The sequence below is a fragment of the Python bivittatus genome, unplaced genomic scaffold (assembly GCF_059951505.1).
Source record: "Python bivittatus isolate LINGU-HERP-01145 unplaced genomic scaffold, Pbiv_v1 ctg000700_np1212, whole genome shotgun sequence".
Lineage (NCBI taxonomy): Eukaryota > Metazoa > Chordata > Lepidosauria > Squamata > Pythonidae > Python > Python bivittatus.
Genome location: NW_028277098.1, coordinates 37,310,851 through 37,552,162, shown reverse-complemented (window position 1 = coordinate 37,552,162; position 241,312 = coordinate 37,310,851). Strand labels below are relative to the sequence as shown.

The window sequence follows — 241,312 nt, the reverse complement described above, 5'->3', positions numbered from 1 at the left end:
TTTAACTAAAAGAACTAGCGATAGAGAAATCCTGCAGCTGTTGTTTTATTTTTTACCTGAGCAAGCCTCTGATTTCATTGACGTGCTTGTTTATTTTTACAGGACCAGTTGCATGCCAAAAACTGGCTCTGAACAACATTTTGTTCTTCATTTAGATTCTAACTTACTTGTGGGGAAAAAAGAGCTTCAAAGAAGCATGTCTGTACACGTGTCTCATGCGCGCGCACACACACACACACACACACACACAGACGTCATCCATGCATACCAAGATTTGTAGCCTGGCCGATCTGTGTTTGAAAGCTAAAAAGGAAAAGAAAGAAGCCATTTGAACAGCATAATTGATAAAATAATCAAGAATATTGCTGGATTTTTGTTTCCGTTATTTAAATGCCAGGATACTCTACTTCAAACAGGTTTCAAGTTGCTAGTCAGTGGTGAATAATTTCTTATAGTTTGAAAAACAAAATGTTTGGATACTCCATTGCTAACATGCTAGGTGTGCACAAATGCTGCAAACCTATTTGTTCATTTGGTAGTTCAAATTGTAGCTGAATACAGTAGGAATAAGGAATATGAGAGGTCATTGTAAAGAGGTGCAGAGTATCTATTCTGCTATTTTCTGTGCTTACAACTAGTATTTTTATAAACTGTGGTCTAACTAGGTTGGCATCCAACTGTCTCACTTGCATGTGAAAACAGCTGTGCTTGATAAACAGCTATGTCTGCATTAAAACAAGCAGACAAAATTAAAAGCTCTATCTGGACATGAATATATTTGTTTATCATCAAGTATGGAATATATATCCTGCAGTGATAGAAATTGAAATTCCACATACATCAAATACTTTTTTCTTAGTTTCTTTTAGTATGAGTCTTGTATCTGAAAACCATAGAGCTAATTTTGTGGAAAATACAATATACAATCCAAAAAAATGTCCCCCCCCCCTCAGGCTTCACTGGCTTCTCTCTCTCATTGGTAAATATGATAAACATTGATTTTTGCTAGAGCTCTGCATGGTTTGAAATGGAAAACGTATCTTTGTGTTTATACTTTGCATTCTTATAAATCTTATCATGTTTGCTCTTTCCTGTGAAAGTGAAATTGGCCTACTGCTAGCATTTGTTGCTCAATTATCACAAAAGCTAGACAAAGGGAAGCACATTTCTGTTTCTTTAATGAATAGAGAATTTTTCTACTCTGGATTTGTTTTGTTTTGTTTTTGTTTTACAATGCATACCAGTTACCAAGTAATTGGGTCTCTGTTGGTCATTTCAGATATCTGCGCATTTCCTAATTACTGCCAACAGACATTTCATGCATTCTGATTTGAAGTAAAAGCTTAATTTTATGCAAAGGAAAGAATTTACTTGCAAGTAGTTTTTCAAATGTGGAGACCCCCTCCTCATTTTTCAAAAATATAATGTTAAAGTAACAAAGGAGAATGAAAATGTTTGATAAATATGAAATGGAAAATCAGTTTAAATCAAAATAATTTGCTATGTCTGAAACATAAAAAATAGTTCAGAAAGATTATATGGATTCCAAGAAAGATGTTAGAAACAACACCATTTATAGATTTTTTATTTTTTATTTTTTTGCTTTGAATTGGAATATAGGCCTTATATTGTATCTAAAGTAACAGCATCCCAGCAAAAAAAAAAAAAAAAATTGTCTCATGGGTGAACTTGTCACACTTTAGCAGTTTATTCGCCAGAAATAGATTCACTGGTATTTCTGTTGAAAGTCCTGGTTTACTGCTGAAAAAAGGAAAATAATTAATAAATCTTCAGCCAATTGCAACAACTATCATTTCTTTTGCCAGGTCCTAATAGTCAAAGAAACTCTTACTGAAGCTTGATTTGTATACCTATTTCATCACAAATAGCTACAGGCTTTTTTGTTGTTGATTCCTGCTTCCTTAGTACAATTATAATTATTAATTAGGATTATTAAAAATATGAATCATGCAATGTATGACAGGTTCTTTTTAAAAATTCTGCTTGTAACCTGTTTCTGGGCTTATTTACCAAAAGTAAACTTTCAAACAGAAGTTTAGCTTAGCTGAGCCTTTCCCAACCCTGTGCCCTCCAGGTGTCCATTCCACAGAATTCCTGCCCAGCATGGTTTGTGGCTGTACTGAAGTGGCCATTTTAATGTATTGGCCTTTAAAATCTGGAAAATAGCTTGTCCAGCATAGAAAAAGACATACTGAAAAATAAAAAAGGGAGTTATAAAGCAATTTTTCCTTAATAACAATATAACAATGGACAAAAACATAACTTTTGCTCTTTCTTAATGAAATTACCTATTCCTTGCAAACATCCTTCTCCTGGCTTTGTTTGAACAAAGCTATGGATTAAGTGGGAACATTTTAGTCCTGAAGTCCCTCAGTCTAGCCATTGCTACAGGATCTTATTCTAAGTTGAAGTCTTACTGAGATCTATAAAACTGGGAAGAACTTTGTAAAATATTTTTAACCCAATTCAGGTTATAATTTCAGTTTACATCCATCTTGAAATTTCATAGCTGAAGACAAGATTGGGAAATATCTTAGCCAAAAGTAAGGATATCAATCAGCAGGGAAAGCATACAGATATATAAACTCTGTGCTGCAGATAGATGACTCATCTCCATAAAATGCCTATTCAAGAAGGCCCACTTCATAAAACAAAATAAAATATTTAGTATGACTTTTAAGCAAACTATGATGAGAAGCAACTGCCTATATTGTGTGCAAGGCTTGTCAAATGAATCATGTAGTCATTATAGCTGTAAGCAGAGCCATATTCTTATGCGCACTTATTCAGGAGAAAGTTTCATAGCAGATCCGTGGGACTATCTGCAAATATCCATAGGATCAGGCTCAAGTTTGCTTTGTATAGAAGAAATACTTTTTAAAAAATATTTCTATACAAAATTGAGATTGTGCTTCCTCTAAAAGCCAAACCAACATCAATTATTATGCTAATTTAAAGTACTTCAATAAAATCAGGAAAGGGTAAAATTGGTTTTAGGCCCATTTAGAAAATGAGTATCATTTATACCAGTTAGGTAGCCATCTAGTTAGGTTTGGTGGACCTATCTTTTCTTGTGAATGTAAGGAAGCAATTAGAATATAAAAGGTCTTTTCACTTCCTACTTCTTGTTGTTTTTAGTGTTTGTCCCACTTAGCTGCAGCATCTGCTGGTTTTGCACTGAGACTGCTTAGCAAAGCTGATCAATCATGATAGGACAAGAGGCCTTGTTTTACACCTAGTCTGTTGCAGAGCCTGATACTGATTAGGGGTGAGAGGGAGTAACTGGCCCAAAATCACCCCAGCTGGCTTTGGTGCCCAAGGCAGAACTAGAACCTGGATCTCTCTGTTCCTAGTTCAGCACCCTAACCATTATCCCACACTGACTCTTTTTTGCAACTAATTCATGCTCTATTTGAATAGAATTGCTTTCATTTTAAGAAGTAATTCAGCCATTTTTTTGCTCACTGTGCCAGGCAGTGAGTCTTCTTAAGTACTGCTTATATCATCTGTACAGCACCCTTAGCATTTCAGATATTTTAATTGTTTAAGGATGAGAAACTTTCTCCAATGCTCATACTAATTTGAAATTATGCTACAAAGTGTATACACACACACACACAAACTTTATAGCATAATTAAAGTACCTTTAATATGCTTTAATAGGTATATTAAAGTACCTTTCAAACAGAAATCATCTTTGTATACAAAGGGATGTATGTTTCAATTGTTCCTTTATATAGTGAGGATTCACAAAATAGTAAGCTGAATTTTCTTCTTGATCCTGGTGAGTAGACTATACACATAGTGAACCAATCTTGTTCTTGGGTATGCACTCTTCCAGTAGCTTTAAAATCTTGCAAGACTGGTATTCTCCAGGTGATTTACTATCATGATTCCTAGGTAGAGCAGGCATTGCCAATGCTAGCTCTGAATCTGGAGGGCTATAGTCCAACACATATGAAGGGTGAGATTGAGAAAAAAAATTATATATATATATATATATATATATATATATATATATATATATATATATATAAAAATAAGCACCAGATCCATAGAAGCAGGGGTCTACCACACTAGACAGGACCCAAGGTGCAGATTGTGCAAAGAGGCCTCAGAGACAGTCCAACACATAGTGGCAGGGTGTAAGATGCAGGCAGGAACAGCATATACTGAACGGCACAACCAAGTAGCTGGCATTGTGTACAGGAACATCTGCACAGTGTATGGGCTAGACCCCCCCCCAAGTCCAGATGGGAGATTCCACAGAAGGTTGTGGAGAGTAACAGGGCTAAGATCCTGTGGGACTTCCAGATCCAGACAGACAGGCAGGTACTGGCCAATCAACCAGGCATCGTGGTAGTAGACAAAGACCAGAAGACAGCGGTAGTGATAGATGTAGCAGTGCCAAGTTACAGCAACATCAGGAAGAAGGAGCATGAGAAGCTAGAGAAGTACCAGGGCCTGAAGGAGGAAATAGAGAGGATGTGGAAAGTAAAGGCCAAAGTGGTCCCAGTGGTGGTAGGAGCACTCGGGGCCGTGACTCCTAAGCTGGGAGAATGGCTCCAACAGATCCCAGGAACAACATCAGAGCTCTCTGTCCAGAAGAGTGCAGTGCTAGGAACAGCTAAGATATTGTGCAGAACCCTCAAACTCCCAGGCCTCTGGTAGAGGACCTGAGACTGAGGAAGACACGTACCATCCATAGGGGTGAGAGGGGAATTTTTATATATATATATGGACCCCCTGACCTTGTGTCAAGATAGTTCCTCCTACAGAGGATGGAAATATCTACTCTGTAACGTATGAAATAAAATGTACCTACTGTTGAGGGTGTGTGTTTTATATGTGAGTGTAATTCTTCTGCCTGGTATTCCATCAGAGACTTATGTGAACTACTTTTTATCATTATGTAAACCATCACATCTAGTTTATAGAGAAACCAAATACTGCTCATTCATTTTATTTATGTTTATGAATTATGTATTATCTAATTGATCTGCACAGAAGACATTTCTTAGATATGACAAAGCAAACACATTAGCCAACAAATCCATATTTTAAAAACTTTAGTTTGGGGCTGAAGTCTTGTCTGCTCAGAAATTTATTTCTATTCTATATCAGTTGTTTTCTTAACTGATTATCTGAAATGTGACACAAAGGGCCAGAGTTAGGGTTTGTTATTGAATTTATGAGCATTATCACTGAATTTATGAGCAAGACATTTTCCTGTTGTTAGCTACTGGTTACAGAAATGGTATGTCACAGAAGATATTGTTAACAACATTAATTGATCAGGACCTATTTCAGTTTGCCTTTAAAAAAAATAAATTAGCTGCACTGAGTTTTATTACAACTATAGACACACTCATTCTGAAATTGCAATTCACTCAATTGCCTGAACACATCCAAGAGTTGGGCATCCAGATTCAACTTATTAAATGTATCTATTTATTTATTTTTATTATGCAAGAAGGTGAATGAAACCTGAAACTATTTTGTTCTTAAACTAGAATATTGTTAGATATACATTTGGTCAAATGAATATCAAATATTAATGGCAATAGTCTCTAATCTTAATCTCTATCCAATTATCTGTTTACATTGTAAGAAACATTTCATAAGGGGTGTTCAATGTGTCACAAAGAGTCTTCTCTTGGATTTTTTTTTTTTTTTTTTTAACTCCACAGAAACCCTGGTCTGCATAATCTAACTTGGATCTTGTTAATCTGGCTCTTTGGATGCCTATTAATTGACCCTACTATTACTGCTATCTTGAAAAAGCTACCAGGAGGGATAGTCACCTTTTATTATCACGATACAAATATGTTGATGTTGTTTCATAACATACTTCCAGCATGAGAAATATATAAATAACCTCTACTTTTGATTTTGATTTTTTTTTTTTGGAAATGGCTAGATTATGATCAAATGGATCCATGTTTTTAAACAGACAAGAAAACTGAAATAAATATATTACTTAAAAGTTTAAAGCAGTGGCACATAGCTTCTTTGAAGAGGGGTAAGGTCTGCAATTAACTTCTGAAAGGCATGCTGCACCTGCTTTCTACGAAGTTGGCAGAGCCATGACAAAAAATTAGGCATTGATTTGATGTAAATTTAATTAAATGAAAATAATAGTTTATGTGATTATTTCCCATATATTTAATAATTTCCTCCTGTTCCATTACAATTCCAGTTCTGTGGCAAATTTCAGGAGTATTTGGGGACATTCTCAAGGTTGTGCGTCTTGGGTTAGAGAAACTGAGGGCATTTGACCTATAATCTGCTAGGGCTGTGCACACTTCAGAAATGATTCCAATAAGTGACTTGGACTTGGCACCTTTTGGCTATTCATTAAAGCATGCAAGTCTTTTTTCAAGCTTCCACGTCAGCCTGAAAAAAAGTTACGGCATCCTTCACGAATCAAATCATGAAAACAGTGTGGTTTAATGTGCCTGTAAACAGCAGCACTTTTTTTCAGGCTCAAATAGAAGCCTGAAAAACGATACACATTTTAAGGAACAGTGGGGAGGCACTGTCCTTTTCTATCCTCACAGCAATTTAACAGGAAACAACCATTTCTTTATTTACATAATTAGAAGTTAATACCAAAATCTAGATAAAGTTAACTTTTTAAAAGAAAGTAAACAGAATAATACTGTCTCAGTCATATGTTTAAGATCTATTTGGGTTCAATATATCAAAATGCAGATATTGGTTTTTAAATATGCAGTTTGTATCCAATGTCCCCCACTTTAAATTCCTAATTTTAAAATTTACCATGGTAACTTATCATGACAGTCAACATGTTTCATTACTTCAAAATGCGCTATCATCCATTTCTGCTTCCTAATGTACAACTCACTCCTGGCAGATACTGAAAGCAACATACTTTTACTTTAATCAGCTGATGCAAGAACTATTTCCAGTGATACTAACCATCTTAAACTAATCAGCATTTGCCCCATAGCATCATTAGAAATGCAAATCACTCTGCACAATTTCTGTCTTTTGATTGGCAAGAGGGATTTTCATGGCTGGAGGTGGTTGCTTCTTTTAGATTTCAAATGTTAGCGTGTTTATTTATTTATTAGATTTATATCCCATCTTTCATTCAGCTCAAGGTGGCACACACGACATCCCTCCTCCCATTTTTCCCTGTAACAATCTTAATCAGCATCAACATGGGAGGAGCAAGGCAGAGCATGTGTTAGAGTAACATAATCAGCATCGCAACACAAGCCCCATCAAAGGTGTGGAGCTTATACTCAGTGCCACTTTCATCATTGTGACTAGTCTGAAGTCACCCAATGGATCCTTGAAGCTGAAAGTGGTCTAGAACCTAGATCTCCCCAGTACCAGTCCAATACCACACTGGCGCTGATTAATGTTATTAAAAGGTTTGCGAGCAGTATTTCAGTGTAGACCAAGCAATCTAGGGAAGTCTAAAATCTGCCTTTTAACAACATTAAAATCTTTAAAAGTGCATAACTGTGATTCAAATTAATGTGTATGAGAACTGTTACCTTCAATCTGTGGGTCTGAAAACACATCTCAGTTGGACACCTCAGTGCACTAGTCATACTAGTGTATTAGAAGATACTAATTTTCTGAAGATACGTTTTAATGGCTGATAAACTGTAGACATGCATGTATTTTGGATTAAAGGCTCAAAAAAACTAGATACTAAACTTCAGTCCTGTTAAACTATTGTAGACCATATGTTCAAAAGCATTATTTACTGGCATGCAGTTTAGCGTTTGCAGATCCTGGGTCTTAATTCTAAAAGATATCTGAGTCCTGAAATAAATTCCATGGTGTTTTACCAGATATCATACTGTATCATTTTATATTTTAAAAACCTGTGTATAAACTGTTTATAGATATTTGTGGACACAAAATACACATGTATATTTTTAAACATTAAAGTTTAGGTCTGGACATCTCAGACTTGTGTGAAATGAAATACACTATCCTTCTAGTCTAGTTGGCTGTTTACTGCTTAGTCTATGATGAAACTTTGCTGCTAACATGATGGTATCAGAGAAAAACTGTAAATTGTAGAAAATGTCTGTTGCATCAGAGTCCCCGCAGCAAATCTCTGACCACTGGTAATATGAATGTGTTGTATTGACTTGTTGAAGATAATCATAAAACCACATATTTTCAATGTTTCTTTTCTTTATAGATTAGAAAACAAATGTCTATTTTTTGTAAATAATGATTTTTATAAATGGCTTTTCTTCATAATTTCCCTTAAGCATCCATTTCACAAAATCCCAAAATATGCAATTATTTATCAAACATATTATACAAATAGGGTCCCCATTTCAGAACAAACGTTATGAAATTCTATACATAAGGAGAACATTAAATAACGATTAAGCTGTAATTTAAATGTGACTTTCTTTTCCCTTTGAAAATAAATGAGGAACCTAAAAATAGCATTTTGATTGTTTGTTTTGCTTCTTCGTTTGCTACTTTTAATTAATAATTCTATTTGTTTAATATTCTCTTAACATTAGTTGTATTGTTGACACTAAAAACTAATGTACAATTAGTTTTTAAGGGTATCTGAAATACACGATGCACCAAGGACTATTACAAAGGAGGCAGCTTTGATGCTGGCATTACTGTTTCCCATTGAAATCCTGAAAAGCTCTGGCAATTAAACATGGTTTTTATTTGAGGCAGAATCACTTTGGAATAGCAAATTCATATCAGATCTGAGGCTGCCTCTTCTGGCAGGGGAAGCAGGCACAGGCCTGGGTTCTGACAGTGTCAGTTCAGCAGTGTTAAAGACAGGTGATTCCAGTGTGCTAGAACCAGCAAGGAAGCTTTCAAGGGAGCTTTCTGCCATGGTGAAGGCACTAACACATCAACAGGTAGATACATTCCCTTCTTCCAGGATGGTTTTTCACCTTCCCAGTCCAGCCAATAGTCCTGGAAATTCCAGATGGTCCCCATCTAATACTAACCAGGCCTGACCCTGCTTAGCTTCTGAGATCAGTCAGTGTGAGAGAGATGCTACCACCTGCCAAGGCTGCAAATCAGTTGGGATATTTCTTTGGGAGAGGAAGCAGATAACAACACTTAAGTCCTGCAAGACAACCCTTTTGGTTATCAAGGCATTGTAAACCCAATATGCTTTTCCTTCACTTTGTCTTCAGCAAATCATACACATTTTCAGGAGCTCAATATCACTAGCTAAGTAAATGTGAAATTCTAGCTGGGCAGCCAGTCTCTCCAATGAAAAAAACAAAGTGTGAAATGAATATACAAGAATACCCAAACCACCGATGCAAAGGCATGGAAGAGGAGGAAAAAGGTTTCAAGAGGCTGGAGAGCAATCAGAGTAGTTTGCTTTTTCAATGTACTAGCACTGGTTTTCACTGAATCCCATGCAGTTGATAAGGCCACATCCATTGGCATACAGGTAGTCCTCGCTTAACCACCACTATTGATTGGGACCAGAATCTCCACCATTGAGTGAAGTGATCATTAAGCAAGCTTTGCTCAACAACTGCAATCTGGGCATTCCCGGTTGCAGTCATTAAGCAATCTCCTGAGTCGTTAAGCGGATAGAGTGAAAGAGCTGCCTGCTAAAGGATTTCAGCTCAGTGCAGAGCTGAAATCCTTCTGGCAGGCAGCCCTTTTGCTCTCAAACTGAAGAGAACTGAAGCCCACTGAAGGGTTTCCCCTCCCTCTGTGCACAGAGGGGAAATCCTTTGTGGGGATGGAGGAATGAAGATTTGAGCTCCATTCCTGCAAATTGCAGAAGGATTTTGGCTCCCCTCTGTCCCCTCCACTTGCAACCTTCCCTGCCAGCTTCCCCATTGACTTTTTGGGGAAGCTGGCAGAGATTGCACATGGTCATCATATTATCTGGGGTGCTTGGGAACCAGTCACAAATGCAAGCTGGTTGCCAAGCAACCAAAATGTGGTCACGTGACCGCAGGGGTGGGTAGGGCGGTGTGACATTTTAGATGGCCAGAAGTGCTTTATGGGCTGTAAAGCACCCTTTCCAAGGCTATTGTAATTTCAAACCATCATTAAACAAACGGTCATTAAGCAAGGACTATCTGTATATGAGAAAAAATCCTTGAGTGGTAGGATTTTCACCAGGGCAATCTGTTTTGTATTCCAGTCCATTTTTCTCCCTCAAAACTCACATTTAAATCTTAAAGTTGTCTTCATGTGCATCCAATCTTCACTATGTTAGGGTTTCTTCCCCCACCTTCCTTAATCACTAAAAAGTTCTCAACATTTCATCCATTGTCTCAGAACTGCTCATGCCCGTGCACCAAATGATTAGGGATCCTCTTGTTTCTATATACGTTCCATTTTAATTCCAGCTTCCCAACATTTCTTTTAATAGTCCTTGAGCAACTTATAGACTGCATTTTATGAACTGCCCCATAAAAACATAGAGTGAAGGTAGAAAAAATGGATTCCTTTTAGTTCACTTCCTACACCAAAATCAATCTTAATGATGCAGACCATAAAAATGTATCTATCCATAATATGATAGAATTATTAACAATGGTTATAACACCTACTGCTTTACAGAAATTGCCTTCTAAACTATATATGGAGCTTAACAAAACTTTTTTAATACCCAAAACCTGTATTATTTTAACTTCCTACATTTTTCAGTCTGAAATTTGGCCACCTGTAATCCTACAGAAGGGGCAATTATCTATAATTGTAATCTCATTCTGTCAAGTATTTAAATGATTATAAACAATTTTCTTAAATTAAAATACAAGCAACTATTTCTCTGAAATATGTCAAGTTTTTTTTCAGAAAGCTCCAACAGACCTGCAGATATTGTCAGATTCAATAAAGTTGGGGGGGGGCGAGGGAACCCCAATCATTTGTGGTTTATCCATAAAAATGAATGTCTGGGAGCATAAAATGGGTTCCTGAGCTTTAAAAAAAGAGGCAACCTGCTTGTCTAATTGATAAGATAGCAAAAGTAGTTAGCATACACTTTCAAAACTCACCTAAAAAAAATACTTAAGTCACCAGCTTATGTAAAAAAATTATGCTATGATATATACTAACATATGTCAGATCTGTGTTCTCTCTTTCACACTGTATGCTTTCTCCACCCAGAGTCTGTCAGGTTTGGGGTGGGATATAAACAAAAGGAAAATAAATAAATTTAAAAAACAGAAGACACATCCTCTATTTTCTTTGTCATAGGCAACAACTGCAAATGGTAGAACAATGTTTTCTAGCATTAATAGAAGGCTACTGATTTCACTCAGAGGGCAGCATTACATTGAAAGGGTTGATAAGCCTGGCTTGGGTTGCAATTCAAATAGGATCTCAGGGCCAAAGTCTAGGGCCCCGCAGCACAGCCCAGCCCAGCCTGAACATGCAAATGTTCAAATGCAAAATGCAGATGGGGCTAGTGTAGAGGAAAGAGAAAATGCCTTGAAGGGCACCAGGAAGAGCTGCTACCAAGGCAACAGTCAGATAAAAGGGGTCTGAGCCCAGGCCAAGAATGTGAGTAAACATCTCAGGCAAGCCTCTCCCAGTTCACACAAAGATAAAGGAAGGAGGGGGGGAAGCAGATTCAGACTTGCAAGATTCTGTTACTAAAGCTTTCAGTATAGTAGTTCTGACCTACATGGCATTGGTTTCCTAGTCTGCTCTACCTTGAAGGTCTGACAAATGGCTTCCATCCTGCCTTCCCCTTTTAAGACCATTACAGTGGCTTTAAAAGCAGCACAGTGGCAGTTGGTTGGGCACGTCTGTGGTTATAGACATTCATTTTATGATTTGTACTTTAAAATCTCTATTACCGCTCATTAAAGAAAATGGTGCTCGTTTCCAAGGAAGTGCATTTAGAATCACGACAGCAGAAGCAAACCTGTAGTTATGACATTCCCAGACATTAGTGAACAGGGCTGGCAAGAAGTTTCGGTTCAGCCGCTCTGTTATATCAGGCTACGTAAAGCTGCCGTGAGGGATGGAAGGAAGTGGAGGGATGGAAGGAAGGAGGCAGTGGAGGAAGAAATGCGAAACATTTGCTGCACAAATGAAGGCAGCATGGTCATTTAAGACTGACCTACATTATGGTGAAAACTAAAATCAGCTAGAGCAGTGTTTCTAAACCTTGGCAACTTTAAGATGTGTGGACTTCAACTCCCAGAATTCCCCAGCCAGCCATGCTGGCTGGGGAATTCTGGGAGTTGAAGTCCACACATCTTAAAGTGCCCATAGTTGAGAAACACTGAACTAGAGCCTGACTTGACCAGTTATTAGCCAAATGCTGTCACTCCATATCCCCAGGAAGCCAAGGTCGCCAGTAAAGTACTAAGCAGCTTTCCTCAACCCACATAGTCGCAGGGGTGGCCAAAAGGCTGCTGGCTGAGGAATTAGGGGAGTTGAACTCCAAGGTACCTGGAGGCCACCGGCTCGGGGAAGCCTGGAGGAAGGCACAGGCAGCTGCGCTTTCCTCGCCCCGCCGGCATTTTCGAAGCACAACCAGAACTCCGAGAGCACAAGGCTCCGAATGAAGCTGCTCCGCGAGGGGGAGAAAAAATGGGAGTTGGAACCTACGCTCAGCTTGGGAAACAGACCGGCGAAAGAGGCCGCTCGGGAAGAGCCCGGAGGGGTGGATGATGCGCGCGCGGGGCTCTCGCTCTAATCTCCTGTTTGGCTGATCAGCGCTGGTGCTTTAGTCGCGTTCTTGCACGCTGCGCACAGCCAGCAAGCAGCCTCCGCCTCCGGATGGGCGTGCGAAGCCACAAATGCTCGCCTTCCTTTCCCCCGCCGCGAGTCGTTCCGCTCCCCTCCTGCACGGCTGCTCTTGGAGGCGGGGGCAACGCTGGGGCCGCCCTTCATTCTCAGCCATCCTGGGACTGAGTTGTCGCCCTGGAAACCAGCAACATCTCCGGCTTTGCCAGGCTGCTGTAGCGAGAGCGGTAAGAACCGCGGCTACCCTATCTCGGGTGCAAACTTCCGGATACCCAGCAAATGCAGCACGGAGTAAATTTGGTTTCTCACTTTGCTGCCACTTAGTGGTCGTTCGGATATTTGCAGCCGAGATATGGCGTAGTTGGGTAGGCATCTCGCGGACTCTGGGAGGGAAGCTGTTGTTCATTGTTGCGAGAACCCCGGAATCAGGTTAATTTGGTAAACTATGCTTTCGTTGACGCTGGTTTGGGTTGGCTTGGCGCAATTACGCACAAGTTCGAAAACTGAAAAACGTCCTAGATTAGAGCAATGGCAAACCTCTGTACTGTTTCCACGAAAACACCTAGATCTCTCCAGGCAATCGGTAGAAGTTGGACCCGACTGGGAGGAAGCGTTACCTTTTTACTTTTGCGGACTCCAGACATGGTTGGGGATTTCATTCAAAAGAGAATATAGTACTTGAAATAATTACAGGGATCGCCGATTTCATTTTAATAGGCATTAAACTTACTACGTGTTTATGTCAAGATTTTGGTTTTCTCCATGCTTTCACAGTTTTTGAGCCATTGACTTCGATGGACAAAAACAGAAGGGAAAAATCGATAGGGTTAGGGTTCCTGAGAAGAAAGTAGAGTTTGTGGGATGGAGCATGAGTTGAATGTTCATCTTATGGCCTTCCTATAGTATTAAAAGGCCCTTGATAACACTGAATGTATGATAGAAGTATAACTGGATGTGGGTTTTCCCCAGATGATGTTGCTGATTTAAAGTAATTGTCAGTTGTTGGATTTTCTTTCTGTCATACCTGTTGAAGAGGGCACTTGTCCCACCAGGAAGCAAAATGAGTTAATTGTATCACTGATGTTATCTATAGATGGAGAGCAAACTTCATATCTGAGCCTTCTTGTTAACACTTCTGTTAAATTTTGGATGCCTTTTCTTTTTGCCCCAGAGCTGTTTTATATGGCTGCAATTTGTACACATAGACCATATCATAGAAAGTTCTAAGTTATCCAGAAGTTGTAAAGAAACAATAGGTGGATTAGGTCTCTCCTGGCACTCTAGCCAAAAGAATTTCCTCTTCCCTGCCTTAATGGAGTTTGAGAAGAAAACAAGGCAGAAGCGTCAGAAAACATAAGAAGTTACCAGTGAAAGATGGAGGGTCAGGAGAGTGCCATCCTATTACATTCCTTAAATTAATGCAGCAGAACAATTACTCCAAAGTTAGAAAACCTGAGGACCACCAGATTTTCCTGAACTTCAACTCCTAGGACCCCATACCATTGGCCATGCTAATAAGTGTAGATTCCGATTCCCTGAATTACACCATAACAACCTTCTCTGAAGTACTCTTGATTCTTGTTAGTGCCCTTTTCCTGTCATTTTGACTGCAGAGTTGTGAATCTTGCTTGTAATGGTGCTGTTAATCTACTTCTGGTGATCATAGGTGGTTCTCAGTTCCACTTTACAATGCAAAAGAAAAAAATCCATAAGTTAAAGGGCTGTTGCAATGTATATTTATAACTGCCTCTTCAATTACTTGGTTATGTAAAATGGGCATTCACTTATCAGCTGCCAACATCTTTTCAGCTCAATATTAGGTTTAACAATGTAATTCCTGTCTAGTAGATATGTCAGAGATCATGAAGGATAAAGCCACCCACTTGGCCAAGAACAGAGGCAGCATATCTTCTTTGGGAAGCCATGAAATCAGAGCAAAAGAGTTCTTTGGAAGAAACAAAGAGTAAGTAGCAGTGTTATATTTTCTGATGTTTCATACTGTTAATTCGTTGGTAGCTCTGTTGGGTACAATGAGATTAAAATTATTTTATATTTAGCCATGGGAATGCCTAGTGATAGTTGAGAATTCCTGCATTTTTTAGAAGCTGTCCTGTCCTGAGAGCCGTATTGAATAGAGAGAATGATGTGGGATTCTACATTTGCTTCATAGCATGCAGTTCTGCCATAATGGGGCATGCACAGAAATCCCACTCCTGTAGCAGAAGGAGACTGGAAAAAAAGAGGAAATGGGAAGAATGGAAGGGAATCAGGATGGCAATTTTCAAATAAATAAAAGGCTGTCATGCAAAGAATAGAGCATGTCAGAGTTGCTCTAGAACAGTGTTCCTTAACCTCAGCAACTTTACTATGTCTGGACTTTAACTCCCAGAATTCCCCAGCCAGCATCTGGGGAATTCTGGGAGTTGAAGTCCACACTTCTTAAAGTTGCTAAGGTTGAGAAACACTGCTCTAGAGGGTAAGATAAAGATTGTTGGGTAGAAATGGTGGGAAGCATATTTTGGCTAAACATTAGAAATGTCCTCCTGAGAACTGTTTGGCAGTAGAATAGACTTCTTTGTGAGATGGTGGAGATTTCTTCACTGGAAGTATTTAACAGAGATTGAAGAGCTTCCTTTAAGTGAAGCCATAGAAGCATCCTACATTGCGATGCTGTATTGAACAGGGAAATGGATTATCTTTAAAGACCCTTCTACTGCTCTGGTTCTTTGGAACAACAATATCTTGACAAAGGACACAAGTGAGCTTGCAGCCCACAGTCCTATGCATAAATACTGAGGAATTATTACCACTAGTTGTACTCATTTCCAAGTAGGTGAACATAATACCCAGATTAATAGCGCTGCCTGATTTGTTTAAATGTTTAGGTAGCCAGTAGTACTGCAGAAAATGATTTGAACTCTGCCAATTTCTCTGATGTTGCTTATCTGTGAATATTATCTATTATGGCCTCTCAATATTGTTGAACTCGTCTTACAAGTCAGGGTGATCACCAGTGAAAGATAACAGGTATTGCGGCTCAACAGCATATGGAAGAATAAACATTGCCTACCTCTGATTTATTGAATGATTATGTTAACAATATTTAAAACCCATCCCAATCTTGAAGGACTCTGGGCAGCATACAGCAACATAAAAGCAAAATTTACAAATGAGCATGAGACTAAATTCTTCTAATTCAAAACCTGTGATAGATGCCATCAATCAAATCAACTAGGGCCAAAATTCAGTGAAATAGCATGGCTTTTACTTCTTTACAAAATATTCAAAATACTAACAAGGCAGAACCTGCCCACACTTCTAGAGGAGGTTGTTCTGAAGGGTGGAGGCAATAATTCTGAAGGACTTTCATCTGGCCCATATGCACACACCCCATGTACCTCCCCAGGTATGGAGGCAATTATTATATCAAGGCTATACGTAATAGGTCTTCCTAAAAATGGTGCATTACAAAATCAATGGGGCTTAACATATCAAGAATCCCTGCTTGAGTAGTTCCTGCACTCCTTGATGGTACTTCACAGGTTATTAATTTTTTATTAATATGGCAATGAATGCAGTTATTGTTGGTTACTATGTTTAGCTCTATAAGTACAGTGTCATATATGGATGAAACTGGCCACCATGAGGATAGTCTGCGTCCAGCTATTCAGATGGAGAACACATACCAATTAGGTAAGTTTAATTTTTATATTGATAGTCCAGTCCCACATGGAAGATGTTTAGGACTTGCTATCTTCTCTAGGGCTAGACTGATGGAAAACTGAGGATGATGGCCTAACAGGTTTCTTTAATAAAGGTGATGGCACCTAGGAGTAGGAGGATCCTAGGTATTATATAACCAGATATCATTGTCCTGCTTCTAGGCCATCCTGTTTTCTTCTATTCCATCCTGTTTCCAACATTCCAGTCTCCAATCACAAGCAGTATATTTTGCTTGCATGTTCTGTCAATTTCAGGTTAAATTTGAGTGTCAAGCTCATCAACCTCTAAAGTGATTATCTGCCTTGAGCATCTTCCTACATCACTGCTGCCTGATATAGGTGCCTGCTCACTTTAGCTGGGGAGCTGGGATGAGCTTCGTGCCTTGAGTGATCCTGCTGGGCGTATATCCTCTTAGCGTTCCCCCAGGCATTCTTTGCGCATCTCTCCCAGGATACCCCACCTAGTATGATGATGTAGCATGGCAGGACTTGAGGGTGGAAATGGAATTGGAATCATACATTATACTTAATAGTAATGTCCTTAAGATGGGCTTTATCTTTTGTTGGTAATTTCAGCAGGATAAAAAACAGTTTAGTGCAAAATAAACTTCTATTGCTGCTTCAAATTGAGTGGGAATGGAAAACATAGATATAGTACAGATAAAGAATACAATGTAGAAAATTATCTGCTGGAAGGAAATGTTAGCTCATAACTCCATTCAAACATTGCCAGTAAGTCATTCATAATCTCCAAAAGACAATCTTTTTTGGTACAGAGCTGCCAAACATTTTTTGTCAATTTGGAATTATTTCATATTATAATTCCATGCATATACTTTGGAAATAAAGAAATAGATTTTAAAAAACTCCCAAAACTATTATGGAGCATACCTTGACAAATCTATGGTTATACTAAAAATAATTTGAAAAGAGATTTTTTTTTTTAAAAAAGGGAAGATTCATTTTTAAGTCATAAACAATATAGTTCTTTAACCTATATAAAAAATGCTGTCATTCAATCCATTTGTAAAATCAACAGTTTCATACTATTTAAATCCAGTGTGGGAAAATGATATTCACTGTTACTAAAAATATGCATTCTTCTTTAACGTAGTCACATATTCAAAATTTCAGAGAGATGCTCATTAAAACATAGAGTTGCCATCCAACCTGAGGGACTAGCAAAAAGCACTTTTAACACAGAAAGCTGCTAGCAAAATATGTAGCTCCAAATAATTCCAGCATGCAACAGTTCTGCAGTGTAACTCCTTTCTATTGGTTGGTTGGTTGGTTGGTTTTGAGAAGGAAGGGCTAGGGAACTACCATTCGAAATCATAGATCATTACCTATTTTGTCTCAAAGCATTACATCGAGTCCTGTTCAACATCTACATGCAATCACTTGGGAGATTAGAGCTTTGGAATGAGGTGCCATCAGTATGTCAACAATACCCAGCATAACTGTTCTTTTCTACCCAATTCCAAAAAACCTATTTTCTGAGTTTGATAATGGGATGAATGGGGGAAACAAGTTGAAATTAAATTTTAACAAGATAGGAATGCTGATGGTAAATAGGAAATGCCTTAGGGACTGAGGTGGTGTCTGTTTTGGATGGGATTGTACTCTCCCAGAAGAGCAGATCCACAACCTGGGAATATGTCTTGATCTTCAGTTTTCATTAGATTTACAGATGGCATCTGTGGCAAGGAGCATGTTTGCACAATTATAGCGAGTGTGCCAGCTGCAACCATTCCTGACAACACTTATCCATGTGGGGATTACATCCCGGTTGACTATTGGAATATGTTTTATGGGGGGCTTCCCTTGTAAAAATGTTTGGAAATTGCAATATGTGCAGAACAGAATCTAGGTTGCTATGTTGAAAGATCTGTACTGGTTGCCAGTTTCTTGCCAGGCACAGTTTAAGGCACTGGAATTGATCTTTAGGGCTCTAAACCAGGGGTTGTTAACCTGGGATCCATGGATAGATTTCAGGAAGTCCATGAACATGGATGGATAAGAAATTACAACTTTATTCTGACTAATCTCTAACTAAAATGTAGCTTTTCATTTGATAATGTAGATAACAAAGTAATCTATAGCCTCTAGACTTCAAAAGTGTTTGTTAACTTCAATAAATCTCACTATCTAAATTATACCCTATAATAATAATGATTTTCAACATTTGTAACTTTCAAAACAAAAAATCAAAATCAAATGGATATTCAACGTGACATGCATGTTGCCTTGTCACAATTTACTTTTCTTATTCAAGCTAAACAACAATCTTGGCACTGAAATGTTTTTTAAAAAATAAAAATTTTATTGCCTATCTTTTAAATGTATTTATTGTCTTGCTTTTAACAGATTAATGAAGAACCACGTATATTACTATATTACATATTAGTTATTTTTAAATATTTTAACTGTATTTGAGCATCATTACTGTTCTTTGTAATACAATCTATACCATGTATTTTATTTTAATCATTTAAATACATTTTTCTGAGAAGTGGTCTGCAGGTTTCACCAGACTCTCAGAGGTCCATGACACAAAAAGGTTAAGAACCCCCGCTCTAAACCAACTGTCTGGAGGACAACCTCTCTGATTGTAAATCTGTTCAGGCATTAAGAGGAGAGGCCCTTCTGAAGATTCCCCTTTTCCAAAGATCGCTAAACTTGCATGTGCAAGAGGGCCTTATTCCTGCATCTTTTCAGGCTATAGAATCCACTTCCTTGGGAATTATATTAGCCCTCTATTTTCTCTATGTTTAGCAAATTTGTAAAGAAGGATCTCTTTTGTTAAAATGTTAACTGCTGATTAATATTAAACTCAATTTATACATGTTTTCTATTATCTATTTTAATTGTTATCCACCTTTTAATTTGAGTAGAAAGGAAGAACATGAATTAAATAAATTTGCTTTTGCTGGTTCTTCTTTATAATCACTGTAATGGATACCAATATTTTCTTTTCACATTAGAGCCTTCTGGAATAATGCTATGTATTCTCTCTACTTCTCAGGTCCTACAAAGTATTTTCCAGTCACAGCTGTGAATAATATCTTGAAGGATGTAGTAATAAGTTATCTACAGGAAGAACAATATGAAGCAGAGTTGTGCAGGCAAATGACAAAAACTATATCTGAGGTACAAAATTACCACTGAAGTAAGAATTAAAAATCAGTATTGGAATAGATCTTATAGAAAACCCACAGTGTAGATTGGAGGGAGCCTATCTTAAACTTAATTTGAAGGAAGTTTCAACTGTTTTTCAGCACCAGGAGTTCAACGGTGAGACATTAAGAGTGAAATATTAAGGTATCTGTAAAAATATTTGATAATGATTATTAGCCTATATGTTAGGACTTGTTTGAATAAACAACTTTTTTCAGCTATGACTTTATATCTCAGGTGACTTCTTGAGAAGCTCCTATTGGTACTTACTGTTCTTTTATAAAATAGAAAAGAAATTGCAAACAACTTTTCAGGCTATTCAGAATGTACTTTTTCTCTGTTATATGCCTCTGTATATTTCCCATAATATTAAGTGTGATATCACTGCTGTTGGAGGGATCAGTTGAAGGTCAGCACTTTATGACCCTGTTTATAACTTAGGAATTTATAATTGTTTATAAGTTCCCCTGAATAACTGTTGAATCAGCTTTTGTGACTTTTAACCAATTATACTTGATTTTCTAAATCATTTGGAATAATAAAACCAATTTAAAAATGCATTATTGTAATCAGAATGAAATGATTAAATACTTAAGCAGATTTGTACTCTAGTCTGAGGACTTCTTAACAGTAATTGAGAGTTTAAGTAAGTATATTTTTCCCCTTAGGTAATAAAAGCTCGGATAAAAGACCTGATGATACCAAGATATAAAATTATTGTGATTATATATATTGGACAGCTAGATAAACAAAGCATGCAGATTGGAAGCAGGTGCCTTTGGGACACTACAAGTGATACCTTTTCTTCATACTCCTTTAAAAATAGATCACTGTTTGCTCTTGCAAATGTCTATGCACTTTATTCTGAATGACGATGTGAAAAATGTGAGCTGAAAAACAAATTAGATCCTATTTTTGAATTACAGTCCTGTGCACATTTACATGATTGTAGGTTGCACTAATGAATCAATGTGCATGAAATTCTATGTTTGCTAAACAGTCTATTATTGTGGACAAAAATATTAATAATCACTTTTTGAGATGCCAGTGTTGTAAGTCCAACTACTGGCGTAGAACTATACTATCTGGTCTGGAATACAGTGGTGCTTAAAAGTATGCGATCCTTTTGATTTTTCAATATTTCTGCATTAACATGACATAAATATGTAGTTTTGTATCCTTTTCCTCAATAAATAAATGAACAAGTATAATGGTCTTGATTCATTTGTTTAATTGGGTTCTCTTTATCTAGTTTTAGGATGCGTGGAGAACAGTTCACATTTTAGGTCATATTTATGCAGAAATATTAAAAATTCACAAACTTTTAAGCATCATTGTACATTACCAGGAGAAGATTTGGTATCCCTGATATTATACCTGTGATAGGATAATAGGTATGAATATGAGATCTAATTACCTATATTTACATTTTTGAATAATGATTGGTGTATAATAAGTGTAATAAGCAGATTTGTTTGTACTTATTAAAGTAATTAGTTCAAAAGGTACCCTAATCCTTTTAACTAGAAATGCAATTTAGCCATTTCAGAAAAATGTTTAAGTGTTAATAGAAAGGCAATGGCAAACGATCTATTCTGTACACATTAGATAATAGGTACAGGCAGTCCCTGACTTACGACCACAACTGGGATCAGAATTTCCATTGCTAAGTGATGCAGTTGTAAAGAGAGACATCATGTGGCCACATTGCTTAGCAACCACAATCCTGGCAGTCCCAGTTGCCATCATTAGCCTCAGCAGGAGTGAGAAGATGGCAAAGGTCAGCTGGGGCAGCAGAGCACATGGAAGCAGGGGGCCAAAACGGCATAGATGGGGGAGATAAGCGGGTGGGGGGTTGTAAGTGCAGGTGGGCTGCCAAGCACCCGAATATTGATCACATGACCACGGGCGCTGCAACAGCCATAACTTTGGATACGGGTCATAAGTCCTTTATTTCAGCACTGTCATAATTCGAACAGCTGCTGAACAAATGGTCATAAGTCGAGGACTACATGTAATTAAAATGTTGTTCCTTTTCTTTTTGTAAAATGGTTAGGTATGGACATGACTAGGTAAAGGAGCAGTCTACTTCCTAAGAGGCAGCTTATCCAGTAACTGAAACTAAATAATATAGAGAAAAAAATGTTAAAAAATCACTTGTTAAATTTATTGAACTGATAAAGTGGCTAAAGTTTTAAGAAAAGAAATCTAAAGATTCAATTTGAAATAAAGAATGCCAAGGAACCATTTATGGCTATCTTGTGGTTATTTGTGTTTACGTTTTCCCATTAATAAATACATCATTTTAAAAGATCAGGACACACAGAATAAGTATCCCAGACTATAGCAACTGATTTGAAGCTGATTTAAATTTGATATACATGAAATGTTGGAATCACAGTAAGGCAGACAGTCACAAAACTTGTGTTGCTTATGAGTAGTGACGTCAGAGTCATCATCTGAAATCACTAGGCCAATGGAGGCAACATTTCTCCCCCTAAAATGCATCTGGAATGATACTATGAGCCCAAAGTAGTGTGTTATATATAGTGAATATATACTGGCAACCAAATGGGCTACATATAGTGAAATATGTAGCCCATCTGGCTGCCAGTTGCAGCTGTTCTGGAGCACTGAGTATTTCTTGAAACCAAACTTCTTTCAACCAAGAGAGTTGATAGGCCTTTTCCCATCTTTGAAAAAAAATTGCAACATTCTCTTTGCCACACTCCTCCCCCAAAATAGATTTTTTGTCCTCCACCAAGTATTTAACATCACTATTTGCAAGTTTCGTCGCAAAAACCTCAGAAGCACATTTATCTTGAGATCGCTCCAGGCAAAAGTAATTAGCATAGTAAACACTGAACTATCTAGATCAATATTGTGTCTTCTGGCAGTCAGCATCATTCCAGGATTTCAGACAAGGTCTGTACCAGCCTTATCAAGGACTGAAGCTCATTCTTACATGCAAAGCATGTGCTGAACCACTGTGCTATAGCCATTCTTCCAAACTGCTCCTTTAACTTCCTAAGAAAGTGCAAAATGTTCACACTCAGATTTTTTTAAACTTGCAAGCCCAATACTATTCTTATGGATTGACAAGAACAGGGGAAACCAGTTTAGTGAACTGCACATTTATTTCAAAATTAGGGAATAAAGAAAAGCAGATTGCTTCACATGGCTGATACACGAGTGTTTAAAAATATTTCCAATTTGTGCAACATCCTAAGCGGAATGGCAGCTAGGAAGGTCTGCAGAGTTGGGAGATACAAAGTGGGACAGAAAAGATTTGGAAATGATGTATTCTAGACATAATGTGTCTTATTTTGATAAGCTTCCATGGCAGCATCTTACATTTTTAGCACAGTGAACTTATACTGTTTGCACTGCATCCAACAGTACAGCAAGTGACCGTAAGCCGCATAAGATCCTCACTTCTTTTGTGCACAGACTTCTGTTGCATGCCTCGCAAAGCTTGCTCAGACTCCATGTTGTATTGGATGAATTCATTGCTTTGGGATTTCGACTTCTCAATGTAATTTCCATTTGCACCTGTTGAGTGATATTAAATAATAAATGTGTATGCCTTTCTTGTTCCATTGTGTGAAAATGAGAGACAAGCAAATTCAGATTTTATCTTCACAAATCTAAAATCAAAACAAACTCTTACCAAATAAAGGCTGATCGGTTTTTTAATTTTTGTTTTTAATTTTCCTGTACATGTACAATCTGTATTGTTAACAATTAGAAGATAAACCTGGAAGCTTTAGTCTAAGAATTTATACTGGAACAACTTGCATTACTTTCAGTAAGCTTTGCTTTCCCCAAAAATATATCCCAGGCTGAAGCTGACTTCATTTCAAAAGAATGAAAAGAGAGACATTTTCTTCCCAATGCTTCTCCAATCAGAATAGGAATTATGTATTCAAAACTGCAGAGATCAAAAGCAATCTGATTTGTGAGCTTTGTAATCTTGGTCATGCACCTGATTTCAGTGGGACTTAAGAAAAGTTTCCTCATTCACCAGAATATATCTCTGCACAGACTCCCTTGAAGTTCTGAATTTAGGTCACAGTGATAGGTAACTGCAAAAATCTACAATTATATCTATATACTTAAAACAATATAATCCCAACAACTATCATTAAGAAATAACATGTACAAATCTAAAAACTGATTAAACTGTACTATGCTGTGCACACTGTGCCGTTCACAGTATTATCTAGCACATTTCAAATCTTGCACAGCTTGAGGCGTAGAGACTTGAAAGGGCACTGCCAGCTCTTGTCCATTTAAGAATCTCTGCTGGTGCCCCTTACATAAAAATAAGGCAGGTGATAACCGAGAGTAACGTTTTCTTCACAGTAGTCACTGTTTTATAAGTCTTAATTTTATTGCCTTTTTTGTATACTTCATCTTTAAAATATTTATATTAAACCATGGCACAATAAAAATAATGGTAAATTTATTGTAATGATCAATTGCATGCCAAAACTATGAACATTTGGGCAATTTATAATTAATATGCTTACCTATGAGCCCTTCTGAGAAAGGCTCATCCAGTTGTCTTCTCCACCGTGATCCTCCACAAGCAAAGACAACAGCTCTGACAAATTCTCTCCCGCAGAGTTTAACAGGAGTTGTTTCAGAACGTATGGCCATGAGACAGAGGAAAAGCAGCCCTACTAGTACCACCTTCATTTTGTAGGTAAAACACCTCATAGTAATCTGAGCAGGAAAGAAGTAGAAGGCCACTAGAGATTGATGCCAAGACCCTGCACCAATTTATATGCATCTGGGCTATTCGTTGAATGACGTGGACAAAACTAGTAAAATGGTTTTGTAACAGCTTTAAGTGCTTTAGGTTATGCACCTGGGGTGTTCGCAAATAGTTACTAAGGTTTCAGTATATTACTATATTGGCCAAGAACAGCAACACACACACTAGTCCAGAACATTTATAGAGTTCTCCCACCTTAGATCAATATTACAAATGTGCATTTCATCCCCACATCCCAAAGTTTTACTTGTAATATTTAACTAATTGCAAGTTACTGTGGCTGCTATAATTTTTAAGTAGTGGAGTAACTTAACTAGCAAGCACATTCCAGATTGCTTTGGAACACTTAGCAGAATTCTTGGATTCCCGGAATTTTCCCAATTTTGCTATAATCATATATGTACTTGTTCAACAGCTACTGTTCTTTTTCTTTTTTTTAAATGGTCGTATTTATATTTTGAACAGATTTTGGAAACCATCAATGAGTTATTTTGGAATGGGAGATTATAATTTTGTATTTTGATTTGCTTTTCTATACGTTTCTACTGTACTCTTATACAATCTGTTTTAAGATAACAATGTCCATTTTGGAAACTATGGATTTCACCTGGCGAGGATGAAATAGGAGGATGCAGAGAGTTGAAACCGAGAGGAAAAGATTTCATATCATAAAAATTTCTTGCTTCAGCTTGCATGTGTAAGCAAAACTAAAGTAACTGTGAGCACACTTGTTCACAATTACAAAAAGCAATTAAGTTGATCATGATAATAAAATTAACTCTTGTCAGCACTCATAGATGTCCACAGCTAGCCACAATGATAGAAAAATGACATGCATGATGACATCCTAACTCAAACCCCACCCTATATACTTGCATCCTGATGTCCACACAAAGTATGTTAGCCGCAGACCTTGCATTGGGACTTCATGAAAAATGTTTTAGCAGCTGCCCCCACATGCCTGCATCAGTACTAATACAATCATCTTTGATTGCCTGATCTTGAAAAGTGAGTTAAGCTTCCTAGCTTTTGTCCTTTCCAAGGACTCTATCTCCATCATTAGAAACAAAAGAAATAGACACAAGGCGAATACTGTTGTGAGGCTAGTAGCTCTTAGAACAGTACGATACCATGCTAGGAGAGCCCTTTACAGCCCATTTCCAGTCTACCTGTAGAAAATTATGCAGGGTGCAATATTGGAGCAGGAACAGCAGAACAATTCCCAAGTACAACCACAGAAATCCCTGCTAAGCACAGCATCAGGGAACACAGGTGATCTTCAGCTATGTTACTTTGTGTATATCTTTAAACAAAAACAAAGGAGCTCACAAAATTGCAGGTTGGAGTGCAATCCAAGCTATTTTTCTCCCTTTGGAAAAAAAATAGCACCTCTATCTTTTCTGTTATAAAGCACGACAGCTCAGAGAAGCTTCTATCATTAAGAAAAGTACCCTGTCGGTATGCAAATGTATGTCCTCTTCATTTTTCCTTTGACATTCTGATCTGGATTGTTTGATCAATTTTAATTGTAGTTTCTTACACATTAAATAGTTTGGGTATGGAGATTTTAAAGAATTTGTTAGATGGCTTTTTTAATTTTTATGATGATAATGTTTTTGTAGGTCAGAGGTGGGCACATAGCACTCACTTTTTATGAGGCCTCTGCCATCTCAAACCCTTATGAATGTCCACTAAAAGTTAATTTGAGATTACCATTGTACTAGGAAGAAAGTACCTTGCTCCAAAATCCCTTGAATAGTGGCCAGGCTATAAATATTTTAAATGCATAGGTTTCTTTCTAATAAAAAGATTAGTTGCTCATCTATTTATGCTTTGATATCCATAGTAGCTATAATATAAAGAAACTTATTGATTCCTTACATCACACATATTCTCCAACTTCAAGAAATAAAGTGTTGGCTACTGTTAACTTTGATGCAGGATACTGTTAACCTTGATGACATTTTGCAGGTTACAAAAGCATTAAAAATATTCAGTTCTTTAGTAGAACCAACAAATAAAAACAATCTATATCTGCTCTTTAAAAGAAAGGACACATCCTTTTGTCACTTTTAGGAGGATAATGATTAACATACTGTTCACTCTAATGGATGCCATCTTTAGAAACATAACAGGAAACAGTTTGTCACATAAAAATGTGTAAACTGCACCTAGAGATAGGTGTTAATGCCTTCTAACCAGTTTATAATTTGACCTGTTTAAACATTCAGCACTTGTTGCCATGCTCAGGAAGCCAATTTGATGGTACAGTTGTTTAAAAATTATAATATTCATGTGTGACAGCTCCCCAGCTTATATAAGATTTAATTCAATAAAGTAGAACTTTTAAATCAGTTAAAAATGGAAAAGTCATATATCTTACATATGACTGGGTTGCTCGCTGAACAGGTTTCCTTTTAATTGCAAACTCTGTCAAGATCAGTGGAGGCTCTGTGCTGGAGAAGGGGAAGGAGAACATGTTCACCAATTGCCCCTTCCCTTTCCAGTGTCCAGTGCTGCTTCTCATGAAACTCTCATGAAAGTCTGGAGGAACAGCAGCATTCCAGACCAAATACTGATATATTTATATGACCAAATTATAAATTGGCCTCCCTTCCTTTGATGCTAGCTGATCAATACCAATGTGAATCTAAACTACCTTTGGAAGAAAATGTGGGTTTTGTCTTTTTCCTAACATCCCATCTTTTTCAATAACTTTAGAAATATTAGAATAGCATCAACAAAAACACTCCTGAATCCAGGGTGTAATTTAAACAATGACCTTCCTTCTCCTGGATGTCATTCATAGCAAAAAATAGTATCTTGCATTGTATGTGTTTGCATGCTTGTGTTTGTTTGTACAGGTAGTCTTTGGTTAATGACCAATCATTCATGACTATTTGAAGTTGCGACAATGCTGAACATGGAGACTTATGGCCAGTCCTCAAAATTGTGTCCATTGCAGTGTCCCTGTGGTCACATGATTGCAATTCAGGTGATTGGCAACTGGCTTGCAATTACAATGGTCACTGTGTCCTGGGGTCATGTGATTGCCATTTGTGACCTTCACTGAGAGCTTCCAATAAGCAAAGTCAACAGGGAAGCAGGCAGGAGATTGCAAATGGTGTTCATGTGATGTCACATGTAATGACTGCAACTGGAACTGTTGGAACTGTTTTCATAAGTTGGCACAGTCATGTGATTTCACACTTTATGACTGCGTCACTTAGTGAAGGAGTTCCCGGTCCCAATTACGGTTGTTAACCGAGGACTATCTGTAATCAATTATTAGTACTTTCCATATAAACATTTAGGGGCTTTTCAAAACATTCACAACAGATTGGTTTCCATATATAATATGCACATAAACACACAGACAGACATACAGAAGCACATACATATTTAATAATTACATTTTTCTGTGATGCGCCATTAAATGCCACATTTTTGACATCACCTCCACTTTTATTGAATATTTCTGTAAAAAAACTACTGTGGACTGGCTAGTTTAGAGCCAATCATATCATGCAAAATATCCACCTGAAAAACAAATAAATATATACATAGGCATAAAACAAAAATATTGAAAAACATTTTTTAAAATAAACTAGGAAAAGTTTATGTGCTAAGCTGACTGTATTCTGAAAAGTATTAAAGAAAATTAGCATTTAATACTATAAATGGGAATATCCAGTATTTACAGTACAGGTAGTCTTCAAGTTACAACTATTTGTTCAGCGACTGTTTGAAGTTACAACAGTGCTGAAAAAATGGACATATGACTGGTCCCCGAAGTTATGGCCATTAAAGCATCCCCACAGTCACGTGATAACGATCTGGGCACTTGGCAACCCATTCGCACTTATAACCAGTTGCCAGGCACCCTGTGATCACACAATTGCCATCTGCAACCTTCCCTGCTGGCTTCCCACAAGCAAAGTCACTGGGGAAGCTGGCAGAGGAGCTCGCAAGTTGCTCGGGTAAATCTCCCCCACCCACCCCAGCCCTTTGCTCCTATGCACCATACCCTCCTTCCCCCCTTTGCTCACACACACTGTCCCCTCCTTCCCCTTCGCTCACAGCACCACACCCTCCTTCCCTCCACTTGCTTGCATGCACCAGCGCCCTCCTTCCCCCTTCACTCACATGCACGCACTGCACCCTCCTTCACTTGCTCACATGCACCAGCGCCCTCCTTCCCTCTTTGCTCACTTGCACGCACCATGCCCCCTTTGCACTGCCGTTCTGGGGCTTTGCAAGAGGAAGGCTCTGCAGGAGGAAGGAGAAAGCCTCACAAATGGCCAGCAGCTTCCAATGTGAGTTGCAGAACGCATGCCAGAAGTGCCCCTGGAAAGTCCTTCAACACTGGAAGCACCCCTGGAGAGTCCTTGAGTGAGCGAAGAAGGGAAGGAGGGTGCAATGCATGTGAGCGAAGGGCTAGGGTAGGTGGGGGAGACTTACCTGAGCAACTTGTGACCTCCCATGCCAGTTTCCTCATTGACTTTGCTTATGGGAAGCCAGCAGGGAAGGTTGCAAATGACAATCACATTATTGCAGGGTGCTTGGCAGTCCTTTATCTTACTGAGGCTCAAGGCTGGGAGGGATCAACCCCGGAATGGCTTGGATTGGGGTGGGTCCTTGGCTAACAACAGGTGGAATTCACTTAACAAAGGCAATGAGGAATGCTGGGATTGCCGTCACTAAGCAATGCAGTCATGTAATATTTAGCTTTACAGCCACATCGCTTAGTGATGGAAATTCCAGTCCCAATTGTGGTTGTAAGTTGAGGATTACCTGTATATACTAGTCTTTCTCTACTTCTGTTATATCCAAAACCACCTTTTGATTGCCAACAATAAAACATTTCCAAGTTGAAAACATGGATCCAGAGATGCAAAGCCCAAACCTAAAAATTACAATCTTAGTAAAAGAGAGCTTAAAATGAAATTTATTGTAAACCATATGCTTGCAGGCCATTTCAAATGTTACACAGGTATTTTATTTATTTTTTATTTATTATCAAACTTGTATGCCACCCATCTCCCCCAACAGGTGACTTTGGGCGGCTCACAATAATAAAAAAGAAAAAACACAAGTCCCTCCAACCATGGATAAAATCTATAAATTCCAGTTCCAGTTATACCAGCATTCAGGGCCAGCAGTAATATTTTTAGGCTATAATTCTATACACAGTGCTTAAACTTTTTTTTCGTATTCCCCATTTTGTAAACAAATTGAAAATACTGTATGAAATAGAACTTGCATCTTCTATTTACAGTGCATCACAGCTGTCACTCCCAGACTAAAACAACTATTTATGGTATCACTTGTAACGTCACTGAATTCAGCAGCTGAATCTCATTACCTTGCATATCACCTTCTACTGACTGACTGACTGATTTTCTCTTGAGACAATATTACTGAGCTCAAGCAACATCATTCATCATTAGGTAATCCTAGTATTGGTGCTTTAATAACTTGTCTTCAATTTATAGGCAGAAACAATGCCTTAAGAAAGCACCTGTTCTGCTCTTCCTCCTGGATGGTTCCATCCCACTGCTTTAGCATCTACAGCAAATACAGTCCTGACTGAAGGATGATGCAATTATAGGTCAATATTGCAACCACAAGCTCAGTAGGTACAAAATAATAAATTACTACCAAGGAACAGGAGGCTTAGTTGCTTGCACCAGGCGCGGGCACAACAACTTTTCATGCCGCAAAACATACCTTTTTTCTGTCTGAGACAGTCATGTTTCTCAGTGCATAAACAGTGACTAGTCCATCACTGTCCCCAATCAGAAGGCAATCTGCATTTTTAGCAAAAAGTACAGTTGTGAATTTCAAATTGCCAGTAGCAGGATTCACAATCAGGGGATCCAACCTATAAATAGTACAAGACATGCAATTGGAACTGGAGAGTTGTTGGAATATTCCATTGCAAGGCATTATTTATCTGATTATTGTTTAATATTATTTGCTTATTGTTTCCTCAAAATAATTTCCATGTATTATTTTAATTATGTTACATTTTATCCTATTTTTCAGACAATTGTCTTGCAAAGTGGCTCATGTTAATTAAAAAGCATGGCTATCTAAAAAGACAGACACACAATGGAAGGGGGGATGCAGATCAGTTCTTCAAGGTCAGAAACATGAATAATGTGCTGGATAAATTTATTAACATGTTGGCAACATAGTTGTGTTGTCCAGTTATAGCCAGAGGACAATAGAAATACAGTATATGATCTTTTATTGCTTAGTGTTGGTATGAAATCATTTTTAAGAAATGCTGTTACTTACGTGCTCACACTTAGGTCCCAAATTTCTACCCTAGTTTCATTCACTGCTGCGAACACATAGGCGGAACTGGGAGACCACATTATATCATAAATAACATTGGTAGTGGAACTAAACATCAAAACTGGGCGAACTGAATCCTGGCGCCACAGTATGATAGTCCAGTCTGCAGAACAACTTAGAAACACTTCTGTACTGAAAGGATTCCATGTGATCTTATACACAGGGCCCTTAATGAGAAGTGAGAGAAATGTAGCATTTTAAATGCAAAGTTAGTAAGATTTTGAAATAAACATATTTAGATATATTCATGAATAGGGCAGCAAAGATCAGGAATGGTACAGAAATATTTATGCAGAAGTATACTGCTGCTCTAGCACTGAAGCAAAGCTCAAAAATATTTTAGAAGAAATTGAATTCAGAACAGCATATGCTGAATGGCATACTTTTAACCAGGTTAACTATATTGATCATAATCCAGAGGAAATGCTGAATAAAGACATAATTGGATTCTTTTACGTTTTGAGTCCTCATGATACTGTGCAGTCTTAGCAAAGGAAGCAGATTAACTTTTGGCTCAGTTGCTGCAGAGAGAGTTTTGTAGCACTCCCTTGGAAGCTGTGGGGTGAGCAGTTTTCCATTGATGGGAACACCCACTCCGTCCCTCCTTATAGCTCTAGGATTTACATAGTCTTTCTTGAAGCCAATCCATCATAGCACCGTATCACTATCCACCTGACTTCTAGGTGCACTGAGAGTTGCTTGTGCCACTCTCTACTGTACCCAGTCCAATCACCTTTTTTGTTCCTTACTGCAAAAATAAATGCAGTAAGGAAATTATGATGATGTGGAGCAAGTGTTGGCTTAGGTAATAGCTTTTATGCTCCTCCACTGGCTAGCTAGATGGTCTTTCTATTCTCTACTTCCTTTTCTTCCCACCCCAGTGAAGACCTGTGTGGCCATACAAAATTACTATAGAAAATAAATGGTGGACAGTGGGTGGGTGGAAATGCAAGAGACACCATGAGCCAATTGGTGCTTTCCCCAGGTGAGCAAGAGAGTTCAAAGAATGTCATTCTGTCAGTACCACTCCTAAGATCCAAAAATCCCCTCAGTTCTATTCCACACAAAAGGAAAATAACATACATTATATGTTTGCAATATATGTTGCATATGTTAGTCTGGTCATTTGCAAAAAAAAAAAAAGAAAAGAAAAGAAAAGAAAAGAAAAGAAAAGAAAAGAAAAGAAAAAAATGAAGGGAAGCTTGTTGAGTGCAAAGCTGACTGCAAAGATACCATTCCTCCTGTCTTAAAAACCTCTCATTTTTATGAAACAATAGCAGCAGCATTTGCAAATTGAAGCTCATTCCCAAATAGCTGAAATCAGGACTGCATATTTCTGATGTAGTTAGAATGAGGGAGGGATAGAGGAAAACAAGCTTACACACAGGTACCAAGAAAGATTATCTTGAGCCCCAAAGCAGAGGAGGGGGCAGCTGCCTGTAAGCTCTTCAGAACTGCAGCTCCGCAAAGAGAAAACAACAGCTTTGCTCTGGTTTTAGGAAAACTGATGCAGAATCAGAAAAAAAGTTGAGTCACTTCCCAAACTAGCCCACAGCATGAGTTTGGAAGTCTGGAGTTGCATCTGAACTGCTGTAACGCCCTCAAGTAGAGGTATTTTAACAGAGAGAGAAAAAGAGAGTAATGTGGCTTGTTTTATCAGTTTTGTTTAACTATTCTTACTTTGTGTCCTCTGTAGGTCTCCAGGTACTGCTCATTATAAGAACAAGAGCATTTATGAATATAACCTTCTTCAGTTCCTGCCATGTAGATATTAGTGTCCTGAAACAAAACCAAATTACTGTGATGACTTTTCGAGAATCTTTAATGCAGGAAGGTTGCTTTTCTCCCTTCCAGATAATATTTGAAATTATTAAACTCTAATATAGAGGAATTTTCAAAGGTTCAAGCAGTAATCTGACCAACAACATAATCAGATGTTTCACTGCCAACCATGCTTACAAAGGCAAAAAGGGTGGATGTCAGCTCAGAAAGATGGCAGAGAGGGGGATGGACCTACCACCATTTCCAGCACTCTTCTGGACATCAGGGCAGCATAACAAAATCAGAGCATTGCACAAGTGACAATTAGTAGCTTTCCACTCTGAATGCTATCAGTCTAATCTACTCCGGCTCTGGGAACCACATCTGAAAACCATTAGCCCTGGATAACTAATAAAATACTCTATTTCCAGCCTCAGACATATTACAATCATGCTATACTTTATTTCTCTCCCCAAAAATAGATCTTCTCCTTTCATGAAATACTATTTCTTCACATATATGTTATATTCCATGATGTGTAAAGAGATTCATGTGTCTTCCAGTACTCACTTCTTGGGAAGTTACCATGTGCAAGGGGAAAAAAAATCCTGCATGAAAGTACACCTAGTTTAGATATTTCTTGGATGGGTTAATTTCTTGCTTTCTTGCTTTCGCTTCTTCTTCTCTTGCAATATGTTGAGGAGAATGTGGTGGTAACCAAGGGTAGTACTGCACTCAATTTTCCCAAAAGCATGGCTGACTGAATTACCCAAGATTTCTGGGCTTTCCATCTGATATTAGGGAATAGTTAGAGAGCCGAAGGTGTTTTACAGCACTGAATAGAGTGTGAAAAGCTCTGCTGTCTTTGAAAAGATGGCCATTTCTCTGCTTATTTTGGAGATCTAAAAATCTGTGCCACACTGCTTGTTCCAAACAATTGATAGAAACAGGCCATTCCTATCAGGTGCTTCACTATTTTGGGCAATATCATTGCTATGACTTTACATGAATACTGAGAAAATATTTAAGGCCAGGTAATGTGAATTAAGATGTTATAATCAATTAAATACCGTTGGATGAAAATCAAAGGCTAGCCCAGGAGCCTGTCGAGATATAAGTGCTTCAGTTTTCTTTTCTGTTCCTGATTTTTTCTTTTCAGCTGTGGTTCGCTTTAGCTTCATTAGGTCTGTAATTTAAACAGAATTGCAAACATCAGGCCTGATTACAAGGGCTAGTCAGACTCTTTCTCATATACAAAGGATGCAGGATTATTTGTCCAGAATAAAGTGGGGAGGGGGATGCCCCTATCTTTTTTAAACCACCATGCAAAAAATTATTGTGCATCAGAAGAATGGGAAAGGAAATTTTAAGCTCCCCACCTACTATCCTACCCCACTATAGAGTCTCACTCATGAGCATGCATGCTTATGCGATCACTGGGGGAAAAGAAAACCTCCCATTCAGTTCAACTGCTCCCTATGTATTTAATGTTACACACACTATAGTTCTAAAATACTACAGCATCCCTCCAGTCCCAACCCAACAAAATTATCCAACGGTTATCCACAACTTGGTGTCATCCAAATGTGTTGGATTACAACTCCCCAAATTCTCAAGGGTCCAACATTTCTGGAAGGCACAGATTGGGAAGGTTGATCAGTACATAAGTGGAAGCAGATTTTTGAATAGATGTGTTTAGCAGTTTGTGAATAAAATCATGCAAGAAGAGAGAATTATAACATTAGCATATTAACTCATTAGAAACCCAGATCTTGTCAATCAGACAAGAGAAGTGACAATGTAGATTCAGTGTATGGAATGCAGGCCAGTGACATTAATCTCAACTATTCTGTGTGTGCTGAGCCTGATCAAAGCTTTTATGTGAATAAAAACACATTTTATTTATTTTTAATTTCAGTTTTTATCTCACCAACGTGCCTATAGCACTCAAAGCAGCTTTAGAAGAAGGTGGAAGAAGGAATAATGCAGTACTTTATTTCATTTTTTGCTAATGATAGTACATATGCCTGAGGGTATTTTTACATAAATATGAAAAAAGTTCATATACACTTAATTATAGACATAAAAATGTGTAATTGTCATACTATTTTTTTAAAAAAACCTAACGTTAAGAGAATAAATCACAAATAAAAATCAATCCAAACCACAATCTAAAAATGCAACACTTTAATTATTTCAGATATTTGTGTAATGTGAAAATATTTACCTGTGCAGCTTAGTCCTTTCCGCACAAACCATTTAGTTATTCTGCCATCTGCTGATATGGAGACAAGTATTTCCCCTCTGTCTTCTCCAGTTGTCCCCCTGTCTTGCTCTACCCATCTCAGTTGCCACACAGGCCCTAAATGTTTATCGTGGGATTCACTGAAACATATTTTCATAAAAACACAACTCCTGGGTTTATACAGCAATTAAAGAATAACTCTATAAAAGAAAAAAAAAATTATAGCTTATACAAACAGGAGCACATGCACCTTATGAAAATGAGTCTCAACTTGTGAAAGTTATATGACATGTAAGCATAAAGTTGGAGCTCTGTGCACATAAGCAATGTATTTCTTACTACAAATGAATTAGAAGAAGATAACATATGATGGTGAATGTTTTCAGGGTTTAGACTAGATCCCAACATGGCACCTTCCAAATGCATTATGGCTGCAACTCCCAAAATTCCCTAACACTGAAGAAGGCTTATTTAAACAGAAGGGTAACAGTGGAAATTCCCTTAAAGATTTAGCCTTAGGACACCTAAAGAGGAGCATGTTTCCCACCCACCCCCAGAACACTCCAACTTAATAAAATATAAGCTACATTTATGCACTTGAAAGAAAACAAGGCTCCTGGTTTTTTGAGAGATGTACAGAGAAAGAAATTCATTTAGAAGAGGAGGGAGAAATCTCTGTTAGCGAACAGCATCAGGTGAAACAGTGATATCTATCTGGAAATTTGATCCTTTCAAAGAAAACTGATACAGTAACACTGGATCATAAAACTGCTTACCATTCAGAAAAGCAGGGAGGACAGAATAATATCTGTTAATCCTCCAAATTTTTAAAAGAGCCACAACCATACAGACAAGGAATTAAGTATCTAAAAAAATATTACAAAATGAGGCCTTCGCACTGCTTATAAACCTGTAATTTTTTTCCAAAACAATTCATTATAATAATAATATAAACAAGTCTGGGGAAGGGCTTAGAAGACTTAATGTTATACCTGGTATCTAGAACTGAAGTTTGATTTCGGGATTGGACATTATAAACCTCTATTGTCCCATTGAACAGTCCAACTGCTAGGAGGTTTGGATTGGCTGTAGAGAAATCCAATGCAGTTACCCCATGAGCGCAGTTGTAGATACGCTCTGGCCACTGAACAGAATGTAAAAATAAAAATAAGTTAAATAAAAGAACAGCCATAAAATTCATAAAGAAGTTTCTAATTACTTTTAAATTTCTAATTAAGTGTATCCCTGATTTGAGATTGTCGCACAATAAAAATATTGTGTGTGTGTATGTGTGTGTGTATGAAATTATTGATAGCCATGGACCTCGAGAATCATTTTAAAATAGGCTACAATGACAACCGTCTGTTTTAAAGGGTGATTATTATATGGCTGCTAAATACCAAGCTATAACATCCATACTCAGTGATATGCACATAAATAAAAATAAAAATAATATAAGCCCTAGTAATTAATCTAAGTAACATTTGTTTTGGTCCTTAAAAGTTTATGTCCTAATAAATTTATAATATAGTATTTTAATAATGTTAATAAGCCACAAAACTTTTAAAGGACTTATAAAACTGAGACTATTTTTAAATGCTAAAGGGGACTTCTGAGTTAAATGCATTGAATTAGAGTCTAATTATTAGATTATAAAGCTGGCTTTTTTTCAAAAGACAGGCAAGCTGTCAATGAATCATCTGTGATTTTACCAAAAAAAAAAAAAAAAATTGCTATGACTTCAGATACATATTGGTCCGGGACTATAAACAAGTTATCTAAGCAAGCATGAAAACTTTATTGCTACTAACCCATCATAAACAACAACAACCAATTCAGTTAAAAATAGAAGGGGCAATATTTCAAATGTGTGCATTACCATAGGGTTTTTCAGTGACCAGCAGCAAGCCAAGCCTTTCTTCTGCTCTTTAAAACGAAACTGGCCATAACCAACAGCTAAAAGATCCTAAAAGCCAAGAATACAGATTACTACCAGCCAACAACGTATCACTGAAATTGCCATGACTTTCATTTTGAGCAGTTCAGTGAAGCAAGCAAACAAACAATACTGCAGTTCCCACAATGAGATGCCCTCCAGATACATTGAGACTACCACTTCTATACTTCCAGTCAGCTTAGCCCCAAATTGGGCATTCTTAGACCTAAAGGGCATTAGGTTGAACAAGCTATCTTATAGGCACAAAGCGCTCTTGGGTGAGATGGGCAGTGACTAAATTTGAAATATAAAAAATTGATAGTGTCAGGTTTCCCACCAATAAATCACAATTCTTCTGATTTTCCATCCCTTATTGAACAGTTGTCTGGATTTGGCAGAAGATTTCCAGACCCAACTCTGCATGCTTAGCATCCTTACTGCAGATAAGAATGAACACAACAGTTCTTTGCCCCTGCAGCGCACAGAGATCAAAGACAGAAAGCCATTCTTCAAGGTTTAGGCACCTTTCTCTGGCCCTTTCCAATTATCAGATGCTTGGGGACCACCTGGTAGCCTTGGGTGGTTGAGATATGTTTACGTACTGGCCCTCTCTAGTATGAGAACTGCTGCTTCCTGCCTTACCAGCCCCATCCCTTATAGGTAGGGCCAGCCAAAATACTTTGCTGCCTTGGGTAGAACAAAAATAATGCTACCAACACTGGCAGTTAAAATACACAAGTATCCAAGTTATTCTGACAGCCGGGGGAGAAAATCCCAACATTTTCCTTGCTTTCTAATTATACAAGTACAATAAAAACTAACTAAAATACAATTAAAATAATACCTCCAACAGCAGCCTGACTTCCTGATGCAGTAAGGCTAAGGTTCAGGTCCATATTTCCAACACTACTGGTGTTGAAAATTACTACTATAATCTGTATTTTGTGCTAATGGCATATGCAGTGGTAGTGATGATGATGATGGAGAAATCTCTGCCAGTGAATGGTAGATATATTCTAATTACTGACACGATGAAGCTCTGAAAGCAGAAAGCTGGTTTGTAATTAGGCCAGCTCATGTCAGGAAAATCTTCATGGCCACCTCCCCCAGCAAAAAAATACAAGCCTTAACTCAGGAGAAATTTAATAAGTGAAAAATACTGCAGACGGGAATTACATTTAGGAAATATGGGAAAAGAGGAAAGTAGGCTAATCAGCAAGCTGAGAAACATGTATCTTGGAAGACTATAGAAGAAATGAAGGCATGAGAAAAAGAAGAAAAGGGGTTAGATATTGGGCAGTTGGAAAATATAGAGAAATAGGGCTTTGGAGAAACTTTGGAATTCAAGAGGACAGAGAAGGCAAAGCTATATATACTGTTTTAAGGAAAGGTGGTAGAGAGACAGAAATAAAGAGAGGCCAGTCAATGTCAGAATGCAATGTCAAGTAGGGAATAAATGACAGTGAGTTTTAAATCCCACTCAGAGCCATAAACCCAGCTTTCAAAGGCCAGGAATACCAGCTGCTCCATAAGCAGAGCCACGTAGGCCTAAGCAGTGGTTCAGGTTCAAAGGCAACCGTGCTTCGGAGCATGTGGGCACCTCCCTATAACACCTAAAGCAGCCACATCTTTTCCTAGGATCGTGCAGCTTCTCTTCACAGTGGCCATGCAATCCCAGGAAAAGACCCCTTTGATTTCAGGAGCTGCAGACAGATGCTGTATATGTGCGCCTGCGCACTCTTTTTGCCTTCATATCCAAAGCAATACGCAGCCCTTGTTAATCTGTTGCTTATCTGTCAAGTCAGTTTCTCGGCTTCAACAACATTAAGATATGTGGACTTCGACTGACTGGGGAATTCTGGGAGTTGAAGTCCATACATCTTAACGTTGTTGAGGTTGAGAAACACTGTGTTAGGTAAGGTTTCCTTAGCAATTATTCACTCACTCCCTTTTTTTGGCACAAGAGTTTCCAGCCCAGTTCTAAACTAGCCTCCAGAAACAACAACAAATTATCAAAATACTTATTTTCAAATAATAGGTCATGCTGCAGCTCTCCAATTCTGGATTAGTAAAATGGAGATGTGCAGAATCCTTTCCTCTCTATGGTAAATTATTTTCCCAAAGACGAAAAATTCTTTCTGTAATCCAACAGTGCCTGGCATGGAAATTGTAGTTCCTAAAGCTATTTTTATTCTTATACACTTAATTATCCAGATATAGAAATATGCAACTAGACAAGTAGAATGAGATTTCTCTGCATTCTCCTTCCCACAACAGCTTTTCCATGTCCTTGAAAATGTCACATAGAATGTCAAGAAATTCTGCTGAATGTGATAAGATATGGTATAAGAAGAAAGGAGAATTCCTGAAAATTGTGTACACAATTTACACAAATGGAGCTCTTCTTTCCCCTGATTCTCTGTAGCATTCGCTGGGGGGACTAGAGGTGGAATGAGGTGGGGAAGTCCACTTCTGCCAGCCCAATTGCATATCCCTAAATGTATATCCATCACCAAAAATTTAATGGTCACTTACAGGGTTTAACTTGTTCCAAGCCATACAGCTCACGTTGTTGCCTCTAGTCAAATTGCATCCATAGGACCACAAGGCTTCCATAAACGGTGGTGGTAGTTCTTCTTGTCGTTCGCCAAAATCTAACAGCAAGGATGATTTAAATGATGGCTCCTCTTCCTCTTCCTCCTCCTCCTCCTCTTCTTCCTCCTGTTCCTCCTCCTTTTCTGATACATTATCAAATTCAGATTCACTATTTTCAGATTTGATGTCTGGCTCTAAGAACACAAGCAAAAAAACAAGAAAATGCCAATATCATTACATTCCCAAACAGGCACTGCTTATACTTGCTCAGGTCAGTGATTAGCCTGACCAGTATCTAGATACTGATGACTGCCATGATTCCCAGTGAAAGGTAAGGGAGACCCAAGACCTCTACATTTGACTCTCCCTTTGAAATAAAAAAAGAGGAGACATATACTGCAGAGATTAATTCTGCTGGAGGTGTTGTTTGATAAACACAACATAATTTGAACCCAGTTCTGTCAGCCAGGATTATTCTCTGGATAGCAAATAGCAATGGGACCTGAAGCTGCCTCCTTTTAAATTACAAACTAAAAGTGCAGAAAGATTCTTAGCATATCATGATGAAGGAAAGTGTGTATCACCAACACTTGAAAATGTTGAAAATGTTTTCCAGCATGGGAAGAAGTTCAACAACAAAGCCAACTGGATCCAAAAGTTAAGCTATCACAAGAATCTTCAGCTTTTTTGGACCTGGAAACTCCTTCTTCCTTCAACTTATTACTGGAGCCTTATTTTCAATGCTGCATATATATTGCCTTTTCCTTGATTTTAGGGCTCCAGCTTCATAGATAAAAGGAACACTGGCATTTGTAGCTAATCATAAAACAAAACAAAACAAAACAAAACATAACATAACATAACAAAACAAAACAGCTCCTGGTAAAAATTAGAATTCTCCATTAATGAAGAATATTTTCTCCTTTACAGCTCATTATGTTTTATACATCTCCTCCTCCTCCCACTCCTCCTTTTCGTTTAGCCACAAAGGTGAAATGACACTGAATTTTGGGGCCCAACACCATGTTTCCATTTGTTGGTTATTTCTGAAAAAGCCACATGCCATCTTCTTCTAATGTCTTAGATTACAATTCCCATCACTCACAAACCAAGATATATTGGAACTGCAGACCCACAAATCTAAAGAGAAATTATTTGGGTTTATTCATGTATATATTGTATGGCACCTTTTATTTCCCAAGTCTCAATAAAGCCAAATAAAAAGACTTGAGACGAGGCTTCTTTAAGATAACAGATGTATTTTGATCAAGACACAGCTGGGTGACCCCAATCAACACATTCAGAAGAGATGTTGATGAAATCACACCTCACAAAACAAACATCACAGGCTTTATAGACATGTAAATCTGTAATCAGATAGTACATCCCCTCATACCCATACAAGGGATTTTTGGGACGGTCTGAGCAAGTGAAAGGTGGTTCTTAGGAAGGTAAACTTAAATGTAACTTTTTCTTCTGGTTACCAAGAGAATGGCATACAAGATTTTTCTTATCTTTTCTCTGGAATGCAGGGCCCCACAACTGTTGCAAAAGCTTGGTAAAACAAACAACTTGTACTCAGCTAATTGCTTATTCGAAGACAATCGGGCATTCAGCAAAGAGATAAGGGGGGGGAAGAAGAAACCAGTGCTCTTTACAAAGCAAAAGCAAGTTAACCCTTTAGAAATAAAATAGAGTGCACTGTTACAGGTATGGTTAAACATTATGTGAAGCATATATATACTGTATATATATAAAATATAAAATTGTGTATATATAGAATATAAAATTGTGTATCAAAATAATGCCCTTCAATATAATAATTTCTCAGCTCTTTTGAGTATGAGTTCCAAGAGAAAAAACATGATATAAATGCAATAAATAAACTACAGTATGCCACAGACACTTAAGGGGCAGGGCTTGCTGCCAAGATCCTGCTCTCTTCTATGCAACATCTGAAACGTTCTGATTTTCTCTTTTTTAAAAAAATTGAGGTTCCCAATGCCCACAGATTACCTGTCATAGTACCTACCATGTTCATACCCCTTCTGAGTTAACAAAATTAAAAAAATAATTTTTTGAAAAACAGGGGCCTAGCATTAAGAAAAGCTTTTAATGTTTTCTTTATTTCCAGCAAAGCCTCCAAGCTGTATGCAGGCCCCAAAACGCTTCTTCAAAAATAAGCATGGTGGTTATCTACAAATCATAATTTGTTATAAAGGATGCCCAAACAGGAGAAAAAATGGAGTGGTAGGAAATGATCCATTCATCCATTCATCTCTCTGTATCTCTCTGAATCTACTAAGCCTCATGGCAGTTTACAATTAGCCATTAAATATTTTAATAAAAGAAACAGAACTATAAAGCACAAAGGAGGGAGGAAGCATTTTTTTAAAATGTAGTATGAGTATTGCCTGATGTGTTTACTTGTTTATGTTCTGCTTACTACTCTATGTGCATGGGTAGATATGTTTTATCTCTGGGTTTTCGTATGCAATTTTGTCTGGATTTTAGCTTTTTAAAAAAAATATATTAGTGTAGTACTGTACTATATGTCATTAAGACACATTGTGGGAAATGTTGCCTCTGTATGCTTCTAGAAGGACTACCAGTTTGCCTTCTTGAAGTGTTTTTCTGGCATCAGGGGATCATCCTACCTCTGAGTTTGTATTTATGGTTTTGTTTTTGCTTTTTAGTAGAAGTTACTCATCTTTGTACAACATTAGTTCCTGTTCCATGAAATGGATGTGGAACAAAAATTTGTAAGTTCACAAAAGTTATGTGCACTGCCTTAGGACTTAGACCCCTTCCTCTGCCCTTTACTTATATTTCTAAACAAGTTTTCTTTAAGCCTTTCAGTTTGCCTTCTAGGAGAAATGTTCTTTGTAATTGACCACATCTATCTTAGCAGCCATGTGGAGAAAGGGCAAGCCTTGAGGAGCCCTGCTTTAATTCCTCTACTAAAAAATGGAAATAATGAGGACGCCAATGATGTCTCTTTGAGGTGTAACCCACTAAGTGAAGACCTGTATCCTAGGTAGTAGGCATCATCAACACATTCTAACATCTAATTTGTAAACCATGCTAGCAATTTGTTTCAGGAAGCAAATTAGGGCTTCTATAAATAAAGTCCATTCATAAGAAGTAGGGTTCCCAACTCTTTCCTCTAAGAATAACATTACAGTAATGTAAATTAACTTAGGTATCTTTTTCAGTAAGTGAAATTGTTCCTGAACTCAGGCTGACAAGAAAATACCTGATCACTTATGTACCTATGAGGATAGGGAGTTGCCGATAAGCTGCAAGTTTAGGCTGGAAAACATTCTCCATTAAGACTCTTTCCATATAAAATAGATCTTGATTAAATTTATCAGACTTCAATATAATTTCTGAATGATCTTCTATTTCTTCATGGATTCGGGAAAGAATTACACTTTCAAGATCAATAATGGAACTTGAAGCGAAACTTTCTGAGAGAAAAAAGAAAATAAACAGTAAATGTTATAAAGAGAACATCTGAAGTGTTACAAGAAAGGGAGAAAATAATGTTCTGTTTTTAATATTCTGAACTGATCTAGAATTTTAAGGGCAGCATAAAAATCTATTAATAAATAATACATTAAGTGTTCTAGTAATGCTATTTTATTACATATTTTTCTATTTTGCTAGAGAAGATTGCTCTGTGACATTTTAGTCCCCGGTTCAATCTACAAATTGTTTGTGTATGTATGTATATGTATATGTACATGCGTGTGTGTTTGTGTGTGTGTTTTGCATGCACACCTAGAAAATCATTTCAGTACAGATAGAATTCTAGACTATAAACTCTATTCCTTAAAAGTTTATACTGCTAATGTGAAATCAATATTATTTTAAAATGCATTTTTTGCATAATTGCTGAAACTCTATGCATTGGAGTATAAACTGCATTTTTTAAAAAAGAATTTTCTTCTAGATTAACATTTATAGCATTGCTCATTAGGATTTATATGATCCCATATCAGAAGGGAAAACTGTAAGAAAAATAAAAAGAGAATTTTCTTCACACTGTGCTAACTCCAAGTCAATAGCAATTACACCTCATTATTTTCACAGGTATAATCTAGTTAAAAGGGTAAAACCACACTCTGGCATAAATATCTACATATAATGATGGTAGATCGGTAATATGTAAATCTTGATTTGGTTGGGAGACGATGCAGAAATCTAAATATAGTATGTAAAGTTACCTGCTTCCAAAGAAGCAAGGGACATGGTTTTGTTATGCTCCTTGAATACAGCTGATTTACCAGCTGATGCACTTAGTGGTCCACTAATTGCTGCTGCTGCTGCTGCTTCCAAAGCATTAAAAGAATCAAATAAATCCCAGGTAGTGGCCATTATCTCTATGGAAAAAAGACATGATTACATCCAACTTTGTTCTGTATGTAAGTGCCACTTACTTATGTTACAGTACAAGAAAATACTGCTGAACAGATAAATTACATTTCAGAAAAACAAACTGGTTGAATCTGTTTAACCAGTTTAAGAAGCTAAGATAAATATAATTGGATTCACAGAATTCTCATGTTTCCTTTGTATAACTGCATATTCTTCCAGAAGACCCATTGGGGGAGATGGGCAGCATACAAGTTTAACTAGTAAATAAATAAATAAAATATGCATTTAGATAAAGTACTCTAGGTTGGTTTTCTGAAGTCTTCTCAATTTTAAATGTTTCATTATCTTCTAGACAGGTGTATAATTGCTCCTACTCACCACACAGTGGCAGCATTCTTGCATAAATCCACCCGGTATGTTTAAAGTATTTTTTAAAAAGTAAAAGCACCCTTGACCACTGGGGATTTGACCCATGACATTTCATTGGCAACATTACAGAACTGGTTTGCCGTTGTCTTCTACTTGGATTTTTTCCCCCAACTTCTGCAGCTATCCAACAACCCAGGTGGTTCCCCCACCCAAATACTAATTAGCGCTGGCTCTACTTACTTCTGAGCCAAGGTCAACTAGGTGCTGCCACCTACTGTGGCTTTAAAATACACACACCTATACAAAAACAAGAAGTCACTTATCTCCTTAATGGAACTGAATAGAAACTAGGCTCGCTTGGATTTGAAATTGAGCCACAGGTAATGGAGAAAGAAAAAGAGAGAAAGTGAAGGAGAATGGTGCTGGATTAGAAACTGGAAAACTGTGAGTTCTAGTCCTAGAACTGTGAGTTCTAGGTATGGAAGCCAGCTGTGTGTCTTTGGATCGGTCATTTTCTCCCAGCCCAACCCATCTCACAGAGTTGTTTTTGTGGGGAAAATGGGAGGAGGGAGCATTTAGTACACCATCTTGAGTTATATGAAATAAAAGTGGAATATAAATCTTAATAACAACATCAACAATAATGTCCCACACTCAGCAAAGAAACTGAAGCCAAAAGAGGTTATTTCAGCAAGACAATAATCAGAAGCATACCTCCAAATCAGCTATGAAGTAGTTACAGAAAAGATTGCTAAGGATTTAGGAATGGCCTGCACAGTGCCTAGACTTGAATATTATCGAAAATCTGTGGGGAGATTTCAAACATGCAGTGCATAGAAGGAGATCTAAGAATGTTTCTCAGCTAGAAGAGTTCTGCAAGGAACATTGTAGAAAAAAAATCTGAAAGCAGGTTCTTAACAGGAAATGTTTGGAAGCTTTATTTCTCCAAAGGAAGTGTTACTACATCTTGACATAAACTTTTGCATCTACAATATTCACTGTTTCTTACTCTGAATCTGTAAACAACTGCACATAAATAATAAATATATATTCAAATTTGGGGAAATACATTGTGTTTAACTTTGTACTACACAAACGTTGTGTTAGCATCTGTTCATTTAAGGATTCATTGATACATGCGGTTTGATCAGGAGTGCCTAAATTTTGCATACAACCCCAAATCTAGTTTACACCAATATGATTCACTATAGCTCTCTATACTTTTCTATATTTACAAACTTTTCTATTTCCTTCCTCCTACCACATCCAAACCCATTCTCTATCTGAGGTATCAACATCATCCAACCATAACTTTCTTGTCTTGCTCTTCATCTTGACCCTTTCACTCTCCTTTTATATACTTGTTAGGCAGTTGAATCCTCATTTATTCACTTTATGTATGATCAAACTACCTCAACATTCTTCTCTTGTACTGGTCACCCATGTATTCAATACACATTCATTCATTTTAATTCTTGATCACACACTTCTTAATCTGTTCCTACTACATCCAAGTTATTATTGTTTCTACCTAGTTCTCATTTTCATAAAACAAAATGGGCAGAATCATGTTCCTGCAGCTATTTCACTTGACATTCATTCCTTACAACAATCACATATGTTTCTTACCAGCATTTACATGTTTTAACATTCTAATTTCCTTATCTTCAGTTCTCCATTTCCCCCATTCTACCAAGAAATATAAAATCATGTACAGTATTTTTTTTCTTTTCTTTTTGCCATTTATGTTTGATTTGCAGTTGTCTACTTCATTTTTCCTGTCAAACGTAACTACCTTGTTCTTTGGTACATTAATGATTTATATCTATACTACTCATTTTATTATACAGTCTATCTAACATTCACTGCAAATCATTCTGGTTCTTAGCCAACTACACTGCATTGACTGTATATAAAAATTCACATACAGATAGTCCTCAGGTTACAACCACTCATTCAGTGATCATTCAAAGTTACGATAGCACTGAATGAGGGAGACTTATGACTGGTCTCAGAGTTTCGGCCATCGCAGCATCCCTGCAGTCATGTGATTGCCATTTGCAACCTTCCCTGCCAGCTTCCTACAAGCAAAGTCAATAGGGAAGGTAGCAGAGAAGATTGCAAGTTGCTCCTGTAAGTCCCTCCTGCCACTTTTTCTCCTGAGGATCCCCACTATGGAGTATGAGATCCCAGGGATCTCATACTCCATAGCACCCCCTGCCTGCATTCTGTAGCGCTGTCCCTGCCAGCCCACCCATGGCCCCTGCTGGCCCATCCATGCTCAGTAGTGCCCACCTGTGGCACTCACCCACCCGCCCACAGCTCTCACCCACTGACCTCCTTACCTAGAATTCCAGTCATGTGAGGCCCTCTCTTAATGACCCATGAGGTCTTTGGGTTACAGTGGCAACCAAGACTGCTGGGATTGCCATCACTGAGTGATGCAGTCATGTGACATTGCACTTTACAACTTCTACGACAAAATTCTGGTCCCAATTGCCATCATAACCCGAGGACTACCTATATTTCTCCAACTTCTCCAACCAACTTATCTGTAATGTCACCATAAGATTTTATTATATATTCATGCATTGGTACATTAAACAACAAAGAGGACATCACATCTTACTCTCTGCTCAATATAGAATCATTGTATAAACATTTGATTTATTCTCTCTTTTTATCTCCACATCCATTAAATCATATTTAGCAACCAATCTTTAATTCAATATTCATGCAAAATGTTCTGTAATTCAAGTTTATTCTCTTTATTATATACTTTTTCTAAATCAACACACAGAGGGCAAGCTTTCCATATACAACTGTTAGGATGCTGAACTGTGCAAACACAACTTTAAAAATGTGTACACGTAGGTGTAATATTCCATTTTATACTAGTTGAGAAAAAGAGATACAATCTTATAAGAAACCTCCTTTAGTGGCAATATTCATCATTTCTGCTAAAAGAAAGAAAGAAAAATCACAACATTTGGCTCAAACCAAATGTTTCAGGAGACTGAAAAAAATATTCTTGGTGTTTGCTTCCAAAGTTGAAACTATAGATCTTTTCATATAGTTTCAATGCTCTATAAAAAAAACATCCCCATTAATTTACCTTTGTCAGCCATCATAATTTTGTCACATTGTACTTCCTTTGTCTTTGGTGCTCCATTCAGTGTTTGCATCATTCTATTGGCATATCGATCATTGCCAACTCTGTTTTTACAGAGTTCCATATAAGCAACATTCCTTGTCCTTTGAAAAACAAAAGATACACATTCAAAGTACTTTATACAAACATTTCAACTTCCAAAGATATTATTTTCCTTTACAGATATCTTCTTAGAAATAATGATGCACATAAATACTGTAGGTGGAAACTAGTTCTTAAATGATACTACAATAGATGTGGAATTCTGCAGCTGCAAACCAATTTAGCTGGGAGTATTCTCCGTTGGATTTGCTTTTAAGCAGATATGGATAGAATTGCACTGTAAAATGTTTTGGAATTCTTTAGAGGGAGACCTGAAGTTTTCATTTTGCTAACTAGATTCTTGAACAACTGCAAATCATTAGGTAAATAATGTTGCTTGTCTCCTGACACTGCACATTTTGTATTCCTTTCTGCACAGCTGTTTTACCGCAATTGCCCATTAAGTTACTAGGATCGAGAGGCAGTAACTGTTACAGCTGACTTCCAGATAGATATAATTATGCAGATAAGATTATTTTTTTCCCACAGCTGAATAGACTGTAAAATATCAGACATGCTCACTGGTGGCAGGCTTTTTAGTATGAAATCAATCAGGCATTTTGGAACATATCAAGCTACTTTCTATGGAAACAGATAACTGGCCTTCTAGCTAACCATTTTCTATAGTTACTGGCAGTGACTGAGAGGATCTTGTCAAGTGAGGGCACTTGCCTCACAACACAAGTGTGATTTTGAGAGGAGTAAGGGATGCCCAGAGACTGTTGGTTGCTGATGGCTGTGTGGGAATACCCCAAGTTCTCTTTAGTCATGCCTGCCCTGCTAGAAAATGTGACCCTCCATTCTGATGTGCAGCATGACCACTTCTTAAAGACTCAGAGGTATTTCATGCATTATGACTTAGGTTAGCTATTGATAATTTAACCAAAGACATACAAAGGATCTGTGACTGGTTGTCCTAACATTTAATTATTTTTTCCCTTCAAAGTAGCTTCTGAGAGTGTAGGAAAGAGTTGAGAATCATAATTCAAAACATCTGAAGGGCATAAGACTGAGAAATACTGTCCTAAAACATAATATGAAGTAACTTGTAAGCGATCCTAGAACAGATATAATAGTAACCTATGGTTTAATGTTATGTACATTCTTTACCTCCAGTGTAGTTATGACATGATGGAAACTTTTGTTTCTATTTTAAATTGCTCACAGTTTAGTATTACATTAGATCTCTAAATTAACTCTGGCTTATTAAAATAAGCTAGCTTCATAAGCCACTCTTTAAAACTTAGACTCTACATGAGCTCATCTAGTTCTGTGATTCTATGTCCATGTAATCAGCAGGAGTTGAGCTCAACTCAAGGGAGATTTGACTCGACTTTTGCAATCTGACCAGGTTCAGATATAAGGCTAAACTGCAGTTAGTTAAACAGGAGATTACCTTTTCCAAGGACCTGTACTAGAGAAAACAAGAAATGGGAATGCACAAGACAAAAGCTACTTTAGATAATGCTAAACTATAACTCAGTGTAACAGCAAAACACTTTGTTGCTAGGAAACACAGTAGAAGGCAACATGTGGCTCTCCAAGTCTTGTTCCACAGTTCCCACTATCCCTCACTATTGGCTGTGCTGGCTAGAGCTGATGGGAATTGCAGCTCACCAACCTAGAGTGAACATACATTGCTCTTCGCTGATTCTGCAGAAACAAAATATGTTTTTGTTATATTTGTGATACAAATCATCATCTGGATAAATTCTGAAGTTACAAGCCATATTTCATTATAAGGTTGCTAATGAGAGGCAAGTTTACACAATAGCTATTGCATTGTGCTTACTTTACATCTTCAGCTTCTTCAGACTCGGTAGATATCATAACAGTTGGCATGTTAAATAACCAAATTGTTTCTGTCTCAGTCAGGAATATATCCACAGTCTTTTCTAAGTCTTGCTTTGTCAGTTGTTCTAGCACTTCCTCTCGTCTAACCTGGACATCTACCATGAGAAAGAATGAAATAATTATTTCCATTTAGAAAAGCAAATACAGATCATATATGGGTTATTGTGACTATGAACATGAACATTTTTTCTTTTATATGAATAGACTTTTCTTCTAGGTATACAGGGATCACTAGAGCATAAACATGCTACAGAGGGTGGATACCTAAAAGCAACTTATGCTCCTCTGCTCTCCATGTTGCTTTAGGAAAATTTGGTAAAAGAAGGCTGCGATGTGATAGGTACCATTATATTCACCATTTCTTGGCCAATAAACTGTGGTAAAGATAAGTAATACTTAAAACAAGACATTGTATCAAGTACTTTTTAAAGAACATGTTACCAGGGAGACATACAGATGGATGTAGCTCAGCAACAGTGACTCCATGGCATAGAGCTAGAATCTGAGAATGTGCAGTATTGACTATTTTAGATTATCACAAAGACAGTTACTATTTGACTTGTTATTTACTGATATTGATGTTTTTGATTGTGTTGAGCATCAAAACATTTTTGGTACCATAGATATTTTATTATGCTGCATGTGGTTGTTATTATTATTACTATCATTATTAGATTTTTCTCCCAACTTTTTTTATACATAACTCATGTTGTACTATAAACTGCCATGAATCTGGTAGGGGTCAGCAACTTACAAATTTAATGAGGCAGAAGGAGAAGGAAAAACGATTATACAATGTTTTGTTTTTAAGTAGATTTTTACCTGTAAAACTAGCAATTGTTTCTCGTCTAAATCCGGGTTCTACAATCTCTTCTGCCATTGATTCAGTAGAAGTGGTTGATTTTGTAACACTGCCACTGCCATAAGTCCTGTGGTTTCAATAGAACATTTTGTAAGTAATGGAAATGAAATAACAAATGCCAAAGAACGGATATTACATATCAACTAAAACATTTCCACAGAACTACTGATAGCATAGCAGTTTTCAACTGCTCATAAAATTATCTGTTGGAGGAGGAAACATTTACTTATAATATATTTGCAGTGATTCTTTTAAAGAAAAGCCATATACATGAGAACTGATTATGAAATAAGCATGCTCCATTCTTGCCAGTTCACAAATGATTTCTAGTCTAGTTCATGTACTTATGATTTCTGATTAAGTTACAGTTCCAAAATAGCTAAATGGATAGCTTGCCACAAGGAAGAAAAGAATATGTGAAAAGAGAGTCATCAATAAATTGCACTGCATTATAATTGAACCCACTATAATATGTGTGTTCATTTCTAGACATATATATTTTTTAGGAAGCAGCAATTAATTCTTTACTTGACGAACTCTACGGGCTAGTGTCATTTTGTTTTATTTTTCTTGATTTGCAGTATATAACCTAATGTTGCTTTAAGAACGATTTGGGACAGGGGTTGGGTCTATGAAAGCATGTGTTTTGTAGATGTGTATTATGGGCTAATTTGGACATAATATTAAAACTTCATTTAGGATTATGATAGTGAACTTAGGCAAGCTCAGATTCCTATGACCTCTTCTCACAATATATGTAAGAGAAATTTCATCAGTTTATGTTCATGTTTTCAATCAACCATGCCTTGACATACTTACAAACCAGATTCAGTAAACTGTTACTCATTTTAACAATTGTATTTTTTTTAATTGTCTTATTTTAAATTATAGCTGAGAAAGCTGGATTTTTCAAGTAATGTAGTTTAAGAGTTAGCCTCTATTTGAGGTTCAGGAGTAATGCTAAACTGTGGAATTAATCTAAAGCAGATGGAGAAGCTTCCAGTCTCTTGTCAAGGAGGAACAGACAATACCTGAAGTTCTCTGTATCTGCTTCTCATCATGCTTTAGCAGTATGCCCAAACTTTCCAATATTTTAATAAAATTACATTTTTCTGGTTTTTTGTTCATTCAGTTGAAACCTATTATTTGCAACCCTGTGTGAGACTTACAACAAATAGAAAATCCTTTGTTGCAATATGATATTCAGCAGGGTTGCCCACTTTCACCCTTGCTTTTTGACTTAATTCTTGAACCTTTAGCTACTATTGTTAGGCAATCTTCAGGTATTATTGGTGTTACTTTGGCATATTGTGAATATAAATTATTTTTATATGCCAATGATACTCTACCTCTCTGCCTAATTTTATACAGGTAATACAGTATTTTGGGAAGTATCCTGGTTATAAGATAATAATTGGGATAAATCATGTGATAATAATACCCAAGAAATCCTATTTGAACTTTATGTAGATGTCACATTAGAGGAAATCTGTAAGTTTTGTCCAGAGAGGTATTATGTAATGCCATATCATACCTGGAAAATGGACCTGCTAAACTAATATTAGTTAAAGAAGTTTGTTGCAGAGAAAGAGAAGACAAGAATTCACTCTGAGTCACCCCAGCAAAGTCATGTGCTGATAAAATTTTGCTTTGTCTGTGTGTGACATTCAATTCTGGACGATAAAGTGGACGAGGTGTCACATCTCTTCCCTGATCATCAAAAACCTGTAGATGTAATAAAATAACAACAACAACAAAAACCAGTAAAGAAGCTCTATTCTTCCCTCAGCCCCAGTCCAGAAACCAATGACGCTGTAATTGTAGACACAGACAAGATAATATGATGTGGCTTACTTAAAGCTAGCCTGCAGCTTTAAGTTACTATTTTATGCATAAATTTAGAAGAAAGGAAAACAAGGAACATACTGATTATAATAGTATATGCTTCCAGATTTCAAGTTATAGCATTCTTTTCACAGGACCACTTTATTATGGATGAGGATAAAACTTCTCCTTTCTGATTTTTAAGAAATCACCAGACTTTTTTGTCAGATCTTAAGCAGATAATAGGAAAAGCGGTCAGCTTTTTAAAAAGTGGTTTTGATTGATTGGGTAGGTTATGCTTCTGTTATTTATTCTAGAGTTGTCCCCTTGTAATCTGAATTGTGCTGATGGCATTTTTGTAAAGCAATTTTCCAAGCAATTGGCTGGGAATCAGTAAAATTTTCACAAACAAGCAAACAAATACACATGGAGTCAAATACATAGTCATATAAGAAGATAATTATGACTGAAAGAAAAATGCCTGGATAATATTTTATTTTAACAATATTTACTGTTTTTTCTCAGAAATTGATTAAAAAGACTCAGACTTTACTTTAAAAAGTGGGTGTTAGCTCAGATGTGCTGCTTTTCTTCATTAAATCTCCCCTCTAGGTATTTTTAAGAGTGGATTAAAAACATCAGAGGTTAGGTTGCATTAATGTAGTGCAGACAATTCATGGAAACTATATAACATCATGGCTGAAAAATTCACAAAGCACATTAGCACTCTTATTCTGTTGTAAGAGTTTTAAGTAATTATTTCAACTATAAAATGAACAAATGGTTAAGCCAATGTATGAAAAAGGAACCATCTGAAATGCCCCTGATTTTGCATTTCACTTATTTATTGAAGTGAACATTTGCAAACAGTATGATGAAGATGCCATATATTGTTCCATCCAGCCTTTTATTATTACTTACTGATAGCTATAGTCCATAACCCAGCTCTTTCCCATCCATTCTATTATATCCTTTTAACTGGGTATTCCCTGAACTTGGAAACATCTGCATGCAAAACATCTGAATACTGGGCTATATATTTGTTTACATAGCATTATAAATGTGCAAGTAACTTTATAAAATACAAAGAGATTGGACCCAGGAGGACTTATACTTTAACAACATGGAAAGAGTCCCTCGATGTATTTACTCAGTCCTTTTACAATAAATTAACTCAGATTTCTGAAGGAGAAAGCAGAAACAAACAAACCAACAAAAAAAGCAGAATCAGTGGAATGGATGTGTGAAGATAACAAGGATAGGCACAGGTAATAACAAGCCCATGAAAGATTTTGAAGGCTTTGAAACAATGCGTAAACAAACATCTATGTCACCTAGTCAGAACACCAAGATTAATGATTTTGGTGGAAAGATGGTGGATGAAGAGAAATGAACAAAGATAATTACATAATGAAAAGAAAGTGAGGAATACTATTTAATGAACCGAACATGTAGGACAAAGGAGAGAGATGAGTCAGAAAGAAATTCAAGGTTTTGAACTTGGTCTGTAGGAATGAAGCCAATTATCAATGCATACTGAGAGTGTGTGGGGAAAAACAGTTTGGAAAGACAAAGTTAAAGAATGAGCATATTAAGTTTAAAATAGTGATAAAGCAGGTAAGAAGAAGAAAGGCAACCAAAGAAGCAAGACTGGATGAAAACAAGAGATTCAAAAGACATTCTGTGTTGTGAAACTCAGAAATTGCTTTCAGATCCTAACATAAACAGCATTAAAAAAGAGACAAGAGGGTGGAGCCGATAACAGCTGAGTGATGGCAACTGCTCCTTTCAAGAGGACTAAGATAAGAGTTCACAATTTCCAACTAAGGAAAAAGAAAAAAAAATGTCAGATGGGTTTGCTGGTTAATAAAGTGTACAGTCTCCCCCAAAGTATGGTTCAGGAGCACTGCCAAGAAGCTGCTAGGACATCAAGTCTGATAGTTATCCTTATCTGCTCCTCTACAAAAGGAGAAATTATACTGACAAGAACAGATAACAGTTATATCTTCTTGAATTTTGAAGCCCTAATAAGGAAACTCATGAATCTAGGGGCTCAAATTATTCTCTTCCATCCTTGTGGTCTATGGAAGAAGACTAAATAGGAAAACAGATATTGCAGATGAATAACTGTCTATAGAATGGATATTGACATGAGAGGTTTGGCTTCTGGGGGCATGGCGGTCTATGGCCATGGTTTATATTTTCTACATGATGAATTCTTAGCAAAAGTTAATTGCACCTCATATGGATTGGGAAGAAAATAACTGGTAGAAGCTTGAAAAGCTTGATCAGGTAGACTTTAATCCTGTTGATACAAAAACCCAGAAAAACTTCAGAACTTGATTACTGTGGGAAAAGGGAGAAAGTAACTGACATGGAAACTATTACAAATTAGATGACAAATTCTTTCATAAAGTTCATGGACTTCGTTGTCTTTATATTAATGCTCAGAATATGGATAATAAGTGTATTTTAATGCTAATAGCCAAAATCAGATTTTTGTTCGTTTGTTTTATTAAAAGGCATAACCTTTGTGAACTACATCTCGCTTCATCAGATGCTTGGTGTGACTGATAAAGCAAGTTGTGGTTCATGCGATTTTATGCCTTTTAATAAAATCTTCTGATTGTTGGCAACCATAGACTAATACTGCTCCCTTCCTACATTAGTTAAAATTGAGAATTAGTGGGATAATTCTCATGCATACCATGGGTTTTTTTAAAAAAGAGATTGAATAAACTCAGAGCAAAAATAAAGCATAATTCCATGACAGGAAAAGCTAATGGGAAAGTTATTTAAGGTAGATGGGGCTACACAAAAAGCTTAGTGGAAATCTGAAAATGAAAAAGGACAGATTTAGGAGGTAAAAAGAGGAACAGGTCATCAAGAAAGTATTACGTATGATAGCTTAGATTGTAAGGGTAATGGAAAGGTCCCCATTATTGACTTATAGTTTCTTCTAGAGTCATCAAACCATCATTGCTTCACTGTTAATGTAACGAGAACAGGTTTAATATCACCTCAATAATGACTGGGTGACACTGGAAGATGCTGTAAGTTATTAATGGGAAAACAGCCAATGTCACATAGGAATGGGGATTCAATTTATAGGCCTCCCAGAATCATATGTTTGAGATGGCCAGCCATATAAATTGAATAAATAAATAAATCAAATTTAGCAAAGGATACTAAAAACAACATAAAGGTATCTTTCATATATATATATATATACAAAATAGACTATTTCTCAATTGCTCAGTGAAGATGGCAAAGCTAACAGACTTACAAAGAAAAGGCAGAACTACCAAGCTTTTCATTTTGACTGAATCTTTGACTGAATCTTTTTCAAGAGAAGACTTGTGTTCCACTAGCCAGTTATGAAGAATAATTTGAAGAAGTAGGACTTGCATCTACAGCTTGACTCATGGTCAGGGAACACCTATTGATTCTGAATAAATTCAAAACTTCAGAGCCAGATCCATTAAAGGTATTAAAGAAACTTGTTGATGGCCTGGCTGGACCTCTAGCTATTCTCTATATTACGTAAGTAATATACTTATGCAATTAGTCTTATATAATACTAATTATTACATAAATGAAAGAGGACAAATGTCTCTCATCTTTAAATAGGGTGGAAGGAAGGATATAGAGAATTGCAGAGCAGTCAGTTTCTACCTGGGAAGATTCTAAAACAGATCATAAAGTAATTGTAAGCAGATAATTAAAAGGTGGATGGCATTTTTAGATGACAAACAAACAAAAAACTGGTGCAAGAAGATACAAAATACATACAGTAATTCCCAGCTGTTCTACACTGGATGTTGTGCCATATATAAACAGAGTTATGTCTGCACAGGAATTAATTTTTATGATTAAAAATATGTATTTCTCTGCAGCTTAAAAGACAACTAAGGAAATCTACTATTGGCTTTCATGGGAGATGTTCCTTGTTCCGAGCCTTAATATTAAAGCCACATATCCAGTTGTATAAAATGAACAGCAAAGAATCTTTTAAGGGATAAACTTAATTCATACACTACATTTATTTCTGTAACAGATTTAAATCTTATTTTTTCAATCATAATTCCATTTTAAAATTGCTGTCTGTGTGCTTTGAATTCTGATTGTTCTTTCAAATGACCTCTGGTTAATTGATAGAAAATATAGTTCTTTTCATCAGACACAAATATGCAGGCACACTTATTGTTACATCCTGTAGCAAAATGTTATCTTGGATTGGTATTATTATTATTAAAAATCAATTATCATTTAATTTGATGGAATGTTACCAAGGGAAAATAACACTCATATTTCTCACTCATAGAAGTATTCAGTTTAAGAAGAATGATCTTAATTTATATGTTCTCTAAAATAATAATAAATTTTTGGCATTTTTTGCATGTTTGATAGGCCTTTATCTTGGATTTAGTTGTCCCACAAACTAAACTTATGATTCATATAATGCCCGGTTACCTGGACAAGAGGCTTGCTGCTTCCTAAGGTACCTTTGTCCATAGCTTTTGGTTCTGAAGTAATCAAGATACTCCTGCGAGCCACTGAACCAACTTTGCTGGCTTGCATAGCACTAGTGAAGCTCATTCGTCTCCCAGATGTTGAAGATGATGGTAACTTCTTAGATATATTTTGTTCTTTTGTGGTGTTCCTGGTTTGATAAATAGATGAGTATACTGAAGATTAGAAGTTACAATACTGATTCAAATTAATTTACCACTTAACATTTGATACATTTACTGTAACTTATTTCCTAAAACTATACTATAATTTAGCCTTTCTCAACCAAGTATCAGCTAGGTGTATTAGACTATAACTGGGAATGCTTGGTGACAAATATGGAAGATGTAGTTCAGTATATTTTAAGGGCACCAGGTTAGCAAAGTCTGCTATAATTCTTTATAGTAAATGGTATCCTATAGGAAAAGATCCATTGCACTAAGATAAGATATGAGATGTTTAGTTTTGGTTGGCAGGCTGGATGAATCCAGACATTGTGGCTTGTAAATCACTGTTTACAGTTTAGGATTATGTGTGAATCTAGCAACTGTGATTTGTTGAACAATCCATAGTTGAACAAAACATGACTTAGAACTATGTGTGAACCCAGATGGTAGAAAAGTTCCCATACTCAGTTTTTTTTAGTTTATGATCCTCTGTGGACATTGTTGTAGAGGAACTGCCTCATCTGTGAAAACTGGATTCTATATGGTGGCAGCTTTTTAAATTCTCAGGTTGCTAAACCTTAACCTCCATTATCTCTAAACCAGTGTTTCTCAACCTTGGCCGCTTGAAGATATGTGGACTTCAACTCCCAGAATTTCCCAGCCTGTATGCTGGGGAATTCTGGGAGTTGAAGTCCACACATCTTCAAGCGGCCAAGGTTGAGAAATGCTGCTGTAAACTATCATGTTGTATGAATTCAATTACAGGGTTAAAACTATGTTTTAAATGTTTCAAGACTGAGGTGGTTATAAGCACTTCTATGAATACCCTAGTCATTTTATAATATTGGGAAACATGGGCAAATGGAAGTTTAGCAGGTCATGCCTAACATCTCTTACTGCTGTTGTATGGTGATTACACAGCTATATATCATAAGTAAAAAGGGGAAGGTAGAATTATAGTGGACTATTTGTGTTTTATAGCTTTTCGACATTGTTTATTTGTGCTTTAGTGGATGTACATGCTCATAAATTCAGTTGATGGCTAATTGCTATAATTTGATAAGTCATTATGAAGTGAGAAAAGTATCAACCCATTACAACCAGTTGTTGTATAAGTAAATTATATAAAAAGTTATCCTCTCAGATTTGAGTATATTACATGGCAGACTCTGGATAAATTAACGTATTCATAATAGAGGATTGAGGTAATGAAAGGGCATCATGAGTGATTTAGATGCTTCTCTATCTCTAAATTAGTGTGTATACACACACACACATTTTACATGGAATCCATGGCATGATGTCTCCCATTTAGAATTTATATTTTCCCATTATATTTTCCATCTTTTTTTTTTTAGCTCCAAAAATCTATTAAGATAGGACAGAATAGATGCTCCATATACTTTGGTAGGACTAAGAACCATTCTTCCACAAGAACCTTTATTGTTTTTGAAAAAAATGGATAGTTGTTAAAAAGTAGGATCTGGAGACAGTGGTCTTATTCACATATGGTTTAATATTATGTGAATTTGAGACTAGCCAATTCCATTTGTTCCCTTCCCTTTACTGGCATGGCTATTAGGAAGAGTTTAAAATGAATACTGTACACACACAGATCCTTTTAAACCTTCCTCAACTACCTAATGTCTTCAAAATAAAGAAAAATAAACATTAATAATAAATTCATTCACATGAAAACGAATTTGCTTATTTAAAAATAAAATTTAAATATTCTTAATGTAGGAATGACATTAAAATTATTTAATTTGAGAATTACTTTACTTTACTCTTTACTTTAAAATGAAAAGTTTTAGAATTATATGACAAGTGGAATCAATTCATACAAACAAATTAAAATCAGAATGATCTCTTACATTCCAGCTTTTAGGATTTTTACCAAAGGTTTGAGGGAGACACTTAAGGAGAAATCTGCTTCTATATAGTCCATACCTTCTCCCCAACCCTCATGTCCCACTCCTGTGTCTCTTGCCTTGATACAGGCAACTTTAGTTTAGGAATACCTTCAGAATTCAGAAAGAAATACATTTATCCAACACTCCCATAGACTGGTGCCCTCTGGCTGCTATAGATTACGGTTCTTATAAGCCATAACTACTTATCCAAACTGATTTGATGAAAGTTGTAGTCTAAACCAGTTGGACAGCAGCATGTTAGGAAAAAACTGTAGTAACTCTTCACGAAATAACTGACTGGAGATAACCTTCCTCTCTACTGACCCTGTTACAAAATCATCCCTTTGCTATAGTGACATTATGCTACTTACACACTGATAAGGTTGCTATGTTTCTTGCTCTTGACACCCTGGACATTACTAGTATCCGACATGGTCAAGTTGTCTACAGGTCCTGAATATAGTATCTGTCTCCCAACAGAATGGCAGGGAGAACACTGAAGCTGTAGAATGAGCTGCAGCTCTTGTTGCCAGTATGCCAGCACTCAGAAATAAGGTTCAGCAAATGTCTAGGCCTCTAGGTTGCTGCTTTAAAATCCAAATTAAGTACAAAGCCTGCCTCTCTCAACAGCTACTGCTGAAACAAGAAATTGTTTACATGGTAACCATGGCAGCCACCTTTTTAGCATGTAGTTAGATGATTGGCTGGCAATAAGAGAAAGCCTGAAGGAAAAGAGATTGGATCCCCTTTATTTGCATTTTCTCCCTCTTGGTTATTGCAGGTACTTAGAACTGCTTTACTCCATTTTAATCTACTCTGGAAATTTTATTACTGTACTATTGTTAGTTTCAGACTTGAAAGTTCTGTCTGCCTCTCATTCCATCTAATTATAAGGAAAAACTATGCAGCTAAATCTCTTTGTAAATTTGATTGACTCTCATCCATCCATTCTGCACTTTGAAATCAACCTGTAATATAATACTAACACATCTAATAGACTGTCTCCCTCAGGATCACTTTAAGAAGTGTACTTCACTGCAACTTTGGGCTTAACCTGAAATATCACGTATTATTATATTAATTAAGAAGAGATGCATTTTATCTAAAGAACTTAGACATTGTGTGGAGCTTTTTTTGCATGTAATTTTCTTCTGTTATTATTCTATCTGCTCTAGAAATTTTGCATGATCTATATATTGCATTATGTATTTCACATATCAATTGCTGAACAACTGTCAGAAATTGGGGCTTCCCTTGAAGAATATTCAGAAGCTTCAGCTGGTGCAAAATGCAGCGGTGCAGGCAGTTATGGGTGCTGGTTGCTTAGCACATGTGACACCTCTGTTCCATGAGCTACATTGGCTGCTGGTATGCTTCCAGGTGCAATTCAAGGGGCTACCTTTAAAGCCCTTCGTGGCTTGGGACTGTCTCTCCCCAGTGATGTCTACCTGTCCCATTAGACCTGTCAGGAGAAGCATGCTCTGGGTCCCATCTGACAGAGACCATCTAGTGGGACCCAGAAGGAGGGCCTTTTCTGCTGTGGTGCCTGCCCTTGGAACATCATCCTCTACCCCCACCCCAAGATCAGACTTGCTCCAACCCTGTTGGCCTTTCACAAGGCATTAAAAACTTGGTTTTGCTCTCAAGCCTACTGCCCTGATAGTGTGTGTGAGCCCACTTCTTGGTTATATTGACTGTATGGTGTTTAATTATTCTTGGCTGCTAATTTATGCTGTGTTATGTTATTTATGTTTTTAATTATTGATTGGATTTTTATTCTGTTTTTATTTTGTTAGCCGCCTTGAGTCACGTATATGAGATGGGAGGCCATATAAATTTATTAAATAAATTAATTCTAATTGCACTATGCCTTTGTACTATAGGGGGAGTAGGATATGCTGTACACATGTTCAGCAGCCAGGTTTTGTTGATTTTTAGACTCTCCTCTTGGACTCTCCTCCTCCCTCCTCAATGGGAAGCCATTGAGATTCACAAACACCAGCACAGTTTCAATAAAAAAGAGGAGAGTCTAAAAATCAACAAAACCTGGCTACCAATCCTGAAAAATACAGCCTGCAAAAGGTCAACGAACTCAGCTCAACCACCAGGACATGTGAACAGTTCACACAATGAACTTGCTAATCACCCCCAGCAGCCCCTCGTTAACAATCCAAAAGAAGAAAAAACCCTGCCTAATCCCCAGGAAGATACACACAGATGCTGACACCAAAACAAGCAGCCACTCAGTAACTCAACCCCCCACACACACACACCCAATCCCCCTCCCCCTCAGATCTCTATAAATACCCACAGAAGGGTCACATCACCCTGGGCACAGAGAGAACTGCTCCTGTCTGTGCTCCTGCACTCTGAAGATGCTGGTCACAGGTGCTGGTGAAACGTTAGGAAACAAAACTTCAAGAACACGGCCACACAGCCCGGAAGACTCACACCAGCCAAAATAGTTTATGATTGCTTTTAGGGTCAAAATTTAAACAAGGCTTGTTAGGAGAGTGAGGTCCTTTCAATGGAATCACAGTATACCCTATCTGGGCTGCAAAAATCCAGGCCACCAGACAGAAGCAAAGAGATACACAAAACTCTTAAACCTTTCCTGGCATCTAATGGTCATCTGGATTTTTGCAGCCCAGATATGTCTACTGTGATAGACATCACTTTTCTAACCTAGATACCATGCCTAAACTACATTTAAGATGTGGCCATACAAAAAAACAGCAAAATCAAAGAATTAGACTAGGGTTTCTCAATCTTTTTTTCCCTGGAAGAACTCTTGAAATAATTTTCAAGTCTCAGGGACCCATTGCATAAAAATTATTGTATCTATGGCTCAAAGTACATTAGCGTGATCAGTAAGGTGAGTCACAGCATTTAAAAAGTTCCCACCTCTGTAAGCGCTAGGATTGTGAGGCACACAAAGTTTTAAAAAAACAACCTCCAGTTGAGAAAGGCTGATTTAGACACATCTTATGTTATGCTGCACTATAATTGTAATGTTTTTTTCCAGAATTGCCAAAGGAGTAATCCTCAGTAATAGTGCTGCAAGGTAAGGAGAAAGCCAATACAATAAATCAAAGAAATTCTAAAAGTGAATAACATGTAATAAAGGTAATCTCTATCACACAACTAAAAAGGAACACGAATGAAATCTAGAAATAAACTGGAGTTTCTTAAAAATCCTGACACCCCATTTGAGCCATGATGCAGCTAAGAGGGGAATTTTTTTTTCCAACTCATTACTCACTTTCCAAATGTCTTTCAACTATTTTTACTCTGCAACTGTATACAGAATCTAGAGATCCTGCTTGAGAGGGAGAAAATACCAAGACTGGGAAGAGAGGAACAGCTACTTTCTTTCATACAACATTGGAAATTTAAAGGTGTTTGGGTTGTTGGAGGAAATAGCATTCAAACCTGGAAAGTTGTTGGAAAGATAAGATTCTTTCAGACAAATAAAGGGTGCTTTCAGATGAGGTGTTATAATTAAAATGCCTTTCAAGTTCTACTAATCACAAGATAATGTATAGCTATGCTATCTTTTATTATTTTACATTTTTGGAGAAAAAACAGACAAAAGCAGTGGGAAAACATGTGAGGTTTACGAAGAGATTAGGTTGTCTGGATCTAGATACAATTCCTTGAAAGCCGTAAAGTGAATGCATGATAAAAACCTTGTCAGTAACATCCAAAATATTGACTGCAGGCTATCCTGGTGTGTAATATTGTAATTAAGATGCCTTTCAATTATGCAGTGAAATTGACACTTTATTTGATAACAGTATTATCAGCCAAGGCTGGCAGCATATAAATATGATTATTTATATTTTTCTATTTTTTACATAGGAATGTGTATGTGGCAAACTAAATGTTTTATTTCTTTCAAAAAAGGAAAATCAAATTAAACATTCCAATTTAAGGGACCATTGTTGACTAGGCTGTTGTAACATTTACAAAGACTTTCCTCTTCAATCTTTCTAAATATGTATCAGATCATTTAGATTGTTAAAAAACTTCTGCAATTTAAAATGTTTTCTGTATTTACTGCATGCTACTGATCTTCAACTGTATCATAGTTCTGATCTTCAGCTGAAAATGTTCTGTATATTAACACAGGAAGTGCATAACTAACACATTTCTTATGTGAAATGCTACTGAAGTTAACAAATATTGAGAAAAGAAATCATAATGAAAAATAATTTCAAAGTATAGCCATGCTGCCAAAATAATGAGAAGAAGGAGCTATGATCCCAAACCAAAATCTAGGCCAGCAAATCTCTCTGGTTTCAGTAGTAGCTGCATACCTTGTTCTATTTTAGTTAGGCTGTTCTTTAGACCACCATTTCTGAGCCAATAATCTGTGTAAGTTTTATTTTGTACAGAAAAGATTGAAGTAATGCTTAGATTTCCAAACATCACAAATGACTATGCTATGTTCCCTCAGAAACTGATTTCCAACAACTTCTTCCTCTTTTCTGCCTTGTGAAAAATTTATCAGACCAGATCAGGCTATTGTAATTCAAACACACTGAACAAGTACAGAGCTGAAATAGACCCGCCTTTCTGATCCGATACATTATCTACTAGCTTTATGCCCTAGTTAATAGTTTTGTATCTTTACTTCACAGAGCAACACTAGCAGAAAACAACAGGGATGAAAAGAACAGAATCCAGACGATAAATTTATACAAAAATGGGCAATATTTATATTTTCTTAGATCTTCAACTGGGCAACTTGTAAAAGTCTTTTGTTATAATGAGACCTTCACTCTGCAAGAAACTGGTGCTGGAATGAAGACAATTCTCTTTCTTATTATAAGTTAATAGAAGACTTAACATCCATCTTTTAGGGTTTTTATGCTGCTGACTTTTTAATGTTTACATGTATAGTTTTTATTATGTATATAATTATACTTTAGGCTGCCCAAAGCCATTTAGGAATAGACAGGAAATAAATTTGCTAAATAAATAAATACAGACTTCATGAATAAATTTCAGCTTAGTACTATATCTAGCCATATGACTTTTTTGTTATGATTTCAAACTATTATTTCATTCCATTTAAGTACTGTATTTTAATTTGTTTAAAACTTAAAACAGTATTACCACAGGAAGAGGTAAACCAAAAAGTTACATTTTTTTAATGTGCATCCCAGTTCTATGGGATTGGTTATGGGTATTGGGTTTACTTGGATATGAATTTCATTTTGGGCTACAAGTCTATTACCTACAAATAAGCTCCAATAAATTACTTCTCTACTTATTTCAAGGTAGATAATACACTGGATCGTACTGTCTTCAGTGGACATACAGGCTTACAACATGTTAAAATATATGGCTTTATTGTGACAAAAGCCTTAGAGCACTAAATTGGATACAGCAAGCACTATGCTCAGGTGTCAGACTTTATATATGCATATATGAAAAATGAGAAAAATATCAATTGGATTCAAAATTTTGTGAAACTTAAGATCTGTACAATCACTATATGAATCTGAAACAAAAATGAAATCAGCAACTATTTACAGTAATATTGCTCTGCTAGTTCAACAGAAAGAAAATCTATTGAGTTTAAATGAACAGAACGCTGATAAAATCTTGTCACTTTGAAAGACCTCCCATCATAGTAATTTGTTAGTAAGTTAGCAGCGGAGTAAAACATTTCCCTCTAGTTTTTGAAGGTTGCCATTTCTATATTATATTTGCATCCATATATTATTCTCATAGAGAGCCCTTATTGCCCTGCAGACCACATAATTATTGGCTGACTATCGAATATTGCGTAGTGCAGGCTGCCTAAGTTAACACAGCTTCTTCTCTAGAACAGATTCAGTGCGACTTCCTTTCTTCCAAATAACTCAGGATTTCAGTCTTAATTGTTCTACTGTCAGCCAGTAACACAAAGGAAATATTAAATGAATGTAATTCAGGCACATCTTTTATTTTAAACATCTACATTTTTACTAGGATCTTATGCAAATGAATTCTATTGTACCCTAAGCTGAAATTTTATATATCAGGAAGCCCTTTAACATGAGATGCTGTTACAGAACCAGCATATTCATAGTGCAGTAACTATCAACAACTTCCCTAACAAAGCCTGACATTCCAAAGGTAAAAAATAATAACCAATGGTAAGCCTAATGAACAGCTGAAATATAAATGGGAAAAACAACAAATCTTTTATTAATTTAATTTACCTTATGTACATTTTTGCTTTATTAAAGGCAAAACACTAATAACAAAAGAATGATGCAGACAAAAATTTGCTATATAATTCATATTTTAATGTTACAAAACCCACACAATTTAAATTAACAATTAAGTCTATATATAACATTTTTTTCAAAAAGGACTGAAAATTGTGGTAATACCCTCATACTTCAGAAAATTGGCTCAAAAGTCATTTTCCTTGCCTCTTGTAAAAAAAAAGACTAATTCAGATGCTGATAAACAGAACATATCAATAACCCACTATAACAAACTAGGTGATGATTCAATACTATTTACTTGGATAGAGCTAAGAAGTACCTATGTGACCCTGACAAGCAGTGGCTACTACTAAAACAGGTTGAAAATCCTATAAATGTCTGACCAATAGTAAGACAAGCCCAAATCATGTAAATGAATTTTTCAATTCCTGAATTGCATCTCTAATAGCATGGTGACAATAACTAACCCTTACTGAATATTATTTACAGGAGTGATGGGCAACTCAAGACCATACTGAATACTTGGGGGCTAAGGGCCACAAAGTAGGCAAGGCTGTGTTGTTGTTTTTGTTGTTTTAAGGAGTTTCAGGCATTTATTTTAAATTCTATATTCCAACTAACAATCAAAACTAAAATAAATATGCAATGCTATATGTCAAAATTGTTACTAAGAATCAGTGGGATCAAATCTAATTCAACCCAATGTATACTGTAACCAGACAAGATACTGAATTCTGATATTAAAGAAGTATTTAAATTTAATAATTTAAGCATTTATATGGTGATGCAACTCAAACCATGTGGTTCTGGGAGGCATATAAAAAAAATCTTATGCATATTTATTTGGGAGTAGTTGCAAATTAGAACCAGTTTAGTGTAGTCGTTGAGGCATCAGGCTAGAAACTGGGAAACCTTGAGTTCTAGTCCCACTTTAGGTACAAAGCCAGCTGGGTGACCTTGGGCCAGTCACTCTCTCTCAGCCCTAGAAAGCAGGCAATGGCAAACCACTTCCAAAATTTTGCCAAGAAAACTGCAGGCACTTGTCCAGGCAGTTGCCAGGAGTCAACATTGACTCAAAAGAACCTCCCCCCCCAATGCAAATTAGGGGTAATTGTTTCTGGCATATCAGTGAAACATAAGATATCATCACTTGCATACAACAGGATCTAAAGATTTACCTTTTATAGCTTAATACCCAATACCTGCATTGTCTATAACAATCTTCAAATGTCCCTTCTACAGTCAGTAATTCACAGAGTAATTCTCCAAGAAGACATGTTAAGACAAATAAAACCGCATCCTTAATTTCAGCATTAGAAGAACTGATTGTACAGAGATGCACTTTTATGATTATATTGAAATTCCGCTGCTTTCATATTCTGCATTTACAGTGCAACATTTTATGTCCTTTTGGATATCCTGCTGAGTTCTGCAGGATTCACTACAGTCTTATGCATATTTATTTGAGAGTAGTTGCATTTGACTAGAGACTGTCCTACTGAAATCAGTATATAGTGATGGGATTTTCTTTTCTTTTGTAGTGGGTTAATGGGTCTTCTTTGCATCTTCAACTGTGTTAAACAGCTTTGGGATATTTTCAGCTACCAAATGGGAGAATACCCATACTGCTTTTTTGGCACTGTCTCACCAAACTTTTGTGGCCTAACAGGAGATAGTTCTAAGAACCACAAAAAGAGATTAATGTCACCTTGGGGGTTGCATATTGCTAACAGCTGAGTCCTGACTTGGGGCCTCTCTCCCCATATATATGCAAACCATAAATCAGCTGCCTCAGACCCAGTTTTCTATGCCAGTTGCATTCTTGGCTCTTTTCTTTGAACAGTCACTTAAAATAAGAAATGCTACAAAACTAACATTATCTGTAGTGTATCCTTTCACAACTGGAAACGTGAGGCTAGTATTTGTTCCCTGCCTGACATTATCTTCCCTTTAGAAGAACTTAAAAAAAAAAAAAAAACAGTAAGTAGCAATTCAATTTTGGCAGCAGCGCCATGTATTTAAATTTCTGTTCCTCTCTCTCTCACACACACACGCGTCAAGTCATCCCCTAAGCACTGTTCATCAAGGGCCGAACTAGTCCAGACTTGAAATACTTTACAGTCTGTCAATGTGAGGGCACCCTTGCGATCGGGACACCGACCGGCAAAGAAGAGAGGCTTATCCTCCTTCCTGCGCCGCGTTTCCCACCTGTTAGTCCCCGCTCCCGTCTTCGTGAGGCGGAAGCTGCCATTACTAGACCATGGGCAAGCAGGTACGTCTAGGAGCTAGAGTGGGGAGAGACCGGACGATCCCTGATCGACTCTTCCCGCGTTTCTGGAAAAAAGATAAAAAGCAGCCGCAGTGGTTGCCTGCTCTGGAGTGGAGAGAGCGGATTTAGCACTTTCCCCATCATAAATCCCCGCTTCGGGGGTAAAAATCACCCACTCTTGCTGTTATTACTGCGTATCTGCGATGCGGCAAGTGAGCTCGGGTAACCCTACTTAGCTGACCGAAGTATGGAAAGAATTTGGGCTCCATTCTTCTATGTGTGGAGAAAATGTGCGAAAGGAAACGACCGAAGAGAGCGACCAGGGGGTAACTTTCGCGAAGCGGAAGCTTTTGACTCACACTGGCCCGTCTAGGCGGGTGGGTTGAGTCGAGTACTTGTACGAGATACTCATTTTTGGCGGCCCCGCGTTACGTATAGGAGTTGTCCTCCGCCCGGAAAAGTCGGGACCTTGCTCTGGGTGGGGACTGCGCGTGCGTAGCCCGTTCAAAACACATTTTTCAAACGGCCCCGGTGACGCGGCGGAGTCCCGAAAAGACCGTTTCTCGTGTTCGAAGAGGGGGCGGGGAACCCTTCCGCGAGCGCGACGCCGGGAAGCGGACGCCGCCGTCTCGTGACTGAGGCGCTCGCGCTGGCAGAGAAAGAGAAGGCGGGGGGGCGGGGGAGTGGAGAGGCGGTGTCGCGGGCGCGCCCACCTCCTTTGCGCGGTGACGTTGGGCCTCTTCCTCCCCCTGGTGGCTTCCCGCTCCCTCCTCCCTGCATCCACCGCTGCCGCTTCCCAGAGACTGTGACCCATCGCCGCCGCTCCCGCAGCCTTTCCGTGCCATTTCCTCCTCTCCGCCGCGGCGGCGATGTGACTCCCCTCTCCAGGCTCGGCCCGCCCCAGCTGAGCGGCGAACATGGCGGAGGTAAGTGAGTGAGAGCCGCGGGTGGCGGCGAGGGGATGTAAGGAAGGATGGGAAGGAGGGAGGGAGGGAGACGAGGAGGAGGAAGAGGAAGAAGCAGCGGCCGGAGGGGAAAAGAGATGAGTCGAGTCCGGGGCCGGCCGGGAACTTGTTGCGCGGCCGTTTCCCTCCTTTTCCTTTCGCTTCCCCACAAGTTAGTTACGGAGATGGGAGGAAGGTCCCGAGATGGGCCTGGGTGGCGTCTTGCGCCTAGAACTCGCGGGCCCCCGAGTCGATGAGGACGCACCGGCCCTGCGGGACCCTGGGCGGAGGGATGGATTGGGCGAGGGGGACGAGAAACGTTGATATAACCATTTCTTTTCCTTTTGGGGTGGGAGGTGCCTTACTCTGGAGGGGAAGAGAAAGGGCTGCTTTCTTCCTGTTCGGGACAGGATTCACCCGAGTTGCCCCTTTATTTCTCCCCTCCCGAAGAAGAATGGGAGTCGGGAAAGGAGAGCTGGAGAGGATCGAAAGCTTCACTCTTTGGGGGAGTTGGGGAGGCAGAAAGGCTTATTTTGCTAAAGCCCCCCCCCCTTCGGTGATAGGGTGTTTTAGTACAGTCTTTCAAAGTCTTTGAAGTGGGACGTCTCTGTACTGTTTCAGCATTAGAGAGTGGCAGGATACATTTCGGCTCTTTTCCTTCTGACAGGTTAAGTTCTTGGCTTGTGAACAGGGTAAAAGGGCATTCTCAGGTTGGACTGTGATGGGATGGGTGTTGTTAATTACCCAAACTGTTAACATTCGTCTTCTCCCTTGAAATCTAGAAACTCAAAATAGTGTTTTAGACTCACAATAAGGCTGAGCAACTTATAAGACTTACTCAAGGTGGCTGAGCAGGAGGTGGCAGCACCTGCCCATCTTTTTGTGGGTGTTTAAGCTAGGCAGGGACTGGCCTGGTGAATATTTGGATGGAAGACCACCAGGGGATACCAAAGCTACAGGCTATATAGGAAAGTTGAAAAAACATCAAGAAAAAGACAATAGCAAACCATTTCTGTATTGCTGCCAAGAAAAGCATAGGAATGTATCCATGAAGTCATTAGCAGTTGAGCTTGACTAGGAGAACTTACTTCAGTCCTTCATGCTACAATATACCCTTTAATTGATTCCCACAATTAAGTAACGGAGTGTTGTTTCAAAATTGATAGTAGTATAGTTTACTAACATTTAAATATTCTTTAAAACATTGAATGTGTTTAGTTTTTTGGTACAAGAAAAAAGTCTTTAAATCACTTACCTAAGCTTGGATGAGTTACTTATCTCAAAAATTGATAGGGTGTTTTAGTACATGTCTTTGAAGAAAAATGTGTTTCCCCACTCTGCTGCTTAAAAAGTGTCATAATTATTCCATGTGGAGCCAAACATGTACAGTAATTTGACTCCTATGCTATCCTCACATTTGCTCCCTTTATAAATAAGGTTGCATCCATTTGGCATCATGTGAAGTGTACGTGCCGCATGGACTTTTAGAGATATCTAGAGATGTGAAGGCTAAAAAAGGCAAACTCCTTTTCTGAGGCTTGTTCTATTGCTTTTTCTCCAACAATGGGGACTTTGTAAAATTTTTGTTTAAAATGATACCAGAAATAATAAGATGTAAAAGAAATTGGTCTATATTTGCAAATACATAAATACATTAATATGTGAAAAAGTAGAGAAGCTCATCTCAGTACAGGCAAGATAGCAGTTTTCAGAAATCCATCAACATGATAAAAAAAAAAACAAGGAAAAGATCAGTAGAGAGTACTGTACTAATTATTGTACTTGAGATTCAGAAAATGAAACTGATTAGACATTTCGTGTGGTTCATGTTCAGCCTTGCCCCTTTTCACAGCTTCCTTTTTGAAAACTTAATGATTTTTACATCTGTTTGATACAATAGAAGGTAAAAATGAGTATATCTAACTTTGCTTCTTTTTGTTACAATGCTGAAAGTTTCTTCTGTTTTAGTAGTAGCTTTTTGCCTGCTTTCCTTTTCTAAATAGACAAAATGGTGCTACCTTAAAATTTAGCATGACCTAAATTTCTAACAGAATGTTGAAGTAAATTCAATCAACAGATTTCTAATGATCTCTTATAAACTATAATTTTCACTTGTATACACAAATCATATTTTATATGCAAATTATACATACTATATTGTATAAGGTAACAAAATGACTGTAAAAAGTATTAAAATCAGTTTTGCATATTTCATGTGTCATTAATTTTTTTCCAAAATTTCAGTTTTTTAATCATTTTTTCCATTACTTCAAAATTACTAAAAATTGTACATCTCTAGTTATATGGTAGAGGGTAGAGATATATATGTACACCCAAACCATACTCTACATTGCTTCTGAAACAAGTCTTCTGAAGATGATCTACTAGATGATCAGGCTACCTATTACATATTGTAACAATTTCATTAAAGTAAGATGAAAAATCAAAGTTTTTTTTTTCCTTAAGGACTTACACATGCTTACTGAACTCATCAAAAATTCTCCAAATCATTACCTGATCCAACAAAAGAGAACTAGATAAGGCAAGCATTCTTGGGGAAAATATTTTTGAGCAGTGTCATTGTAACAAAAAATCCCCAAGTATGCATGGATGACAGTATTATTAATATTGCTAGCTACTAATTTTGCTTGAATGGCCTTAAAAATAATTCAGTTTGCCTTTAATTATCACAGTATTTTAAATACTAAAGATAGCCTGGTCATCTAGTGATTTTTATATGTAGAATTAAATTATTAATTTTTAACTGAGAAAGGATATTGCATTTTACAATGTGGAATTTCATACATTGTATGGACATTTCTCATTATACAAACTTTATACATTGCATTGGCTTTCCAAAGCAAGTTATTTCTGTCATAAGAAAAAAAACAGGTTTTTCTAGTTTCTATGCTTTTCTTTTTCCCAGACCAATCAATAAACAATAAACTAAAACTTTTCCCACTTGAACAAATGAACAGGAAAGCTATACATTTGTAAAAGTTTACATATTTCTAAAAGGTAGTAAAAATGTTACATGTTGTAATAATGAAAGTTTTAGATTAACTGCAGAGTTTTGATATGCATTCGTTATATAGTAGAATCAATAGTATATGAGGAGTTAAAGCTATAGAACAACGTTTATGGTAAACTACTGTCAGACTCACTGACAACTGCTTAAACAGGCAGTTACTCTTCCAGGCATGATTGTTGCAGAATTCTCTTTAGCCACATTTATTGAGATAGATGGGATGGGGTTACAAGAATTTTAGCAACTGAATTATTTTCAGTTTAGAACCAATATATAAATTAAAATAGAGACTTTTTAATTCTCAACAACCTTCAGACAAACTGACAAGGAAGTGGATTTCTACCCTGAAAACAGGGAAGCTTATGTCAGGTTGTTTATATGTCTTTAATCTATCATTTGGGGAACTAATTCTTACTCTACTTTTATTTGCTTATCATTATATGTATATAATGATTTTTGCCCATGGGCTTTAGGACAATGTACAATAAAAATAGCAATACTCACTATACAATCAAGCAACACAAGAATTAACTTTGAGAGAGGTGTTTAATTTAAAGGGCAACACAGCATTACAGAATTAAAAGCAGGGCATACAAATAGTGAAGGCAAGGGATGTGGCCAGATTTGAGCTGAGAGGTACAAGATACTCCAGACTTGCTCCACGCCTTCAGTCTTTAAAAGAAATAACCCTGGTCTCATAGGGCCCCAGCAAGAGCTATATCAGAAGAATGACATGTGAGGGAGAATTGCTAGTACTACATCACTTCATTCTTCACTGTTGCCCCCAAGTAAGGTGTTGCCTCAACAGCAGCAGTGGTGCCATTGCTGAGAGTTGCCTTCTACTCCTTAGCCAGGGATGGGATGCTTTGCAGTGACTAAGGGAGTAAGAGGAGATCCTTATGAGGCTCAGGCCTGTTGTGACAGCAGCAGAAAAGAAACAGTCCATATAACTCTTCCTTTCTCACAACCTCAATTGTTGCACTCTGGTTGGGAGGGGTCAACACCTTAGCACTCTCACATTACACAAGCTCCATTTGAGAGCTTTGCTTTGAGGCCCTGAGAGCTCTATATACACTACATGTAAAACATCTGACAGTGTAGAGTACTGTATGTATTTGTTGAAAGCAGAATGAGAAGGGAGCCAATCTTTTCTCCTTTGGTAGTGAATTCTGTAATTATGCTATTGAACCTGGTTTCCAGTGATGATAATAAATTATGGGTATTTATTTATTGCATTCATATCCTACCACAATTCAGATCAACTCTTGGCATTTAGATTAATGTGGAAATAGGTGTTCCTTCAAATTACCTGGTCCCACATAGTTTAGAACTTCATAGATCAACACGAGCACATTGAATTGCACCTAGAAGCACAATAAAAAGCAGTGAAATGTTTGAAGAGCAAAGTAATGTGATGTGTGGAGCATATGCCTTGCAAAAGTCTCCCTGCTGTCTTTCGCACTAGCTATGGTTTCTGATATATAGCTTGTTATTATAAATCTTAGGTCTGCCTAACATCGTAGAGTTAAAGGGATCTTCAAAATCACCTGGCCCAGCTCATTGTTCATTGGAGGATTTTTAGTGAAGGATGCTGCTTTAGTATTCCTGACAGAAGGCTGTCCACCTTCTGCTTCAATATCTCCAAAGAAGAAAAGCTTATAACTACTTGAGGCAATCTGTTTCATTACCAAACAGCCCTCACTTTTAGGAAGATTTCCTAATGTTATTTATAAATTTGTAAACAGTTTCAGTCAAAGTGACTCTAAATGGTGATAAAACAACTGCCAGTGCAGTAATGGCAATAAAATGCAACAAGAAACAATAACAGAAAAACAATATATTATTATGGTTTAAAATTACTATTGATATAACATTCCTGTACCAGGAGCTCTATAGCAGATGCCAAAGGCCTTCCAGGAGGTCACATTTTTATGACCTTCTGGAATATAATGGGAGTGGGAGCTACTCTTGCCTGGCGGGGGGTGGGGGGCAGGGGACAAATTGTTCCAGAGGAGGGAAGCCCCACTTTGGGGCACTCTTCCATTGTACCTGTTGATTGGCTGAGCCTGAAACTTTTTTTCCATACTTTTTATCTATTGGTGTAGGAAACTGGTCACCTTTGGAGGCAACTTGCTTCAAACTACCAGTTGCAAGGGAACTATGATATGAAGGGATGAAGCTCCACCTTCTACTTGTCAGACATGGAAGCATCTGGTTGGCTACTGTGAGACAAAATGCTAGACTAATATAGACTTTGCCCTAATCTAGCTAGGTGTTCTTATCTTTTTTGAAAACATATTTTTTTATAGTTCTGTAAAATTTAGATTACCTTAAGAATGGTGAAATGTGCCTTTCATATCTTAGTGGTCCCATTTGGGCTTTAAGCCTTTCTAAATTCACCTTCTAAGTTTGTTCTCTGAGGAGCTGGTCATGCTGGTTGGAACTTCTGAGATTTCCATGTTAAAAGATGCAGAGGACACTAGGGCCATGAAGACTGTTAGAGGGTTGGAGTCACTTTCTCTCAGCTCATCTCACTTCATAGGGGGCTTGTTATGGGGAAAATAGGATCATTATGTACATCACCTTGTTTGTACAAAATAAAGGTAGAATATAAATTGTACAGAATAAAGGTAGAATATAAATCAGATAAATAAGTAAATAGTGTTGTCTTTGGAAAAGCTGTATCTGATACAAACAAAGCAGTAGAAATTCCTAATTCTAGTGCATGGAATCTATAGGTTGCATAATTACAGGTGAGGATCAACTTGATGTTACCTAGATTTTTCCATAGTTGGTGCTATTCATCCTTGGCCAGTGTAGCCTAGTAGTTAAAGTGTCTGGGTGGGACCCATCTTGAGCCCCAGAATAAAGTGAACTATCAATATAATATAATAATCCTAAACATATGCCACTATAAGGCATTGGAGACCTAGTTATCAAGTTACTTTCATGTCTTAATGTGAGCACAATATTCTTATTGAACCGGTTAAAATAATACTCTGAAAGTGTTAAATCGTTATTTTTAAAAATAATTCCCAAAAGCTATGAATTTCAATTTCATTTTTTACTTTATTTCTACCAATGCTTTTGTTGTTGTTAGACATATCAATATTTGAGAGGTAATAGGAAACCATGGCATTTCAAAAACTTTTGTTTTTGTATATTAGGCTTTGAAAATCTGTACTTGTTTTCTTCTGGATAACAGGAACAGCATAATATTGAATTTGAATGGTTTATTGAAAGCTGTGCAAGTGTGTTCTTTTCATCTGTAATTTCTAGGGCTTTGTGGCACACAGGAGTTATGGAACTGACAACTAGACCATGCTCAGCTATTTCTCATTTTCTTATGATAAGAGACTTGGGACTCTGTCCATTAGCATATAACTCTCCAAATAATGAACAGGATGAGACAAAATTTGCCATTGGGATAGTAGCTATCAAAAGAAATATCAAATTTGAAAATAGGCTGAATCAGGCCAGGGGCTGCAGAGAAAAAAAAATCCAAGATAATTCTACCAGTGCTCCCCTCCGGAGCATGCAGTACCTTGTAATGTGAGCTTCTTTAGTTTGAACTCCATTCTTCCCCTCTGTCAGTCACATGACTTAGGTGGAGCTATTATTGGTTGGAATGAATTCTGAGAACCATGCTCTGCATCCCTATCTTTTAAAAATGTGTTTTCGGTAAATTTCTATCCAGCTCTCATTGTATGGGTAGACATAATCTGCCACAATCAGAATTGGTTCTTATTTCCTCACCCTTCTGTATTCTCTCCCAAACCTGATCTGGAACATTTGGGATATGAGCAAGATGAAATGGAGAATATCCGTTTATGTACCTTTAGATATATTTTGGATATTTCACAAGGGCTGTATCCATTTTGCTTGATTTTTTTTTCTTCATGAAGGACCAAATCTTTTATTGGTTGAATAAAAAATAAACCTGGGAATAAAAACTAAGCCTCCAAAGGATAGGGTTTCTAATCTTGAAAAAACTGTTGAGAAAAGCAGAAAAAACTGCTTTTTGTTTATGAAACTTTGTACTGCCTGAAAGGTAAAGGAAGGTAAAGGTAAAGGAAGTAGAAACTGGTACATTTTGAACTGAGTGACTATTGTAGTGAAGCAGCTCTATATGGCAGCTTCAGTGGCTAGAATGTTAATGTTTATGGACATTATGTTGATGAACAATGTCTAAACATTGATATTAAGGTAATATCTGAATGTCTTTATCAGAGCTTCCTAGGCACTTACAGTCTTTGGGGAAGGTGCAATTGCCCATTATAAAACATTTACAATCTGTTTTGATATTAGATGTACTCTATATAGTATTTAAATTACTATATCTACTATTGCTGAATGCCAGGTCCATCCGTAATAAGACTGTCTTTATTTATAATTTGGTAGTAGATGAACAAACAGATTTGGGATATATATTGTTGGGAGAGAGTGCGGATATGGCCCTCTTGTAGATTTCTCCTCCTGGGTTTCATGTCTGATAGCACCTGCAAAGCCAGGGTGGGTGGCCATGTTCTTAAGAAATAATTTATCTGTGACAAGGGTTCTACTTTTGAGATGATGGGCTGTAAGTGCCTGTGCATTCAGCTGAACAATAAGGACAAGTTAGGGATTCCACCTGTGTACAGTACTGCCCATTTGGCTGCCCCAACAAAATACATTCCTGAGCTCCTGGATCTCCTCACTGGGATGATGTTGGTATCTCCATAACTATTTGTATTATAAGATTTCAACCTCCATGCCTTGGAGGAGAGTCTAGGAAGGCTCAGTAGTTCATAAGTACATGTAGAGTAAGGAAAATGACCCTGACAGAGATACGCAGCTTTGTGGCCAAGGGACAAAGGGTAAAACATATTTAGTCCTCAACAGCCAGATAACATTTGGAAGTGGCTCAGACAGACAAATCCCTAATTCATTGAACTGTAAGGAGGAAGAGGTGCAACATAATCAGACTTGCAAGATTTTGTTATTATAGCCCGTCTCAATAAAAGTAGTTTTAGCTTACCAGTGGAGTTGATTTCTTGGCCTGGTCTACCTCAAAGGGCTGATACTACCATAGCAACTTGTCTCAATGGAATTTCAGGCTCAAAACACATATGCAGGCATATATCAAACTTCCTTTTATTTCAGAGAAATTGATGTGTGAGGATAGAGGGCACTACTCCAGTCCTTTGCCATGGCTAGATCACTTTCTGGTCAGATGAGATTAATCACCATGCATAATCTCTGCAGGGTGGGATGATTGATTAAGATGATCTGCCCCAGTCACCTTATGGATCTGGTGGGATTCCACTAGGCACTTGGGGATTTTCCTAGTAATTTGACAGACAGTTCCATTGAGTAGTTGGTTGGAATTTGGAGGTGACCAGAGGGTTGAATTGCCTCTGTGTAGCCTCTTTCTGTCTGCTAATCCCAGGTGCTCCTAGGCTTTCTGAGGAGCTCCAGGAGTTGAAATAGCAGAAGCCAAGTCTGGAGTGCCATGGAAGAAGACAACAGTGAACTTGACTAAGCATGGGTAAGAGCTTAGGTTCAAGCCTACCTGTCAATAAGGGTGGCAGAGCTTCAGTACTTCTCACTTATTGCATTGGTGGGATGTTGTCCCATGGCATTGTTTAAGGTTACTCACTCCCTATTAGAGGAGAGGCATGAAGATTTCCCTGAGTCTTGCCTCTTCAAAGGCAGGGTCTGATGTGGTGCCTGGGACAATACCTGTAATGTGAGCTAGGATTCATTTTAGCCTGTGGACTCCAAAGTGGATATGATACTATTGATCTGTCAATAAATTTAATTTTTTAGGGAAGGTTTTTGAGAACACTGTGGGGCTTCAGTTACAGAGTACCCTAGAAAAGACAGAGTATCTGGCTTCAGTTAGGATTCAGGCCTCAGCACAGAACAAAAATAGCATTGGTCTCACGGTAGATAACTTTCATCAAGATCTGGCTGGAGGAGTGTTTCCTTCCTGAACCTACGTGACTTCTCAGTAGTGTTCAGTACGATTGATCATTGTAATCTTCTGGACTGCCTGTGAGGATTGGGAGTGGGGACACTGTTTTACAGTGGTTCTGCGCCTTCCTAAGCAAGTGACACCAGTCAGTGTTGGTGGGGAATGAGAGATTGGCCTGGATACTCTCTTCTGGGGTGCCACAGGATTCAGTTCTTCTCCCCTGTTTTTCAGTATCTATATGAAACTGGCAGGAAAGATTACTGATAGGTTTTTAGTAAGGTATGATCAGTATGCTAATGATACTCACTTGTATATCTCCCAGTTACTATTGGATTCTGAAAGAGAATTCACTGAGGCTGAGAAAGAAAAAAGAGTATTGTATTTCAAAACATAACTTATGAAGAGCATGTAGATGTTTCAATATCATGCTTATCTGAAAAAGGGTAGTCCTTCAGTTTTGCAATCTGGGAAAAAGAGGCTGAAACACATCACTGAGGCTGCACCTCAATGAATTCATTCATAAATGAGGGTGGGATTTTGCTTATTCTGCTTCCAAGTTTCTGTATCCAAATGACTTTGGATGAGATAAGGAAAAAGGAAGAAGAATTTAAAAATCCCCAGGGACAACAACTATTACCCACCACATTAAGCTTCTAGAGAAACAACTATCTATGTTAACAGAGAGATGGAAATAAAGTTGAATTATGCAAAACAAAGAAATTTTGAATTTGCAAATAAACCAAGGAAATGGTTGGCATATAAGCTGCAAAAAGAAAAAGAAAAGAAAGTGATACTAAAGTTACAAGAAGGAACTACTGTAATAACAGATAATGCAAATATACAAAAAGCGTTTCATCAGCATTATTCTACTTTATATAAAGGTCAAGAAATTTCCTTGAATAAAGTGGGTGAATATTTACATAAACAGAATTTACCAAAGATCACAGAGCATCAGAGACAAATTTTGAATGGACCTATAACGATAAAGAAAGTATGTGAAGCTATTAAAAAGACTAAAACATGAAAGGCACCTGGTCCAGATGGGCTGCCGGCCTCTTACTATAAAAGTTTTGAGGATGAACTTTTACAATCTTTAGAACAAACGAATATTATTTTACAGAATGGAAAAATTCCTGATAGCTGGAAAGAACCTAATATAACATTAATACTTAAAGAGACCCAAGACCTGACTTTAACAAGAAATTATCGACCATCTTAATTGAATAATGACTATAAATTGTTAACCACAATTTTGACTGAAAGGTTGAAATAATTTTACAGGACTTTGTCCATGAAGATCAATGTGGGCTTTTACCTAAAATACAATTACAAGATAATATTAGAAATGTTTTGGATATTCTGGAGTATTTGGAGCAATACAATGAAAAACAAGCTGCAATGATCTTCTGACATGCAGAGAAGGCCTTTGATAATTTGAATTGGATTTTCTTGTTTAGAGTTCTGGAACATATGAATCTTGGACATAATTTTATTAAATGGGTAAGATCGATTTATACTTCATAGAAAGCACAAATAATTGTTAATGGAGAACTAAAAAACCTTGTGAGATTGAAAAAGGGACAAGACAAGGATGCCCGCTGTCTTCACTCTTGTTCGTTTTAGTTCTTGAAGTACTGAATAGAGACATAAGACAAGATGAGAGAATAGTAGGAGTTAAGATTAAAAAAGAAACTTATAAGTTCAGGGCATTTGCAGATGACCTGGTGTTAGTTTCGAAGATCTGCTAGAGGGAGTAGACACATTAATGGGAAAATTAAAGGACTTTGGTATGCTAGCAGGTTTTAAGATTAATAATCAGAAGACGAAAATGTTAACAAAATATATGAAATCTGAAGATCAAATAGAACTGATAGAAAAAACTGGTTTTAAGGTTGAAAAAAAGTAAAATACTTGGGTATTTTTATGACAAATATGAATTGTATGTTATTTCAAAATAATTATGTTAAGACATGGAATGAATTAAGAAGAACATGTTAAGATGGGAAAAATTAATATTGTCACTGTTAGGGAGAACTTCTGTGATAAAAATGAATGTTTTTCCTAGAATGTTTTTGTTTCAGACAGTACCTGTTTTAACAACTGATGGACCATGCAAGCAATGGCAAAAATATATATCTAAATTTGTATGGCAAGGGAAAAAAAACCACGAGTTAAATATAAAGTGTTACATGATGCAAAGGAAAAAGGAGGATTGGGTTTACCGGATTTGAAATTATATTTTGCAGTTTGTTGTATGGTCTGGATGAAAGAATGGGTGTTGCTGAGAAATAAGAGACTTTTAGAGTTAGAAGATCATGACCTGAGGTTTGGATGGCATGGACACTTATGGTACAATAAAGTTAAAATTAATGTAGATTTTAAAAATCATTTTATTAGATATGCTACATTGAGAATATAGAATAGATACACTGGCAGTCCTCGGGTTAAGAATGAGTTCCATTCCTAAGCCTGTCTTTAACTTGAATTTGTATGTAAGTTGGAACTCGTACTTACAAACAGGCTGCCTCTTACTAAAAATGGCAGGTGGGGATCTCCTTCCAGGAGCTGACGAACCACTAAAGCTGCACAATGTTTTCGTGAACCTCTGAAAACAGTCTGTATATTAAAAACGTGCGGCTTCAGGAGTTCATGAAAACATTGCGCAGCTTCAGGAAGGAAAATGCTGTCCGTCTTTTTTAGTAACAGGCAGCCTGTTCGTAAATATGAGTTGTCCGTAATTTGGATGTTCTTAACCCAGGGACTGCTTGTACACCCAGGCTGTGTCCAAAAACATCTGTAGATCTCGGCACAAGAAGCATTCTATAGAAGAGAAACATCAGGCAAAGACAAATGGTTAATGTACCATTATTATGATTAGAAAATCATCAAGGGGAATATAAAATTAAATCAAGAGAGCAACTAATTGCAGAAGGATACAGTTGTCAATGGTTTTCCCATTTATATATAAGAAAGATTCAAAATGGATAAAAGGTATGGAGCAAAGTAAGACAGAATTTTAAGTACAATTGTGTACCAATTATGAATATGCAGTTGCTAAAATGTATAAACTTTTGTTGAAATTTGAAACAGGAAGAACAGATTAAAGAATGTATGAGAAAATGGACTAAGAATTTGGGTTATAATATACAATGAGATGGATCAATGAGGAAATATGTGGCTAAAAGTGTATAATGTAAAATTTACCTTACATTATGATCTTAAAGAGAATTTTTATAAAATGATGTATCATTGGTACATGATGCCAGACAAATTATCTAGAATGTATAAAGGCATTTCAAATGTATGTTGGAAATGTGAACAACATTAAGGAACATTTTATCATGCTTGGTGGAAATGTAAAAAAGCTAAAAAAAAAAATTGGATTCAAATGCATACATTGATCCAGAGGATTTTAAAGATTAATTTTGAAAGTTGAAGCCAGAACTTTTCCTTTTAGGACTGATGGATAAACAGTTAGGAAAAAACCATGGAAGATTATTTTAATATATGATTGCAGCAAGATTTCTATATGCACAAAGATAGAAAGATTTGGCATTACCCACCATGGAGGATTGGTTGGTGAAATTGACAGAACTTGCAGAGATGGGCAGACTGACTTCTTTGATTAGAGAAAGGACAATAAATCTACATTTATTGGTGACTGGAAACCCTTTATGGGATTTGCATAAAAATGAACTTGTGATTTATGGTTTTGATGATTAGACAGGATAGATTATAGAAAGAAGAGAGTCATGATATAACTTTAGAGAGAGAGGTTAAAATATAATTGTACTTATAACTGCTGTGAAGAATATCAGAAGCCAATTCTTTACATCTTTATTTATATCTTTATATGTTTCTCTTTTTTTCCTAATTTGTCTTTTTTTCTTACTGTATTTTTAGCTTTTTCTTATATTTCTTTCCTTTTCCTTTTCTCTGTTTTATTTTAGTTTGTATTAGTTCTTATTATTGCTGTTAAAACTTTCAATAAAAATTATTTTAAAAAAAGATTTTAATCTTGGAAACTATAAACTCCTTCATGTATACAGTGGTACCTCGGGATACGAATTTAATCCGTTCCGTGACTCTGGTCGCAACTCGATTTGGTCACAAGTCGAGGTAAAGTTTCCCATAAGGTTCAATGTAAATACGGTTAATCCGTTCCGCCCTCCGAATTTGGTCACACCCCGAGGTAAATTTCCCCATAAGTTTCAGTGTAAATACGGCTAATCCGCCCTCCAAATTTGGTCGCACCCCGAGGTAAATTTCCCCCTAAGGTTCAGTGTAAATACGGCTAAACAGTTCTGAAACATATGCATTTTATTTTTAAACCTCAAAAACATGAAAAAAAAGTACAGTACAGCACAGTATGAAGAGGGAGAATGGGGTGGGGAGACAGTTATTGTTTGGAGGGAGAGTCCCCCTCCAAAGGGACATCGGAGAGATCTCCTTCAGGGGTTTCCTCTCTTCTTTGCCTCTTAGCTGCAGGCTCAGTTCTGGGTAAAACCTGTCTAAAGTCAGTTGCCAGCCTGCTCTGCATTTTCTTTGGAGCCATGCTGACAAGCACACCAAAAACCTTCCAAACGCCACAAAACACACCACAAGCCTCACCGAACGTCTCCTTGCTACCGCGATCTCGCCCACAGGAAGCCGCGACCGCGTGGCAGCAGGGATAATGGCCGCGGATCCGGTTCGTAAGTCGAGGTGGAGTTCGCAAGTCGAGGTAAATTTTTGGGGCCGGAGCTGGTCGTATCTCAAAAAATTCGTAAGCAGAGGTGTTCGTATCCCAAGGTACCACTGTACTTACCCAGGGAGATGTTGCTTAGGGTTGCCCACATATAAGAGATAAAGGGAGTTGGGGGGCCAGAAGAATTTTTTTCTTTGGTGGCCTTCAAATTATGGAATATCCTTCTACCAGAGTTCCAGTCAGCACATACCACCCAGTCATTTCATAGGCCTAGGAAGACATGGCTTTTTTGGAGGGCTTCTGAAATCTAATTTTTGCTGCTATTAACTGGGCTTGGCATCCATTTTGTTTTTGTATAATTTTTATTGCTATATTACATTAATTTATTGATTACAATTTTATTTGTAGATTTTATTGTATGCTTGGTTTTAATTGTTTGTAAACTGCTGGGAGTCAATTCAAATTACAGTGGTTTAAAAATACAGTAAATAAATATCATTGGTAATTACCAGAGAACAGAATATAAGCATATATGGATATGTTATATATTCTGGATTAAACAATATTATTCAAATAATTTATTATATCCATATATGCATTCTATATAATACTGCTAAGAATACTATATATTCATTTCAAGATGTTATTTTTTCTTGTTCCATTGTTCATGGAATTTGTGAAAATTCAAAGTGGTGAATTTTTACAAATTACAAATGTTTGTGACAGACATGGATTTTTCATCATGAAAGGTAGATAAGGTAAAGAATATCTTAGAAAGTAACACCAAAATAAAATATGGCAAGCCAGACATAACACACAATATTAAATGTGAACATGGCCAAGGGTTGTGTTTCAGTTAGCTGTTTATACGTACACATATCCACATGTGTAATCTTGAAAACTAGAAATTTGAAATATCTGTTCAGTTTTCTTAACAATTCAGTATGTTTGAATGTTTAGGTTAATAATATTTTAAGAGCTCAACTACAGCAATTTTGCTGCTAGTTTTCATGTGGTACAACTGTAAGCTTTTCTTTTTTCTAATTTTTTTAGCTATAGCTAAAAATAATGATTCACTTGCAGATATTTGCACGACATGTTGGTTTTTCTTAACAAATCATACATTAGACATTTTCTAGACAATTATATGCTTGATTTAAATACAAAGTTCAAAATTATAATTGTTCTTACTACTGATAACATTTTCTTTTTCTCTTTTGGACAGCCGTCAGTTGAATCAGCAAGCCCAGGTAACATTTTATTTTGATATTTACTAAGCTTGAGAAAATATAAGTTCTTTATTCAAGTTCATTTTGATTATATATATTATAGTATACACAGTAGTTGCTATAATTAACTGTTCTGAACTGTATTTAAAAGAATCTATTCCATTGTAAAAGGCAGTTTGATCTCAAGGGACCACTTCTAATGATCATTACATGCTAGGCAAATGTTAGGGCTGTACAAAGCCTTTGAATGAAGTGCTTCACAATGTGCTTTCTCCTCAGCAAAGCAGCTGTGCATGCGTAGAGCTAGAAGTAGCTTTGGAAGCAGCTGTGCAACACTTGCAAAAGAGTGTTGCTTTAATAATTTGAGGAGACATGCTTCATTTGAATGTTTTGCATAGCCCTAACAAATATGGCTATGTCATGTTGCTCTTATACATTTCTATAAATATCCCTTTGAACTATCACTAGAATTTTGAAAATATGATGCATGTAGTTATGGCCTTATCTAACAAATTTCAGAGTAACACGAAAGCATGCATTTTTTAAAAATGAGGATTTATTATGCCATAACTAAGGTCAAGTTCTAGCACGAATAACTTTATCCACTTGTAATAGAATTGTATTGCAAGTTTATTGATTCTGCTTGTGTAATACTACATTTTTGGTAAAAGGTTTACTCTTTCAAGACCTGCTTATTTAAGAAAATAGATCTAACTTATATTTGTATTTTGTAGCTTTGTATATAATTTTGGAACGTAAAGCAGGAGGCAGCATCTAGCCTACTCCAACTGATCTCAAAAAGCTAAACAGGGTCAGGTCTTGTTAATATTTGGATGAGAGACCACCAGGAAATCCTAAATCTGGGAAGTTGAAAAAAGTCAGAAAATATTTTCTGATGACTTTCTGTATTTAATAAACACAAATCAATAGATTCTGTACCACAGTCAGAAATGTAACTATCATAAAGAAGTATATATTTAAATTCTAAGCATAGCAATAATGTATTTGAAATCTTATGTGTTAAGGAATCGTAAAGGGATTAGCAATTTTTAAAACATTTCAGTGATAAAATTGTAATAAAATATTTTGTTGTAGTATAACTTCATTACAAGACCTTGACATAGGTCATCTTTTCTTATATTTGGGATTAACTGAGCTTATAGTAAAAGCAAAGCCATTCACTTGAAATGACTTTAAGTCCTATGAAAAGAGATTTGAAGTAACTTGGAATGTTTAGTCTTGATACAGCCGGGGGTGGTAGGAATGGATGGGATAACATTGTTCAAATACGTAAAAGGAAGTCACACAGACAACCAAAATGTATTCTCCATCATTCCCAGGTTCAGAACAAAAAATAATGGATTCAGAATTAAAAAAAGACAGATTCTGATTGAACATTAGAAAAACATTAGAAAAACTTCCAGTTACCTAAAGTAGGCGTGAGCACCTTTGCTGGCTGTGTTCAAGGAGGGACTAGACAGTTCTGACTGGGCCACTATAATTTGGCATTGGGTGCAGGACCTAAATGCCCCTTTCAACTCATATTTCATAAATCTTACACTTCTACATAATCTGAGATAGCTTGAAATAAATATGTTATTTCAAATGCATGTTTAAGATGAAAATCAGTTCTTACATTAGTATCATAGATTATGATATGGAATATGAGGTGAATTAGGATAAGTGCTTGTGGCAGATTTTTCATGTATTTGTTATTATTGTCTACTTTGTGCAGTGTCACATAGGGTTTAGGAAGCTGCTAAACTACCCAAAATAATACTACATTTACTCTCCTTATGCAAATTGAGGGAGTGGAGGCTTTTGGCTTTCTGCTGAGCTCTTTTGGATGACCGAAGTGAGAATATCAGGAAACAGTTTTGATAAAAGAAAAGATAGCATCTGCTAAACTATTTTTGTCTGCAAACATAATACTGCCGATCTATCAGATGATAATCATCATAACTTGATTTAGTATCAGAAACTTTCTTCCATTCAGCCATAATATAAATGTTATGCTATTTTTTTTCTTCTCACACTTTGAACATACTATATTTCTTTGATTGTCTGAGAGAAGCAGCATATTGTTTCTGTTACAGATACAGTAGTTTAATATGTATATTGTTTCCAAGTAAATTGTTTGAAGAAATTATCCTTTCCCATCTTTGTTTCAACTTGATACAGTATGTAATAAAAATAATAATAATAACTGTATATTTCTTCATGATTCTTTCTTAACACAAAATAATTGTTAGAACTGGATTTCAAAAATATTTTACTTATAGATAATTTCTGTTGTACCAAAATTATATATACAAGACCTCTGCACACAATATTATATTGTTGAATATATTGATTTGTGTTTACTTAGTACAGAAATATAATGTATAGTTTTAACAAGTTTGAAATATGTCTTGAATGTGTCAATACACGACATTTAGCTTCTAGCTGTTGAGATATGGGCAATAGTATATTAGTTTGCAAGATAGTCTTTAGATTAGAAATCCTAGTTCCATATCATAGGGGTAAACCTGGGTTTTCGTTAGGGTATTGGTCAAAATGTACCACAACAAACAGATACCAAAACCATGATTGACAATGGAGGTCAGTAGAAATGGGTGTATTTGATTATGACATGACATATGGAAGATTGCAACTTGGAAGATATGTAAGAGTATGAATCGGCAAATGAAAGAAAGAAGAATAGATAAATTTTGTGTTAGTAAAATTAAGACAAAAGAAGTAGGATATGAAAGATCTGAATGAAGGTCATCTGATCATGTGAAGTTGATAAATACATGTATGAAAGAGAAGGTGTGGGTTTCATTATGAACAACATAGCTATAATTGTCAGAAAATATGAAGTGATGTCATCTAGATTGTTGCAGGTACATACAAAAGTAGGATTTCATAGATTAGTTATGGTTGTATATTATGCACTGAATTGTGGTAATGAAAGTACTGGAGATGAGTTTCAGAAAAAAATTATGCAACATTCTGAATGAAAATGATTTGCAGGAAAAAATTATGCTTTACTTACAGAAAATAATTATTTTGCCAATAAATCTGTGGAGTTATGCTAATATGATGAAACACGTGAAGTATGATGAAGTGAAAGAAGCTGTGGATGAAAAAAATATGTATTAAATAGTAGTTTTTGAAAAACTGAGGATGAGAGGCATGCAGTATCTTTATATATTTGTGTATAGAGAAAAGTATAATTGCAAAATATAGTAAATGAGAGCAGGAAATGATTAGATTTAAAAGAAGCAGGGAAAAATGGATCTTAATGGAAATAAAAATTGTTTTGGAAGTTGGTAAAAAATGCTGAAGAAACCTCCAGAAGAATGAATAGGTTAAGAATAAAATAATAAGATGATTTTTGGGATGAAACTGAAGTGAGGGAATACTGAAAGGAATATTTTAAAGAGAGATCTATAAGAGAATGATAGTGAGATATTGAAGAGTGAAATTAAAATGAATGCCATAGATGTTAGTGGCCCCCCCAACAAAGAAAACTCACAAGTGATATGCAAACATTGAAAAATTATAGTACTGGTATATAGTGTATGTACAGTACAAATGTACTGGTATACTTAGAGAAATGTTAAAATATGGATATGGCAGTTTCATGGAATAACTGTACATTTAATGTGTGCAAGATTGCATTGATTCCTGACAATTGGAACATTGCTGTTACTGTCTCCCTATTCAAGAGAAGTTGCTACAAGAACATTAATTTGTTATGCATGTCTGGGAAGGTGCTTGGCAGAACTCTGGTAAAAAGGGTATGAAAGGTGACAGTTAGCAAAATTTGGGAACTGCAGTTTCAGTATTATGTCAGGCATGGGGTTGTGCAGACCAGATTTTTGCACTTCAGGAGGTAACTCAGAAATCTGTAACTAAGCAGGTTTATTGTACAGTTTGAAGCAAAGAAAATGCAGAGTAAAGTAAATAGGCTTAACATTACAGAATGTTTTGAGGAAATAGTTTTCTGAATACGTAATACAGTTAGTCCTCGACTTACAACCATTCATTTAGCAACTGTTTGAAGTTACAACAGTGCTGAAAAACATGATTTACAACCAGTCCTTGCACTTACAACCATCACAGCATCCCCGCAGTCTTGTGATTGAAATTAGGGCACTTGGCAACCAGCTTGTATTTACAGCGGTTGCAGCGTCCCAGGATCATGTGATAGTCTTGTGACTTTCCCAGCTGGCTTCCAACAAGCAAATTCAATGGGGAACCATGTGATTCACTTAATGACCACATGCTTCTCATAACGACCATGGTGATTTGCTTAACAACCGCTGCAAAAATGTCATGAAATTGGGTGCGGTCATGTGATGCCTCGCTTAACGACTGCACCACTTAACAAATTTTCCGGTCCCTATTGTGGTTGTAAGTTGAGGACTACCTGTATATGGTGAAAGTAAAGCAGGCATGAGAATAAATAGAATGCTTAGTGAATAATTCAGCACTGAGCTGAGGGTGACTAGAATGTGTGATGTTCTATTGGTTGTTTAATGTACTGATGGATATATAAGGGATGCTTGTGGTGATAATAGAGGTGTTTTGGCTACAGCAGTAAATGTTAAGTGCTTTTGGTATGTGGATGATGCCATGTTGTTGGCTGAGAATAGGAATCACTCGCAATGAATATTAAATAGACTGTTTAATGCAATGAAGAGTACAGATTTGAAAATTGTATGAGAGACCAAGATACTTCTATCTGACAGGTAAAATGGTGTGTATGATTTAAAATATATATATAAATGACAGAAATTAGGGCAAATACAGTTTGTGAACTGTTTAGAACTAAATTCTGTTAATATATTCTGGTTAAACCAACAAAACATAAAACAGTACATTGTGTCATGTCTTTATCAAACACATTGAGTCAATATTCACTTCCTTCTTTGGAAAAACTATGTGAAGCCCTGAGTCTCTGACCATACTTTGTTAAGTTTAAACTCTAGGATAATCAAATCTCTTAAGGGGATCAGATGTTCCAGTCACTGAGATGGCAATTAGGTGTGAGTTTGGGAGGACCTTCCATGTTAAAAAAGCATATTGGTTATCACCACTGGAGTCTACTTTTCATGAAACAGATTGGTGGAAATGAATCACTCCTTGATCAGAAAAGCTCCCCATGGGCCTCAGAAAAAAAGAGTTAATGCCAATGAGGCAGGGAAGGATTACAAAACCATTGTCAAAGACTTCAGCTATCATCAGTCCGAGGTCAGGCAGGTAGTGTACAAATAGAGAACAAAATATATCCCAAGAACAAGATGTACAATATCCCAATAGGTCTAAGAGAACCCAGGGTGATTCTAAAGGATTTGCAGGCCATTCTAGCATTGTTTGAGGTCATAATGTTTATGAGTTCACCATGAGAAAAACAAGAGTGGTGTGCACGGGACGAGACCAGTGCTTTCCAGAAAGCACATTGCTACTCTCTCAGGTTTGCCAAAGACCACTTGGATGATCCAGCAGACTACTGGAACAATGTTCTGTGGATAGCTATAACAAAAATAGGACTTTGGATTATTAGTGAGAAATGTTCTATTTACAGAAAATGAAACACTGCATTTCAACAGAAGAACCTAATCATAATTCTGAAACATGGCACATAGTTTGGAGCTGATTTGCAGTCTCAGAGTCCAGACAGTTGCAATTACTGAAAGAACAATGGATACTGGATTGTACCAGAAAATTCTACTGGAGATTATCAGGGTATCTATCTGTGAACTGAAGCTTAAACAAATGTGGGTCATGCAGCACAACAATGACCCTAAACACACAAGTAAAGCTACAACAGAATGGCTGAAGCAGAAGAAATTTTGTAACTTGGAATGGCTAGGTCAAAGCTCCGATCTTAACTCAATTGAAATGTTGCAGCATGACCTGAAATGAGCAGTTCATACAAGACAGCCCACAAATATCAGAGTTAAAGTGGGAATGGGCCAAAATACTTCAAGCTGATAATACAGGAATGATCAACAGGTACAGGAAATGTTTAGTTTAAGTCATTGCTAATAAGGAGGTACCACCAATTAATAAATTTAAAGGATACACACACACACACATACATACATACATACATACATACACTCATACATTCTGAAGGAAATTAATTATATTTCTACCCCCACCCAAAGTTACTAAATAAAGACTCTGAATATTGGCTTATTGTGTTCAGTAAAAACATGAAATGGTACACTGTTTTTGGGCATTGTTTAATCAAAATCACTTCATTAGCAGGATTTAGATGAAGCTCTGATCACATTTTAGGTCATAGTACTGCAGGGTTACAAATAGTTTTAAAAGACTCACAAACTTTTTCTCACTGTTGTAGATGAATTTATATAAATAGAATGTTTACTAAGGTTGGGGAAATAGGTATAAAATGTTAATATGTGCAAATCCTGGTGAAAACATAGTGGGTAATATGTTTGTTGTGAGAAATGAGTGGTGAAAGAAGAAATGGCTTGTCTATAAGAACATATTTTTAGCCACTTGGCTGTACGGAAGTTATAACTGGGGAAAACCTAAAAGCAAGCTGAGTGCAATAAGAATGGGTTACTTAAAAAGCGTGCATAGTAAACAAGAAGAGATAGAGTCAGGAATGAATTGATGATGAATTAATGTGGAAGTGACTAATCAGTACAACAGAAATATGTTGAGGTGGTTTAGTCATATGTACAGAGTAAAGCACATTTTACTCAGTAAATTATGTCACTTCATTGTAGGCTGGCTGATGTTTAAAAGAAGTGTCTACAATTTTTTCCCAGTTTAGGTTCTGTCAATACAGAATTCAGAGTAAATCCAGAAGTTACAAGCTGTGAAGTTGTAAAAGTCTGTGGGGACCACTGAATGGCAAGAAAGAGATACATGAAAACTCTGACTCCCTAATGCCATGTTATAGTTACTGGGAGAGATGAGTCAGGTTCTTAAACATTCACCCAAGATAAATGTTTTAGACTAAAAAGGAGGTTATTTTAAAAAGCAAGGCAATGGGTAGGAGAATCTTTCTCTTTTTAGCTAACTAAAAGCACTACTCATTCCACTACACTGAATTAAATTGAAACTAATAAAATAAAATAAAATGGGATCAGGGCTGAGGAGGTTGCTGCAGGAGGCAGGCAACCAGATACTTTATCAGTATTATCACCAGTCACCAGCAGAAACACCAGTCCTGCACTGAATGAGTACAGATTGTAGTTGTTTGCTTGCATGCATTCATTCATTCATTCATCACATTTATATAGCCACCCATCTCACACAAAGCGACTCTGGGTGGCATACAACAATTATTACTTTTATATAGAAGGAGAATGTGCCAGGAAGTTCAGCTCAATATTGAAGAGAGTGCAAACTGCCATAGTTTCTATTTTTAAGCATATATAGGAGGACCACCACTAGCTGGAATGTTTTACCATGTGGTTAGTATCTAAATAATTAAAAGCAGAGTTATGTTTGCATAACAGAGTGTTCTCTCCCCCCTTATGTTGCAGGTCATCGTTTATATTCACCTGAGGTTGAAGGGAGCCTTTCAGATAATGTCATATATAGTTTATAGTGGAATAGTTGGAACTGTTCCTCTTCACTTATGCTGCAAATAAAAATGAAAGCATTTCTACTTACATAAAGGACTCTTTAACTGCAGCTATAATTGGCCAGAACAAAGTATAGCTATATAAATGTTATACATAATTTTCCATGATTAAAGATTTGAAGTCTGTTTATGGAGACTATCTGTTCTTTTTCCTGTCCCCCCAATCTGGAAGTTTGAATTTACACTGTTCTGTGAGAAAGTAACATTTTGTGAGCATAGGCACTAGGAGGTTTATAACTAATTTTGACTGTTGGGATGTATTTCCTATATATTATTTTACTATGGGAAATAAAAGTTCTTAGAATTTACAACAGAATTTTATATCCATGGGTAAAATTTATTAAGCCCATCAAGACATGCTTCTGAGATTGTCCACTTGCACCTAATCTTGCCACAAACTTACACTTGCAACATCTTTCTTTTGCCATGTCCCAATGATACTTCCCTCATCTCATCCTCAGCCCAAGTGAGACAGGCTTAAATGATCCTTAGCTGTATCAATGTTAAAGTAGTTTTTCCCCCTTATTCTGACACTGTCCAAGAACAGCCTCACAATGTGTAAAATCCATTACATTTTGCAGGATAGTGATTGACAGTGGGGAATGCAAATGTCACGCCTCTATAGTTTTCTGCTAGAACAAGGCTGAGGGCATAGCACTATAGTTTGATAATGAAGAAAAATTCTGAGTAGAATTACTCTGCTACAGTGGGGCAAAAAAGTATTTAGTCAGCCACCAATTGTGCAAGTTCTCCCACTTAAAAAGATGAGAGAGGCCTGTAATTTTCATCATAGGTATACCTCAACTATGAGAGACAAACTGGGGGAAAAAATCCAGAAAATCACATTGTCTGATTTTTAAAGAATTTATTTGCAAATCATGGTGGAAAATAAGTATTTGGTCACCTACAAACAAGCAAGATGTCTGGCTCTCACAGACCTGTAACTACTTCTTTAAGAGGCTCCTCTGTCCTCCACTTGTTACCTGTAGTAATGGCACCTGTTTGACCTTGTTATCAGTATAAAAGACACCTGTCCACAACCTCAAACAGTCACACTCCAAACTTCACTATGGCCAAGGCCAAAGAGCTGTTGAAGGACACCAGAAACAAAATTGTAGACCTGCACCAGGCTGGGAAGATTGAATCTGCAATAGGCAAGCAGCTTGGTGTGAAGAAATCAACTGTGGGAGCAATAATTAGAAAATGGAAGACATACAAGACCACTGATAATCTCCCTCGATCTGGGGCTCCATGCAAGATCTCACCCTGTGGGGTCAAAATGATCACAAGAACGGTGAGCAGAAATCCCAGAACCACATGGGGGGACCTAGTGAATGACCTTCAGAGAGCTGAGACCAAAGTAACAAAGGCTACCATCAGTTACACACTATGCTGCCAGGGACTCAAATCCTGCAGTGTCAGATGTGTCCCCCTGCTTAAGCCAGTACATGTCTGGGCCCATCTGAAGTTTGCTAGAGAGCATTTGGATGATCCAGAAGAGGATTGGGAGAATGTCATATGGTCAGATGAAACCAAAGTAGAACGTTTTGGTCTAAACTCAACTCGTCGTGTTTGGAGGAGAGAGAATGCTGAGTTGCATCCAAAGAACACCATACCTACTGTGAAGCATGGGGGTGGAAACATCATGCTTTGGGGCTGTTTTTCTGCAAAGGGACCAGGACGACTGATCCGTGTAAAGGAAAGAATGAATGGGGCCATGTATCGTGAGATTTTGAGTGAACACCTCCTTCCATCAGCAAGGGCATTGAAGATGAAACGTGGCTGGCTCTTTCAGCATGACAATGATCCCAAACACACTGCCCGGGCAACGAAGGAGTGGCTTCGTAAGAAGCATTTCAAGGTCCTGGAGTGGCCTAGCCAGTCTCCAGATCTCAACCCCATGGAAAACCTTTGGAGGGAGTTGAAAGTCCGTGTTGCCCAGCGACAGCCCCAAAACATCACTGCTCTAGAGGAGATCTGCATGGAGGAATGGGCCAAAATACTAGCAACAGTGTGTGAAAACCTTGTGAAGACTTACAGAAAACGGTTGACCTCTGTCATTGCCAACAAAGGATATATAACAAAGTATTGAGATGAGCTTTTGATATTGACCAAATACTTATTTTCCACCATGATTTGCAAATAAATTCTTTAAAAATCAGACAATGTGATTTTCTGGATTTTTTTCCCCAGTTTGTCTCTCATAGTTGAGGTATACCTATGATGAAAATTACAGGCCTCTCTCATCTTTTTAAGTGGGAGAACCTGCACAATTGGTGGCTGACTAAATACTTTTTTGCCCCACTGTATCTTTGTCTTATGATTTCTTCAAGTACTGTATTATTTTGCTTAACCTTAATTAGGTTAATTAATTGTTAACCTATTCTTGATTTTTGCAATCATGTAGTAATACTATACTTAAATCTATGAGATGATCAACTCTGTGGTTATTAATCAAATTATAGGAGGGTCTGCAACATCAGATGACCATGAATTTGACCCAACAGCAGACATGCTGGTCCATGATTTTGATGATGAACGAACATTAGAAGAGGAAGAAATGATGGAAGGTGAAACAAATTTCAGTTCTGAAATAGAAGATCTTACAAGGGTAAATATTTTTTTTTAAACTCAAATATTGTATGTGCATATTCTTCTTGCAAATGCCTGAAAGTACATAGACATTTTTCAAAATTACAGTAAAGTAGTGGCTTCAGAATAATTACCCTGTTATGTATCACAATATATGAACATTGTCCCACATATGGTGTACTCTGTTTTTATTTAGTGATAGGTTTTATGATGAGTGCGTGTGTTTATTATTATGGTAATGTTCCTGAAATGTGCATCATCCAAGGGAAAATAGAACTCTGTAAGTACTCATATAACTGAAATATCTTGGCAAAGTTATTTTAAATGGGACACTTAAAATGCTGTTTGAAAAATAATAGAAATAAACTAAAACTTAATGTATCCATATCCCCTAGAAGGACATATAAAATACTTTGTAGCAATTGGCTGAACAATAGTTCAGTATTCTCCATATTCCTAATTCATAGAGTCTTTCACAGATATTAAACATTATTGAAAATTCAGTCATCTATTTCTAATACTGTACAAAGTTTATATAGGCTTTATTTAGTATAAAGTATTTCCATCTAAGCTATTGATTAAGGGGTTTTAGGTGCATTTATTTTCTAAAAAAGTAAGCCCAATTGGCCATAAAAAGTTCCATTTTAGGGAGATAACCTTTTTAGACCAGAATGCAACCTTTCAAGATCTTCAAATCACTTCATGAAGCAAGATACTAAAAAAAGCAAAAGGATAAAAAGAGATTGATGATCTTGAAAACAGTAAACACTGGCACTGTTATGTTTAAATTGCATCCAGGGCCATTCTTGGGACTGTTGGGATGAAGAAGCAAGTAAACAATTATTTTCCCATTGTTGATTACTATATAAAAATCCAGCTGCACTTAAATAGGTCTCCATGTTTAAGTAATCACAGATGCTCTTTAGTAAGTGGAATTGACAGTTCTTATGTTAACAAGGTTGAAGATACTAGCTGCTGGGTAAGTTTTTTAAAAAGTCAGTGTCAAAATGAGTAGATAGAAAAAGGTTCCCTCTGAAAATAGTACAGCTTATTATTTCAGACTTGTGTTTCATGTAAGGATGAAGGTAGTTTGATTATTGACTAACTGTATCAGCAGATATGGGATTAGAACTAGGTTGATGACTACTAAATCTTGTTATATATGCACATTTTTGAAAATATACAATATGTTAGTTATATTAGATTGAAGTGAAATATATTTAGGTTGTTTGCATGTCTGATTTCTTAGATAATTACTTTGTCTTCTTGAAATCAAAGAAATAGTCAAATGAATATGCCTGGAGAACGGGAGTGATTGTGAGATTATGAGAACATTACAAGTTCCATGTGAGTGTTCCTCATCATTTATGTAGCAAGTGTCACCATGGAAATGTGTGTCCCATCAGTGGTGCAGCTTCTTAATGGAGCAAGGAGCCTGCATGCCAGTCAGATGTCAGCTGCTCATAAAATAGACAGTGAAGGTCAGAAGTATTGACTTTCAGTGAAAGCCTAGTACAGATAAAGTGCTAGTACATGTTAAAGATATTGCATATACTCAGTTCTATGGGTAGCTTGATCAATATTGAAATTGCTCAGGGGATATATTATGAACAGTTATGGGTAATTTTCATATGATTGGATGGCATATATTTAGCTTGCATATTATTTTATTGAATACAAATTAGTAGCTTGTGAAATCATCATCTAAAAGGTATTTTTAAAAAACCTTGAACCAATACCTGTTTGCATTTCAGAGCCTTGGAATTAATGAGACTTGGAAAATGCAGTCAAGTTTTGAATTCCCTTTATTTGCTTTATTCGAATTGCTCTTTAATATTTTATTTTTTCATCTCTGCAGTTGTGTGTGTGAACATGTGTGTTGTGTATAATACTTATGCAAGTATTTGTATTTAATCTGTACACATAGTATGTGTATGTACAGTACATGTGTGTTATGTGTACAACATGTTAACTATTGCTGGCCTACATAAATATTTTTCAGGCTGGAAAATTACCTATTGGAATGAATACATTCTTATAGCACATTCAATTTTTGCACTAATTATATGGCATTAATTCAGCCATATAATGAGTGTGTAAAAAGATAAAGCTAGCTTTCTGCAAAATGCTTATAACTGTACATTTATGTATACGTTTGTTGCTTCATTCAAAAGACATTCTCTCCTATTTGCAATAATTTGATGTCTGTTGTCCTTCTGCCTAGCATTCACTTGTTCAAAATCACTTAAATATAACATAAGTCACCCATCACTTGTAGCTTTTCTTGCTTGTTCCTATTATCAAATTGAGTAGTGAGTGTGTATATGTGTGTGTTAGTGTATCCTGACCACACAGAGTGGAAAATGTACCAAATGGAATGATTGCTCCATCCTGCTTTCCCTGTACCTGATTGCTGTGCTGTTATATCAGACTGCATCAGTATCCCATCCTGCCTCTTCTGCTATAAAAAAGAACACATACACTTGAAGTCTCTCTCTGTAGATTTATAAAGTTTGACCTGTACTCTCCAAGGAGCAGTTCTTGCCACTGTTGATTAGTCATCCCACAATGGTATATAATTGGTTAAATTCTTATGTCCTGTTTTAATTCTTTTTAGGAAGGTGATATGCCAATTCATGAGCTTCTTAGCCTTTATGGTTATGATGGTTCTGTACCACTACCAGAAGAGGAAGAAGAGGAGGAGGAGGGTGAGGGTGAAGATAATGATAACAACAGTGGGTGCAGTGGAGAAAATAAAGTGAGTTAGACTTATTAATTTAAAAATTTGGTTTCTGCTATTATGTACATGTGCCTTTGGTAAGCAAGAATTTAAATACTTGAAATTTGCAATATATAGAGAAGCTCTTGTAGATACCAGAATGTAAACCTGGCATATAGTTTTGATTTCCAGATTTAATCTTGTGGATGTGCACACAGGCTCTTAAAGATTAGAAGGCAAAGAGAAAGCTATTGTTGAAATTGTTGAATGCTACTATAGGATTGCTTCAACAAAACACAGTGTTACAATGGCTATATGTACATTAGTGTCTGCTCTGCTTTTTTGTTTAAGGAATTCCTGAGAGTTGAAAGAAGGTGAATTCTTTTGGTTTTCGAGACTGAATTTGGACTGTGAAGAAGGCATGGGCTTGTTGTTCCATTTACTTAGTGAACAGTTGAATAGGAAAGAACTCATATTTGCTTAAAGGGGGTTGTTCATGGTTATAATTATTAGTGACTTTCCCAGTTTAGCCTCTGCCATTATCATTGCTTATGAATAAAATGAACACACAAGCATGCAAACTCAAGGCCCCTGCCTAGTTTAATTTCAAATACAGTCTGAGATCCAAGAAATGAGTAATTAACTTCATAGAAAGTTGGAGGAGTAGAGCTATTCAGATTGCCAGTCATAGTTTTAAAGTTGGAATAGTGGTCTTGGATTATCATATTAGAAGGGTTCATATTTTCATCCCCTTGCCTAGGAATACTTATTGTTCATTTCTGACATGCAAATATATGGCAAATTGTATAACTATTCTAGTGTATTACAATAAAGGAAATGTTAATTAATTTTAGAGCATAGTATTAGAAATGTTGCCATGTTGTGTGATTAATCAAGAGAATAATATGGAACGGTGCAAAGTATAAATAACAATGCAAGAAATCTGTGAGGCACAAATGAATAATGGAATACTTACATCCAAAGAAAGTACTATTTGTTACTGAGAATCTTACTAATCTTTGGTCAGTACATTTAATCTACTAAAAATATTTCTTTGTTTACATTGCTCCATTACCCATAATAAAAATGCTATTTTGCTGTACGTTACTGGAATAAAAACTGGATAAAAGAAATTGTATTTGGTTTCTCAAAGTGCTATAACAGACCATCTGGTAAATATAGTGCCCTGCTAAGATTCTAAAAAAATCTGCTATTCTTCCTGGCTTTTTCTTTTGTTCTTGCTTTCTTTTTCCAATAAAACAAAAATTTCCTCCAATGTAAACAATGTGAAGGATTAGCATAAGACATTTAGAGATCAGGTCTACAATTGCAACCAGTTTGAGAGCACTGCAGAAAGTTGGGAAACTTCAATCCATAACTCTTCTCCCTTCAGTTTTCTTCTACTTTTCTCCTATATTGGACTTTACCCTTATTGGAAACAGCAAGCTATGGAAGCAGATGGGGAGCTGCAAAAAGGAAAGTGGTATTGAATTTTTCTCTTTAAGGTCAAGTTCTTTCTCCAAATTTCAACCTAAGATATTAAAATTTCAACTCAAGATACTAAAAATCAGTTTTGTCATTTATTTAGAACATTTTATCTCAGCTTTTTCCCAAATTGCACTGAATTGACTTTGTTTGCCCTGATTAATAACTTTTATTAAGAGAGTCACAGGAGATGTGCAACTTTGATCATTCTTATTGGTTTCTTGGCAACTTAAAACTACTTGACAAAATTGGGACCTCAAAACACTCTGTGTGCACAGACACATACACTTTCCTTGCCTTCCCTTTGCAATGCAATAAAACGAAACAGAACAATATAGGTGTGACCAGAGCTTGATGATGATAATTATGTGGAATGCTTTTTTTCATATAAGCCTATTCCAGAGTAAAGGTAGCTTGCCCACAGTATTCATGCTCTGATGACTTCTCAGATAGCCTTATAATCTGCTCCAGGTAGGGCCCTCCTTGCAAATGGTTTAGAGATAGTTGCTTGTGCAAAATACAGTCAGGATTTGATGACATAAATCAGTGTTTCTCAACCTTAGCAAGTTTTAAGATGTATGGATTTCAACTCGCAGAATTTCGCATACAGTATGCTTAAAGTTACGAAGGTTGAGAAACACTGACATAGATAAAATCTTTAGGTGAACTCATATTTTGGTAATTTTATGAACATATTATTGCTACCTTTGATAACTATAGAAGTAATTCGCCACTTCATTTTTTTGAGTTTTTTTTTCTTTTTATTTCCCTGTCTAGCCTTCCCTGTCTTTTCTTGGCAGTCTCTTACCTAAGTTTTAACCAGATTGGTGATTTTGAGATCAGTCAAGGTTGGTTAATTGCTGCCAACTGTTTGGGCTAGATTGTATAACATTAGTCCTTTAAGAGCAGAACTGACTGCAATTCAGTTTGTTAACTTTAATGCATAAATACCTAAATTCCCTAGATTGGAATTACCTGAAGGAGTACCTCTCCTTGCATTATCCTGCCATAGTTTGAAATTTGCCAGGAAGCCTTTTTTGAGCACATCCTAAATGAAATCTGGAGTTTCAGAACAAATTGTTGGAGGTATGGAATGTTGTCTGGAGATAAAGTTGATGTTGGTTAGTTTTCTGTGCCAATGGAACGGAATTCTTTAGTGTTAGGTTTTGATTGGAAGTTGGACCTGTATTTTAGAAATGGATAATTGAAAGGCAACTTTATAATATATGAATACTTTGTATGTTAAAGTATTGGTGTACATAGTGACTAGTTTGGTATCATTATATTCTGAATAATATATATAAGGATATAAACAAAAAGTAAATATTTATTTATATCCAGTATGAGCTGAAGTTTCTAGAACATTTATTTGTGTGACTGTGTTGCATATGTCATTTTCTTTTGTTTCAGAGGGTCTTCAGATTAAAATGCCCTTTCTGCTAATTTTCTTTTGCACTTATTAGGAATTGCAGAATTTTTTGACAAAATTGATAACATTATAAGATATAGCAACACTTCCAACAGGGAAAAGAATGAACAAATAAAGCTTTGTTTCTGGCTCTGCTGTTAAGAACTTTATTTTCCATATTTTGAGAGATTTGATTTTAGGAAAAACATCCTCAGGCAGCATATAAACTGATTAAATAAATAAAATTAATTATTATTAGAATTGCTGTGTGACCTATTTCAGTGCACTAAATAGGTGGGCTATTTCATATCTGTCTGTAAAGAAAGATATGAAATAGCCCACCTATTTAGTCCACTGAAATATGTCACATAGCAATTCTAATAATAATTAATTTTATTTATTTAATCAGTTTATACGCTGCCTCAGTCACAAAGGCACCATGACGGCTTAACAAAAGCTCCATGACAAACTAAAGTTTGATATTAAGTATGACAAAGTCTTTAATTAATGGTAGTTATTGTGAAATAATGTCTGTGAGGCATTGAAACTTCTGGTTGGCTCTGTATTTTTTAAAAGAAGTTTAAATCATAACACAGCTTACGAGAGTAGAGGACATTTTAGGCCGGAGGCATATTTGGAATGTGGTGAGAGCATTTGCAAAGTAGCTGTCATAATTGGTATTGCCAGTCACATGACACAAGTTTTCAAAAGGCAAATTAGACTTTCATAATGCTTTCTACCAACCTTTTTGTGGAGTTCAAAGGCATTGCTGCAAGTAAATATATTTATTATAATTTATTTATTACCTGTATTTGTGTATTGCCTTTTCCTTCTTATTTTATGCTAAAGGCTGGTCTTTTGCTTTATAGCATCCCAACAACATATTTTATTATTAGAATCTTTTTCAGAATCTCAGGTGAGACAGGGAGACACTGGGCACTTAAAATGCCTGTTTATAAGAGAGTTTACAAGCACTATGTTGCCTATTCCTAGTTTATAAGTTTGTTAGGAAATATGAACATTAAAATAGATGGACCTTTGGCCTTCCTTTTCACCCCACAGTTTGTGGAAGATTTGAGGTATATCCAATCTACATAAGCTAGAATCAAAGTTAGAAAGGAAATGATGGTGGTGAAGAAATCTTTTTTCTTTGCATCTGCAAAAGGAGTTGATGAAAGCACCCCATTTGAACACTGAAGGATTGAATGGGAATATCTGGCTTGTGGTTCGGAAATTTCCTACTGCATATATAAATGTATACATTTGAGGTTGTTCTTGCTTGATGCTATAAACAGGTTACAGGCTAGTTTGTGGGCTACCAGTTGCATGTTTTATGCTCTCCCAAAGAATCATGTTAGAATACTTTAGTTATTTTTTAAACTGCAGGGTAAGAAGTACTTTTTGTGACAATGAGAGTGTCTTGGAAAAATGAAACCTGTACCTAGGAAACATTAAAAATCACCATTATCAAATCTGGGCAAAGTAAATCCAGCCACAGAGAAAGGATATATACAGTGGGGCAAAAAAGTATTTAGTCAGCCACCAATTGTGCAGGTTCTCCCACTTAAAAAGATGAGAGAGGCCTGTAATTTTCATCATAGGTATACCTCAACTATGAGAGACAAACTGGGGAAAAAAATCCAGAAAATCACATTGTCTGATTTTTAAAGAATTTATTTGCAAATCATGGTGGAAAATAAGTATTTGGTCAATATCAAAAGCTCATCTCAATACTTTGTTATATATCCTTTGTTGGCAATGACAGAGGACAAACGTTTTCTGTAAGTCTTCACAAGGTTTTCACACACTGTTGCTGGTATTTTGGCCCATTCCTCCATGCAGATCTCCTCTAGAGCAGTGATGTTTTGGGGCTGTCGCTGGGCAACACGGACTTTCAACTCCCTCCAAAGGTTTTCCATGGGGTTGAGATCTGGAGACTGGCTAGGCCACTCCAGGACCTTGAAATGCTTCTTACGAAGCCACTCCTTCGTTGCCCGGGCAGTGTGTTTGGGATCATTGTCATGCTGAAAGAGCCAGCCACGTTTCATCTTCAATGCCCTTGCTGATGGAAGGAGGTGTTCACTCAAAATCTCACGATACATGGCCCCATTCATTCTTTCCTTTACACGGATCAGTCGTCCTGGTCCCTTTGCAGAAAAACAGCCCCAAAGCATGAAGTTTCCACCCCCATGCTTCACAGTAGGTATGGTGTTCTTTGGATGCAACTCAGCATTCTCTCTCCTCCAAACACGACGAGTTGAGTTTAGACCAAACGTTCTACTTTGGTTTCATCTGACCATATGACATTCTCCCAGTCCTCTTCTGGATCATCCAAATGCTCTCTAGCAAACTTCAGATGGGCCCAGACATGTACTGGCTTAAGCAGGGGGACGCATCTGGCACTGCAGGATTTGAGTCCCTGGCGGCATAGTGTGTTACTGATGGTAGCCTTTGTTACTTTGGTCCCAGCTCTCTGCAGGTCATTCACTAGGTCCCCCCGTGTGGTTCTGGGATTTTTGCTCACTGTTCTTGTGATCATTTTGACCCCACAGGGTGAGATCTTGCATGGAGCCCCAGATCGAGGGAGATTATCAGTGGTCTTGTATGTCTTCCATTTTCTAATTATTGCTCCCACAGTTGATTTCTTCACACCAAGCTGCTTGCCTATTGCAGATTCAATCTTCCCAGCCTGGAACAAATTGTAGATTGTTTTTTTGTTTCTGGTGTCCTTCAACAGCTCTTTGGCCTTGGCCATAGTGAAGTTTGGAGTGTGACTGTTTGAGGTTGTGGACAGGTGTCTTTTATACTGATAACAAGGTCAAACAGGTGCCATTACTACAGGTAACAAGTGGAGGACAGAGGAGCCTCTTAAAGAAGTAGTTACAGGTCTGTGAGAGCCAGACATCTTGCTTGTTTGTAGGTGACCAAATACTTATTTTCCACCATGATTTGCAAATAAATTCTTTAAAAATCAGACAATGTGATTTTCTGGATTTTTCCCCCCATTTTGTCTCTCATAGTTGAGGTATACCTATGATGAAAATTACAGGCCTCTCTCATCTTTTTAAGTGGGAGAACTTGCACAATTGGTGGCTGACTAAATACTTTTTTGCCCCACTGTATGATCTTCCTTCTTCATCTGACTATTTTATTTATTTAGTTAGTTGTTGAAGTTCTTTCATTGAAGTTGGGATACATTACTAAAGTTATTGTCCAAAATAGATGAATAAAGGTTTGGAAACTTTCTGTTTCTAAAATCAGATCCCAAGGAGGCAGATGAGAGCTTATATCTAGTTGTAAAGAAATTAGTATATTAAATCTCTAAAGGGAGGCCTGAATGAACAAGCCGAAACTTTATGCCATATATAAACTGGGAGCATTTATAAAACCTGATATGTTCTTATATCTTATTACTATTTTTCTTAGTTTCATATCATTTTTACATATTCTGGTGGTGGCTATGGCTAAGAGTGCATCTGACAAGCTTCAGCTCTTTTGTTAGCTGTAGTCTTTTAATGAAGAAGGCATATTGGCCTCAGTTATCCATATAGTTCTTTCCAGAATGTAATTCTGTAATAGTCTGTGTGTGTAGCTTCCTTTAAAGACCATATAAACTACCACCCACAGTTACCTGTAGGAAGATGAAATTTTTTTCCCCCACTGAATAATTACCTGTACATTAAGGAATGAGGGTCTTAAATTCCCTGTAGTTCTTAAAAGAGTAGAAAATGATGCTGAAAGTAAAGAGTGGGCAGGAGATAGAAGTGTTTGCAGACTTTGCTGCTGAAAAGCATTGGTGTCTTTGAAGTTTAGCCATTTGGGGGAGACTGTTTTCATGCTGAAATTTTAATAAGGCTGGAGAAAGCTGCTCTCTTTTATTTCCTTCCCTGTTCTTTGACAGTTTCCCCTGCCTCATTTACATCTAGTTTTGTTCCCCTCTTTCTCTTCCCAGAGCGGCTACTGCTGACCGCATCTCCACACTGTGATTATTTTTCCTTCTTTTTTCTCTTTCTTCTGGCAGAACTAATAAAAGCTAATGCAGAATAGTGGGTTCCTGTGCTGGCCTCCCTTTTCACACATATTGACTGCTCTGTCCAGATACCCAAAGACTGCTACTATTTTACTACAGTCCCAATCTTTAAGAAAAGTGACAAATATAATCCTGTTAATTTCTGTCCAAATCTTCCTTGTTCATCAGCCAAGACTTACTTTTGTTCTAGCCAATCAACGAGGTTCCCACATATGTTTGGCATATAGTTTACTAATAACACTTAAGAGTTATTAGTAAACTATATGCAAAACATATATGGGAACCTCATTGATTGGCTAGAACAAGAGCAAATCTTGGCTGATGAACAAGGAAGATTCAGGGCAGGACAGTCAGCCATAGACTAATGAATTATTGTATAACCATATTGTAGAAAAATATTCTTCTCAATCTCAAAGTTTTCTTTATGCTGCCTTCATAAATTTAAAGGTGGCTTTTGATTTGATCTCTAAAGATTGTGGTGGAAATTATCAAACACATCTATGCATTGCCATCTTACTAGATTAATTATTATGTTCTGTAAGAGTATATACATACAAGTCAGACGTATAGTGAATAGAAGCATTTCAGCCCCATTTCCCATCGTGATAAGATTTAAACAAGCCTCTTTTTAATTTATATCAACTCCCTAATTCAAGCTCTAACAAGAAGTTAATTTGATCCCCCAGTGCTAGCAAACACTGTTTTGCTTTATGCAGATGATGTGATCATCCTGTCCCTGATGCATGCTGATCTTCAACAAAGTTTATGAGCGTTAGACATTTATTGTAGGGAAGAAAAGTTACAAAATAATTATAGTTTATTTATTTATATTTCAAATTTAGATACTGCCCAGAGTCACTTTTTGTGAGATGGGCAGTATCTAAATTTGATTGATTGATTGATTGATTGATAGATAGATAGATAGATAGATAGATAGATAGATAGATAGATAGATAAAACAAAAGTAAAACAAAAGTATTCACAAAATAATTCATAAATATCCGCCATAAATAGAAAATCAAATACAATCAGTTTGAACAGATATTTTCAGGTATTAGAGGATTGAAATACAATTCCTAGGTATTTAAAAGTGTAAAATGCTTAGGAATCATGCTTCCTCTGATAGCTAGAAAGAGTAAGAAAAAACCATTTCAAGTTGTGCAAAAAAAGCATCTAATCATTAGATTTGCCAAACACTATGAAAATAATCATATTCCTGTTGTAATCACACTTTTCAGGGCCAAAGTCCTAAGTTTAATACACTATGGCACACACATTTGTGTCTATAAAGATGTAAAAAAATGGAGGTAATTCAGTACAAGTTCTTAAGAGCAATTCTTCATGTCCCTCACTGCATTTCAAATGCAAGCTGAGGCTGGAGCTAGGTTACAGAACAGTAGAGGCCCACATTAGGATTTAATGATTGAAATACTAGTTCAAATTAATTTTAAGGAGAGACAGATATCTATCTGAGTTAATATTTGTTGAATCTAAGTTTGACTTCTCTTGTAAAAAAACACATAACTTTAGTCTAGGCCTATTGTGGGTTCTTAGTTCACTGGAGTCTGAGAAGGCCTTACAAGTAATCAAGCAATGTATCCTGGATCTAGAGTTATAGAAGACCAATAGAAGCGAATATGTGTAGCTCAGGGTTGTGTAGGTCATCTCCTCACCAGCAATCATCACCCAGATAAGCAGAGATTAACACCAAGATTATCACCAGACATACAGTCAGCAGTAAACAATACCCTAATCAAGGAACTACCAGAAGGAAAAAATAAAACAACCCCCCCCCCACCAACATTGGCAGAGCATGCCACAGTATATAAACAGAGAGCAAACCCCATCCCATACTAGCACTGAAGATGTTACCTAGCCGGGTATCGAAACATTTGCAAGAAAACAGCCAAGCTCAGAGAACCCCAAGGACTCCACAGTTACAGAAGAATAGGAGCAGAATTTCTCATAACATTGGCCTATTGAACAGGCCTTTATCTACTCTTAAGTATTTATACATTTTCTCTCTCCCTCACAGAAGAACATTTACTCTTGCCAGGCTTTTGGCCTCTTTATCAAAGGTTGTGGAAGGGAGGTGGCCATGGCGCTCTGTATTAATATCATTCCTCCTTATTAACTGCTCCAACTGTGCCATGGAAGAAGATACTTTTTTTCTATTAGCTGAGAAATCCTTAGAAATCTTAAAAGGTAGCAAAGCTCTCTTCAATCATGATCACTGTAATGAAACTCTGGGTTTAATTAAGTTCTGATAAATTGTTCTGTGTCAAAAGGTAATTAGCTGTGTTTTTCTCTTAATATTTTAGTTTATTAGATGTTTGATTGTTATATATAGAATGTTGGTCTATGATCACAAATAAAATTTGATACTTAATACTATTCCTGTTTCCTCTGGAAGTAGGGAAAGAAGTGTATACGTCCCCATGTGTTTCTTGTGTGAGATGGGATTGTATATGAGATTGGTTGATATATGAAGATGGGGATCAACTGCTTTTACCAGAAATTTTAATCCGTAGTAATTAATGCTTTTGTTTTCTTTTGTTTTTGTCTTTACTCTCCTCTTTTTTTGGAGTGTGGCTTTTGACAAATATATATACACAGATGCCTGTGCAAACCTGTCACATGCATACATACCTTTTGGCAAATATGTCATATGTATATAGGGATGTTTTTCAGCTAGACTTAGAAACTTTAATAAGGGGGGGAAGCTTTCCATAGTGTATTTGTCTACATACATTTTAGGGAAATAAATTCTGTCCTTTAAATATTGGTTAAAGTTTTTTAATAACATGGGACCAGGTAACCTCAAGAACTGCTCAAGTTCATAAATAATACTATTGCTACCCAATTTAAGATGAACATAGAGTCAGTGACCTTTTTCTTGGTCTCATCCTTTATGATATAAAATGCTGAGTAGGTGAAACAAAAAATTTTCAGTTGTAGTATTGAAACTGAAATATCTCCCATGTGAATATTTACTGGGCTGCTTCTATTTTTAGTTTTCAGATATTTGTTAAAATACTGCTTTTTTATGTTTTAATGTGTAGCTTTGGTCTGCTTTATTCCCTGTACTCATCTTTTAATTGGACCTTTGTTTTAAGATATCTGTTATGTCTATTTTTCTGGATTATGTTGTTAAGAGTCAAGCAGAGTTAATAGAAATAATTGCTTTTATCTTTGTTACATTGTTTCTAAGGAGGAGACTATAAAGGATTCATCAGGTCAGGAGGATGAGACGCAGTCCTCCAATGGTGATCCAGTTTCATCTGTTGTACCAGAAATAATTCGCCCACGGCGTTGTAAATACTTTGATACAAGTATGTATTTTCTAAATTAGTTTTTAAACATTTTAATAATGCATAGAAACTGTACAAATATTTGGGCATTCTCATATGCAGTCAGTGAACATCAGGAGAGCTAGAACCATTGCTAAATGACAGTATCTGGAATTTTGAAACAGGTTGAAGGTTATGAAATCTACTGTATGTATAGCAGTTTGGACAAATTTAATGAGACAAAGGCAGTGATTTTTTTTCTCTAGTTGAAATCTTCTAGATGTATGGAAAGAGTCTCACCCCTCAGCTCTTTACTATTTTAAAAGCAACTGCAAGGAGAGAAATGTTTTCTTGTGAAAGGAAAATGTTTACAAACCTCAGAGCTCTATCAGCTGCTGGATGGAGACAATAAGATTCTTCTGTACAAGTAAAAGACTGTCTTTCCATTATAGAGAAAGACAGATAGTAGTTGCTGTTTGTTTTTTTACAGGGAAGGTGCTTGTCAAGGGATAAATTGGGTGAGGAGTGGGAGAATGATCTTCTCCAAAGCCTTGTCCCTTGATATCATTGGCTCCACTGAGGAACATGTTAGAATATATTTTCTGTGAATTAATTAAAGATATGCTAGTTGGTGTTGAAACTTCTGAATTCCAAATTTGAATAATAAGATCTACTGCCCTATTTTCTAATACTTCATTTCTATCAAGAATATAACCTGCACAATTATGTGTAAAAACTGAATTTTGATCAGATCATAATCCAGGTATATATAGCCCACATGGTATATTACTGCATTCAAGTGAGAGAATCCTCTATACGCTGGAAGGGAGCATTTCTAGGTGCTGAATATCTTTTCTCTTGTTTGCTGGTGAGATAGTAAGCTCTGAGCACTGTTAATCTGAATGTTGAAGGGTGAGAAAAGAGGAGGGGGTTCTTGAAGAGAGGGAAAAGTTGCTGGCAGACTTGTTAAGCTAGTGATTCTTCATTCCTGGTGTTCAGAGTTAAAATTTGGAAAACTGGCTAGGGAAATAGAGGCTTACGTGATGCTATCTCTGGCCCAATCAGTGCTCTAATATTTGTATTTCTCTATATGAATGCTAAGAATATTAAATAGCTTTTTTCCCATTATGCTGCCCAACTACTTTTTGCCTAACTCATTTCTACTTAGGTACACATGTGTAGGAACAGAAATGCTCTTAGCATAAAGTTAGTGAGTCCCAAGAATGCAGCAAAATAGTTTAGTTTTGTATGTTACCAAAACTAACATATGGCATGGCTACTTTTTTAACCTATGAATCTCTGCTTAAAAATATCATTTGTACTTCCCTTTCCTGTATGGAATTTGTGGGATGATGAAATGATTACATAAAATTATTTTATGAATTGCTTAGCTAATACATCCTGAAACATATACATCCTTCCAAAGTATATCCCTGAAAAAATATAGTTAATTTTTAGCTGTGTGAATCTTTTCCCCCATTCTTTGTATGATATGTTCAGAAGCCTATTTCTAATTTTTTTTTAAGTATTGCATGCTAAGATTTGCCTGTGTTGGACAACAGCTTATTTTTCATTTGAATGCTATGTTTTTGTGACTTTCAAGATGTAGATGTTCCTAAGCAACATTTCGTTGTATGTATCAACTCTTTAGCAGTTATTGTCAGGATGTACGCAAACCAGATTCTTCGATTGCTTTATATGTTTTAATTACTAATTATAATTGGCCAGACATCCAAGGCCAAGATGTGTGAGAACTGGTGGAAGGCGCGAAGAGCTGCAAGTGGGAATAGAAACCTAGAAGGGGGGGAAGTTGGGCTTAAAAAGACAAGGCTTTGCTATGTTGAGGCAGACTCAACAAACTATGATGCTGTGCGCTTCTCTTAAAATAAAGAAATCTGTAATGGAACTCTTTGGACTCCAGAGGATTTACTGACCTTTGGGATTGAGTGTGCAGACTCTGACAGTTATTTGCTTAAAATAACTATACTAGAATGTAGTATTTTTCAAAATTGGAAACCTCCTAAGTTGCTGTAGTTCATAGTATTATTCAGTCAGGATATACCTACCACAATTAGTCACACAGAGTTGGTTGTGACATCATAGTTCAATATTTAATTAACCAACCAGATATGGGTCTTGAAAAATCTGTCTGTAGAAAATACTTTGTTTGAAGAAATGTAAATTCAGGATAACTATCCCCATGTAAGTGAAAGTTGTTAATTTTCTTAATATAGATAGTGAAATAGAAGAGGAATCTGAAGAAGACGAAGACTATATTCCTTCAGAAGACTGGAAAAAAGTAAATACTTGAGCTTTATGATAAACTATATCAACATATATTGCTATTATACAAATTAATTTGTGCCAAAAATCATTCCTAGCATTATGAGTATTCAAAGCTCCTTCTTATGAAGGGTTATCGCAGCTAGTTGGGACCTATGGAGCCTTTACAGTTAAGCCATTTGAAGATTATATTTGAATGATCTCACAGGCTGGGTTCTTTGCCAGCAGATCTGTAGTTTTCTTTGCATTCAGCTATAGTTTATTTAAAGACTCCTAACTCTGATTTAAATAAAATTGTTGAAATCTTGTAGTTGTTAGTTAAATGCATTGAGCACTTAAGAGGACTGAGTTAATACACCAGGGTTTTGTTGTTGTTGTTGTTTTTGTTAGTCACATCTGCAATTTTATTATGCATGTTATTTCATGGCATTTCCCTTCCCTCCCCTTTCTTTATCCAAATGATGCTAACTGGGGGAAAAAAAGCACTTGACTGTTAGTTGTGTCTGCTTGATAACTAGTTGCCAAGTTGAAAAACTTGTTTTGACTCAGTGCAGAATGTTTTTTTTTTTTAAATGTGACAGTTAAGGTAACAGTTTGGTTTTGCATATAAGCTGGATCATTTATTACTCAGGTGCACTTGTTTCATCCATATATAACAAGTCAGAATTCCAGAGAATCCTGTCTTATTACTCATGAGCAATGGACTTCTGCCACCAAAGAAAAACTTAATAATATAAGCAAGTAATCTGCTTTGTCGCTTTCCTAACTAGACACAATCTGAAGTTACAGTTTATAGTTGCTGCCAATTCTTGGTGCATTTGGCAGCAGCAAGCCCACAATTTGGATCTAAAGTTAACTTTTTCTCTGTTTCTGAGTTCCTGATTTGTTTAGTCACTCCAGTTAGGAACAAGTTGGCAGTTTCTGAAAAATGCTGCAGAATCTGGTATTTTTATTGGCAGATTTGGCTATTATTAAGCCCATGTAAGGAATTATGTTGAATAAAGATGTCAATATATGAACAAATATACTTATTTCACAGTTTAAAAATGTTTTTATTGCAATTGGTATTTAGCTATCTTTCTAGTTATTGAATATTATGGTGTTTGAACTGTAATTACAGATGTTTTATATTTTTTCCAAACAGGAAATCATGGTGGGTTCCATGTATCAAGCTGAAATTCCAGTTGGTATATCTAAATATAAAGAGAATGAGAAAGGTAACAAAATCTATATACTACTAAAACTCTCATGTCTATAACCTTCAACTGGGTGAAACGGTACATTGTAAGGCAACAATTTTTACACCGAGGTACCTCAAATGAGCTAAATTACAGGATGTGTCCAAAATCCAGGGCCCCTTACTCCTATGGGATTGAAATTTGGGAAATTTGTGGCCACTTCAGGACTACTGTGCTGCTGTGCCTCCACAGTCAGTACAGCTCATGTGATTGTCATGGGCATATCCCCGACCTCTTTCCCACCTCCATCTGTCCCCTTTGCCCAATCAGCTGGTGGCAAGGCCTGATGGGCGAGTGGCTGCTTTGGAAATAAGGTAGAAATTTGAAATCTCTTAATGGAGATGGGCATTGAGGGAAGGATGAGGGAGCGACTTGAATGCCTGCTGGCAAGGTAGGGCTGGCTGGGGGGTGCCGGTGGTCAATGGGGGACTCCTCTTTCTCCCTCAAGGGAAGGGACCCTTGAGGACACGCCAGAATGGGGAGAAGGGGTGCAATTTTCCTCATGGTCTGCAGCTCCCTTTGTTCCACATCCCCCCAGCAAAGTGGCGGGCATTCCGCAGGTCAACCAAGGAGGAGGATGAGGAGGCTTCACTGGGGCTCTCCTGAGGGTCGTGAGGGGAAAGCAAACAGTGCAAGCCTATGTGGGAAGGGAGGGAGGGAGGGAGGGGAAGAGAAGGCGGGAAGAAGGAAGGAAGGGATCCCCAACCTCTCCCACCTCCCTCTGGCCCCTGTACCCAGTCGGCTGGTGGCAAGAGAGTGGGGTGCAGTTTTCCTTGCAGTCTGTGGCTCCCTTTTTTCCATCTCCCCCCAGCAAAGTGGCAGGCAGTTCGGTGCATCAGCCAAGGAGGAAGACCCATGGAGCTCTAATGAGGGTCATGAGGGGAGGGCAAATGGTGCAAGCCTATACTTTATGTGGGAGGGAGGGAGGAAGGAAGGAAAGTTTCTGATGCTCCCTGCCAGCTTCCCACAAGCAAAGTCAATGGAGAATATGGCAGCAAGTTGTAAGTCACTCACACTCCCACTGCTTTTTTGCCCTTGGTCATTCTGTTTCTCTGTTTTTTGTAAGGAAATATCTCTGAAACAATGACCCAATGTGTCACGGGTTGTCTAGTTGTTGTTAAAGTTACTATGGCAATTCAGTTTAATTAAGGTTTAGGTTAAGATTTTAGGTAAGTTCTTCAGGAGATTCAATTCGATAAGATTGATTTATAAACATCTAACAATTCAGACAATATTACCATGTGATTTTTATACATGAAATGAATATGACAAAAGTAATTAGCTAATGATTTTACCATGTTAGAATGGCCATGAGAATAAGGTATAAGATATAAAGAGTATGCAAGGAAGCTTTACATTTATTCATACTGGGAATGAGAAATAGAAGCTGGCTTTGAGCATCATGTTAAGCAATATTTGGTTTGTTTGGCTTAGTATATTTCTGAAGTATCGTTTTTAAATTAGTGTTATATGTGAATTTAAATCACTTTGATTTATTTAAAAAATATGGCTAAAGCAAACTGGCTCGATGCAGTATTATATATACGAATTAAATGATGCTGTGGACATCCTATCTCAGTGTCTGGAGGCTGTGAGGATCTGGATGGGGAACAATAGTTTCAACTGAACCATGGCAAGACGGAGTGGCTTTGGGTTTTGAGCCCCTCTGGTTTTAGGACTTTACCATCTTTGGTACTGAATGGGGTCGCGCTGCCCTAAACGGACCCTGTGTTCAATCTGGGAGTCCTCCTGGACTCACGACTCCTGAGTGAAGAGCAGGTGGCAGTCTGCTCTTCACTCAGGCTAGGAGGGCCTTTGCACAACTTCATATTGTGCACCAGTTGTGCCCATCCCTAGATCAGAGGGACCTACTCACAATCACTCGTGCCCTGATCACCTCTTGGTTAGACTACCACAACGTGCTCTAATGGGGCTGCCCTTGAAGAGTATCCGGAAGCTGGTGCAGAATGCAATGGCACAAGCAGTTATGTGTGTTCCTAGTAGAACACATGTTACACCTCTGCTTTGCGAGCTGCATTGATTACCAATTTGTTTCCGAGTCCAATTCAAGGTGCTGGTGTTAACCTTTAAAGCCCTTCATGGCATGGGGTCGGGTTATCTGAGGGACTGCCTCTCCCCAATTTCATCTGCCCATCCTACCAGATCCAGCAGAGACGGCAAGTTATGGGTTCTGTCGCCTAGGGAGCTACCTTTGGCAGGCCCTAGGTGGCGGGCCTTTTCTGCTGTGGTGCTCGTGCTATGGAATCATCTCCCCCCAGATATGAGGTTGGCCTTGTTATCGTTGAGCTTCCAGAGGTCCCTTAAGACCCAGTTATGCCAGCAGGTCTGGGGACCCCAGGGGGCGGGGGAATTTGTGAGACGGCTCCTTTATTTTTAACATCCTTTTATTCTTGTTTGATTTTGATTTTTAAATTTTAATGTGTTTATTGATCATTTTTAGCTTTGTTGTATGCTGCCCACAGTCGACTGTGGTGAGATAGGTGCCTATATAAATTGGTTATTTTCATGTATGTATGTATGTATGTATGTATGTATGTATGTATGTATGTATGTATACACACACATACACACACACACCACAGAGTAAGGGATGATGTAAACACCTATGGATGGCTTCCTTATCAATACAAAGTTACAAAACTGGATTGCCCATTATCAGGTGCATCTCTAATGTATGTATCTTCAAAACACCTCACAAATCACTGTTCAATAAGAATATCTCAAAGCTGCCAGTTCAACAGCACAGTCCTATATATTACTGAAGCGGGTGGAATTTACACAGAATCCAGCATGTATTATTGCAGCCATAATAGTGGAAACCTTCTTTCAAAAATTCTACCTGTGGTGCTTTGGAGGTTGCAGAAACTCTAAGAACAACTTAATGGTTGAACAACTCAGCCAGTGCCTGACAGTTGGAATCTTGGTATATTATCCAGTGAGATAGATTTAATTCTGATTAATTCACAGCAGTTGGTTCTGTCTGGTTCCATGCTTATCTGTTAATTAGCTGGGGAACTAATGTCTTGGTTCTGTTATTGGCTACATTTATGGAGGATTTTGAATTATGATCTGTATTATTTCATGTCAAGGTTAAATGTATTAAAAAAATTAGTCTGAACTATTTGCAATATGTAACATAATGTTTCTTTTTCTGTTTGCTTTGTGCGCCTGTTTTCTCTCTCTCTCTCTTCCTTTTATATATTAAAGGGAAAAAGTTTTAAAATTAAATGACATTACATTTTTCATCATTCTGGTTTTATATGAGCTTAGCAGCATTTATGGGTGTCAGATTTGGTAACATTCTCTTTATATATGGCTGGCAGGTTATAGTGAAGTTTTAGAACAGTTACTGCAAGGGATATTAGGAAGTAAAGAGCAGGATATTTTTACTATGATATTCCAAAACAGACTTTTAATATTCAAGTAGTAGTTTTTCCCTATATATAAATATTAGAAAATAGTTTCTGAACATTTGCTCTAAAAATGTGTTTTCTGTGTAAAATTATCAAATTCGACTAAGTTGTTCTGCAAAAGTAATGTATTTAGAAGTTTAGTTTGCATTTATCTGGAACTGGATGAAATAAGCTGAACTCAAAAAGTAAGTAGGATGAGGCACTTTCCTGAATGTCTCTGCTAGAGAAAATGCTTTAGTCAGGAACGGGATTTCCCCTCCTTGATTCAGGTCTCCTATTTTTCCGTAATATTTAAGAAACAGAAATTTATGGGTTGTCTAGAGGTAAGATAGAATGAAAAGAATTATCTGATTCTTTAGAAGATAAGCTTAAATATTGTTAGGAGACATGTAATTATCTGTCTCTAATTTTAGTGTATGAAAATGATGATCAATTGCTATGGAATCCAGATTACTTGACTGAAGATAAAGTGATTGAATTCCTTAATGAAGCCTCCAGACGAACAGGTGATGAGAGAGGAATTGATGCAATTCCTGAAGGATCTCATATTAAAGATAATGAACAGGTATATCAAATATATAGAAATGTTCATTTGCCAACAGAGCTTTGGATTCAGCAGAGCTTTTCCACTGGCTGAAAAGGGAGTCAGTCTCCAACAGTTTCCCCCCATTCTCCTCATTTTGTTGTGTACATTTTCATTAAAATTTGCCCTGGAGGGTTGTGAGCTGTCCAGAACAGTGGAAGAAGATGTTGCAGATGATGAAAAGAGACAGGAAATCAGGGGAAATTGGTTCATTTTTTCCACCAGAAGAGCCATTTTAAGAGGTCTCCCCTTCAGGGTGCTCTTGTCAGAGGAATAACATTCTAGATCCAATCAGTAACATTTTGGAATATCTTGAGAGGATTCAGAATTTTTATATCAGTTATAGAAAAAACTGAAGGTTATATTTCATACTGCTGGAGCTCTCTCAGTTTTAATATTAGAATTGTAAAAATGAAGCCTGAGAAGACAATATGGACTTCTTCTTTTTCAGGCTTTGTATGAATTGGTGAAATGTAATTTTGATACAGATGAGGCATTAAGAAGATTGAGATTTAATGTAAAAGCAGCCCGAGGTGTGTATGTTTTATTCTTTTTAATGTGTTTTGCTATTGTGAGTTTTTACATCATTTTCAAACCTGTTTCTTACTGTATATTTATATATATCCATCCAATAATTTTCATACTTATTTCAGTAGAATATTTGATTCTCCCTCTTAAGCTTAAGTTCTGTGGTATACACACATATTACAGTAGCCATATTTTCACTTTGTGAAGATATGGAGAAAGAGAATTCATCTGAAGATGCCATGTGATGAGGGTGCAGGATGGGACAGGAAGGACCTGATTCACAGCCACATCTTTTGCTATGGAAGTGTTTCCATAGTACCTTGGTTATCTTGAGACCTAGCATACACATGTAGAAAAAGATAACAATGGCAACTTATTGTACTGTATTTTCAGAATACAATGATTTCTGTAAACCTATATGAATGTGAAGAACTTCTGTGCAGAAAAGATTTTACCTGTTTTGAATATGAAAAAGGATAGAGGAGAAGGGAGTGGCCCCTTGCTGGGTTCTGCTTTCTAAAACAGTTAACCCCCAACCCTATTCCAGAGCTGGAAATAAATTAGGGAGGAAGAAGATGCTTACAATATTAAGTATTTGCTCCTCTTCCCCATACACTCTTTTAAATACACTGTGAGGAGCTTCCCAGTTTCCAAATAGTTATATGTAAAAGAAACATTGCATCTAGAGTGGTCCTGTATCAAAAGTGAGACATGTTACCATTTTTAATACTTAAGAATTCATATGTTGGTTTCTTTCTTTGACTTCTATCTCATTATGTATTGTATTATTTTAATTCAGAGGAGCTGTCTGTCTGGACAGAAGAAGAATGTAGAAATTTTGAACAAGGTTTGAAGGCTTATGGAAAAGATTTTCACTTAATCCAAGCAAACAAGGTTAGTAACTTGTATCATGATGAAAGGCATTAAGTGCAGAGATGTAAATGCCTCATTAGACTGATGCTAAAAAATAGGCCTGGTGACTAGATTTGGGTTGCTTCAGAAGGGAAGAACCTGGCTTCTCTTCAAATTTGAATCTTCATTTTGTTCCCTCCTCAAAATTATTATACCCCTGATTAAAAAAGAAATAGACGGTAGATAGGTAGGTAGGTAGGAAGGAGATACAGTCTACTTTGTTTTCTTTCAGACTTAGTAATTAAATTCCACTATTGACATGATGGCCAATAAAAGAACCAAATGGGCCCTGGGGCCAACCATTTTGTTTCATCCACAAGGTCATCCACTGGCATTTCACCTATTGAGGGACAGTTTTTATGTAGTGAGAAGCCATTTTTTACTACCTTACCTTACCTTCTTACTACCTTATCTTACTATCCTGAAAAATCAAGATTCTAAATTGCACAAGGTGTCTAAAATATTTTTTAAAAAACATTATGCTTTAGAAGGGAAGGATAAAAGGATTGCGCTGGGTGGAAATACATTGGTTGTGGTGCTGAGGCTGTGTGATGACAGGCCATTGGTGTTGATGTTGAAGGTGTTTTTTAGGTGAAGGTTTGTAGATGGCTCTGAGGTTGCTGAGCCTTCGGTTGGTGTGACAGCAGCTTGTGGCAATGACAGCAGATTCTGAAGATGGCAGCTCAGAGGTTCACACTTGAGGCTAAGAAAGAAGGGCTGTTCTCTGGCCAGCACTATGATCATGGAGGAGTTATTAATAGTGAAACGGTGCTTGGGACAGCACATTATCTTCATATGCTGCCACTTAGCCGTTGAATCCCAGCATCCCAGTGGCAATGGTAGGACTGGTTGATGTCCAGTTGACAGCTTTGGTGATGGCTTCATTGTGAACTGCTTTTCATCTGTGTGGAGCTGGGGATTGTGGCTTGATATTCCCCAGTGTCACTGGTTTGGAGGAGTTGGAGGCCCAGATGCTGGATGCTGACTGGGATGTGAGTTGGTCAGTGGTCCTGCAAGAGAACTGGACAGTGTCTTGTAGCTGGTGTGAGACCTACCATGCCAGTTAGCAGGGTCCATCTTGCCTTTTTACATGTAACAGAAACACATTCTGTTTGTTCTACCTGTCAGCCACTCTGGAATTTTTCCATCTTTTGTCTCTGAAGAACTGGTTGGGTTTTGCCCTGTACCTGGTCATTGGACCTTAATCTCCAGTTTCACCTGTCATAAGGTCTCTTTCATCCATGATTGAATGTGGATGAGAGGGCTGACTTGGCATGTATTACTGGTTGGGTGCAGTGTGATGCCCCTTTCAGAAATGTGCCCACCCAGAATTTGAATGTGGCATCAGATACAGTCTCAGGGCAGGTATGGAGGAGTGGCTATTTTCATTTATGGCTTTTAGGGATGCTGCTCTGCTGATAACAGGAGGTGAGACCCTGTTTGTGAAGTTCAGCTTTAGGGATCATACAAGATTGCTGCTACTGTGCCAGTTTCTCTGTTATGTAGCTACCTCCCCACCTGAACTGCATGATACTGTGCCTGGATTAGTGGTGGAGGTATCCAGGCTTATGGTCTTGGGGGACTTCAGTATGCCTTCTCTCGGCATATTAGAAGTGGCTCAGGAGTTCATGGCCCCCATGGCAACCATGGAGATGATCCAGGTTATTGAAGGCCTGGGCAGCATGAGGAATATAGAATAGGTATTCAATCTGTTACCCTTAAGTTTAGAATTGCACTTCCAGCTGTCCCAGTTTGGAAAGTTAACTTGAATGAAGTTCCCTTTTTATTGTAATGAAGGCAGTATTGTATTTTTGCTTATTTTTAATCTACTGTGGCACTTAAAGAGTGTTTTTAGCTTTGACTTCATGAGACCTAATAAGACCAAATGGAGTTCTTATTCTTGGTTGTAGAATGATATGCTCCTTTCACAGGTTGAATTTTACTTGCCTGTATTAACAGTGATTATCACTGATCACCAGTGACTATCACTTAACCTTCATTGAGGCTGAAGTTGCCACATAACCACCTTCCATCTAACTTAGAGAATCTTGCCAACTTGAACCATGCTCAAACTTTAGGGTTAGGTTAGAACCCTGACATTAGTTTATGGCAACCCTGGAGAAGCTCCTAAATCCCAATTCACCCACAGGATCCTACACTGCTGGTGCATGTCCTACTCCCCTCAGGCTACCCAGCTGGATCTCCAAGCAGTCATTATTTAATGTTCAGCAGTACCTTGAAGTGGTATTACATCAAGCAAGCAGAGGCATTGTGGGGAAATTATTATGATGGCTCCTTGCTGCCAGTGCTGCTATCAATGCTATATTAAATCACTGAATCTAATATGGTCAATGTATCAAAAGACATTTGACATTGACCCCACATTTCAACCCCTTTTGTTTATATTCTGCAAAAAATATCACACTATTTGGTTGCAGTCCTGGTTGTTTATGCAATTATGGCACTAATTCTATTGGATTGTACAGCAATTTTATGAGATGTAGTTCCTTTGGTTGTACAGATTTCTGTTTGTCTCTTTAAAGGCCTTTGCTTCCCAGAAGCACACTCAGTGTTTTCTGGGACTGATACCACTTTTGATTAGCCCCCTGGACACTATCCATTGTTACTGTCCTTTAGCTAAAGTGCTGAGTTCTTCTGTGGAACCTTTTTCCCATTCCTTTCTTAGCAAGAGTTCAGTTACTAAGAACTTCATAATATTCTGTGTGTATTATTTCAAACAATTGTTCACCACATCTACTCTATGACAGTGGGATTCTTCTGCAGCAAACTCAACAGGATTTTATTCTTTACCAGAAGCAGTAGTTTTTTGTTCACTTTTTAAAAACTGATTTACCTGAGGCTTGTCTTATAGAGGTCTATTTTTAATTACAGTTTATATTCTAGTCTTACTATCTTATTTTAGCATTATTTATTCAAGCAAATGAATATGTAGGCAAGATTAGAGTACCAGCACAATCATTGTAATATTACATATTGGTTTTCCAGCTAGATGATGATGATGATGATGATTGATGATGATGATGATGGTTGCCTGCATTGAAGCTTGTTACAAAGAAACAGCTAGCACAAGTATTATAAGATGCCAATTCTGTAATATCAAATATAAGCCCCAGCTCACTGCAAGAAGCAAACCAATTATGTACAGCATGGCTACAGTTATAACTGAATACTTTGGGTGCACAATCAACAAACAAGAAAAAAAGCCAAACAGTGCACCACCAAAATGGAAGATCAGGTTGGAAAATAAGACCTGTATGCTAAGATTAGATGCAAGCAAGCTAGAACAGATGAAAGAAAAGAAGCTGAAGAACAAGAAGACCAAAGAATACCTGATCAAGAAATATCACCTAGAAACAAGGGAGAACAAAGAAGCACTGGAAATAATAAAGCAGCAAATAACAGCCATAGCCAAGTAGATCCACAGATTGGAAGCTTGAATTGCACACTGTAGGCAGAATCTACAATGTCAGTCAAATCAGAAACATTTCTACCAGTCCATCAATGGAGAGACTGCAATGAATCAGTCAACACCTGACGAAGGAGAAACAGTGGAATTCTGGGTGCAGCTATGGGACAACCCAAAGAAATACAACAAGAATGCAGCTTGGATAAAGGGGGTGCATAAGAATAAAAAAGAAGCTGAAATGAAAGAACTTGTAATAATAGCAGAAATGATGGCAAAAAAGGCAAGGAAGATCAAGAATTGGTCAGCACCAGCTGAAGATGAACTGCATGGTTTTTGGTTGAAACACCTGACTGGTCTGCATCCACTCATTGCCAAGCAGTTTAACAACATACTGCAAGGAGGTGAAATTGAAGATTGCTTAACATCTGGCAAAACCTACCTGATAATGAAAGATTCAACAAAAGGAGCAGCACCAGGCAACTACAGGCCAATTATCTCCTTACCAACAACTTTCAACTTGCTAAGTGATGTGGTAGCTGATGTAGTCCAGCTGCATCTGGTTGAAAACAAGCTCTTTCCATCTGAGCAGAAAGGAAACTGCCCAAACAGCAGAGGAACAAATGATCAGCTCCTAATTGACATAATGATTTTGGAAAACTGCAAGAGGAGGAAGACTAACTGGAATATAGCTTGGATTGATTACAAGAAGGCATTCGACTCTCTGCCACATGATTGGATAACCAAGTGCCTAGAAATAGCAGGAGTCAGAAGCTTTGTGCAAAGACCAATGGCACAATGGAAGACACAGTTGCTGGTCAATGGTGATAGACTGGGAGAGGTTAATATCAAGAGAGGAATCTTTCAAGGAGACTCACTATCACTACTACTGTTTGTCATTGCATTGATTCCTCTGTCAACAATACTGAATAAGTCAGGCCATGGCTATCGAATATCAAAAACATCTGCCAGGCTATCTTACCTCCTTTACATGGATGATCTGAAACTGTATAGAAAAATACTATCTGAAATCGCTGCTCAACACTATCCAAATATACAGCCAAAATATTGCAGTGGAGTTTGGACTGGACAAATGTGCCACCCTTACCATCAACAGGGCAAAAATAGTGAAAACTGAAGGAATCAAGATGCCCAATGGAAATAACATCATGAGTCTGGATGAAGAAGATCACTACAAATACCTGGGCATCATTCCAGCTGGCACTATCAAGCACATTGAAGTCAAGAAGAAGATTAGGAGTGAATACATCATGAGAGTGAAGAAGATCTTAAAGTCCAAACTCAGTGGAGGAAATACCATCAAGGCAATTAACACCCAGGCAATTCCAGTCATTAGATACACAGCTGGAATAGTGGACTGAACTCAAGCAGAACTAGAAGACCAGAAAAATAATGACAATGAATCATGCCCTTCGTGCACGCAGCAATGTTGACAGACTTACCAAGGAGCATAGGTGGGTGTGGAATGTTGGAAGTACACCAGACAGTTGAAGAAGAAAAAAGGGCATTAGAAGAATATCTGAAGGACAGTGAGAAGATGCACTGAAGCTAGTACACCATGAAGGCTTACTGAATACTGAAGAGAAAGACCATATGAAGAATAGAAAAGAGACATGGCAAGGCAAAGTATTGCATGGCCAGTACACAAAAAACTAGCAGGCAAAGCAGACAAGAAGACCTGGCGATAGCTAAGAGCAGGAAAGTTGAAGAAAGGGACAGAGGGGACTAATTCTGGCTGCACAAGACCATACTTTAAGAACAAATGCATATAAAGCCAGAATTGAGAAGACAGCAACAGACAGCAAATGCCGCTTCTGCAAAGAAGCTGAAAAAACAGTAGACCACCTTGTCAGCTGCTGCAAAAAGATCACACAGACTAACCACAAACAATGGCATGACAAAGTAGCAACAATGGTGCATTGGAGTAACTACAAACAAAACAAAGTAATAGAAAATGAAGAAACTAAAGTGTTCTGGGACTTTAGAATTCATACAGACAAGCACCTGCTACACAACACCCCAGACTTTACAACTGTTGATAAGAAAGACAAAAAAGTCTGGATAATGGACATTGCAATACCTGGAGACAGCAAAATAGAAGAGAAAGAACTGGAGAAAATCCCAAAATATAAAGACCTGAAAATAGAACAACTATGGCAAAAGAAAGCAAAGATAGTACCAATAGTTAATAGGCGTCTTAAGTGCAATCCCAAAACATCTGGAGCAGCATTTGCAAACCATCGGCATTGACAAAATCACCATCAGTCCATTGCAAAAGGCATCTTTACTTGGAACAGATTATATCCTGCAACGATACCTTTAACACCATCAAACATCTGCCTATCCCAGGTCCTTGGGAAGGACTCGATAGGAGGATAAAAATGTCAAATCCAGTCTAAACATCTGGCTGACTGTGCGATCAACAATAATAATAATATGCTGTTTTCTAGTTTTACAAAGCCAAAACAGGGGTGTTGCATGGTAGTTGAGAGGGGGAAAAAATTAAGAACAGTTTGCTGTCTGCCAGCTTGTCAGTAGGCTCTTGGCAACATGTTGTCAAGATGTAAATGTTCCAAATTGAATATTCCCTTTACTATAGATATGTTCTTTAATATGAATTTTATATTACAGTAGATTATATTCTTGGTGTGTAATAAACACAGGTACGAACAAGATCTGTTGGAGAGTGTGTAGCATTTTACTACATGTGGAAAAAGTCAGAACGATATGACTTCTTTGCTCAGCAGACACGATTTGGTAAAAAGAAGTACAATCTGCATCCTGGTGTAACGTAAGTCTTGTTGATTACTTATCAGTTTCCTCATTTTGCACTCTACTAAAATAATTTTTTTTTAAAACTATGGCTTTTCTAGTTAATTAGAAATGGAAAGTGTATAAAATTGCACTTTTATATTACATTAGCACGTTATGTTGTTTTCTCAGAGGTACAGATGCTATTATTACTCTATTTAGTACAATTTTTAACCTTTCTTCCAAAGGTCAAGATCATATGTCTCCTTTTCTCACAAACATACCCTAAATTATAACTGATGACAATAGGAAGAGTAGTTGAGTGGGAATTTTAACTGAGAAGTTCCTCTGATCTGAATCTAGCATTTTAACAATGGCTTTCCTACCACCTATTAGACTGATAGCGATTTGATTTATATACAATTTTGTGAGGCTTCTAAAGCAGTGTATAATGTATGTTATCTAATAGTTGTATAGCGATGTTATGCCACAAAGGAGAAGTGATAAAATTAAAGCTAAGCTTTTTGGCTGACACTCTCCCTCTCTTTTTTTTAAAAAAAAGGGTGTTATGGAATGGGAGAAGCGTACTAGGATGTCAGTTTACCTCAAGAATTTCTGTGCACATTTCAGCAACAATAGTCTCAGGCCACTTAGGAATAAAGCAAAAAACACTTAGTAAAAAAATATGAATACGACAGCAGATAAAAGGATCATAAAAATAGCAGTTAAAAAAACTTTACCAGCTTAGCATAGAAAAGTTATTTTGGGCGAACCTTTGTTGTACTGTTTGTATAATAAATCTCCATTCAAAATTTAAAATGGATTATGCTTTGAATGCTTTAAATGGACATTTTCCACTAAGGCTTATCATATTAGAATGATGGCTTAGGATTACAGGTCCTCACTTAACTACCATAATTGGGACTGGCAACTCTGTCACTAAATGACACAGTCATTAAGCAAGACATGACATGACCGCAGTGGGCTTATGACTTCACTTCTGTTGCAGTCATTAAGCTAATTACCTGCAGCCATTGAGCAAGATATCACATGACCGCAACTTGCAATTTGACTCTGCTTGTTGGAAGCCGGCTGTGAAGCGTGCAAATGGTGATTAAATGCAAGGACCAATCAGAAAATTACTTTTTCAGCACTCTCTTAACTTTGAACGATTGCTAAATAGGGAAGTCATTAAGGGAGGACTATTTGAGCAAAAAATAAACCATACGCAGCAGATCGTATGCTACGTTGTAAACAAGTTAGTTGTAGAATTTCTAGGGGCTTTACCTCTGTATTACTTTTTATCTTAATACATATTCATTGAATTTGAGCTTTATATCTTAAGTTGTTCGATAATAAAATTTGCCTGGATCATATATAACATAATGTAGTTTGTCTGAATTTGCCTTAGCACAATATGATTTAATGTATGTGCAAACTAGGCAAATTTGACTTCTTCAATAATAACTATAATTTTTAAATCCTGGCTTAGCATTATATGAATGCAGATTGGTCAATGTAGGACCATATCTTGTGGGAACATTATAGTGAAACATACTTGAAGAGCAAATTTCTTGCTTTTTTTAAAAAGGGACTACATGGATCGTCTTTTAGATGAAAGTGAAAGCGCTGCATCCAGCAGAGCTCCTAGTCCTCCTCCTACAACTTCCAACAGCAGCACCAGCCATTCAGAAAGAGAGGACAGCACAACCAGCAATAGTAATCAAAATGGTAGGTAAAATACACTTTCTTCCATCTAAATTCCCTAATGGCACACTCTTTAAGCCAACAAAGTACATTTTTGCAAGTAATTTTCATCTAATTTTAAATTATTCTTTTGCACATTTTTCCATTTGTGTGTTGTGGTTTTTTAAAGATGCAAATTACAGTATTCAATTCTACAAAACTGTTTGAGGGCAGAAAGATACTTGGCTCATGTACAATCTGCAGCCTTTGAATCACATGGTTCTCTTAAATACTTTGTCTACTTACTTGCCTGTTTGTTAGATTCGTATCTTACCTTTCTCAAAGAACTCAGTGTGGTACTCCTTTTTCCTCTTCCTCAACTCCTCCTCTATGGGGTAGGTTGGCTTCAAAGAGAATGACTAGCCCAAGTTTACCCATGGAACTTCCACGGGTCAGGGTAGTCCTAGACTGGGTCTTAGTGCAGCCCTAGAGGCATCTGAAATTATAAGTTTGGACCTATAGAAGCAGGTAAAAATGCATACCAGATGGTAACCATTATGTAAATGTAAAGGAAGTGAAATCAAATTTCATTTGAGGCATGATATCACCAACCACTTTTGTAGAGTTATTCAAACCACTTAAAAGCTAAACAGTTACAAACTGGACAAGTTTGTATTCTGTATATATGATAGTATTGTTCATGTCCATGGTTTTAAGTATTTTTGTGACTTGTTTTTAAAAATGGTAGTTTTTTCTTTTCTATTTTATATTACTGTTCTGTTTGTAGGTGTATCTACTAATGGGCCAAGTGAATTATCAAATAAAGATGACATGAAAATTGAAGGACTGCATCTAAATGGACCAACACCTGGCAAAAAAATGCATCTTGTAGATTTTGATACAAATGGTTATGAACCTGAAAACCTTTCCAATCATTCTAAACTTCCTCATTCAAATACAAGGAATGATCTTGAAGACAAAAATGAAAGGCCTGTGAAAAGGAGAAGAATCAACAGCAATGACAAAGAATGCACAGGTTCCTCTGAAATTTTCCAAGAAGCAGTAGCCCATGGAAATTTTGAAGAACAAGAGACTGTGGGTGATTGAACATGTTGCATTCAAATAATTTTTGGGGATGTCTGCATTTTCAGGGTTAACAGGTTCTCTTTACAGTTTCAAATCCCATAATATAATTTATGGAGATTTTGAAATGTATTTTAGTTGCTTTCTAATCCTAGCTGAGGTTACAGTATACCTTTTAAAATCCTGAAATGCAGATGCAGTGGGTGGGAGAATTTTCTATCAGAGAGCCAGTTGCTATAGAACCGGTTGAGAGGTTTTTTGTTTTTTATTTTTTTTTAAAGGCAGATTTCTGCAGATTACTTCAGGGCACTAACCTGTTATGTAAAATATACTTTGGAAAATAGTCAGCTTAAAATTCCTAAGCAGAATTGATAAAACAGAAGTGAAGAAAGAAGCAATATTAAACAGTTTAAGGAATGCCTGTAAATCCTGAAAGTTGCATGAGAATTCATTCATGTATGTGTGTATATATATGTGTGTGTATGTGCGCGTGTATGTATGTATATGTCTGTGTGTGTGTGTGTATATATACGTATATATATATACGCATATATATATATATATATATATATAAACACACACACACACACATATATATATATATGAATGAATTATATTTTAAAAATAAACCAAGAGGTTTGTATGTAAAATTGTTGACATCAGTGATGTCTTTCCATATTCTTATCTGGAAATAAGAAATACTTTCTGTATTTTTCCAGATTTTGTAACCTTTGAAAGATTTTTACATTACTAAAAAGAAGTGTGTAATTTTCATAACTTGTACAGTATGGTAAACTTCGATCTTCTGAGAGTTGATCTTCTGAGGAGTTGTCAGCTTCACTTTATTTTGCTAAAGCTTTTTTATTAATAAAAGTCATGTTTCAGAAAGCAGTAGAAATTTTTAATATTTAAAATGCATACCCAATTCTGAATATCAGAATTTTCAAACTTGTATCTTGGGACAAATGGTGACTTAAAATTTTTAGATTAGCATGATGCTTTGATTGCACAAATGTTCTTACTTTTATAATTGTTTTTCAGATTTCTTTTTATGAGATAGAATCTTAAAAATCAGCTAAAGGCTTTAATGTTGCTAACTCTTGTTAGTCAAGGTCATCCATTACATTATTTATCAGTTTATCTGTATATTTCAGTGAGCAGAGTAGAATTAGGAATTGAGTCAATTAAATCTGGCTACCTTGATGAGGAACACAAATGCACAGCCTGTTTGCTATGGGGCCTTATGCCGTATCCAACAAATCCATGGATTCACTACTTCTGAGGAAGTAGAAAAGTGTAGATGGTAGTTATTATGGCATGTGTGTGTATTAATATGCACATATACGAGGTACTATAAGGGTTTTTAACCTGTTTTTTTACATTAGAAACAAATCCTTGTCAGTCTGGAGATAGTTTCAGAAGCGACAGTTCCCATACGTAAAAGGATTTGGATTATGGCCATAATGAAGATTTACAGAATCAATCACTTAATGACATATAAAGTCTTTCATTCTTTTTGTTGCCACATTGGCTATGTAAAATAAAATTAACAATGTGCTTGTCTTGGAGCTTATTTGAAACATTACAACTATAGCTTCAAGTTGATCTGATCATTCAATGATTTGACAAAATGCATAGCGTTTGGTTTTAATCATGAACTCCAGTAGCCTTTTAGATTATCCCAACATAATTTTGTTGTAGGTATTCCTAAAGTTACCTACTTTTAGCCTTCTGCTTTCTCATGAGACATTTTGATGAATTCCATGATTTAACATTATAGGATTAGTATTTATTGTCTGTTGCTCACAAGCAGTACACTGTATCTCAGTTCATGCACAGATGAAATATTTAATCTTTTAAACTTTACTGCTTTAGGGAAAGTGCCATGGCTGACCAAACCCAATTTTGTTAATATGAAAATCCAAAGTTTTCGTAGCCTCGTATCAAAGATTATGTTTTAAAAAGTATATCAAAGCAAGGCAGTGCAATGCTTTTAGAAATCTTATTGCAACTTTGAAGGCCTATTTTCTGTTCCTTGTCTGTATTTTTGCAGGTTGGAAATGCTTGCAAGACTGTTCATAGGAAAGTTTATAAATATATTGTTCTCAGGCTTGTAAGTAAAATATAGCACTGTGTACATTTTTCAGAAATTTTACTTTGGTCTTTAATCTTACCTTTAATGGTATGCCTAAGAAAATCCTGACATTCCATACTCAATATGTAATGCTCAGCTGTTTTTAAGTATTTAATTGTAATGTGCATCTCATTTATGCAGGTGTTTATACAATATTTTATTCATGTTCTTTAAAATGCAGCCACTATAACTTGACAAAGACATTGCACTAGTAGTACTATTTAAAAATCTTGTAATTTAGTAACCAGTTCAAACAAGCTTTTAGTGCAGTTTGGAAAAGATGAAACCCATTGCTTCCAAATTGGATTGAAAAGTCAGTGCAGCTTGTGTATAGTGATTGTAATGTATATTTTAAGCACTATTGTGTCCTGATCCATAAAGTGCATTGTGTGCAGTCTGAATCAAACCTTCAATTCAACAGGCCTGACTGTTGGCTTTATAAAGGGTTTAAAGTGATATTTTGAAAGAAATCAAAAAAAAAAATTGCAAAGTAGTTTTTATAAATTTTTCACATAGTAATTTTGCACTGTTGGTAATACCTGTGTCTCTTACCTAGCTCCCTGTCTGCAATTCTGGAAAAGCTTATTAAAGTATTTTTTTAAACATATTGCTTATATAAATACAAATATTGAGTATTTAAGAGTGAATTTGTTTCTTTTAAGAGAATGTGAAAATGCTGCTTGATAATATGGGAGAGAATACTTGAACTGTTCATTAGTTTTAACAAACCTCTGAACTTGGATATAAAATTTGTGCTACACACTAGAGTTTCAAACTAAATTCCAAATATTTAATGAATAGGGTTTTTAAACAAATCAATTAGGGATAAACAGTTGTATAGATTCTTGCTGTGAAATTAGAACTAATATCTAAATCTATGAATACTTTTGTTGAGGATATTTACCAATAAAATATAACCATTTCCTGATATACAACAGAATATAGAGTTCAATTAATTGTTGTAATAAAAAAATGGAGATTTCTATTAAAAGTATTGAGAAATTACTAGCCCAGATAGAATTTCATCAAGTTTCAATAATTTGTTTCAATTCATTCAGTTCTTCAGTAAAGAAAAACAAAAAATTGTAACTGATTTAATAAACAAGGAAATTTTTGGTAAAGCCTGAATCTTGTAGAGCTATATTCATGTAAATATAAATTTAAAAATTATAGTGGCTAGAGTTAATGCTAGGGAATTATAAAAGGAAGATCAAATAATTCTTATTTGATGAGAATTTGCATGGAAAATCAGGAAAATACTAAACAACTGTTATGTCATGTTTCTATTTTATATAAAACAATTCTAAAGAATGAGCTGTAGTCTTCCCAGTTTGATGTCCTCCAATTATATTGAACGGCACCACCAAACTGGCTGGAGGTGATACAATTATAATGCAATACAATAGGAAGTTTCATGCAAGGTTGGGTAAGCTGGCAGAAAACAAAATAATATAACATTATTTTATGTAGAATCTATTGTGTTTCCAAGTTTCCATTGTTTAGTAATTTCCACCCTCTGAAGTACTTTTTAATTTATTCTTAAGGGTTTTCACAGGCATCTACAAACCTGAATGTTTGATAAAGAGAATAGAATATCATTATTACTGTGATTTATACATTCAGATATATTCTTCTCAGATAGTCAGATATGTGTCAAATTATCTATCCTATGATGGCTAACAATCAGAAACATTAATACCATACATCTGAATGGGAGCACAAGGTCAATATTTTGACCATACTAAGAAACTTCATCTTGGTTAAGAGAACAAATAATATTCAGATACAGGGAATTAATTTAATCCTTTTTTTTTTCCAAAATATTTTCTATTTCTGAATGTAATTGGATGATGCAATCAGGGCTCCTCCATTGTTCAAGCTTGTTGTCTTGACATACAATATGAGTTAGCTAAATAATCTTGCTGACATGTAAAGGAATCTAAACAATAATATAGATCTGGAAAAGTTTAAATCACTAAAGTAAAAAATTTTAAATTTCCACATAAATACAGGCAAAGGGAAATTATGTTTACAATAAGTATTATATAATGTTCTTGAGTCAATCTTGGCTTCATGGACGCATCTATGTAGTTTTCTTGGCAACAATTTGGACACAGTTTGGCCCTTTTAAGTGTATCTACTCATTTGTTAAATGTATATCCTGACTTTTCTCCAGGAGTTCAAGGTGGGGAGCTTACACTGAGTGCTCTGTTTTATTCCCACAACAACCTTGTGAGGTAGGTTGGACTGAGTGACTGTTATAAATAACCTGCTGAAAGTAGGCCTGAATTCAAGTTTCTCTGGTTCAGCTTAACTACTGCACCATAGTTGCTAATATGTGATGCTTTTGCTCACATACCCTGGCAATATTTTCTCAATATTAACAAGCACATACATCTACTTTTTTGGAAGAGTAGAGAGGTAACAAAACCCTTGTGGTTGCATATAGCAGCTTAGTGTCTGGGATGTATACATATTTGGAAGACAGCCCAAAGCTTTCCCACTGTATTGTTAACCATAGCTTTAGTGGATCCAACATACCTTGATTATGGCTGTTTTTGCAACGAAGGCAACTACTACTGAATTTGTTACACCATCAACATTCATTAAAAAGTGGTGCTAAACCCTAAGATAATTAACAGTATAGTACCTAAACCTATAGTGACTAAATACTAGAAATCTTACAAAAGCCAGAACAGAAAAAAAAAAATTAAATGGAGACAATCTTGATTTATTTAAGCTGGTACAAAAATACATAGCACATAAAAGTTATACAATAAAAATGTTTACTCTTAATATTGGATTGCTCTATATAGGAAAAATAGTAACAGGAAGTTTAATAGTGTAGAAAATAAAACTAGTAAGACTTACTTACCTAGGCAGTATATATATTTTCCAAAACTTGGCACTAAAAATGTGTATTTTACAAAAAGCAAATGAACTCAGAACTATTTTATATGGCAGTAAATCTATCCAGTAGATTAACATTTTCTCTAACAAGTACCTGAGAGCAACTGCCTCAGTAGAGCAGATTAACAAAAATACAATAATTTGACTGAATTATGAGAATTTCAGTCTAACAACATCCCTCATTCTACGTATTTATTTGCATAAATTGTCCACAAGCATTTTATGATAATTCTGGTGCACAGTAATTAAGGTAACAATAGACCAAGGCAGCTGTGTGTTAAATAATCCATTTTTTAGCTAGCATTACATAAATGCTACCATTATCTACTTACTAAGCCCAGCATAAGTAGACAAGAAAATAAATTCTACTATAAAGGTTCCCTTTAATGCTACCTTCAAAGTCAAGACAATTCATTCTTCTAAATAGCTGGCAGGTGCAAAGCCTGGAGTTAATCATTTTGATTAAAATGTTGGTACTGATAATTGGGTTACAGCAGTTGGAGAAAGTACATATCTCTTTATGCAGAACCGACTTCTTTTGTGTGATCTCCAGAACCACCTACAATCATAGTGCTTAAATTCAGTGGCAAACCAGTAATAAGTGAAGGAATAATCTTCCATGGTTTAGAGGGTTCAAAACAAAACAAAACAAAACAAAAAATGTACATAAGCCAAAGGATGGCTTAATACATCTAGGGCAAAAAAAACCCCTGCACACCTAAATTCCACTCCCTCCCCTGCCCCAAAATTTATTGTTGCTCACTAAGACATTATTCAAGAGAAACATGGAATAACTGACATCTAGAAAGTTGCTGCTCCTTGCTTGAATCAATTTACAGTCCTCCTAAATTAGAACCAATTTTATAACTCAAACTGGAACAATCATTTGGCTGGTATATTAATGGACAATTTTCTGGCGACCAAGGGCTACAACGGGCATATTGCAAATTCTGGGGAGAACTGGGGCTTGTTTTTCAAACCACAGTAAACCTATTGTAGAACTTGTCTGTCTACATCCTACCTCAAAATGGTGATAATTTTGCAGCATTAAGGATGAAAGTGCTTCCAAGGCTGCAAAGAGGCTCAAGAACCCCATGTGGCTGTGAAGCTCCAGGATTCTCTTCTCTGCATTACGCTATGATAGACCATCCCAGAATAGCTATTATAATTAGCCACTTTGCATATGGCAAGTGTACATCCTGAAATTCTCTATTTACTTTCAACGCTTTAAGGCTAAGAGAATATATTTGAAAGTGCGCCAAACATTAATTTGTGCTATCTCAGACAGCAACTTACTGCTGGAATAGGATTTCTTCTTAGTGTTGCAATGTCCAGCATAGTTCTTTGCCCCTCCTCTAAAAAATTCATAAATATACAAAACAATTACAGGCTAAATGTCTCCAGTACACATAATTCAACTTTTTTTGGTGCCAGATCTGGAATGACTATATATATTTAACACAGAATATATAAGCATTATCTATTTCACAGACTTCATTTTAGAGTTATATTTAATCCACAAAGCAATTAAGGACATAACTGTATCTTACATGCAAAAAGGTTGGGAGGGGAAGCCTAGGCAGGACAATTTTAAGCCGGGGGGGCGGCATAAAATCACTTCATTTTTGTTAGTGTAATTTTGGCACCACAATGGAATCTCTTCCTCAGGCTTGACAATCATGAATGGAGAACCAGGATTTGTCCTGACAACAGAACAGGGTAGAAACATCTTAGAAAGGGAATTCACTTACAATCTCAGCTTTTTGGATGAGAATCTTTTAAGTTCTGATAATTTTAAGATTTAACCTTATTTCCTTTCAAAATAAAGAAAAATTGCAGTGCTTTAGAATTGTTTAATTACTAATTAAAGAGTCTGGTAGCACCTTTTTGCCTAACAAGCTTTATTGAAAGGCACAAGCTTTTGTGGGCTGTAGCTCACTTCATCAGTTGCATGGAGTGGTTAAACAGATGAAGGATTTGAAAAGAAAATGAGAAAAGGGTACTTATGCATATGCAGTTTATATGTGAGACAGATTACAAGTACCTCATCAATTAGTCATTGCAATGTATTAAAAACCAATTGTGTTTGTAAAATTTGAGACCTGAAGGTTTTTTATGTGAGTTTGGCAGTATCTCACTCTCTGAGCCTGGCACACTTTTGTTCTAAAATGGCAACTCTGAAATCTGTAATTGAGTGTCCTGGGATATTAAAATGCTCTGTCTTTGTCCTGAGTCCTGATATCAAACCTTCTCAGGCACTGAGTGGCAGACACATACTTGCATACAGACAACCACCCAACCTGAAACAGATTCTCACAGGCAACAAGAAGCAACAGAACAAGGATGCTAGTGTGGAAATCAGGCCCTGCAAGAAACTCGGATGTCTTCTTTGCCCCCACATTTACACCAATAGTTATACTCTCAGGCCCCAACAACTTCACAAGATTAGAGGTGCTGTCACGTGCTCTTCTTCCAATGTGATGTCTGCCAGCAACACCCCTTTGGATTCTCTGCTGGACAAACAGGTCACACTTTGTACAAAAGCACGGACGCAAGTTTGTAGTGGGACTCAGAATAAGGACAAGTGGCCATTTTATAAAACTATGCCAGCATTATACAGCAAGAAGTGTATGGACTTTGGCTATCTCAGGTATTAACCAACATAATGCACTTTTAGCACATCACAACTGCTGATGAGGTATATGTAACATGCTAATGTGCATGTGCATAACCGCCCTTTCTCCCTCATCACCTTTGTCCCTCGTCTCCTTCTGAAGTCTTCCATCAGTTTAACCACTCCCTGTATCTGACGAGCACCTCACAAAAGCTTATACCTTTCAATAAAGTCTGTCAGGGTCCTACCATCTACCATAGATTTTTGGCTGCCAGTCTCACAGGGTTTTCCTTCTACAATGTCTTTTAATGTTTAAAAGGAATTATTTACTGTATTTGGCGATCTCACTATGGACAAGGCAATTACCAGGAATTTGTGTGGTCAACTGAGTCAAATAAACTAAAGCTAGGTTTTCTTTAGTGGAAAGCAAACTGGATTTCATTTAGCAGAACATTTTGCTTTGGGCCCCAACACATCTTTCAATGTGGTCTGAATTTGACAGGCAGCTCCTTAAAATTCAGAACTTTCTTGATAAACTTTATCCAGATACTATACAGTTTTCCTCATGTTTCAATTTAAGTGTGTGAGAGGTATATGATAGGACAACTGACAGTAGAATATACTATCATTCTCCTTTTAAGGACTTAGATACGTTGTAAATCTGCCTTATTTGCTTTGCAACACATGGGAGGATATATGAAGGAAGACCTCTTCTCAAACAGATAAAAAAGTTTCACTTGTAAGGCTTGTGTGGCTCCTTTCAAAACAGCTACTGCCTGTCTCCTTATCATTGTGCTTGCCCAGTGGCATCACTCTCTTCAAAATGAAAGGGGCCTGTTTGTTGGTTTAGCATGATATGCGAACCCATTTCAAAAAGGGAACTAGGGTTGAAAAACCACAGCTGAAATGATACACTGGGGGCATAAGTAGGAAGAACTTCCAGCAACATGCTTTTCTATGTACAAACAGTTTCAATAAATGTTTGCAAAACTATTTTCTTCAGAAATGAAATGGGCATTTCAAAACACTTAAATCACAGAGTTGCAAACTCTCATTTGTAACAGTCTTTTAAGAAGCTATGAACTTTAAAAAAAGAAACCAATGATGAGATTTTTTTTTAAAAAAAGCACACCAGTTGCATAGAAAAAAGTTAACTAAATAAAAGAAAGCCTGTTACTGGGAAGAAAAAACCCCACACATATTTTAGCACTGTAGCTTGCTTTTCTCATTTCTCCATGAGAACCAGTGTTTAAAACCTTGTTCTTTAGAACATTTATCTATTCCTAATCTGTAACAGCTACTGATCAGTCTATGAGGCCTTAAAAATAATAATTCTGGCCAAGATACACAAACAATGTGTAACACACACTTAAAAGTGCTTCATTAGGTTCAGGAAAAAAAAAATCAGTGGGACATCAACAAGGCCCAAATTTGTTTGGATAACATTTTCTGTTGATTGTGGGAATAGGTCCATCTTCCCCACAAACTGCGCCTCAGAATATCCTCTCATCACTTATACACAGCTTCAGGCAGAGAGATGTAGGAACCACACTTCATTTATACAGATTGCATGATTTCAAGGAAAATGCAGTTAAAGTTGGAGGGTTCAACAAGCCATGAGAGTTTGAATAGGCTTGTTTGATTTCAGTGATACATTTTCTTGCTGCACCCAATCCTAACTAGCAATACTTTTACTGCATTTGAGATTATTAATACACATACACGCACGCACACACACATATGAAATTCCTTGCAACCTAAATGCAATCTATGCAGTCCAGTATAAATAGTTGATTCCAAATGTGGCAATCTTCTGATTGTGCAAATACAAAGTAGCCACCCAGTTCCATTCACAAAGACTGCATATGACACTGATTTGTCAGCACATCTCGTTAAAAAGCAAGAGTTACTCTGGTAAGTATGTCTTTTGTCATACAGAGCTTTTCCCTTTAATGTCCATCTTGATGCTAGCTTCAGGCTGTTTACTCATTTGTTCTTCTGTAAAGGTGATGTAGGAATATACCAGGCTTCCAGCAATACTGCAAAACATCAGCATTTAGAGTTAACAAAAAACAAACTTCTTCATGAAGTGATATTAAACTGGTGGTCAGTATTGTAGCAGCCGTGGACACCCGCAGGGCCCTCACTAAATTCTTTTGTGTCCCTCAGCCAGATACCTTGTGGCCTGTGACTCTCCTCACCCCACACCATCAACTAATCAGCAAGTCCAGTCTGAATTTCTTCCTACAGAGAAACTGCTGAAAACGACATTTTATTTGGGCCATATTAACAAAAGTGGAATTATTTTAATTCCTCCTACATTGTGGATATGGTGATGGATAGAATGTTGTGAGAGGGGTTTTGGGGAGTTACCTGTATACTCAGGTGACTGCTGCCAGATGTACTCCTAAAAATAGCTAAATATGCCTTTGAAACCCAAAAGTTCTCTTCTGTACTAAATAATCTTACCTCAAATCACTGGCATCTGCAGGGGGTCAGATGACAACATGTTCAATGACTTTCCTATTTTGGTCAGATGCTGTGATGCAAGTACCTAATTGCATCATTTGTCTAACAATGTCGTGACACATGTAACTTTTTTCACCCCATCATAGCTTGTTATGGATACCTACGCCTTAAATTTGCTTTATTCCTACCAATATTCTCATAAAAGTGGTTCCCATTCAAGACCCTAGGAATACTAGAAGGAAAGACAATATTAAGGGCCACCTATAAATAGCCAATAAAAAAAAATAATAAAAACTTCAATGTATTGTTGAAGGCTTTCACGGCCGGAATACGATGGCTGATGTGTGGTCTTCTGGGCTGTGTGGCCATGTCCTGTGTCCAGAACACAGCCACACAGCCCGGAAGACCCACATCAGCCACAATAAAAAATTCCATCTATATTTTAATACTTGCACTTGATAATATAGAAAATGCAATTTTATCAGAATTGTGTTTTAAACTACGTATGATGATTTTCCTAAATTCAGTCTTCCATTTTCTTTCTGTATATATTTTTAATTTCTTAGTTGTGCTTCTGTTCAGAAAATAATTTAGTGAATAGATTGACCTTATAAGGCTCCTATTCTAACCAAAATAAGATCAGTCTGAGTAATTTAAACAATGTTAATTACAGTCCCCAAATGATATATATGTAATTAATTGGTTTTCACTATATCTTTGAATTACATCATCTCTGAACAGGTATACCTCTTGAGGTAACAGAAACCCATAGCAGGAAAAACAGTCTCCTGTGTCAGCAAACTTAAAACTGATATACCAATTTAAAAAAAAACAAATATCATTACCTGAGCAGTTAAATAATTAAATAATCCCAGAAGCCCCCCCCAAAAAGCCTAAACTATGTCATTCAGACAACAAAGCACTCCGACATATTCAAGCCTGCCCTTTACTATGCAGTATAACAGTATATTAGAATACATTGCATTTTCTTGTTGCATAAATGTTGATAGCTTTTTTCCCCCGCCCTTTAATCTGCAGCTCCCAAAATGTGTAGCAATATGTGAAAAGTACCTCACAATATAAATCTTAACAGGTCCTTCAATGTAATCTATTTCCAAGTTCCACAGGGCTGATTTCCAGCTTACTGACTCTAGGAAAGCCACTAAAAGCATCTAGCCACAAACTCCACAATAAACTTGCACAATCTGTCCATTTGCTTTTTAAAAGGGAGATACTTTACTTACCTAATATTTAATCCTACAAAGTTTGTCCATGTGAAAATATAATCTCCTCCAAAGAACATTCCTATGTAAGTTATTAATATATTCTGGAAGTAAAGAAATAAACAGAATTTAACTTTTTAAGCAGAGTATTTAAGTAGACTTCTCAGACAGAAGGATGTTATGTTCATAAATTGCCATAATATTTTAAAGTATTTATAAAACGATGAGAGGAAAAAGATCACATACAGATGCTGTCCCAGCATTAAAAGAGACATATGTGATCTGATTACTTTAAAAATTAGATTTAAGTAGTTAAAATTAAGAGATTGCATGAAATCCCAGAGCTTTATTCTTTTATCTAAGTTTTACCACACCACCTCGATCTGTCAGGCTTAGCTTTTCCCACACATATTTGGATTTGTTAAAAGCTACCATTTCTCTCTCACATACACACAGACCAATTTGGGACACAGGCTTTTCTATATACCAAGGTAATACAATATCTTTCTTTCCCATCAGGAAGTACAATATGTACCAAAAAAAGGTATGAAAACACACAAAGCATGGCTGAATTGTGCCTATTTTTCCAAGAAAAATTGCAAGATGGGGTCATACAATTATTTATCAGTTCTACAAATTTAAAGAGCTTACCTTAATACAACCAACTATTGTAGTTGTAAGGGCAGAGTTATACTGAGTGCAAAGTACTGTTGAATACATCAGAATAAACCTATATAAGATAAACACAACATTTTGACAATGAATTTAGTATAACGCAGAAGTGTGCAGAAGAGAGATCAGTAATTAGTTTCTGGGAAACCATGTGATACCTGCTAATTCCTGATATTCTGGCAAGAATGTTTAACAATATTGGGTGAGTAGCTCATAGACTCTCTTTTGGGATGCCCTGCAGACCCCCAAATCACTTCATGTAATTTGATGCAGCAGCAAAACTCCCAATTTTCAACTATGTGATTATCCATGCTTTTATTATGAAATAAGAACCAAACCAAGTTTTTCAAGCTTAACACATCCATTTTGCTTTTGAGACTGTTCCTAAAATTTTAACCCACCCACCCCCAACGAATAGCATTTCTGTTTCTCAGTGATGTCCCTGAAGGAATGGCTGTGTCCTTGAAGGCACTACTCAAAGAGAAAGAAAAAAAAGTTATCCACTTTTGAACTTGATGAGGCAAGGCATTTCTATTTGTAAAACAGAGAGGGTACTTAGTTCACCTAACACAAATTTATTAAGGAGGAAGGAACTTTCAAGCTTATAATTTCACTCTAGATTTAGTCTAGAAGAATTCTAATAAAAACAATCCAGAATACATTCCAAGGGATGTATTGGAATCTGGCATTGCCTCCTTTTGCAACTGTAAAAGAGTGTTGGAGTTCAAAGCTATTGAAATGTGCATTATGTATATCAACAACAATTGTTTTCTGATGCTGTATCTAACCCACTGCATTTGATCATAACAGAGAACTGCATACAGTGACCAATAAGGTTGCCAGAAAAACAATGTTAATACATTTTGGAGAAAAATTGGGGAAGACAAAAATAAAGTATTCTTACCCCATTACACAGGAGAGTGTAAACTGTGCAAGGAAGAGAGAATCTGCCCAACCTTTATATTCCATTGCCTGAAAACAAACAAATTCTATGTATATTAACAGAAAGGCAGATAGTCAGGAATATTTTTCATAATACTTTGTCCATGTAAGCTGAAAAAATGACAAGGTCAGAATTCATAGACCAAAACTTAGGTATAAATGCCTTTTGTATGGAATCTATACAGTGAAAAATTGTTCATCTCAACAGAAAGCTATATAATATTTAAAAAATAAAATCCCATCCTGCATTACTCTGTTAAATAGAAGTAGCTAATAAAAGAGATAACAGCAATCATAAATTACAGCAGTTTTGTTTATCAATGAGTATCATAATGTACATAAGGTGTGGCAAAAATTTTGCCTAAGATAAAGTGCAGCCCATCAAACTAGTATATTTTTTAATCTTACAACTTTGTCGAGCTTAAGGGAAAATATAAAATACTTCATAATGTAAATATGAAAACAATCAAAATATATTTTATCATGGTCCTTCATAATAGTTAATCTGGCCATCTCTATTGCACAATATTCCAGCTTACTATTTTTTCAGCTGTCTCTGTATTAGAGCCCTATGCTGGACATACCTAATCATAGCAAAGATCAGAACAAATCAGAACAATCCAAAGATCTGTGAATTTCAATCGACTAGAATGAAACTATGACAGGGGGTCTTATCAATGAATTAAAATGTTTTATGTCTTGTTTGCAAATGATTCCCTTAGTTGTTAGAAGTAGTTTCTGGATAAACTTTCGAAGAGCAGCTGGACTTTGAATGGTCCCCTTTATTAAAGTCATAGTACTACAAGCAGCAATGACTGAAAACTGATGATGGACTGATACAATCTGCAGCAGGAGCCAATTCAGAGCACCTGGGACTTTGCATGAAAGTGCAAAAGTTAGGCATATCTAAGGATATACAAAGAAATCTTTCATATAGAGAGTGGATTATGTCTAAGGAATGCATGTCAAAGTCCCACAGTTCTACTCAATATGTCTTGGCAAATTTACTCATAAAATGTTTAGTTACAGGCAGTACAAGATTACCTCCTCCAGTTCATGAATGCAAGTTCTAATCAGGGAACTAAACACCTTTTGGTTTATTTATATCTCCACAATAGGGAAGATTGAGAAATAAGGATCTTATTTCAAGTGAACAATTATTTTGAGTTTCTGTTTATGTATTTTAAAATAGTCCTTCCCTTTCACATTCCATTGTATTACAGTCTAATATCTTCCTATTGAAAGAGGATGGAACAGAATCTGGCTGACAGAGATTTGTAACGTAATCCAATGTTAATAGTCCACATACAAGAAGGGAAGATGAAACCAGTTCCCACCCATAGAGACACTTTTTAGGTCACCATCAAGGTCACACTATCTAAACTGCTTCTCACAAGCTTCTTCCAAATCCAGCCTAAATCTTGCATGCCCTATACACAGAAACTTTATGTCTACTGATCTGCAGATAGCTTTACTTACAAATAAGACCAGATCAAAAAAAGAGTATGAATTCCTGCCTTTGCTATCTTTATATTTGGGGGAGAGGGGTATCTTATTCACTTGCTTTCTATGTGCGGCATTCGTTCACATAGAGCAGAATGAAGAACTAGAACCTAGCTTATACACCCACCCCAATCCATATTTAAGAAATTTCATGAAGAACAGGAAGTGCTCATTATAGGAGGAATTCTAACTCAAACTTTTGCTTGCAATGTAGATTTCCTCTTGCAGGGAGTATCTTACAGATGGTGAACTTAGAGTCTGAAGTGGCTTAGTCTATATCAGTGATGGTGAACCTTTTGGGCTCGGCGTGTCAAAAATTCGGAAAATGCCTAACTTGACTCTGCTAGCATGTCCCACCCCACCAAACAAAAGAGAAACAATTCTTTACATATTCATTTATTTTTAAAAAAACACAGTCCAATCATGTGTGAGGCTATGTATTATATAAAGAAATGTATTTCATTTTTGTAATTATTTCACAAGTAAAAAAAACTCAGTTTCTTTGGTAACTCAAACAGGGAGAATAGTTGTTGTCAGGTGTTGGTGAATGCTGGCGTGTCACCCAAAATGTCTTGGCATGTCACCTTTGACATGCGTGTCACAGGTTCACCATCACTGATCTATATTCTATTCCCTCAGCACATTAGCATTTTGCTTTACCACATCTACAGTAGTATAGAAGCAGACAGAAGAAGGTTTCAAAGAGTGGATGCTGTGATGGAATGGAATTATGAAGGCCAGGCTCAGAGAGATAAGCGTTTTCTTAGTTCACTGAAAGAGCGTGGGAACTAAGAAAACGCTTATCTCCCTGAGCCTGGCCTTCATAATTCCATTCCATCACAGATGCTTTAGAATACAAAATTTATTCCAACTTCTGGGAAAGATGGCAGACTGAAAACAGCTCTGCAGAAAGCAATGCTGATGTTTGCAGACTTTATTAAGGAGCTGATTAATAGATTAGTTCCTATGATCCACTTTGGATAAAAGAGAGACACGAGATCACCCAAGCTGTTTCTCCACACAGAGGCTGAAAGACAGCGGTTTCTGGAGGGGGGGAGAATCAGGAGATGGGGGAATTCTCCGTAATTGCTCTAGCCACAAACTGGAGCCTTTTCAAAGGACATTAAGTTCATTCACTTCCTTTGCTACCTTTGGAATTGCCTATTAACTGCTTCAAAGAAGAAGACACCTGCAAAGTGACAAGGCTGGAAATACCCAGTGAGGCCTTTCATTCCTCAACATAAGAATACGAAGACCTATTTTTACAATTCTTAAGAACTTAAACAGCAAAAAGCAAGATAAGGCTTTGGCTACAGAAAGTTTTAAATGGGTTAAGGGCTCAGAAAACATCGAAATAATGAATACTGATTATTAAGACTTTGAAATAATTTTTAAAGAATGCATGCATGCAGGAAAGAAAAAATATTTTTGAAATTGGAGACATAACAAGGCAAGTAATTTAAAAAGGGGTTCAGAGACAACTTTGAGGGACTGCACTGAGATCTGGGCCAGGAATTTGATTCAATTATGTCAGCTACATTTTGTCTTTTTGGAAACCATTTGTTCCCAGAAGAAGAGGTCACAGAACAAGATATGCAGCAAAATTTACCAGAGAAAAATATGAACAAAACCCTGAATAAGAACTTGTCATCAGATATAAAGAGAAAACTGGATGACTTTTTAAAAATTAAGGAGATAAAAATGACAATCACAGAGAGCAATTGGAATAATTTCTTTTTGTTGGATTCATAAAAGAGACTGTTTAAAGTACTGAAGAAATTTGTAACAAGGAACAACTACTATCTGAATGGGTTATAGAGAAAAATTGTTCTGCACAGAACAAAAAAGGAGTATAAAGTTGGATTATTTGACCAGGGATAACATGGGACATGTTATTTGGGGTGGCTCTTTTTGGATTTTTTTCCCCCCATCCATTCAGTTATATCCAATTCTCGGAGACTGCCTGGATAAGTCCCTGCAGTTTTCTTGGCAAGGTTTTTTCAGAAGTGGCTTGCCATTGCCTCCTTTCTAGGGCTAAGAGAAAGTGACTGGCCCAAGGCCACCCAGCTGGCTTTGTGCCTAAGGCAGGACTAGAATTCATAGTCTCCCAGTTTCTAACCTGATGCCTTAACCACTACACCAAACTGGCTCTCCTTTTCGGATTTACTGATATCTAAATAGGAAAATGTGATATATACTGGATTTGCTTAAATTTTATAAGATGATATAGCCTTTTCCCTTATAGTGACTTTATGTATCTTAACTTTATAGTACTTAAACAGGCTTTGTATTTAACTGTCTTTTTATTTAAAGTAAAGAAGTTTGGTGAACTTTTCTCTATAAAGGAAAAATAATTTCTCTTTCTTATGTAAAATTTTAGTCTTTTGTTTGTATTGAGATACTGGGATTAATTTATATTGTGAAATGTGGATTTATTTACAGTTTAGAGTTAAGATATAGAATGTTTATCTGAATGGTATAAGTTGTTATTTGGGATGGATTTCTTTTTGGGAACTGTTGGCATTTGGAATGGGAAAAGTGTTGTGTATTGGAGTTTGTCTTTTGTAAAGGAGAAATGGTCTCTTTTTGTAATGTTAAACCTTGGTTTGTTTTTTACATTAAGATATTGGGACCATTTTATACTTTTTAAATGGGACTTTGTTGTAGCTATGAGTTGTGGAATGTTCAGTTTTATATATATTAATGTTAATATTTTAGAGCTCTGTTTGGATGTCTTCTTGATAAATGAATTGGAGAGGACGTTAACTTAAATGATTTGCCTACTGTTAAGAGATGGGTTATCGGATGAAGAGTTTTATATTCGTTAAACAATAGGAGGTGAAGAGATTATGGAATTGTTTATACTTATCATGATGAGGGTGGGAAGTTATTTTCTTGGGGGGAGTTTTTGTTTTGTTTTGTTTTGCTTTCTTGCACCTTTTTTCTTTTCTCTTTCTTTTAGCTTCTATTTTTTATTGCTATTTTTAAAGCTTTTAATAAAATTATGTGAAAAACAAAACAAAAAAAAATAGAATACAAAATTTATTCCCATGAGTTCAAGTTTATTACAGTCACTGATCCAATGTTTTATACAAATCCAAAATTATAAAGTTATCAAGAAAATTAAGACCCAAAGGAAAAGATAAAATAGATATGTGAAGTGTGTAAAAAGAGTTCAAGTGCAGTCCTTAAAATGGTAGAAAGAGAATAAAATAATATTAAAGAGAAACAAAATACTAAGAAAAGCATATCAATAAAATATAATTACTTGGTATTAAGAACTAAATTAAGAAAAACCCCAAGTATTAGTATGTTAAGAAAAATTTAATAAAGCATAACTTCCCAGTGAGCTTCCGTAAAATCAAAAGAAACCAATAAATTGGGGGGGGGACCGCTATGATGCTTTTATAATCAAAACATTGACACAGAAAAACATAGAATTGGAGGAAGAAGTAAATATAAGTAATATACCATAGTTCAAGTGCAACATGCATAGAAATATCCAATGATACATAGTTATGAGAGAGATACTAAGAATTTGCTGCTTCATTAGCATTTTTAAAAAGTGTGAAAGCTAATAAAAATCAAGAGTAGTAACTGCACCACTGGCAAAAAGGTTCATCTAATGTACACCATTTAGCTACCAACTAAAATCCTAGAAAATTAAAATGCACCTTGGTAAAATTAAAATGAAAGCCTGGTACCAAGCATCAAACCTATTAATTAATTAAACAGTGCATTTTCAGAAAATTTAAAGAGTATCCTGCAAAGCTTTTGACAGATTCCTTGACCCATCAGAGTTTCTATTTTTAGAAAAACTTTTAAACATTTCAGAAATTGTAATTCAGAAGTTGCAAAGATAAGCTCCAGCACTGTGCATCCCAAATACTGTAGGCCTCAGAAGCTTGCTTAGAAAATAAAAATGATGGTGACTACTACCCAATGCTAAATCTGCCAAGAAAAAAAAATGCAAGTAAACAGGGGTAATAGGACGCCCCTTGCAGGAGAGAGTATCAGGTAATATTCTGGTATCTCAGAGCTTTGTACCTGGGTATATTCCATGGTGGCCATTTTTGTGAATGAACGAAATCTTCTAGCAGCCATTTGGGGAGAATGATGGTCTCAAAATTTCACCAGCCTAAAAAGAGTGGTGGTTCCTGGAGTATATTGTGTGCCTTATCTCTTCATCAAAGTTTGTTAGTATCAAAAGAAAAAGCAATAGAAAACCTTTCTTGCCCCGTAACCACAGATGAGGTGGGAAATAGGATTTAAAAGAAATAAAACAGGAGTATATCTACCACCAACTTTATAATCACAGCAATAATTAGGTTTCATGTAACATAATTTATTCACTCCGTTGGAACTCCGCTGATATATTTGCCACAATTGTTCATGACTGACACATAGCCTGTTAATTTCACTTACAGTTATTTCCCTCTTGTTAAAACTTCACCAAAAGAAAATACAACTATCTACTCTTTTCACAGGTCATAATTTGCACTTACATATCAATGCAAAATACTAAGCTAACACATAAAGGGAGAGAGGCTAAGCCCTAAATATAAGTTTATTATGAACAAGCCAGAGATTTCCCAGGCCTCTGAATTTTGAGCTTCCTCGCTGTTCAGTACAGTAGTCTTTATTCTCCTTCAGTAGCAAGAGTTTGCTAGAGAAAAAAAATATTTATTCCACATTAACACCGTGCAGTATATGTACATAAGATGAAAACAAATTCTAGAATACAGCACAATGCTCATATTCTACTGTTTTTAGTATACGTATCTTCCAACACAAACAGCAAGAATGTTAAAAAGTGGATCCTACGTGTAACATCTAAGTCATACAAAACAAATTTTCACTACAGGCAGTCCTCTACTTACAAACAGGTTACATTCCAAGAGGCTGTTCATAAGTCCATTTTGTTTGTAAGTCCAATCAAGTACATGGATTGACACTTCTTAGCACTACCCCCTTTCCCATTATCACTCTTATGCTTAATTCCAGACATACTGTAATTCACAGTCACTACACAAAGGAAGAACATCACAAACTAAACACTATGAGATCACTGAACAGACAGGATGGGGTAGCGCCCAAAATGACGTATGCTCAGCCTCCCAACACGCGACAGCACTACCAAACGTACGTATGCAGAGCACCATAAACTAACCCTTTCCTGCTTCTCCCACCTTCTGGGACCTTCTAGATTGGAGTTGCAGACAGTTTGTTAGTATCAGCAAAAGTTTGTAACTCAAAAGTTCATAAGTAGAGGACTATCTATATCTTGTACTATGTGAATCTATTTCACATTTTTTTAAAAAAAGCTATTATTTTTACTGGAGAACACACATTCCAATGTTTCATAACATCCTTTTTACCAGACAGTACCTTAAACATCTTAATTTCATAACAAATGATTAACAATTAATGCTCATTTAAATCCTAAAAGGGAAAAATAATCATGGAGTTGTCACAAGCATTTGTATGCCTGCTCTGCTTTACGGCACCTCCTCCCTCATTCTATGGCTCTTTCTCTGCCCTATCACTAGCCAAAGTCAATGAGAGTAGCAGTAGTTGGGTTTGTGTGGACCACAGAACTAAGTTATCCATTTATGTTGAGAGATGAGCCTTGAGTTTTAAACTGGATTGTCCTTTTGGCCCTAATATTTCTCTCTTAGCCTTTGAGCTCCCACCTATACGTAGGAGAGGATATGACCTTGGGATTCTTTCTCGTCAGCTGCCTGACCACTGCTTTGTCCACAGGTTCTTCTGGCAGCCTCAGCAGTCTTAGGAGTCCCACCAAAAAAATTCTAGGACTGGAGGCTGGACTGTTGAAAAAAAAAGTCCTACAGATGGCAACAGAAAACCACTTCCACAATGTTGCCAAGAAAACTGCAGGAAGTCAGTCCCAGAAGTCAAGCTCAAAGTTTTACCTTTAATTATTGAATAATTTATTTATTTATTTGTCCTATCTTGTCCTATTTGTGCTGTACCTCCTCCTCTTTCTTATAAAGTAGTTCAATGAATTAGGGAGGAGTTTGTCTAAGCTAGTTCCAAATGTTATCTGGCCATTCTGGACTTTAAAAATGCTTCAGCTCTTTTTGCCTAGGCAACAGCTTTTGCATATCACCATCAAGGTCATCTTCCGTACTCTCTACAACTTCTGGCTAAACTTTTACATACACAAATGCCTGCACATACAGACATGAGGCACACACATTCATTTATTGGGCAGGAGGAATCCCAAAGATTGGGTTCTTCTAGAACTGAGAAGCCGGGTTGCCAAGATTGGGAAGTTGGGCACTGTGTAAGAATCATATGTGGATTTTTTTTTCTGTCTACTCTTCCTTTGGGGGTTTAAATTCAGGATTATCTTCATTTTTGGTAAACAGACTACCTACAACACTTCCTTCAGATTTCTTCAATGGAAAACAACTATAAACAATTAGGCATTGTCTCCAGTCTGACTGGCTGCCATTCAGAACTTGCTTGGCCCTGCTAGCTTCAAGTCTCTTGCTGCTTCTCTTGGAACAGAAAAGATTCTTTAACTAGAATGAGGAAAGCCAAATTATACATACTCATGCACAAAAGGCTGCCTTGGTTAAACTTCTACATAACACTACACTGTTTATTTTGGAGCTAGACAAGGTGAATACAAATCAAGTTGGAAAAGCATGCCAGATTTTACATTTAATTTAATGTTTTATTTTTTAAAAATAAGCCTAGCTCAAAGCTACTAAAATGAATAATGTATTTGAATTATATTATAGGAACACACCTTGTTCACAGAAAAAGAAAGCCCTGCAGTTGGAGTACATACATGCAATCACACCCTTACCTCTTCTCCTAAAAGGATGAAGACAAAGAAGTATTTGGGGAGGAATATAAATGCAGGGAATTGGAAAGAGGAACTGAAATACTAACACAAAGGAAATATATTCCTACAATCCTAAGAAATGCCACAATGGAGTGTACACTCCACTGATATGAGAACTATGGAAGCATTTGTAGTAGTTGGTAGAAGTTTAATCTTAGCATGGGAACAGACCATAAAAAAATCATACTGGAAATACTTTAATGAAATTCTTGTACCTCTTAAGCTATCTGCAAAGTGTTTGTACTATATTCTTTAAAAATGGTACATCTATCTCTAAGTACCAATATATTTGTACTGAGGTATTAAATAAGAACAATTTTTTTAGAAAATGATGAAAAGAATCTACCCAACAAGACAGTTAAATCAATTTGATTTAAATGAGATCCATGTTGGTATCAGGTCTCTAACTCTTTTATCTATTTTCATGGGGGTTTTTTATGTGTTCTATTGCTTTTCTTGATGTCAAACTATAATATTTTATAAAAAAAATATAATGAAACACTACATATACATATTTCCACATGAATGAAACTATTCCTACATCAAGCTATCCTAGAAAATATGTATACAGGCAGGTAATAAAGAATCTGCTGCATTATGTGCATTAACAAAATTAGAAAGGACTACTTCATAATAAGCTAAAAATAAACTCTTTGTTATACAGAGATTCATGTTTTCTATCTTTGTCAGAAGCATGAAATACCAAAAATAAATATGCACTTTATCATAAGGACAAGATTATTTATCATTACTGACACAGTCAAAGCCACCATTGAAGTATCATGGCACCAATATGCTTTATGTTGATTTCCCTAACCTGGTAGCCACCAAACCTGTGGAATAATCAATCCCATAATTCCCAACCAGCACACTCAAAGACCACCAAGTTGGAGAAGCTGCATTGCAAAGGCCCAACAGATGCAAACATTGCTCCTTTTGAGTGCAAGTACAATACCTACAAAAACAGCACTTATCTAACTTCTCTCATTTGTATCTCAGCCACAGCTACTACCTAATGGATCAACTGCAGTTACTCCACTGATTCTTAATGTTACTGCCATGTTATTGCAGTATTCATAGCTAAAGACATGGTACTGTGCGAAACTAGCACTACAAATCTCTCTGGGTTAGTCAGAAGTAAAGTTTTATTGGAAGCATTTGCAAAGGCTGGTGGGCTTCGTTGCAAATAAGAAGCCACACCCACATACACACTCCGGCCTAATTATATACATTCCCGATCGCAAGTCCCTCCCCTTTTCCCCATTGGCTAAGGTACTCTGGGTGTGCAGTCTTTCTGGCCGCTCTAGGATTTCTCCCTGGTCCCTCCCACCTCATCTATGGTAATTGCTCAAGGTTTCAGCTAATTGCATTATACTGATAAAGATTGCTCCAAATTAATTTGTATTTACATTGTCCCACACAAGGAGACAACTTCCTCTCCATCTGCCACTATTTGATAACCATAACACTTAACACTACTTCCTTCTCTCTCACACAGCTGCACTCTTAGCATGCTCAAGCTACTATTTCTTTGTCAATAATAACATATTTTATCCATCTCTCACAGTAGCAATTAACATGCACAAAACAAATAGCATGGTATAAATAGATAATAAGATTCTAGTATTGCCTTCCCAGGACAATTTCTCTGAAATCAGTGCTAATAAAAGCAGCCTTTCAGTTACTTCCCAGGCTCAGAATTATATATATATATATATATATTCTTTTCATATATACCATCCATATTGTGCTTCTTTACCTGCAACCATGTTAAACAGTTGATAAATGCTTTCTTTTCTTCTGTTTTGATATATTTATTTTTTAAATGTAGGATGCTTTGATGAGAGGCACATAAATCAAATAAACTAGGACTCCAAAGGAGGAGAATCAAACTCTGCCACATTTAGACATTTTAGCAAACACTACTGAAAAGCTATATTCTATGTCCTAAATTTCCAAGTGATATATAGAAGTGCTTTCACAACATGAAATTATGTATATAGTTTTGGTGTAAAATATTCTGGAATTTTAAAAAAGTTACCTTTTGTGCATCTCCTGTAAAGTAGGCAATGCCCAAAGTAGGAAGAATCATGAATAGTGCATTATAATAAAGGAGTCCATATTTTCCCAGCTCCTGGGAATGGGAGGGGAAAAAAAACAGAAATATATCTTGGATGAAAAATAAAATGTTACAAAGAAAACTATATAAACAAAACTGTAGTTGTTTCCTCCAAATACTATAATTTTATTCTTTCCCATGTTCTTAGACACAAACTAGTTTCATACTCTAACACAAATCAAGAGTATGACAGAAAATTCATAATTTATATTTTCTGCACATTAGTGCCTACTTTAAAAACATTAAATGGAAATGTAACTGAAATAAGCACCACAAATTTATTCTTCATTTCTTCATTCTGCCAATGTCTAACAGGCATAAATATTCAGAGGAAACAGCACTTTTTACCCATAGAAATTCAACCTCTAAACTGGGTGAGTTTTTGCCTACTAGGTGTTTGCCAAATATGGAGAAAAAACCTAAATCAATCCTTAGACTACATATTTCCCTGAAACAACCTGTATCCTTCCTGCAAGAAATCTATCCTAAATAACCAACCAAGCAGTTAACTCACTTAATCCATAATTTGAAACCACTATCTAATCAACATTCATCCACCTTCACAACTGACAACTGGCTCTTGATTTACTATGCTTAGAAAACAACCAGTTATTCTGGTTACTTAAACTGGTTACAGTCTTTTCACTAATCCATCTTTTAATTATATAACATTTCCTTAAATATATGTGTATAACCAAGTAATATAATATCTAGGTAACATCAGTATACCACTGCATTTTGGGAAACTCAGCTTAGTTGTTTATCACAAGTTCGTATCACCTGGCACTCAGTTTTACCTAACCTGAAAAATCACACTTGCAGGTTTTCAATATTTTCTGGAGCTAAATACGCAGTCTGCCACTTTAATCTTGGCATGAAATAGGTTCACACTAAAAATAGTTGGGTAGTATTGTACTGCAGACTGCAGTAATGCTTCTGGTGTTATGACTATGTTATTTAACTCAAGGAGACAAACAGAATTGTAGCTGTCCTTTGGTAGAAACAGAGTGGGGATTCAGAGCAGCAGTGAGGAACATATTACTCTCTAGATATAGCTAAATTACATCTCCCAGGATCCCTCAACACTGGCCAAGTTTACTGTGGCTGCTTTGAGCTGTAGTTCAGTTGGAATGGAGGAGCCTCAGACTGATCCAGGATGGCAATTATGTGAGCAGGTTATCTTGCTAATATGAAAGAAGTCTGAATGAATAGTATGTACAATGTGATAAAAGAAAGTAGGGAATTAGAACAAAAAAGGAATTGAAAGAATACCTAGACAAATCATAAATGGCAGCTTTCAAAATGTTTCAAGCATGAAATTTCACAGAACGTCCCATATCAAGCATGAACACCTAACTGCAAAATAGGCTGTTTCAAGCTTGAGAAAAAATGTTTCAAGTCTGAGATGCCTCCAAAGCATTGGAACAGACCATTTCAAGCTTGGGGCAGGTTTTCATGAAGTTTTGAGCTTGTAATATTTGAAAGTGAAACATTTTGTACATCCCTAGATACAGAACAGGTCAAACACATTACTGTGGAATAGTTTATCCCATGCCAAAAACAAAATTACTTATTTTTCTTTTACTGATCAGTACAGTAAATGTTTCTAACATGCAGCAGTGAGATGAATCCTACCTTTGAATCTAGCTTCTGTTTTACATAAGCACCATTTGCAGCTGTCAAGACATCATTGATCAAGATAAAAATGTAACCTTCTAGATCAAATGCCAAATCAGAACTATGGAGAAGAAACATTTAAGTTACAGAAAATTTATAACATTTACCAACAAAGAACTCATATGATTTATAAGAATTCTTCAAATGGGACACATTTTGTAAATGGTATTCCAGAAAAGGCCAGGCAGCAGATGAACCCTAATATCTAGTGCTCTAACCTAATGTAAATATGATCAGTGCTGCAATTTAGAATATCACTGATCTCCGGTAAGAGATTGGGGAAAGGAAGGGTATAGCCAAACCGTTTTTGTGTGCAATCTTTGTTCTTCTGTAATAATAGATGAGTCATACCACCCAACAAAAACATACATATGTCTAGTTGAGCAATGGTCTAAGTTTAAAATAACTTAAAGTGGATTTAGAGATTCATATTAATTCCACCAGCCAGTTAAAATAAATAGAATGAGACAATCACGGATTTGTTATGGAACAGGAAAACCACGCAGGTGGCTGAAAGCAGAAGAGGAAAATTGCCAACTTCCTTAGCCTACACAAGTAGCAGGTGACTAGTAACCCTTGGGATGTTACTGAACTACAACTTCCTGCACGTCTTGCTAACTATCCTGCTGATGAAATGTAATATTCAACAAAATGCAGAAAGTTATAAGTACCCTACTACTAGACTGCACAGAAATTATAAAAAATATTTCAGACAATACCCTCCCGCAATACTTTCTAACTCCACTGCTTAATCCCTTGCATGGGAATGTATGTATCAGAGAAAGAAACTTTCCATTTTTGGTGTAAATTCAGCAGTGCACCTGCATTAATTGTGTACTGTTTCAGTTCCACGATAACAGGAAATAACCTACATTTCTACTCTCTTTTCACCATTAGACAGAATCTTTATGATGGTAAGCTATTTCAGGAACATTTTGATATGTAAATGTAACAAAAGCATTAAAAAAATCAAACCATACCTTGCAGCTACAAATGCACCAATTATCATTGCAAATACTGTCATCCGAATTCCCCAAGAAAATTTTTTCCTAAAAAGAAAGCTTTGTCATTACTGTAACAAATTTTCAGAAATCCTCGGTATTTTTCCAATTTGAAAACTGCAGCACATAGTTAATTTTCAGGAAATCAAAATAATTTGATGAGCTTTCCACCAGAACTGATAGATCCTGTACATGTCACTATAGCAGTGACAGGGAAGGTCAGTATCTGCTTCCCTTGGTTCTTTGCACTTAACAAGAGGGCATAGCCCAGTGGTGATCCAGACCTTAGATTTTGCAAGCAACCTGATCATGTTTACGAGCACCACATTCAAGTCTTCAACCCCTCAGCTGTACAAAATAGAAAGCATGGCTATCTACAAAGAAAAAACAAAAACATGCTCTAAAATTCAACAGAATTAAAGAATTGCCGAAGTTTCAAATGTGAAAAAAATACATTATACATCCATGCTGATCTTTGCAAAAATACAGAACTAATGGATTGTTCCATAATGTTTTACAGTTCTCTTGCTTGATACAGTATGATCAAGAAGTATAATAAATTTGGCAGAGCTATGGCCATCACAAACACATGAAACAATATATATAGTATTTTTTAAACTCACTTGAGTAAGATTCCTTCTGCAAACATTGTAAACAGAATGGAAAACCGTCTCAGGACTGTAAACATTGGCAAACTAAGAAAGAAAAGAAAAAGAATGTTTTGAATAAAGCTGATTATTCTGAGATACTCTGAGTTACTCTCTACCAAGCTACTCTGGATAAACCATGATAAGTAGTAAATAGCACAAAGGAAAAGTAGCAGTTTCAGAAAGTCTTTATAAGCCAGAAAGATTACCTCCAACACTGCCAGAAAGAGTAACAAGGAAAAAGACCAAGAACCTATCAAGTCTGGGCTAGCATTAATAACCCCAAAACTGAAAAGAAAAATTGTTTTATATATAAATACGAAGCTCAAAAACTTAGTAGGTCAAAGGTTTCTTCTACTAAACAGTGTATAGATATGTTATTGAGGAATACATGTATTTGCTCCAAATCTTATTCCCTTGAACTGAGATAAACTCTCAAGGCTCTGTGTGTAAGGTTATGTTTAACCATATTCCATAACCACTTGCTAAAGGTCATACATTCCCGTATCTTTTAGTACATAGCAATGTATTGTATTTCTGAGATAAGATGGTAGAACAGCAGTTTTTGTCAGCTGGGAAAAAAGTAACTTTTCAGAACTGAATACTATCTTTCTAAAAATGCTTCATTAACATATGTAATTAAATATAGGAATATGGCAATAAGACTTTAAGATGATGTCTTTGTTTTAACAAAGTAGTCCAATTAAGTACTACTTAATATTTCAAGAATTTTGCAAAAGTCTTCTAACAATATTATTATTTTCTGCTTTAAGTCTTTTTGAGCACCATCCTAAACCTTGTTTCCTACCTAAGAAATGTCTCTAACAAGGCATTCAGGTGGAATTGCAGGCAGGAATGGTTGTGTCATGGAAACAACAGCCATAGCTGCACCCATGTCCTGGGGAAGGTTCGTCTAGCTACAGTCAAACATACTTTTGTTGCATATAGGATTGGACTACTCCAACATTCATTGCATGCTTTTGAACTATGTCACACACTTCAATTACACTCTGCAAAACAGACCCCAGATTTATTCTCAGAAAAGAAAAGTAGGAAGAAGCTGTAGATCAGTATTCTACTATGAAGCTTACCCAGAAAAAAACAAAACGTACATTGTAGGGTAAAATATCCTAGGGTGTTAAGGTGGTGGTGGAAAGGGACATTTTGCTTTAAGGTATTCATTTTACCTATTTACTATTTTTAACCATCCCAGTCTTACAGTGCTGGGAGATGTACAACAAAACAAAAATAATTTTTAAAAAAGACAAAACAAAAATAAAAAATAAACATCATATGACAATTATATGGGTGCAAAAATGGGTGCCCACAATAATCAACTGGAGCCAGAAGCTTGTTGGAATAAGAAGGTTTTAATGATCTTCTTAAACAGAAGAAGGGAAGGAACCATTCAACCCCCCCCAAGATATTTATGTTTTTATTTTATTACAAGTGCTTTTATGCCGCTTCAATCAAAAAAATAAAACTTTGCAGCTTACAAAAACCACATTCCTTAATACTGGAGAGACCACAGAAAAGTCCTGCCACTTTGTCCAAATGCCATGGACCACACAAAGAGAGGGACAGAGTTAACTGGCAACATGGTACCTAATGCCACCTGATGTGTGCTGTTCAGAACTTCATAAGTAACAACTTTGAACTGGGTCCAGAAGTTAACAGGAAGCCACTGTAGGGATTTAGAATCGGTATTACTTTGTAATGGTGGGATTGTCTCACCAGCAGTCCGGCTGCTGCAGTGTGACCTAACTGAAGCTCCTAGGTCATCTCCAAATGCAGCACCACATGGAATGTCTTCACTTTGTCCAACTGCATGTTGTTTTGGTCCATGAGTTACTGTTATTAGGGCATCCTGGTCAAGATAGGGTCACAACCGGCATATGACCCAGAGCTGGGCAAAAGCCCCCTTGGTCACAGCTTCCACCTGCTATTTAAGTAGGAGCCATAAATCCAGGAGGACCCCCAATTCACAGACCAACTTCTTCAGGGGGAATGCAACCCCATCCAGGATGACTACGAGGTCCATTGTTAATGGATCAACTTGTTGTTTACTGATACAGCCTTGTCTTGGTACAATCTAATTTTAGTTTGTTCTACTTCATCCAGATTCTAATGAGCTCCAGATACCAATTCAGGCAGTTTACAGCATTGCTAGTTCAACTCAGGTTAATGATGTAAAAGTGAGTGTTATCAGCATACTGATGACATTCACTCCTGAAGTGATGCGCAACCTTGCCCATGACTTCATACAGATGTTGAATAACATAAGGGAGAGCACTGAGCCTTACAACACTCCACAATGACTTCAGACCCACTTCAGTAAAATTAAACCCACCATAAAACAGTACCCCCAATTTGAAACCCTTGAGGATAGTTCAGCAAAATGCCATGGTCAATGGAACCAAACCCCACCAAAAGATTTAAAAGCACCAAAAGAGACCTCCCCTTATCAAAGTCACAGCAAAGATCATCAACCACAGTGATCAGTGCCTATGATTGGGCATGAAATCTGACTGATATTTATCCAAATAATCTATTTCTTCTAGGATCCTCTGTAACTAAACACCCACCACCTTCTTTTTGCCAAAGGTAGCCAGATCTATGGTAGGCCTCTTCAAGAGAGGGCAAGTTATACCTCCATCAAGACAGGCATTCCTCTCTCCTTCAGAAAGGCACTGACAGTCTCCCAGTTCTAGCCACTCACAACTGACCAGGGCAGTCTAAAAGAGCTAGGAAGGAAATGGATCAAGTACAGATGGTGGGGCTCACATCACAGTTTTACCTCTTATTTGTTTTTAATAATGCCTCAGCAGGTAGCAGCACCTAAGCAGGATTAAACCTCCTTAGGATTTGAATAGGGGACCACAGTGCCGAACTAAGGGCGACTGACGCCCTAAGCACAGCCCAACAATGGTGCCCCTCAGCCCTTCCATTGCTTACCTGACAAGACATGAAGACTCAATAAATGCTGATAACTAAAGTCAAGTGTGGAGTGAAAGAGTTAAAGGCCCAATAGCTAGGGGAGAAACTCTGTGGTGCCCCCCTTTCCTTGGTGTCCTAAGCATGTACTTATTTTGCTTAATGGTTAATTCAGGGCTGGGGAATCACCAGGATATTCCAGGATGACTGGTTAGGCAGGGAAGTAAAAATACATAACCTGGAAGAAGTTACTAGCAAACCACTTTCAGTAACACTGCTAAGCAAACTACATGGATGCAGCCACAGAAGGCTGCCTTGAGGAAGTATTTATTGCTTAAGAATATGCATTTTCTACTGTATTGTGTGGATTTTTTCCCACTTTTATAGGACTTTGTGTTCCTGAGTAGACATACAAGACTGCACTGTAACATGTATGTGTCTTCCCAGATGAAGGCTTCTATCCATTTTTACTTGAAAGTAAGTCCTACTAAACATAATGGGATTTACTTCTGAGTTCAACAACTACAGGACTGAGATGCAAGAGAATAATTTATAAAGAAATCCAGCTGATATCACCCCTTCCATTCTTCTTCAGTTTTATCAAGCACTTTTCCATTTGCTAAATCAGAAAACACTCTTCACCTTAGTATTCCAAAAGTAACTAGCCCTTTGAAGTAATCAGAACAAATATCTTTCAAATTAAATTGAGCTCCTGCAATACAGATATTGTTTTAATAAAAGCATAATAAAATTATAACCTCAAAACATATAAAAGTTATCCATACTTCAATTTCTTTGTGCTGAACAGTCCTGTGATTTGGTTCCCAAAATAGAGAAGAGGTAGTGGAAAAGTCTAGAAAATTATAAAGAGGGATAAAATAACACTCAATGAACAGGTAACGTCAGCTTGAGACCTAGCCATTCTAAACAATGACAGTTTTATAATGAACAGCTTTCATCAGGCACACCACAAGGCAAGCCTTAGGAAAAAAGCCCAATGATGTTTAACTGTGGCTTAACGGCTTTAGCACGTCAGATAAATAAGATTTTGAAATCCAATTTACAAAAGAAGCACATACATCCTTTTTCTCAAGACTTTGTTCATTTATGAAGCCATTAACAGAACATCTATTATTTCAAGTCATGTTGGGCAACTAAAGGCAAAGTACTCATAAACTGAGGTCATATTTAAATCAAGTGACTTGTTCATATATGTACATTAGTAGCATACTAAGAATCTATGGCATGACACTGGTATAAATACAGGAAATAGCCACTCTTTTAATACCATGGTCTACTAAATAAGTTGCTTTTAATAAGCAAGTTATATAATGGCCTCAAAACTCATAATTCAGGAGACCTACAAAAATACACATTTCAGTTATACGAAGCGAAATCATACCAAGGTTTACTCAGAAATAGGATCCATTAATTTATTTATTCCAGGCATACAGAGTTGTACTACTAACTGGAAGTAAGTCCTTTTACATTTAAGTGACTGTATTCTAAGAGACGAATCTTACATTACATCAGGAAAAGCCAATAGGAGCCTTTGTGGAAACATCCCTGTCCCTCTTTTAAAAGTGGGGGAAAAAGGCAATAATAATAGTGAAAAGAAAAAAACAGGGACGTAGTATGCTGCAAAGCATTTCTTTTCCAAGAACATTTCTACTCCTCCACAAGCTTTTTTGGAAGTAGACAAAATGGGTCACTAAGGCTCAGTCTCTCTTACAAAGGGTGCCAATGGCATACCAAATATGTGTGTGTGTGTATGCACGCGTATATAATAATAATCCTATACAAAATAAAAGCTAGAATTCTTCATATTAACAGCACTTTTACACATTTTAAAGTGTGCCCTAACTGTCAGAAACCCAAGCAGTACTTATCTTAATGAACGGATTCTTTATAATTTCTATTCCAGTAAATTCATTGTTAGTTTTGGGAGAGAGGGATGAGAGGGAAGAAACATACCGTACCTTTCGAGGTATATGTCTGTCAAAATCTGGAAACTTCACCACCCTGAGTGCCTTTCCCACCCAAAGGACAACTACTGTAGCCAGCATCTGTGAAAGAAGGAAGAGAAACCACTAGTTTGTCTCCAATTCTCCCTGCCCACCCTATTAGAGAATTTCTGAAATGCAGACTCCAACTAACCTGGCCTAGTCCCACACATAGCGAGGAAGGAAATCTGTAACAAACCACAAACATGTTAAACTGTACTAGGCCACCCAAACTTGGACAGACTGTGCACAACAGAGAATGCTAGCAGTGGCAGGAAAAATGGCCTGCCTCTATCCTCAATTAAAACAGTTATGTAGCACTGGATGCACTTCATTCAGTATTCTTTGCCCTTGCAACAACGCCCTTGCAGACGTAGTTCTAACATGTCCAACTGTATCTGCACAGATGCACTTCTTATGGTGCACCTATTCCAGAAGCACTTTAACGTCCATGCACACAGAATGATCAACAACGAGGAAAACCACAGGGCACCTACGGAGACAAATTAAAAACATGTAACGTCGAAGGAAAGGAGGCTTCCAAGGAATCTTTAAAACCAGGTTGTGAACCCCGAACTACCAGGGTCAGCTCTCTGGAATTCCATGGCGCTGCGCACCGCAAGCGTCCAGTCAGAATCCAACCCGGTGAAATCAGTGGGGTTTATTCGAGCTGCCCGGGTCCAGGTCCTGTCATTTCCAGGGCGCCGCGCTGTCCTGGAGAACAGGAGGCACCGGCAACTTCTCAGCCAGGCGACCCACAAGTGGCTTCATCCGCGGAGACGCTTAAAGACGGGTCCCGTCCAACGGCAAAACCCTCTAGTCGGCATCCGCCCGGAGAGATGAGGAGCGCCCGAGGCACTCCTCCCCTTCTCCTTTAACATGGAGGCGGCCAGAGCGCCGCTCTCTCCCGCAGCAACGCGGGGCTTTGCAGAAGCCCCCGAGGCGACTCAAAGCAGCCTCCCGCTCAGCGGTTCAAGCAAGAAGCAGCCGCCGCCGCCGGCTCCCCGGCCTCTCTCCCCGCTGCTGCACGCGCCGCTCCGCCGCCCTGCGGAGTCTGCCCCCAAACTTCCACCAGGGCCAGCGACCGAGAACTTTGCCCGAGCTCGCCCCCTTACCCGTAGCTGGTGAGGACGCTCTTGTTCACCACCACGATGAGGAAAGAGCTGAAACCGTAGAAGGCAGCCGCCAGCAACTTGAGGCAGGCGGAAAGGCTCGGGGCCGCCGCCATGCCCGGTTCCTCATCTCCGCGAGCTGGAGCGACCACTGCGGCGGCAGAGGGAGCTTCTCCTCTCACGCCAGCTGCCTGACGTCTGCGCGCGGCCGCTGACATGGTTGCAAGCGAGACGTCAGAGGGGGCGGAGCAGGGGGCGCCTGCGAGCGAGAGCCGGAAGAGCGAGAGCGAGAGCTGCGGGCTTGTTGCCGCCGGAGTGAGGGGTGGGGCGGCCTGGCCTGCGCTGCGCTCTGGGGAGGCGCGGGCGCGTGAGAGATCCTGTTACTTCTAGGGCAGCTTTCCGCAGCCGGGCATCCTCCAGATAGGCTGGACGAGCTCCATCATCTTCGGGCGCTTGTAGAATAGAAGGAGATACTCAAAGCTAACGGGTCAGAGTAGGCGAGCGAAATCAACGTACTTATTTCCCACCGTCCACTCTTAAGGTTCCTAAGAATATTTAAGCAATATGATGCGTAATAATGACCCGCTCTTTAATTAAACCGAAAAACAGTGTCTGAGTAAGCCAGAGTTGGGTTCACCACAGCATAAAAGGCCGGTTTGGAAGATGATGTATAACAACAATCTTTTAACCCAGATTTTTTTTTTTTATCCAGTCAGCTGAAGAACACAAATCGCTTGATGGTGAAAAGTGATTTCAGGCAGGCAGCTATAAGATCAGGAGTGCAAAGGGGGAGGAGAGTGACTTACACACCTAAAAGTAAAATTGGGTTCCAATTTCACTGATCCAACTCAGAGCTGACTCAACTCCCGCTGCATAGCCAAGTATTGTAAGAGAGGTGAGAACACTTGGGTATGCAGAGCCCTGTACATTAAAAACCAGGATACATTTTTAACTGAATGAGCTATTCAAAAACCCCAGATGTGGAGGGAAAAAAACTGGGTCAAGCATCCATAAGACCTGGAGTGCAATGTTCCGAGGCGGGCATGTGGGGAAAGAGAAACATTTACACCACTCAGCAAACAATTCACTGAATGGAAATTTTTCTGCCCTAGCATCCCATTGCCAGAAAAGTAAAAGAGGATGAAGGGAAGGCAGTGCAGAAGGATGCAATCCTTTGGAGCCACGTTCTTCTGCAGACAGGAAAGTAATACCAGGAAAAAAACCTTTACATACACATTTTCTTTCTTGTTTGCTATCTCTCTCTCTCTCTCTCTCCACCCCCCCCATATGGTTTAATAAGTACTCAAAACCCCTTTCAGCTAAAATTATTCCTCTCTCCATGCTATGCTGAGAACAATTGCTATAAAGTAGTCAGTGGAAATACTTCACTATACAGGTGGTCCTTCTTTAATGACCACTCATTCAGCAACCATTTGAATTTACAATAGTGCTGAATGAGTGATACTTATAACCAGTGCTTGTACTTACGTCACACTTATATCAGTGTCTTACAGTCACATGATCACCATTTGTGACCTCCTTTGTTGGCTTCCTACAAGCAAAGTCAATGGGGAAGCCTGCAGGAGGTTGTACATGGTGATCATGTGACATCTTTGTTTAACAACCGATGGTGATTCACATAACAGCAGCAACCGGAAGTGCTGCAATTTCCTTCACTAAGCGGTATGTTCATATGACATCACGCTTTACAATGGCATTGCTTAGCGATGGAAATTCCAGTCCCAATTACTGCCATTAAGTGAGGACTACCTATACATACACTTCTATTTCATACAAGAATCCAGGATCTGTCTACCATTCGACCCTGAGAGCCACTCATCACACAATAATGTGAGAGGGAGCAGCTAAGTACTGGCGCTCTACTTCATTTCCTGCAGGCAGGGGAGTCTGCACGGTGGGGTGCCAAAAATTCAAGCAACCATTTGACCAAGACCCCTCTGATGTGCATCATGATGCACATAAAAGGGATGGGGTTTCAATCACATGGTTGTGGCTGCCATCTTGAATTTTTGACGTTCACCCATCTGCAGGCATCAAAAATGGCTTCTGAGCATACCTGCCCACCACATTACCCCAATTACTTGAGACAAGAATTGTATAAAACTTCAAAGCAGAGACCTGTTTCAATGCACACAATTGAATCAGATTATCATGAAGCAAGGCACTGCATAGATTCACTGCTGCTGCTTCTGGAGTTGTTACATTTAGACAATATTGCAATTTTTCTTCCGTAGGTAGAAAACAGGAGGAGGGGAGGTTGAATGGTGTGATGGTGCTGGCATGAATAGCTGGCCAAATTGCCGGTCAAAGCTCCTCAGGAGTGGCATGGCTAAGGCTGTTTGGGGTTTTATTCCTCTTCTCAGCTCTCTGTTCTTGAATTCAGGTAGGCACAAACCTTAATTTTGCTCTCAGTTGCATTAATGAAATGTTATGCTTCCTTGCTGGTCTGCCAACACACTTGGAAGTTCAGCTCAGCTCAGCTCCCAGCACTGGATGTGTGTTCAAAGCTGACCAGTCTGGTCCTGTTACATTCTGCAGAGTTCGGGCAGAATTAAGTCTCACAACAGTGAGTGAACAGGAGCCAGGCTAACCCAGGCACTTAACCGAACACTACAGTTTTTAAGATTGAGAAGTATTAAGTCTACGAATGCCATTTGATCTGTGCCAGCCGCTTTCTGTGTGCCCTGGGCTGCCCATCTATGTAGCATTGTATTTCATCATACCAGCCTACTTGCACTGCCTCTGCTGACTGAACACTGCCAGCAAGTCACAACTTGACATAAATCCTGCCTTGAAGAGGCCAACATTTGCCAGTGTTCTCAGTCCAGACTGGCATATTGGCAATGGAGGGGACCTTCTCAGGAAGGCCAAGCTTGCCAATCTCCTGGCACTTCAGAAAACCCGGTGATCAGAGACAGCAAAGCTACACCATCCCACTAGAGCAAGTTAGAAGGCCATTTCAGGGTCAGGCCAAATCTGGCACCCCAGAAAAACATGTGAAGAACAGCTATCTTTTTAAGATGTTTTTGAAAGTGTTTTATCTTTCAAAAGATAAAAGGAGACTTTCTGCATTGATTCAACACAATTTCTCTATTGGCTCTTTGATAGGCAAGTGCAGGGGGAATTTTATTGTAGTGAAGATTTTGAAGATACCCAGCTGAAACTTGACAGGATTAAGGTCCTCTAAAGGATCTACCATCTCTTCTATTTTCATCCTCTTTAGCCAAAAAACAAGCCAGCTGCAAGTGTTTGCTGGGTCCTCATTATTTTTTTCAAGTGTGCTTTTGGGCAGATAAGCTGGGCTGGCTGTTATATCAGTTTCCTGCAGGTTGCTTGAATGAATGTGGTTTTAATGGAGTTTTAAACATTTGTTTCTATTATTTTTAACTTTAGTACAGTTGCCATTTTGAGCATTATTCTTTGATGGAAAAGAGAAGGATAAATTCAATAAAGAAATAATACCTGTCCATCAAATGCAATAAAACCTATAAAAACATTGAAAAATTGTGAATACAAACCCAGTTATAAGTAAGGAAACACAAAGAATTTTAAAGCAATTAAAAGATGTTAGAAGCTTGTGCATGGAGGCAGGATTAAACTGGGGTGGTGGGGTGGCATGGATACATTTATGGAGGTCTCTTGTATTCCTGCCATTCTACCATTACTAAAAGCAGCTTCTGACCAGGAGCCACCTCTCTAAAGGCCTCAGAAGAAGAACCCATCACATGGAGGTTCCTGTGGGAAAAGTCTGTGGATCAGATACCTGACTGCCAGCTCATTTACAACAACAGCAACCCAGACACTTGTGGATTCTCCAGATATCATCGGTTAACTTGTTTCACTTTCCGACTTAGAAATGGGGAACAGCAGCCCCAAAACATCATGTTGTGCAATGCTGGAGTGACCAGCAGATGGCACATGGCATTGTGAGGATCATTTGCTGCTGCTGCTTCAGCATATCTTGATCCTTTCTCTGAAGGCTGCTACATGACTATCATCCCACCTGCGCTTCAGTTACTGCAACAGAACGGATACTAACATGGCAACAAATCTAATCAAGTGGTATGCACATATTTATTGTCAATCCTGAAAACCTTTCACACAACAAGAAATCACTTCAGAGCTTGCGGCTACATTGTTCTGCTACTGCAGCTGCTATTCGTTTCAGGCACTGAAAGGCATGGAGACTCTGAAGCATCAGGTTTTCCGGTTGGTATACTTAGAACTGGAGAATGAGGGCGCCCAATGCCCTGCTCTTCTGAATATATTGCTGCATTTTCTGATTTCTCGGACTCTGCGCTTTTCCTTCTTTCTCCTTGAAAGTCCGGTAGGGAGGATGACTCTGTCACCTGGCTTGACCTTTCCCCATTGTCTTGCATTGAAGGCTTCAGGTGCTGGCCTCTGGATTTTGTCTCAGCTGCTTGGGTTTCATTTAAGAAGGGTTCCTGGGCATGGCTGCTTCTGTCAGCTGACGGTTCAATCCCACTGGGCATTACAAAGAAACGATCAACTGAAAGGGGCAGTCTATGGCCAAATAATCCATCTGGAGCCTCACAAACTCGAAATGGTTTTGGGGAGGGTATGTTATCCACAATTATTCTACCTTTTTTGAGCCTTTCTTTATTTTCAGTTAATGTTTTTTGCCAAAAATCTGGAAGGGAGGTTTTTATTCCTGAAACCCCAGTTGAGGGACTGTGTTCTATATTACCTATAGGTTTTTTTCTACTCTCCATAAGAATGTCTTTGTTACGCTTGGACATATTTTGCAGAATATTTTTCTCAGTTACAGCATGCCTGGTAATTGTTTTAGTAACATGTCCATTGGTTTTCTGAACCAATGATGTCCCTTTCTGATCATTTGCAGAAAGATTACATAGTTCTCTTCCCAAAGATAAAATCTGAATGGTGATACGCTTTGGCTTCCTAGAAAAACTGGGTTTTTTCTTCGTCTTTGCACTTAGGTTAGAAGAAGGATATTTTTTATTTTTTATTATTTCAATGGAGTCATTATAGTTATTTTGTAGAACTGGGTTTAAGAGCATGCATGCTTCATTACCCTGATTCAAATAACCAAATATCTTCTTTCCATATAACAAAAGCCACTGATTCCAAACAAACTTCCACCTGTATCTTTCATGGTGACAAAAGATGGGAAATGTTTCACTCATTTTCTAGAAAAAAAGAGAGAGGTAATGAAACTTTTACAGTATATTAACTGGATGGACACAACTCTTCCATATACTTATGGAGAGCTCATATTGACACCTAAGCTTGCTATATCTCTTGAAATAATTTGAAACAGTATCTATCACCTATTTCTTAAATTCTTGAAATCACATTCATATAATGACTTTCAAGAAGTTCAGATTGACATCCAGACTCACATCAACCCTGCAATGGAGATTAAGCTATAAAACAGTGTTTGATCCTAAGCCATAGGTTGAACTTCATAGATAGCAACTGTCCACACTTGGATTTTTCACATATAAATCCAGCATTCTCAGCCCTACTGCTATAATAGTTGGATGTTTGCAATTTTGGTAAAATGTTTTGTTTATCAAAAGCAAAGTAAGTTAGTCATTTGTGGTGAAAAAACAGTACTTTGTAACTGAAATCTTCTGATTTGTAATCTTACTTAACTACAGTATCTGGAGAGTAGAGAAAAAGGCAAAATCTGATTTAAAGACTAAATATTCATCACCAGGATGTGCAAATTTTCAACAGAGCTTTGCAATGAAGAAGACTTGAGAAAGAGCCCCCTCAAAGTTGTTTTGCAAAGGCCTGTGGTCTCTCCCCATATGTAAGAGCAAAGTAATATAGCCATAATGCTTCACTATGCATCTTACGTGAAACCACTTTGGTGCAAAGCCTTTTCTGCTTATGGAAACTGCCACTTGATGCTCAAAAGCAGGGTGAAGTTTCAAGGAGAGTCACATTGTCTCCATGGAGCCTAGCTTTGCCAGGCTGAGGCAAAGCCACACCACTTTAGGCCTATTTATAACCCATTTTTCAACTATAAATACCTTCTAACACACTCCAGTTAACCCAAGCCCCAGCAGCAAATTTACATATCATAAATTGGTACAAATCGTCACACATATTTATTCAGAATCTGAAGTCCAGTTGATTTCCCGGCAGGGTTTAAAGTGAGGCTGCAACAATTGAGCAGGACCTACACTGGGCCCCAAACCACTGAAGAACTATCATGCCCATTAATTCATTCCCTAATCAGTTTTGCACTCCAATTTTACTAAAGATTCCCCATTTAATAACTTTCATAATGCCAACCCACAATCTCCAACTTGATTTCTTGTGCTAATGTAAGTAACGTGCATCTTTCAGTAGTAGCACCCCACAAATAAAACTGATCATGCTTCAGCTTTGAAACACATCTTCAGTATTGGGTTCATGAAAGTTATTGGTGCCAAAAAAATAAAATCTATCATAAACACAGGTAAAATGGGATTTTTGTGATAAAATGTCATTGGCCTACAAAAATTTAACAATTAAGATTAAAGAACGAAGGGTAAGAAAATAACACATTACCTCTAGATTTTGCCATTCTACTTTTATACGGCCAGCATTGATAATTTTGGCATTTGGATTTTCTAGTTCATCTTTAACGCTCAGAGGTATAGATATTTTCTTTTTTACAACACTTTCATCGTCATGGATAAAGCCAGCCAGAATCCTTTGTCCATCATTAATTAAGTCATCATTGGGAAGATTGGCTTTCCTTTAAAACAAGAACATTAATAATCAGTAGACACCCAACATTGAAATGAATGTATTACTAGGACTTAATTCTTAGTCCCTGCTTAAATTGCGAGTAAAAACCATGGCAGTTACAACCCTACATGAGCCAATATGCTCTGGTCACCACTCAGCTGGGCTACTGGAACATACTCTACATGCAGCTGCCTTTGGAGGCAACCCAGATTCTACAGCTAGGAGAAAATGCAGTAGTAGACTCTGTTAACCCATCAAGCTAGAATAAGAATCTATTTTGAAGGCACTACATTGGTTGCCTCTTGGCTTTTGAGCCCAACTGAAAAAAAGTTTTAAATCCCTAATGTGGCAAAGCATCAGGATATATCAGGCAACCCCTTGCAAGATTCTAATCTGCTGGCCTGGTCCAGTCACCAAGAGAGAGCCTGTTTCAACTTCCTTGTGAAGTTTATGGGGCCTTGACCATAGGACAGTTCCTGAACTTCAACTTCCAGTATCCTCAATCAGCTAAGAAAAAGTGAGGATGCTGAGTATTGAACAACATCTGGAAAGATACAAATTCCCCAGCCATCTTTTGAAGAGAGAAGTTTCATTTCTTTCTTCAAAAGATATTTGCCATGTTCAATATGTTACAGCAATACATAGGGAGCATGTCATCTATAAATTGTCTTGTTTTCTCTTTTTTATCAGAAAGTGCTTTTTATGTGCATTTTTATAAACGGACAGCTCCCACTGTACAAATAATATCAGAAACAGGAATATCTTGTCACGTTGTATGAATTAGGAGAAAAGCATACAATTAAAAATAATGAGGCCTTGGGGTCTCAAGATGACAGCTCGTTGGAGAGGCAATGGAGTTGCTTCAGTGGAGATATTGTTTCAAATTTCCCCTTTCCTAACTGTAAAAAAAAAATGTTCTTAACCATCATTAATTCTCAAGAATCTGGCAGAACAGCAATTTTCCTTTAGTGGGAGTGAATCCAGAAAACTATACAATCTTCAAGATTTTACACCTTTCTCTGAAAGCCATCTACAGTTCTGTAGTAGGTGGTGACCAATAACAGCCAACTAAGCTGAACTTTCAGCTTTTAATTAAAGTGTCCATTTATTTTCTCTTTCATTATATCTCTTTTAAACTTCTCTATTTGATTTTGCGATTTACAAGTATATGTTTCTATGATTTGAGGACTCTAACTTCTCAAGCTGACTCTATTGGTTTATTTTTTCCTTTTGACTGATCAATTGTTTAATAGTTTTTTATAACAGCTTTAGAACTACAATATGTCCTTATAAGAGGGATAAGGACAGTTATGAATTATAATTGATCAACATACATAAAAAGGATTTTTATGAAGGGAAGACAGTCCTTCTTTGATTTTGTTTTATTATTTTTCCTTTTTGTGAGAAATCCAAAGAGACGTGAATTGATAAAAGACTACATGTTCAATATAATTGTACCAATGAGAATTTTATCAATCTGGAAACAAGTATTTTGGTTATTATCCTTTGTGCCTTATTTGGATTTGCTTTCTGACAACCATCAGCCTTGTTTAGATGTCTGTTATCAGACTGACTTCTATGTCTTTCTTTTTTTAACCGCAAGAAGGAGCTCCAACATAAGGAATGTCTAGTTGTGGTTTTCAACCTAAGGACATTTGGACTCAGGAAATGCTCAGTTTTTTTGTATAAAGAATTACAGTATTTTAAAAGTTTATTTTAAGAGTTTAATGGGTATAGCTAGGGTGTAGCCTTAAGACCTGAAATTCCTTCAAGGGCTTCCTTTATTCATTTTTGCTTCATATCTGGATCATTAATATAATATCTAGGTGTTCTTAAACTTTTTTTTAATCTAATATCTTACTCTTAACTGGATAATTTGTTCCAGTCTTGCATAATGAAAAGACATGGGTAGGAGATGACACAGTAAAAAGAAAACAACAAAATCAGAAGAGCCCAGTCATAATCATTAACTGATTCCTCTGTTACTTTATCACAAATTAAAGTTCTTCTTACAGGTGAATTGTGTACAGTGGAAGATAATGTAACTAAATAAATTCAACAAAAGCAACAAGATTTGAACACAGAATTGCATTATTTTAAGGCTGACTTTCATGATAAATTAACAGCCAAATTAGAACATCCAGATAAAGATATTAAAGATTTGCAGACAGGACACAAGGAGCTGTTTTTAGTTCAGAGAAATTAAAGGACAGAGTTAAACAAGTTGGAAGCTGAACTAGAAATAGCTAAACAGAATTGCAAAAAAATAATTTGAAGTTTAATGGTATACCTGAAGATTTAGGAAATAAGATTTTAATAGGGAAATGGAAAACTTACTTAAAACTTGTCTTGACCTGGATATGAAGGAAACTTTGGACATTCAAGAAATTTAAAGAATAAATTCATAGACGGCATGTAGAAAAAAAATTGCTACATACATAATATATACAATATATATTATGGTGGGGGATGTTGCTGGAAAGGTTGAGCAAAGAACACCGGCAGTGTTGATAAAATAAACCTTAATTTTGTCCTGAAAGAAACACATCATAAATTACACTTGAATTCAGGGCTCAGCTAATTAATCCCAGAGCTACTGCTTGTTCACATTCTGAAGTGAAATCTGGCATTGCAGCTTTCTACTGTAAGTCAGTAGAAAACTGATGTTTAAAGTATGGAAATTCTTCAATATTTACTTACATGTGTAAATAAATTAGGGGCTTGCAGGGTTGGTTCTCTCCCTCTGCCCCAGAAAGGGGGAATTTAAAGAAATTCTTATTTTAGGCTGTGTTCCAGGGACTTTATATCATATCCTTGCCAATTACATTCCTCGAATGAGGGATGGGGGGAACACTCAAATATTTCCACCAGTAAATGTATAAAAATGAAGAAATGAGCTAATGTGTGACTATCTCATTTTTAAAGAAAGAAAATATACACTTTTTTCTAGTTATGGTTAATTACCTTTTATCCAGGCCAATTGATGACAAATGAACACTTGTACAGAATTTGAATTTACTTTACCTTCTCAGACCTTGAGTAGGTTCCCTTCTGGCCTCAGCATAAATAGCAGATTGATCTGTTATGTCATCTGAAATAGCAGTGGTTTTATGATGTCTCAAAAATGCAGCGCCATCAGCAAACAGACGCTGTTTGTCTCACACACACAAAAATGCCTACTGTAATAATTTCGGTTAGACATTTCTCATCCTGTTGCCTTTTATATATTTTGGACAAGTCCCTGTGACTTGCAGCCAGCACAACTCTTGGTTGAGAATTAAAGGGCCTGAATTCTAGCCTACCCAGATGGAAACTAGGTTGGGGAAAACTGCCTTATTATTGGATGGACTTGGAAAAAAGTGGAGAAGATATAACTAAAGGGAAGCATAACTATGATTAAGAGATTGACCTGGATGCTGATCCACATGCTAGAGCAGTGGTTCTCAACCTTGGCAGCTTGAAGATGTGTGGACTTGAACTCCCAGAATTCCATCCTGGCTGGGGAATTCTGGGAGTTGAAGTCCACACATCTTCAAGCTGCCAAGGTTGAGAAACACGTGTTAGAGCAATGTCCAAACTACAAGCTGCTTACCCTGTGGAGCTGGTGAGTCACAAAGGCAGCTTCAGGCCTATGCTGCATTTATCAGCATTTTAGGATTAGGCTGATTCACTTCTGTGCTCATCATATTATAATCCAGAATGAACTCTGCCATTCTGGAGAAATACGTCTTGGTTGTCATCTTGTTTACTCTGTTTGAATCAGTCACTAGGAAATTGGAAGTCCAACTGTTCAACATTATGAGTAACATTTGAACGGAAGAAAATAAGTTATGAGTAACAGTTGAACTGAAGAAAATAAGCATTAGCCTTGAGAAATAGTTTATTTCTTTTTTTCTTTCTCTCTCTCTTCTCTGATCCACTTCTTGTTGTGACTGACTCCTTTATTGCAAACTTTGCAGCCTATTATTACTTATTCTTGTAATAAAGTTGCAAGCAGCAAACGTATTTGCATCAATTTTGCATGTTGGAATAGATGATTAACAAAATATTATTATGCCTGTACGTTTGTTTTAAATCCATCAGTCATAGAAAATAAAGTATCCTGAAATACATTGATCTTAATCCAAATACTATTTGTTCAGGAACCCGAGCTAATTTTTTCAGCTTTTGAAGTTCAGTCTTAAGATGTACAATGCTAAAACCATTCTTTCAGCTGAATTTGATACCTGAACTGGTTCTCCCACTTTAGGATTCCTGAGATCTATGCATTATTTAAATTCATTTGCTGTGATTCATAATGAGTATTTATTTTCTCCAACCTTTTCTCTCTGTGGTAGATGTCTCTCCATCCCAGCTACTGCAGGTTTTTGCAGGTAACCGATTCGGCTGGAAAAGATGTGCAACATAGGTTCAAAATATCACCACTGGTGGAGATGCTGCCCAGTGTAAAGTTATTGGGCAACGGTGCTCTCACACATCAGGAAAGAGTGCCATGAATGGCCATTGTTCATTAATGTTATGGCCATCTTGTTTGGTGTTATGGGCAGGGAAGCCATGCGCATGTGATCCAATGTGATGAACCACTTATGTGATCCAACTCATGTGATCCATTGTAGGGCTCTCTGCAGTTCCCCTCCTTCAGCTTCCTTCCTTTACTGACAGTGGCTTTCATCAAAGTCTATCGGCACGGATTTTCATTACAACAGTTATCAACCTGTACAAAACAAGGCAGCCCTTTTTGATATTCAACTTGTCTTCCTATGGGAAAATTGTATGACTCTTTTCCAAGTATTTCTGATATGCCAGATCCTGATTTGCAAGAGAGTTAATTTTAAAATGGCATTTTTCCAAACACACACTTGAATATACTCTCTTACATAATTGCATAAGCCGGTGTTGAAATGGCTATATTAGAACAAAGGCCCTGTATACTGTTATTTTCTGTTTGTTTACAGAGCTTGCTGAAAGTGTTCATTATCTGTTAATATTCTGTTTCACTGGTTAGTCATCAGATTTTTATCTCTCTCTCTCTCCCCTTGCTGTCTCCAGTTAATCTGGCCATAGCAAAGTTAATGAAAGCTTAACTGCTAGAATTTAAATCAGATTGTTACAGTGTGTTTTTTTTTTCTTTTAGTGTCAACTGCTCCTGGATTAAATGGGTAATTTTATCTCAGCTGCATTTTTATGATGACAATCACTCTATGTATTAATTCTAATAACAGATAAAACATTTATCTATGCAGGGGCATCCGCTGGGTACGCTCAAAAGTGTCAGGAGGGCGGCCATGACTGCAGAGCTTTGATCACACCATTATAGCCACCATCTTGACTTTTTTGACCATACCCTGCAGACACCCCTTTATCCAGGCTTTTATGCCTAAAATATATTTGGGTCAAAAAGGTTTTAATTTGATGTTATGCTCTTCTTGGAAGGGATAGGCAGATGCTGAGGAGTATCTCTGAGGTGATCTCTGAGGAGATACCAGTAAAAACTTCAACCATTTCCTTCTACACAGGAAAGGAGATGAAAGGGAGAGATCTTACGGTTATTGCTAACTTGTTATAAGAAAAAAACAAAACTCTTTGCCCTTTTGAACATACTACTTTATACCACTACCTTTTCCTTCAGGAAAGAAATCCAAAATGTACTCTTTTTACCCCAGATAGTGTAATATGGGAGAGCCAGTTTAGTATTTAAAGGCACTAAGCTGGAAACCAAAAGACTGTGAGTTCTAGCCCTGCCTTAGGCACAAAGCCATCTGGGTAAATTTGGGCCAGTCATACACTCTCAGCCCTAAGAAGCAGACAATGGCAAACCACATCCAAAAATTGTATGGAGCAGGGTCACTTTCTCTTGAGACGTGCAGTACCTAAATTTGAAATATAAATAAAAATAAATAAATAAAATCAAGACCGATGTGAAGACACAAAACAGAAGGATGGCATAATCAGAGGTAAAACTGTACCACTTCAGCAAACTTCCTTAAGTATAAAACAAAAAATGCAGAGTAAAGAAGCAATTCATATTATCTTTGTGTATGCATGCTTTATAACAATATGTGGGGTGTAAGGGAGAGAGTGCACTGATTAGAAATATGCCACTGTGTATAATACAAGTTCGAATACTGCAATTATGTGAAGAATTAATCAGGAGTTTCAGTTCAAAGGCAGTTTGATTAATTCTTGGAATCAAATTAGTTTTCTGAATTGGATCATTGATCCAGATCAAATTATTGAATTAAACTTGTCCCTGAATTGATCTGAAGAGTGATAGCCTTTACACATGTGCTGAAAGGCTCTTTTCCTAAAAGAGATTGTCTGAATCAACAATCTTATTCAAAAATTTGAATCAAATCAACCTAGAGACCCAAATCAAATCAATAGTTCAAATTGGATTGCTTTGATAATCAATTCTAAACAATCTGAATCAGATCTGACTTCATCTGCATTTACTAAATGAGTACCCCTCCTGACTCTCTATAGAACATTAAAAGTGGAGGACTCTGTGTTTTCTTTGGAAGTGTTCACATTGGCTCAGAGAACAGACAAGGATGATATGGGGGAAATCTAGGGATCATCCTAGGGAAATAATGGAGGTAGCAAACAATTTGTCTTCTGATAAATTATTTTTTAAATGACTAGCCATTTGTGTGATTGACCATAACAAGTTTTTAGATTTCAAATGTCCCCTGTTGCATCAAAATTTCCTCTGCACTGTGTGTTGGAGATTGAAATGTTCTGCATATTTGTGTGAATATTCTTGAAAGCATGAATCTGATCTGAGTAATGATTACTGAAGTAGCTTTTTATAATTATAGCAGGAAGAAGATTTACTTAGAGGAAATGCATTCTAGGGATAGGCGGGGCCTAGCACCTAGCTAAATACATCCTACCAGGAGAGTCCAAAAGTACGTGCTCTGTGGGTCTGATGGCTGACCTCAGATTAGCAATCTCTTAGATAAAGAGAGAGCACAGAGTAAATCCTTAGCTCTCTCTTACTATGGGGTCAGTAAGTCATAAGGTGCTGAAGAGACAATGCCAATGGATTTGGACTTGCAGCACTGTGTCCTCAAGATACTGCCCCCTTATAGTAGTGAGATTTCACTTGTCCTCCAACCAAAAAGCTTCCCTAAGGTCTTCTAATATAAGCACTGACTTTAAGGTTTTTTCTCCCTGCCTCAGAATGTACTTCTTCGAGTTTTGTTTTTTTTCCTTCCAAGGCTTCTGCTGATCTGCATTTAATGCTTTACTAGCTCCCTCAACTGCTATCCCTGTTAGTGCAATTTTCCCTCCAAACCACCTTTCCATTGATTGATGGCATGATTTTGGGGTTCAGTACACTGCATTTACCTTTTAGCTGTTGGGAGGTGAACAACATTATTTGGACCTGCAAGTAGTCTCTAGCTTAGAGATATCTAACTTATCTCTAAGTCACATTGTAACAATAATGTGACAATGCTTAGGGTAAAACTAAGGTTTTAGATGAATTTGAGGCACCCTGGGCAAAATGTCCCAAAATGACCAATACTATCCTTAGCATTAGCATGGATAACCTAGTCTTATGTCCACTTTATCTTATTATGAATCTTTATGTGGAAGCATTGATTGAATGAAGCCATGGTGGATTGTACTACTCTATATCTATGGGCCTACCTGGGGAAATAATGACATATGGAAGATTATCCCCTAAAATGGAAGAGGCAGAAATGGCAAAAAGCATGATTTAAATGAAATGAGAGAAAAGGTGAAACAAAACTGACATATCCCTTTAGGTAACTGGCTACCAAAAGAAAAAAAATCCATGTTTAAAAAGTAATTTCACCAAATATTCTCCTAGTTTGTTGTAATTGTGTTAGATATTATTTATTCTTTTATCATCTTATGTGATTATGAGATTGTGTTTTGTAAGTTGATTTGAATCTTTAAGATTTGCTAAAAAAAATAAATAAATTAAATCTCAACTCAAGGAACGAGAACAAAGGGCACGTATACGGACACGTGTGATAAATTCTGTGGCTTTCAAGAAAAAAAGGTATGAAATCCCCAACAGTGTGACTTACATCTGATAGTGTTTCTGGTATTTTCTGAACTTTTGAGGTGGAAAAAGCAGGTTTTTGCTTTGACTTCTGTTTCAGGATTATGAAGCTTCCATCTGCGGTCTTCAGGTTACCTTTTAGAAATACATATGAAAATAAAAGCCAGAATGAAACAAGAATAAATATCACACAGTATAAATGCAGAGAGCCATTAGGAAAAAACAAGGTTAGGCCTGCCTTAAAGAGGGCACCTCTACATAAGCAGTAGGCAGACTTCAGGGGATCCATGTACTTAGATGGGGAAAAATTGCAACTTTATTTTCACTTAAGCATTTAAATATGTTTTTCTGAGAAGGAATCCGCAGGTTTTACAGATTCTCAAAGAGGTCCATGGCACAAAAACATTAAGAACCCTTGATTGAGTGAATTATATGATCCCAGGCAACTGTGATTTATTGCATAAATCATGGTTAAGTAAACGATGGCTGAGAATGATTTGAAAAGCCAGCTATAGATTCCCAGTTGAAAACCTTACTAAATAAATATAAATTAATACATCTTTTAGGTCATTTGTCTTACATTTCAGATAGTTTGGAGCACTAGATGGTCTCACAGCAGATTTGCCAGAATAATTATTCCTAGGTAAATGTGTTGATAACTCAGGCCTTGAAGTACTAGAAAGATCATAGCTGTAAAATACAAGATGGCTTAACATAAATGTCCTGCAACAGCTCAAGAAAAGAACTTCAATAATTTGTGAACTTTTAGGGCACGTACACATGCATGGAATTACTTTCTGAAGTTTTTACATGCTTCTGTACATAAGTTTTATTTATATTGTATTGTATTGTATTGTATTGTATTGTATTGTATTGTATTGTATTGTATTGTATTGTATTGTATTGTATTGTATTGTAGTGTATTATATTATATTATATTATATTATATTATATTATATTATATTATATTATATTATATTATATTAGGAACTCGAAGAGTATATATAGTTCTCCCTCCTCCTCTTTCCCCCCATAACGACAATCCAGTGAAGTAGGTTGGACAGAGAAAGCATGACTGGCCCAAAGTCATCTAGTTAGCTTCTGTAGCTGAAGGTGGACTAGAACTTGGGACTCTAACAGATTAACCAATCAAACATTTTAACCACTACATCACACTGACAAATAAATTGTGCAGGGGATACAACTATCTTCCATTAGGATTGTGGCTCTATTTGTAGGCGGTCAACTTTTCAGTGCCTACTCCTCCACCATACATAATAAGGCACCCTGCTATGCAGTGAGCCTCTACAATAAGAGAAAGTCTGTCTGATATCAGAGAAGGAAAGAGATGCACTCTTGGAAGCAACAGGTAGTCCTCGCTTAAAGATGACAATTGGGACTGGCAGCTCTGTTGCTAAGCAACACATTCATTAAGCGAGACATCACATGACTGCGATGGGTTTACAGTGTCATTTCCACTGTGGTCATTAAGCAAATCATCCACGGTCGTTAAATGCAACATCACGTGACAGCAACTTGAGATTTTACTGCCAGATTCTTCATTGACTTTGCTTGTCGGAAGCTGACTGTGAAGCATGCAAATGGTGATCATGTGACTGCAGGACACTGCAACAATTGTAAACCTCCGCCAGTTGTGAAATGCCTGAATCTCGATCAAGTGACTGCAGGATGCTGCAATGGTTGTAAGTGTGGGGACTGGTCATAACAGTACTTATTCAGTGCTGTTGTAACTTTAAACAGTCACTAAACAGGGCAGTCATTAGCGAGGACTACCTGTATTTCTTATTGGAAAGTGTAGACACGGTGCTTTTACTGAAAGATAAACAAGTGGGGGAAGCACAGAAAAATGGATCAGCTGAATCTTTCTCCTTGACATGCTACTTTTGCAAAGAAGGGTGCTGGGGAGGAAGATACACAAACACTGGATTTCTCTTATAACAAGAAATAATAGAACTCTTGAAAAAAGTTATCACTAGCTCCTATTGCATGTATGAACTAACTTCCTATGCTCAGAGATCTATAGTATTTTGTTTTTCAGAGAAACTTGAGAAGGAAGGTCAAGCTGTGGTATGAAACAATCACTTCACATAATTCCACTTCTACATCGGCTCTGTTTTCATTCCCCAAACTCTCAAAAACAGTGTGAAGGCAATCCACATCTGTCTTCATTTCTGCTGATTTGAAATGCTGAGAATAAGGAACAAAACTGTTGCCCGACTGCAAGCTTCTCTAGGTCCTGCAGCAACAATTATCACCACTTCACCTTAAAAAGAAAAAAAGGTTAAAAGAAAAAGAAAATTGAAAGTAGTCTGGTGCTTTGCAAACCAGTTCATCCAATGGTGATGGATGTGAAGATGAAAATTCATGAACTCTTTTGCAGTGGTTCTTGTCTTTTCTGTCAGGACGTGTCCAAAGGCTGGTTTTGGGAGAACACTGCCTGAAACCAAGATCTCTGACCTGTGGTGATCCTCCGAGTTCTATTCTGTCTCCTGTACTGTTCAACATCTACGTGAACGGCCTGGTGGAGGTCATTCAGAGCTTTGGATTACAGTGCCATCATAATGGATGGCACCCAGCTCTGATGCTCCCTAATTCTAAGTAAGCAATCCGTGCCCTTGAATGGAGCTTAACCTCAATAATGGGGTAGGTGAAGTAAAACTAGCTGAAATTAAATCCAAACAAGGCAGAGATGTTACTGGCAAGGAAAAAGTTGGCCTTTGGAATTATGGTGAGAGTTATTCTGGTTGGGGTTGCATTCCCTCAGAAACAGTAGTTTTGCCTTTTGGAAGGCTCCTTGACCTCAAGCTGTTACTAGGTTTGCAAAAGGACCACGTTCATACAGTTACGGCTGGTGCATAAACTGCAACATGTTCTGAGCTAGTCAGCCTCAACAAGTTATCAGTGCTTTGGTTACAATCCACCTTGACTACTGCAAAGTGTTTTTTGGGGGTTACCCTTGAGAAACACCTGGATACCACAATTGGTGCAGTGGCTGCTGACTGATACATGGCACAAGAATCATAAGATGCCTGTATTTCTCTGGAACTCAGTGCTCTCACAGGAACACCAAACAACTTGAAGAAATACATCAACTGATTGCAGATACAAGCAATAGTGATGGTGAAGAGTAGTTTCTCCAAAGGCTGAGAATCTGGTTCTATATGGATGCACACCTGACAGTTCCTTCTTCTCCTTTTGCAATGGACTGCTTGCATTCCTTTTACAGTGGTACCTCGGTTCACGAACTTAATTCATTCCACGACTCTGGTCGTGAACCGAATTGGTCATGAACCAAATCAAATTTTCCCATAAGGTTCAATGTAAATACAGTTAATCCATTCTGACCCCTACGAATGTGGTTGCCAACCAATTTTGGTTGCCAACCGAATCAAATTTTCCCATAAGGTTCAGTGTAAATATGGTTAATCCATTCTGAATCATATGTATTTTTTTTTAAACCACAAAAATATGAAACAAAGTACAGTACAGTACAGTATGAAGAGAGAGAACACTAACCTTGCTTGAAGCGACTTCTGGCGTGGAGGACAGGAAGGCGGGTGGGGAGGCGGTTATTGTTTGGAGGGAGAGTCCCCCTCCCTACAGGAAGCCACGACCACGTGTCAGAGCAGGGAAAATGGCCACGGGTCATGTTCGTCACCCAATGAGGAGTTCACGAACGGAAGCAAAATTTTGCGAACGGTGCTGTTCGTGAACCAAATTGTTCGTGAACAGAAGTGTTCATGAACCGAGGTACCACTGTATTATGCTGGTTGCTTGGTGAAACCTGGTCTGTCTTTACAAACACATCAAGTCTGTCAGCTTTCCTGCCCTGCCAGCGCCAACCATCCCAAGTCCTGAAGACCAGCAGTTATCTTCAGGGCACATTCAGAGTATTGATACTAACTACAGAACACCTCTCCGACTGTGCACGTGCCTGGCTGCTTAGCTCAGTAGGGAAGGCTCTTTTGACTGCCTGGGAGATGGGAAGGGTTCTTTCATTGCTTAGCTCCCTAGCAGTGGGAGATGCTCCCTGGGGAGATGTGCCTGGGGCCCCCTCCCAGAATTTAGGAAGATCATGAAAAACATCACTTCCTCCAAACTTTTAATTGTTAATTTACTTCTATCTGATTTAATTGTTCTAATGTTATTTTACTTTATATTTTATATTTTTTTAATCACTGAAAGCTGCCTTGATTGTTGAAGAAACAGATAGGCAGAGATCAGATTTAATCAATTAATCAATCAATAACTTTTGTTGGTTTCATCCTGCTTCTTTTGTCTGGGTTACCGAAGAAGAACTGCCAAGTCATCAAGGCAGCAGTTCCCTTAAAAGAGCCAGGAGGAGGGCTAAAGCATGAGTTCTCTCCAATAAGGAAACAGCCACAGAATGTTCTTTCCTCCGCCAAAAAACCTAGTTTCACAGTGATTGCAACTATTTTTTTTTTAATTTAGTAAATTTACATTCCACTTTTCTGCTTATGTAAGCACTGCCTGAGCAGTACATTGCAGCTGAACCAGAAATATATCAGCTCAGTTCTAGAGTACTGTTGATATCCTGGAAACATGGAACAGTAAATTGCTCTTTACAATGCTGTGGAATTCTTGTGTCATCTTTCCTCTTGGATCCCAGGCTTTAGCATCTCTAGCAGGTCTCTCAAGGGGAAACAGCTTTGTAGTTACCTTCACAAGAACTGCTCAGATATTAGTTTTATTTGCACATGACCACAAACATGCACATGGTACAAAGTGAATGTGTGCATGGGGTGTTTGTGTACAAGCCGTTTAGTTTATATCACTTTTGCATGGAGTGGGAATGAAGGAATCTTTATTTCTCCAGGACCTTTCCAGCAGCTTTGAGTGAAGTGGTGATTCTTGGCTTCTTTTATTCAGCTTGGTGATGTTGATTGTAGTGAAATTGACAGAAATGGAAATAGTGGAGCCATGGAACTACCCTGAGTTGTGTATATCTGTGTGTAAGTTAGCAAAGTGGGTGCCTTGCAGAAATTTAGTACAGTATGTCCCTTTCCACCCTTTAAACTCTGGAAAACCTTCCATAAAAATGGTATCCCCTACTTCTGAAATGTTGCTCTTGACATGCCACTCAACACTCAGTGTGGCTGTCAACAGAAGTTTGAAATGGGCAATACATGCCAAAACAGAAATACCTGCTAAGATCAGAGCAAAAGAGTCTCACCTTTTAGGCAGCAGAGCTGAACCCTTCTCTTTTTCTATAATGTGTAGGGTAGATGGAACTGCTGGAATATTTGATTTCATAGTTGTAGGTTCATAAAACAATTTAAAGTCAAATGTCAGTGGAGATCTCTGATAGGGATTTAACCGTAGTTTCCCAAGATTCCAATACTGGTTTTAAAAAAACACAGAGAGAATTCATTAGTATCTACTTTTGTGAATTCTTCATTTTCACTACTACGGAAAGCTCCAGGGTAGCATTTAAATTATTTACATTTATATACATGGCATGCGTGGTTAGCTATCATGTAAGTTCTTTTTTGACTAGCCCTAACAGGAAAGAGGCAGTCTGGTGTTCAAAATATCTTGGGATGATATTTAATGGCATAAACAAAGAATACACCGGTAAACAGCAAATTCAGACCACCCAGTGTCAAAATTGCATCCCAAGCAGAAGGGGGAGAAAAATTTCATTTTCTCTTCTGCATTCCCCAATATTCCAGGACAGATTTTGTGGGGTGTATGAGGAATCACAAGGGATGAGGACAGGAGTGTTCATAGAGTGTAGTCAAGAAATTCAAGATGGTGGCCATGACAGTGTGACTGAAACTCTGCCCATTTTTTTGGTGCAATCCACGTAAAAAAAACGCAGGGCTTCAATTGCACTGCTGTGGCCACCCTCTTGACTTTTTTGACCTCACCCTGTGGACATCGCTGGAGGAGGAGAAGAATCACTCCTTCCAATTCTGGTGATAAAGGTAATGCCATTGTTCAAATGGGAATCCACTTTTGGGACATTAGCTTTCTTCAGGAAAACTGAGAATTACTTTTATGTTTCACTCCACATTTCATTTATACACAGAGAGTGTGAATCAGTTCTTAGAATCATAATGAATCCAGGTTCCTGAGGTTTTCTTGAAGGTCATAGGAAAAAACATTCATTCTAAAACAATCACCACCGTTTCTACTGTATATTATCTCAAAAGTTACCTCAATCATGTCATATTTCCTCAGTTTTTTCTTCTCATAATGCTTCAAGGTGTCTATTTTTAGTAGCATTCTCTGAGCCATATTTATTCTTCGTTTTCTATAGAGAAGACAATTTTTTGATTCTGAAAGGAAAAAAATCAGATGAAAGTCTATTGTGCTAAGGAACAAAAAAAACGTTCCCCTTTTAGGGATTATTTTATGTAGTTAAGCTGGTCTAGTTGATGCCCTGTCCATGAAACTATGCAAGTAAATGTGCTAATCCCATAATGCTGAAATATGCAATCAAAGTAACGCAAGTATTTTATTTAAAAGAATGTCACCGGACATGCAGAATGTCTCTCTTACACCTTGAATCAGGTATGATGAAGGTAGAGACCAGAGTCTGCCTCTTAATTTTCATTTACTGTCTTCTTACCTGAGGGCTGACCCTCTCACATAACTCTTACTGGATGAGTTCCCTTGTAAGCTAATTACAGACATATGGCCTTTCTCCACATAAAGTGTTAAAAAGGGGATATGATCTCGCAACATCTGTCATCAAACAACGTATTATGGATTTGGAATGCCAAACTGATCTAGGCAGACCTCCTACACTGCCAGTGGAGCAGCACATAAGGTACTTTCTTCAACCTGCCTCACATCTCACAGAACTTCTACTCTGACAAGGTGAAGTGTCCTCCCTTCGGTGGTGCTAGAGGAGAAAGGTAAAAACAATCCCCTATCCAGAACAATGGTGTCCCTGTCAGGATGGGGAGGTAGAAGCAGCTGAGCATGCTCTCCTTTCCTGACAATATTATAGCCGTGTATGAAGCACCTCTGTTATACCACTGCTTGCGGACTTCCAGGTCATCCCAGGCATTCCTAAGCATCTTTCCTGTTTTCTGGTAAGTGCTCCACCATAAAGTATATGATCTACCACATTTTATGTGGTGGCATGTAACATCAGGAAGATGTTGGTTCCTCCAAAATGTCACCAATAACTGGGGGTTTTTTTCCTTCTCTTAAACAGTCCCCCCCCCTTTCCTCCTAAGCTCTTTGTAACAGCTTTTTCGGAATACAGTATTCTTATAGCTGTGATTTAATTATTTTGGGTTTTAGTACTACTGGGGCAAGTTTAACTATACCCTGACTGTTTTCTATGTTTCCCCTTTTTCATCATGTGATTTATTTTTAAAAAAATGTATTGTTCTATGCTGGTCTTTGGCCATAATAAAATTTAAGTTTCAATAACTGAAGATGCATATTCTGCCTTTACTGCCTCTTAACATGCTTTCTCTTAATGAACATCTCTCTGAGACATTTAACCTATCTTAGCTTACACCTTTAACCACAGCTCCTTAAATACTAAAATCTTCTGGCACTTAGAGAAGCCTAGAAGCAACTTGATCCAAAGGGGTCCCAGTTTCTCTCTTTGTAACAGACATCCTGGAGGGTCCTCATCTTCAAGATGTGATCCTAGGATCAACAGCTGTCTGTATCAGCTAAGATACAATTCTTGTTCACCTTTTCATTCTGCATATTTTCTTGCAATCTATCCATCATTTCAACATCTCTGCTGCAAGTGACAGGACCTTCATCTGCATTCTACTGTATCTCTAAGTTGAAAGCCTTCAGACTGTATGCTATAAATAATAAACTTATTTTGGACTACAGTATAAAAAAATATAGAACAATGTCTCAGTGCTGTCTGAATTGTGAGATTCCAAATTTCAGAACTATATTCTCTCAAGTTCAGAATAACAGCACTGGTACTATCATGTGTGTCTGCCCATAAACCCTTAATCATGTGCTTACATCCTGCCTATAAACACTTAATCAGGTGCAGAGATAATTTTGAAAAAAAAATTGTAACTTTCTGTAACCGTTGCTAGGATCATCATGTACAGGACATCTCAGATAATGATCTGGCACGCTGCACACAGCATGTCACATATTCACTTGATTTACTGGCCTATTGTGTGGTTTAGATGATTGCAGAATCCAGCATATGTGAAGTTAGTATTTTGCAGGAAAAACACAGCGGGAAGTTCATCAACACTTTCATGATCACATTAGGCTAAATAAAGATCACATTAGGATAAACAATGAATGCACTTTCAATATTTGATTGTCTTGATTGTGAGTATATGGCAAAATGGCTCATTATAACAACAATACCAAAATTAACATAAAAGAAGCTACGTTTTGTTTCAGTCCTGGTGGCAGCATTATTGCATACCGGTTTACCAAGTGTAATACACCAATGTTCTACACCATGAGTGGCCAATCTTCATCTTCCAGTGTTATATTGCATGTAATTACTGTAACTTCTTATTCAAAGGAAAAGAGATAGGCAAGTACTGAATTTCAAGCCACAATAAGTAACATTGAGATTTCTGAATACCTACATCATTAGACATTCAAGCAAGATTTTTCTCCAGTCTGTTGTTCAGGGTTACAGGTTACAGTGCAGATAATCCAGTGATTCCAGTTTTACACATGCTTCTGAAAAGCAAAGATGATTAAAATGTTTTCAATTGTACAATTACATGTGTGCCATGTCAGGTTAAACAGCCTAGAAACAGCCTTCAGGAAACTCAAGCTGTTCTAATCTATGGTTTAGGAAGGCTCAAATGTCAAGGACTTGCTCTTGAAAGCAAGTTAAAGGGTTGGAAAGAAAAGAATTTGGGGCAAATTAGGGGACAAATGTGTGACAGGATCACCAGAGAATCTTTAATCTGTAATTCCTCTGCTTCTGTGACATAACTCTAAGTGTTCTCTGAAGGTCACAGTCTGACAGAATCTCTTTACTTTTATTGCGTCATCATCATTGTCTAAAACTATGGTGACTAGTTTAAGTTGCTAGTCTTAAGGCTCTCTTGCTAGAGTCTTCCAATGTTGTGAGGAAATGATGCACTAAGGGACCTTTGTGACATAGGCTGGGCACAGGCCTATGCAAGCGAGAAAAAAAAATGATGAGGTGAAATATTAACTCTAATATAATTTATTGAGGTATGGGCATATAATGTCAGGGAAGAGGAACAAGCTTATTTAACATCAAGAAGTCACCATGCTGAGGAAGGTTATGCTAAATCTGATTCCTATTTATTCAATTCTCAATGGAAAAGGAACCAGCCTTAAGTTGCAATCCTGTAAGTTAAGTTGCAAGTTTGAGTATACAGGTATACAGAATTATGCTCATACACCTATTCAGAAACAAATTTTGAAGAACAGAGAAATATCTCTATATCTCATCACACATGAGAAAAGTTCAAAGGCATACACTTCTAATCATACCATGTTGGTACACTGTAGAAGTGCCCCTTGTATTGTACCACTTATAGCTTACCTAAGTATTAAATATTCTGATAATCCAGTTTTTCTTATTTGCTCCCTAATTCACAATCACATATATGCTATTCTCTTTGTGTGTCAGCCCTTCAAGGTAGGCTAGATCAGGAAACTGATTCCACAAGTTTAGAGACTGGAACTATAATTATCTAAGCCAGTGTTTCTCAACCTTAGTAACTTGAAGATGGGTGGACTTCAACTCCCAGAATTCCCCAGCCAGCCAAGAATTCTGGGAGTTGAAGTCCACCCATTTTCAAGTTGCTAAGGTTGAGAAACACTGTTCTAAGCTATTGTAACAGAATCTTGAAAGCCTGACTATGCTTTCCCTTCCCTTCCTCTTACACCCCAGAGAAGCCATTCTGACTCTTCCTAAAGTTTTCTTTGTTTCCTGAACTTAAAGCATGGTTTTGTACGTTGTTGTAACCGTTTCTGCATAGTCCTTCCAAGGTCATCTCTGAGACGCTCTACATTATGGAATAGATTTTGCTGCACATGGAAAAACATTGGCTGAATTTTCTAATAGGTCATATGTATTGCATACAGATCCGGCCCACAGATGTGCACAACTGTTCCCTCCATGGATCCGCTAGTGCCAGTTGGTTCATGTCTAGACTGAAACATGTATGTTCGATTCCAGGCATGGACCAAAACTTGCATGCTCCCAGGAAGTGTTGTCCCAGGAATCTTCTGAGCTTGTTGACCTGGCGTGCTACACCCAATTAACACACAAGGCACAAGTCTCTTTTTAATGGCTTTATTCTCCAGAGTAAAGGGCACCTACAAATGGACTTTTCAAGGCAAGCGAGCCAGCTTACAAATCAACACATCTTTTATACAGTTCTAAAACCAAGAACTACATAATCATTGGCAGACAGTAATTATTCACATCCTTGGGTGGACAAAACACTCCCAAAGGTGTCCACGCTTTGTCGTTGCTAAGGTGGTTTCTTATCTCTCTGCTTGTTAGCATGGGTGAGCACAGGGTTTCACTACACTCACACTTCTCAGCTCCAACCGATAAGAAATGCTACATTCAAAGAGAAAGAAATTTGGACGCAGGTTGCAACTTAATTGTCTGCTCTGTTCCCAGCAGCTAGTGAAGGTCAGTTCTGGGCCGTGCATGTTTCTGCTGCCTTCTTCAAATTAACTCGAAAATCACCATTCCATTAGCAGAACTGTTTCAGGGAGGAGCAGAAAAAAATCCAAGGATGTCGGCAGCCACAGTGGGTAAGCGGAGACAGGGAAAGGAAGTGCTGGGAAGTTTGGAGATCAAGCTGGCAGACAGGCCATGCAGAGGAGGAGGGGAAGAGAGGTAGGAAACACACCAGCCTTGCTGACTCAACCAGTAAGACCCCTCTAGATTTTGGGGGGCCAAAACCTGGAACAACCAAAATGTTCTAGAATTTGGTTTGCTGAACTGTATCCCACCTGCATGGTAGAACTTCTAAAATACAATGTGTATATTTTGGGTTTGAAAGAAAATATATTTTCCATGTTATGCACACCTCTAGTTTAGACTTCCTTCCTTCCTTCTATTTATATTCTGACTTTTCTCCAGGAGCTTAGGCCATTGGTCATAATACTCTTACTTCCAACTTTTCCCACAACAGCCCTGTAGGGAAGATTGGTCTGAGAGAGCATGATTCGCCCAAAGACATCCCACGAGTTTCGGTGGCTGAAAGTAATTTTAACCTGGGATTCCCTAGACTGAGTCCAACATTTTAAGAACCACACCTAGGTCTCACTTTTGTGCTGCTGCAAATCCCCCCACCCCAAAAACCTTAGAATCTCAAAAATGGGTTCATTAATTCCCTGGTGGGCTTCAGAGACTTCTTTTAAGTAACAGCAACCATCCAGCCTCAAAGAACAAATAAAACAAAAAGTATGGACCCACTATTACCATGACAGCCTATGATCCCTTGAGAAATTTGTATATAACTCTGAAGTATATAAAACAGCTTCCTATATTCCTATAAAATGTCATATGGTAATGCTTCCACACTAAACATTTACTGTGGAATTGCTGTTCTTCATCTGTGTGCAAATTTGTTGTGTCCAGTATTTTTTTTCCCTACCCTAAGGTACCAACAGAACTGCACTGCACTTGATGCTCCACACTCCATGGGATATAGAGGACTTTTTGTGTTCTTGCTGATCCTCAAGATTCAGGAGAAAAATAATGAAATATCCTATGTAATGTAAAATGTGACTGTCAGTGTTGTTTATAGGGAAATAAATATTTAGTTGTGCTGATCTTTCTTGTCACTATTGGAAGCAGCCTTGGCAGTAGTTTTGTGGCCAATGTTAGCTCTTTTGCTGCTAACTCGAATTAGCATAGAAACAGACTGATAGCATAATTCTGATCAAATTGACTAAGTCCTTGTTTTCAAGTCCTTAGAAATGAAGTTTTAAGTAGGCTCTGTACTAAAATGCAGAACTAAGTTTATTCAGATTGAACTGATACTACAAAGGGCATGGGAGGAGTGGGGAGAAAGGCAGCAGAATTTTGAGAATTGTGGGTTTTCCCACACTGACTCACAGAATAAACATTTCTTAAGCAAGAAGCACTACACTCTTAACAGGTTCTTAGGCAAGTAGGTCATGACTAAGAAACTGCTTTTTTCTCCTCTCTTTCTATTGGTGCATCTTGCAGTGAATTCAAAATGATATGCACTAAGAAATAAGATTTTCATTCTGCAGCTGTTAGTAGCGAAATCAAGTTCAAGCATAGAAATGAGACACGTGGCTTGATGAAGGAAAAGGTAAAAATCCACTGATATATTCAAACAACTGATACAATGTAATCATGAATTCTTCTTTTCCAGACAGGTTAAAATATACTCTCTTGATTAAGCTATACAGTACATATCTGGGTCTGCATATCTTCTACAGCAAATTATTTGTGCTTGATTATTTTTAAGATTTGAGAGAAAGCAATAGAAAAAGATTCTGAGCAGGTGTGAAGGTTTAACTTACATTAGATAAATTACCTAATCTTCCATTTTCCCTATTTAACTGGTGTATTGCTTTTTCAAAATACAGGTTTGGTTTTGTTCCTTGGTTCTTTTGTTGAGAATGTCTTTATGAAGCATTTTGAGCAGATGCTGCACAATTATAGCCTTTTCCTACCTAGTAAACTATGTTGATTCTTTAGCTTTGATGTATGCAAATGTACATAGATACACAGTCTGCTTTTCCAGACTGCAGATATTGCTAAATGTATTTGAATTGTGCCGGTTCTTAGACAATATAGTGTGTTATAAAATTGATTTTATTCCTTTGCATACTAAGTACTATTATAAATACAGCCAGATCTAAACTGTTACACTTACATATTCTATTAAAGCTTTATTTCAATAAAGGAGGGGATATCTGTCTATTTGTTTCAAGAGAGAATTGTTATAATAGCATTATCTCTTCCTTTTAAACTGTTTTACCCATTTATTCTTTTTTGTTTCTCACTCCAGATCCCTTGTTAATGTAAGTTAATAGAATGTGGTTTTTCAAGCTATGGTCCCTTACTGAGGATCTCTAGAAGTCAGATTTTCAAGACTCCATATATTAGAATGATCCCAAGTAATATTTCTTCCCAATAAACACAAGAGTAAAAAAGAAAAAGTTAAATACACAGGCTATTAAAGTACCTCTATATATTTAGCTACAGGAGAAAAGTCAATGTCTATGGCAGTCAATCCTTTTTCTTTTCTTTCTCACTTTCTTTTGTTTTCCTTCCTTCCTTCCTTCCTTCCTTCCTTCCTTCCTTCCTTCCTTCCTTCCTTCCTTCCTTCCTTCCTTCCTTCCTTCAAGTCAGTGTTGACTCCTGGCAACTGCCTGCACAAGTCCCTGCAGTTTTTCAGAAGTGGTTTGCCATGGCCTCCTTCCTAGGGCTGAGAGAGTGACTGGCCCAAGGTCACCCAGCTGGCTTTGTGCCTAAGGTGAGACTAGAATTCATGGTCCTCCGGTTTCTAGCCTGGTGCCTTAACCACTACACCAGACTGGCTCTCTCTTTTCTACCTATTGTTAGTACTGTATATAGTTTAATTTTTTTTAAGGTGGACAAGCCCTTTGCCATTACTATTACTACAACTGCTATGATGATGATGATGATGATGATGATGATGATGATGATGATGATGATGATGATATTTTGCTGTTGGTACTATTGTAGTGATATAAAATGTTACACCTTTGTCATAAAAAACAGTTGTGCCATAGAAAAATCTGCTAAGAAACCAACTAAAGAGAAGTGACCCTTATCTAAATCCTGATTGCTCTTCATCTTATAGCATGAAGTAAATGCTATTGAGCCAGTTGCAAAGAGTGATAAATTTAGGGGATTTTGCATGTCTTTTTCAAACATGCAAAATTGCCAGTTATATTTGATTTCAAAAGAGGAAAGCTGAAAAAAAAACCCTGAATATTGATAAAAAGGAAGCTGCAAGGGGAAGTCAAAACATTTAGATCTCTTGAGAAATTACTAAACTAATAGACTTTCAATCTAACCAATAGAAATAGAAAGATATCAAGTTCAGGAATTCTTCAGCATGATTTCCAAATCAAGTGAAGAAATGGGTTAGAGAAAAGGTTTCCTTCAGAAAATGGAAATCTTGCATTAACAAGGGAAAAAAAATAACTCAGAGCCTTTCCTCACTAGGAATTTACAATATAACTATAGCAGCCTGGCAACTCCAACTTTACTCTATGTTCAAATGACACTGACCCTCTTATCTATATGATTTAAGTAATTTTATCCCACTGTTTTGTGTATCACAAAGCACTCAGTCCTTCCTCCTTAATTTGTAACAGTTCTACCATAACAGAACAAAAATGAAATAATCTCCTTGTAGAGTTCTTGGTGCTGTCTGAGCTTGGTTGATTGCTTGCAGAAGTTTCATTACCCGACTAGGTAATATCATCAGTGTTAGTGAGTGTGGGGTTTGCTCCCTGTTTATATACAGTAGCTTGCCCTGCCAGTGTTGGTGGGAATGTGGTTTTCTCCTTGGTAGTTCCTTGATTAGGGTATTGTTTTCTGCTAGATTGTTTGTCTGGTGTTAATCCCTGCTTATCTGGGTGCTGGTTGCTGGAAAGGATGTGTTCTGGTCTTTTTGCTTCCTTCTTAGCTTTTTTATAGTCTCTTTTGAATAGTGTGTAAATATGGTTTATTTCTATATATCTATTAATGGCTGATTCGTCTGAATGCCAAGCTTCTAGGAATTCCCTTGCATTTTTGGATTTAGCTGTGAGATCTAGGATGCTCACAGTTTCCCACTTGAAACTATGGTTATGTCTGTCCATGTGTTGTGAGATTAAGGAGTTTTCATTGTGTCTTCTGAATGCTAGTTGGTGTTCATGGATGCACTCTGCTAGTCTTCTGCCTGTCTGTCCTACATAGTGGTTGTTACAGTCCTTACAGTGTATGTTGTAGATGACTCCTGTTTTTTTTCTTCTTGGGCTATTGGGTCTTTTGATTTACTTATGATGTTTTGGAGGGCTTTAGTTGGTTTGTGTGCTATGGTGATGCCGTGTGGTTGTAATAGTCTGCTGGTTGTTTTTGAGATGTTTTTGATGTATGGCAGTGTTATCCTTTTCATAGCTTGTGTTGGTTGTGCTGTAGTGGGCTGAGTGGTCAGGCCGTTTTTGATAAAGTTGCATGGGTATCCATTTTGTTGGAAAATGTTGTATAGTCGGTCTGTTTCCTTTATCTGATGTTCTGGGTTGCTGCAGTTCATTTGTACTCGTCTGAATAATGTTCTTACACAGCTCCTCTTTTGAGAGGTTGGGTTGTTACTTTGGTAATGAAGCACTTGGTTAGTGTGGGTTGTTTTTTGATAGACTTGCATTTCTAATTAGCTGTCATTTCCTCTGCTGATGAGGATATCCAGGAAGAGTAGTGTTTCTTCTTCCCTTGTGAATGTTATTCCTTTGAAGATGTTGTTGATTGTTTCATGAGTCTTCTGTAGCTGTTCTTTTTTTATTATGACGAAGGTTACCCAAACCATACTTTTGGTTGTATGTGTGGGCGTGCTATACTTTCTAGACACTGCATTACAGTCTCTGCTACTGTATGAGTCCTGAGAGTGGTGATCCCATGGGTGTTCCTCTGATTTGTTGGCATATTTGTCCATCAGACTGAAAGTAAGTGGTGAGGCAAAGGTCAATGAGGTCCATGATTCTAGTTATTTCAATCTTAGTGTTTGGCTAGGTCGGATGTGTTGTGTAGTATTGCTGCTATGGATTCTTTCACTAGTTCTGGATCTATGTACGTAAAGAGTGCTATGACATTGAATGAAACCATAATTTCATTTTCTTCTATTCTTAGGTCTGATTTTCTGGAGGCACTGTAGTGGGGAGTTGATAGAACATTTGCTCCCCCTCTGTGAGATTTCCAAGCTTTTTTGTAAGTTGTTTGGCTATGTTATATGTTGGGGTCCCTGATAGCGATACAATTAGACAAAGGGGCAGGTTGGGCTTGTGTATTTTTGGGCATCCATAGAAGCATGGGAGAATGGGTCCACTGCTTTTCATCTGCCACTTCTCTTCTTTTGCAGTTTGACCTTTCTTGGTTAGGTCATTGAGAGTTCTTTTGATCAGGTTGTCTAGTTTCTGTAGTGGTCTGAGTCTTTTGCTTTTTTGGGGAGCAGTATTCAGGTGATCAAGGGGACATGGTGGCGCAGTGGCTTAATGACACTGAAAGTTGCTGGCCAGAAATGGTCGACACTTCAGCGGTTCGAGCCCAGCCCCACGCAGCAGAGTGAGCTCCTGCTTCCTCCCCAGCTCCTGTCAACCCAGCAGCTCGAAAACCTACGTGAGTAGATAAATGGGTACTCTCACCCTGGTGGGAGGAAAAATGCTGGCAGCGCCTTGCAAAGGACACCGGAGTAGTTGCTGGTAACGCGGAAGCTGCACACACCCGAAAAAGGCGCGAAGCAACGGGAACCCCACCTCCTGCACTCGCCAGCTGGGCTCTGCTCTAGGAAGGAGGCAATGGAAAACCACTTCCGAAACACCTTGCCTTGAAAACTGCAGGGACTTGTCCAGGCAGTCGCCGCAGAATCGGTAACAATTGAGTGCGGATAAAAAAAAAAAAATTCAGGTGATCAGCTTGGCTTTGGCTTTCATTGGAAAATTCCCCTCCCCAGATAATGTTAACATAAAGGAGGTTTCTGTATTTTAGGACATAGGGCAATATCAAATATAAGCTGTCCTGTATGGACAAAATGTCATACAACAATGAGAGTCAAGACATTGTATGGCAGGGCTTTATATTGTTATGGCAAGGAATGTGGTCCACAAAGATTGGCTAGTGAGCAAGTACACAAAATAAAAATATAAGAAGAAATGCAAAAATGATTTACTCAACAGTGGAAGTTATTTAACCATCCAGCCATCAGCTGGAAGGCAAGCGTGTTAAACATCATCATCTTAGCTTCTATAAAATAAACGTCTATCAGAAATCAGTAAACATGTCAGCAAGAGTAATTTTGTAAATTTGTTTTACTTAGACTATCAAAGAGATTTTGACAAAAGTTCCTCACTAAGCAACCTTGAGTAAACTGTTACAGGGTGCATAGCCAGTTACCAGCTAGCTTGCAGTAGCTGTCCACCTAACCCACAAATGTCTTATCTCATTGGGTCTCTGTCCCCCAGCCTCCTTTTCTCCACATACCTAAACCACTTCTTCTGATTAGAGCAGAAGGAAATGATGAACTGCTCACTAAAGGGATTATTAGATAAAGCTCCTAATTTTGATGAGTGCCTTCATGATCAAACAATAGATCATGAGCAAGGATTTGCAATTGCATGAAATTTTGTTGTACCTCCACACTTTATATGGATTCAGAACTTCCATTTCAACACAGTTGCTCAAAGACACCCATCCCCAAGCCAAGTAGTTTATTGCTCTGTTAATAGTTGGTCTATTGCTAGTGAACTTTAGTCAATGTTTGCTTCTCCTGGGCAGCTGCATCCATGGAAAGAGTTGCAAAGAAAAGAAGACAGAGAATAGAGCCACAGGCAAAACAAATAGAAATGAGAAGAAATTGGGAGATAAAAGAGAAAGTTGTCTAGAAATGCCCTAGGACTTCAGTAGAGGTTGTGTTTTTTTTAATCTGTTGCAAGGTGGAGGCAATTTGGGCAAGTTACTGCTGGGAATAGAAGGGCTATTATCTCCCAGACAAATGCTAGAACAGCCTCTCCCAAGAGCATTCTCCTTTCATAAGAAAGCTTTATATCTCTGTCCAGAATGTGGGCGAATGGGTTGAATGGAATATGAATAAGATTCTGGTTTGCAGCTCCTGACCTGTTTACAGCCAATTCGTTTTCACATCAAAATAGATCTCCCACTCCTGAGTTACTGGATAAAATTAAGGATCAGTAACTGGCTAGAGAACACAAAGTGGAAAGTAGGGGGAAGGGGTAATTCCCACGATGGAAAGATATAAAAAGTGCCCCAAGGATCTTCAGTGGAACAGCCTTAAAATGATATGTGTTCTTCAATGTCAGGAACTGTTAAGATATATACATGGAACAATAACAATATACACCCATACACCCATACATGCATACAAACCTAAGCTTTCATATATTCAAATCTGGGGGTGGGGGAGCAAAGGAAATTTTAAGGTGTTGTAAGATATCTCAACAAAATGTTGCACTTGTGCATGACTGCAATGAAAAAAGCAAATTCTATTTTGGACGGACTAAAACCATCTACAGATTACAACTGGGAAACATGAGAAATGAAGTCCAATACATTAGCCTGGTATCATTCTAGGAGTGGCTGATATACTGTATGGTATGCATAGTTTTCAATTTAACATAATAGTGGGGAAGAGGGATTTTGGTTGGTTACATAATGAGACCAGCCATCTTTGTTCTGATGGTGGTCCTATGAGTGTTGTGCTGCTATTTTATGGGCCATGCCTTCCAGAACAAAACTGTGGCCATGTTGGTTCAATATAGGTTCAAATAATATAAATCAAATATTCTGATGCTTTCAAGAGATTCTGATTCTGAAGAACCTTAACAATTCACCTCTTAACCTTTTAAAAACATTAGTTGCATTCTTTTATTTTTATTTTTATTTTTTTAAATTTGTATACACTCAAGAATGTCATTCTTCCTTTTCTGTCTTTCTTTGAGACGATGTTAACATCTTTGTAAAATCTGTAAATGAAGCTGGGGAATTGCACAATAATTGTCTTGCCTAGAAACTCCTAATCAAAAAGCATCTTTGATATTTATCTTCAAATAAAAATGTCAGCTTATCCTAAAATAGTAATATCTTTCTATAGCCACTGACAAGCAGAATAAGATTATGCTTGAATGAACAATATTTATTGTATTTAAAAGTTGTTCAAAAATATCATAGTAGTTAACCAACAGTGGCGCTGAGTTTGTTAAGGAAAACTATGGGACATAAAATAGGTTAAAAATGAATAGAGAAATTTGTTTCCAAAGCCAAATTTGCCTTTCCAATTGTTTCATATTCCCCATTTAACATTTTGGTAGCATTAGGTTAGATGTTTTTTAAGAAATATTGGTAGAGAAAATCATGTTGTTGTTTTTTCTTTTAGACCATGCCTTTTGACAGAGGTTCAACACCTTCCACATCATGGCAATATCTAAAGTATTGTTGGTTTTATACTTGCTTTTCTGCAAGACCCTCCAAAGCCTTCTTTCTCATCACTGCTTAGCTAGAGGGCAAGGTAAGTATTATATCCCATAAAAATTGGGAGAAACTGAACACTGTAATCAGGTTGTATGTGAGGGGGTGAGGGGGTGTAGGGTTAATAGGGAGTCCCAACACTCCATTTATACTCCTGAATATCATGTGGCTTGCAGACAAGTACAAGAGGATTTACCTTACAAGTAAATGAAATCAACACCAAAGCAAATGTAAATAAATATGAACATTCAGTACATTTAACTTTTAAATAATGGTGCATTTGATTGGGTTCTGTAGCAAAACAGTAGATGGATAAGGATATGTTGGAGGTATACCCTTGTGCTACACAAAGAATAAATTATAATATCAAGGGGATGTGACTGAGCTGAAGATTCAATACAGCCAGCAAGAATTCTTGATTGCAGCCATCTTTCATTTTGGAACTAGCTTTAATTTGACAATCATATGAGCTCAAGTGGACAGGGATTTAATTTTTCAGAAACATTATGTCTTCTTGGCTAAATGTCAAGAGGCACCAATTTAGAAATATCAAGGCATCTTATTCTTACATATTCTCTTATTCTCACATGCCTCGATTAAGAGAAAATAAAAATTCTGTGAGAACTTGTTTGCCTATCCAATTCCATCAATCCAAATCAGTATGACCCATTACAAAGGTTAATTGGAGTTGTTATGGGTACATATGCATACATATATCTGTCTAAAGGAAACAGTATGATTTCTTTCTTCCTCTTTTGGAATGAACCCTTTGGTACTCTACTGACAAACCATACATCTGTCTTCAGAACTGGCATAGATTTTTGCCTTTCCCTTTGGCTCTTTTTTTTTTTTTTAAGGAAGTTTTTACATAAGGAAATGCTTATTCAATATTCAAAAACAAGAAGTTTGTTATTAAATTTAAACTTAGCACTGCTTTAGGGAAGAGTATGGAAATAAATCTGGGACTGTCGTAAGAAAAACCATAGTTTAGTAGTAAAGTTTATGCTTTGCAGCAGGAAGTCAATCTCTAACATCTTTAGAAATGGCTGAAATCCTGGAAAACCACTGCCAATGAATATTGATAATTCTGGGCTAGATAAGCCAATGATTTGATTCAATATAATGTATCTTCCATCACAGGCTGTGGAAGAACCCATAGTGATGTCACACACATCAAGACATAATTGTGCAAAAAACACGAAGTATGCAATTTGCATCAGTCATAGCATGCAAATGATGTGCAGTATAACATGGGCACTATGATATTATGCTGCACATGACATTATTGCCTGCCCTGGGTATGACCATACCTCCCATGTTCCTCATCCCAGCCAATCAGTACTATTACTAACTAGCTTCTGCTACACTTGGATACCCAGCTTGGTCCCCAGGATACACTGTACACACAAAATATTCCCTTCATGGTCACTGGGTTTCCTGCTCCATCTCACTCGTTATATTGTGTGTGTGTGTGTGTGTGTGTGTTTATTTAAAAAGGAACCAGCCTTTTGTCAAGCAAAGTGCCAACCTCCAGCATCATTTTAATTCCTAGAATGTCTCTGGGATTAGATAAATACTATTGAAAGATTATGATGCCCAAAACATGGGAGAATTTGTCTCTAAAGTAAAGAATTGCTAAGGTATTCATAGTAATCCTCCCTCCTCTTCCTGTTCTTTTTCTTTTCAGGTTCTATAAAGTGTTTGGGGCACGTATGGACAGAACCGGCCCCAGTCATTCAAATGGGCCAAAGTTTTTCTATCAATTGTCATTGCAGGGAAAAAAGCTGTCAAAATAGGAAACTATCTATGCTCTTAAATGGCATTGATGTTGAGGACACACTCTTGTCAGTTATAAACCAAAGTACAGTTCAGCTCAATCTTCATGATTATAACAAGCCCTTTTCCAGAGTTGCATGCTATGTCAAAAGTTTCAAAGGCCCACTGATATGCGGAACACAGTTTTGTATGGGATGTAAGTATCATGGCTATGCAGCATGAGCTGTGCCCTTGTAGAACATCTCAATTAATTTGAGATAGTCACTGATTAATAGGTAAGTTTTTGAGGTCTTACTTGATGCATATCTGTTTTCAGGAGAGCTTGTGGCTTGGACTGCAGTGTAAGCATTTTCTAAACTAAGGGAGCAAGCCATGTAAAGCAAAATGAATGGGACTTAATTCTGAGTAAATATGCACATGTGGCACTCTTAATCACACTTACTTTGAAGTAAATGTCACCAATGTCATTAAGATGTACACAGATGCCTGTTCCAAACAACTTATGTTGTGTGTAGTAGGACGTGCTCCCAGGAAACATGCTAAGGTTTCCAGGCTTATTTCTAAAGAAATGATAAACCACCATTGCCAACAATAATTTTAGCCCATTGTACTAATTATATCAGAGATACAAATGTTACTAACAGCAATTTCACATTGATTGTGGTTGATCACATAAGTCATATAGATGTACTTTCGTTCTATATATAACCATTGGAGAAGTAGTGGAAAATCCTGGTCACTGATTAAAGATAGTTAAGAGCTAGAAAGAGAATTCTCAGTTTTTATTTTAAACCCCCCCCCAAAAAAACCCACAAGTTAATGAAGAAGCTGACTGAAAGATGAAAAAAAGACTGAGCTTATGGCCATTTCCTCGTGGATGATTTATAGCATCTTATTGCATCATCAACTACCATTATGCCAGTGTTATAATAATGGGGACGTGCTTTATATTGTCAGAATGATAGTTGGGTGACACTCGATGCTGGAAACCAGTAATTAGTAAATGGTTTTTAGCATTTGCTGAAGAGACCAGTATTGATAAAATTTCAGAAACTAAATAAACAAAGATATTAGCCCCAAAGCAACTAAATATTGTTTTTAGGACAATGAATTGCCAGACGAGAAAGGATTTTGTGACAAATACGAAGCATTGTAAAATCATTTAGAGTGTCAGCTATATTTACAGATGAAAATTGCAAGCCTCTAAGTGAATCTTATTCAAATTGCAGCAAATATGTTCATAAGCATGTCTTCTTAGGGAAAAGGTTAATTTTAAAAGCTAAAGGAAACAGCAAGGAAATGTTTATTCAACAGGCAGCCATGATTACATATTTTTGCGGGTATGTGTTTAAATCAGCATAATCTTACAAACTCTGTAATTTGTAGATCTGCCTGACAAACCAGCCAATTTAACCTGTATTAAACCTGAGCGATCAGATAATGTGGCCTGCATTTGGAACCCAGGAAGAGAAACATATTTAACCACTAGGTACATTCTGTATGTGAAAAGGTAAGAAAAGTGTTTGAAGCTTTTATCTCATGCCAGAAGTTTTATATTAGGTATAAGCAACCTTTAGAGGAGGTTGGGATAATCACACAATTTTGCACAACATTGGGGGTGCCCAAAAATAAAAATAAAATGGCTGAAATCTCACTAGAGCTCATGTGTTCTTGCTTGAGATCTGATGAGATCTCAGGCAAGAAACAGAGAGCCTGCAAGATTTGGCAAATTCCAAGTTTTTGGCCACTTTTAATTTCTTTTTAAAATGTAATTTAAAACTTTTTACTTTTAAAGCAGACCCTTGATCAATCATAAAAACAACAAAGAATAGAATAATACCAAAAATGTGCTCAGACCCCCTTCTTTCTTTTTTTAAGGATGAGTCAAGATCTTTCGCTTCAGTCATGTCTTTTTATTTTGAATTAGTTACTAGTGATTGTTAAAGTTCTTATCAGATCTTAAATGTTTTTATTTTCAATTATCAGCTGTCTGAGTGTTCTTTGGATAAAAGGGTGCTATATATCTATATGTACATATATAGATATAGATATAGATATATAGATAGAATACTAATAATAATCATTCTGAACACAGTTTAGAATGCAAATCTAATTAAAAAATAAATAGTTGGGGTATGTTCAAAGTGTGTGGTTTCGTTTATCAATTCTTTTCACTCATTTCTGGATGATTTATTGAGACAGGTTTGAAAGGATTTTTGGAGTTCAGTAGATATTATCCAGGGATCCTCTGGAAATTAACATCAATATCTGGTAGAGGAAGCAGCAGCAATAAACAGATTTCATTAGTTCATTTCTCATTTATTGCAATCTAGGTTTTGAGCTTCTGCAATCTCTTTTGGACCTCCCATGTTTCTGTTAATTAGGTGCCCAGCATAGTGAGCCAGTATTGTGACTTGAGAACCAGAAAGTAACTTTACAGAGACAAATCCAAGGGCATTTACTGTAATTATCCTTTTTTCAAAATATGTTTGGGAGGATCCCAGCTCAGGATTTTGTTTCCAAGAGCAGTTCGTGAAAGGCTGCTGCGTAGCTTGCAAAAACATGAAAAAGTTCCTCTGAAGCCTCCAGCATTGAGTCTTAAGAATTCTACTGCCTCTTTAAATGGAGGTAGCTTTCAGCTGTTCATAGCTGATGGGGTGCTGTTACAAAAGCTTGGTTGGATGGAGCAGGAAAGAGAAGTATTAAATTGTGGAAGAGAGGTGTCTAAGCATAAACTCCAACATCTCCATAGGCTATCATTCTGACCAGCAGAGCAATGGGAGGGAAGGGAGTTGCTTAACCACCAGCCATTTTACTATAAACCCCCGGCCAGCTGGTTTCCTGCTATAAACATAAGTACAGCATAAATGTGTACCCAGAATCCTTGAGAAGAGTGCACGGAGATGGAATTTTAGGGGAAAAATCAATCGCAGGGATATCATTTAAGCATACTGTCACTCCTCTGCTGAAAACTGCAGCCACCAGAGTCCAGTTTTTATTAAAACAAGCAAACAGAACTCAACCAACAGCATGGCTGGGACTTTGTGATATGCATTTGCCTGTCATGTCAAGTTTCTCCCTAAAATTAGGTTAGCTACAAATTCAACCAAACATTAAGATATGACCGAACAGTAACTGTGCTGTGGTTTGACTGCACGGAACCACAAACCAAGCTCAAACATACGAATGCCATACTTTTGACGAGTGAAAAAGAAAAATGTGACCCAGTTACATTTTCTGAAAAAGGAGGTCACAAAGCCTCTCCTTATTCTAGTTTAAGATCACACCAGAAGAAATGCCTTTCACTTAATATACATAAGCACTTTTATGCAACTCTGGCAGCGGTCATGAGATGCAGCACCTCCAAGTTTACGAGTGTCTCATTTCCTGAGAACAAGACAGTATATAGCAACAGCCTCTTCCAATCAGTGGTCTTCATGTGTATCTGACTAGAGTTCCCATCGCGGCTGCAATGTGGCCACTGGATGGGGTAACTGGGGTAGTTGCTGTGTGCCATGGCCATGAGACTTGTTCCAGGTTTTAGGAGCTCTTGGGCAAGTTGTCCTTTGTGGATCTCCGACCACAGGCCTAATCCCACTAGTGGGCAGAATAAGATAGTCACTGCAGACACCTGATTTGGGGTGTCTTGAAAAGGCAACAACACTGTGGGATTTTCTCTCTCAGATGCCAAAATAACTTGACTGGGCGTGGATATTGTGTAAGTTGACTTTTTTTTCTGCTTTTATTCACTGAATACAAAAAAGAATACCCAAAATTATAAAGAAAGGGGAAAAAACTAAAAAAATTATATATTCACAGACACACACACATGCATAAAAGTTGTAAAATAAACATTTCAATGCATGGAAGCCATCATTCATTATAATCATCCGTACTAATCTATATGGAGAAATTATTGGTTCATACATTGCTGGTAACATCAATTCCATAGTACACTGGGTAGCTGGGACCATGTGTTTATCTTTCTAATGCTGAACAATAAGTCTTCTAGCTGTAAATAGGGTACTGATAATTCACTTTATTTGTCCATGTGATAGGAATAAAGTTCAAAAGAATATGAATTTTGAAAATATTGAATCTCAGAATTGAATTAATATAGGAAATAACTCTTTCCCAAATGGAACAACTGATGAACATTATAGAAACATATGTTTAAATGAAGCATTCATTTCATTGTATCTCCAACAACATAACCATTTATATATAAATGAATCCAATGAATCTGAAATACTTTTTTGTTGTTGAAAAAGATGTAATCTAAGATCTGTTGAGGTTTTGGGGTATTTTTAATTTTTTTTAATTAATTAAGTAAAGCATAAAAAGGAAGCCAAAATAAAGGATATTGTATGTTGAATGGGATTTCCACTGTCTTCTTATGGATTAAGAAATATGGTGAGAATAGGAGAGATGGAAGGAGCTGGCCTTTTATACTCAGTACTTGCTTACCTAGAAAGGATACACAAACAGGAAATGATGTCAGAAAGGAGGTGGCTATTCCATGGATTGGCAGCCCTCTTTCTCTTCAGTAAGATTTCTGGTGATGATGCTGGCTGTACATGAAAGAGGTCATCATGCATGTCAGATGTTCCCATTTCCCAGCAGCAAACTGTACCTCAAGATGTTCTTCCTACGGCTATTTTTGGAGGCAATCATGTAACTTTCAAATTGGAGAGCTCTCTATATAGTAGAAACTGTAAAGCTGCTTGAGCAATATTTTTTCAATTTTATAGTATTAACTCTTTTACCATTCAAAGGCAGTTTTCCATCCAGCCTTTTTTTTTTCCTTCACCTTCTCAGTAGCAGCTCCAAGCCTCTATGCCTCATATCATCATACCCTTGAGTGTTGGGCAGCTACGTTGGAGGGAAGGGGCAAGTTTTCTATTGGCAGTACTGAAAGTCAGTAGAGCTTCTGAGAAGTCTGTTTTTTCATTGGTGGGAACTCTTTCTTCAGCCAGCTTCCCTGGCTGCCAACTGACATTGCATCCTGTTCACAAGCCCTCAAAGAGGAAAGGTGGCATGATGGCTTGAAGTTCCCCCTCAGAGCAACAACTTGGATCTTTCTGAACTATGCCCAGACAAATGCACGTTGCCTGGCAGAATCCACCTTAAAAGGCAGCTCCCAGTTCAGGCTGATCTGATTGTTTACAGCTCCTTCCAATTATTCTTTCATGCATAGTAACCCAGATATACGGAGGTGAAATGAACAAGAATCCTATTTTTTCCATCGCTTCAAAGTGGAGATTTTGCAAACAACCAGACAAATGTACACTTTATGTACTCCAAATTTGGATGAAGGCATGAACAATATCTATTTTCATGGAGCAGAGCGTAAGGGAGTTGTTTCATAGAAGTTTAAGAGTCAGGATATTTTTGCAATCTCCTATTGGTCATTTGGAGTGAAAACATAGGCTGGTTCATTGTATTCTTTGACTATTCTTTGCATGTCAAGGTTAACAGAAGTAAGAAAAATATCAAGTCTTCCAATTGGTTTGTGAGGGATTGGCAGGTAGAAACAGTGCTATATAGCAGTGCTATATAGCAGTGCTATATAGCAGTGCTATATAGCAGTGCTATATAGCAGTGCTTTAATATAAGCTGTGCAGAATGATTTCAGCTCGAAGGAGAAAAAGTAAACAATCCTAATTTGGATAGTCAGCTCCCTAAAATAGGTCATTGGCCCCTCTCCACATTTATAATTCTACTTTGAATTTTAGGGGGAGAAATGAACTATTGTTTTAAGTTCCATGCACTTCAGGAGAAAAAAAAAATCCTTAGTGGCTGAAGAAAGGAAATTCATGAAGAAACTATCTGGCAGGATATGAATTAAGTATCTCTCTGCTATTGTTTCATTACAGATTGTTCCCTCTGTTTGAGGAATAATTTTGCTTTGGAATTGATAAATTTTGCAGGGCTGACATTTTATATGACCATGTTGTATTACAAAGCCTGGCTGAGTCTTTCTTTGAAAGCAATAGAACTTAAAAGAAGTTACCTGTGGTTGGGTTATGGTTAATATGTGGAAGGAAACAAAGCTTTATTATAAACTTGCTGACCATTAATAACAATGACATTACTAGAACAATATTTGCAGGTTTTATTATAGTTATACATTCAAATATTTAAATAGTTACTTTTTTATTTAAACTCTTTGATCTTTGTAGTTTATTCACAGAAGAGAATAAAGCATTTGCCTCAAATAGTACCTCAGTTATCATTCCTGTGAATCAACTACAGAAAAACCAAACATTTTCCATCTCAGTCCATGCTGAAAATTTCTTGGGTGGAATTCTTTCAGAGGAACTTCATGTTGATCTCAACACTATAGGTAAAATATGATTCAGATTTTTTTTTAAAAGCTATTTTCCCCCCAGTTGTAGTTTCTATGACATTTTTCATTAGTATTTTTATAGTAAACATCTTTAAAGGAAATTTAGAAGTGGTATCTTAAAACATGGAAGGTAAATTCCTGGAGCCAGATCTTTCATCTGAAGAAGACTGAACAACACGCATCATACTGGTAATCATGAACAATACAATCTGAGCTTCACCATGGAGGAAAATGCCCATGCTCCCACTTACATTTTTGCATGCCTGGCAAAACTCATGACAAGGATAAAGGAGTTCCTTGGTCTCAAATCCATGCTACAAGTTCCAGACAGCAATGCTTTGTCCACTTAGCTATAAACAGACCATTCATTGGACATTTCTCCTCCCTCCCTCCCTCCCTACACAAACACATATTCCCAAAAGCAGTCATAGACACCAGACTGCATGATGCAAGTATTCATACAATACTGTGCAAAAGTTTTAGGCAGGTGTGAAAAAATGCTGTAAAATAAGAATGCTTTCAAAAATATATATTGTAATCATTTATGTTTATCAATTTACAAAATGCAAAGTGAGCAAACAGAAGTAAAATCTAAACCAAATCAATATTTGGTGTGACTACCCTTTGGCTTCAAACCAGCATCAATTCTTACACTTGCACACTTTGTACACTTGCACAATGTCAGGGATCTTGTAGGATTAGAGTCAGGTGAATGATTTACCAATTATACCAAACAGGTGCTAATGATTCTCAATTTCATATGTAGATTGAAACACAGTCATTAACTGAAACAGAAACAGCTGTGTAGGAGGCTTAAAACTGGGTGAGGAACAGCCAAACTCTGCTACTAAGGTGAGGTTGTGGAAGACAGTTTCATGTCACAGGTCATACACCATGGCAAGACTGAGCACACACACAAGGTAGTTCTACTGCATCAGCAAGGTCTCTCCCAGGCAAACATTTCAAACAGACTGGGGTTTCAAGATGTGCTGTTCCAGCTCTTTTGAAGAAGCATCAAGAAATGGGCAACATTGAAGACCGTAGACACAGTGGCTAGCCAAGGAAACTTAATGCAGCAGATGAAAGACACACAATGCTTACTTCCCTTTGACATTGGAAGATGTCCAGCAGTGCCATCAGCACAGAACTGGTGGAAACCAGTGGGACCCAGGTACACCCATCTACTGTCTGAAGAAGTCTGGCCAGAAGTGGTCTTCGTGGAAGAATTGTGGCCAACAAGCCATACCTCTGATGTGGAAACAAGGCTAAGCAACTCAACTATGCACGAAAACATAGGAACTGGGGTGCAGAAAAATGGCAACAGGTGCTCTGGAATGATGAGTCCAAATCTGAAATATTTGGCTGTAGCAGGAGGCTTTGTTTGCCGAAGGGCTGGAGAGTGGTACAATAACGAGTGTCTGCAGGCGACAGTGAAGCATGGTGAAGGTTCTTTGCAAGTTTGGGGCTGCATTTCTGCAAATGGAGTTGGAGATTTGGTCAGGATCAATGGTGTCCTCAATGTTGAGAAATACAGGCAGATACTTATCCATCATGCCATCCATCAGGGAGGCGTGTGATTAGCTCCAAATTTATTCTACAGCAGGACAACGACCCCAAACATACAGCCAACATCATTAAGAATTATCTTCAGCATAAAGAAGAACAAGGAGTCCTGGAAGTGATGGTTTGGCCCCCACAGAGCCCTGATCTCAACATTATCGCGTCTGTCTGGGATTACATGAAGAGACAGAAGGATTTGAGGCAGCCTACATCCACAGGAGATCTGTGGTTAGTTCTCCAAGATGTTTGGAACAACCTACCTGCCGAGTTCCTTCAAAAACTGTGTGCAAGTGTACCTAGAAGAACTGATGCTGTTTTGAAGGCAAAGGGTGGTCACACCAAATATTGATTTGATTTGGATTTCTCTTCTGTTTGCTCACTTTGCATTTTGTAAATTGATAAACATAAACAATTACAATATATATTTTTGAAAGCATTCTTACTTTACAGCATTTTTTCATATTTGCCTAAAACTTTTGCACAGTACTGTATGTCTTCTACTTTGGTAGTTGCAGCAGAAAACTTTTGGTAGGGCATTAACAGTCTGTTCTGCTCTGTGCAATCACACTGCAATCCTGCTGTAAGACAAAAGGACTCACAAGAATTGCCAACAGTGGCAAGGACTGAAGGAGAAAGCCTGCTTTTGTGAATTAGTGCCTCTCCTGGGCAGGAAACTTTTTTTTTTTTTTGCTGTTGAGGGTTGGAAAGAGATTACAGCAACATGGTTCACCCAAGGCAAAATTGGGCATTTCCATATGGCAAAGAAGTGGAGGGGGAACAGGTCACAGCAGTTAGACATGACACAATGTGCTCACCCTTACATGCTTATGTGTGTTCTGTAGGTTGTTGGAATGGAATAGGGTCTTGGGGTTGGGCATTTGTATCTCAAATCCAAGAGAAAGAGTGTTGTTATGGTTCTCAACAATTAGTCATATGCTGTAGTTGCTATGTATGATGTGAGGCTGGACTGATTTTTGAAGAGTATTAATGAAAAAAAGATTCCATCTTTTTCTGTTTCTAAGCTCTATGTATGTGAGGCTGGAGAAAGATAGGTAATTTCCCTACTAGTGATTTTCAGTGTTTTCTACAATAATTCAATCACTGTTTTGTTAAAATGACAGGAATGAGGACAGGCTTTGTATTACTTCAACAGTGGCTGGATAATGGTATGAAAATGCTATAAATTGCTAGTGGAGAAACACCATAGACTGGAAGGTGTAATCTGAACTGTAATATCTTTTAAAATTTTCTTACAAGCAATATGGAAGCAGTGCTATCACTGAGGATTAATTTCTGCCATATCATAGGATCTTTTGCACTGCTGAATTAAAATTCTATCCACCCATTCTTGTATCAGCAGAAAATTATATGGGCATCAAATTTCCATTGTCTATCTCTGTCCTGTCACTATTGCCTCAGTGTTGGGTTACTGCCAGTCATTCAACTTCCCTCTACACCAATAGGTGAGAAAGACTGCTTTTGCGCATCTTATGTGTCCTTGGATGGATAGAATAAGAATTAAAATACTGCTCTAACAATGGTACAGTTAAGGAGAAACTTGACCCTGTCTCATTCATGGGCTTGGGGATGAGCTGAAGGCAACATCATAAGGATAAGGCAGAAAAAGACACTGCCACATAGCATGGTTAAGTACAAGTGTGGAAAAGTTCATAGCTCTTGGCTGGGAGACTTGGACAGGGCAGCTAATTAGATATGGGTGTTGCAATTTTTTTTTTTTTTTATGTTCCATTGTACTCAGTGAAATGAAAATTCTTGAATTAGGTTCAGTTGGACCATCAATAGCTTTAAGTGAGGTCTCAAAGTTAGAATAATGATCTGGGTAGGGACAGCATTTTTATAAAATAATGACCATTTGGAAAGCATGGTGGGACTGATGCATAAACATTAACAAAACAATGTGATTGTGGAAAATAACTGTACAGCAAAAGATCTACGAAATGATCTGAAGTAGAAACTGTAGTAGTTGGGACATTACTTCTCTTGAAGTATAAGAAGAACAACCTTCTAAAATCTGCATGTTGGGAAAATATTAATAATGTTATTGTCATAGATTAAATTTGCCATTCTTGTGTCTCTTTTAGTAACACCGGCTGTACCCGTGGTTGTTCAAAATAAAACAGTGGAGTTTCCAGCATTCAAGACTATAATTCAGTGGAAAAGGCAAACAGCAATCAATGAGACGTATTGTGAGGAGCGATATAAGGAGACAATAAGTGAAATTTGGCATGTGAGACAATTGGTTTTCTTCCTTCTGTGTTTTAATTAGCAGTGTTGCTGCAGGTTTTTATTGATTTTAGTACCATTCCATTTCATAATTCAGTTGGATGATAATAACTTCGTAGGCTCAGTGTTTTGGTTTTGTGGTGAAAAGCTTTCTGCACACACATGGCTCACACTGAACATTTCTGCATTTCACCAAAACAGAATTTAAGCTCCTTATGTATGCAGTGGCAGCTTTTGCCCAAATTTAGTGCTTAAAAATTCATATTCCCTTCAAGGAATTACAGAAGTCTTCAGATTTACGGAATTTGGCAAAACAATGGATCACAGGAGCTAAGAGCAACAATGCTTCTGTGGTTCATTTTGTAAAATGGTTAATAACGTGTGTGTGTGTGTGTAGATATGTCTGTAGGTGTGTGTGTGTGTGTATAAGAAATGCTTATATGTATTTGAATATGTGTGTGTGTGTGTGTATACACACCCTCACACACCCCCACACACCCATGAAATGCTTTAAATACTTAGAAGCACTATGTGATAGTTAAGGTGTTATCTTTTCTATACTCCGGGAACAGCAATAGACAAAACTACACACATTTAATTGAACTTGTATTCATAAATATATAATCCAAATTTATAGCTCTTCAGTCTTTGACCCCACAGGCTAAACGATAAGTATGTTTTTTAAACGGCATACAAAATCATCAGATAATCCAGGTTCACGTTGGACCCATCCGTATTCAGTTTGTCTAAAACAGTTTTCCTCATCCTAGTACCCTCCAATTGTTTAGGACCTCAATCCCATAATCCCATTAACTGCTGAGAGACCTTTTTTTTTATTGCGGCAGGTCATAAATGCAATCGATCAATAATTCCACCTTTGGCCATGCTGAGTGAAGAATATAGAAACTATAGTCCATCATATTTGAAGGATTATCAGGATGGCAAAACTGATAAGAATACTCATTCTGTGTCCCGTTCACTGATTTACAAGTTATTGTTCTTTGGGATAATCCCTCCTATAAGGTTTGAAAAGATCTCATGTTTTAAGAAAGATAAATTCAGGTAGTGTCTCCCAATTTTTTATAAATGCATAATTGAGGGATACATTTGTTACTACAACTGAAAGAATGCCACACCCATATATTCTTATATCTTCAGTATACAGCTCTTACATTGGTTGAGTTGAATGAATGGCGATTCTATGAATGAACAGACTGATACCGTAACTTGATGGTGCTGGGATGCAGTTAGGCCAGTGTTTCCAAACCTTCACAGCTTCAAGAAGTGGGGACTCCAATTCCCAGAATTCCCTAGCCAGCATGCTAGCTGGGGAATTCTGGGAGTTGAAGTCCATGCATCTTAAAATGGTCAAAGTTGAGAAACACTGCAGTAGGTCTTCCTTTACCAAATCTGTGATAACACTTCTTTTTCCCCTGTATCATCTCCAGAGTAGCAATCCAGGAGACACAGGAACACATGGGGGCCCACAGGAGGAAGTAAGGGGGCAAGTGGCCAAACGTGCATCATGATATCATGACACAAAACCCACAACTAACATACTTGCATCAGAACATGGGACAGATGTACAAAAGAGAAGAGTTTGCATGATGTTGTCATTTTGATGCAATCCCAGTTTGTTATAGAGAAGTATGTCTTCCTACCTCTCTCCAGCATGAGCAAAATGTTGCTAACCACAAAGGAGGAAGGAGATATTTGTTATCTTCACATTTGTTTTTTTTTAAATTAAATATATACACAGCTATAAATATGATGGAAGGCTTGTTTAATCCTTTCCTTTAGCACTACTTTAATTTAAATCAATGTTCTTTCATAGAAAATCCCAATATAGAGTGAGTAAGCATCACTGCTCCAATTAAATTCAGGTACATTATCTTAACAGAAATGCCAAGAGATCCAGTCATGAACACGTAGCTTGGCATTGAGAGTGAACCAACCATCCCCTTCTGTGTTTCTGCTTAGTGGTACTATCCAAACATGACTTCAAGAAAAAAATGCATGTCCCATTAAGTACTATGAACAGGAATACCCCCAAATGCAGTCAAAATAACTTTCAGTGCCAACTAAGTCATATAAATCCAGAATCTAACATTATCACCTGTATTGCTATTTTTGCTTCCCCTGTTTTGAGTATGCTAGCCCTGAGGATGCTGTATTTCTATTTGATTTATTCAATTATATCTGATAAAAGAAGGAGAGGTTGACTGGAAGGGAAAGAAGCTACAACATTAAATCATACAGAATTACAGAATTAGTTTCCACTATAGATGCAGGCATTTGAGGCTCATGGAAAACATTACTTAAGAAACAGAACTTTCACAGCACATTGTCTAGGAACCAACAATTTAAGATAAAGTTAGAAGAGTACAAAACTGGATTTTATTGTTTCTGCATTTTAGGTGAGAGACTGGGATGCTAATTTAAGAGATGAGCTTTACACCGAGTACAACTTAGATGCAAATACAAAGTATGAGTTTCAAATTAGATGCAAACTAACTCACCCCAGAAGTTTGTGGAGCAGATGGAGTGAATCTGCAGTATACATTACTCCAGAGAAAGGTGAGTTCACTGCTTTTTCTTGAACATCTTTTTCAAGTCAAAGAAAATTGCACAGAGAATGGTTAAAGACTTTAAGCTGCCATAAATCAACTAATTACAGCTTTCTGAGTGTTTTCAGCAAAAAGTCAGACTACAAAATAGATACAGCAAAAGGAAGCTGTACTTTTGTCAGCTCAGGAACTGGAATACTAGATTATATCTTTCTGCTCTTGTTTCCTGTATTATTTTCATCAGATTACATATAACTGTAGCATTGTAGCCTATGGTTTTATGAATTTTAGAGGTCTATAGAAAATCCCTGTATGGAAGATTAAACCCTATCATTTTCCAGCCACATGAGCTAGAAATTCATTAATACATTTGCAATTAAAGGGATTGGTCAGTCCTGCTCCTTGGGTAGTAGCAGATCTCTCAATAATACTTCTCTTTTTTTTTTGGTCTTCTTTCAGCTTTTATAAGCAAATAAATATCACTTATTTGCCTTAAACTGCTTTTTCCCATACTGAAACTGGCCAGAAATGAATCCCATTTAAGAAATTACTGTCAATCCATTTTTCAGCATTGGCAGCCATGCTGGCCAGGTATTTCCTCCAGATGGCAGTTACCACATTTTCCTTATATCCTTGCTGGGGAAAGCAAGTACCAATCCCTTTCCTTTTCACGGGCAATCTTTGAGAAGATGGATTTCCACTGACAGTTCTTTTGTATAAGCCTCCTCCTGTTGATTTCCCCCTTGATGCTTTCCATTCACCCCATCCGCCAGTGGAGAGGTGAGTGTGGTGGTGAGGACTCCGTTCTACTCTGCTTTTTGCTACCATACTTAGGCAAGAGGAAATTGCAGAACCTTCATCAATTTTATCTGGTTTAAAAAAAAAAGGAAAGGAAAGACCATGGTTTCACAGATTAACTTGTAAAAAAAAGTCGACTCTTTCACCAGTCTTCCAGTGAACCTGTAAAAAAATTAATAAATAAGAAAGGAGGGGGGCAAAAGTCCAGAGCTTCACTGGTCCACTGGTGGGAGTATCCTTTCAGAAAGAGCAGGAAGCCTAGCAGTCCAAGATGAAAAGGCCGTGGAAGATAGCAATGCCCAGAGCGAAGAGGTCTTCTTGCTGCATTGTGCAATGGCTAATTGGAAGAGAGGCCTTTGCCTAGAAAGAAGCACCACCTGAAAACCATACAGCATTTCTTGAGGTGGCAGAAGTTGTAAAGCATTATTTTTGACATGGAGCAAGAAAGGATGGGCGCCGGTTGCCTTTATGTGGGCTGGAGACAGGTTGAAGACAACATGTGCTCCTGTTTTCGAGCAATGGTTAGTGGACCACCTCAAACTGGGGAAAGCAAGACACCTAAGGGCTCTTTTGATAGAAATAACAGGTCTAGTATAATCCATATCAAATTGCAGAAGTTCAGCATAAGAAACCCTGCTCTTTATTTTGTGCTTGCCAGTCCTGTAACTACTGGCAGTATTAGGAATAACCCCCTCCGCTTTTTACTATCTCATTTCAGCTAAGTAGTCTGGGAGTCAAAATAGCAGCAACTGAGGAGAGGAAATGAATTTTAAAAACTGAGTTGACATAGCCAGCCAAATCCTCTACAAAAGTAGGAAGGGAGCAAAACCAGAGCAAAGGCAATCTTTGTTGTTGTTCAGTCGTTGTATCTGACCCTTTGCGACCCCATGAACCATATTGCGCCAGGCCTTCCTGTCCTTCACTGCCTCCCAGAGTTTGCTCAAGTTCATGTTCATTGTAAGGCAATCTTACATTACTGCCAATGGGAACTCACTGAGGAACAGGAGAGATTTGTAGGGGAGCAATAAAATACTACCAAGCTTTTTTTTCCCCCTTTCCCTTTGATAGCTGCTGCAAACCCCGTGCTTTGAGAAGAAACCTTCTAATCTCAGCAAGAAAGACAACAAATTGAGATACAACTCTGGTTAGCCCAGTTTCACTCTGTTTTGTCAACATCAGATGAAGGTTTAGCAGGTATATTATAGGAAGCCATGTTATTGAAGAATTAGTGACCCCTGCTGACAAAACTAGGATCTAAGTAAAAACATTATCATTTTTGGATACACATTCAAGAATCTCTTTTACCACATTTATTTTGGCAGGATTCCTTTGCCTTTAGCAGCTACAAAGTGATCTGAAATTGATCGGGTGAACCCTTTCCCATTGTTGCCATTTCCTACTAAAAGAGTTGTCAATTCCTGAATATATTAGCTATTAGAAGCACTTCTTATCAAGCACAATCAGGTTGCTATGTAATAATTTTGTGTTATATTGTTGTTTTTGTTATTGTATTCTCATTGTCAGGGAGAGGGGAGAAATGGTGCAATGTTCAAACGCTCAAAGAATTTAGTACTATAGTACTAACGCAACATGTAAGGTTGTAGAGTAATGTTAATTTAGTTTACACCGTTACCCCAATTTTCTCTGAATAATCCATTGAACCAGAAACTGATAATAATGGCTGAGTTCACAGAACACCCTAAGCTCAAATGCGATTGAGTAGATTGTGATTCAGTATGTCTTGTGAATAAGGCCAGTCTTTTGTGTTTCAATTGAAAGTCTGAACTTGGGTTTATAGAGTAACAACTAGTAGCTACTTACTGATCTATTACATAATTTATTACTAATTACTGGGTAATTAGTAGTAAGTACTGTCTACTTATTACTGGCAGGTAGAAATCCAGTTATAGGTAGTTTTCCTCTCCAGCAAGCTGGCAGAAAAGCTGTCACTCTCCATATGTTATTGCACTACAACTCTGAGGCGATTCAGACAGCACAGGCTACAGTGAGTGATGCTGCAAATTATGATTCAGCAACTGTTAGAACTACACGATGAGTTCCTGATTTCTAGAGAGAAATGAAGGAAGCATCAACCAATTTACCGTTGATTGAAGAATGGAAAGCAGAATTGGCAGACCTTCACTGATGCGGGGCTACGAAGGTTGCCATCCCATAGACCAGTGTTGTCCAAACTTGGCCACTTTAAGATGAGTGGACTTCAACTCCCAGAATTCCCCAGCCAGCCAACACTGCCATAGACTCTTAATATGAGGTAGAATTGTCATGTGGTTGCTGATGTTCATGACGTTAAACTGATTTGCTATATAGTACAGTAGCCACCTGCACTATCTTTGAAAGGTCAGTATACTCTCATTTTCTATGCTTGCATATTCTTTTAAAATCTTTTTTAAAAAATACTTCATTTGCTCCAACTGTTGTTATAGTTATTCCTCAGTGTAAGAGGAATGCTATAATAGAAGAAGTCATATTCTTTTATATTTTTGTTATACTTTTTTGTTGTTACATGTTTCTCCCCTCTTTTTAAATACAGAACCTGCCGTTCTTGATGTATGGAGGAAACTCGGACCAATTTACCCCAATCATACCCAAGTGATGACTATCTTGATCAAGGTGAGAATAAACGTATTTTTAACAAAATAGAGATTATCACTTTCATAGTTTAGAACTGAGAAAGATAAGAAAAACCAGGCACCTCTGTGGGGATGTGGGTCAAAAAGGTCAAGATGGCAGTTGTGACCACACAATCAAAGCCCCCCACTTTTTTAATGTTTGTTGACCATGCAATGCACATTAAAAGGGGGTGAAGACTGCTTTGTAGGCTACACCTTGCAGCAAACCTGATCTGTTTGAGAGAGAAGGGCTGGACTAACCATCTAAGCTGGCTATGGGATGGGGGACTGGGGGAGCCTGTAATCATTTCCCATGCATTTGTGAGAGACAGTAGGGAGCAAACCTGGGCTAATGGGCCAGGTGAGGGTATAGCTGGTTTTTCTCCTGGTTCACCACCTGAGAGCAGGGTGGTTGGGGGATTAGGTATGTGGTGGAGTGGTGGTGGTAGGGTTGGATGTCTAGTGGCATGTGGGCAGATGGCCCAAGTAGCAGATGCTGAGTGCTAGGCAGAAGAACCAGAATGCGTGGGTGTGTTTGTCATATCTGTGTGTGCAAGGTGATGATGCCGTAAGCCTTCCACCTGGGGATGGGAGGGCAAGGGTTGGGGGGATTGGACGTGGTGCGGGAGGAGCAGGCAGGCAAAGATATCATAGTGGAAACAGGCATGGGGAGATATAGCAGGAGACAGGTGTGGACTGTTCTTGGGGAAGACAATTTAATCCATGAGATGAAACTACGCAAGAGATGCCTGCTGGAGGAAGACAAAGAGTGACAGAACACGGCTAAGAACCTTTATTAGGGTTTACTTTGTGGCAATAAGAGCAGTGAAACAGGCTTATTTCTCCACTCTTCTTGTGTGCGCAGATAGCTGGCCAGCAGCCTGTTTGAGTAACCAGATCCCTCCTTGGGAACATCTGCAGGGCTGCTATGAAGACTATTCTAATCATCTAATGGATAAAGTCTCTGAGATTTGGTTGGAGTTGGATGGGTTGTGGGTTCTATGGAATAGAAGAATATAAATATGAATATAAATTTATAGAAATAGAATATGAGGCACAGCCTTGCTTGGTTGTCTGGGGAGCGTTCCAAACTGTTGGTTCTGAGGGTCCTTTGGGGTCTGAGCTCAGCCACCTGCATCTTAGATCCATGTCCCTCCTAGCAGGTGAAGAAGGCCTCCCAAAAGGCAGGGCGAGGTTCGATCCAAGCTGTGAATGCTTCTTTGTGGGAGGGAAAGGTTCCGCCTGCTTTGAAAGAGGCGGTGGAATTATCCATATTAGGAAGCCTTTTTTCTCGCTTGATTTTGAGAATATTTCAAACATTTCAAAATAAATCCAATTTAAAAATACTGCTTGGGGAGATAAATTGAGGTGAAATGACAGACAGCAAACTATTTACATGGCTCCCTACGGTTTCTTCACTTCTGATTAATTCTCTATGAAACCTTTAAAATGCTATTGTTATCTGCAATGGATGGCATTTCAGATGTAATTTGGACCTCCTGAAGAAGCTGTTGGTTCAATCACTTTTTTCCCTTTAGACCCCACATTTCTGAAACTTCTTGAATATTATATGTACAGATAATAAAAAGTTAGTTTTTGCTGTTCTCCAAAGACATTTCTTCTGCTATTTCTCTAGCCACTGTCTCCAAAGGAAAGTGGAGGAAGAATTCTGAATTATAGAATATTCTATGAAAACCGAGGAAGAAAGGTGGATTTATGTAAAACAACAGAAATATTTTGCAAAGTGATGGTGCCCCCTGCAGTGACCATTATTTATGTGACAGCCCACAATTCCAAAGGAAGTTCCAAACCTGCTAAAATTATAGTGGAACAACCACCTCACAATTTCCAAGGTAAGATATCATGAAGCAGGCAAACTTTTCGGAAATTGGATCTGCGTTTTTTTATGTTAGCAAATAAGCCACCCAGTCCCTTCTGGAATGGGTGGCCATAATACATTTAAAGAAATGAAATGAAATGAAATGAAATGAACTATCCTACTGGGGACTCTGTAACATTATTTCTACACTTATTTGTGTCCCTCTTGAAATATATTATTAAATAATTATACATTCTGAATTCCGCCATCTGCAGATTGAAGCTATTAACAAGCTAATGCAACCAGATGACCTCCTTCTGCTATCATCATATGTGCAACCTACAACTCTAAATTTCAGAGATACTCAGTTAAAAAATATTCCATTCCACTGCAGGCATAAAAGCTATAATAAGAAGTGAGAATCTAAAAATACCATTTAAAAATTAGCTTCCTATCATTGTGATTATTAAAACTTTCTGTATATATAAAAGTGCGTCTGCTAAATTTCAGGTCGCAAGTGAGTTAATAGTCATGATACTGCCTTAAAAGTATGCTTTTATAATGCAGCCCATAGTCCTTAAAATAATCAGCCTAGTATTTTTATAATTTTCACACTTTAAGAAGAAGGATTACAATTGCATAGCGCAGGTCTATCTGGTTTGTGTGCTAGTTTTCCTACAATTTCCTTTCTAAGTTCAATCTATTTCATACCATCCTTAGAAACATTTTTTAAAAACAGCTCTTAGTTGAAGAGCCCCCCTAACGGAAACAGCAATTTTATTCAAGGTCACTTCTTGATGCTCTACAAAGTTCTTACAAAGTTCAAGCTCTATGCCGCATTAATTCAGTTTATAGAAGTTAGGGACATAAACTTTTCTACAAAAATGTACCCTTTCAACCTAATTATTCAGCACCCGCAGCTTCTGAAAATACAATAAACTCATAAAATCCCATCCTTTGGATGATTTGCATTGGAATGTATGAAGCCATTTGCCACACGTTGCTGTTTGAGGAAGAATGTGCAGAGAAATGTTGCCGCTGAGGATAACACCAGGGCAAGAGTTTCACCAGGCCTATTTCACCTTGTGCATTACAACTGAGAATGAGCAGGCCATCAAGCTAAGCCATAATTTCCTTTAGCCATGGCTTGTTGAATACAGCCTTGCATATATATAGAACATGTGTAGCCATCATGATAGTTTCTTTCAGAGAAAGCTACATACTGCAGAGCGCAGAAAAGAAGAAATCTTAAGCCAAATAAATTAAAGGGATGGGATTAAGAAAAAGAAAAAAAAAAACACGGTTAAAGCTAGTTTGCAGCAGCAGCACTCATTGTATTGCTCCATATCTTTCTAACCTTGCAAACTATCCCTGATTCCACCACATCCATACACCATTTCCCACACTGACTTTTGTCACATCTCTCTTTTTTGAAGAGCTGAACTCAGTCTCCTATTTCCCTTTCCTCCTGATCCATTCACTGTTCCTTTATATATTTGTTTTGCAATTTGTTCCTCATTCATTCTCTCTATATAGCTAAGTCACCTAAAATGTTTCTTTTGCCTGAGCCACTCACTTTTGTTCTCCATCCACATTCTCTCACAGCCTATTCATTCCTGACTCTACCTCTTCTTATTGACCACATACACTTCTTTAGTATCCCAGGCCCACTGCATTCAATTTATTTTTATGTTTCTCCTGAAATACACAGCTCTCACTTCCTTATAACATAGTAGGCAGAGCATATACCCAGCCTTTTCACTGTCTTCAGCAAACATTCATTCCTTGCAACAGATTATGTATTGCCTTTCTACCATATTTGTACATCTTAAAATTTCTCCATTCATTTTTCCATTTTTATTAAACATTCTACCAAGGTACACAACCAATTAAGCCAAACTGAAATAAGCCTAGTTTTGGCTTAAAGCAGTGTGTGTCAATGTGTCATTTGGCTCTTTGCCTTAAGAGAGGCATTGTTTTCATTCATCTTGATCACAAGTGATATCTCAGGATGTACAAAAAAATACCACACTAAAATGGGGAAATTCACCAGTCTTCCATAATGTCTGAGATGGAGATGAACATATATGGAGGCCACCAGATTACAGAGACTAATTTGCATATTGTTCACTAATTTCAAAACCATTTTTAGCTAAGGACTTCCGGTTTGTGATGGTTCTGTAAGGTACATCTCTCGCTTCTCTACTGATTAAAGGGTTTTCAAACTTCTCAATTATCGGACTGTGTGGATAAAGACTGACAAAGACTTACTATTAGGTATATAATTTTTATTATATATTGACTTGTTTTTAACAAGCTTTTGGCATGGCAACAAGACCGAAACAGTCAACAGTTAGCTTAATTCCAACTGTCATCATCTGCCGAAACCAGGAAAGATGGTGGAGGAAGATTCTTCTACTAATTTATTTAGTACAAGTTTTGAAGCTGATGCAACAAGATTTGGCAGAGCTTAAAAATGATCTAAAGCAAATGCAAGATAAGCTGCTCACCATGAAGATCAATTGGCTGCTCATGAGGATGTAACTCAAGCTAGCCATAATATTCTGGATAAACGAATTATATATTTAGAATCACAATTGCACAGGACAAATGTATGATAGGCATTGAACCCCCCACCCCACCCCACTGGAGTCAATCAAACCTGGCTGGATTTATGGAGGATTTTTTCAGAAAGCTTCTGTCTTTGGAAACGGACTTTCCAGTTGAAATTGAACACATCATTAAAATTCTTTTAATGAGCAGAAGACTGAAACTAGTTCCAATATTATTATTGTGCAGTCCCTTTGTGTTACCATAAGATATGAGATTTTACATACAGTATATTTCTCCAGAAATCAGTAAAGTCACCACTGAAGTGGGGTTCCAGTTAAAGTAAGATATCAATCTATCCTGGTTTTACTAAAGAGGTTTCTCAAACAAGAAGGCTGTTCACAAAACTCGAAAACTTGCTAGATTTGCACAACTTCAATATTTCATGTGCTTTCCAGCTACATTCTGATCATCAGGATCAGATTCACAAATCTGAGAACCCATTGAATGCAGATGTCTTTATCCTATCATTGAAATCTGCTGATGGAAAAACATGATTGTGTCTCAGTTCGTAGCAACTGTTAAGGGAGAAGATTGAGTCTGCCCAAGAAAAAAAAGCCTCAATTTAAAAGACTCTAAGCTTTCAATTTTTTCCCTCTGTACTCTTGTTAACTTCATGATACTGAGTCTGGGCAGTCTTAAGGACTGCCAGCTTAAGGCCTTAACTTTGTATATAATTTCTTAGTTTAAAGGCTAGTTTGAAACTGCTCTGTATATTTACTTATAATAAGAGAGATGAAACTATAGTTCTATCCTACTGAGAAGTCATGCATTTCTTTCTCTTGATTGATTGATTGATTGATCTATTTTTAGGGTTCTCTTTAGTTTTTGTAATAATGTTATTTGTCCGCTGTTTTATTTTCTTGCACATAATCAAGTTTTTTTTCTTTTAAGTTTAGATTCTATATATATATGTAATACAATGCTATTTGAATATTAATTTGAGTTCCTATGGAGGTTCTACATCTGCGAGCAATATTAGAACATACGATAAATATTTAAACACAGAAAAATTATTATTAAAAATTATTATTTAATAATTTAATAATTTAATAAAATTATTAAATATTTGTTAAATGGTACAGGTTATAAGATGAATTGGGAGAATATTGATAAGTGGGCCAAATTAAAATTAATGGATGAAGTTAGTCAGTCTTAATGTACAAGGGCTGTGAGAACCTAAGAAACAAAATGTAATTTTCGTATGTTTAAAATCATTAAGAGCAGATATTGCTTATCTACAGGTAACTCATCTAATGGAAAAGGATAAATCTCTATTAATGAAGGATTGGGTGGGACAGGTTTACTTCACAGATACTTCAACGACAGCTAAAGGTTTGGCCATTTTGGTTCGAAAAGGATTTTGAACTGATGTACAACAGGTTATTACTGATGTGAATGGGCATTATTTAATTTTATGTGCTAAAATAGCAGGGATTGTTATAGCTATGATTAAAGTTTATGGACCCCAGTTTAGATTCTCCTATTACGTTTTATGAACGTTTTCAACACTTGAATGGGTGCAATTATGATAAAGTGATAATAGGAGGAGATTTTAATGAAATATTGGACCCTGAGCTTGATAGAAATACACTGGTATAGAAAAAACAATCATCAGTGAGGGAAACAATTAAGGCCTTTATGGAAGAATTGAATTTAATAGACCCTTGGCATTTGATATACCCAACTAAAAGAGAATATACATTTTATTCAAGTGTGCACCAGAATTTTTTTAGGCTTGATTATTTTTTAATATCATCAACTCTGTATCATCAAATTCAAGAACGTAATATTGATGTTTGTTATGTATCAAGCCATAGTGCAATTACTTTGAATTGTATGTTTCAGAAACCAGTCAAGGTACTGAGAAATTGGTATTTCAATATCTCCTTGTTGAATGATAAAAATTGTGTACAACAAATGCAAGTAGAGACTTTGCAATACTTTGATGTGAATTCAGAAACTTCAAGTGCTCGAATTTTTGAATGGGAAGCATATAAATCTTATATCCAAGACTGAATTATTGCTTATGCATCATATAAAAATAAGATTAAAAATAAAAGGGAAAATAATTTGAAAGATGAATTGAAACATTTATGGGCTCAGATGGTTAAATGCCCATCTACTACCTTGTACAGAGAAATACAGAAGAAGAAATATGAATTAAATACTATAATATCACAGCAGACAGAATTCATGTTAACATGTTTATGACAGAGATATTGGGAGAATAGCAAAAGACCCAGTAAAATTTTGGCTAATCGCTGAAAGCAAAAGAAAGTTAGGGCAATTATTCCAATTATTAGGGGTGAAAGAGATGAAATATATAAAACTTCAAAGGATATAAATTGTCAATTTTTTAAATTCTATTCAGAATTATATAGCAAACCAGAGAATATATCAAATGAGGATATAGAGGCCTTTCTAAATAAATATAAATTTATCACACTTAGATGATGCACAAAAACTACTCTTGTTTGCTCCATTATCTGAGGTAGAGATTAAACAAATAATTTTAAAAATGGCAAGTGGTAAAACGCAGGATTGGATGAATTTCCTATAGAGTGCTACAGAACATATATAGACCTTTTGATGCCAAAACTTTGTCAATTGTATGATGAGATATTTGGTAAGGGTATAATCTCAGAACATTTAATCAGGCCTATATTACAGTTATACCAAAATCAGGCAAAGATCATATTCAGTGTGCTAATTATCATCCAATCTCATTGGTTAATGTTGATACAAAGATCTTAACAGCAGTGCTAGCAAATAGATTACAGCAAGTGATACTGTTCATTAAGAATGATCAAGCAGGGTTTATAAAAACTAGGCAAGCAACAGACAACATTACCTTAGTTGTAGATTTAATAGACTTGAATAAAAACAAAGACCAATTTGTAATTTTATCATTAGATGCTGAAAAAGCCTTTGACAAAATATATAGACAGTACATGTTTGCTGTACTAAACAGGTTTGGATTTCCTTTGAAATTTATAAAATGGATCGTGATGTTATATGAGTCCCTTACATCTAAAGTATAGGTTAATGGCATGTTTTCTGCTACTTTCCCAGTATTTAGAGGAACTAAACAAGGACGTCCACTTTCACCCTTGCTTGGAACCCTTGGCTTGTGCTATTAGACAATACAGGTAGATCTATGGAGTAGTACATAATTCAGTTGAACACAAACTGGTTTCATCTGCAGATGACATTCTTCTGTTTATTTCTAAACCTCACACTACAGTTCCAGCGTTGATACAAATGATAGATGCCTTTAGTAAAATAGCAGGATATTCTATTAATTGGTCCAAACTGGAATTAATGCCAGTAAGTGAAAATTTGGTTACCCATCCATTTAAGGAATATCAATCCCATCTTTGTACTGAATCTATTAAATATTTAGGTATGTGGAAGCGCATGCTATGTAATTGGTTTTTTTTATAATGTATATATCTTTGTGTTTTATTCCTTTTTGTTTTTTTAAATTTTTTGTTATAAAAGAAAATAATAGATAAATAAATAAATAAATAAAAAGAGCATTTTAGGTATATCAGCACAACCCATTTGAATGATGTCATTATAAAGTCGCTCTGCAGTGACATGGGTGGTGACAAATTTCAAATATAAATAAATAATAAATAAATAAATAAAGATTTCTGTTATAGAAACATACAATATCAAAAATGACAAGCTGTTGCATAATCCCATCTGTTTTTCCCCATAGATTTCCCACCCCCTACCAATATGAAAATCATTACTGATAAACAAAAAGGAATTTCTGTAATATGGGAACCTCCTAAATCCATTGGAAAAAAACTTTTATGGTACATAGTGGAATGGATTTCTGCAAACCTCAGTCATTTTCATCATAGCATTACATGGAAAAAAGTCCCTTTCCAAAATACATCAACTTCTTTAGAAGGTAAGTTACAAGTCAACATGTTTTGGTGTCTTCATAATAAATATCAAACATGAATACATATACTGAAAGAGTAAATGCGCTCTCTGATAACACAAAATTACTTCTAGTTGAGTTTTTTTTTTATCCTCAGTAATCTAGAATGCTTTTTCAAGGCATGATCTACTTTGAATCCAAAATAGCCATGATCTAATAAATTAATAAAGAAAAGACTACTAAAATCAAAAGAACATCTCAGAAATTATGTTGGGTGAGCCTGAAAGTCATCATTCATTTCTCAGAGCGAGTAATCAGATGGAGGACGTGTACAATAGTGCTGTTCCACTCAAGTCTGTCAGCAACTGGTATTCATGGACATCTGGAGTTAAAAGATGGCTGTCATAACTATTGTCATTGATAGTCTTATCTTCCATGAATTTGTCTGCCTCTCTTTTATGGCTACCCAAGTAGTTCACATGGATGAATACAGCTATTCTGAGAACATAGTGAAAGAGACACATTTAGATCCCCCTTGGATGGGATGCAACTGTGATAATTAAAAACATTTTCAGAGTGGATGTTCCTGTTGTTGTTATGCTTGTTGCTATTAACTGCTCATGTAAAACAATTAATTTATGATTTCCTTTTTTAGAAACAGGTTTTGTTTCTAATGATCATGATTCCTTTTAAGAATATGCATTAGAACTGAAATTCCATAAAAATTATGTGCTATTTTTCACAGAAAGCATCAGAATTGAAAATAACTCCATTTCAGTATATGCTGTGTATCAGAAAGGCATCAGCCAGGCCAGCTCTGTCCAGAGTAAGTAGAACTCAAGCAGGCCTATTGTAAAGGATTAATCTTAGTTACTGATATATAAACTTTCCAGCTAAGCATCCTCCAAAATATGTAGCAGCTTCCTTTCATCTGGTTGTATACTCTACAGACTGTGTGTGTGAGAGAGAGAGTGCCTTTGAGTCAGTCTTAACTCCAGGTGAGTGCCTAGACAAGTCCCTGCAGTTTTCTTGGCAACATGTTTGGAAGTGGTTTGCCATTGCCTCCTTCCTAGGGCTGAGGGAGAGTGACTGGCCCAAAGTCACCCAGTTGGCTTGGTACCTAAGGCAAGACTAGAACTCCCAGTCTCCCAGTTTCTAGCCTACCTTAAATAGTTACACCAAACTGGCTCTCTACAGATGTAACTTAGAACTGTGCTTATCCAAAGTAGTATTTTATTTCTAAGAATTGTTTCAGAACTGAAATCAAACCAATGTTTTACCGAAAACAGTATTTTGCACTCAAAACCTTATTGTTCTACTATTCCCAAACAGCCATCATGAAAACATGTGAAACTAACATTCAGGATCTCAGGTCAGGGGATTTTTTATGCCATTCAGAAACAGGTATTTTTTTTGTGAAATATGCTTTCAACTTCTCAATATTCCATGTTGGATTCATTATGTAAAGGGGTATTGTCAAGTCTAGGACAAATGTGGAAAGCCAAAAGAGTTAAAAATCCTTGAGCATTTGATCAGCATATGATCCAATCATGCAATCTAATGAAATACAAATTAGTGAACACAGACCTACTCTTACAGTTTCTTGTTTTTTCTCTTTCTGAAGCACATTTTGCTATTTGCTGCAGAAGTTGGCATGTAGGCAGCCAATGTTTCTAGACAATGAAACATCGAAGACAAAAAGCAAGTGGATACACAAAATCCAATCACCTTAGCCACTGCATTAGTAAAGAGTATGCAGGGGCCATTCATAAGCAATGATCACAGCTCTGGTGATGAAAAGAAAATGTTTTCCCTAAATAAAGATGACAGTTCTGATAAGGATGAACATTTACAGTATTTCAGTACTTGTCTTCTTGAAGATTCTTAAGATTCAGTGAAGACTCATTCTCTACCTAGGCCCATAGAAGATCATACTGATACTGGAAACATTGCAAAGGCCAGTGAAAAAAGTATTATGATTCAGAACTCAGTCTAGAGAATTGTGTGGCTTTTGTATGACAGTCTCTCTGTATTGGTTGACAGTAGAGTTCTGAAGATTCAAAAGGAAAAAGAAACAGTGGGAAAAATTACATTGTGCATTTATTTAACATAATTAGCAGCAAAATATGAAGCAAAGACTCCTTGCCTTGAACCATTTATGATTTTCTGATGGGTTTTCATTATTATTATTATTACATAAAAAGAAGCCCAAGAAAAGGACTCTTCAGAGAAGACACTTCATGTTGTAATGAAACAATGAAAAAGATCTTCAAACATGCTCAATAGTCATACATGTCTCATATATTTGAAAGCAATCTAAATATTTTTATAGCTTTAAATGTGATTTCATATCTCACTATGGCAATGAGCCAATTCCACCAAAGCACTACAGAACAGCATGAAAGATATGTCATCCAGAGGTAATATTCTAGCAAAAGTAAGCACTGGTTCAGCTTATATATTCTGTTTCTGCATGCAATTCTTCAGTATGAAAACGTTAATAAGTTGCTTAGCGTTAGGGACCTATGATCCACAGACTTCCTGCACCACAGCTGTTCAACAAACTGGATCTTGATAGAGCCTCTGAAATTACCAACTTCCATGTTGAAGCAAAGATACTTTATCTGAATATTTATATGAAACAAAAGTACAAATTCAATGATCCAGTGCTGAAGGAAGCAGTTGTGCTTGCTCCTCTGCAGAAAATCTGAGCTATCATTGATAGAGACTCTTTTGGAACAATTTCTTGAAGATTATCATGGAGTAAACGGAATTATAGTTTTATAGATTTCATGCAGGACAGAGATGTACCTCCAGTCAGTTGTGGCAAATTAAGGATTGATCAGTCTGGACAACAACTTTCTAAACTGTGAAATGCAGCTATTGGGCAACCATAGTTTCTAGCTTCTTCTCATTCTGAAGATTATGTGTTGCTCATTCAACACAATAATACTTTCTGTGAATGGCATTTTCCAGCTTCATTAGGACAAAATACAACTGTGGTTGGAAGGCCCCTAGGGAAGTTTGCAGACGATCTGCTGCAGAGTAGATACATTAGACATTAGAAATAGTCTCTATGTAGCCTCAGCATCCTAAATCAGTACATTCCAGAAATACAATTGTGCTGAATGTCACCAACTATTGATTCAATCCATAGAGCAAAATCTGCTATATGTAGAAACTTTTAGGCAAAGAAAGAAGTTTCTGAAGAGTTTGGACAGACTAGTTAAAGACACATTTTTCTTTAGCTCCAACTAGTTATCACTTGTTACTGGGAGATATTTCTTTAGTAGGACTTAGGGGAAGATGGCTTCCTTGTGCCAAGCTTTGTTGCAGTTATTAAAGTCTGGTTTCATTGGATTAGGGCTTGATAATGCATACTGGGGGTGGGGTGGGGTGGGGTGGGGTGGGGTGAGGTGGGAGAGAACAAAAAAAACATCTATAGTGTACTATGCATAATAGATTGTGGTATTACCTATCTATTTCTGACTTTAACATGTCCTGTGTAGAAATCAAACTGGGTATTTTACCTAGTGAATGGAAATATGTACTTTCAGAATAAAAAAATCCCAGTTTCAGATGATATTAGTTTCTTTTCCTGTAGTATAACATCCTGATTTGAATGGCTAAATTTTGTATACTTCAAATCATGCAAAAGGCAATTAAAACAAACAAACAAACAAAAAAAAAACAGCAACCCAATTAGAGATGGGTTGCATGGCTAGAACAACAGCCTTCCCCCCCCCAGCTTTTTTTTCTTTTCCTTAACAATTTGTCTTATAAAGAGTTCTGGAGACTTCCTGATTATATTGTAATCTTAAATTGGCCTGATATATTGTCCCAAAATGAATTTTGGATGTATTTATTTATTTTACAATCAAAACAGTTATCTTTGCTTTTCTTATTACCTAAAGAAATTTGAGTTTGGCTATTGAGTGGCAGAAAACTACACTGGAAGATAAGTACTAGATTTTTCCTTAGTGAAGGTTGAACTTTCCTTATACAAATGCAAATTATATGCCCTTAAATTCTCCTTTCTGATAGGTTTCACTGATGAATGAAGGAATTCTTCTCTTATCCTCTATCATGCTGGATTCTTACATTATGATCTTATACTCGGACTTCTTAAAGTCCAAGTGCTCTTGTAGCAGGCTGAAAACTAATAGTTTTTTTTCCCAAAGTGGTAATATGGTATCTCCGTAGGTCCTGTAAGATCATCCATTGTGAATATTTTAGACAAATAAAATCTTGCAAGAAATGTGTTTTTGATATTGTTTAGGTGTTCTTGTTAAGATTTTCTGTGACGTTTAAAGCCTGAAGGTGGCAGCATTTCACTTTTAAAAATCTAGCAATTTTATTTTTGTCACAACATAGATATGAACACAACTTTATTTCAAACATAGAATACATTTTAGTCCATTCATGTGAAAATGGAGACAGAATTTATTATGTTCTTTATGAGCATTTAGAATTTTTTGGTGCTATTAGATTATTAGAAGAAATGAAAGTCAAAATGATAGTCTCTTTTCTGGACTGGATAATGATGATTGTTGCTGTTATACACACGGTGAAAGGTATTGAACCTCTTGGTGACAATGGTTGTGGAATAACCCAACATTAATGCTACCCCTAAAGTCCTGAAGACCTTCTCCAAAAACAAATGATCACTGTGGAATGTGACCACTGGCTGGATCTTGTGGTTGCACTATAGGCCCCGCAAAGGAGAGACTATAACTTGGTGACTGAGTAGATGATTTGCATACAAAGACAATCCAACATTCGCAAAGCAGTTTAAAAGAGTCGTGCTTGTGGTCATGTTACAGTGGAATTCATTCTCACTCTCTTTTATTTTTCTCTCTTGCACTGTCTTTCTAGCACTGATGAAAGAAAAGAAAGAACAACCTGGCATTGCCCAAGAAAGCAGGCCTGCAGTCGCCAAGGGTAGGAAAGTAATAACTTTGGGGGGGGGGGAAGGTTTTTTGTCTGACCAGAAATGTAGGGCTTATGCGACTTATTATGACTTCTCAGAGTGGTAAGAAATGTACAACATACGCTGACATGATTCCACGAAAATAAAACTTCACATTGCTTATGCACATCAAAGATTTAAAGATGTAACTCATGATTATTCACGACCTGGAACAATCTAGGATTACACACACACACATTCACACACACTTTTAAATTGTCAGTCATTGACTAAACTCTTGTATAGAAAACGTGTGCATCTAAACCACCATGATAACTGAAATGAGTACGTAGCTTGGTTTACTCAAGGGGAAATGAGAAAGTTTTCCATTTTCCAATAATTCACAACATACCTTAAAAGCACCCAAGTCCTCCACCTAGCCATCACTACCTGAAGATCTCAAACCCTTTCAGCATGTCATTATCTTGTACGTCTGGAATTCAGAGAGAACCTCTGCAGCCAATCCTTGCTTGTCTATTGTCATTGTGACTTAGCCACTAACTGGGCCAAACAGTTCTGACTCTGTTTCAGGCTGGCCAATCACTACACACACTACACCCCCTCCCAAGCTTATGGTGCTCTGTGAATTGGCAAGGGTCCCTTCACAAAGCGAAAGTAATCAAGATTATAGCATTCTTCCCACCCTCCGATCTCTTCCACATAGATACATGTTATATGTACATTTGTCTGGCAATTTGCAAAATATTCCTCCCAATAAGCTTCTATATCAATGTTTCTCAACCTTGGCAGCTTGAAGATGTGTGGACTTCAACTCCCAGAATTCCCCAGCCAGCATGGCTGACTGGAGAATTTTGGGAGTTGAAGTCCACAAATCTTAAAGCTTCCAAGAATGAGAAACACTGTTCTATATGAACAATTGCAGAGAAACCTTGATTAGTAAAAACTTGACATGTGATGGTCAGCATATGTAGGGGCTATTAAGCATTTCTCAAGAGTAGGAAAACTCAGCAGCATCCTTTCCTCACTCCCAGCCCACTGGGAAGGCACCTTCACCCTCTTTTTCTACTACATGTTCAATATAGTGATTTCTCACTTGTGTTGGCTCAAGTGGTGTTATTTTTGTTCCTCTGCTGTGCCTCATTCAATTGTAGGCAAACTCCTCCACTCTAGTTGGTTACTGTGCACTGTGGCAGGAATGCCTCCTTCCTTTTGGACACTGGTCATGATCCTCTGGGGCCATTTTTTCACAAGTTCAGCAGAGGAATGGTGAAAAGCTGGGTTTTTTTTTACAAGTTCACTGATGAATCAGTGAAATGGTGGCCCTCTTGTTTTTTACTAGTTAACCAATGAAACAATGAAAAGGTAGACTCTCTCTATATGTATGTATGTATGTATGCATGCATGTATGTATTTGATGGAACAGTGAAGCATGGGACTGTCTTTTGTTTGTTTGTTCATTTGTTTAACCAGATGAACTTGACAAGAGTTCTACCATTTTCCCCTTCTTGCCCAAGAAACAGGAGAAATGATAAAATTGTGGAAAGGGAAAGATGACATCTATACAAAAAATTTCTAAATAAAATACTAACTAGGAGATGGGAAGTAGGGATGGGAAATAAGCCAGTCCATCCATGGGGAAAACAGATGCCAACAACAGAGGATGAACTTGTTAGATTCCAGACTTTATCCATTTCAGAAATAAGGCAAGAACAACGCAAACAAGTTTTAAGGGGGGAGTAAGGAATCAGAGCTGTGGAAAAGTTATTTTGCAAGAGCACTTTTGAACTGGTGCAAGGAAAGATGGATGGAAGCTGTCTTTGTGGTGGGCCAGGGCAGATGGAGGATGACATAATGCATTCATGTCCTTAAACGGTTTGTGGGACATCTTTCCTCCAGGGTGAGCAGGACATCCAGAGGAGCCCCGGGTCTTTGATTTTTGTAACTGACAAGTCCAAGGGGATGTAAACTTTGTTAATGGCAAAAACACAAAATAGTAAGATTCTTGTAGCACTTAAAAAATTCCCAGAGGTATTCAGGCAAAAATTTCCATGGTTTTGAGTAGGACATGTTCACACCCTTGGTGGAGGAAATGATAAAAAACAAGAATTCCTACTACTGAATATAATTTAATAAGTAACTACTATAGTACAACTACCCTTAGAAATCAATTAATGACCAAAGTCAAGAAATTCACAAACAGGACAACTTACTTTAGAAAAGCAGAAAAAAGGGAGCATAAATATAAATTAAGCATAGCACATTTTAAAAAAATTAAAAGCATAAAGTCCATCAGAGGTACTAAGACTTTTTTTTAAAAAAGGATTTAAATACAGCAGAAGCAGGAAACCAAACAAGGAGGTGGTTAGATAACAAAGATGAGAAAAGACTCTAATTCATGAAAGTTTGTGCCACAATTAAGTCTTTAGTCTTTATGGCCCTACAAATGTGTTGATTTCATTGCACAAAAACATGTATCTCCTCATCACAGCCTCATTGAGAAAGACTCCTCGGGGATTTTGCGGGTAAAAATCCTGCCCCAATAACTCTTTGGAATTCTTTGCCAGTGTCTACCGAAGTTCCATTAATTTCACTTGGTTTGTTCCAAGTGACTGTGTCTGGATCCTCCCCATGCAGAGATCACATTTGGAACAGTGCTCCGCATCAGAAAATATTATTGCAAAATTTTGAAAAAGGGCAACTAAAACAATCAAGGAAAGTAAGCATCTTTTTATTTTAATAAGTCCCTATGACTGAAATTCTACACATAGCTACCTGGGAGTTAACTCCACTGATCTCCATAATGTCTGCTTTTAACGATATTGTTTCAATTTATAGAAAACTTACATAGAACCATAGAAATAAATGGGATGTATTAATTTCAATGAGTCTATCCTTAGGGCATTACCAGAAATAACAAATCCAACATGAGAAGGAGTTTAAACCTCCTGCTGATCATTTGATAGCCCTGCTGGGCACTTTCCCAGAAAATGTCACCATTACAGCAAAAGGAAGCCAGAATCTGGCATGGTAGAAAAAGTCTAGCAACTTGATCAACTGATCTACAGGGGTCTCCAGTCATTGCCGAAGCAGATTTGAAGCTGCATCTAATAATGCCTTCTATATAATTAAATCTGGATACAATTTACTGAGTTTTATTCTTCATTCAACTGAAAACATTAGCTTTTAATTAGAAATGCAAGCAGTGTTGCATTGAAGGGTTTACTGTTTAAAATGCTGGAGCTGAGGTAACTCCATCAAAGAAAATAAAATAGATATCCAGCTGCTCTTTACTTATTTTACCTATTCTCCTGTTTCTTATCTGCCAGAAACAGTAGTAAAACCTAAAGCCTTGTTAGGGTCTTATTTATCAGAGCAAGGAGAATCTGGCAATTACCCTGTTCTCTAGCAGATGATACCACTTATCCAGTTGTGAAAAAAAATCCAGGAGTTGCACTTTCCTGCCCACATTATTCTGAATTCATTCATATATTCATAATACATGAAGGTAGTGTAAAATCAGCATGCTGATCTCTCCCTTTCCCCCCATTTTTTCTCTCTCTCAGGCAATTATGATTATGATACTGGGATTCTGTTGGGAACTGGTGTTGGAGTGGCCTTCTTATCAATCTCTGTTTTGGCTTTGATTACAATTAAATCATGCAGGAAAAGGTATGATTGCTATTTTCCCCAGGCTTTAGTAAATGAATGTTTAATTCCTGGGAAGTACAGGCCCAGTATCTGTCTTGTACATACTTTCCCTTATTAAAGCAGGACAAGGGTGATTTTTACAATAGAGGTTGACGCTTGATTTTAATGGGACCTCCTTCTCCCATTAGTAAATTGTTTAATATTGTTGGTGAAAGTATTAGCACTGACTGCTATTAAGTTGAACCTGATCATAAACTTGTCTCCAAATGTGAGTGACCATCAAGTGTCTTGAAAACAGCTTGCAAAAAAAGTACAGGTAGTCTTCACTTAACAACCACAGTAGGGACCAGAAAATTCAGTGTTAAGCAGGGCAGTTGTTAAGCGAGTTGCACCCAATTTTACAACTTTTTTTGCAGTGGTAATTAAGTGAATCACACAGTTGTTAAGTGAATCTCACAGTTCCCCATTGATTTTGCCTGCCGGAAGCCGGCTGGGAAGGTCGCAAATGACAATCACATGACCCTGGGATGCTGCAACCGTCGTAAGTGTGAACTGGTTGCCAAGTGCCCAGATCATGATCACATGACTGCAAGGGTGTTGTGACGGTTGTAAGTGCAAGGATTGGTTGTAAGTCCCTTTGTTCAGCACCGTTGTAACTTCGAACAGTCACTAAACAAATGGTTGTTAAGTGAGGACTATCTGTAGATGTAGAAAAGCAATTGAGCAGGAGAATGATGCTGAACCTTTTGCCTTCTAGCACTTCCCCTCATCTGGTTTCTTCACTCCCTTCGTATTCTTCCAGTCATCTTCATAAACAAAAATAGGTGAATGGGGAGGTAGGAGTGAGTCAGGGGGCATTCTAGGATAAAAGTTAGTAGCAGAGGAAGGATTGGTTTAATAGTTGCTCAGCTCTTTCCTGCTAACTTTCCCAACCCCAGTTTAGATTTGTGTGATGGTGATCCATATTTGAAGACAAGAGTCTGCTGCTGTAATATGTGGCTTGTTCTTAGCCTTGTTGAAAATTACATTGGTATTTCTCTCAGTTAAGGATTTGAATCATTTAAAAATATAAGTAATATGTTGTGGTTTTGTTTCAAGGGTTAACAAAATGGTTAGTTCAGTAACACCAAAATGGCTTTTTGAAGAATATCCTAAGATGCAAAACAGCAAAGTGATCAAATATCTCCAGGTAATTCTTCAGATTAAGACTTTTTTGTATTTCAGGAAACTAGAGTGCAGGAAGTACTTAGATATCCATAGAATGTTATCAATGTATGACTTATTTAAATTTATGCTTGAATACTTTTCTTTTATATCTGTGATACAGAGCCTTTCCTCTCTAGCCAGTCTTAGCAGAATCTAGCCCTTTCGGTGATAATAGGTTGTCATTGCCATCCTCCATGTTTTGTAGCTGCCTAACCAAAGGTGTTGTCCACCTAGGTAACTGAGTATACAGTATACTTGTGGGGTGTGATTGGTTGAAGAACCTACAATGACATATATTTCCTGCCCTTCTCCTTAAGAGACAGGCATCTAACGTTAATGTCACCTGGGTATGAACCTTTAATAATTAAATGCTCACACAAACATGCCTCCTGGAAAATGGATGAGAGGAAGGCATGCACATTTTCCCCACCATGGAGCACTGGCAGAACTGTGGCACCTGAAGGAATATGTTGGATAAGAACTGGGTATGACTATTATTTTAACTTAAGAATGAGACAGGATTGGTGTCATACGAAGAAAAGGTAAAATTGGGGTTGCCTTGCTGTCCCAGTGATGTTGTAAATGAGAAAAAGCGTATAATCATAAAAGTCAATCTATGTTTCGGGGCTAATTGGGTTTTTTTCCTATCCTTACACAGTGGGGTAAAACTTTTATACTCCTTCTCTCTCCGTATACAGCATAGATACACACAGATGTACAGTGTAATTTCCAAACTTGGAAATTCTAGATTTACTTCAATATGGAATTGTCATCACTTTTTGAATACAGAACCTGGCAGGACCAAACATTTGCTTGATACAGTACAGTGTAGTACAGAGTATCTGTCTGGTTTGTCATTTAGAGCAGTGTTCCTCAATCTTGGCAGCTTGAAGATGTGTGGACTTCAACTCCCAGAATTCCCCAGCCAGCATAGCTGGCTGAGGAATTCTAGGAGTTAAAGTCCACACATCTTCAAACTGCCAAGGTTGAGGAACACTGATTTAGAGAACATAAACGACCAACATTATGCTTGGTCTTACCATTACAAGGGCAAAGGATTAGGGCATAAACTGGTCTATACATAGCCACAGTGATGCTAAAATGATGGAATGTGCATTGTATTGTCATAGCACAAGCCCTCCCTTTTGGTACTTGCATTGTAACATTGCCCACAATATGCAATGGGCGGAGCTTGTATCGTGACAGAAATGTCATCCCTTACCCAGCCTCACCTCCCACTTCCCCATGAATTCCATTTTCAGTACACTCCATTGTTTATTTTAATTTTGTCATATTACATCTTCATATTTTAAATCCCATGATGTCCTTCAAGGTTGAAATCACATTTACTCACCTGCTCATAAATTAATTGTCCTGTGATTTAGTTAATATGTCTGTGCATCGCTGGGTTAAAATAAAGAGGTAAGATAAATATCAAACAGCAAAAAAGAATTAAAAAAAGAAAATGGTGCAGAAATGCTTGCTTTCAGGAGCCGTTTCAGTAGCCTTAACTCTGTGCTGAGAAATTAAAAAAAAAAAAAAAAGACTTCCACAGGCACAGTAAATTCTCATCTGGGTGGAAACCGTATCTCAGTGCTATGCACATTTAATTGCAAAGGGTCCAAGGCTCAGTGCATCATGTAACAAGTAATGAGAAAAATCTCTATTTGAAACCCTGCAAAGCTGCAGCCTGTTGGTACATTCTACTGGATTAGATATTAAAGACTGTCAAATCTATCTTATGCCAATGCCAAATTTACTGTAATATAAACCAGACATTATAGAACTGAGTGCATAAATTCATTTTAAAAGTGAGATTTGCATCCAGAAGAGCTCTTCTGCAAATAGGACAGACTCTCTCTTCATGAAAAAAAAAAAAGGGGTCGGAGACCCCACTGTGCCTGTTTCTTGACCTTGCCTCCTCAAAAGATGGACAGGTGTTTGATATCCCCCATATTCAGATCACATTGCTCTGGCCCCAAGGCAAAAACCAGATCCAAATTGTGAGCGCCACTGTGAGTCAGACCCTTGGTTAAGTGAAGATAGTCCATGGCTGCCGTGGTGGCCATAAACTCCCAAGCTGCCTCCAATTCTGCACCAAAGGAAGGCCCGCTGAAATCTTCCAAGACCATGAATCTAGGGAATTCCACCACCAACCTGGCCCCACAATGAAGCACCTCTGGCAAGGAAACTGTTATGAAACAGGGAGGCTGGTACAACAGCAGCAATCCCAATTAAGCCTTAGAACCCAATTTCACAAACAGTCCAGTTATCTGTAGTGCAATGCCTCTGAAAGCCATAAGATTCTCCATAATAAGGAAGTGGGATCCAAAAATATGGGGGATAATGAAGAATATAAAGGGTTGATCTGACTGCCTATCATCACACCCTGGGTTGAGGACACTGGATGGCTGGATATAGACATTCTGCCATTTTAAGTGCTATCTTCAGTTCTTTCCCTTGTGTCCCTTCTGCCCCATAGAATGGTTTGAGGGTCTACCAGGGAGCTTTTGGCCCAGAGCATCCTCAAACTTGACACAAGTAAAAGCTTATGAAGGAAATTACAACCTCCCATAGAATCTCTGAGCCTTCTTTCTTCATGGTGGGAGAAAGGAATGTAGTACTTCCTACACTACTTCCTTTAGGAACCAGGCTGAAAAGAAGAGTGTAAGGGTATCAGTCTTCCAATCCAAAGCAAAGTAGAATGAAACGAGAGGAATAAAGAGGGTCTTCTTCTTCTTCTTTAAAAGAGTACTCTTAATTCCCCTAGAGATCAGAAGGATAAATAATGAACGAGTCAATGGTTCTGGAACCTAATCTCCAACATTCTTCCCTTTCTTTTTTGAGTACAGCATTATGCAAATTCTGCTTTACTCAGAATCCTGTGGACTCTGCTAGAAACCAAATAGGTGTTTGCTTCCTCCGTATTCCTACCCTTGTTATGTGCTCACCACAATGCTGGAATATTCAACATTTTCTGTGTTATTTTTCTCCTTAGGAAAAAAATGATGCTGTGACACACAATTTCTCTGGGCCATTTTTGGATTATGAGGATGTTGTGGTAACTGAAGTTGAAGAAATATTGTTACAGAAACACTATAGGACTGTGGGACAGAAAAGAGGAAAAAGTGAAACAGTTTCTGGGAAACTTAATATTCCAGAAGATGTGCCGTTTGCCAGCCATTCAGATGTGACTGAGAGAAATGGCTACAAACCTCAGACTTCTAGTAAGGCACAATTAGGAACTACTTTCAGCACTACTAGTGAAATACATTTTCAAAACTTGGAACCAAAATCAAACTCGCTAGCTTTGCCCATAAACAATTTAAGGAAAGATTATACCAGTCCTGTGGCCCATATATGGCCTATGGTTGACACCAATGAAAGTAAGTCTTTATTTGATAAAATCAGCCTTGTTCTCAGGAATAGTGGAAGTGGGCAGAGCAGAGTCAACTCAACAGATGAAGATCCAAGTACCCAAAGGGCAAACCAGTTGAAGTTTCTGCTTTCAGATGAAGATATTCAAGAACAGACTGTAATACCAGATAGTCTACTTTCTTGCTTAAAAACTATAAATGAAGACTCCACCAATATGATGTCTTATTTTCCTCAAAACACTGTTCACTATGAGGATTGAAGAAACAAAGAATACACATTTTGCACAAAGAATACAAGTTTTGCATTTTCAAGCAGCATAACTCAAGGTTCTCTGTTCAATGTTTGAACAAAATTGAAAAGGTGAGTTGCAGCCACAGTCTCACTTTTAATCTCTCAGGTTAATTCATTTTGTTATAATTAATTTGTACATTGAATTAAGGGAGACCAGAAAGTCATCTGAATAATCTCAGAAGTTAAAATGATTTATCATCGGGATACTTTATAATTCAAGATTATATACTGCAACTACATATATGAAGCCCAGAAGGTACTTGCACAACATGAAAGTGTACAAATGAGCCATAGCAACAGGATGCATGTACAAGATATACCTCAGGGTCACAATCAATATAACTAAAGAAAACTTTCCCAGTTAGGAGGATCAGCCAGAAGAGTATGACCAAATCCTGATATGTTATTTCTACAAGCTGACATACAGCACCTACGCAGCTCCAAAGTCATCAAACACCATGCCAAATTTCTATCTGTTTAAAAGGGTGAAAGGAAGGCTCCTCAAGTTTAAACCTCTGAGGGTAAAAGAAGTTATTTCCAACTATTTACCATGGAGTCCTTGGTGCTCTCTGGGGTTGGTGGTTTGCTTGCAGATGTTTCATTACCCAGCTAGGTAACATCATCAGAACTGGGTAATGAAACACCTGCAAGCAAACCACCAACCTCAGAGAGCACCAAGGACTCCACAGTTCAACCCTGAGCTACAGATATTCTCTTTTATTGGAGCTATTCACTAGCAGTGGGAAGTCAACTATTATGTATCCTTTTATTCTTGCCTGCAATAAGGATTCTAAACAAGCTGAGCTGCATCTGTGAGTCTTGCTGAGGCAAACCAAGGAGTCAAGCTTAGCCTTGACGTTTCAGGAGATCTGTCATTTACTGCTGAATTAAGGTCAGGAAGCCTGAGAATTTTGGGAAAATGGGAAAAGGATTCTATTTTCTATAGCTTACCTTTTCTTTTTTTTTAAATCAAACACGTTGCTCCTCTAGGCCAATTTGTCCCTGCCTGAAAAACTGCTGAGGACTGCTTAAGTGATTAAGTGGATATTACTTCGTTATGGATGAAGGAGCAAACTGCTCTCATTGTCACCATAGGAATGCTCCTGGCCTCAGTGACATGGATCACCTTCTGCAAGCATCATTACACCCTCTCAAAGGATGAGGAGGTGCAAACTGTTTTTCGTTACATTGGCACAGCCATAAGGAAGTATGTCTGCACCATGCCATAGAAATCTATGGTCTGACTATGCTTGGAACATTGTATATAGTTCTGGGTGCTCAGCTGCAAAAATTGTACTGAACATCCCAAAAAGATGCTGGAAAGGGTAGTCAATGGAAAAACTCACTGGTGAGGATAGAGCTATGCAAGTTAGAAAAACATGATTTATAAGACATTTAGAATTATATACAGTTATGATGTCGAGAAAATGGACAGAGATTTTTATTTTTTTTTGGTTCTCCCTTATAATACAAAAATCCAATGATATTGAAAGTTGAGGGATATGGGACAGCAAAAAAGCAATACTTCAACACATGGTGTGTAGTTAGACTATGGAATTAGCTTTTATAGAATGTCATGATGGCTACCAACCTAGAGGGCTTTAAAAGAAAATTGAGCAGATTTATGGATGACATATTGGTGAATGGCTGCTAGACACAATGGCTATGTACTATTTCCAGATTTTGAGGTTATGAGCACTGAATACTGTACCAGTTCCCGGGTACAACAATGGGGAGATGCTACTATGTGAAGGGTTCCCTTTGGAAGTTAATCACTCACTTGGGAAAACAACATGCTGGATTAGATGGGCATTTGTCTAATCCAGGAGAGTTCTTTTATATACTTAGTGAAGTAATATCTGACCCAGGCTTCATGGTCTTTTAAAAGAAAGCCAGGTGTTGCTCAGGAAGCTCATTTTGAGAATGATGAGAATAATGCAGTTTTAACATTTAGTCAGGAGATATCATTCACATCAGAACACGCCACCTCTGAAACTTCTCAAAAAGGTGAATGGCTTCCTAGAAATTGAAAGGTGATACTGAACCTAAATACGTCTCTAGAATGCAAGTTAATCTAAAATTAGTAGTAGCTGCTGATGCAGGAAGGAAATAGTAAGAGAGAAACCACACCAACCAGGAGTTAACAGCATGATATGGAAAGTAATAAGATATCTTTTTTGTCATTCTTTTCTTTCTGAAACTTTAAATCCATAAAATAAGAATGCATACCAGTCTTTTTACAATCTGGGAATGAGCCTGTTCTGTCAAAGGGAATTATTAATGCTATTTACCTTTAGGGAATTAAAAAATAATTGTTATATACCTATCTCTCAGACTAGATAAATCCATCTTACAATACAAGAAAAAGAGGGTATTTTAATGACTCAATAAAGATCTAAAGCACACACCTTTGTATGTTTACTCAGAAGTAAGTCTCTTTGTCCCATTGCTTGGATTCACACATCATACTAAGGCACAGTGTTTTATAGCACAAACCATATTGGCTCACACATAATGCATAAACCATGCTTTAGAAACCACCACGGCAGAATTCACAGATCATGTTAAGCTGAAGACAAGCCCCAGGTTTAGCATGAGGTATGAACCCTGCGTTAATTGATACTGTTCCATACCATGTGTATATACGTACTCCTCACAGTGAAAGCTTTTGTGAATTAAACTCCATCTCCATGTTTTAATTTTATGTTCAACTTCAACTAAGACTCTGATGAAGAGGGTCTGTTCCATAAAAACCACTGCTATGGTCCATTAATCTTTAACATGCCATAGAACTATATTTTTATTTCTCTTGTATCAAACTAATATGGCTACACTTCTGGAATTTGTTGGGGCTACCTATCAGATCTGGGCTGCAAAAATCCACACAATCAGCAGATAAGGCAGCCGAAAGTTGGTGCTTTCTGTATCTCATCTCTTGATCACCCAGAATTGGCAGCCCTAGAATTTGCTCTTCTATAGGCTTCTTGATGGGGTGAGTACTGAATGGACTAGTTTATGCTTAAAACCAGGGAAATGCTTCTGTGAGTTCAATCTTATTGGCATCAAATATGGGAGAGCTTGTTAAGTTGCCCTTTAAGATACACAAAGGTTATTCAGAAAAATCTGGAAATCCACTGTAAGTGAACTAAGCAATATGTTGGTAGTATTTCAACGAAACACTGCTGATCATAAAATGTTTTCTGCCCAGTCTATCACTGTGACCTGGTTAGCTCTCATTTATCATATTTAGGCATTGGATTATATTAATTTATAATTACACTTAATTATTGAAATCAATAAGATTTCAGTTATCCATCTAGGTTAAGCCTGAAGATACTCAGCATCTTAGTTCAGCAAGACATACAAACAACTCATGGATTAGGTTCCATCTACTGTATTTTCTAAATATCTTGGCCTAAAATTAGATTAATCATAGCATATCAATTGTTTCAGTGGCCAATTAAATTATATTCATAACTGTCGGCGGCAGATTTCATCAACTTATTAAAATAATAGTTTCAAAGAACTAGGTATCCAAAGAACAAACACAAAAAATAAGAATGTAATGTTCAATATGCTTTTAGTTACTAATGCTTAAGAATGTAAATCAATAGTATTTGTCCTCACAGATGCTGAATGAACAGAATGAAAGGATGTAATCAGGGCATTCAGTGGAAGAAAATCATGGTTACCAACTTCATACTGACAACAAGTTCATCTCACTGGCCTTAAGAAAGTAATTATGATATGAGATCACCTAATATTTTAACTGGGCCAAACTAGATATTATCAAGATGGATAGCTGCTGCCAAAAACAGCAGAGAGAGAAGCTCTTTAATTCTCTGGAACATCTAATAGAATTTATCTTGCATCAAGACGTTCTGTGTCTTCCTGCATCCAACCCCTGTCATTAGCTGCCAGGGGCGATGGGTAGGAAAACATAGAACATTGTCATGCCATTCAGTAAGAAAAGTTCTGGTAGATGTTAGCCATGGTGATGGTGGAACCAGATGATATTTTTGAGAATTTGGAATAATATGTTTTGTTCATAAGTACATAAGGGCCTAATTGTGCTACAGAAAAGCAATAGAGAAAGTGTGGTCTTCTGAGAATACTGATGCAAGTATTACCTATGTGTCAGTTTTCAAGAAAATGAAACTGGCAAAGCAAAACCAAAGATCAAGAGAGTGTGGAGAAAAAAAAAACCCAAAGGGAATGAAACTACTTATGTAATCATGCTTTCTCACAATTTCTACTGCATTTGCTAACACAGGCTGAAACCTTGACTGCTTTATCCTGAGGTCAGTACCAACAAAACTTGGGAAGTAGATGTACCAGTGCTTAAGCAGGTTGCCTCTGTGTATTGTATATAACTTGCTGTCTACATAGGATATCTGGGGAAAATAAATGAGAGACTACCTGTTTTCAGTAGCTTTTTAAAAAGGGAAGAAATGACATATACTGTAACAAGCATTTTCCTAAATGTAAGAAATAGAGTGTTATTCTTTCTTTCTCTCCATTTCCTGTCAAAATACACAGTTTGCTTGTTTGTTTTTCACAATACACCAAAATATAAAAATATTGTTATATTAAAATAGAAATTTCCTAATGCTTCTGTCTCTAGAGAGAAAAGATAACATCCAACATTTGCACCATAGGATTTCCCATCCCCCTCTCTCTGAGGTGTCCTAAATTGGGGACAGGAGTGTAGGGGAGGGTGAAAGACCTACACTTCTCTTTTGTCTTGATGAGCAGCACCTATCAGGAAGAATTCTACCATTTAATTAATCCAGAAAATCTGTAGTCAATAGATAATAGGACAGGATAATATGGAGCAAATAGCAGTGGGGGTAACTTTGTTTGGTTTGCAACTGAATGCAACAATTTCCAGTTTCGGATTTTTAACCAATACACAAAGTGAAATTCTGTTATCCCTCAAAATTTGCAAAGCACATTGTCAATCAAAAATAATAAAATTCTGCACCGTATGTTATATTGCATTGCATTGCATTAGTTATGGATGACTGCAAAAACTGTATTTACAGATTTGTGTACAGTATGTTTGGAAAAATGTGCACAAAAATACACATTTTAGTCAACTTTAAGGAATTCTCAACAGTCACAAAAACAGGAAAATTAAACTTAACAATACAAAAATGAGAAACTATTTTTTTACAGTTTCACTCCTCCCTAGAAGTAAAAACAGACTGGATAAAAATAAATGTGTCATGATTAAAGTGTTGGACTAAGATCAAGGACAGCCAAGTTCAACTCCATCCTCAACCATGGAAGATCACTGTGTGATCTGCAGGCAGCCATCCTCTCAGCCCAGAAAAGGAGGCAGTGCCTATAGATGCCAGCTTTTGCTCCTAGAGAAAAGCCAGGATATAAATCTAACAAATATAAATAAATAACCAGGATGCCCACATAGTTGCTGAAGTTAAACAGCAAGAAGAAAAGGGACAAAACTTCCTGGATTGCAAACTTTTCAGAGGCATCTGGTTAGCTGTGGCTGAAAAAGAGTTATGGATTAATTAAATCTTGATCTGCTTTAACAAGGAGTTTCTTATATTAATTTAGAGTGTACTTTCCTATTACGTTTTTGGACTGTTTCTTTAATCACCCATGCAGCGGGCTGCACAGGGTATAAGACTCTTCCTGATTCTGAAATGCATGAAAACATTCACATTTGTGGTTCATATATTTTTTAAATTTTTTAATAATATTTAAATTTTTAATAATTTTTTAAAATATTTTTATAATGATTGTTTTTATATATTTGTTGTTTTAACTGACTGTTGTACTCCACCCAGAGTCACTTCCTGTAAGATGGGCAGCCATATAAATTTGATAAATAAATAAGTAAATATTTCAGTGCCTCAAAGTAAAGTAGTACCTAGCTGACCTTATCCAGGCTTGGAATCAATTGGGGGGGGGGGCTGTTTTATGGGAGACATCAGAGAATGCCAGAGCTATAGACCAGATTGCAAAGTGGAAAAACATCCTGAAAAAGGCCAATGGCAAAAGATTTCTGTACTGTTGCCAAGAAAAGTCTGTGGCTGCGTAATAACTAGGAGTTAAACTCCGCTTAAGGGAATCTTCATCCATTAAAAGTCCCTGGGGTGGAAAATTTATCATTCCCACTTTTCTTTGCAAATCATATAGGAGTTAAGTGTTAAGAGGATACACTTGGGAGTGTGTAAGTGTGAGTATGTGATTAACTGGTGAAGCTGACAAATCAGGTGACCTTGTTAATATTACCTGAATTAAACATGGAGACATCCAAATTCACAAAGCAGTTTACTGCTGGTGACCCCATGAAGTGTCCGCCCTCCACCATATGCAGAGAGTACCGTTGATTGAACACGTGACACGGTTTCTTCCTTTTTGTCCACCCCCCCCCCCCCACTGCGTGCATCATGAGTGCATTAAAAATCGATCTCTATGGCAAATGCACAGCCCCTTTTCCCTAAATATTCTGCTTCTTCACTTTCGTTTTGATGTGATTTGTTGAGGGCTGCATGACCTTGAGAGTAGTTTGTGGGGGGACTCTGTGTCTGACGGTGGGACAGAACCAACCAGCTAGTGGAGTCAGCCCACTCTCACAGCTGTAAGCTACACACACACACAGAGTAAAAAGTGAACGGACCTTCAGTGTAAAAGAAGAAAGCAAACTGAATACACAGCTAGGAATGGAGAACCGTTAAATAGGTTATGCTTCCTAAATTCCTTTCTGATCAGGGACGGCTGCCTGCTTCGGGTCTGGGAAGGCAGTTAGGCACAGGAGAAGGAAGAGGAGAAGGCGTCTAGGCGGGGGTAAAAACAGCTAATCTTGGAGAGACAACGGGGGAAGGGGAAATCGGGGATCTGCTCGGCAGGGAAACCACAGACTCCAGTGCTCGAAGTTTCAGCCACGATCCATCACTCCGGACAGAACCTGTCCCGGCGTTTCGATCCGGACCTCTTCTGCAGGCCGTAGCAATAAAAATGGTGTGGTATGGGCGGAGAGAAGAGTGTGCTTTGTAAGCACCTCTGCTGCCTGCCTGGCCTCCCTCCCCCTCTTTTTCTCTCTCGCCCTCTCACGCGCAGAGACGCGCGCAGGGCCCTTTTGCGCGGGTCTCTCTCCGTAGCTTGCGAGGCAGCGCAGAAGATGCTGGCGGGGAGATTAACGTAGAGCTGCATCTGTTCTGTACTGGAGCGGGTGAGTTGCCATACGTAGCTGAGTAAGGAAGGAAGAGGAGAGGTTTTTCTACTCGACGGGGACTTCGGGAGGGCAGAATGTGGGGCTCCCCACCCGGCAAAGTACTTGGTCCTGCCCCCGAATCTTTTACAAGCAGGAAGATGCCCCCTAGTCACTTCTGTTCCATTCCTGGGGATTGGCGTTGACAGGGCATATTTGGCTAATTTGTGGGAAAGCAATAATGTTATTCAGTAACTCGTAAAAATAAATGAAGATGGAAAAACCCCTGAGTAAATGAGAGAGAAGAAATGGGCAGTCTTCTAAGCTCGCTTGTTAAGGAGCAAGACAACCACAGCATATTTATATAAGTCAAGCTTTGCTAATTTTTACCATTGTACAGAAAGTGTTGCAAAAGGCTGCCGTTCTGTTAAGAGGCAAAATGCTAAAGCATTCTTATTCTTAAATAAAACTTGTCAAAGGGTCCCCAGTTAGAGAGGCCAGAAGCACTTTGATAGGCATAGCAGGGAATCGAGTCGGGGTAACCTTCTCTCCTTTCTTGATAGGGTTACCAGCTTAGCATACCTGGACGTCAGCAAAAGATTTCATGTTATTCTCCTAAATGAAATAGTAAAATATGGGCTAGGCAATACTACGGTTAGATGGGCTGACAACTGGACAAAGAATTCTTGTTTAGACCTCAGCTTGGAGAGATGTATGTGCTTTTAAATCAGTGATTCAGTTTAGGAGGTTGTAGGGCTGACTTTCTAATTTCAGATGACACAAAGCTGGGAGGGATAACTAATGCTTTCATGGAGGGAGAAAAGGTTCTAAAATATCTGGACAGGCTTACGCTAAGGGCTGAAATGAATAGGATGGAATTAAACAGAGAGAAATGTAAAGTTGTGTATCTGGGTATGAAAAAATGAAACGGACAAAGATTAGGTGGGGGAAGACCTAGCTTGGCAATAGTACATGTGAAAGGGATCTGGGTGTTGAATTAAACATAAGCTAGCAGTGGGATACAGCTGCTAAAAAGGCAAATGCTACCTGGAGGTGCATTAACAGGAATATAGAGTCCAGATCATGGGAAGGAATTGTTCTACTCCACTCTGCCCTGGCCAGACCCTATTTAGAATACTGTGTCCAACTTTGGGCATCACAGTTCTAAAAGGACAATGACAAAATGAAGCAAGTTGAGAGAATAGCTACCAGGATGGTGAGAGGTCTGGAAACCAAGCTGTATCAAAATGGTTAAAGATATATGTAACCTATGGAAGAGATTATTGAGGAGACACAATAGCAGTCTTCAAATATCTGAAAGGTTGTCACAAAGAAGAGTGAGTGGATTTGTTCTGTATTGTGCCAGAGGGCAGGACTAGGACTAGTGGATTAAAGCTACCTTAGAATAAACATCAGGAGGAATTTCCTGACTGTATGAGCCAGTGGAACAGGCTGCTACATGATATGGTCAGTTCTCCTTCATTGGAGATCTTCAAACCAAGGCTGGATCGTTATCTGTTAGGTTGCTCTAGTGGACTCTGCATTGAGCAAGGGGTTGGACTTGATGGTCCTCAAGGTCCTTTCCAACTCTTGTATCTCACCACTATAGCACAGACATCATCTGAAGTGGTATCTTTCCCACACATTTCACTCACCATTTAAGATTACAATGAATGTTTTTAGCTGGAAACAAACTGAAAAATTATGTGTGAAAAACATGCCAGTTGAATTCTACAGAAAGTAGTATATTTTCATAGTGAAATCTGAACCTTGAACAAAGTCTGGATTCCATGGAACTGAATAACGATTGCATAGATACAGATCAAACTTATCTGTGCCAAGAGTTTGGAGAAATTGTTTTAGGCCCATGCATTATGGCAGAAAATATAAGTATGGGTGGGTGAAGGAAAAAAAAGATGCATGGGCTACATGTAGAAGCAAATCAGTATCGCCAACACCATGCAATGAAGCAGAAGATGAGATTAACAGGAAAGAGAGCTTTCAAGGGGGGCTAAGTCCTTAAAACCCTACAAATAAATTAGGGAATGTGTATGAAAGATGTTGTCTGAAATGAGTGTATTTGGAAGATTGCCAAAGAGAATTGATCCTTTCAGAATTATTGCTATTTAAAAGTAATGTTCATACTAAATATATACCGATCCCTATGGAGAACTTAGGTTCAAAATCTTAAGTGACAATTAAGGAACAAAAGAATTGAATGCATTTGACGGAAGGTTCTATTTCCTAATTCTCTTTCTTTTTGCTTCATATTGCTGCTTCTTGCTTTTTTATTATTACAAGTGAATATGAACTGGATTCTGACGCAGAAACTCTGGATAATAGATTTCAGACTGCCCCCAGAAAAACAAAAACTGAGTTCTTTGCAGTGATCTTGGAAATGAAAATTTTCCAGTAGCTTCGAAATATTTTTAATGTTTTTGCCCTGTAATGCTCTTTCATCCATAGTCAGTGCCTTCACCGATGTCATTCTGCTACCCTTATAGAAAGAAATGCCATTTTTACCCTTGCACAATTGTCCAAACCAGTACTTTATTTTTCTTACATAAGCTATTCCGCAAGACATTTACTCAGTTTGTTTTAATAAAGTCTTTAATAAGATTCATAGATGCTATGACTCTTTCACAAGCCACTCCAGCTGGATTTGACTGGTTTGTGCCAGCTGATCTTCCAGCAGTTGCACAAAGAGGGTTGGAATGATACTTTTGTTGCTGTGGAAGCAATCCTAAATACCTCCCCCCATTTTCTTTTTTACTACTGTTTTCCTGCTTATCATAGAATCATAGGGTTGGAAGGGCCATTTGGGCCACTTACAATTATCTGCATGGTGCAGAAATTCAAATTAAAACATCCCAAAGAGATGGTTCTCCACCCTCTGCTTGAATAGATCCAATGAAAGTGAGTTGACTACCATCTCTCTGGGCAACTGATTCCACTGTTCATAAATGATGCTATATATACACACCTCTTTGGTTTATTGCTTCCATTAGTGAAATCAATATTTGTGGAAGTAATAAAGTTATTAGTGCTCATGTTGAATTCTTCCTTTCACAATCTCATTTATGAAGTATCTACGTCTTTCCATGGAAGCAAATATGTACTGTACATCTTATTTTAGATGTTGTAGAAAGAGAAAGTTTATAGCATAAGTTAACATAGCATAGGATAGCATAGCACTTAGCAAGAGTTTTGAGGGCCCTGGAGGAGCGTATCATTGGAGGCCCCCATGGAAGAATATTTTTTATAACCTATCAACGGATACATCTGATTTTAGAATACTGTAAGATTGTTCAACCCAAGACAGGGTTGTGTAAGTGTAGTTATTATAATTCATAAACAAAAGCAAACAAAACCAAGTTAACATTCTTTTCTTCATTATACTTGAAGATTTCCTCCTACCTTTAGATAGGTTTTATTTTTATTTACTAACATTATGCTAAAACTGGCCCCTCAAATACAGGGCCCTGGGCATTTCCCATTTGCCACTCCTAAAGCCACCATGGTAACTTTATAAAATTTTCTTTATATATCTCCACAATTGGAATTCCTGCTTTCCCAGATTCAGCCAAGCACAGAGCTTCAGACACTATGGTAGATGGGATGTTGAGTGCTTTGCATTCACATTAAGGAACATATTACAGCATGTTAAGGTTGCTCTGACCTATAAGCATTCTAGAAATCCCCTGACATTACACTGGTGTGTGTACAGCTGCACAC

The 241,312-nt window shown here is 37.3% G+C and overlaps 7 protein-coding genes across 14 annotated transcripts; 3 read left to right on the top strand and 4 right to left on the bottom strand.

The window, feature by feature from the left end:
- The first annotated feature begins 12,828 nt into the window (after positions 1–12,828).
- DYNLT5 (dynein light chain Tctex-type family member 5) lies at positions 12,829–22,094 on the top strand. Its single transcript, XM_007436052.3, has 5 exons — positions 12,829–12,962; positions 14,584–14,698; positions 16,337–16,428; positions 19,483–19,607; positions 20,303–22,094. The coding sequence occupies exons 2-5, from the start codon at positions 14,586–14,588 to the stop codon at positions 20,504–20,506; spliced, it is 534 nt and encodes a 177-aa protein (XP_007436114.2). The 5' UTR covers positions 12,829–12,962; positions 14,584–14,585; the 3' UTR covers positions 20,507–22,094.
- A 673-nt stretch (positions 22,095–22,767) lies between these two features.
- INSL5 (insulin like 5) lies at positions 22,768–26,893 on the bottom strand. The gene is given in 4 exon segments (XM_088153399.1): positions 22,768–23,186; positions 24,167–24,353; positions 24,356–24,460; positions 26,798–26,893. Coding segments are annotated over 4 exon segments (582 nt in total). The 3' UTR covers positions 22,768–22,992.
- On the bottom strand, positions 24,235–67,516 carry DNAI4 (dynein axonemal intermediate chain 4). Of its 6 annotated transcripts, none has more exons than XR_015798465.1 (18): positions 58,820–59,022; positions 56,330–56,519; positions 51,567–51,757; positions 49,993–50,099; positions 49,109–49,265; positions 47,179–47,318; positions 43,544–43,699; positions 42,587–42,784; positions 39,255–39,508; positions 36,663–36,749; positions 35,776–35,927; positions 34,766–34,923; positions 33,609–33,724; positions 32,458–32,556; positions 30,718–30,944; positions 30,145–30,298; positions 27,828–27,954; positions 24,235–24,362 (listed from the first exon to the last, which is right to left on the bottom strand). XR_015798465.1 is itself a non-coding variant. In XM_088153893.1 (18 exons), the coding sequence occupies exons 3-18, from the start codon at positions 56,453–56,455 to the stop codon at positions 27,904–27,906; spliced, it is 2,373 nt and encodes a 790-aa protein (XP_088010019.1). In that variant the 5' UTR covers positions 56,456–56,519; positions 66,884–67,009; positions 67,121–67,288; the 3' UTR covers positions 24,352–27,903. The 6 variants fall into 6 exon arrangements, 5 of the variants coding, with proteins under 5 accessions (XP_088010019.1, XP_088010017.1, XP_088010018.1 ...); XM_088153893.1 differs by lacking the exon at positions 58,820–59,022 and adding exons at positions 66,884–67,009; positions 67,121–67,288 and having other exon boundaries at positions 24,352–27,954; XM_088153891.1 differs by lacking the exon at positions 58,820–59,022 and adding an exon at positions 67,304–67,516 and having other exon boundaries at positions 24,352–27,954.
- An 88-nt stretch (positions 67,517–67,604) lies between these two features.
- Positions 67,605–127,141, top strand: MIER1 (MIER1 transcriptional regulator). 3 transcript variants are annotated; one of them, XM_088153896.1, is made up of 13 exons: positions 67,605–67,870; positions 82,785–82,809; positions 92,872–93,017; positions 95,616–95,756; positions 105,852–105,972; positions 108,165–108,229; positions 109,358–109,430; positions 113,299–113,450; positions 113,920–114,001; positions 114,796–114,890; positions 121,017–121,144; positions 122,696–122,835; positions 123,578–127,140. In XM_088153896.1, the coding sequence occupies exons 1-13, from the start codon at positions 67,862–67,864 to the stop codon at positions 123,895–123,897; spliced, it is 1,497 nt and encodes a 498-aa protein (XP_088010022.1). In that variant the 5' UTR covers positions 67,605–67,861; the 3' UTR covers positions 123,898–127,140. The 3 variants fall into 3 exon arrangements, with proteins under 3 accessions (XP_088010022.1, XP_088010023.1, XP_088010021.1); XM_088153895.1 differs by lacking the exon at positions 67,605–67,870 and adding an exon at positions 81,337–81,595; XM_088153897.1 differs by lacking the exons at positions 67,605–67,870; positions 95,616–95,756 and adding an exon at positions 81,336–81,595 and having other exon boundaries at positions 123,578–127,141.
- Positions 127,142–132,925: 5,784 nt separating this feature from the next.
- SLC35D1 (solute carrier family 35 member D1) lies at positions 132,926–156,943 on the bottom strand. Its single transcript, XM_007436084.4, has 12 exons — positions 156,714–156,943; positions 155,753–155,786; positions 155,575–155,661; positions 154,381–154,448; positions 150,638–150,709; positions 149,994–150,062; positions 148,972–149,074; positions 147,259–147,351; positions 136,800–136,867; positions 135,875–135,953; positions 135,245–135,327; positions 132,926–133,570 (listed from the first exon to the last, which is right to left on the bottom strand). Exons 1-12 carry the CDS (start codon positions 156,926–156,928, stop codon positions 133,462–133,464), a joined length of 1,080 nt encoding a protein of 359 aa, XP_007436146.3. The 5' UTR covers positions 156,929–156,943; the 3' UTR covers positions 132,926–133,461.
- Positions 156,944–160,799: 3,856 nt separating this feature from the next.
- On the bottom strand, positions 160,800–177,777 carry CUNH1orf141 (chromosome unknown C1orf141 homolog). The gene is made up of 8 exons (XM_088153398.1): positions 177,697–177,777; positions 176,711–176,877; positions 172,076–172,185; positions 171,521–171,630; positions 169,198–169,330; positions 166,485–166,551; positions 163,278–163,467; positions 160,800–161,902 (listed from the first exon to the last, which is right to left on the bottom strand). Exons 1-8 carry the CDS (start codon positions 177,775–177,777, stop codon positions 160,862–160,864), a joined length of 1,899 nt encoding a protein of 632 aa, XP_088009524.1. The 3' UTR covers positions 160,800–160,861.
- A 5,935-nt stretch (positions 177,778–183,712) lies between these two features.
- IL23R (interleukin 23 receptor) lies at positions 183,713–232,792 on the top strand. The gene is made up of 16 exons (XM_088154136.1): positions 183,713–183,788; positions 190,602–190,733; positions 192,381–192,665; positions 193,856–193,979; positions 198,652–198,815; positions 202,481–202,626; positions 205,040–205,199; positions 208,539–208,618; positions 210,254–210,470; positions 216,774–216,971; positions 217,690–217,770; positions 221,832–221,885; positions 225,438–225,543; positions 226,621–226,711; positions 229,727–230,466; positions 231,388–232,792. The coding sequence occupies exons 2-15, from the start codon at positions 190,640–190,642 to the stop codon at positions 230,363–230,365; spliced, it is 2,439 nt and encodes an 812-aa protein (XP_088010262.1). The 5' UTR covers positions 183,713–183,788; positions 190,602–190,639; the 3' UTR covers positions 230,366–230,466; positions 231,388–232,792.
- The last annotated feature ends 8,520 nt before the right edge of the window (positions 232,793–241,312 follow it).

Coding starts and splice junctions, on each gene's coding strand:
- DYNLT5 (XM_007436052.3), top strand. CDS start 14,586: ATGTCAGAGATCATGAAGGATAAAGCCACCCACTTGGCCAAGAACAGA. Junction 16,429..19,482: donor GGAGAACACATACCAATTAG/GTAAGTTTAATT, acceptor TCTACTTCTCAG/GTCCTACAAAGTATTTTCCA. Junction 19,608..20,302: donor TGACAAAAACTATATCTGAG/GTACAAAATTAC, acceptor TTTTCCCCTTAG/GTAATAAAAGCTCGGATAAA.
- DNAI4 (XM_025171725.2), bottom strand. CDS start 58,881: ATGTCGGATACTAGTAATGTCCAGGGTGTCAAGAGCAAGAAACATAGC. Junction 49,266..49,992: donor AACAATTGCTAGTTTTACAG/GTAAAAATCTAC, acceptor TTCTCATGGTAG/ATGTCCAGGTTAGACGAGAG. Junction 30,299..30,717: donor TGGGACCTAAGTGTGAGCAC/GTAAGTAACAGC, acceptor TACTATTTATAG/GTTGGATCCCCTGATTGTGA.
- MIER1 (XM_088153895.1), top strand. CDS start 81,548: ATGGCCGCGGATCCGGTTCGTAAGTCGAGGTGGAGTTCGCAAGTCGAG. Junction 93,018..95,615: donor AAATAGAAGATCTTACAAGG/GTAAATATTTTT, acceptor AATTCTTTTTAG/GAAGGTGATATGCCAATTCA. Junction 105,973..108,164: donor TTGTAAATACTTTGATACAA/GTATGTATTTTC, acceptor TTCTTAATATAG/ATAGTGAAATAGAAGAGGAA.
- SLC35D1 (XM_007436084.4), bottom strand. CDS start 156,928: ATGTCAGCGGCCGCGCGCAGACGTCAGGCAGCTGGCGTGAGAGGAGAA. Junction 155,787..156,713: donor AGCGTCCTCACCAGCTACGG/GTAAGGGGGCGA, acceptor GGTTTGTTACAG/ATTTCCTTCCTCGCTATGTG. Junction 155,662..155,752: donor TATGTGTGGGACTAGGCCAG/GTTAGTTGGAGT, acceptor CTTCTTTCACAG/ATGCTGGCTACAGTAGTTGT.
- CUNH1orf141 (XM_088153398.1), bottom strand. CDS start 177,777: ATGGCTCAGAGAATGCTACTAAAAATAGACACCTTGAAGCATTATGAG. Junction 171,631..172,075: donor TGCTCCAAACTATCTGAAAT/GTAAGACAAATG, acceptor TATTTCTAAAAG/GTAACCTGAAGACCGCAGAT. Junction 169,331..171,520: donor TACCAGAAACACTATCAGAT/GTAAGTCACACT, acceptor TTTCAAATTTAG/GTACTGCACGTCTCAAGAGA.
- IL23R (XM_088154136.1), top strand. CDS start 190,640: ATGGCAATATCTAAAGTATTGTTGGTTTTATACTTGCTTTTCTGCAAG. Junction 205,200..208,538: donor ATACATTACTCCAGAGAAAG/GTGAGTTCACTG, acceptor TTTTAAATACAG/AACCTGCCGTTCTTGATGTA. Junction 226,712..229,726: donor AAGTGATCAAATATCTCCAG/GTAATTCTTCAG, acceptor TTTTCTCCTTAG/GAAAAAAATGATGCTGTGAC.